This window comes from Mustela lutreola, chromosome 12 (assembly GCF_030435805.1).
Source record: "Mustela lutreola isolate mMusLut2 chromosome 12, mMusLut2.pri, whole genome shotgun sequence".
Lineage (NCBI taxonomy): Eukaryota > Metazoa > Chordata > Mammalia > Carnivora > Mustelidae > Mustela > Mustela lutreola.
Window position 1 is genome coordinate 22,209,783 of NC_081301.1, and position 271,394 is coordinate 22,481,176.

Sequence of the window (271,394 nt, forward strand, 5' to 3'; positions counted from 1 at the left end):
CCCATATTCCATAAATTAGGATAGGTTGCATTTTCATTTCCTTTCAGTTAAAAATATTTTCTAATTTTTCTTGAGATTTTTCTCTTGGCTCATTGGTTGTTTAATTTCTAAATGTCTTGGAATTTTCCAGATGTCTTTCTGTTATTGATTTCTTTTTTAATTCCATTTATAATGAGCACATACTTTGTATGACTTCAATGCTTATAAATTGATTAAGACTTTTTAATGGCCTAGAATATGATCTATTGTGGTGACTATTCTATGAATATTTTAAAATAATGCATATTCTGCTATTGTTGGATGAAGTGTTCTATAAATGGCAATTAGTGTTAAGTCTCCTATGTCTTTGCTGATTTTTCCATTTGGTTCTTCTACTGATTACTGACTGTAGCTATCTCCAACTGTATTTGTTAATTTGTCCACTTCCTCTTTTAGATCTCTCAGCTTTTGCTTCATGAAATTTGATGCCTATTGTTAGCAGCACACATACTTAGGATTATTATGTCTTGGAGAATTGATCCTTTTATTAGTATTTAATAATTAACTTAATGTCCTTTGTTATACTGATAATATATCCTTGTTCTAAAGTCTGCTCTGTCTGATGTTAATATGGCTACTATAGTATTCTTTTGATTGGTATTTTCATAATATATCTTTTACGTTCCTTTTACTTTTATCAATCTGTGTTTATATATAAAGTAGATTTCCTGTCGTCAACATATAGCTGAGTCTGCTTTAAAATCTAATCTGCCAGTCTCTGTTTTTAATTGGAACACATAGAAATGTAGAAGCCTTATATCCACATAGGTCCCTTTATGTTATAGTTGTTTTTTTTTTTAAAGATTTTATTTATTTATCAGAGAGAGAGAGGGAGAGAGAGTGAGGACAGGCAGACAGAATGGCAGGCAGAGGCAGAGGGAGAAGCAGGCTCCCTGCTGAGCAAGGAGCCCAATGTGGGACTCGATCCCAGGATGCTGGGATCATGACCTGAGCCTAAGGCAGCTGCTTAACCAACTGAGCCATCCAGGCGTCCTATATGTTATAGTTTTAATATACATTCACATACTCACACTGAAAGCCTCTCCAGACAATTAATTTTATACTTTTTGCATTTGACGATTATATTTAAAGGACTCAAAAGGAAGAAAATAATCTATTATATTTACTTTTATATTTATCATTTCTGTCACTCTTTACTTCTATAGTTCCAAGTTTCCCTCTGGTATTTTTCTTCAACTTTAAGAGCTTCCTTTAATATTTCTTTTAGAGCTGGTCTGCTAGTTCCTAGTTCTTCTAGTTTCTTGTCTATATATATATATATATTTAAGTCAATTTCTTCTTTTTTTTCTGAGACTCCAGTGACATGAATATTAGAACTTTGATATTGTCCCACAGGTAATTGTACCTGTGTTCTTTTTTTTTTCCCCCAAATCTTTTTGACTGTCCTTCAAACTGGATCATATTTACCTATTTTCAAGTTCACTAAGTATTTCCTCTGTCATCCCCTTTAGCCACTAATCTTTTAAAATTTTAGATAATGTATTTTTTTTAGTTTTTAAATCTCTACCTGGTTCATTTTTACAGTTTCTTTGCTCAAGAATTCTACTTGTCATGCATTTTAAGAATATTCACCTTTCTATGGAAGAAATGCCTCTATGTAGGTAGAATGTTATCTCTGCATGCAACAGTAAAACAGAAAAAAAAAGATAAAAGGGAAAAACAATTTGGACACAAAGTGTCTGTGAGAGAAATACCTCTATGTCGGTGAAGTGTTATCTCTACATGCAACAGGAAAAGAAAGAGAGAAAAGGAAAAAAAGAAAAAAAAACCAGTTTGAACAGAAATGTTGTTTAGAAGAAATGCCTCTATGTAGGTGAAATGTTATCTCTGCATGCAATAGTAAAAATAAAGAAAAAAGAAAAGAAAAATAGGAAAAAAAAAGTTTGAAGAATATTCACTTTTACCTTAGGGAGCGTGTGTATAATAATACCTCTTTTAACATCTTTGTCTGATACCAAACATCTAGGCCATCTTGGGGTTTGAATTTGTTAACTGTCTTTCCTTCAAAAGTGATCAGATCTTTCTTTTTCTCTGAAGTAATTTTGGGGTATATCCTGGATATTTGGGGTATTATATTGTGAAATTCTGGAGATGCCAATCATTGTTATGTTATGTTATGCTATGCTGTGTTATGTTATGTTATGTTAGCACACAATCAATCCAGTTAGGTTTAGACCACACGTTCTCTCTCTCTTTCTGTGGGTGGTGATTCTGATGTAAGCTTAGTTTTCAAACACTTTCCTGTGTTGCGTGAGTCTGCTCCATACATGCCCTGTGGAGAGGTTAGTTAGGGCTATGGATAGTGGTTTATATTGTTGCTCAGTTCTCAAAGCTGTTCTTCTTTGTGTCTGTTCATGCACTTGGAGCTCATGAATGACAACTTATATGTGTTCATACATAGAATTAGGGAATCTTCCTCTAGCTCTCTACTCCCTGGAATTTCCCCTATACTCTCTATCTCTTACAATAAAAAGCCAGAATTTCTTTGAGAGTTTTATCCCCCCACTCTGTATAGAGACTGTGCTACCAGGGCTGCCCTCAAAATGAAGTAGCAAGAGAAAGGGGAGAAAAAAAAATGTTGATTCCCTCCATACACTTTGGACCACAGGAGCTCTTTTCTTTGTTCTTAGAGCCAAAGACATGAGCTTTCTCTATAAATTTTAGGTACCCAAATTGCTGCTGCTATGTCTAATTACCCTAAGATTTGGTGGCTTTCCCTGACAAGTGTTTAGTATCTGACATTTCCATAGTTCAGAATTTCAGGTGTTGCTAAGTTGGGTTTTCTGGCTCAGAGCATCTCACAAGGTAGCAGTCATGATGCTGCCCAGGGCTGCAGTTATCTCAAGTCTTGACAGTGGAAGAGTCAGCTTCGGAACATACAGCTGTTGACAGGCTTCAGAAATTCCACTTTGAAGCTTACTACGTGACAGTAGACAGGCTGCTGGTTCTTGTTGGCTGTTGGCCAGAGACATGAGTTCCTTGCCATGTGGACTTCTCTATAGGGCATCTCATGACACAGCAGCTGGCTTTTTTCAGAACAAGAGAAGGAGAGGTGAAAGAGAGTGAAAAAATGGAAAATAGAGTCTTCTGAAACCTAATCTTGACAGTGACATCCCAACACTTTGTCATATTTTATTTGTTGGAAGTAAGTTCATTATGTCCAACCCACATTCAAAGGGAAATAATTACAAAATGCCATGGGATATCAGGAGGCAGAGGTCATTAGGGGCCATGGGGGGCCATTTCAGAAGTTGACTCCACACTTTCTTCAACTAAATGCCTAGTGTGCATGATTTTAAAGAGCATATTGTATCTTCAGACCTTTTCCATATACCATGGAAGAATATAAAATACTGGCGCATGTTTGGTTTTCTTTCTTTCCTGGCAAACTTAGATTCCATCTGGGTTCAATAGACATTAAGGATGTTGAAAAATGCAAGACAGATCTAGAAAGAGCCAAGGATATGGAAAATAAATGTGGGTATGCTTGGTGCATCATTTTAATGCTAGAATCGTTTCCTAGTCTGAATATTGTTAGGCAAATGAAGTATAAGAAACATCTGGCTAGAAGAAAACAAGGCACAGATTAACAGGATGAACAGAAGTTAGTGGAGTATGTTATTTCATTTTAAACTCTTCAAGTTTGCAAACACTGTAAGTCTGAGATCAAATCACATTCCATAAGGGATAAATTAAGCTACTGAAATTGGTCCTTTATCAAGTAGTGAAATAAGAGAGAAGTTCCCATTTTTTTTCAGACTTTACATCAGCTTAAGACCCACTGAGTACATTAAAGCTCTTTGAAGGCTTAGAATCCTTAGTTATGAGGCTGGCAAGTTGAAGAATAGGTATGAGATCCTTCAAAGCGATAGATTTGCTTCTAATACTGAGTGACCGAGTATATTTTCTGAAGAGGTCCACGATAATAATTTTCATTCCACGTAATTTTCTGCAGTGTTGAACTCACTGCTTCCCAGTCAAGAGGTAGAGTCTCTTTCTCCACTCCCTTAAGATTAGATAGACTTTCTGTCTGCTTGACCATTAGAGTATGGCTGAAGTGATGGCATGCCATCTCCAGTCATCACTCTTAACAGGCTCAGTGGTTCTGCTTCTTGCCTGCTGAAGCTGCGAGCCACCATGTCAAAAGTCGGGGCTTTTCTTTTGGAAAGAGAACTACATGGAAATGCACTGAGTTTCACACTTGTGAGTGGGGAAGCCATCTTGGATGTCCTGGTCGGTTGACGCTCTAGGTAACTCCAGCCACAGCCTCTGTGTAATTGGAATCCCATGAGAGCTGAATGAGACCCAGTCAACTGATCCCAATTAACCAACAGAATCTTAAAAGTTAATAGTAATTGTTTTAAGCCATTAAGTTTTAGAGTGGTTATACTCCATAGATCATCAGAAACCGCTATGTATACAAAGCCAGAATTTGAAAAAAAAACATTTTTATATTAGATATAGAGACCTCGGGAGGTTTACAGTATTGAATTTACTTAACCATAGGTTACCACTGATACATATTTTATAATATCTATATTCTTGGTTCTCAAATTTGAAAGTTTCCCAGGTGTAATCTGAAAATTGCCCCTCTGCCTGGAGGGCAGCGAGAGATAAAAGAAAGAGGCAGACCACTCCAGATTGATAGGTGGCAGGTTTAATAAAGTGAGGGAATTTATATAGGAGACTTGTCAGCTAAAATATCAGTAGACCTCCATACCCACCTACAGAACCTTAAGTTTATTTAGAGGATTTAACTAGGTTTAGTCATACATACCATCCAGATGGTCTCAACAACACATTGTTCTCTCAAGGCTGCCTCCTTGAATATGCTTCCTGCTGTGGGAATGGTGGCCAGAAGATACATTCCAAGGGCAGGGGATGTGGTAGGCAGCCTCCAGTTGTCTGGGTCTGGCTCAAGGTCAACCAACAGTCACATCCTCTGTACGATCTCCTCAGCACTATCTGGATGTGAATACCAAGGTATATTCTGTAGCTTAAAATATAATGAATGAAATAACCACCCGTAGCAATTGTTCTACCTTAAAATAAGCATTATTACATTTTTATGTTTCCTTGCATCATTTTCTACGTGTATTTTCTTCATTCACATTACACAAGTGTGTGTGTTTGCCTCCCCACCTCCCAATTTAGCAGGATGTATTGAGCATTTTTAGAGCCCTGAACTTTTTTGAGAACATATAAGCATACTAATCGTAAATTTTCTTTGTATGCATCAAATATGCTTTATCTAATCATTCTCAAATTATTTTATGTTAAGATTATTGCCAATATTCCCAATATGTCACTTTTGTAATTAGTACTAGAAATTCCAGCCTCGTACATAAATGTGTACTCATTTCTGATTATCTGCTTTGAGAGGATGCTTTGTTAAAGAATATGATCATTATAATTTTTTTAAAAATCGTATTATTGAATCAGGCCTCCAAGGATAACCATGTATAACAGCCCCACTTTCATCAAACTTTAGGGATGGCAGATAGATTCCATCTGGAGTACCAGCATCAATTAATTAGTGGTGGTGACCTGGCACTCCTTTATGAGGAGGACTGGAAGACCACATGTGGTCCCAGCAGCAAAGAACGCTAAGATAAATTAGTGATGTTTAACTTCGATGAGGGATGGAAGAATAGAAACACATGTGCTTTGTGTCTGCTACTCAGCCTTCGCCAGTCTGGGGCTGAATATATATTCAGTAATTCTTGCCAACGTGAAATGCAAAGAAAAAAGTTTCTTGTTTTAATTATGATGCCTAGTTCCACAATTAAAAATGTGGCTGAATGGTTTTTCATATGCTTGGTATCCATCTGAACATATTCCTTGGTGAATTGCTTTTCCATTATCCTTTGTCCATATTTTCAGTTGTCTTGCTAATGTAGACTAACAAGGGTGCTTTATATGTAAGGATAATAAGATTTTTTTCTGCCATTTTCTATCTGTCTTTTTCCTTCTAATTTGTTTAATAATATTTTATGATGAATAAAAGTGTTAATTGCTATGTGATCAAATAAATCAATGCTCTCTACATGAACATTAGAAATGTTCATCTGTATATTCTTCTGTCTTATTTATGATTTAACTTATATTTATTTCTTAAGTCTGTCAGAAATCTAATATCCTTTTAAGGCATATTGAAGAGAGACAGTCTAAAAGAGGGGATTAAAAAAGACTAAGGAAATATCAAGTAAATTGAAAGTAGTGATATTGATAATAATAATAATTATTATTATTATAATAAACCTGAGGTGCCATCCAAACATAATGAAGTTCAAAGTAAATGTGGTAAATGAACAAAGGCTAATTTTATATTGTTAAAGTTACCTTGCTAATGAGTATATCTTTATTCACAGAGAATATATAACCATTCTGAACATTCATGCATAAAACTTAATATATCACAAAAATATGAAGCAAAGCTAAAAATGTAAGTATAAATTGTCAAAAAAATGACTGTACCAGAATTTAACACACTTTCAGTCTTGAACAGATGGGATAGAGTAAAGTGAATAAGGATATAGAGCATTTAGATAATGTGTACAGTAAAACTGTTTTATAAGAGAAGAATTTATATCTTACAACTAAAAATGTCTCAAAACCTAATGACATATATTAGGTCATAGAAGATTTCAATAGGAAAAGACTTGTTGTATGCCCTCTATGAAATAAACCTGGAAATTAATTTTAAAATACATTAACAAAATGTACAAACAAATACTTGGAATTAAAATTATAAAAATAAAATATTAAAATAAAATAAATCACCCACTTCAATAATTTCTGGACCAAAGAGGAAAAAAAGTCCAATTATAGGGTGTTTAGAGAATAATCATGCACTACACATAAGATTTAGCTGAAACTAGACTGCGTGGGAAATGATACCCCTAAGAGCTCTATTTAAAAAGCAGAATAAATAAAAATAAACAAAGGATTCAAGTCAAGGAACTACAGAAGAAATTGTTCAGGGTAAAAGCATAAGTTAATGTATCAGAAAACAAAAAGTCCAAGTTTGGGGTCTCTAAAAAGCACAATCAGTAAAAATGTTCATGCAAGTAATCAAGAGAAAAGTAAAATGAGCCATATATAATATTGCAAAGAAACTAAATGACACCATATATGTAGAAGAGAATACAATAATTGGAAACGTATGCTACTTAAATCTCTGTTAATAAATTTTTAAATTTACATTTGAATTAAGGACAATTTCCTAAGAAAATGTTAATGACTAAAACTTTCTTAAGAAAAGATATAAAACTTTAAATGAACACATAACCTTGGGAGAGTAATGGAGGAAAATAAAGTTGTTATTCAAGCTAAAAAGTAATGTTTCCAGTTCTGTGCAAGATGGAATAAGTTTACTCCACCCAGTTTCTTCCCCTGAATACAGCTATACAGTCAATCTGTACAGGAGCATGGGGCCACTGTTTGAGGACTCAGAAAAGTTAGTAGTAGCAGGGGACTTGGGGAAGAAGGTCAGAATTCAAAGTGCCAGCAATGAGTTTACCATTTTTTTCCCCTCCAGGATTCCCCAGGTGGAATGCAACAGTCTGAAACCCCGAAGTAGACAGGCATTGGTGCAGAGACAGAGTGTTTTCCCCTCTGCTTTCATGCTTCCCAAACCTCAGGCAATCTCGTGGTGGCTGCAGTGACTTCAGCGGCTGCAGTGCAAACAGAAATTGCAGGGGCCAAACACTGGAGGAGATTCTCTCTCTCAACAGAGCTGAAAATCCAGGAGGATGTGGGGAAACCTTTCTCTGTCCTCCTGCCATTTGGCCCAAATTCAGATGTAGTCCCAGAAGGGTGCAGGAGAGTAGGATAACTAAATTATCAGTTTTTTGGGCAGAGTACTGAAGAGGGGAGCCCCAGAAATTGGGAATATAAATGGGCAATCATGGGAAGCAAAGGGCTTGGGTCTTCTAGGCTGCTTATGCATGGACTTGATCTTCATGAGTAACTGAATGCTACACAGGTTCCAGACTGACCCCTGGGGAGCTCACACTAGCAGAAGGTCTAATAGCATTGCAAAAACTTTGAAATCTGAACTAACATTGGAACTAGCACACATAAAAGTCTGGTTGGATCTTGTGGCCTGAAACTTCTAAGGTTAACTGCCAACTAAAATGAAAACATCAACACTTTCTAAGGGATTTAAACAAGATCCAGAATCACATAACATATTTAAAATATTCAGGATATAATTAAAAATTACTCACCATATAGAGCTGTGAAGTGTGTAAACCTGGCAATTCACAGACCTGTATCCCTGGGGCTAATAATACATTATATTTTTATTAAAAAATTTAAAAAAATTTACTCACCATATAAAAAAAGAAATCACAACTTGCGTGGAGGATAATGGTAGATATTAGGACTATGTAATTGGAATTACATCACAAGGACTTTAAAGAAGGTATACAGATATCTCAAAACTATAAACACTCTTGAGACAAATGGAAAAATAGATTATTCCAGCAAATAGAAGATATTAAGAAGAATCAAATGAAAATATGAGAACTGAAATATACAAGAACTGAAATTTAAAATTTCCTAAATGGGCCCAATAGTAGACTCAAGGCAATAGAGAAAGGGGGAGGACTATCAATCTATAATTATACATAATTTTATAATTACATATGTGAGTAAATCTATATCTATTGATCTACTATATATCTATATTTATAGAACTTTATACAACCTGTATCTATAAATATAGTATACATCTTCAACAAAATAGCCTTCAGGAATTAGGATGAAATAAACACATTTTCAGATCAAAGATAACGAAGATTTGTGCCAGCAGATCTGCTCTACAAAAATTCAGAGCAGAAGTTCTTCAGGCAGCAGGAAACCCACAATTTCAGTAACGAAGAAGGAGTAAGATGTTCAACATCACTGACCATTTGGCAATGCAAATCAAAGCCATGATGAGATAGCATCACATACGTACTTGAATGGTAATATATATACAATAGAGGTCCTCCGCCCTGCCTCCTCGCCCCGTAATACACACAGTAATAAATGCTGGAAGGGATGCATCGCCACTAGAACTCTCACACATTTCTGTTTCTATCACAAATGAGAAATGGTATGTGTACCACTCTGAAAACATTTGGGCAGTTTCTTATGACATTAAATATGATCTAGTAATCCCATCCTTGAGTATTTAGCCTAAATAAATGAAATCTTAAGTTTACACAAAAACCTGTATACAAACTCAGAAGAATCTCAAAGTTATTATGCTAGGTGAAAAAAAAAAAAACAGTCTCCAAAAAATACATGCTGTATGATTCATTTATATGATCCTCAAAAAGATAAAACTATAGTATTATAAAACAGAGAAGTGGGTTGCCTGGGGGTTAAGAGTAAGGAGAGGGCATAACTACAGAGAGAGTTTTTTGGAGTGAGTGGACCTGTTCTATATACTGATTTTGGTTGTAGTTATGTGAATCTGTTACAGGTGTCTGAATCCATGAAACTGTACACAGAAGAAGTCAGTTTTACTGTATGATAATCTTAAAAATAAAATTTATAAAGTAACCATAGTTAAAGCTGCCTCCAAATGACAGTGATAGCGGTATACTTTGTCAGTAGGAAATTAGTTATCCTTACTGATTCTTTTGTATTTCACACACTGGTAGAAAAAAGAAAAGAGATAAGAAAGAACATGCCTTTTTTTTTTAAGACTTTTGCCATCATTATTATTTGTTATTAGCACAGCAAACTCTAGAATTATGTTGGAAATCACAGAGTTTGGTTCAAGCCTTGACCTTGAGTGTAGTATTTAGAAACAAAGATGATAGTATTTTATTTTTTACAGATTGAAGATAATGAAAGATGAACACATTAAGCCACTACTTCTGAGGGGACACACGGCTGGTGGATCTACAGAGTCCTTCAATGCATGTCCTTCTGGAAGAAATAACATCTCCCATGCACCTTTGAAAAGCTGGTTCACAAATTCAAGGATATAGGCAATGTGTGGGGCACACTCCTTTGTGGATGACTGTTTCTGAAGAAGTAAAGGAGATGGTCACTGTGAGCCTAAGGCCAGCCTGAAGAAAGTCAGCCTACAGACCATTCTAGAAGCTTGGGGTGCTTAGCAGTACCACATGTAAGATTGTCAATGCATGTGCCTTTTGCCAGTTCAAGATGCAAATCCTGCAAAGTTTAGCCAAGGACAACCCCAATTGTTGTTTGGAAACGTGCTCCTGATGCTCGGATCTCCTGCATAAGAACACCTGCTTTTCCCAAGATTGTTTTGAGACCAAGGTACTTTTCATATGAACAGGAAGGCCAACGAACAGTAGATGCCTCATTGGGTCAGGAGACAATCAAGACAACTTCCACTGGACTTCAGCCACCCAAACACAAGGCAAAGGTGATGGTGTGATGTGACCTGTGCAAAACATGAGTCTTGGGACCATTTTCTTTGAAGCTACATGTCTGAAGAGATGAATTTCATCATGTCAAATGACCAGTCAGTGCCTGCACATGACAGACTTGGGGCAGGGTGACTGGAGCGGTTCCAGCAGGCCGGCACACTACCACATGGGACTCGTTGGAGAGTCTCCAGAACTATGTTGGCTGATGGCGTTGTGTGGAGTAGACTACCAGATCAGAACTCCTTTTGAGGCCTTCCTCTGGGGTTTGTCAAGGCTTAGGTTTATCCTTCAGAAATCAGATACTAAATTATCTGAGGGCAAACAAATGAGAGATTGACACAAATGATAACTTCATGGGCCGCCTCACTGCAAGACTGCATTGCTATCAAAGCACAGCACACTGAACCTGCTATGCATCAAAAGGTAATAGCAGTAAACCATTTATATTTTTTGATTCTGTGGATACCTTTATAAGTCCTATTACTTTACCTATAAAAATGGTGTGACTGTGATATTTATTTCAGAATTTATGGCAGGCTCAAATGAGATGAAACACATAAAATAACGTGTGCTTACATTTTTTTTTTTTTTCCAATCTGTATCTCGTGTTGTAACCAGATTTGCAACATTTATTTACAGATATGGTGTTTCAATTGTTTGCAATGTCTACTGCTAGGACTTTTCTATCCTAAACTCCATCTTCAGGTAATTCTACTCAAACAAACGTACAAGGTAGTTTATTTTTCCAGCCTCTGTATGTGGGAGACTATCTTTGTTAAACACCCAATAAAAAGATACTCTTCTAGAATACAGTCACAAGGGGGCATCTTCCTCCAGTCATTACTGCCTGTCCTATGATTAGCTAACACTGTTACAAATTTTTAAAACAAGACACTATTCCCAGGACACATGGAATCTGAAAAAAATTCCTGCTCTACTTCCATTTACTTGACTTAATGCCTGATGTCACAGAAGGATCTTTGCCAGTATAACTCTGCTCTCTTTTTTGGTCCCCCCTCCATGTTTCCCCAAACACACATGTGTCCTATCTTCTTACAGCACCTGCTTCAACGTGCAAAGATGGTTGCACTGAAGGATGGGTGCCCATTAGCACAGGTCTCAGTAGATAGACATGGATGGAAATTCAGTCTTTCGTTGACCAAACAGTGGTACTCTGAGACAGCACACAGGTGGTGAGAAAAATATAATGCCTTCCCCATTCCTGACTGTATCAACACAACCCCCCACCCCCACCATGGGAGTCTTTATTTCATAGAATGACACGAGGGTAATTTTTTTCCCCTCAGTTTAGCTCTAGTTTCCATTTCGATACCTTTTGGTGGCTTCTTTTTCTCAGTTTCTGGGTATCATGAAAGTTAATCATTTTCTGAGTCTGTTATCTATTGTGGGTTAAACCAGGGTTTCTGAACCTTGTTGCAATGGCCATATTGGTCTGGATGATTCTTTGTTGCGGAGGTTCTCTGATGCTTTCTAGGATGTTTAGTTGCATTTCTGGCCTGTACATGAGACACTGGTAATACTGCCCTCTCCCCAAATATTTCCAAGTTTTGCCCATTGTTCCTTGCGAAGTCAACCTCCATTAAGAACCACGGCTTTAGACTAGAGAGTATAAACACTAGAGAGCTCTGCAGAGTACTGCCAAGATTGGAGCTGCAGTCCTTTTTTTTTTTTTTTTTAAGATTTTATTTATTTATTTGACAGGCAGAGATCACAATTAGGCAGAGAGGCAGGCAGAGAGAGAGAGAGAGGCGGAAACAGGCCCCCTGCTGAGCAGAGAGCAGAGAGCCCACTGTGGGCCTTGATCCCAGGCCTGATCCCTTTAACCCACTGAGCCACCCAGGCGCCCTGGAACTGCAGTCTTAATAATGTTCTCTATGTCCCCATCTTACCATGAGGATGATGAACATAATCCTGACTGTTCAGCCTGTTGCAGGTACACAATGACATGTTGGCATAGGTACTCACCCAGAGGGCATGTGTTGGAATTATCCAGGAAGCTTTAAATGTGCCTATACCCATGCCAAATACCTCAAAATATCGCTGCTTTGAAAATAAGGCATTTACTGGAACAGTTGATAGATAATGTTATTTAATGTGGTCATAAAGAAGTACATGTATTACTATATGACATATTTAATTTTTGTTGTTTTTATTTTTCTTTTTGAGAGAGAGAGAGGGCATGTGTGCATGAATAGGGAGGGATGTGGAGGAGGAACAGAGGGAGAGGGAGAGAGAGAGAGAGAATCATAACCAGGATCCACACCCAGCGCAGAGCCCCACACTGGACTGATCTCACGACCCTGAGATCACGACCTGAGCCAGATGCTTAACTGACTGACCTACCCAGGTGCCCCTATGACACATTTATTTTTTAACAATATTTTAATAACTATATTTTGATTTAATCCAGTGTTTTTTAATGCAAAGAAAGACAAAGATTCCAGGATGGGCTGGGATGAAAAAAGTAGAAAAGAGGACTATAACCTAATCCCTATGGGTGATTAATTAGAACTCTTGTTAGAACCAGACACTATTATATAATTTACCAGGGTTATATGTAAATAGAGTAGGCATCAGGTATATTTACTCTCCCAAACCAACGATCAGAAAGCGCTTGCAGAACCTGATTTATAACTCTCTCCTGTAGGAATGTCCTAAATTTTAGGGTAGGCTAAACTTTCTAGGCTTTTATCATTCCTTTGCTTTTCTTCCCCCTTCCCCTGTCCTTTGCATTGTCATGTGACTCAGTTTGGTAATTATTTGCTCTATTCGTCAAATATTTTTAGCTTTCTGCTTCCTGGGAATTTGGTGGGATTGTTTCCTTATTCCCGTTGGATTAGAGATGGCCATAAAACTTTCTTTGGCCAATGAAATGAAGCAAAAGTGATGTGTGTCCCTTTTGGGACAACTTTAGGAGCCCATGAGCAATTCATAATGTTCTCCTTTTTTCTGCCACTACACTGAGGTAAAGCAAAGCATGTGTTGAAAGATAGCCTCTGGCTACAGGTTTGGGTTTATTAGTCGGGATCAAGTTCAGCAGAATGTGATAGAAAAGTCAATATCAAAGTAGGTAGATGAGAAATCTGAGGTGAGTATGGTGGTTCTGCTGTACCAAGTCTGCAGGAAGTCAGGCTCCTTCCAGATTGTTACTCACCCATTGCTAGAATGAGACCATTGTTCTCATGGTCCAAAATGGCTACTAGAGTTCTGCCACTGTAATCATGTTCCAGGTAGAAAGATGGATTAGAGGATGAAAGGAAGAGACAACAAATAAAAAATAGCAGCTATCTTTTAAAGAGATCTTCTAGAAACTGCCATCCAAAGGAATATATATGTCCAGAACCTAGTCACATGGCCACATCCAGTTGCAAGGGTAGCTGGGATATGTAGTCTTTATTTCAATACCATATGCCTAGCTAAAACTCAGGAGCTCTGTTACTTGAAGGAGGTGATACCAGATATGGTGGGTAGGTGACTGGGAGTCTCTGCCACAGTCTCTGAGTATATGAGCTCAGTTAGGACAATTATGATGGCCCATCCCTTCAATCACAGAGTGGGCTTAGGGATGGGCATATAACCTATGCCTGCTCTTGTGGAGTCCTTCTTTAAGGTCATGGTGAGTGTTGCTTTGATAACATTTTAAACTTAAAGGAAAGAGTCTTTCCTTCTCAGATCATAAATCTGAAGACAGAGACCAAATCTAACATGCAAAGAGAAGCATAAGGGAGAGAAAAATGGAAGACCTAGGTAATTCCTGATTTCCTTTCCAAATCCTTTTGAGACAAGCTCCACCCCTGCCCTTTCCCCAGTTTAGTTATGCGAGCCAAGAAATCCCCTTTTGTTTAAATGAGGAGAAGTTGGGTGCCTAATGCTTGCAACCAAAGAGTCCTAGTGGAATTGTCTACCCCCCTGGAGTTTTGCGGAGAACACATGAGCTAGTACACATTGTAGTTGCCATGGTGCCTGGCACATCCGAGTCCTGAAATGTTAGCTCTTGATGATGTGTTTGAAATAACACAGAGTAGATAAAATTTGGAAGAACTCTCTCTCTCTCTTTCCAGCTCAAATGAAGTCTTGCTTATTCCCCAGGAGGATTTAGACCTTTCTCCTTCCTGCTGCCCCTTCTCCATTCCTGCAGTCATCTTACTGCTTTGTAAAGGTTTCCAAATTACATTCTCTTCTGATATCCTTTGAACTTCTGGAGGACTGGAGCTGAGTCTTAGTCAACTATAAAACCTCGGTATCTAACATTCTGACACATGATAGGTGGTCAATAAATACTGTTAGAAAAATGAGATTTTGAAGAATGTTCATGATTAAAGGTGGCGATGATAGAATCAGCATTTATAGAAGACACATTATATTCTAAGCCCTGTCCTAAGAACTTTAGGTTTTTGTGATTAAGTTCTCACAGTCACCCTACCAGACTATTATTATTACTCTGTTTCGCAGATAAGCAAACTGATGTCAAGGGCATACAACTAGTGAATGGTAGAGCTGAGGTTTCACCTCAGACAAACGGATTCCAGAACCTTAGCATTTCAACCAATACACTATGATGCTCTCAATGAAGGAATTCCATTAAATATAGATGGAATTAAATCATCTGATACTAGAGATAGAAGGAACTTGAAGATCATTGAATTTCATCATGAAATAGATGCAGAAACTGATGCCAAGGTTTGGAAGTAACTTGGTTTAGATGGTTTTGAAACTGCAGGGGCCTTTCTTCACAAGCCTCCTGACTCCTCCACAAGCTGGAATATTTTAACCGAGGTCCCTGCCTCTAATGCAAAGTATGCTTTTACTTTTAGGATCTTGTTTTGGAAAAGCCACACCTAGGTGGCAACCTGTGTTTCACAGTAGCTATGTGCCAGGTACCACTCAACGTCAAGGAAATAGACCTCTATGGGTCTTGGCTGTTGAAACAGACCACAGACACATGAGAGTGTACTGGCAGTAAAGGAACACTACTCATTCTTCAGATTCCAACAGGTTCTTAGAGAAGGTTTCCCTGACCTCTTCAAGGTCAAGCCTGTCTACAGAGATCTCCTTCCTAGCACTTACATTGAGGTCCATAATTATATATACCCTTTGTGGAATATCTGGCTAATGGTCACCTCACTTGTTACCCAGTAAGTTCCCTGGAGACAAGATATCCATGGCCGTTTTTGTCTCTCCTTATATTCCTGGTGTCCTAGCACATAATAGGTGCTCAAAGGTATTTGTTGAATGAATGAATGAACAAACAAGTGAATAAGTAAATTCATGGACGAAGCAGCAGGACAGATTATGTCCATGGATGCGTAGGGGTAGATGTAGTCCCTACATGGTGTGGTCTGAGGGGGCGAGTCTACACACCTACACACACTACGGACCAGAAATCCCCACCAGCAAAGTCAAATAAACATCTATTTGGTGAGGGCTGTGGGGCACCGGCGGGGAGGGAAAAGAGACACAAAAGGTGAGCAAGCAGTTTTCAAAGGATGCTTTCAACCCGCTGGCCAGTCCGTGTGTGTTTTCCTCTACAAAGTGTTTCCAATTACTGTGGCACTCTCGGTATCTGGATCCATCTCCAGTGAATTCCTCTGCAGCTCCTGCCAGACATATGGGATCAATCAGGGCTTCGGCGCTGGTGCGCTTGCTGCGGGAATGTTGACAGCCTGACAGACGCGGGGTTCTGGTGTCATGGAATCTCCGAGTCTTTGGCCTGAGCCCGGGAGGAGAATGAGAGGGGGAGGAGAGAGATAGAGGCAGAGATAGAGGAAGGAGAGAGGCGAGGGGAGCGGGAGAGACAGAGAGAGGAGGAAGAGAGCGGGAGAAGGAGGGACGCGGGAGATTTTTCTTGACTGCCCCCTTTCCTTCAAACATTTTATAGGCTTCGGAGAGAGAGGGAGGAGGCGAGAGGGAAGGAAAAAGGCGAGAGCGCGAGGGGTAGAGAGCGCGCGCCGTTCCCCGCGAGCCCCGGAGCCGCGGGCGTCCGCCGGTGTCCCCAGGCTGGGATAAGAGGGCTCCGAGGCTCCCGCCGCCGCCCAGCGCCCGCGCCGCGCACGCCCCTCCGCGAGCCGGGCGGCCGAGCGTCCCTCCGCGCCGGGGCCGACGCCTGCGCTCCGGCCCGGCCGCTCCGTCTCCAGCGCGATGTGGCCGCGCCTGGCCTTTTGTTGCTGGGGTCTGGCTCTCGTTTCGGGCTGGGCGACCTTTCAGCAGATGTCCCCATCGCGCAACTTCAGCTTCCGCCTCTTCCCCGAGACCGCGCCCGGAGCCCCCGGGCGGCTACCCGCGCCGCCCGCGCCCGCCGAGGACGCGGCGGAGAGCAAAGTGGAGCGGCTGGGCCAGGCGTTCCGGCGGCGCGTGCGGCGGCTGCGGGAGCTCAGCGAGCGCCTGGAGCTCGTCTTCCTGGTGGACGAGTCGTCCAGCGTGGGCCAAGCCAACTTCCTCAGCGAGCTCAAGTTCGTCCGCAAGCTGCTCTCCGACTTCCCCGTGGTGTCCACGGCCACGCGCGTGGCCATCGTGACCTTCTCGTCCAAGAGCAACGTGGTGCCGCGCGTCGATTACATCTCCCACAGCCGCGCGCACCAGCACAAGTGCGCGCTGCTCAGCCGCGAGATCCCGGCCATCACCTACCGCGGCGGCGGCACCTACACCAAGGGCGCCTTCCAGCAAGCCGCGGTAAGGCGCCCGCCCCTCCGGGCTCCGGCCCTCGCCCCCACCCGGCCCTGCCCATCCTTCGCTGCCGGCTCACCTCCAACCCGGGGCTCACCCTCCCACAAGCCGCAGCTTCCCCACGTCAAGTCCCAGTGCACAGAATCAGAGTCCTGCCTACCTTCCTGTTGTTGAGAGGGGGTCCCGGCGGGTCGTGGGTTTTAAACGCTTAGTGAGATGGCAGGCTCCTCAGAGGGGTCTTTTTTGAGGGCCCTCTTAGGAAGGGGTCCTTAAAATGCGGTTCACGTTCGCACTTGCAGGGAAAGACCATGTCCAAGCTGGAACAGGTGAGTGTGGGTGTGTTATGAAGTGTATCTAAAGGTAAGAGGTAGAGCGACCTGAAGAGTTCCTCAATTCCTTTTTGTGTTATTTTAGGTTTTTGATACTCATTTCACCGCATGCTAAGCGTCTTACCTTTACTCTGAGACCTTTACAGGATTTTTAGCATCTGGAAGAGGAAGTCAATTACAGAGGATGGACTTTATGTAATTTTAACTTTTTCTGATTAACCAAGTAATGCATATTCAGTTGAAGAAAATTTGGAACGTACAGAAATGTCTGACACATACCAGCAAGCCAGTATTTATGGAATGAATGAAACAGAAAGAGGGAAAAGGGGTGGGATTATAACCCCATAACCCTTAAAAAAGACCCCACTGTTTATATGTTGTTGAACAGTCGCCCAGTCTGCTTGTGCGTGCTTTTCACCACAGTGGTGTCTTGCTTGCATTTTTCATTTGTTAAACCAAAAATGATCTACACTAGTCTATTATAGTCTACAGTAGCTGCATACTATTCCATTGAATACATACACCAACATTTATTTTACTTGTCACCTATTATTGGACATTTAGGGGTTTTGTTAACAAAATTGTGGTTAACACAAATATTTGTATGCCCTTTTGATTACTTACTTAGGAAGGTTCCTGACTTCAGAATATGAACACTTGTAAGCTTCTCGATGCGTACTTATCCAGTTCTCTCCTGGAGGGTTGTGTAAATTTACATTCCCACCAGCAGAGTATCACAGCAGTAAATTTGCCATATGGTCACCAATAACATGTACTATTATTTTAAATATCTTTGCCAATTTCATCGTTGAATAGAGGTATCATCTCAGCAAATTCACATTTTTAGTTTTACTGAGGATGAACATTTTCCAGTACATTTACTGTATTTTTCCTTTGATCATTACCTGGTCATAATTTTTGTCCATTTTGCACTGACAATACATGTTCGTTTTTTTTTCCCTTAATGATTTGTAAAAGCTCTTTATATAGTAACAGTGGTAACTCCTATTTGTATATGCTGCAAATGTTTTTCCAGTTCACTCCCTTTTACTTTTGTTTATTGCAGTGTTGTTAGATGGATGATGTAACTTTTTATATATTCAGATCTATTAAACATTGTCCTTAAGATCCCATATTTTCTTGCATTCCTAGAATGGCCTTTTCATTTCCCAAATTGGAGAAATGGTTTTCCATTTAACAGTATAATCCGTCTGGAACTTATTTTAGTGTATGGTATGGCAGAAATACCCAGTTTTATTTTTTAGTAAGTAGTTAATAAGTTGTCCTAGTATCATTTGCTTGAAAGCTATCCATCCTTTTCCAATTTAATTGAATGCTACTTTTATCATCCACTAAATGCTTATGTGTATTTGATCTTCTGACTTTCTGTTAATTTGTCTTATCTATTTATTATTATTTAGCTTTGCAAAAGTGATTGAATTATTATAACTTTACAATATATTTAAATATCTGGCAGTGCAAATTCTCCTTTTTTCTTATCCCTTTGAAATCAATTCTTATGCACTCCTTACTTACTATGGATTTTTAATTCATTTTCACGTATTTCAAATGAAAGCAACCAGGATTTTGATTTCAATACAGAAAATATTGAATTAAGTTGTAGATTACTTATATTATTATTATTATTATTATTATAAAATAGTTCCCTCCAAGTCAAAAATATGGTATGTCCATATATAACCGGTTCTTCTTATATCATTCAATAAACTTGTAGATTTCTAATAATTAAGTCCTGCATACAGTTCCAAATTTAGACCGAACTATATTCTATTCAGTATTGCTACAGTAATAGCACCTTTTCAAATTCAATTGTAAATGATTATTCTTGTTCTACAGAAACATTGTTGATTTTCTGACTATATCTTCTGTATCTGGATTCTTGCTGAAGTCTCTTTGGTTCATTTTTTTTTTCTTTTTAAATACATTTTATTTTACTGATAATAAATGGTTTATAGAAAATGAAATAATCAGACAAATTTCCTATAAATACACTGTACTATTGTGATACACACCTTTCTTGACTTTTTTCAGTTCTTTAAATAATAGGTATTTTGTTGTTGTTGTTCATGCATAAGCAGTGTTTTCCCAAAACAGATTATATCATACATTCTGTTTTGTAAGTTGACTTTCTATTCCACCATATTTTCAGTCAACTTTCCATAATAAGAAATATACTTTTACTTTATCATTTTTCATAGTCACATAGTATTCTGTCATAGAATATGCCTTTATTTTTACCATGTGAATACCTATTATTATATATTTAGGCCATTATAAACAATATTGTGTGACTAAAGTTTTGTTCATATCTTTAATAATTTCCTTAATGCAAATTTCTGAAGTGGCAGCTATTGATAAATCAAAGAGTATGTCCATTTTTTAGGCATGTGCCAAGTTGTCCTGAAGAAAATTGGTACCAAATTGTACTCCTATGTGAAGTACCTGGATCAGTCCTTAGGAAGCAGCCAACACAGGTTTAGTATCATTTGAACACCACCCCCTTGTCCCACTTTATATGTGAAAGAGTCCCATTTTGAATTGCATTTCCTTATTAGTGAGTCTGAACACTTTTTTCATATATTATTGGACTTATATAGCTCTGCTTTTTTGGATATCCATTAAAATATTTGGGGTTATTATCCATTTTTTATTTGAGGGTGGTTCTTTTTCTTATTGATTTGCAAATGCTCTTTGCATCTTGATGGTATTAACCTTCCCACTGTTAAGTATGAAGAAAGTTGTTTTTCTTGGTATTTTACTTGCATTCTAAATTTCTTCATGGTGATAACCTCTATCATTTTATCAACTGATTGAATTTATTTTTCTTTTCATTTATGCTTTTTTTCATTTCCTGTGAAGTTTGAAAAGCTTTTGCCTCTAGGAGATGAAGTAACTCCTTAAAGATGCTCTCCTTTTACTGAATTGTTTCACAGGCAGGGTTCAGTTTTGCAAATCCAGTTCTCTGTTGGCCCCCACTCCAAGTACTCATGAAGTCCTAGGGCTGGCCTTTTTCCTGATGTCACCACCCACTCCATCTGAGAAGAACCCTGCTGCATCAGGGAAAAACTTGCCATATACCCACTCCTCTGTTTGGATTGGCCAGGTTTGCCTGGGGCCTCTGAGTACGTTGATCCAAAACAGTTAAATGGGTAATGAATCGAGTACACACTGCTCGCTTCAAGACCTACTCTGTCTTCAGCCTTCTCCTTCCAAATACTACATCCTGTCTTGGAAAGGGAAATTGCCAACAAGGTTCCCAGTGCTGTTCTTCAGTCTGGATCCGTTTGTAATCTAACAAGCTGAGACTTCTCAAAAGTTGGTGTTCATTGACCTTCCCTTTGATTTTATTTTTCTTTTCTCATTTGGATTATGTGAAGGTGCAGGAGAGGGCCAGAAACCTGGAAACTTAACGCATCTTTACTGTAACTTTTCTGAACCGCTGATGAGTATTGTTAGGTATAATTAAAATATGATATTGGGAGAAAATCAATAGAAGAAGAGTGATGTTTAAAAATGACATTAGTGAAGGGGCGCCTGGGTGGCTCAGTGGGTTACAGCCTCTGCCTTTGGCTCAGATCATGGTCCCGGGTCCTGGGATCGAGCCCTGCTCGATCGGGCTCTCTGCTCCTTGGGGAGCCTGCTTCCTCCTCTCTCTCTGCCTGCCTCTCTGCCTACTTGTGATCTCTGTCTGTCAAATAAATAAGTAAATAGAATCTTTAAAAAAAAAAATGACATTAGTGGAAGTTCGAATATGGGTTTCTGCATGAGGATGAGACAAGCCTGTTTCACTCCAGAATTAGTTTGAAAATTGTAGTTCGGGTTTGGATATGAAACTCAATACATTTCATCAGGGAAATGAGACACTTCATCAGATTCCTGTGTGTGTGCAGAATGGTATTATTGGAACGGACGGTGTGTGTGACTTGGGAAAGTGAATATCACAGGGATATTTTTGAGGTTGTTAATGACTTTCCCAAGAAAAATTAGTTTTTCAAACCTTTTCCACTTGAAACTGAATGTCCACCCAACTATACACAGACATAAACACAGGCAGACAGATACATAATGCACAATAACATAAACATAGATACATATTTGCAAGTCCATGGCTGTCCCTAACAGTCCATACACCTGACTCCTCTTATGTAAAAATCCCAAGATGTAAAATTTCCTTTACCAGCATGAGATTTGCTGTTAGCTTTCAGTATGTTACACTTTATTTCAATGGATAAACTGCAGTGTAGACCTTTTCTTTTTAGACGTTATCCCCCCAGCACTCATCAAATAGGGCAAGGACTAAAGCAGTGCATCTACAGGTAGCACAGGTCCTTGCAGAAACACAGTCAATAGAAGGGGAGGAAGATTTAGCACCTTGAACTTAATTACATGAAAACCTTTTGTTTTATAAAACAAACAAAAAGCTCATTAGATTCTCCTTTCCAAGGAATGACTTTTTCATAGTCATCTTTCTTCCTCATTTTTCTCTCTGCCATGTATTTATAAATTGCCTTTCCTAACCTGCATCTTTTGGGTTGGCCATGCTATAAATGCAAGGCTCTCCACCTCTTCAGCATTTCCAGTTTGCAATAAAAGCAGAGCCCCTCATTCCTACTTCATGTTCACTAAATATCTATTAAACAAACAGCATAAAGCTTCCTTTGGAAAAAATTTCTGCTTTTCTCCAACGTTCCAGAGTTCCAGAAATATGATCCTCTGGTGGGGAATGTGCTGTCTCACAAAAATTTCGAGCTTTAGATGGCCAGAAGACTAGGAAGAGATGGGCAGCAGCTATCTTCCTAGCTCTGGGGAAAGAGCATCTCTGTGATATGTTCACACTTGTACACATTCACACCTTTACCAGGGGGCAAGTCTGCTCTCTCAGCCTTATGGCAGGAAAGGATCTGTTGTTAAGTTTTCTAATGAAATCTGGAGATGTGTGAGATGGCACTAGATTAAAACCCTGATCAATAAAGTTAGAGCCATTTTGTTTTCATACAGTAGACCAAAAATAGCTTTTGTACATTTTCCAGCAGGCTTTCTGCTGGTCCAAATCCTGAAGGAACAGGGAGGTTTGAGCTTTCCTTCTAGAGGAAAAGGTTGAGGAGGAGTCATACAATCTGCAGTGGATTCAGCTGATGCAAACTCAAAGAGCATGATTTAGATGTCAAGAGTTGCTCACTGATGCAGAGTCTAAGTTGTTTCAATACTGAAAAGATGCGCTTCTAGATGTCCCTCTGGAAAAGGCCTCTTTTTTGTGCTGCTGAAACTTTTAAACAATTCTCCTATCACCTTGGTCTTATATAGGAGCTTGTTTCATTATCCCAGCCAAACCTTAGAAATGCGAATGAATGAAGGAATTGAATGAGCCCTTAGTGCATGAAGTAGAATAATAAGAATGATAATATAATAAGAAGAAGAATAAGCAGATGTACACCTGCTGCTTCTGTCATCGTTGTTGACTGCCAGGAATATGCTGTGTTTGGTTGAACCGTGTCATGAGAACTCTTGGGCAAAGACTTGAATGCCTAGACACAGAGAGAGGATGGGCTGTTCTGTCCTATTTCACCTCTGTGGTCGAAGGATAGGAAAGTTTCTCCCATCCCCTACCTCTTGCCATGTCGTCCTGGTATAAATGTGCTCAGAGAGGATATCTCTTCATAGTGGCCACTAAATTATTCAGTGTGTCCGTTCTTGAGCAGATATGCCTTTAATTTGTAAAGAGATTTATAACTTTACAGTGCTTTCATATTAAGATTTTACAGAATCTGTTCTGAAGATTCGAGCTTTATAGGAACAGCATCAGATTCTGGAAGAAGTTAGGCAACTAAATGCTAGTCACAAAACTAAGTAAATGCCACGGACAGAGTCAGTCCAGTCTTCTGACTTGTCATCTTGTCTTTTTCTCCTCTGCCTGCCACTTCTCAGCCTCACCTACCTTTGACCATGTTACCTCCAGGACTTGAGTTATATCAAAAACTAAGGAGAAGTAGAAGATTCCATTTCTAGAGCTATAGAAGTGTTATATTAAGACATAAAGCCAAGCACTAGCCCAGAAGACATAAACCACAGTTTTCAGGCCTTTTCATTCAATGGATACTTTTCAGTTGGACATATGTATAGATGTGCACATTTGTGTGTGTTTACATATATACAATATATTTTATTTTTTCCCACCCCAAACCCTCCCATGCAATATATTTTATAATACTAGCAGATACTTTAAAATCAGAAGATAGCAGTTTAAAAAAAATTTAACTTTTTTGTCTTCCCCTTGACAAATTGGAATACATTGCAGTTCTGGGTGTGGTTTGTCTCCACTCATGAGAGTTCCCACCTGGCTCATGGAGTCTCCTTTCATGGTCCTAATTGCTATTCTGTAGCGTGATATAGACCAATCATTGGCAGAGCCTGAATGGTATAATCCCTTCCAGTTTATCTTCTGAGCTTCCTTTTTAAACGGTGAATTATCTAGGAGTAGGTTTAGCTGGATGTAATTGAAAAATCTAAAGTACCACTGGCTTAAACACAAAAAGCATTTATTTATGTCTCAAATTGTTTTGGAAATTGTTAGAGGGGCCCCTGGGTGGTTCGGTCAGTTATGGGTCTGCCTTTGGCCCAGGTTACGATCCTGGGGTCCTGGGATCGAGTCCCACATCGGGCTCCCTGCTCAGTGGAGAGCCTGCTTCTCCCTCTACCTGATGCTCCCCCTGCTTGTGCACATTCTTTCTCTCTCTTTCCCTGACAAATAAATTAAAATATTTTTTTTTTTTTAAAGAAAATCGTTAGAAAATTCTAACAGGGCAGGTCTGTGATGTCTTCAGGGGTCTGGAGTCTCTCCTTTCAGGTCTCTGCTCCACCATCTTCAGGTCACCCCAGTGACCCAGCGGTTGAAGATGGCTGTTGGAGCTTCTACCCATCAGGGGCTTATGCCAGACCCCAGGGAGGAAGACAGGGCAAAGACAGTCACATCATTCTTTCAGGAGACTCTGTGGCTATCCACACAATACTTCCATGTAGATCTCATTTGGGACAACTTGGGTTCATGCCCATCCTTGAAGAGGGAGGAGAGGATGGATGCCGAGGAGGTAATGAGCAGGCTTTGCCATTCCAGTGTTCAGAAGAGCCTGTGTCTAACCAGGGACATTTTGGAAATCCTACTTTATTTCTTCCTCAAATGGCACTGGCCTGCCTCAGCTCAAGATGGAAGACTTGGCCCTTCCCTAACTGAAACATCTTCATCCTTGTGCTTGGTTATACTTCTTTTAATAAAAACTGTCAATGTTCCAGAGCAATTCATTTAAATTTTGCCAACAAAAACTACTTACGTTCATTTCCCAGGAGCCAGAAGCTTCTAAATAATATGGCATCTGCTCCCAACGTTCATTTCCCAGGAGCCAGAAGCTTCTAAATAATATGGCATCTGCTCCCAAATAAAATATTATACTAAAAGTGATGGGGGGGAGATGCACACTATAAAATAAAAATCAATATTTTTTACCATTAATTTAGTAAACCCAAGTTAATGTTTCGCAGGAAACATGGTGCTTCTTTGGCTTTTCTAGAATAAGCTGTCCAGTTAAGAGACCTCTACATTACACAGAATTTCCTGTCCGGTATTGTGTCTGCCTTTCCCTGATTTTTGAGACTGTTCTCTAAAGCTCCCAGGCCATGTGAAGAATGGGTTTCTGGCATAGACTCTGCTTATATACAGTAACCTGCTCTGGTTTGGAGGCCAGCTGTGGGTAGGGAGAACTCGGCGAGAGCTGACGGTGTATGTTGGATGTTGTTACAGTGCTCTGCTTGAAGTGAATGACAGTGGTCAGAAGGTAAAATCTGCAACACATTAGTAGATGTATTTACTTATCAATCTTCATAAAAAGATTCTTAAAGTATGCATCTTCTTTGCTATCTGTCCTCCTCATGAGGTCATTCAAGCAGTTGCTGTTTTGTGTAAAGACTTAAGAAGTAAAGATTTTTCAAATTCAGAGCATATATTTCTTTCAGAGCTCTAGGAATCATGAAAGCTCTCCACCTGAGGACAGATTCTCGTTACTATATACATTGCAGTGGTGCTAGCTACCTTGTTTCTAGACGTGAATAGACAGAATCCAAAATTAAGGAAAAACGAACTTCCTACAATATTAGTAGAGAAAAACATTTTAAAGAAAGTTCTTTAAACTTTCTTTTAAAAACTCCATGATTGAATCATTTACTAAGTAAAGCAAGTTTACTTAGTAAATTGACTCAGTCACTGAATAAGTAGAATCCAAGTTGGATATTTTTCCAGTTGTAAGTTGCTGCTAGAGTAAACAAAATATATTTTGAGATACACACATTGGATGCACTATTTCCTTTATTCCTGCTGAACCCCTCCTAATAGACTTCATTGTGTGATGCCCATCCTGCCATACCTGGTTTTAGGTTATATTGGCTGCTAATCCAAAATGTAAGTTTTTTGTTTTGTTTTGTTTTGTTTTTTTACAAAATTTCAAAGATGGTATTTTAAATGTATATTCATGTATGTGGTTAAAATACATACACTTTATTTTCTTCAGATATGAACCTCTTCAAATTTTCATTAGCTCTGCCTCTAAACTCAAGTGCATCCATACTTCCTTACATGTATTAGAGTGAGGTCTCTGCCCTCAGCCAAGGAAAACCTTCCCCCAGGTCTTTCCCCTTCTTTCTTATGTCTTCAAGCTCTTCCTTTCAAGGTAGAACATTCATAATACATCTATATATTTAAAAACTTGGTAGCTTGTTTCCAGAGCAATATGATAAATTGTCAATATGTTAATAGAGTTGTAAAAAACAAATCTGAAAACTAAGTAATTACAAATCAAAGAATTTCTTGTAAAATACTAACTTAAGACATGCTCAAAGATTCTGTAAAAGGATATTCATCCCAGCATTGCTTGAGTAGGAAAAATTTAGAAACAATCTGGCTATGGTTTGGGAGGGCTTAGTAAATTGTACCTTCCTTCACCTCTCCTGAGTTCTAGATCAATTAAATTATAATTCAGCATAAAAGACAGGTGGATAATTGCACATGGCCTTGTCTCCTGCTCATGGAGAATATGACTTTGGTGCACAGCTTCCTAATACTAAATCTTGAAATTAAATGGACTTCCCTCCCCAGGAATAGACAGTTCTGGGCACATGGGAGCTTGCCTTTGTAAAATCGAGAGCGCTCTTTCCCATCAGCCAAAGGCTGAAGAGAAGGGGAGGAGTGACTGGGGAACCCTCTTCCCCAGGAGGGTAACTTGTGGCTGACACTCCACACAGAAAGTAGAGGCAATAACCACCAAGTTCCAACAACTCAAGACGATTTAAAAAAATACTGTATCTACACAGGAATGTATTATAGTCAATTAAATCATATTTTTAAAAAGATTTTATTTATTTATTTGGCAGACAGAGATTACAAGTAGGCAGAGAGGCAGGCAGTGAGAGGAGGAAGCAGGCTCCCTGCCGAGCAGAGAGCCCGATCCAGGGCTCGATCCCAGGACCCTGAGATCATGACCTGAGCTGAAGGCAGAGGCTTTAACCCACTGAGCCACCCAGGTACCCCTTAAATCATATTTTTAAAAACTATTTAATGACAGAATAAGTCAGCATATTACATGAGCTGAAACTTTCTGTGGGTGTTCACCATCAGTTTATAAAACTGTATATATAACATAGGTCCAATTTCATTAGATATACACACTCAGAAAAAACTGTGAAGAAAAATTTTTAAATCTTAACAGAAGTTATCTAGTATATTTACCTATTTAAATATATCCATTTCTACTGTCTTTGAAAAAGTATTTACAGTGAACACGCACTGCGTAGTAGGAAGTAAAACATCCCTGTCCACCTGAGCACAGGCGATTGGAGACCTACCTGAAGGCATAGCCAGAAGTGATGGGGTTCAAGTATGAGCCCCCTTTTATGTTTCAGCTTTTATCTTTTTTTTTTTAAGATTTTATTTATTTATTTGACAGAGAGAGATCACAAGTAGGCAGAGAGGCAGGCAGAGAGAGAGAGAGAGGAGGAAGCAGGCTCCCTGCTGAGCAGAGAGCCCGATGCAGGACTTGATCCCAGGACCCCGAGATCAGGACCCCTGAGCCAAAGACAGCGGCTTAACCCACTGAGCCACCCAGGCACCCTCAGCTTTTATCTTAAATATTCAGGAGAATATTGTGTTCTATTTTCCAATATGGGAATTTAAAAAATAAAATGACATTTTAGGGGCACCTGGGTGGGTCAGTCAGTTAGGTGTCCAACTCTTGATTCTGGCTCAGGTCATGATTTCAGGATCTTGAGCTTGAGCCCAGTGTGGGGCTCTTTGCTCAGTGGGAAGTGGGCTTGAAATGCTCTCTCTCCCTACCCCTCCCTCAAATAAGTAAATCTTTAAAAATAAAATGAAATAATACTTTCACTTATTATCAAGAAATTGAAATGATAGAATTCTAGTCTTGTCTTTATCAGAGAGATGCCAAATGCTGTAGCATTGAGTCTCTTAGGGCTGGAGAATCATACTGGTTTGAAAGTGGCGCTGACCTTTCGATCCTGTCACTCACTCCAGCTGTCCTTCTCTTCTGTCCTGGTGCCACACTGGATCTTGAGAATCCAGACTCACATACAACTCTGCACACAGACAATAGTGGGTTTTTTTGTTTTGTTTTGTTTGGTTTTTTTCCCCACTACTTGGCAAGCTAGTCAATCATTGAGGAGAGGAGCCTGGACAGCTGGCCATGACGTGACACAGAGCAGGGTGTCGAGGCTGCAGATGGTGGACGAAACGGACTCCATCACCTTGCTGAGAGGTCAGGAGAATGTGGCCCTCCTTTGTCTTGTCACACACCAAGAGGGATGCTGACCCACTGCCCTGTCAGTGTCTTTCACTCTTGCTGGTAATCCTCATCAAAGAACATTCTCAAGGAAGAAGGACGCTAACCCTTTAATGTAAATGTAAATGAAAGGGACCCTAACCCTTTCATGTAAATGAAATGATTGCCTCAAAGGACCCATTTTCCTCAATTAATTCTCTAACTCTCTAGCTTCATTTTTTATTGTGGTTCTTTTTTTCTTTGGTCCTGTGCAGTAAAAGAGAATCTGTTTGCCTGCTGTTGTTGATGGAGAAAGTTCAGGCACATTCAGATGTGTTTGATGTGTTTGATGGTGAGTTTTGATCCTGGCATTTCTTTCAACTTGGCTCACACATTTTGACCTACACCAGCTGAGTCATATTTGCAAGCCTTGTCATTTTAATCCTATTTTACGGGCTTTACCTTTCCAAATGAATCTGAAATTCACTTTGAAAGAAATTAAGCAAGTTTTGTTTATGTTTTTCACATTACTCTTTCTCGCCAAGATTGCTCTCTTTTTAGTCACGATTTCCTTCAAAATATGCACACTTGGCTTTTAAATGTTGCTCAGAAGTAATGATTTCAGGCAGTTCTTGTTGGAATCTTCTAGCAATCAAGACACCAAAGTTTAGGCTTTTTGTATCTGGTTGGTAGTAAAAATCTGTATTTTAAATACTGATCTGCAACAGGATGTTATGTGGAACTCACTGTTGTCCCAGATTTGGCAGGATCCGTGGCTTACCCTAAAGAACACTGATCATTCCACATTTTGAAGAGAGCCACCAGTAATTGGGACTGAAACATTCGCTCAGAGTTCACAGCCTGCAGAACAGACCCCACAAAATCAATTCCACCTCACCTCCTGCCCAGGACCCAACTCTAGTCTATACCAGGAGAGAATTTAGGAGCAAGAGGTAAACAGAGACAGAACCACAGCAGGCATTGGGATCCTGGGGGAGAGCAGTGTTCATTCTGAAAGCAGATCTCTCTGTCCCTCACATAGTGTTTTCCTGTCAGCAACTCAGCAAAGAGATGAGCATTTTATATACTGGTTGGAAATTTACTTGGTCAGAAGCTTTCATTTGTCTCTCTGCCTATTTCATGGAGAAGAAGCAAGCCAGAGACATGGCCAGTGTCTCCGTTTTGGATTCACCAGCAGCAGAACCTGAGATGAGGATTCGGGAGCAATTTGCTTCTTTGGGAGATGATCCTAGTCTACTTTGAGGATGCGAGACAGGGAAGGGAACCAACAACAGAAAAGATAACTAGTGCTGAGCCTCACGGGGTGGCCGGTGTAGGTTTCAAGCTTTAGAATGACCACAACTGAGAGGGATCTGTGGCATTTCTGGACCTGTTCTCCTCTGTCACTGTTGGGAGGGGTCCCATGGAGGGCACCGATTCTCTGTCACTGTCACCTCCCCTGCAAGTGGGCAGAGTGGTCTCCAGGCACCAAAGCAAGCCCTCTGATGAAGAGTTACAGATGCTAGTGGTTGGAAGTGTGGGATGTGACAGCAGGGGCATATGGACAGGCTCTGCTGTTGCAGGAAAGAAGGGGCCTCAGGAATGGCCTGCCCTATAGGCACATTATAAAGTCAAGAGGTGAGACTTTTCCATGTATGGAGGAGAACCACGGAAAGGAGCTGAATTAAGTGACTTGGTTGCCCACGAAGCAAGACAACTCCGGTAGTCAGAAGTTATGTAGACTCCTAGAAAGTGGGATCTGAGGAAAGGGGAGGAATTCTCTAAAGAACACACATGGGCCGTCATCTGCTGGTCTACAGACCCATAAAGCACCAGTGGCTTTTTCTTTATTTTGTTTCACTTTCTGCTCTTTCGAAATTTCCGTTATCTCCTATAGTTTCAAGGCATAAGGCCTACTATCAATTTAGTAGGCAGAGGTTGTCGAAGGCCTAGCAACAGAGAACTTTGCAGGGGTTTGCCGAGTAATCGCTAATCACCTATTTAACATGTTTCTAAAATGTGGAGAAATACTGTAGGAGCGTAGCTGATTAAATAAGGAAATGATAGAGAAACAAGGGACGTAATTCCATCAGAGCACCTGTTGTGGAGGTGATGCCTCTCTCCCCTCCATTTGATGACGACAGAGATCATATCTTGTTGGATTTTACATATGCCCCGGGGTAGAAAATGATATTCATTATAACTTTGGAGTTCTGGAAAAGACATATCTCTGGCTATTTAGCATTTTGAATTTTAGTATATCAAGGAGAATATTGTGTGAACGAGGATGGTTATGACATCTTCTCAAAGGACTGTTGAGGGGACGCTTGACTTCTCAAATGATGGATTTTAATAATTCTGTCCAGTTCACTCTTCAGATCACTTTCCCAAGGAAGCAATCCAAAGTGAGTAGACTCTCAGGCAGGTGTGACTCCCTACCTTTTTTCGCCTAAATCTGGTCAAGGGGGCCAACCCCACAACACTTCTGTGGAGAACTCCATGCACTGAGCTCGGAAGGGCATCTACAGGCATCCGAACTGTGAACTCGCATCCCTTCTCCGTATCACTGTCCACACTGCCCTTTTCAGTGTCATCTTTGTAACAGCAAAGGTCAAGCTCTTTTTCTGTTCTTCTGCCCAGGGCATTATCCCCTCCTTCCTGGCTCTGGTGGGATCGTGTGGTCATTGACTAAAGAGTCATAATTTTCCCCAACCCCCTGACCTATCTTCTCAGTCTCCACAAATAGGATTATTTGTTTTCATTCACAGCTTTGAAAAAAATGTTGGCTCCATTGTCTGGTTTATCTGCTTGACAGACATAATTCCAGCAACACGCTAGCAATTTCTTTTACTAATCATGGGAATGGTGATGAGTAATTACTGCTCGTCAGGGACCGCTCTAAGCCCTTTTCCCCATATGAATTCATTAAATCCTCCCAACAGCAAACTCTACCCCAGGTGGTTAGTATTATTATCCCTTAAGTACAGAGGAGGAAACCGGGACACAGAGGACATAAGTGACTTGACCAAAGTTACGCTGCTGGTAAGTTAAGGTACCGAAATCCCCATGTGGGCCGTCTGAGCCAGGGTCTAAATCCTTATCCACTGGGGAGGACTACCCCCTGTTCTGTTGTTGAAGAGCTGCTAGGTGCAGGGTCCTCTGGTACATACCCATCACTGAAGTTCATTGCAAAACGTGAGGCAGAAAGGGCAGCTGCGATGGGGACTCGGTCTGTGGATGACCAAGCAGGCGGCCACCTGGAGCACATGCGGGACCAGGAAGAGTGAACATTTGGAGACTGCCATTTGAATGGACACTCTATAAACTCCTGCTAGTCCCAAGTGGTCGCCCTTTTCTCCCACCCCCTGAACCCCCATGCAGCCCAGCCTCTTATATGCCTCTTTTGTACAATACACTTTCATTGGCTTGGGTCTCCCATCTCATGTGCCTTCACAGCTACGACTACCAGCCATTGGAGAGACCAAGGCCCCTAGGCCATGGTTTGCAGCACCTCTACCTCTGGCCTCTTCCCATTCCTATATTCTTAGGTTTCTCTAATCCATAATAGGTCCTCAACCTCACACTCTTGATTGAAGTACAAACATGACTCAACAGAAGTCATTTTCCTCGTACTAGGTACATCTAGTCCTTCTTTCAAATTATCGTATAGCCTAAACTTTATAAATTTACATGCCAAATCTCCGTACAAAACTTGGTCTTCCAGCTAAATTCAGTTTATCTTAAATCTGGGATACACAATGTTTCCGTGCATCATAATATTCCTTTTTTTTTTTTTTCATGCACCATCCCATTTCACAAAAGAAAAAACAAAATCTCCTTACGACTCTTCTAGTAGTTTCTTCAGGTAAAAAGAATCCTCGCTTTAGCAATTAGCTCCATAATTACCAATGGTTGGAAAAGTCTTCCTTTAAATACCTTTGGTAATGAGCTAGATTTCTTTATGTATCCAGTGCATATTTAGGGAACACTGACACTGTAAGGGTAAGCATGTAATTAAATTTTAAGAATTAGTTAATCCACCAGACTATATTATTCTCAAAGCAATTTTAAAAGCCAACATTTTTGAATGATTACATATATAAATATTGTTAGAGTCACTGAGGGATGATTTAACTTTTTACATATAATAAGTTTTCTAATTTATTTAACGTCAGATCATTTGGGGTTTAACTTCAGGGTTTTTTATTTTAATACATGAAGCACAGAATCTTCTGCTCTAGAATGGTAATTGATGTCATTTATACAAGCCAAAATACAAAACAAAACAAACATAAAAAGAAAAACAAAACAAAGTGTCATTTATTTGGAACGCTAATAAATATCATAATTAAATGTGTTTTTTGATAAATTTAGGATAACTATAAAAAACAAAATACACAGTAGGTTCATGAACTTAAAATCTCCTCTCAACCTCCACCCCCTTTGAACTTCCGTGTGTCCGTATATTTGTGTGGCTTTTTTGAAAGGCTAGGTTGTTCCTGAAGCCCAAATATTTGCAGTATAATGGTTAGATTATCTGTGTCCTTTATATTATCTAAGCTCCTGATAAATTTTTCTTTCATAGATACTATTAATATACCTAATAAGAAGACATCGTTTCTTCCCTGACAATTTTGAATTGTAAGATTTTTCTACTTTCTGAGGAAAAATTTTACGATTGAATTCTCCCCAAAATCTACACTGTTTCCTGGCATTTGATGTTTTTCTGGAAGGACAGTTTGCTCTGATAAATTTTCAAAACTCTTTTTCTACTGGATAAGTCCAAGCGTAGCATTCAATTCTTTCCTTTCTTTGTAGCTCGTTTCTTCTACAGTCTGTGTCAGTCAAAAATCATTTTCACAGAGAACCACATCCATCCTCAGTCCTTTGCCCACCTAGAGAGGCTGCCCCTCTCTGTTTGGATCGAGAGTGGCAATTTAGAGGTTGAAGTGGATCATTTATATTCTTTCTCTTGGAAATTTGGAGTAGGACACAAAAATGACCCGAGGGGGTAGATTTTTTTTTCCTGTCAGTAGGTGGGCAATATAAAGTGAAGACTATGCACAGAGAACCAGAGGCATCCCATCAATGTAAGGAGTGAACAAAGATGGGTTGATAGAAACTGAGACAAGAAACAGCATGGCCCCAGAAGGAAGCAGATGGATGGAAGATCAGAGGGAGTAGCCATTGGTTCCTGCAGCTTGGTTGTTCCTGGTTCCAGTCCCTCTTTAAAAAAAAACAAAACAAAAAACAAAAAAAACTGTATTATTTTAGAGAGAGAGCCCATGAGTGGGAGGGGCAGAGGGAGAGAGGATCTCACACAGACTCCAGGCTGAGCACTGAGCCCCACCAGGGTCTCCATCTTGTACGTTCAAGATCACAACCTGACCTGAGCTGAAACCAAGAGTTGGATGATTAACCAGCTGTGCCACTCAGGCGCCCCCTGGTTCCAGTCCCCTTTGAGGCTCAGTTCTTCTCCTTGCTCTTGGGTTTGGAGAGATATTCCTGTATATTTCCAATAAATTTCCCACTTTGTTTAAGCTAACAAAGTGGATATCCAATTTTTATTGGCAACAAAGTATGTTTAAAACATCTTTCCTAAAAAAATTTTTATCTTGAAACTGTGAAAATACCTTTGAGGGTAATCCTTTACTAACTTCCATTTACAAGTATTTCTCTAAAAACAATTTTTGCTTCTTTTCCTTATTATGAAAGTAATACACCCATTAATTAGTTTTAGATAAAATAGGAAAATATAATAACTATTATAGTTTTGACTCGGACTCTTGTTATGTATATGTGTAAATACATATAGAGTTATATGTAGATCTGTAGTAAAGTTGCAGTCTATAATTTTTAATTTAATTATTTTATTTTAATGAAAAATTTCCCATACTATGAAATTCTCCTAAAATTACCTTTCAAGTATATTTTGTCATGTAGATCTACCACAGTTAAATTTTTAAGTATTACTGGTCAGCTTTTACTACAAAATTCTGCAATTAAAATATTCTGGTGCATCACTCTCAACATCTCCCAGTATTTCCTTTCAATTGGATTGTTTTTTTGAAACATGAATAATTTTTTTGTTACACTTTGATCTCACCCTTGCCTCATTAGATTAGCTAGACTTCTCACATAGAGGTGATGGGTCATTTTTGTCTTCTTCCTGAGTTTAATGAGACTGTTTCAAATATGATTTTTTGCCCATTGGTTTATGATAACTGTGTTATTAAGTAAGTGCTGCTGTTTGTTTTTGCCTCAGTCATTTGTAAAATCATAAACCGATTTCCAAACATCATTTGAGATCATCTTACTTTTTCCTTTACCCTCCTAATGTGAGGCAGATGAAAAAGTTCTATCACATCTTTGACTGTAAGTGCTCTTACTTGGTCATATTGCACAGGCATTTAACATGTCAACTGAAATCACTTTATACATTTATTCATAACAAAACTAACAGTCAAGTTGAATATGATGTTGCTATCTTGTAGCAAATTCACAATTCACTTAAAAATGGTATGTCATTTAGCCCGTTTTCATTTGTATTCAGATTCTGATGTCTTTATGCTCTCCAGATTTTCTTTATTCCTTGTGTGTCTATCGAATGAGTAGTGGAATTCAGCGTTATTAGAAGTTTGTTTATTCTTTTGCCTATTTATTCTGTTGTTTTTTATAGTCTGAAGTTAATCTACTACCCATCAACTCCTGTGCACACCATTTCCCAATTTGATGTACTGTCCCTATGGGTTCATTTGAAAGTGATTTGTGTCCATGTTTAATAACAAAAGCATGTATGTGGGTGGAAAAACTCTGTGACCATAAATCTGAGATTAAGTTCTTTTTTGACCCTCTGGTTCTTCTGTTATTTAGCTAGACTATAACAAATAGCCTAAATGTTATTTGAGCCAAATTTTTTTTTTAGTACTAGAATTTCAGTCTGTGAAGGCTCAGTAAATACTTAAATGAGATATAGTAGATTCCTAAATATGATCTATTTTGTATTACAATATAAACAGGAAAACTTAGTTACTGCAGAATATTCTTCCCAGATAGACTTCTGTCATTATTTTAGCTTTGGCTTATTTGTTTTTAGTTAATGGTTCTATTGTATCATCAAATAGCATAAGTAAAAACCCTAGCATAGTATCTCATATAAAATAGAGGCTCTATTTGGATTTGGTGAAATAAGTAATAATAAATGTAGTATTTATAAGAGTTTTCATTTCACAATTGCAGAAAAGGATTTACTGTAACAACAGTGTTTGGCTTAGAACTTATTCTGCATGTTGAATATTAAGGCATATGTTTATTGATTCTTTCATCCACTGGTTTCATAGTAATTTTTTGATCATCAGTTGGGTGAAAATAAAATAGTTAATTCTTGCCTTAGAGTATCTTACATTTAGCTTGGGGATAAGCCAGATAAGTTAACTATAATTATGGTGGGCTAAGTGTAATGGAATGTTGAGGGAACACTGAGTTGGATTTAATATGCACAGCAGAAGAATTTGGGAGAATTTCAAAGATAAGGTGAACTTTAATCTGGATTTTGAAAGGCAATTAAAAGTAGAGGTAAACATGTTAGGAGATGGGACAGATTTAAGAACTTCCAGGTATAGCAAACATAAGGAAAGAATGGTATGTTCCAAAACCTTCCAATAGATCCCTGCGATGAGAAGACAGTGTGAGAGGTAGTTCGGAGAAGTAGGCAGGAGATGGGGTGTGGTGGAGATGTGGCTGGAAGTATAGGACTGATTAGTCTAAGGACATGTAAAGAAATTTACACTTTACAGATAGAGGGAAAATAATGGAAGTTTTAAAACATGATTGGATTAGTATTTCAGAAAAATAGCCTTAAGGGTAGGTCAGAAAATGAATTCAAAGAAGAGCAACCTCACCTGGAGACCTTAAAGTAACTCTTGCTTTTCAATCATCCAGACAGAAGTACTGAACTGAGGCTAGAACAATAGGATTTCAAGGTATGTAGATAATTCAGAAGTGAAAGGTATAGGTCTGGATGGATGACTGTAGATGATAGATCAGAAAGGAGGCGCCCTAATCGCTCCTAGATGCAGACTTGTACAGTGGGATAGATGATGGTGCTACATTTGATGTATCTTGAATAAAGGAGAAAGGAACCCTTCTTTGTGCATGGAGAGGACATGTTGAGTTTGAGATTCCTGTGGAACATTCAGGCAGAAAGTTCCACTGGATCAATGGGACTTCACCTTGCGAGTTAAAGAGTTTGATTTGATGTAGATTTAGGAGTCATTATCTATAGGTAAGACTCCCAAGTTCCGAGTTCATATGACATTTCTCAGGGGAAGAATAGAGAGGAGAAAGTAAAAATTTAGAAATGATACAAAACTACAAAATAGAAGTTGATATAACTCCCTGAATACAACCAGGAGATAGTCAGCATTTTGATGTGTATACTGTCAGCCATACAAATACATATATGTCCACACATGCAGTCCAGGCACACATACATGTGCACTAATATAAAATCATCATATTGGGTTACCTACTTTAAAAATGTATTATTATGCAATAGTATTATTTTAATGATATTTCATGATTGCCCTGTAATTTCCTTAAACAGTACCTATTGTTTGAATTTTATACTGTTTCCGTTTCTTTATATTGCAGATTATTCTGGGATACACATCTTTTTAATTTTTTCCCCTGTGTATCCATGGTTATTTCCTGAAGATAATTTTAGATGAAGAGTTTTAGTTCAAATTGTGTGAAATTTTTAAGACTTGTCATTTTGTCACTGTACCCCAAATATTACGAGTCCATGTGGCATCCCCAGTAGATACAGCTGTTTCCTCATAAATTTTACAAAATTTTAATTAAAAAGATCTTTGGCTATTTGGGAAGTGAAAAAAATAGTATTACTGTTATTTAACTCACATTATTCTGATTTAGTGAAATTAAATGTTTTTCCCATTTTTCTGACAGATAGAATTTTTTTTTTTTTTTTGGTCTATTTTCTTTGGTCAAAACACTCACTTATATTTCTGTTATTTTTCTCTATTTTTCCTTAGAAATGTGTGAAAGATTTTTATAAAGAGCTTAATACTTTATTTGGTAGCCTTGATGAATGCATTTTCCAGTTCCTTATTTTCTAATATTGATTGTTTGAGAAGGGGCAGAAACTTTAAGAAGTGTAATATTTATTTTGGTTTTGTGTCTTGTTGCCTTGGCTGGAAATATCCAAAGGATTTTTAAATAATAGTGAAAATATTTAGAATTGCGGATTTACTTCCCATCTATATCAGAAATTTGCAAGTTTTTCACAATTAAGCCTGATTTAAATTGTTGCTTTGAGAAAGAAAATCTGTTTTATTAATAAGGCATCTCATTCTTAATTTTTTATTTATTAAAATAAGCAGAAATTAATTTTATTAAATAACTTTTAGCATCTTAGATTATTGTTTTATTTGGTACAATTATTGTGTTGTATTACAACAAAAGGTTTACTGATTCTAACCAATTTTTGCTTTTGAGTAATAAGCCTTATTAAACATAGGACAAAGATTCTTTGAATATTATTTGAATTTAATTTGGAAGCATTTATTTGGAATGTGTTTCTATGGTTATAAGTGAGACAAGTCAGCAGCTTTGTATGCTAAAGTTTGTACTAAACTGTTCGAATTTCTGACATTTCATCTCACTACCACCAATGTGGATTTCTAAGTCTTTCCTTGTATTTTGGCTTTCCTTCATAATTTTTTTTATAAAATCCCTCTGTACCTACCCTTGTCCGTTTTCTTCTTCGCCTGTTCTCTTTCTATAGCTTTCTGTTCTTGTCCTCATAGAGGCTGTGACTTTCTAAGTCCTTGTGATGCAAACACCATTGCACTGTGCTTATTTTCTTCCTATCTTGATATTAAGTTGTGTGTTCTTCTAAATCTTCAAGTTGTTTTTTGCAGATCTTGGGTTGACAAGAGTATTCTGATGGGCCTGTTCTTGGATTTTGGTAATTTTTTCTTCTGGGATGAGGATCTATCTATTCTGCCTTGCACTCTCCTATAGAACCCCTCTATCCAGCGGCTTCTTTGAAAAGCTTCTGCCAAGTAAAATAAAGCTAGGATGTAAGCTACAGAGAGAGTACAGGAATTCACTATGAAAGATAGAACGAAATCCTAGAAAGCGTTTGTCCCATGCCTGTAAGTAAGTAAAACAGTGAAATGAGGATGAGACCCGAGGGGATTAAACAATAGACCGACATGGGAACAAACCATGTGCCAGAGAAAGAAGTCTTGTCACAAGAAAAATAAAATGCAATGCCAGGATTAACTCTTAATTAGAAGCACAGAGGAGGAGACTCAAGAGTATGTAAACTGCAAACAGGGGTGGGGGCGTGGCTGCAAGGGCCAGCGGGAGTGGGGGGGTGGTAGGGGGGGATGGGGGGGGGATAGGGAAGAAAAGCTTCAGACATTTCCACCAAACTCAGAAGGAAGGAAGATGAGATAAACATGAAGAAAAAGGAGAGAATATTCGAAGTCCAGAAAATAATGAACCAATAGGCAAAGAACTTGTTTCCCCCAGAAAGTACAGAACCGTGAACATTGCTTCAACTGAAGAATATTTGAGTACCCAAATTAAAAATATTTACTGAGTAACAGATGCAGCTTGGTGAAATCTTAGAATTTGAAGGATAAGGGAAGTATTACAAGTAGCTTCTGGTGTCTTGTTTGTACTTAACATTTCCTAACAAGGAAAAAAAAAATACGTGTGGAAAACAAGTTGAAATACTGAAAATATTTACTCATTTCTGGCCCCCTGGAGGAGAGGGGCTCTGATAATAGTCACAGTAGATATTAACTTAAAGAAACAACTTCTTTCAAGGATGACTTAGGAGCTTCTCCAGTTAGCATCCTTAGGCACGTGGGGCCGTGGCAGATAACCACAGGGTTGTGCTGCAGATAGACTGTAGTCTTTCTACACGTATTTTAATTAATGGAGCCCCAGGGCAAATATGGTCCCCACGCCAGATTTGTTGTGACTTCTCTTCTCCTTTCAAGACCATTTTTCAAAGCAGTTCCCTTGTGGCCTGACTTGGGGGTAGGGGTGGGGTTGCAGTCTTGTGTAATGGTGATGGATCTCGGGTGTTAGAACAATGTTACACAACCCTGCATTTTTATCATTCTAATGACTTTTTGCTGGACAAGGGGAGCTTACTTCCCTGCCAGATATTTATACCAGCTAATCAGAGGCTTGATACAATACAGATGGTGATAACCTTTTGCCTTACGATGTCCACGTTGCCTGTTTTTCTTAGGCAGCAGAAGGTTTGCCTCATTCAATATTCTGGACCAGAAGGTTCTATTTCTTGCAATGCCTTACAAGGGTAGCAGATGATGTAAACTATTTCAGGAACCCTGAAAGGAGAGTCAAGTGCCAGGCCTCTACCACATTCCACAAACATTACCACAGATCTATTTACTTCTTAGGTCTGTGGGATGAAAATGTTTTTATTGAATTATGTTTTAATTCAAGTATGATGAAGCACAAAGATTGGGGGAAGGGGGTAAAATATTTTCAGTAAATCATCCACTCCTCCTCTGTCTTTTAGAGTGCATTCCAAACCCAGATCTTGTGTAATTCTTCACTTGGACTAGTAGTCCTGCTATTCTTCTGACTATTTTAAGCTTAATATATTGTCTTGCCAACAGATATAATGGTTCCGGTAAACACTTACCAATTCCCTGCAAGAAGAGAAGAAAAATGGAATCCCAGCTTAATGTAATTTGCACGGAATGAGTAGTACAGCAGGAAAGCTCCTCAATCCTAACCTGAATGTTAAGGAATATCATTGACGTGAGCTACAATTAATATTATAAAATAGTATTTGTGCAGTAGGACAGTAAACACACAAGAAGAAAATCTCATCTTTTTTTGTACCAAACTGTACAAAATGAAATACGTTTGTGCACACGAATATTCTGTACAATTCTGCTGCTCCCTCAAGACCAACTCTTTTTCAACTGTCTTCAGAGTATCCTAGAGTTTGTCCACTCACTCCCTCATTAATTCATTTATCAAATAAATATTTACAAATGCATACTCTGTGCCAGACAAGTCCAGAATACCACGCTGAAGAAGTCAGTTTGCTTTTTTCCTTCCTTCTACTTCCATCCAAATTCTCCCTTTCTTAGTGTCTTGCATAGAGTTTCCTTCCACGGTCTTGTGGAAGAGAGAGTAATCAAGAGGAGCAAAATCCTATGGGAGTGTTTGTGGAGGTTAGGTTGTGATTCAGAGTGGAACAGCCCAGAAAGAGAGAGTTTATCACATGGTAAAGAGCAAGGCCAGTGTAAACACAAGCTGCCCCGTCTTGTTGGAGTACGAGAACTAGGAGCTGCCCTTGGAAGCCTGAAGTATATCTCTAAAGACAAACTAATACCTCACTTCATGCCGCCCATCACAAATGATTGGATTCCCTACCAAGAGGTGGTCCTGAATGAAAAAATCATGTGTGTGTGTGTGTGTCTATCTCTGTTCTTTCCAAGTATTATTTATATCGATAGGGCTTTTCCCCCTGCATATGTACTAACTGAAAATATAAATGTTCATACACATTTCAATGTAAATGCATATGATAAAAGGTAAATATGTATGATGCATTGAAATCCCCTTCAATTGTTACTGTTCTTGACACTCGGATTGCCATTTATTTGGCCAGGAGGAGCTCCTTCATACTGGTTTCTGATTCTCTTTGGTCCTTAGCGGTAGTAGGCTTTTGAGAGCGGGAGGTAAAGTGTCTGAATACTTCTCAAATTGCTGACTTTCCAGATGTTTTCCAGAGTCATTTTTAGTTTCCTTTAATTGTCTTTAAGTTCAGATTTAGCGGCTTTATCTAATTAGCTCACAAACAGTAATAAAGTTTGGTAAGAGTTATTAAATTAGAGTCAGTCACTCGAATTCTCTACTAATGAAGACATGGATCATATAATCTGAGACAATCTGGAGCTTTTAACTGCGTCCACCCCTTAAATGAATTTTATTTTATTTTTTTAAATCTCATCATCTCCTTTTAATTTTAACAAAACCTAGGATATATACTTGTCGTTCTTCCTAACTACCTTCTGAATATACTTGAATTACCGCTAAATAGACACTGAATTCTTTCTAAGAACTTGTCAGAAAATATACGCTGGCACTTCTTCACCTTTCCAACCCACTTCTGATGGAAAGCAGCAACAGCAAATTCCATTACGACACCTGATTCACCACTGGACTCCTTGTGCTTTTTGCAGTTTATGTTATAAAGCGTCATGATGTGACAATAAATAGATGTCTTTAATAAGAAGGTTTCATTTTCCCCTTCTGTCTATAGAGAAGGGATAGATTATAAAGCATAACTCACTTGTCCTAAAATAGTAAAGCCCAAGTGTCAGATTGAATAAATCTGTATTTTCTCAGAAAGATAGGACAGCATCAAAAATGGCTGATTTTTTGCTAATACCGGGTGGTCCACAAAAGATGAAGGATTGAGTGAATTCTGGAGGAGTTTTGGAGGAGCAGTGGAAAAACAAACATGGGAAGTAGGTTGGCCATTATTAACTCTGGAAAAGTCATTTTCTGTTAAATTTTCTTCTGATTAGACTTGATATATGATCATGAGGTGGTTCAGCTAAGTAGGTAGATAGGGAGCTAGATGGATATACTTGGAAATAGATACATAGGACTCACATTTTTCTCATTTGTCGAGTGCCTGAAAATTCATAAAAATAACATAACAATAAATGATAATATGAATAAAATTTCATTCCATAAGCATTTGCTGCTCTTCATTAACAAGGTGCGCAAAGGTGATGAGGATGCTGTCACTGATGACAATGATACATTTTAAGTGCTTTTAGGGTTTTTTGTGGGTCATTGAGAAGGTCATCGTAGGCGCTGGTCTGTGTCTGTTTCTGTTTTACTCTCATTGATCAGGGTTTATTCTTCACTCTCGTGACATGCTAATGATCTTCACAAATGCTGTTCTATATAAGAGGGGAAACACATAGTACGCTGACACAATGCAGACTTATACTAACTTCCTTTATTTCATTACAGCAAATTCTTCGTCACTCTAGAGAAAACTCAACAAAAGTTATATTCCTCATTACCGACGGATATTCCAATGGGGGAGATCCCAGGCCAGTTGCAGCATCTCTGCGAGATTTTGGAGTGGAGATCTTCACGTTTGGCATATGGCAAGGGAACATTCGAGAACTGAATGACATGGCTTCCACCCCAAAGGAGGAGCACTGCTACCTGCTCCACAGTTTTGAAGAATTTGAGGCTTTAGCTCGCCGGGCACTGCACGAAGGTGAGGCAAACCCAGTGGCATGACATGATGATTTTAATGGGGGTTCCTTCTCTCCTACTGCTTGAAGCTTGTTGGAGGGTAACAGCAAACCCTGTAAAGTCTTCCCTGAGCATGGTGCCCGTGTGTCCTTGGTGTATTGGGAGATGTGCTGAACTTCATAAATAGACGTGACAGTCTGACTCGCAACAAGAGTGTTTGTTTTGCTTTATTTGTTTTGTAACAGCCAGAATGGTTTTCACTAGACTGTCCATATGCTCCCACCTGGAACTGTTAGAATCAATGGAATGAATTTAGGTGTGTTTTGAGGCCACACACAGAGCAGGAAGCCTTGACTTAGATCTATTTATAGTCTTCTGGAAGAATGAAGTAAACGTGCTGAGACAGACATAGTGAATCTCACCAGAGTGTTTCCAGAAATACACATGAAGATAAAGGGACAATAAATACTTAACACGTACTTCTTGACCTGGTGGTCTGAAGACTCATGTGCTTACGCATATGTTGAAGAGCATTACCCCAACAAGTAATGAAGTCCGTAAACCTATTCATTAGAGTTTGCTCTACACCATTTATAAGGGTGTTTAGTTGTGTGGTGTAGGTTACATGGACTTCCAGGCGTCATATGGGCATGTGTCTTGGTAAGCCCCCCAGGAAAGTAAAATTGGGAAGGATTGACAGGAAATCCAGCCTCAGACCAAAACCATGCATCGAGTTAGGCTTGATCCTTGAAGGTATCCATGTGAAAGATTTAGGTTCATGGGCAAATCATGGCCATATGAGGTTTCAGGCAATTAGTGATATTCGTAAGAAGGAGATCAGCCCTATCATAGTTCCAAGAGAAGTGCTTAAGAGCAGGATCTCAGACTAGCTATGGATACAGCAAAAAATTTAAGTCACCTACTTGTGGAGTGGCTTTTGGCAAATTCTTTAGCTTTTACCCTCTTTAAGTTTCTTGTTAATTGAATAGGATATGAGAGTAGAACCTCCTCTATAGGAGTGTCGCAAGGCTTAAATGGATTAGTACATATAAAGTGATTAGAAAAGTTACTGAGGGCTTATTATCCACAGGCCTCATTAACCATCCTCTACTATTCTTACCATAGGCAATTTATTTAACGTCTACAAGCCTCACTTCATCTGCTTTTAAAATGGAGATATTATAATGCATACCATATGGTTTTGTCAAAAGGATTAAATAAAATATTTAAATATTACTAAGTGTAGTGTTATCACATAGCAGAAATTCAGTAACTGTGGGGCTTCCTTTATTTCTCCTTTTCTCAGGGAAAAGTGGTATGTTGAGTGCGAAGGCCAGGTGGCTGTTACTAGCTGGGATTCTGAAATCATGGGTGTTACCTGCTATGTTCTACAAGACTAATTTCCAGTCCTACCATCCTTCTGCTTGTAGGATTGGAGCCTTATAGAACCCTAATGCCAAGTTGACCCAGAAGCTGAGTTGGGACAGAGTGTTCTTTTGGTTACAGTATTGCAACAGAGTTTTAAAAGGCATCACTTTTATTACAATAAGCAAATATCTAGAATACATAATTCTCTGATCAGGTTTCCAGATTTGGTAAGGGAAGATCCTCTTCCTATTGCAAAGACATGATCAACTCAAAGGAAATGAGCCTCATATTCCCTGCCTTTAAGTCCTCTGAAGCTACTTTCAATTTGGATGGATCCACTTTTGGTCTCAAGACCATCCATGTTTCTGGCCATACTCAGTAGACCTGGGTTACAGAATAATAGCTTTCCCCATGCGTAACACGTATACTTACCTCTCTCAGACCTGGATGCCAGTGTACCAGTGTTGGTAGCTAGATCTTTCTTGGTCCTACATTACTCTACTGCCAGACAATCCTGTGGCCCAGTGCCTCAGAGCTAAGTGTGCATGTTGCAGACCTTTACCTATACCACAGTCTCGTAGATGGAGCTTTAATTGAGTACCTGATTATACCAGCCTCTTTTCCTTGTGGCTGGAATCCTCTCTTTACTTTGCCCCTGGTGTATAGTTCAGACTCTTAAGACATAGACACAGATGTTGCATAAATGAGGCTATCACCAGTCTTCTTTCTGGGTGTTCTGTTGCAGTGCATGTGTCTTGCTCGGACTCACACATTTGAATTCCTGTGAGGGGCCCATCACTCTATCTGGGCCCAGCACCCACCCAGGGATTTGGACTAAGACTTCTGAACTTCTTCAGCAGAGTGAACAAAACTTATTATTTGCCTGATTCCAGGCCATCCATTCTGGATCGATATTCAACCATACCCTGCCCTGTTAAGTCACTTTCTGAACAACCCTGCCTGAGTTAATGATTTCCCAGCATGCCTCACTTCAGAACATGGCTGACGTCATCAATATGATCTCCAGTCACATAAAACATGAGAAGTTACTTAACACTGAGAAAGAAGCCATCTCCTGGTTCTATTATTAAGTTCGTGTGGTGCTGCTAAGTCTTCATCCAATAACTATAGAAGTGATGATAATCTGTTCTTAAGCCATTAACTCATAATCCAAACCCTTATGCAGCGGTCAAGATTATAATTTTATTTATCTTTTTGAAAAAGGGTTTTGGAAATCTAGTTCTGCTGCCTGACCTCATATTGTGGCAGTGGAACACTGCTAGTGTGGAAGCCAGGAGAGTGACCTGGGGAACCGACTATATTACTTCCTGCTGCATCTGGAGATTCCTCGCCGCCGAAGGGCTTAATTCCTGCCTGACCCCGTGTGGCCTTGAGAGCTTACGAGGAGGTCCCAGCCTGAAGTGACTGCACTGGCTGAAACAAAGTCCCAGCCTGTGGTCATGGGCAGGACACACTTGCATATTTGGGTGGGAGGGGTGGGCCGTTGGGAATTGGACGGATATGAAAAGCTATTTTCTCCAATTTGCACCTCAGTTTTCACAACTGGAGAATGTACCATTGAGCTGCTAATTTGTTTTTTATTACCCTGTGTCATCAACAGATCTGCCTTCTGGGAGTTTTATTCAAGAGGATATGTCCCATTGCTCGTATCTGTGTGAAGCTGGCCAGGAGTGCTGTGACCGCATGGCGAGCTGCAAATGTGGGACACACACGGGTCAGTTTGAGTGCATCTGTGAGAAGGGGTATTATGGGAAAGGTCTGCAGTACGAATGCACAGGTGAGTTTACAGTTTGGGTGTAATTGTATCAGTTATCTGCTGTGTAAAAAAAGCTCTCCGATCTCAGTGGCTTAACACATTTATTTATTGGTTGGTTGGTTGGTTGGTTGGTTGATGTATGTGTGCGTGTATTTATTATTGTTCATGAATCTGTGGGTCAGTTGGGCAGCTTCTTTAGTCTCAGCTGTGCCAACTCAAACCGTGTCATTAGCTAGAAGTTGGGTAGGCTGCCTCGCTGATCTTAGCTGGGTTTTTCTACCTATTTGGGGATCAGCTGGCTGGAACCTGGTCTACAACCACTTTGTCTATGACACGAGATTAGTCTTTAGGGGGCCTCTCAGATGCTATCACGCTATCCTGGGCTTGTTTACAAGGTGGTGAGTGAAGTCCCAAAGGAGGAAAGGAAGTTTGCAAGGCCTCATAAAGCCTTGATGTTCCTAGATTTGGGAAAGGAAGATTTGGGGTCTTCTGTTATAACCGATCAATAACCAGATCCGTCCTATAGCCACCTAAGCCAAAATATGCCTTAGTCTCTGTAGGAGACTGAGGCTAGTGGGATTCTGGTTCTCAGGCAAGAATGTGTGGGATTGCCACAAAAAAATGCAACATTTGTGTGATGACCTTTCAGCTCCTCACAAGCCTCCGCAAAGGGACATCAGAAAGCTTACTTCAAGTGACATCACTTCACAGTAGAATTTACCACATCAACATTGTCAAGTTACCTGCTCTAGATTTCCTCACAAGAGGATCTTTATATTTCTAATATTTTATTAGCAAGGCCAAGAAGAGCAATTTAGGACTCCGGTGTTTTACATTATATTTTAGGAAATACTTCTAAGTAATATTCTCCTAATCTTTAGAAGTGGTATAGGGCTTTCTGTGATACCATTTTGTTTGTTCTGTTTTACCTAAAAGGCAGCATTGCTGTTTGGGAAGAATGTAATTCTCATGGAAATGAACAGCCACCAGGAAAAATTGAGGAGCAGTTGGTTTACTTTACACTGTACCATGTGGTCTTTCGCTGCCTGTTTCATATGAACATTATTTTATTCTGACATTTGGAAGGTAGGTAGGCCTGCTCAACAGCACAGAAAGGAGTCTCTTCCCTGTCTACGTGACCTGCTGTCTCTCTTTCCTGTTTTCTCCTTCTAGGACATTTCCTTTTGTGTTCTTCTTTTATTCTCCATTATTCCCGTTGCCCCTCAGTTCCCCTCCTTTAATTTCTCCTTCCTCCCCTGGCCCTGGTCCCAGCGGGCAGACACATACTTCCTAGGTCCAAGCGTCCGTGCTCACCCAGCAAATCACTCCTTTCTTGGCTCTGCTCCTACCCCACCCAGCAGGAATTCTCATTTGAGCAGAAGAAAAGGGGAAAGAAATCAGCCCAACTGCCTCTGAGTTGGCAAAATGCCTCCCCTGGAATCTTCCCACACTTTCATCAACAGCCCGGCTTGGCACCCTCCCCAACACCCCCTCCTTTCCCCTCCTCCCACCCTAGCCCACCAGACACAGGCAGAAGCTCTCATTTTCTTTGCTGCATGCTGTAGTCAGCAAGTCTGCTTTCCGTGTGGTCGTAGACTGATCCCTTCCTTGCCAACAAGCCACTGCCGGGTGGCTGCCCGACAGCCTCAGCCACGCTGGGCTGTAGCTCCCCCTGCTCCCCAGCCCTGTAATCTCACACCCCAAGGGATAAGTGGCAGGGAGATGGGGGCAGTTCACAAACCCACTACCCCTGAAGTAGCTGTGGCGGCTCCTGGTCATACATTCCAGGCTGAGAGGCACAGCGGTCTGTAATATATGTGAGATTGGGTGGGCCTGGCAGCAGAGCCCCAGAGAGGGGACAGAAGTCCTTTTGCAGCTGGCTCTTGCCAAGAACACCAAGCACAAAAGGATTCATTTATCCACCCCTTCTCCTAAATGAGTAAGCCTCAGCTTACCACTTCGTTTCATGCAGATTTAAATGAGATATAGTTGCATCCATACACACATTCACATTGTCACCTTTAGTATTTATTGCTAAGGGTTAGGAAAGGCATGCTGGAACCTCAAGGTGTGTGCTGTGATTTGTATACTTGTAGGAGACTGCACCCATCACTGGCTTCTCCTACATGCTAAGAGCTAAGAAAAGAAATTAATTACATCTTTCCTATGGCATGAAGGACTCATTCATTACCAAATTCTTTAAGAAAGGCAAAAAGAAATATCAGCTCTAAGTCATCCAGTACCAAAAACCTAGAAGCCATGAGCCCCTTTTAAAATCTATTCCATTGACCAATGTTATTGAGCGTGTTTTTCAGGTCAGGCCCTGTGCTAGGCACCAGGCAGGGATTTGACAGTGAGCAGGCAGACATGGTCCTCACCTGCTGGGAACCTACAGTCTGAACACACAAGCCAGTCTGTAACCACAAGCCATGATGTGTGCTATTGAGTAGAAAGGCCCGTGCTCTAAGGAAGGAACTGTAGGGAAGACTCTACTAAGATCATCCGTCTAAGATCTGAAGGTGCCTTGATGAGAGCTGTTTTCTCGCTCCTGGAGAGGATGTTAACCTTTTGCTCTGAAGAACTGGAATTCTGAGTATTTTTCCTCAGTGTAGAAACAGTGCCCTTCAGAACCAAATCATTCCTCTCTAGAGCCAGAAGAACCCTTAGAGCTTATCTACATGAAATCCCTCATTCAACAAGAGGAAATTGAGGTCTTAGGAAAGATGCATACTTTTCTTAAGACAGCATGTCTGTCATCAGCGGGACCCCAAAAGGGACCCAGGACACTTTTCTCCAAGTTCTGTGTTATTTCAAGATATCACACTGCTTATTTTGTATTTTTGAGAATAGCTTATATACATCGCTTTTCAGAGACCATAGACACTGAACTGTGCACAGAGTGTTTAAAAACACAGGAAGATCTGGCTCAAATTCAATCTCTGCCAATGATAAGCTTTGGACTCTGAGTTTTTTCTGAGACTTGGTTTCTTCTGTAAAATGTGCTTAATAATGGTGTATATAGATAGATATACCTAGGTACAGATTTATGTATGTACATACATATATATCTTTGTATATAGAAATCATAGATATGTGTGTATGTGTGTATACATATATATATATATATTGCAAGTGTATATATATTTAGCTTGTGAGAATTACTTAGACTGCTTACGATAGTATCTGGCACATCGATTCTTAATCAGTGGTACTTTTATTATTAACCATTATTGTGAGATTATTTACATACTATTATGAGAAAGTTAAGGAATGAATATTAAAGTCGTTACCTCACGTTTGAGATACTTGAAGATAAATGACCTCATATATTTTATAAAACTTTGCCACAGAGGATAAGGAAGATCTGTCCATGCAGAATGCCATCAAGAAGGCTTACACCTACTAAAGGTGGAATACAGGGTTTTTGGTTTTTTGTTTTTTTTTCTGTTTTGGGGGGTTTTGTTTTGTTTTGTTTTGAGAGAGAGAGAGAACATGCGTGAGTGCAGGGAGGGCAAAGGGAGAGGGGAAGAGAGGATCCCAACCAGGCTCCACACTCTGCACAGAGCCTGGCACAGGGCTCAGTCCCACAACTCTGAAATCATGACCTGAGCTGAAATCAGGAGTTGGACGCTTAAGTGACTGAGCCACCCATGCACCCCTGAGTCCTGATGAGTCTCCAGTGAAAATCAAGAATACCGAGTGAGAGAAGGCAGTGGGATAATACACCACTGGATGTTGAAGAAAGTGGAGCTTGGTTGCTTTGATTAGGGAGAAAATATCCTGAGGTAAATTGTATTTATCAATTTCATAGACAGGAATGCTGGAGCTAGCTGTAAGGGCTTTGCTCACTTGGGAGATGCAGAAACTCTACCCATGATCATATGGGAAGTAAGTGGCCAAGCTGAAGCAGAATCCAGGCCTCCTAGCTCCATAGGGTCTTTCCCTTATTTTAGTCTCCCCTGGTGCTGTGAGACTGCAAAGAAAGCTGATGACTGTGGTATCACTAAGCTCTTCTCTTTTTCCCTACTTGTTCTGGGTGATTGGCAATCAGGGTTGCCTGGGTTCTCAAACAATGACTTTGCTCAGCCCTGTCCAAGACTTGAAATGGCCTGAGCACCACAGCTATGGTAAGCAGCTGCTTCAAGGACAAGACCTTGATGCACAAAAAGATTTTAATCATTGCAGATCCGTTCCATAGCCTGAACATTTTAACTTGAATGCACGCTCGAAGACATTCATTAGCAGTTACTAACAAGTAGTACTTTGTCAAAAGAGTTCAGTTTTATGAGACATTTCTTAATGTGCTTGAACTGGTTTTTAATTTCTGTTGGCTCAAAACTTGAGTTCATTTCAAAATAATCACATGCTTTTAGCTGGTGGTCTTGGAGAGTGTGTGCTGATCGGTTTTACAGAGGTGAGGACCATATAATAAATAGATAATCCAAGGTAGAATGTTGCTTTTTTCCTTTGTATAAGAGGGCTGACCATAAAAACCATATTTGACAGAAGTTCTGGTAACACTAAAAACTCTTCTAGGGAAAGAGAATCCAAAATATAATTGTAATACTTAAGGATCCATTCCCCCAGACAGTCCAGTCTCAGGGGGGAGCATTGCAATAAAAGAAATCCAGTACAGCAATCAAAATAAATTTCAAAATAGTGTAAGTCCTTTTCTTGATTTTTTCTAACTCCAGAACAGGGATATATAGACCACAGCAATTCTTAAAATCCCACTTTCCTCATCATCCTTTCCCTTAGAAACCATAACTCTTCTGCACTTATCTCTTCAAATTCCTCTCTACACACTCTCTCTCTCTTTCTCTCTCTCTCTCTCAAGCACAGTTGTGACTTCCAAGCCCTAACTCAAACTCCTTACCCTTCTCACTCTTTCCTCTTGAGTCTGCATCACCCTCTGGGGAACCACAAAGGGAGAAAGGCCAGGAACACTTGCATATCAATCCTTTTTTGTTGTTGTTTTATAAAAGGCTTATGATATTTTGTTTTTTTAAAAAAAAAACCTCAGTTTTTTTTTTTTGTTTGTTTGTTTTTTTACTGATGAAAATGACTCCGTTTCATTTACTATAAATATTTTGTATGATTCAGAAATTCAGGTATGGAATTTTTATAAAAGATTTTATTGGTTTATTTGAAAGAGTGAGAGAAAGAGAATGAGCACGAGTAAGGGAAGGAGAAGAGGGAGAAACAGACTCCCCGCTGGGCGGGGAGCCTGACTCAGGATTCGGGGCTATCCCAGGACCCTGAGATCATGACGTAAACCGAAGCCAGAGGCCCAACCGACTGAGCCACCAGGCACCCCTCAGGTGTGGAATTTTAACACAGCATGTCCACATTTAAAGGGTTGAGAAAATGTTCCCTTAGGTGAACTTCAGTCAAGGGAACTGTACTACAGAAGTGTGGAGTCTAATGAAAAGAAGGTGTTACTTCCATTTCTAGCTCTAGCATTCCTTTCTTCATCCTGCATCTTTGACATTGGCATTTGGACAGTGATACAGATGAGATGAGGATGACCACAATAATAACTATAATAATTTATTAATATTTAAAGGGCACTTATGATATTCCAGGCCCTTTCCCAAACATTGATATGTATTAACTCAATGTTTGTAGTAACTCTTTGGAGTGTTGCTCCATCTTAAAGTCTGGGAGGTTGAAGAACTAGTCCCGAGTCAGCTAATAGACCTGGGAGGTAAACCCAGGTTGTCTGGCTCTAGAGCCTACCATCTGGCCATAGAGATAGACATTTAACAAATGAATGCACAATTAAAAATACAATTTCAGATTTTGTTAAGTATTAGTTTTGCCTTTATGAGGTCATCAATATTAATTAGCAGCCTCATATGTTTTAACCAAATACTAGGAAGGAAAAGAAGAAGATGAGTTATATAAGATGTAGATCTGCTCAGTGTTTTTTAGTTATGAGTCATTCATAGAATAAACTTCAAGCTTCTCAGCATGGCATAAAGGCTTTGCCTGAGTTGGCCTGTCTTTACCCTTTGAGCTAAAAGCTGGAACTAGTTATAGTTTCCACCAAGTATCATGCTATTTCATTCCTCAGACTTTTTTTGTGCTTCTTCTGGTTCCCTTCCCCACCACACCCAACTATTGTCTTTGTCCTACTTCATCACTAGAGACTCTAATGGGCACGGACAAATTCATGATGTGTGCCCACTGCCTACCTTCAGTACTGTCTACCCTCAGTACTCCAGAGGAAGGATGTAGGTACGAGGGCAAGTTTAATACCAGAATCTTAAATGGATGAGAACTCATAATTGAAATCTCAGGCAAAAGCATGGATTCCTTGTCTGCTTTCGGCACCACAGGATCCCTAGCCCAAAGGCACATGGGAAGAAATTTTTAAGAATGCCTTTTTTTAATGTAAAATATTTACATTGGGCTAAACCTTGTCAACAATAAATCAAATTCAGGGTATGGTCGATATCCTGGAGTAGTCATTTTTAGATGACTAGATCATCGCATCAGTTGTGAACAGCCAGTGAACTCTTGTTGTAAATCCAAGCAATGGCAGATGTTCTAAGCTTTCCCCTGAAGGGATTTGAGAGATGCAGAGTATGAAGACAATAGGCATCTTGAGGACACTGCTTCTTTGCAGACATTGACTCCATTTCAGTGAATTTGGAACAATCTGCAGATTGAAAATTATAGCTGGAGGAGGGCCAAGGCTGAGGGCTGGATAACGAGCGACAGCCCCAGTTGTATTATTTTTCATAAAAGGAGGATACACTATAGAAATAGAAACACTAAAATATTTGTGTGGAAGTATCTCATACATGTAAATATATGCACAGGAATCCCCACCCCTGTGCTGCGCACAGACATTTTCCTGTCTAAATATTATGTCATTTCTTTGGAAAGAGAGAGGACAGAGAGCTCTAGAAATTCTTGAATGGAAACCAAAACATTTGGCAATCTTGTTCTCTGAGCTTAGCTCCCCCTCCCCCCCAAAAATCCCCAGCGGTGCCTGATAATGGATATGTAAGGTGTAAGGAATCTGTACAACATATTCCTATATGCTTTTTATGAGGGAATATTCTTAGCAGGTTGACACTGGTTACCATCAACTTCGGGAGGGGGATGGGTAACTGTTGCCTAGAGTAGGCTAGTTTGTTCGGTTTTCCACTGAGTAAGGTCCTGGTGGTGTCCTGATTTTGTAACAGGAAAATGCATAGAATCAGATGCATTTAACCACAGGTGTGAAACATCACCAAATTCCAAAGTCAGTAAATTTTATTTTCAGTCCAATTATTACATTCTTCAGCTCTGTGATTTTTATTTGGTCCTTTCCTTTTCTAGAAAGAGAGAGAGAGAGAGAGAGAGAACAAGCATGTGGGGCAGGGAGGAGCAGGGGAAAGAGAATCGGAGGCAGGCTCCACTCCCAGCATGGAGCCCAACTCAGGGCTTGATCCCATAACCTGAACCTAAATCAAGAGTCAGCCACTTAAGGTACTGAGCCACCCAGGCACCCTTTTCTTAGGTACGTTCTTCTGTCTCTCTGTTGACGTTCTCGCCGTGCTCTTCCAGTCTCCTCCTGGGCTCGGGGAGCATCTTTAGGACCCATTACTTTGAACTATATCAGGTAAGTTAGTTATCCCCATCTCATCAAGGTCCCCCCCCCCCCCCGAGGTCTTACATTGTTCTTTTGTTTGACACATATTCCTCTGTTTCTCTATTTTTCTTGACTCTGTGTTGGTTTCTGTGCCGTAGATACAACAGCCACCTCTCCCAGTCTTGAAGGAATGACCTCATGTAGGAGATGAACCTTAACTCTGGTTGTCTCTCAAAACTTTGTGATTGTCCAAGCAGCCGCTTTTATTGTTAGTGGCTCCCAGTTGTTGAGGGTGCGCCAAGACCTGAGCGTGTCCCAAAGGGTAGGGCTAAGATAGCATCTGACTGCAGGCTGGTTAGAAGCCAGACCTTCAGGCAGTTTTTAAAGTATGCAAATATGTATAGTCTTGTGGGAATGCTCATAGACACCCTGCCCACCTCCAGAGCCAGGGGATCTGGAAGTGTCCCCTCGGGGGCAGTGGTAAAAATTGAGGCTCCAGTGGAGTATGTAAGCTCTTTCGAGGGAGATATTGGTGGCTGTCAGGAGGCTGAAGGAAAGCTCCAAGGTAGCATCCACTTGCCTCCATTCCTTCAAAGCAGAAGGCCTCTGTGTGCCAAACCTGAGACCTACGCCTGCAGGCCAAGCTCCAGGATAGGCAGCAGTCCTCTTTGAAAGAAAGACAAGAGGGTGTCTTTCAGTCTGCTGTCTGTGTGGTGCCCTGGGGTGGTAGCCTACCCAAGACTCTCTCTCCCATTGGTACCATATGTAGGACCCAGGAGCACCAGCCCCGGGCCACCAAAGCCAGGGGATCAAGGGGTACCCTCTAGGCCGCAGCTGCAAAGCCAGGGCACCAGATGGGAGATGCTGCCACCGTAGAGTATGGCAGAGGGATTGTGTACAGATGGTTCCTGCTGGGAAAAAGGGAAAAAAGCCTAGTGTTTAAAACAAACGAATAAGATGGTGCCCAGCAACTAGAGCAAGTGTGAAGATGGTGCCCGCCAGCCAGCAGGCTTCCAGCTGTGAGCTGCCTGAGATGACTGCCCTCAGGTTGGCCCTGTAAGGATGGCAAACAGGCCTCATCCCATGAAGTCTGGGAGCCCCTGGATGGGCTGCTCCAGCTGAGTGGGGGCGAGGGAGCAGTAAGAGCCTCATGAGAGCTGCTTCTCTGTTGCTTACAGCCTGTGCAGCTGTGGATGTGAGCCTTTGGTCTGGTTGGTTTTCAAAACCAGATGTTTCTGGGGCTCATCAATCAGGTGTAGGTCTTGGGAGTTCAGGTGCCTGATGTGGGGTTCAAACCTTTCCCTCCTTAGGGAGAATCTCGGGGCTTTGCATTTCCTCACAGTGGTGGGTCACTCTAGGTAGGGATGGGGTTTACGGTAGGATTGTGTCTTAGACTCTTCTACTTGCCTTGGTGTGGGTCTGATGCATAGGGCTTGCTCAGTCTTTAGATTGTTTTTAGAGGAAGTTGTTCCATATATAGCCACAGAGGTGATATGACTTTGGGGCAAGGTGAGCTTAAGATCCTCTTCTATTGCCATTTTAAACCTGAGCCTCCCCAAGTCAGTATGTTGTATTTTTTTTTTTTTTAGAAATACTCATAAAAATATATCCAGTATTCTAAAATGTCAAAATAAAGATTATAACTAATTCCTGTTATGATATCTTTATGAAATCTTACCTTTTTCCTTCTATTCCCTGGCCCCGTAACTCCAACAACAATGAAAAGGAAAACATTTAACATCTGCTAATTGATAGTCATTAAATATTTTGCTCATGTAACCCCTAAAAAATTGAAAACCCATATACCCCTTGTCGAAAGTAGCTGTTGGAAAATTTTCAGCAAGATTTTAATAGATGGTATTTCCGTAATACCGTATTGACTTTTTTTTTTTTTTAAAGATAGTATTTATTTATTTGACAGAGAGAGATGTGAGAGCACAAATGGGGAATGGCAGGCAGAGGGAGAGGGAGAAGCAGGATCCCCGCTGAGCAGGGAGCCTGATGTGGGACTCGATCCGAGGGTTTTGGGATCATGACCTGAGCCAAAGGCAGATGCTTAACCGACTGAGCCACCCAGGTGCCCCTGTATTGACTTCTAAAATAAAACTATGATATCACTTTTAAATGTACCCATTGAAATCTAAATATTATAACAAATTTGATTCTTTCTAGTAGTAATCCCTTTATGAAGCAGCTTTTTTCAATGCAGAAACTATGCATGGTTTCTTGTTTTCTTAGAGCTTGTCCATTCTACTTGTACTACCTCATTGAAATGCAGTGTATTTTTATACTTTAAAGCCTTTTATGAATCACAGAATTCTGCTTCTCTGCCACAAAAATTATGGACATATATGGACATATGAAATTTATAAATTTTCTGTGACCCAGAATTGCTGTTCGATTGAGTTATTATAAGTGTTATTTGTATAAAATTTGTCAAAGATAATATTCCTTTTGATACTACCTGTAGAAATAAGCTGCTGTTGGAGACTCATGTCTTTGTGAGATGGATCATGATTAATTCACGTGTCCATGGACTTCTATTATTAGAGTAAGAGAGCATACAACATCATTCCATTTCTATTTTTCACTTTTATAGGTTTTCGTGCTGAAAACCTCCTTCACACAAATATGTAGATTGGGCTTGAAAGAGTTGTGTTATGTTGACATCACTCAGTTCTTTGAGTTCCTCCTGAGTTATGTGCCAAAAATAACATGAGTTATCCATCATCAAAAAAAATATTGCAGTTGATCTATTAGCTGACTGTTCCCTTAAGTCCTTTTCCAATTTTATTGAAATTGAAGAATTGAAATACTTTTGACTTGCAAAAGGACATATTACCCAATCACTACAATCATTATAATCATTCATTTTTTTCACAAGTTTCTCGGAAGTCCCCCAAAGGAACTTTGCTAGGACACGTTAAAAGACTACCCATTACTATTTCACATGGAAGCGCTTTGTTTAATCTAATCATATCTGGGAAAATCAAAGCAATACAAATTTTAATAAACCTTTAACAGTCCAGTAGCTTCCGATAAAATTATTTTATCTTAGAATGTGCATTAATATATCCTTACCAAAATCTTGGAGCTATAGATTCAGCTTATTTATCTATGGACAAATATCTATATATAACTTATTTGCGAAAATATTTCACACAGTTAAATCTATTTTCCAAATCAGACTTATTTTCTGAGATAAAAAGCCTCAATAAGCTAATGCAGATTCCGGTGGCCAACATAGTATTTTAGATTTCCATAGTTGGTAAATAAGGCAGAGAGCCTGCTCTTGAGTTTCTCAGCTGGATAGAATATGTAGCTGCCACCTTCCGTATTTCCCATGGAGATTGTCTCCCTTGCTTTGCCCTCATCAGACTCCTCTGAAGAAGTGACATATTCTTTGACACTAGTCAGGAAGTTGAAAAGAAGAGGTGATAAGTGAACAACACCTTTGTTCCCACTCTCCCAGCCTACAATATTTCTGAATTCAGGACATCCCAGAAATGAACCAAAATACTCCATTTACAATGTCGGGAAATTCAGAATGATATTTAACTTAAGTATGTGTAAAACAGGGAACATTTTTTAGAGGACTTGCTTATTGTACCTTAATTAAAGGAAGGTCTCCAGGTATCAAGATTTTGAGTCATGCTGGAGCTTTGCTGCCTTGGGACAGTGTACCCTAGTAAGACTTAGAAGGGATGAAAAACACACATTTCTTTTGAAAAATGAATGAAGGGCAGTTGCAAAAAGTGCTCTAGATGCTTTCTCTGGTACATCACCTTAGGTAGGAGTCCCTGGCAATGCTGAGGTTCTGAAAATTGTTTCTCAAAATGATTCATGCCGTAACTACATGGCTCTTGCAAAGTTTTTGTCTACTTAGGTTCCTCATTTTGCAGAAGAGGAAACAGTGTTCGAGAATTTAAGGTTTCCCTAATGTCACTCAACTGTAAAGACATTAGCATGCAGACCCAGCTGTCTCGGATCCCAGTACTTGTGCTGCCTCTGAGCCATTATACTGCCCACAGTCCATCCGTTAACACTCATTGCACGGTCATTATCCATCAAAGAAATGATCCAGAAATATTTTGCTGCTCTTTCCAGGTTATATTTAAGGTGAACTGTTGCTTCTGAGTTGTAGTTTAGCATCCCATATGTTTGGTTCTGTGGGCTCTGTACAAGGTTTGGTGCGTACTAAATGTTAGATGACTAGCCAGTGTGAGCGATTTGAGAATGATGGCCCAAGCTGCAGAAAGCCAAACACAGGGAAATTATGATATGCCATGTAGTATGCTAAATGCTGGTGGTCGTAAGATTGATATATCTTATCATATATATATACACACGTGTGTATATCTATGTATGTATAGTCATCGACTGCAGTTATCAGCATGAATTCTATTCATGAATCCTAGTTCTGTCACTTACTGTGTTTTTCTGGGCAAGTTCTTTGACCTCTGTGGACCTCAGTTTTCTAGTCTATGCATTGGGCTTAATAATAGCAGGATGGTCATAAAAATAAAATAAGTTAATGTGTGCAGAAAGCTTGCTAGGATGCTTGGCTTATAATAAGTGCTTGATGAATTTAAATTATTAGACTCTCTACCTGTGTGGTTCTCAATAGGGAGCTATTTTTCTCCCCATGGGATTTTTGGCAATGTCTGGAGACAATATTAGTTGTCACAGCTGGAAGGAGCTCCTGTCATCTAGTGGCTAGGGGCCAGGGACGCTGCTGAATATCCTACAGTACACTAAACAGTCACCAGCAAGTTCCAAATGCCCGTAGTACTGAGCTTGAGAAACCATGTTCTGTAGGGACAAACTGAGTTCATGCTTTAGCATAAGATCAAAAAAGCATTACCATTTCTCTTTGTAAAGTTTTAGAGAGAATATCAAAGCCATGTGATTCTACTAGAGTTAAGTTATCTCTTAATTATGATCACGGAAGCATCTTCTGCTCCGGCTGCCACAAATTGCTGTGGCTCCTCCGCCACTTCACCGCCTTTCATGGTTCCGTGCCTTGTCACCTTTGCCTAGAATATTCCACATATTGTCTGTCCCTTTCTTGACAGTACTTCAGGATTCACAACAAATTCACTTTTCTTATGAAACTTTCCCTTTTATCCCTTCTTCCGTAGATTCATTGCTGTAGCAGTGAGTTAAAGCTAAAGTCTTTGGTTTTCTTCAGTATCTTCTTTCTGTTAAAACACTATACAGTATGATCATTTGGGGTGAGTTTTTCTTCTTCAATACTCCGTGAATCCCTTTAGGGCAGGATTACATCCACGTCTCTTTCTTTTTTAATAGCCTCTGAGACATGGCACAGGGACTTGGAGTAAGCATTAGTAAACTTGGAGTGAAGAATGAATGAGTAAAGAGATAATAAAGCACACTGCATGTTCAGATACTAGAACACAGCATATGGAAACTCTGCTTGGTTCCCAACTTCCTGGGAATTTTCCATTCCTTTTTTGGAGAAGTGAAGGTGAACAAGTCTACTGACCCTGAGAAACACTGGCTTAGAATCAAAGCGGGCCATCTGGAAGGCTGAGTTCAACATAGGAAGTGGCTAATAACACATTTTATCTCTTTCATGTTATCTAATTATTGACATTATTTTCTAAACCTACTCATAAAACTGTGTCACTGGTGTGCTCCCGCGTGTTTGTGTGTGTGTGTGTGTGTGTGTTGTGTGTGTGCATGTGTGTGTATGTAAATCTATTTGTATGTATTGATGACTGATGGTTTGGAAAAGGATTTTAATGCATATAACACTGCAAGATATAGTATGCCAGGATATTGTGCATTTTTACCATTAAAGCAGTCACTTAACCAGGATATTGTGGATTTTTACCATTTAAGCAATCATTTAACAAATACATAAAGCAAACAATTATTACTGCATGTAGCGTAATGTTAGTAGTTAGGAAAATTTCGCTTAAAACTTGAAATTTAGAAATTTTGTTGGGCATCTGGGTGGCTCAGTCATTAAGCTTCTGCCTTGGGCTCAGGTCATGATCCCGGGGTTCTGGGATCAAGCCCCACATTGGGCTCCCTGCTCACAGGAAGCCTGCTTCTCTCTCTCCCACTACCCCTACTTCTGTTCCCTCGATAGCTGTGTCTCTCTCTGTCAAATGAATAAATAAAATCTTAAAAAAAATTTTGGCAAAATATGGAAGCAGATATATGAAAATATGGACCATGAAACAAGTGATAAGAAAAAAATTAATCAAATGCACTTTATATGTGAAATACTGCAAACAACTATAAACATTAATAAAGCAAGTTTATTGTTTTACCATCAATATTTAATATTCTAAACAAAAAGAGTTGTTTTACTGTGGTATACAGTATTATTCTTAACCTAGAAAATACAGAGAAATAAATTCTAGTGATTACTAGAATTAATAGATTTATAATGTGATAAGAGAAATACTTCAAAATCAATAAATTTTTATGCAGGAACATTAAGTTTAAAAAATCTTATGGCATCCCATTCACAGTAATAAAAATATAAATATATATTTCCTAAGAATAATTTGAAAGAGAATTGTGTGACCCTCATGAGGAACTATAAAATTTCATTGAAACTGTTATGTAAATAAGAAGGTCCATTTATGAATTTGTGCAGGAGGAATAGCAATTTCCAATCGTCCCAATACTCATGTACCATCTTCATCATACTGTGTTTCATGGTTCAAGGTACCTGTAAAGCAGTAGTTAGACATGAAGAAACATCCCTGGCCACCAGCCAACCACACCTGCATGGTGACCTTAGGTACTCCACACTCCAAAATCCATTTTCTCCATCTTGGATATTTTCAGATGCACCTTGAAATTTTGCTTCTTTTCCTTTTGCTCTTGAATTTTTATCACATTTTTTTCCTTTTGAGATAATTGTAGTGTCACATGTAGTTTTTTTGTTTTTTATTTATTTATTTATTTTTAAATTTTTTTAAAATTTATTTTCAGCATAACATTATTGTTATTTATTTATTTATTTATTTTTAAATTTTTTAAAAAATTATTTTCAGCATAACATTATTCATTGTTTTTGTACCACACCCAGTGCTCCATGCAATCGGTGCCCTCTATAATACCCACCACCTGGTACCCCGACCTCCCACCCCCCGCCCCTTCAAAACCTTCAGATTGTTAGGTGTAGTTTTAAGAAATAATACAGAATGATCCCATATATAATTTTCCTCGATCCTTCCAGTGATAACATCTTGCAAAATTATCGTGTAGTGGGGCGCCTGGGTGGCTCAGTGGGTTAAGTCGCTGCCTTTGGCTCAGGTCATGATCTCAGGGTCCTGGGATTGAGTCCCACATCGGGCTCTCTGCTCAGCAGGGGGCCTGCTTCCCTTCCTCTCTCTCTGCCTGCCCCTCCACCTACTTGTCCTACTTGTGATTTCTCTCTGTCAAATAAATAAAATCTTTAAAAAAAAATTATCGTGTAGTATCACGCTGCACATATTGACATGGATGCAATCAAGATGGAAACCACAAGGATTCATAATGTGCTCTTTTAGAACCCAGACACTGCCCTTCTGCTCCTAGTTGTCTTCACTTTGACCTCTTGCAAATTCTTATCTGTTCTCCATTTCTATAATTTTGTCATCTCAAGAATGTTATGTAATCATTCCCTCAGCAGAGAAAGAGGGATGAGGAGCATTGCCTTATTCCTGCCAATTGAGCATAGTGAGATGCTATAACCCTCATTTTGCCCCCACTGACACTGATATGTGTATGTGAGGGGGATCCTCATTACTGCTGGATGTGAATGGAATTTTTGGTTCTAGGAAGGTTTCCTTATTGCTCCTTGCATGACCTCCCAGACACTACAAAGAGGAGACCTCTTTGCTGCTTGGTGGTGATGAAAGTTCTGACTCTTCATGGGCCAGCTCTGATACCACTCCACAGGGCGTGAGGGAAGACCCCTTTGCTACTTCCTGGTGAGTGTGGAAGTAAGACACAGCCCTCACCACTGTCACCTCCCTTGGCATGCAAGATCCACCTCTCTACTTGGCCGTCACTGATACCACTCTGGCAGAGGTGTTGGGGTGCCTTGCTAGAGCTTTGCAAGAGAAAAAAATCTAGACTTCCCACTTGGTCTCTGCGTGGTATGGCTACACTGGGCCACAGTTTTTCTGTGGTGTGTGGGCTAGAGGAGTTGACTGGTTCTTGTCCTAAAGTGTCCTAACTGCCATTTCTTCATCCTTTGGCCAGAGAGAGCAGTATTTTATTGTTTTGGAGTTTTTGTCCATTCCCATTGGTGTTTTGAATGGCTAACTACTCTGGCCCTAAGTCTGGAATGTGTGAGGAAAAAGGAATCCCATGGAATTCACTACCCTGTTGGGCTTTGGTTCTTAAGATCCCTAGCTAGTCTGCCTTTTTATTAGTGTCATTTTATGTTTATTTTATATATAACATTCAGGGTTTTTAGTTGTACTTACCAGGAAGACTAAGAAAAAGTACATCTACTCCATCTTCTCAGAAACAGATTCTTCTACTTTTTGTGTCATCATATCTTCTCTGGTGACAGATTTTTCCATGTTGGGTTTATGGATTCAACAGTGGTATTGCTTTCTATCTGTTAACTTAACTAGGCACACCTTTTGTGGAAGCAGTGATGTGTTCTTTTTCTCACATCTTATGCCCAATGATGACTTTTATTTCTATTGAAACCAAAAGTAAAATGGAAAAAAAACCTAATGACCAATAAATAAAGGATAACAGTTTTAGAAAAAGTTATGAAATTTTGATTTTTTGCAAGTAGGCAAAAAAAAAATCATTCATCATAACTTAAAATTCTGAAATGATCCTTACATATAGGAAAAAATAGGAGTGGCAGAATCAACATTTGTTTGAGAATGAAATGTTATTGTCCTTCAAAATAATTCTCCAGAAGTCACCCAGAGTGATCTTGTCACATACCTTAACTTGAGCATTTTTCCCGTTCTCACCGTTGTAAGGATAAACTCCTAGCTTTTGAATGTGGCCTATCCATTCTTCGTGGTTTTGGCACCCACTTACTTTTCTAGCCTCACCCGTCTGTACTCCAGCCAGAGTGAATGCTTGTGTTTTCAAGCATGCTCTCTCCTGCCTCTGGGCCCGCACGTGTTGGTCCCTCTGTTTTAAATGCTGTCCCCCTACGTGTACACTTCTCCCTTTTGTGCATGGTTCTGGTCTCACTCTGAAATCACTTTGACCGACTGCTTCATGTCTAGGTAATGCCTCTCTTATGTGTTCTCACATAACATGGTACTTTGCCCCTTTTAATCATCTGTGTAAGACTACAATGTCTGTCAGGGTGCAGGTGGAACTCTGTCTTATTCTCGATCCCCAGTATCCTGTTACCTGTCATATCCTTCTCATCCCTGCAGAGGGTTGTGAAATTTTAGCGTTACAACTAGTTGGTTACAAACATGATCACCCATGGTATCGTAATGGAAAAACCAGTTCTTTAATTGGTTATATAACGCAGAGAAGGGCAGACAGTGTCAGAGCCAGTAATAATTACCAGAACTCTCTTCCAAGGATTCTCACTTGATCCTTTGCACCACACCCTACATTAATGGGTGAAATGGGAGAAAGGTGGTGACACAGTGAAATTTAATGTGTTGAAAGCGTTGCAGTGGCCAGAGTGAAATACTTACAATTTTATTTACATATGGTTTATTCAGAAAACAATCCAAACATTTTAATGTGGGAAGATGGAAGGAAAACATTGCTAGATGAGTGGACTACTTCGAAGTGCAGTAGACAAGACCACACAGATATCAGAATGAATGCCAGGTGGGACAGCTCATTCTAAATGGGGGTTTATGGAAACTACAAGAGGGAGTCATTTAACTCTATCCATTGACTCTTTTAATTATCGAGTATCTTTCAGCTATTTTGGAAGATATGATTGTTGCCCAGTACTTGCCTTAAAGTAGCTTATTATGAAATGGAGCCATCTAATAACTATTCAGAAGTCAGAATGTGTGTCATGAACAAAGCATTATGGTTAATCCAGTTCTAAGTAACTGAAATTAAATGAAAATTAAAATGATCCAACATATATAATATGATATACAAAATGCTATAGATATTCTAAAAATATTTACTTTTGGTTATGGAGGTGATGGGATTTGCTTTGGGTTTAAATGACAGGATTTGGACAGTTATAAATAGGAGATACCACTGTGCAGAATAGAATGTCCTGTGATGGATATTAGCAGTAGCTTGTATGGATGCGTGAATGGGCTAAATCTATGAACATAGTGGCATTCTGGGCCAGAAAGTTTGGGAGTAGGAACTAGATTATACTAGGACTTGAATTCCAGGCTGCAGAGATGGCCTTTGGTTAACAGCTAACTGCAGGCATTTGGAGATTTCTGAGCAGGAAAGTGGTGTGATTGATTGAAGCTATGTTAGAGGGGTATTAATTTGGAATCTGTGAACAGAAATCACCAAATGTGGAGTAACCTAGAAGAAGAGTTATACATATGGAGGTTACAGAATCAATCAAGTCATAAAATAATAAGGTCCTAGATTAGTGTAACAACAATGGGCGTGGAAAACATCACATATCGACATTTCCAAACTCCCAAAGACCTTAAAGGCTTACTGAAGTGAGGTAGAGACAATGAGGGAGGGAGAATATCCAAGGCAAGTATGACCTAAGCCTTGACTCATAACTTAACACTCCTTGTAAGACCGCAGGGAAATGAATTTGACAACAAACACCAAACCATACTCAGAATTTTTCTGCTTTTCTTACTGCCAAGGTTGTTCTTAGATCCAAAGTGTGCAATTTCTCTCTTTCCTTAGGACAGACTAATTTTCAGCAGTTATGCATTAGTACAGTTGTAAACATGGTTAAGATACTGGATTGGTGAATAGCTACTGCCCTAAGTCTCTTGAATGCTCCCGTACTGATCTGAGCCCTATTCCAGGCTCGCTGGCATCTGTCCCATTGCCCAGCACCTGTAGAGGTAATACCTAGCAGACGAGTGGGCCTGTAGAATTCTGCTTCATCTTACAGCTGATGTCTGTTGTTATTGATCAACAATCATGCCATTCAGAGTTGTAATATTTTGAATAGTACTCTTACCATGGATGGAGTTTTCTCCCAGAAGGTTCTCAAGTTCTTCAAGCAATAGACCTATACATGTCTGAATCTCAGGGACAGATCCACACTAGGTTCAAGCTGAGCTCTGTTGCACTGAAACGCATAGGATTTCACATTTAAGTAATTGATTAATTGGTTATTTTATTTTATTTTATTTTTACTTTTACAAGAGAACACATCTGCATCTTTATTTATTCACTTTTCATTAAGTTTAAATCCTTGAGGAGTACAACATCACATGGATTCTATGGCCAATGCCCTCAGCAAGGAGGTAGCTTTGGAATTTTTCATGAACCATGCCACTGTTTCCATGAGCACAAGTTACTTTTCCCCAGATTACTCTGGGTTTTTTGTTTTGTTTTGTTTTTGTTTTCCACCAGGAGTCACTGTGTTGTTCTTTGTTTTATGCATAGAAGCGCATCTCTTGCCTAGATAGAATTAAGGTTCATCTCAAGCATAAACACCTTCAATTTTAAGGAGAGCCGTACGCTCCCTCTGGTTCCAGAAACCCCACCTGTAGCCCGCAAAAATGGCCTTGGACCATGACCTTCCAGACATTTTTGTCATTTTTAGGAGTCCTATTCACAGCAGGCCTCCACAGGCTCCAAAATGGCCTGATTAACTGGTAATTTTAAAAACTATTAATCACCAGTATTAGTGGAGGCTACAATAAGATACATACTTTTAGTCCAAATAATGGAAATATAAAGTAATTTGGCAATAGGCTAATGAGTTTGAAAAGTTAATGTTATTTTGCTTAAGAAAAAAAATTCAGTGGATGAAAGAAATAAGGGAACAGGGAAAGTTGTTTATAATTATAAAAAATTGGATTCCGCTTCCCAATGTGGTTTATCTTACGGTAAATTTTATTTTCTTCTTTATACGATTCTGAGTTATTGGCTATTAGAGAAAGAATAAACAAGGTTAAAGATAATGTTAAAATCTCCAGTGGCCTCTTCTAAAAGTACTTGCCCACAAAATTTTTGTTGTAAAACTTAGGATGATCTCACATTTCTTATCCAGACAGTAAACACCTTAGAACAATTAAGATCATGGAGTTTTCAACAAAAAAGGCTTTGCTTAAGTATTCTGTACTTAGCCAGGTTGTCTTTCTCCCTCTCTCTTTCTCTCTCTCTCTCTCTCTCTCTGTAACATATATTAGTTCTTAGCAATATAATAATTTCTTTGCTGATGCATTCTCTTTCAGACAGGGTCTCTAGAGGATTTTATCTTTTGGTTTTTGATAGACTTGTCCTGACCCATCAGTAATCTCCTTTCCAGTCTGAGCAGACGCTTCTCTTTGCAACATGGCATCCTGCAGCCAATGGTCCATTTGCTGAGCTGGCACCACTCAGTTGCTCAAATTCACAATTTTGTCCAAATACACTGTCCTTCAGCCAAATAAGCTAACCGATCGCCGGAAGATTGACAGGATGCTAATTCATTTACCACAGATTCAGCTGTGCAGTATCCAAGGCAGTTAAAAGCCTCCTTATCTAATTCATGAATGAACACGGAAAGGATCTTGGCTGTCTCGTAAAAGCAAGTTTCCTCGCATGCATGCCCATGTGCTTGTCTTGTCATTGTGAAAATACTAGCTTGGCGTCGGGGAAACCTGGTTCTCTTCTAGGGCAGTGAACCCCTGTGCTCAAAATCCTAGCATAACTATTTGTAGGGACAGATTCCTTGTTCAGATCAAATCCCTAATGCTGAGAAGGGACCTGATGTTATAAGAATAAAGAACCTTTCTCTGGGGGCCCAGGCACTTGCTTGGTGCCTTTCCTACATGGAACAGAAGCTAGGGCTTTTGAGTCACATGACTCTTGAATGGCCTGGTAATCTACCCAAATGGGCACCCTTAGAATTGTGTAGTAAAGAGCCTGAATGCGGAAACAGCAACTTTACTCCTGTAGTCTTCCGAGGAATTTATTAACCTTTAAAGATGAATTGTGCAAGGAAAAAAGGCTCTTAATACTTACCAATTTTAAAAAATCAATCTTAGGTTATGTATATGAAGGAATTGTATCAAGTGTTTGTTACTCTATATGTTATTTATATTAACTAAAATAGTCACCTAACAAATTAATATTTAGTGGGTAAGACAGATTAGAGAGAATGGAGGCTTCTTTGTATTTTCCTATTTCCAAACTAGGTTTGATGCTTTCATTTATTTCAGTCAAAGAATTGCACTGTCAGCTGAAGCAAAATCTAACATTAGCACATCATGAGAGCTTCAGGAATCACACTTCCAGTAATAGTAGCTGATAACCGCCAAGATGTTTCTGAAAAGAGAAAGTGCTTATTTTACCAACAACTAAAAGAGCAATTAAGAAATAATATTTGGGACATTTCCAGGAAGGAACCATTTCATATTGAAAGAAATGGACATACCCCAGCCCTTTACCATCACTTATGAAACTTGCTCAAACCACAGTTTTGTTTTGTCTTTTCAACTTTTGCTTGGTTTTAGATGAGGAATTCTCCCCCCTGGGGTATCAAAGAAGTTGATTACACCTCTCCCACTAGAATTGTGCAATGCCTTTAAATAGTTCTCCTGAAGTCTGTTTTCCATTATCATTATGAATTTCACAATACATTTCCAAATGTACTTTTGGATATTTTTATCCAAAACACTGTTCTCCAGTGTTGTCAGCTCTCAATTATTCAAACCATTTTGGAGGGTAATATTGTTAAGATGACTTCCTTTTTATGTAATATTATTTTAAAAATAAATCATAAAATCTGTAAACAGAATCTGACTGCTCATATGGAAGTTTTCTTTAACTTACTTTCTAGTATTATTCTATTTATGGAAACATCAAATGTTAGCATTGAAATGGTCGTAGTCCTCATTAGTTGTAACTTGTGCATTTTGTAGGAAGAGAAAAGAAAGTCGCTTGCCAGTGACCGCAAAGCTCGTCAGTAGAAGAGCCAAGGTTGCAACTCAGTTGTCTTGACCCCAAGTGCAGTGTCCTTTCGCTTCACCCAGTGGTTATTCTCTCTGACTTTAGTCCTCCCTCCACATTAAACCCACTGCCACCTTCCAACACAGCTTGTTTTTTCTTGCCCTCCTTTGATTGAGTCACTGTTGGTCGGGAAATGGGATGGCTAATGACTAGGTCACATCATTGGAAGACTCTTGGAACAGGCAAGAGCAGGTTGCCCCCTGAGAGAGAGAGACAGGTGCACATATTCCATTCAGTGGGACATGTGCCAGAGCAGAGGTAAGGGTAATGTACTCCGGGGGCTCAGAAACGTAGCCACCAAAATCTGAAAAAGTGGGAGGAGCTTTGAAGAATGAATTAGCCTTGAAGGATGCTGGAGGTTCACTCAGACAAAGGAAAGCACGTGCAAAGGCGGAAGCTAAGTGGAAGAAAGAGAGGTAATATCTACTAAGCACTACAGCATCAACCAGGCCTCTAGGAAGGAAGTATAATGATCTCTTTTATTGTTGAGAAAGTTAAGATTGGCTGGGGACCTTATTCTGAAATTTACTGAACGCTAACTACATGTCAGATAGTGTTGCTTTACTCTCATTATTTCAATTAATCTGAACAATAAAACTTATAATGGAGGTACTACTCCTATTACACACAAAGGAACCACGTCTCAGAGAAACGAAGTCGTTGTTTAAACTCCCAAGTCCAGTACATTGACGGGGACGGGGTAGGGGGAGCCTAGTGCAAAACTAGACTGTCCTTGATTCTGAAGCAGGTTCTAACCAGAATTCATGGGTCCTTTATAGCAGGCATACAGGAAGGCTGCAGACAGAGCAAAGATGTCCTTATATGTCAGAGTAAAGAGTGGGCCTCATCCTTTTGGTATAGTTTTTAAGTAGAAAGTTATTTGATCGGATTTATATTTTAGGATGATGTTGAGGCAGCAACATTCATGGTGGAATGGAGTAGAGATGGAGACTGAGGAACCAGTAAAGGACTTTGTAAGAACCTGGATGAGAGATCGTAGGTCCAGATCTAAGACAGGGCAATGCTGATGGAGGGAGGAGGGGAAATGCAGAGGATTTTTAAGGAATAAAATCCAAACAACATGGTTTTCATTTGGATTTTTGGAAGAGATAGAGGGAGAAGGAGGAATCAAAATGATCTCTGAGGTCAGAGAACCAGTAACGGTGACATGAAATATAACATCTGCGACAATGACTTTCTTTTGCATGTAATTTTAATTTACTTTTAATTGTTTTTGCACAATACCTTTTCAGCGTAGCAAAACTAGAAAATGGAGATCAACAAAAATGAACCTGAAAGTCTCATAATTCTATCATGCATATATAACCTTAAAGATCATTTCCTTGAAGTCTTATATATGTATTTTTTAGCCAAAAAGGATCACATAATGCATAACGTTGTTTGAGACATCCCCCCCCTTTTTTTTTCACTCAACTACATAATTTGGATGATTTTCTGTGTTAAGAATTGTATTTTTATGGCTAATATTCCACGGGATGGATGTGTCATAAGAGTTTAACAAACTCCCCATCTCTTGGCATTTGTGTTATAGCCAGTGCTGAGTGTGTAATGATAAACAACAATTATACATACATATTTATTAACCTTCACTTGGGACAAATTCTTAGAAGTGAAGTGCTTTGCTAAAAGGAAAGCTCTTTTTGGGGCTTTTGATGTCTACCCTCCAGTTGTCCTAGAGGAAGAGAACCTGTTTGCTTACCTGCTTACTGGCAATCAGCGGTATTAACATGCTTTAAAAATTCTGCCAAATTAGGGGCGCCTGGGTGGCTCAGTGGGTTAAAGCCTCTGTCTTCAGCTCAAGTCATCATCCCAGGGTGCTGGGATCGAGCTCCACATCAGGCTCTCTGCTCTGAGGGGAGCCTGCTTCCCCCTCTTTCTCTCCTGCCTCTCTACTTGTGATCTCTGTCTGTTAAATAAATTAATAAAATCTTTAAAAAAAATTCTGCCAAATTAAAAAGTAGCTATCACTTTGCATTTCCTTATCATGAGTGAGGTTAAACTGTTTATTCTGTGACTACTGGTTATTTTCATTTTTTCTGTAAGAAATTTCTAGTTCTCGTTCTTTGTCATATATTATAATATATAATATATATAATATATATATTAATAGAGTAATATATAATTATATAATGTATAATTTTAATACTTATAATAATATAAGTAATATATTAAATATATATTTAATATATATATTAAAACATATTTAGAGTATCTTTGTACATCCACTTATTTTTACCTGTGAGTCAGCTTATTTTAGGTGTGTATCTTACCAACAGGATTAAATTAACCCATGGTTATTATTTATTATAGATGATATCTTTGGGTTTTCTTATATTAGTTTATGATTTTTAAAAAATATTTTTATTTACTTATTTGAGAGAGATAATGCTTGAGTGAACGAAGTAGGCAGAGGGAGAGGAAGAAGCAGGCTCCCCACTGAGCAAGGACCCTGATTCGGGGCTTGATCCCAGGACCCTGGAATCATGACCTGAGCTAAAGGCAGAAGCTTAACCAACTGAGTCACCCACATGCCCCAGTTTATGCTGTTTTGTTTTTCATTCTTTCTGCTATTTCTTTTATTTTCCCAATGTTTTCCTATCTTCATTCTTTGGGATTTTTCCTCTTCCAATGATTTAGAGGTTACGTATTCTTTTTCTAGTTATAGTTATTTGTGTTTTTTTAATGTACAAATGTGACCCTCGGTTTTTCTTTCATTTTTATCATACTGATGTATATAAAAAGAAATGAGAACTCTCCCTTGTTCTCTTCCCATTCATCTCCCAATTTTTTTATATTGTGCAAAGCTTATTTTCTTCTTTCGATCACATCTTTCTTTTTAAGAAGGAAACTTATTTGATTTTTTTTCGTTTTTGCAATTTTAGCAAGATGTATAGCAATATACTATATGTCCTCCTAGTTTCTTAATCTCAAGCAGTTTATTAAAAACCATTTTTCCCATACTTGAGTTTTTAATTTTGATTTCTTTTCAGTCAGTAAAGTGCGTCTTTATTTCCAGGTGCCATGCATATCCTTCAATGGCTTTCTTTCTATCTTTCTTTATTTCTTTTTTTTTTTTTTAAAGATTTTATTTATTTGACAGAAAGAGACACAGCAAGAAAGAGAACACAAGCAAGGGGAGTGGGTGAAGGAGAAGCAGGCTTCCTACTGAGCAGGGAGCCCTATACAGGCCTCAATCCCAGGACCCTGGGATCATGCCCTGAGCCCGAGGCAGACGCTTAACAATGGAGCCACCTAGGCCCCCCTTCAATGGCTTTCTCTTCCTCATATTTACCAATAGCTTGCCCAGATACAAGATTTGGGGTTCATAATGATTTTTCCACATACCTATATATCTTACTTCCATTCTTTCTCCTGCCATTTATTTTTGCACAGGAGAAATGAAATATTAATTTGGTTTTCCCATTTATAAATATTTTGGTTTTCTTTCCTAGATGATTGATTTTCCTTTATCCTGGATGTCAAATCACTTTTTATTAATTTTGCCTAAACTTGATGAGTTTTGTTTTTTTTGTTTTTTTTGTTTTTTTGCAAAATCTTCAAGTAAGGAATATATTCTTGCATTACTATCACAACTAGTACTTTTCCTAGGTCTACTCAGTTCTGTTGTTCTGGAATTTTATGGCTTCTTTTTACTGTCTCAAAAGACAAGTTTAATTTTGTTGTTACAATTTGTATTTTCTTCTCCATCTGTGTGTTTATCTTAATCATTTTCTCCTACAGCTGCTAACTTCTGTTTAAAGGAGACCACACTGTCTTGCATCTTCTTGAGGATCTGCACAAATATTTACTGAACTTTTGCTAGAAATACTCATCAATATGAATAAGAATAATTCAATGATAATTAAATATTTAATACTGTGATGCTTTAATGCAATCTTCTCTTTCTGCTGAAGTATTTTTCCTGCCTTCCTAGTCTCAAAAATACTGTTAACTATCAATTCATGTATCATTAATTTATATAAAATGGATTTCCCCAGCTTGCCCATCTGGGACATACAAACCAGAAGGTTCTCCAGGAGGAATCGGCACTTGTCTTCCATGTCCTGATGAAAATCATACTTCTCCACCTGGAAGTACATCTCCGGAAGACTGTGTCTGCAAGGAGGGATATCGGGCGTCTGGCCAGACCTGTGAAGGTAAGTCTCCCACATCTGGCAGATAGGAAATATAAAAGCTGATCTCTTTGAGAGGAATGATGCTGATGTTTCCATCTAATTCACTTTAAGTGATCTTTAATATTCATTTCTCTAATCTTAGGAGAAGTTCTCTGTTTTTATTAAGTAGTATTTCTTATCATTGCACACATCTATAATCTTGCTCCAGAGAAACTGGATCCAAGACCCTGGCAGTGATAGAACCATAAAAACAGAAAGATTTAGTACTTGAAAAAGATCTCATATGAACTTAAAAGCCACAAATCTAACAACAGTTTGGTAACAAATGAGCTGGTTTTGGCTCTGGTGATATTTAAATCCATTTAAAGAGAATATTTTTATGATATGGTATCTTGATAGTATTCATATCAAAAGTTAAATTGATTTAATTAACCTGTAGCATGTACAAGAGGCTGTGGAATCTGCAGCAGATGTACTTTATTGGACTTATTCCTTGTTTCATGCCACCTTAATTAAGAAGGAAAATAAATAATGACATACGAATATCAAGAACTAGAAAATCTCATGTCCACATAGATATCAAAATAAAACATTTTAAAGCTTAAAAAAGACTTAGTCTGTTTAAAAAGTTTAATTGGAAGTAAATACATACCTAATAGGAGTGAGATGTAAGGGTTCCTCTTCCAAATATGCACTTAGAAATTGAAATGCAGTAAATAGAAATGATGTGGGTAATTTCACTGTGTGTCTAAAGTGTCCTCTTAAACAAACAAAGAAAAGGATACTGCTTCAAAGGCTTATTTTGCTTTTTTATTTTCTTTCTGTAAATGTTAGTTGTCCACTGCCCTGCCCTGAGGCCTCCTGAAAATGGTTACTTTATCCAGAACACTTGTAACAACCACTTCAATGCAGCCTGTGGGGTCCGATGTCACCCTGGATTTGACCTCGTGGGAAGCAGCATCCTCTTGTGTCTACCCACTGGTTTGTGGTCTGGTTCAGAGAGCTCCTGCAGAGGTATGCAAACTGCCGGTTCACATTGTTTATTGATTGCCTTGCTTGATTTCCTTGACTTAAATTTTAATGGACCAGTGAAGTTCTTTGTTTCTTTTAATTTCATAGACCACAGACCACAGAAAGAAAAGATTATAGGACATCTGAAATCAGAACTACCAAGTTCAATTGACCACATCATCATAAGCTATCCCCTTTATGCTTCTTTTATGAACAAGCAAAGAGCAAAGAAAGGCCCTTCCTGGGAAGGAAATGTACAGGTTATCCAAACCTCAGATTTTAAGCAGCAAAGGCAGGGTGCCAAGGAGAGTTTTGGAATGCTGGGAATGGGGGCTTTGATGACTAATATCATTGTGGTCCCACAACAGGATTGGTGAGCTGAATTGCATGTCTCCAGCCATTGCTCGGATTAGATAGTGTGCTATAGAAAGTGGGAATTTGCTAAAATGAGATCCCAAAGAGCCTAGACAGCCCAACAGAAACAGGGACATATAGTACCTCAAGTAGAACCTAAGGCTCTCACATCAAGAAAAGAGAAAAAACAGATGGAACAGTACGTTAGTTTACCTTCGCTCTTACCACCTCCAAGATCTCTTTTCCTACTTCTCAGAACTATTGCATACTCACAACTTCCTAAGGTTTCTGTCTTTTTTTTTTTTTAATGAGTCCAGTTTTTTTTTTAAATATTTATTTATTTGAGAGAGAATGAGAGAGAGCAAGTGGGGGAAGAGGCAGAGGGAAAGAATTTCAAGCAGACTCCCCGCTGAGTGCAGAGCCCAGTGCTGGGCTCTATCTCATGACTTGAGATCATGACCTGAGCTGAGACCAAGAGTTAGACACCCAACTGACTGAACCACCCAGGTTTCACAAGTAGGGTTGGGAGAGAGAGGTATCTAAGAAAAGAGGGGAGTAAGCCGAAGGACTTGAGAATCTCTTCCCATTAAGCTTCTGAGTACAGTATTTATCCCCTGCCTAGAGTTGCCAAATGAAACACAGAACACCCAGGGAGATGCGGGTTTTAGATACACAACAATTTTTAGTATAACTAAGTCCCATATAAGGTGTGGGACTTAGTTATACTAAAAATGAGGTGCTGATTTTCTAAAACTCAAATTTACCTGGATCTCCTTATTTGTTTGTTTGTCTTGTTAAAATATGGCAGTCTCATCCCACCACATCCCTCAGGCATCTTTTGGTACTACACTTTGGGATTTGACTTCTCTAGGATCCCACATGACATAGCTCCCTGGAATTTGGTGAGGAGTTTCCTCTTGGCTCTTGTACCCATAAGGGAAGGCGACCCACTCAGGCTCAGGTCATTTGTGAGCCCAGGAGCCCACCACGGTGGTGATCAGCTGCCAACATTGAACCCATCCATTCATACGAATCTGCTTAACTTAGGTCCCAATCCATATCCTTCTCTGTATCTACAAAAAAAGAAGAAATCAGCAAAATTATACAAGGGGAGCCTGAAAGAAAAGGGGAACAAATGGAATCATGGCGCTAAATAAGGCTAGGATGCCAAGAAATGGGAGAAATCTGAAAACAAAAGGATTCCTGAAGGAAAAAAAAATAAAAAGGTTACAAACACAATGACGGAACATAAAGCCAAATTAATAAGTCAGAAAACCAACTCAAGAAACTTCTAAAAGTAGAGCAGAATTTCAAAGATTAAAAAAAAAAATGTGAAGGAATAAAGTGTATGAGAATCATCCCAGGCAATGGTCTCTTCTCGGATTAGGAATCCAGAGAGAAAATGGAATAAAGGAGGGTATATCCTCAAGCTGAAATCTTGAAACTACACACAACTAACATCTTTGATATTCAGCTTAACATCCCTTAATGAGTGCTAGAAAAAGAATTATTGCAAACAGATCCATGTCTGGAAGTAATCTTAGTGAAATATCTGAATGCCCTGGAAGAATGGAAAATTGTCTCCGTTTCACAGTTAGAAATAAATAACACTACCTACAAAGGAAAGAGGATCAGACGTGAGCCTCTTTTTAGTCACTGTAGATATGAGAAGATGAGAATTATGTTGCCAGGATTCTGAGAGAAGAGAATCAGACCCTAGATTTCCAAACTCAGACAAGCTACTGTTTATGTGGGAAGGCCAAGGGAAGACATCTTCAGTCCCACGGTCTCCAATGGTAAAAAGTCACATGCCATTACCAAAAAAGTGAATCATAGAAAGCCACTTAGATATACTCCTGTAGCTATGTCTTATCGCTACCCCTTCTTCCACATACTTCATGGCAGAGGATGGAAAGTATGACATTTTAACTTTCCACTTACTGGCCTTCCAAAGAAGAATGAGAGAAGCAAGTAGACGACCCCTTCAGGATAAGGTCAGACCCCTGCCTCTTTGCCTTCCACAGTCCATAGCCTCAGATCCTTCACTAAATCCATAAGAAATGGCCATGTCCTCTCAGGAAGCTGTCCTTTGACAGGTTGTTCCCACAGCTCTGAGTGTCTGATAGGCCTGCCTTTGCTCTGAGTCCCTACATACAAACCCTCTGCTGTCATCAAACTTCTCGGCCTGGGTGGGATGATCTCTGACTTCTGTATGCATGTCCACCAATCTGTTCTCCCCAGATGAGAGGCCTTGTGCTATGTGTGTGTCGGGGTCAGTCAGGGAAGCTTGATCACCCTGAGCTTGGTCACCCTGAGTATCACGGGATAAGGGATTAATTTTAGTAATCAGACCTTACACAATTTTGGAAGAACTGGCAACCCGAAGATCTAGAAGAGAAGTTGGAGCATCAGAGGTATTACTACCAACTCAGCCTGTGAGGCCAAGCCGAATGTGTTAGGAGGTCTAAGAGAATCTTTGCTTGTGTGTAAGCACACCCCGTGGCTCCACAGCCAAGAACCTGGCAGTGATCTTGGAGTCTTCTTAGGTCAACAAGAGTTAGCAGTTGAGGCTTGGAATGGAGGCGAGCAAAGACAACCTGGAACCCATGGGACTTGTCTACATTTGCCCATCACTGAGTCTGGCTGCAGTGACCACTGCTTCCCTTACTGCTTTCTAAAATCCAGGACAGGTTCATCTTTTGACTAACTCTCATCTGGCATACAGTAAGGGGATTCTGACAGCCTATTTCCCAGCTTAACCAATGTTTTATAATACAACCAACACATTTAACTTTTATTAAACAACTGGTCTATCACCATTGCTCGACTGTTAGTTTTTTATGAGCACAGAATGTATCTCTTCCTCTCAATTCTTGGTGATACCTCTAGTGAATGATCAAGAATGTGAATTTGGCAAATACACATATTGACACATGCACTGATAAGGAGGTATGTCAGTGGTCTGCCTCTGTCACTTTCCATTATGCATTTTCATTAAAAAAAAAAAATTCCTGTTCTTATTTATGCAATTTCAGTTGATATTCCAATATAAATATAATAATTTTAATCAAAAGAGAGATGAAATGGGATCCTGGCTCTAACTAAAATCTGTGTTTCATCCCCAAAGCTGCTGCCTAACTTACCAGCGTAGAGAGCTGTCCCAAATGAAGATACTTAATCCCTTCCTCTAGCTCATCTTTAGTAAAGTTAGTTACTTGAGATATTATTCTTTGAAATATATTCTGTATTTCTTTAATTCTAAAACATTCCCCCCCCCACACACATTTTAACATCTCTAAAAGCTAAGATGCACCTTAAAATCAGTGGCATTAAGTCTTTTTACAGATATTATTGTTCCTTTATTAGTGGCACAGAAAATAATGGTGTGCCTCGTAACTGGAGCATCTGGGATTCGGTGAAATACGGCAGCTGCATGGGGATTCGCTTCGGTCTCAGGGCGGGTAACATGGAGAAAACAGTGTTTTAGGATCTAATTTAAATCTAATTGTAGGAACAGTACCATTTTAGTTATGTTATCTTTTTCTTGAAAATTTTTCCAAAACTGAAACAGAAATGAAAGATCAGTGTAAGATATAAAGACTTTTATAAATTTCATGTTGCATTGTTAAAGTCTTATAGTGTTGAAAATAATAGGCTTGAGTCTTATTCCTCCTCCGTATTCATCATAAAGCATTTATACTCTTTTTAAAATTTTATCTGAATTATACACTTACTTCTCAACTTGTAAGGATTTTTTTATGGTTTCCTAATGATGACTCACTAAACCACAACATCATAGAAAATTAAATTTTGTAATAGAATTTTCCCTGAGAAAATGCTCCAAACAACAATGAGAATACCACATTTAACATCAGATTTATTTTATTTTCAGTATAGATACTATTGCAATTTGGAGATTGGCAGGAACTGCTTACCTGGGGGGAAAAAATCCAGTTAGCCTTTAAAATGAGAACCAGAGCAGTTCTCACATTGTTTACTTCTTACTAGACTGTTTTCTTGATGGAGTAAATAGCTATTTTCTAAAAAGACCAAACAAATATTTAAGGATTGCTTTAACATGGATGTACATCAAGAAACATTTGTGCGAATTTTTCAGCTTGTTGAAATAAAAAAAAATTAACTGAAACTAATAAATAAGCATGTTTCTATTAAAAACATTCTTGGTTAAAAAGGAATATAAGATGTTTAAGCACTAAATAGGAATTCTTGCATACGCTTTGTTTCCCAGAGGAGCAATGAAAGTTTATTAAAACTAGCATTTGAGAAACAATATAATTTGTATGTGCATGAAACACCAACTCTAATTTACTGTCAGTACTCTTGAGAGATGTTGCAAATCCATTTCGTCTTGAGTTGGAAAGCCGGAGTGATTTTGGCAGCTTATTACATCTAAAAGTAGTTGTTTAATATGGTTTTCCGGATCCTATATATTTTGATCATAGGAATTTATCTGTTCACCTTTTTAATCCACCTGTCACTTGGGATTCTGCCACATATGGTGGACACACTTAATAAAAGTCAAAATATGGAAGGCAAATCACTTCTGTGAACCTGATACACTCAACAATGATTTTACTTACATAATGGACACATTCAATAAAAATCTAGATGTGGAAGGCAAAATATATCTACTCATCTGTCATCAGTAGTTGACTTTGGTCCAAGTCATCCCAGGGATGGAAAGGCTAAGGCTTATGGTTTAATCTTTAATTTGAGTCTTGAATTTTCTCTAAGAATAATCAATCCTAAATATGTATATTTAATGCACCCAATATTTATGCTCTGCTGATTAATATCATTTGAATGGGTTCCTTCAGAATAGATCCTGCCAGACAGTGACTTCAGCAGAATATGCACGGAATAATTTTCCTAACTTCCTTTCCTCTTATTATAAAGTTAAGCTTTCATCATAAATATATTCTTGATATGAAGAATTCACAAATACAGAAATGTAGAAGAAAAAAAATCATACCCAGAGTCCCCCCAGATTCTTGAGTCCCAAATTATTTTGTTCAAAAATATCTAACAAACCATAAGTGACTCTTAATCTCACAAAACAAACTGAGGGTTGCTGGGGGTAGGGGGGGGGGTTGGGAGAAGGGGGGTGGGGTTATGGACATTGGGGAGGGTGTGTGCTTTGGTGAGTGCTGTGAAGTGTGTAAACTTGGCGATTCACAGACCTGTACCCCTGGGGATAAAAATATATTATATGTTTATAAAAAATTAAAAATTATAAAAATTATATCTAGAAATTGCCATGTTTTCTTCTGGCCTTTAATGTTACATAAGTATTATTGTTGATAATAGAACTTTGTTCTTTTGCAGAGGTTATGTGTGTGTGTGTGTGTGTGTGTGTGTGTGTGTTTGCTATGCCTGATGCTTATAGGATTAAATCTGTGAGCAAATGAGTATATGTGAACATCCTTTCACATATCCAACAGGAATGTACTCTCTTTTCCTCTCCGTATCTCTGTTTATGACAGGGATGTACATACCATCTGACTGGAAGGATAAATCTCCACGGGGCTCTACAGCCTCCCTCCCCCAGCCCTTTCTGCCCTTTCCCCCCGTTCCTCCTTTACCTTCGGTCCCCATCCTCCAGCTTCCCATCCCTTCTCTGCACTGTCCTTCCACTACTCTTTTCCCTTTTCTCCGCTCCCCTCCTCCTCTTCTACCCACCTTCCCTTTGCCTGGTCTTCCCTTTCTCCTCCTCTTTGCTTATTCTCCCACTTCCTTTCTCCTTTACCCTTTCCATACTTCCTCCAATGGGAAATCCCGAACAGAGTGAGTTTCAACTAGAACTGGAGGAAAAGGGGCGTAGAAAGAGTAACTCTTCAGAGATAATTTTGTCCACAGAACATGTGAAAGATTGGAGATCCCAGGAGGGTGTAGAAATTGATGGAGTTGAAGTCCTTCAGGAGTGACCCAAGGAGAGAGGCGGTTGTTGTCAGAGAGTGGGTTGCTTAGGCTGATGATAGCAAGGCCTAGGGGATAAGGCAATGGAAGGGAGGCTGAGGTAGGGCGAAGGATATGTTTATTGGAGGAGAGGAGGTAACGAAGAGAACGCCCGGAATGATCTTCTACATAGAATATATGAAATCACCAAGGTGTGTGTGTGTGTATGTGTGCGTAAGAGAGAAAGAGACAGAGAGAAACAGAGAAAGAAAGAGAGAGAATAAATCTTAAAAGAAGAAGAAGCGGCCCAGAGGTCAGCAGGGAATTGGGGGGAAAGAAAAGATGTTGAGTATTTAATATGACATTTTGTGGGAACTGAAGTGTTTTAGAAGGAAAAGAGGAAGGGAGAGGCAAAAATCTGGGAAGTCCCAAGGAGCAAAGAGGACACTTCTCTCACCTGCAGGCCTTGGTATAGAGACAGTGAGATTTTGATTAGAATAAGAATGTGAAAGAAAAGTTGGCAAGTGAAGGTTAGGATAGGAGAGGATTTATTGAAGACCGATCATGTATTCCAGAGGGCAGGTGCAAGAGTGTGTGAATTAGATTTGGGTTAGAACTGCATGGGGGTGACCCTGGTAGATGAGGGATAACTTTGGAGCCTTGGGCATCCTAAGAGAGTGTCAGAAACAGGAGTATAGGATGTCATAGTGTTAATTGAGAGGGACCTTAAGACACATTATGGGATTTGGATGGGCTGGGCAGTGAGGATGATCTTGCTGGGAGAGCTTAGAGCACAGATGCTGCTTGGGGACCTGCAGAGGCAGACAGTCTGGGTGTCCTCTTGGACCTTCTGTGATGTAGTATTGAGGCTAAGGAGTTAGAATTAGCAGTATTAGGAAAATGCATGTTTCTCTAGACACCCTGTGGCACTTCAACTGATGGGGATAAGGCTGACTGAGGCATGGGGAGCATTTCCAGGATCAAGAGTTTAGTAAATATGCCTGGCTGCTCTCTCATGGTGGTTTTAAAGCTGATAGATAAAGGAATTGTGTCCCCAGTGGTACCCGCTCACTTCTCAGACCAGGGAAATGTGATCCTAGGCCACAAGCTCTACCTCTGAGCAGGGTTGGAGCACATACAAATCACATGAGCCGACAGAGGGGAGAGATCTTTCCCTAGGAAATTAGCAAAGGAAAAATGATTGGCTACTGGGCACAGGAAATTGGGATTTATGTACAGCTACTGGTATCAAAGATCCAAGTAGTACCGTCCTAAACCAATTAAGAGTTTATTTTTCTCTCATCTAAAAGTAGAAGAGAAGCAGGTAATCCTAACCTGGTGTGATAGCTCCATTGTCATCAGAGACCTAGGCTTCTTTATTTTTTTGCTCTACCATCTTTGGGCATGATAGTTATCCTATTGGAGTATTCTCTACTTACACTGTAATATGCTAGGGTACTATCCCTCATGTCCATAGTTTAGGACTAAGAAGGAAGAGGAGGGGAAGGCAAAAAGCACTCTCAAGTGAGAGTCTCCATTCAAAACTTTTCCATATATACCACCCAACTTCAGTTCACAGCTCATTGCCTATCATTTGTTGCAATGGCGGTGGGCAGTTGTTACCTTTTAGCTGTGTTTATTCTATGCTGAATAAAACTGGGAAGAATGTTACTGGGTAAGCAGCTAGCTGTCTTTGCCACAGCAGCAAAAATGCACAAATAAAACAATCTTAATAAATTAAGTCAAAATTTAGCATCATGAGCTAGGATTTGCAGTCAGTGTCTTGGGAGAAAGGGATGAAAAAGCTAAAAGGGCCAGAGTTATGATCAGAGAGTAGGATACTCTCTTTTAAGATTGCAGAGGCTGGGTAGCTTTGTGGAGGCTGGGACCATTAAGAGGCCCAGGGTATACCCATATATGCATGAGACCTGAGAATGGTTTAATCATGAACCTGAATCCCTGTCCTGAAACAGACTCCTTGTAGCCTTTGGATTCATTCATACAATCCTTGTTGGATTATAGCTTGGAAAATCACAGCCAAGGCCTAGCCAAGGTTACAGAGACCTCCCATTGTCAGCCACCTCCAATCTACAGGTGTCAGCATCCATCTATGACCAGATTCCTTAGATAGCTTAAGTGTCCCACCTGTGGGCAGGGGCCAACCACAGTGATTTTGCTTGGGCAGAGCATCTGGTGAAACACGTGCTTTTAATGGTCCCACACTAGCTTAAAACCTAATGGTGCATTATTTACTATTTGCCATCTTAAGAAAAGGCATGTTCTTGCTTTCAATGTGTAGGCATTATTAAACTTACTATTTTTGTGTTTATTTAGTAAAATGTGACCTAGTTGTTTTCATTTTATATAGTACGAACATGCCCTCATCTCCGCCAGCCCAAACATGGCCGCATCAGCTGTTCCACTGGGGAAATGTCCTACAAGACAGTGTGTTTGGTTACCTGTGATGAAGGGTACACACTAGAAGGAAGTGCTAAGCTTACGTGCCAAGCGAACGCCCAGTGGGATGGCCTAGAACCCCGGTGTGTGGGTAAGTCCTTGAAGGCATGGTACCTCTGGTGATTTATTTCTCTGGCTCTAGGATTTTCCTCTTTTCTGTGAAAACCTGGAACTAAAACTGATTCCTAATGAATATAATGGCTACACCTCCATATATACAGGTGCACAGAGACACAGGTACGTAAACAAATACACCGTTTTATTCCTCTCCACTGGTAAAAAGACTTCTACACCAGATTCCCATTTTCCAAGTCACTGAAGTTTACAGCTTCAAATAGTGATTTTTTTTTTTTAAACTGGGGCCAATTTGGGTGGATTTTGTAAATAGCAAATGCTGTGTGATCCCATGCTTTGCTAAATACCAGTTACTTTCACCTTGTTGATGAAAGGACAAGATTATGAACCAGTGAGTCTTGGCATAGACCATAACATTCTGTTTCATCGGAAGGTTTTTTTGGCTTGTCCTTCATGATGAGGTATAACATCTCACTACTGAAATTGGGTCCAGAATGAATAAATTCAGGAGCTTTACCAGTCTGCTGCTCCTTATACACTGTACATACAAATAACAGTGGTAATAATAATGATGATGATGAGAGGGTCACTACCATTTAGTGAATCCTTATTGTATGTCACATACAGGATACCTAGGAGTGTGGCAGGTGTATAATTAAATTGATGTAGAAGTGTTGGAGTTCAGAGCCTACAGCCAAGAAAGAATTCTTATGAAGTCTTCAGTGCTACAAGGTGGTTTTATCAAAGCACGGGGATAAGACCCGTGGGCAGAAAGAGCTGTGCTGGGGTTCTGAGGGGTGACTGATCATGTACTCTGAATTTGGGAGGGGGTTAGGGAAAGCACAAGTCTCCCAGGTATTTTGGAAGCAAGGTTTCTAGGAATCTGATTGGACTAGCAATTGTTAGGAAAGGTGATTTATTACTGTTTAATAAAAACTCAGTCATGGGACCCTTCAGATGTGTATCGGGGGCCATATGCTTGGAGGATGATTGCTAACATATATCTTGGGGAGTAGAGATAAAGGGAGTTTCCAAAGGAACTTTTATATATTAAAGTAGACTCACAGGATCCTGGGGTTCAGGCTAAGAATGTCTTTTGCCCTTAGCAAAGTATCAATGCCAGGGCAGCTGAGTTCCTAAAGGAATGTTAACACTCCTAACACTGCGCCTTTCAAGGACTTGTCAGTAGGATGTAGGCAGTGAGGAAATTTAATTTTTCCTTTTGCCTTTGTTTCCAAAATCAAAGTAACCAACTCCTTAAAAAAGGAAAAAGAAGATCTGTATGTAGGAAATGAGATATGCCAAGACCCAAGATGGGAAACTAGATATTAATTTATAATATCAGTTTCATTTCGTATCAGTATCATTTATAATGTCACTTTCTTCCAAATTAATTTACAGGTTTGTTCTAGTATTATCTGGTATTGGATCCATGGTTGATAATAGAGGAAGGTATTGCCAGGAAGGTATTGAGCTTCCAGGGTCTGGGGGAATTCGTTTAACAGTCCAAGAATTGATCCTCACTGTGCAAGCTCAGAAAAACTTACCATACTGAGAAGAGATTAATCTCTCCTGGATAGGAGAATGAAATTTACTATGAAACAAAAATTCAATTCATTAGCAATGACATACCTACTGGCACCAATACTCTAAGACTTAGGCCCAACAAACACGGTATTTCCCTGTAGGCCAATCTACAAGAACACCCAAATCAGGAACACATTTATTTTGCATAAGACCAAAACAAAGGGAGTTTGCTTCTTCAGATATTCCACAGAATTAAGTAAGGGTGCTGGATCTATCACTATAAAAAAGGTGGCTTTTACAATGGGACAGTAAATCTCAATAAACCTCTTTAGTTGGGATGTTGTCTCCTTAGGCTAGATTTTCTATGTAAATACAAATGTTTACTCCTGAGAATCACCTCTTTCCCTGGTTCCATGACTGTCCACCTTCTCTCTGAGGGACCCAGTCTTTCACTAACAATGTAATGCCTCTAATAAGGTGTTCCTGTTCTCAGTTCTTAAGATTGTTGTGCACATCTCTCTAATGATTTAAAACATATGCACATCTCGGTGGATTTTTGTAACTATCAAAGGAAATTGCATCTCTCTTTACATTTTATTGGGGAACAACTTACTGTAAACCCCAAATTCTGACAACCACCGTAATTACTGTGAAAATTCTGATTTTAAAAAATTGATAGAAGAATAGACAGGTACAAAAGAGAAGAATTTTGAACATGAAGTGAAATGAGAGAGAACTTATTCTCTCTGTCATAAGACAGACTGTGAACCCACAGTACTTAAAAAATAGGACATGATTTGTACAAGGATGCACAGAACAATGGAGCTATACATGACTAAATATGGTGCAGAAATGAACGTTTGTTTATAGAAGAGTATAACACTCAGTACAGGAAATTCCAGAAATCAATGGGGAAAAAACTTATGTAAAAATTAATTTTGACTCCACTACATACATACAAAAAAATCACTAAACGAAGTTGATTAATTAAATCAGGCAAATTAAGGAGTGAAATATAAGAAAAGATGTGGAATTTTATGCAGGAGAACTTTCGAGAATAAAAAGACGATCTGAGTTTTTAATGGAGAAGAATTTTCTAAGAATAAAAGAAAAGAAGAACAGATTTGGATACATAAAGATTTAGATTTCTGTACTTCAGGTGAATTCTTTACATTATCAAAAGGCAACCAGCAAAAAAGAAAGGTTATTTGAAACACAAGTAACAGTGTCAATGTTATTAATGATTGTTCTTAGCATTTTCTAAAGTATGGAACCAGACAAAAACACTGAAGCATAAAGACTTCAATAGAAAAAGAAATAAAGGAAATGAATTCAATGGACAAATGAGAAGTTAAAAATGCAATTTTTAAAAAGATAAAAAACAAAATTGAGAAACTCCTAACACCAGTTATGAGACATGGGCTAAATTATACACTGATGTAGTTTTGTAGTTATAAATCCTTTCATTTTAAACAGGGAGATTGAAACTAAACATTAAATTCAAAAGTTAGGAAAAGAATGACTGCAATGGAATTTAAAAGAAATACATACTAATAATTAAGGAAAATGAACTACAAAGGGAGATGGGATGCTGTAGAATGGGTAAGAGGGAAATCTTTGAATGAAGAGATACTTGTTTTTAATTTTTTTTAATATTTTATTTAGAGAGCCACATGCAGGAGGCAGGAATAGAGGGAGGGGGAGAGAGAATCTCAGGCTTCACGCTGATTGTGGAGCCTTATGTGGGGCTTGATCTCACAACCCTATGATCATGACCTGAGCCAGAACCAGGAGTTGGAACTGACAGGGCCAGCCAGGCACTCCTACCATAATAGATTTTTAAAATATAAATAAGAAAAATGCAAAAACAGAATTATTCTAAGAAGCTATAACAAAGTATATAGAGGCCTTTGATTTTTCAAAGAATAATAAAACACTATACATAAATTTGTTCACATAAATTAAAAATCTGTGATATGTATGATTTTCTATGAAAATAAAGTTTTTTAAACGAGTCAGGAAGAAAGTAGAAATGACAGTGTATAATTACTTATAAAAAGTGGAAAATGTTATCTGAGCATTAATTACTCCAAATATGACTGAGGGATCAATGAAACTCTTTCTAACTTTTCAGAAAACAGTAACTCTATACCATATAACTTGGCCCAAATAATGGAAAGCTAAATCATTTATATTATCAAACTACTACAAGTTGCCAACTTGATAGCTATTACTAAAAAACAGATAATAAAATATGACAGCAAATATACTACCAAAAGAATGGCCTGTCAAAACAGCAGTTTAACTTAGGTCTGCAGAAGGGCTTAAAATTAGATATAATCAATCAATATAATAAGTTGTTTCATTGTAACAAATAGGAAAAATTCACATGGTTACTTAGCAGAAGATAAAAATGCCATTCATCATCATTTAAAACACATTTTCAATAAAATTCTGAGAAGCTCATATTGATAAGTGACATAATAAAAAAGATGTCCTTATTAAACTTGCAACCACTTATGGAAACAATATAAGGCAGACTTACTAAATCTGGGAAAAGAAAAGCGTGCCCAGAATCATCCATATTGTGTAGTATTGTTCTCAAAGCTGGAGCACTTGTAATAAATCATACGATTAGAGCTTTGGGGATTTAAAATCATCATCTTTGATAGATTACATGTCTACCCCAAAATGGAATGAATCTACTAAGAGAGCTGAGAGTTCCCAAATGTCGTAAGAATACCAGATAAAGAACTTTTCCATATACAATGATAAATAGAATATATAGAGAAAAATCACATTCAGAAAACCTATGGAAAATATAAAATATGTAACAGTAACTTCAAACAGCAGTGTCTAGAAATGGTGTTATACAAATTATAGAATGTTAGAGACAGAGAGAACACTAATATTTTTATAAAATTTTATCGAAATGGAAGTACTCTGTAGATATATCTATAGGTAAAGTACAATCTCATTTAATACCTTAAAAGAGATTTTTTTTTTTTGCTCCTCTTTTCAAAGTAGGTAGTGATTCTAGAGCTTATCTGAAAGAATATGTACACAAAAAATCACAAAAACAAGATCAAAAGGGAAGAGTAATATAGGATAGTAAAGAGAAAGTAGCTCTATGGGGTTTTAAAATATATACTAAAACTAAAAAAATGAAGAATTTGCCAGTACTGCTGTATAGATGTAGACAACTGAATGGGTCCCAAAGCTTATGAGTCTCGTGTATTACTGGGGAAGCATTACAGGTCAGTTGAGAAGAAAAGATTTATTCAATTTGTAATATGGAAAAATTGGCTAGCTCCTTGGGAAAAACAAATGAAATAAAATGAAATTCTTGTGTGTCTTTAATTCACACCAGACACTGAAATGAATTCTTTGTAGATTTTAAAATATAAAATTAAAAATTAGAGAGTATAGTTAAAATATGTGAATGTTAACCAATTTCAGAACTTAAGTATAAAAGAGGTAGAAATAAAATCAGTGGATTAGGCTATATAAAAATGAAAGAATATTTATCCAAAATAACATAAACAATAAAAAAGAGCATATTAACAGGGAAAAAAATCTTCAATGACTATCAAAGCTAAAATGATAATTTTCTTAATTTAAAAAGAACCATCCCTAAATAAGGGATATTGAGACCCACAGGGTCATTACATTTGAACCACAAATTTGGCTCTGATTTTCCTCTTTATTGCAGCGCAAGAGAAAGTCTGGGCAGTCGTTTGGCACGTATTGTGCAAAAATAAAGAAACAACCAATTTTTCAGAAAAAATTGCTTTTGCCGGGGCAGGAGTTTGAAAGAAATTTCAGGGGGGTGGCGTGGTGGTGAAATATTTTGGAGCACACAGTCTGCCACATACCTACAGGGTGACCTCAAGGATGTTGACTGTGGGTAACTTTCCCATAGTTGTGCCTCAACACTCTTGTTTATAAGCAAGAATGATAACGGTACCCCTCAGTGTGTAGGATTGAGTGAGTCAATACACGTAAAGCACTTGGAAGAATGCCTGGCATAGTACATACTGAATAAATGTTAGCAGTTATTATATCGGAAATACAGATTAAAGATGCTAGGAGTGCTGCCAGTAGAATCAGTACAAAACAAACAAATGTGCACATGGGTGGACACACACACACACACACACACACACACTTACACACATCCCACAGTAAGTCTTAGTCTGGAGTTTCCATTCTACTTGCATTCTGCCTCCTTCATTTGTTCCAAAGATAACATAAAGGGTCAGGGCCCCAGAATGACATAGTGATTTGGGGGAGGGAATGAAAATTTTTCTTATAATGTGCTCAGTAAAAGATGGAACCAAAAGAACTCATAAAATGGAGACAGGTTGCTGAATATACTGGTTAATCCATGAAAGAGGGACTCTAATTTACTATTTTAGTTTAAAGATTTTATCTATTTATTTGAGAGAGAGAATGAGACACAAAGAGAGAGACAGAGAGTGCATGATTTGGGGAGGGGCAGAGGGAGAGGGAGAAGCAGGCTTCCTGCTGAGCCGGGAGAGGGGATGTTGCACTTGACCTCAGGACCCTGGGATCATGACCTGAGCCAAAGGCAGACACTTAACTGACTGAGCCACCCAGGCGCCCTAATTTACTATTTTGTACTTTAGAGCGATAAATGTTCTACAGACTGAAAGAAGGTGCTCCAAGCCAGTGATAAAAATCACAGTTGGCGTTAATTAAAATACCAGTTAGAAGTTTTTCAATGTATTGCTACACTGACAAAATAACATGAGATAACCAAAGATATATAGTTTAGCATTATTTATAATGTATCATATGTTCAGTGTCATAAACAGATACCATTTAATGACGTATGTCATTTCCTAGGCAGCATAATTTTATTCTTCTTGAAATTGGTGGGAATGCAAATAACGTTCTTTCATTTCCTTACAACAGAGCGCCACTGCCCCACCTTTCAGAAGCCCAGAGGGGTCATCATCTCCCCCCACAGCTGTGGCAAGCAGCCTGCCAGACCTGGGACCGTCTGTCAACTCAGTTGCCGCCGAGGATTCATTTTATCAGGCGTCAGAGAAGAAGTGAGATGCACCACCTCTGGGAAGTGGAACATCAAAGTTCAGACAGCTGTGTGTAAAGGTAGGCCCCCCTGTGTTGGTCAGGTTGAAAACGAGATTCCTATATAAAGGCATGTTCGTACAGGGTGGGCCTGTCCCTCTTTGCAGCTTTTGCTGCAAATCCAAGATAAAGTGGTAGGAGTTATCCTAATACACTCTATGAAGGTTTCTGTTTCAAAATGATGGATTTACAAAATCCAATTCTAATAGGCCAGGCAATGACAGAAGAAGTAGAATATAAGGATAATGTTAAAGCTGGAAATCAGGTAAGTTGTCCATCAGGAGATGAAAATCTCTGAGGAATTTCTGGTCCATATAAAGCCCATAGGACTGAGTCCATTTAAAAAGAAGCACGTTATCAGTGCTTTGTTTTTGTTTTTTTTAAAGATTGGGGGAGAGGGAAAATCCTCAACTTGATCCTACAACCCTGAGATCATGACCCAAGCCGAAACCAAGAGTCAGACATTTAACCAACTGAGGCACCCAGGCACCCCATTCCCCTTGAAAACCTGCATCCCATAACTTTCACAGGAGGCCGTTGCCATCTTACTTGCAGCCAGAACAGACTGCTATGAAAAGGGGGGTGTCGAGAACAAAAACGAGTTTTCAGAAGTAAAAACATCAAAAATATCTCTAAGAGAAGGGTAAACAAAATGGAACAGATGTCGTTGCAAACACTATTAGTGATTTGAAGAACCAAACTGAGAGTTCCCTCAGAATGGAGAAATAATAAACAAAGAACCCAAATATCCCAAGTGATCAAATAAAAAAGATGGAAGCTAAGAAATACCAAGGATAGGAAAAAGCCCCAATGTACATTTAACAAAGAGTTCCAGAAGGAAAGAGGGAAGTGGATGGAGGAGAACTTTCTTATTAGTAAAAGGAAGTTTCTCTGAGCTAAACTCGAAACATGGGATCAGCCATACATAGCCCCTGACCATTAGACAGGCATAGTTTCATGACTGGCAAAATTTCTGAGGTCCAGAGTTTAACAAGAAAATCTTAACTCAGTTTCACAGAGAAAAAAGGGAAACTGCACAAAAGAAACAAGAGGCAGACTTACATGATACTTCTCATTTACAACTCTAAATGCCAGAAGGAAATAGAGCCATGTCCAAAGAATACAGGAAAAAAAATAGAAACTTTATGTTCCAAATCCAGTTAAACTATTATTCAAGTGTGAATAAAAACTCAACTACTTTTTTAGATTTTCAGAGTCAATATGGTAACTCATATTTGTGGGGGAAAAGTGTCTAGGTGTCAACCCCTCCAAGAAAAAGAAAATATAAATTGTATAAAGTTTTCAAAAAACAAGATATGAGACTCAGATTATATCAACTAGGATATATCCAGCTGCAAGTTATCGTAGACCTAATTTAACATAACTTAAAATAAAGAACTTCTATGTTATATATAAGAACTTAGCTCTACAGTGACCGATGTGGATATGTTTAACGTTACCACCTCTGTCTAACTCCGTATCTGTATTACAGAGTTTCTTGCTGCAGAAAATATCATTGGCTTCCATTTGTTGTTTTGACAGTACGTTTTAGCACTGCCAATTAATCCTACTTGACAGTCTTGTTTTCAAGTGTAGTTCCTTCTGGCCACAGTTAACATTTTTTTTTCTGTTTCTTCATTCCATTCAAAAATCTTTACCAAGCTTCCAGTGTACTATTTAACACAATGGGACAAGAGCTATCCTAGCCTTCAACAAATGCGAATTCTGCTGGGGGGCGAAAATTCAATTTCAAAATGGCATGTTGAGTATTATGGTCAGGAAGGACAGAGGGCTGTGGGAGCCTGTGGAGGGAGCACTTCCTGAGGAACTAGTGTCTAAGCTGAGAAAGCACAAGGAGTTATCTAGGTCAAGAAGGGTGAAGGCATTGACTCAGGCACAAAGGCACAGGTGCAAGAAAGACCAGGGAATTGGTATGGGAATGAGAGTATCCAGCCTGGAGAGTGATTTCTGGTCAGGGACCATAAGAGATGAAGCTAGGAGGTCAACAGGTACCAGGTCAGGAAGGGTCTCATAAGCCACGCTGAAGGCCGCCGCATATTCCAAACTAATCTGGAACTGGGCTGGAAACAATGAGTCACAGAGTATTCACACATTTTTACCTCTTTCTTAAATGACTTAGAATTACCCAGCAATCGATTCACTGATTTGTGCATTTTCTGAGTCAGATGTGGAGGCTCCTCAAATCAGCTGTCCTAAGGACATAGAGGTCAAGACTCAGGAACAGCAAGACTCTGCCAATATCACCTGGCAAATCCCAACAAGTAAAGACAACTCTGGGGAAAAGGTAATGTTTGTGTGAACATTTGCATCCTTTTTGAATGGATTTTAAATACACTGCAAATATGTGAGATATCGAAGATTTACTACTACACTAATGACCATTCTCTCTATATATACTGTACTCATAAATATTAATGCCTCGTTGGCTGGAGGAATGATCGGCCTTGAGTTTTTAACTAGAAATCTCAGATAAGAATCTCTAAAATGGAAACTTTGTACTCCATGGATTTGTTGTATTATGTATCCATTAAGATTACCTTACTAAGAATTCTTTGCCCCTTACCTAGGCTCTGCTGAACTTTTAAGAAAAAAAAAAAGATGTGGAAACAATATGAATTTCTCTTTATGAATGTATCTTTTAAAATATGAGCCCTAAATGATTGTATATTGGCCGACGTGAAGGAGAGATCAGTTCTTAATTCAGCTTTCTCTAACACAGAATACAGCATTTCAGTATTGTATATAGCTTGAGATAATTATCCATTAGATGTTAAAAAAGGAATTCATTTAGGACTTAACACTGTTAGTATTCACATCCACAAAGATGCTTTTATGGTATATTGTTTTCACAACTGTGTGTAAACATGTATAATTTGTGCCAGCCAGGCTATATTGGTATGAGGGGAGGTCACAGCACACACACAAACACTGTTGTAATCATTGTGCTGAATATACTTAGAATCAAGGTAACTTTAAAAAAAAATAACTATAGTCACCATGCTGCACATTACATTTCCAAGATTTTTTTATTTTATAAATGGAAGTTTGTAACTTGTGACCCCCCTTACCCCACTTCATACCCCCTCCCCCATCCCTTCCTCTGACAGCCACCACCTGTTCTCTGTATCCAGGGATGTGATTTTTTGTTTTCTTAGATTCTGTGTTAAATGAAATCACATGATATTTTTCTTTAGGTAACTGAAGACAAGGTAACTTTTAAATCTGAATTTTTGAAGTGCACATGTCCAGGTGATGGTTATTAAGGAGGGCACTGGATTGTGATGAGCACTGGGTGTTGTGAGTAACTGATGAATCGTTGACCACTACATCAGAAACTAATGATGTGCTCTCTGCTGGCTAACTGAACATAATTAAAAAAATAAATAACAGCACAAGTGTGACTTCTAGGACTAAATGTACTGTAGGTGATATCTATCATGTGTGGTTTCTACTTTACATTAAGAGGCCTGTGAAAACACGCATTATTATTGCCTTCATCATAATCAACAAGCACTAAGAGGAATACAGCACCATTGAAATGGGTCTAATGAGAGTTCACACTAGATGTTCCCCCGTGTGTTGAAATATTTTTAAAAGTACAATAGAAAAGACAAACACATTTGACTGTAAAAGTATCTTTAAATTTTTATTTTTAAAAATACCCAAATTAAAAGATAAATAGCAAATTTGAGAAAAATGCTTCAGACTTGTCAAAGGTTAGAATATTCATTACCTAACACATTTAATATAAATGTATTTCTATCATATAATTTTCAAACAGCCTAAGAAGGCAAATGTGTAATTCAAAAAGGAAAGAATATATCTATATCTTGCAAACATATGAGAATGTAGTCTTAGTCAGAGGCATTAAGAAATTGTGAACTAAAACAGTGATCTGGTGTCATATTTTTGAGTTAACCAAGAAGTAATGGTATTTAATACAGGGCAGAGAACTTAGAGTGGGAACTTTAGCAGTGACACTGTCAGATACTGACAAATGGGAATGCAAATTTTTACCATGTTTTGGGAAAGAAATTTTGTATTATCTATTAATAAATTGTTAGTGACTTTGAGGCTAGTAATTATGTCCTAGAAATGTGTTATAGAGACATAATTTAAAAATTTTAGAATTACCTGTACAAAACTGTTCATCCCAGTTTTTTATAGGAAAATTTGGGATCAGTTTTAATGTCCTTCAATAGATTTTTTTAAATTAGCATCTACATATTCTATAGAAAATTTTAGAGACATTTAAGAGTCTTCTTAAGTTCTAAAGACTATGTAACAGCGTAAAGAATGTTTTAAGATACTATATTTTAAAAAACGAGGGATAGCATTTCTTACATATGCCAGCTATATAAACTCTATAAATAGAATAATAGTTGGAAAGAAAGACACCAAAGGGCTGTGCCCAATTTTTTTTTCTATTTGCTATATGTATGAAATACTGTATCATTGTTTAAATTTCACTTTTCCTAATAATATTTAAGTTAAAAAATGTATCATTGCTGTTAACTTTAACTTTCAAAATATTTATTTATCTCTAAAAGGTATCAATCCATGTTCATCCAGCTTTCACCCCACCTTACCTTTTCCCAATTGGAGATGTTGCCATCACATATTCAGCAGTTGACCTCTCCGGCAACCAAGCCAGCTGCACTTTCCATGTCAAGGTTATTGGTAAGCGCTGAAATTATTTGGGTGGGTTCGTGAGAATAATCTGAAGGGCTTTGCTGCTCCTTTATCTTTGGCAGTTCCCTCCTACTGATTCTTCCTATGGGCCTTGAAACCTACTCAAGCCACTCCCTCTTTGAAACCTACATACCCTTTACATATCCCTGTCTCTCTCTGATTTCTTCCAATACGGGCCTTTTGAAAAGTTCCCAGGTGTTGTCATTTGTTTTGTTTCAAGGGCCATGTATTATTCTCAAAGTCACTCAATATGTCTGGCTCTTGTCCCCTCCACTCATAAACTGCTGTCATCAGGGTACCCAATGGTCTCTAGAGTTACTCCTACTACACACTTTCTAGTTCTCATTTCACACAATCTTTCCTTAGATTAAACATTTTTTTTAAAGATTTTTCTTTTATTTATTTGAGAGAGAGTGTGTATGAGTGAGAGCATGAGCAGGGAGAGGGTCACAGGGAGAGGGAGAAGCAGGCTTCCCACTGAGCAGGAAGCCCGATGCGGGGCTCCATCCCAGGACCCTGAGATCATGACCTGAGCTGAAGGCAGATGCTTAACCGACTGAGCCACCCAGGCACCCCTAGATTTTACATTTTTAACCACACTCTCCTTACTAAAACCGTCTCCTTCCCTAGCTTATCCGACACCAGTGTTTTCTTGATTTGCCAACCCATTGTTCTCATTTCTCCTTGTTCTCTCTTTCCTACTGGCTTCTCTTCCTCAGGCCAGCTTTCAACGGTGACTCATCTCCAGTGTTCCAGCCTAGTCCTCTTCTCTTTCTCTTTCTGTAGTTTTCCTACTGATTCTGTTAACTGACCGCCATCAGATTTCTATCTCAATCTCTTTTCAGAAGTTCAAACGAATGTATAGAACTGCCTACTGAGCTTTCCCTGTAGACGTCCTAGAGGCATTTCAGACTCACCCAGACCTAGAATGTTTCTCAGCTCAGAAAGGGGCCCAGCCAAACACCTACCTCCAGAAATTTGGAAGTCATCCTTGACTCCTTTCCTTCCGTCACCAACATTCTATGAGTTATCAAGCTCTGCTGTTTTGATCTACTTGTTGTCTCTGAAATCTGTCCCAGCCTCTTCATCCCTACAACCATTGCTGTAGGTCAGTCCTTTTTGGGGGGTGGGGACATGCACTGATTTGCAGTTTCGTCTTTGTGTTTTCAGTCAATCGAGCAGATATACAGTGGACAGCAGACACCCATCACCAAGATGTAATGCATGGAAAGACAGGACACGTAGCAGTCTGTAGTGGTCAAGAGCACAGACTTGGAGCCCATTCTGAGTCTGCTCACCCACTTAAAGGCAGTGTGACCAGTAGTTTCTCTGTGCCTCTGATTCCTTATCCAAAAATAGAATGAATAAATATATTACATCATAGGGTTATTATGAGGTTTTTAATTACTTAAAATTTATAAACCACTTGAGCTGGTGCCTGACACACATTAAGCTCTAGGAAACATATTGACATCTCCTATATTCATCTCATGTTTTTTAATATGCTTGTTTAAAAATTCAACACATTTAATTCATAATATTTCAAGAATTTTGCATAACTTCTTAAAATAACTAATGCAGATCAGACTGTCTCCTTATCTTAGAAATTATAGGTTTGGGTAAAAGTCGATAAAAAGAGATCCAAGTAAAAATCAGCCTCATTCATTTCATAGTGCTTGGTGGTGTTTTTTTTTTTTTTTTTAATTGCTTGTTCAGTGTTGTTTTAAACATGAACTTGACCAGTCATATGAAAAATACGCTGGATTTGTTTTCTGTGATACTGCGATTTTAGACATGGAACTGTGGTTCAAGCATTTGCCAAGTTTTAATTTTTCACAATGAAGAGTCAGCACGATGAAATGTGAAACGTGTACTAGCTAGACACTGGATTTTCAAATTATGAGAGAGAGATGAAATGGGGAAGAAGAGGAAGCAGGGGAAGGTGAGAGAAATGGAGACAAGGAGAGAGGGGGCAGAGAGAGACAGACAGAAAAAGACAGAAAATTTTCCAAAGCCTGTATTTGCTTGTTTCCTCGGATGACAGGGTCTGGGTCTCTTACTGATAAATGAAAGGAAGCAGGAATGCTTTTGCTTAGCATTCCAGGAATGCGGCCTCACTTGCTTTGAAACAGGCTTTCTTTCCCCTTTGGAGACAGTGCCTCCACTAGTACCTCCTGTCCTTTTGACAGTAATTAACTGAGTCTTCCTGCTCTCTTATGCCTGCAATGCAACTTTATAATATTTGTCTAGGGACACCTGGGTGACTCAGTTGGTTCAACATCTGCCTTCAGCTCAGATCAGGATCCCAGGTCCTAGGATGGAGTCCCACATCAGGCCCCTTGCTCAGCGGGGAGCCCACATCTCCTTCTGACTGCTGCTTCCCCTGCTTGTGCTCTCTCCCTCTCTCTCTCCCTGAAAAATAAGTAAATAAAATCCTTGAAAAAATAAAATGTTTACCTAGGATCAGATAAGTTTAAGAAAATCTTGGAAATACCTGTTTGTAATTTCTTTTGGGAAAACTGTAAACACTGCGGGATTTGTCAGTTCAACTCTGAATTGACTCGATTCGGCATCCTTCAAGTGCACAGACCTCCAATGAGCATTTCTTCACATTTTTCTTTATTTAGCAACTTTTTCACTGCCATGCTCTGCAGTGAAAACCTAACTGCAAGAGAGACTTCGTCATGGGTCGGCAGCGTTTACAGTCTAGAAAATCAGTAGGCACTGCACTAATGAAATGACAAGCAGGAAAAGAGAAAAGACTTAGCATAAAACAGAAATCTACATATTCTCACAGATACAGCTCATTTAATTTCCGAGTATATGTTCTTATCTATCACCGGTAGAAATACCCTGGTCTTAATGCCCATGGTTGCAGTTTTTTAGCGTAATGACCTCAGATGAGTCCCTTAAATTAGCCTGTCCTGAGATTTGGTCATCTCACTCCTTCTGCTTTTCTGGGAAGGTTCTCTTCATTTCCTGGTCCATTGGCTTCACTACTCTGGGTGGCATGCCCACTACATCCACAATTGCCTTAAAAAACAAAACAAAAAAAAAAAACTTTTGTTTTAAAGATTTATTTATTTATTGGCGGGGGGAGGGCAGAGATAGTGAGCGATCGGGAGAGAGAATGTCAAGCAGACTCCATGCTGAGTGTGGAGCCCTATTAAGGGCTTGATCTGACAACCCAGTGATCATGACCTGAGCCAAAACCAAGAGCCAGACGCTCAACCAACAGAGTCACCCAGATACCCCCAGAATTGCCTTGTACACGGCCATGCTCAGAGTGATTTTAGGACCCTAGTATTTCTTCTTCAGCAGGCAGAGGACCAAATAAATAACAAGAGTCAGGTCTTTCCTTTGCCTGGAGACCAGGGTTACCACAAATCTCATTGTCAAAGGGGGCTCCAGGGCCAGCGAACAAGGTCAAGGTTCTCTGCTAGCACAAGTAGACATCAGTTCTCTTGTGCCCACTGCGTCACTTTTGAATACCAGTTGTAACTTCTTTCTCTGCTCTCCTGTTTTTTTAGATGTAGAACCACCTAGCATAGACTGGTGCAGATCCCCACCTCCGATGCAGGTCTCAGAGAAGGAGTACCCTGCGGTGTGGGATGAGCCTCAGTTCTCAGACAACTCAGGTGCGGACGCCGAGATTTTGTGGTCAGCGTGGTTAACACTGAATTGTATTTCATTTTTAAAAGCTTTTAAAAAGGTTAAAAGAAATGAAAAGCAAATTACTCCTTGTTTAAGTGGAATGAATAATCATATAAGATAATGTGTTTTAATGCTAGGATAATTATATATAATTTAATATTACTCATCTTACCTGCCCCTGGGATTTCCCTTCATTTCCCTTCATAATGCACATTTATTAAACCTATACTAGTTGTTGTACTTGAGGATTTCTGATAAGTTCTCTATGTTTACATCGTCCTGAAGGCATGAACTGTGCACTTCAGTAATGTTGTTCGTACACTTCTCTGTAGTCCTCTTCATTTCTCCAAGATTTGTCCCCTGAAGTCAGAAAGGTTCGTAGGACAGTAGAAAAAAAGTGAGGAAACACATTTGAAGTTCATGTTAAAGGTCTCACTAAAACCCAGTAAGCGACAATTAAAATGCACATTAAACAAATTTCTTAGTTAAATTCCCAATATTGGTGAGTGGGGGGAGGGATAAACGGGTGACGAGCACTAAGGAGGGCGCTTGTGTCACAAGCACCAGGTGTCATATACAGCTGATGAATCACTAAATTCTACCCCTGAAACTAATAATGTGTTACCTAAATTGAATTTAAAGAAAGAATTTAAAATTTTTCCAGTATCCCAGTAGACTGATCTACTCAGGGAAAACCATTTATTTAGCAAGAATGCCTTACTCCGATGAGGTTTTTGAATCTAATGTTTCTGTGTTACAGTATAAACATTGCATCTTTTATTTTTCTACTAGTAACCAAATCAACATAAATTGAATGCTTAGGTGGTTTGTATAAAGAGAAAGTAAAAATTCAAATACAGGAACTGATGAAGTGACCGCAGACCAGTCACCCCCAGCCTGGGTCCCTTCTTTCCTCTTCTTTCCTCTCTAGGGGCCGTGTTGCTCATCACCAGGAGCCATTCACCCGGAGACCTTTTCCCTCACGGGGAGACTGTAGTGCGATATACAGCCACTGACCCCTCGGGCAATAACAGAAGCTGTGACATCCACATTGTCATAAAAGGTATTCTTTTCATGGGGCGCCTGGGTGGCTCAGTGGGTTGAGCCTCTGCCTTTGGCTCAGGTCATGGTCTCAGGGTCCTGGGATCGAGCCCTGCATTGGGCTCTCTGCTCGACGGGGGGCCTACTTACCCCTCTCTCTCTGCCTGCCTCTCTGCCTACTTGTGATCTCTCTGTGTCAAATAAATAAGATCTTAAAAAAAAAAAAAAACCTCCAGAAAGCTAGTCGCCATTCGCTATATGTAATTGCTGTATTTAGGGAGAGAAAATGGACCGTGTGCTATAGATTCGTAAGGTTAGAATACAGATGGATCTTATTTGCATTTCCTATTGTCATTGCCTCACTTCATGATACATAGAAATATTTTCTTCAAGGGTGGTCTTTAACATTTCATTAACATTTTCACTGAAAGTACAAAACGTTGCTGTCATAATTCTGTTTTGAATAGCTGAGGAGACAGACTCTGCAAATGTACTTACTACATAATGCTATCTAGTTTTCACTTTCACTATGGGAAGGCCACGAATAACAACTCCAAGTCAGAAGTAGCTTAGCATTTATAAAATATGCACAGCCTCTAGTCACACACAGGCACAGCTTTTCAACTGTGCCTGCCTAGGAACCAAGAGGCATATGTGGTCATGTTCTCACACTAAGGGTTTATGGCGAAAGTTCTTCTAGGAATGCTGATGGACAGGAGGAGTCCTTTTCCAAAATTCAGCTTAGACTCATAGAATTTAATTCATATTGTTTAAACCACTGTGTAGAAATAGTACAATTATTTTTAATGCAGCTTCTCCCTGTGAAGTTCCATTTACACCTGTAAATGGGGATTTTATATGTACTCAAGATAGTGCTGGAGTTAACTGCACATTAAGTTGCTCGGAGGGCTATGATTTCACAGAAGGGTCTACTGAGAAGTATTACTGTGCTTACGAAGATGGAATTTGGAAGCCACCATATTCCACTGAGTGGCCAGACTGTGCTAGTAAGTTTTAATTTCTTTTTGGACTCCTTTCATGTGTGTGTGTATGTGTGTTTGGGTGTGTGTATGTTTCGGGGTATTTAAGAGGAAAACCTCCTTACTATGGGGATTGGGTTTGATGAATGAAAAATGGTGCTATGAAGGGCACCTGGCTGACTCAGTTAGTAGAGCAAGCATGCAACTCTTGATCTTGGGGTCATGAATTTGAGCCCCATACTGGGCATAGAGCTTACTTGAAAAAAATAATGGTGTCGTGAACTTGAAATGTTTGTGAATAAGAGAAATGCTCAGCCCTTGATTTAAAAAGTTAGCCCATCAGAGTCTCATTATTGATTGGTACAGGACAAGATTCTGTTTAAGGCAAACCCATCTTGGCCCAATCTTTGTTATTTGCCAGAAATAGAAATGTCAGCATGTTGTGCTTGATCTATAAACTTGAACTTATAGTCTCATAGTCTGTAGAAGAGCTTATATTTAATTAAAGTGATCTATTATATATGATAGAGAAAGATCAGTCACAATCTTTGCAGGTCTGATTTATATTTAGAACTATTCCATAATCTTAAATATATGTATAATTATAAAAATAGCCAGTGTCTTTGTCTAGTGTAAATAAATACTCTTTGGAATGGATCCTTGATTCATTACTATAGTTGGAGTTTAAATGCCAGTGTCCTGAAAAGAGAATAAAGCCCAATTACTTGAGCTACTTTTTCCCACAAATTTGGGTAGTAATTAAAAGTTCTGCAATATCACTCACCTCCATCACAGATTTAGACAGTAGGATTTTCATCCTGATGCTACTAGGAATCATTGTCTCAGAATATTATGGGACAGCTTGCTGTGTCTAACCATGCAAGTCTCTGATCTAAGGGGGAATTCTCTGTGGGAATTACACTTTCAAGGATTATGATTATCCATCATAGTTAGAAAATTTTTAATGTATTTTGGTTAAAAATATAATAGAAATATACATGATACAAAATTATATAGATATAAAAGATATCTTTGACCCAGACAGGATTTTTCAGAAATTCCCAAAAATATAATTTAAAAATTTTTAAATCTCTTTTTCCGTTAAATGTTCATTTTCTTAATGTGGTTGTAAACTAAAGAATAATATATCAAAGCAAACCTCATCACGGGGTAACTGGGTATGGTGCCGCTTGGCTGATTCATGGTTTATTGTGATCAATTAATGCCTAGGAAATTGTCTTAACTGTCATCTCTTGTTTTTATAGCCAGCCCACAAATCATTTTAGAACCAAAGTCCTAAGTTACAGTTATTACAAAGACAATTAAATATTTGTGTTGAAAACACTTAACCAACTGAAGCGGTTTTCTCTAACATTTTCCAGTAAAACGTTTTGCAAATCATGGGTTCAAATCCTTTGAGATGCTATACAAAGCAACTCGCTGTGATGATACAGATCTGCTGAAGAAGTTTTCTGAAGCATTTGAGACTACCCTGGGGAAAATGGTATGTCCGCAGTATTTGTTGGATTTTAAAGGATGCTCTTGAGCTTTTCATAGCTCCTCAGGGTAACCTGTCACTGGAACTTCGTGTCCTAATGATTTCCCGCCTCTCTGTAATCCAAACTTGCTCCTAATAGTTAGGATTGCTTATAGGTTTTAGACTTCTGGAACAAATTATAAATGAATCCTTATTAAAACATTTTTGAGTTTTTAAAAACATTCTGAGTCAGAAAGCCAGAGAAGCATGGGGTCCGTGTGGTTTGAAAATGTCTGCTTTGTTATTTAAAGTATGACAAAAATGCCATTGTAGACTGTATTTATTTTATGAGAGATAATTGAACATTGAAAGGACTTTCTTTTTCATGCATTTTTGTTTAGGACTTTTTCACTGTTTATAGGAAAGCAAAAACAGTGTATTTAATTTGTGCTGAACATCTCGGAGAAAATGTGTTATATACATATTTGTATCCCTAACAGAGTAGGCAGCTTGGATTTTGGATAGATGCTAAGAGTAGATTCAGTGGTAGTAGGGTTGACGTCCGGTGTGAGAGAAAGAGGGGAGCCAAGGAGGCAGTGTACGCAGGGACACAGATACACGAGTGGGTACACCCAGGGGTAGAAGTGTGTCAAAAGATCTTTTCTGACTTCTGTTTTCTCACAGAAAAAAAGATGCAGAGTGATCAGCTGAGAGAGTAAGGATGGGGGGAGGAGTTGTGAGGGTTTGGAAAGGGAGTTGATGGTATAAAATCATTTTCTAGGAAAATGCAAATGAATGTGCTAAAGAAAGGTGGTAGGATTGGCAGGAAGCAGGATTGTGTTTTCTCTCAAGCTGTAATTAACCATGTGGATGCACGTGTAAAGAAAGCAGAGCAATTAGCTTAACTAGGGTGATGGCTTCTACAGATAAGCGGTGGAGATGGGTGCGTGTGAAGGAGGGATTCCTGGTGATGATCCATAGAGTCTAAGAAGGATGAACAAGGCGGTGGAGACATTGGATGAGAGACAGCGAAGAGGTGGTAGGGTCCATGGATTATAAATTTGAAGAAGTCAAAGACTTCCAGGTGTAAGAGAGGGTGCAGTTATGGGTAATGATGGGGTCTGAGGGTTTGACCATGACCGCACTGAAGAAAGTAAGGCTGGAAGACTAGAGTAGAGGGGGAAAAGGAAGTGAGAAGCCAAGGTGATGGGAGATTCGCCAGATGGATATAAAAATCACCAAGAATGATAATAGCGACAGTTACTGGATATTCTTGGAATGAGGGGGTGATGCAGAATAGGGAAAGGCTGTAGGTAGCTGCATACAGAGGGGCCATCTACTATGCAGCAAGCTTCAGGACTGTGAGGCCCTAAGGAGGGGCATGGGAGCGTGATCTGGAAATACCAGGGAAGAGTGAGGAGGACACTTCCTCCACCGCCACATCCATGGTTTGAGAAAACTGAAAGGTGAGGTGTCATTGAGAACAAAGATGAAGGAACCATGAAGAGAGGTGAAAAAAAAATAATAATAGGAGATTTGCTGATGCCCGAGATCCAGAAGGCAGATGAAAGTTCTGAGGACTGAGAGATGGGTGGGAGATAGAATCAGAGAAAAGAGATCTAAAGAGCCGTATGGGGTGAACATTTAGAGATAAGAGATATGCCAGGGGTGCTGGACTTCTGGGGATCAGAGACATGCACAGAGAAAAAAGGCCTGAAACTAATCCTGGTGGTCCACACGTACTAGAGACTGCAGGGGAGGGCCTGGGCGAGGGGCAGGGTCTGTCCAGAAGCAGGAAGAGCTCTGTTCCTCTCCTCCCTCCTGTAGAGGGAAATGGAAGACCAACAGAATAAAGGGCTTATCCAGAGCACACAGACGTGGAATTTACATTTCATACTCTTCTATTTTTTATTTGCAGGTCCCATCATTTTGTAGTGATGCTGAGGACATTGACTGCAGATTAGAGGACCTGACCAAAAAATATTGCCTCGAATACAATTATGACTATGAAAATGGCTTTGCAATTGGTAATTAATTTATGCAGTGTTGAGATTGATCTGCAAAATGATTTTTAAGTCCAGAAGAGTGGGGCAATCTAGAAAAATTAACTTTTTTTAAAACTAAAACTCTTGAGATGATAAAAACTAAGAAAAATAAGTCACATTGTGTTGTGAAATTTTAATATTTATATGATATCTTAGAATAGTACTAAAGCCATTTTATATGGCATTCAATTTAAATTACAATTAAGCCATTATTTTAAAATAGCTACACGTGTAAAATACTCAGATTTCTCACACAGAATATATTAAGACTCAATCTGTTCAAGTCTGATATACCTTCTAATTGAATTTTCATGTTTTCTCCATATTATCTTTCAGCGTTTTTATTAAAGTTATTTCTAACTATGGTATATGATTTGTTTGCTGGTGTAGCTGGCCATTTAGCTTACTGCCTTAATATTTCTGGAAGATTTCATAGTCACCCTTGGGTCTTTCATTAATAACATCATCAACCTTTCTAGTAATTATATTTGTCATTTTTATTGCATTATTATAAAACTGTATAACACTTCCAGAATAATGTTTTAAAAAATAATAGTGATGGAGGCTCTTGGGTGGCTCAGTCAGTTAAGTGTCTGACCCTTGATTTCAGCTTAGGTTATGATCTCAGGCTTGTGAGATTGAGCCTTGTGCTGGGCTCCATGCTGGGCATGGAGCCTACTTAAGGGTCTCTCTCCCTCTCCCCCTCTCCTTTTCCCTTTCCCTCTCAAAAAAATAATGATAATAATAATAATAGTGATACCAAAATAGTATCATAGTTAAGCACATATACTCTAAGACCAACTTCTTACATCCAAATTCTTCCTCTACTACTATTAGCTATGTGGTCTTGAGCAAGTTTGTGTATATATATATGTGTATGTATATGTTGTTGTATATGTATTGAACTCATAGGACCATTCTCAGGATTAAATGAATAAGTACAAGTACACATAAAGTCCTTGGAAGGTTATCTGAGAGATGATATTAGTTGACATTACAGCAGACCGCCTTTTTCTTCCTGACACTAATCATATGTGTAATATTTGTAGTGACTTAGCATTTAGAGTGATGTTGACATTTGCTTTATAACTTTTAAATTTTAAAAATATTTTTGCATATATGTTTATTGCAGAAATTTGAAAAATGTTGAAACCCAGAGAATGAAATCAAGATAACCCACAATCCCATAAATAATTCTGTTAATATACTTATATATGTATTCCTATGTATATTAACATATATACATATAACTATACACATTATGTATATGTGCCCATACTACTTTGTAAACTTGAGTTTTTAGTTAACATTATATTGAGGACATTTTTCTGTCACTAAACATTATATTTCAGTTTCAATGGCCACATATTATTTAATTAATCAATTTGACATAATTTATGTAAACAATTTCCTACTGGTAGCCTTTGGGTTTTTTCCCATTTTTAACTATTATATAAAACTTCTCAGTGAAAATTTTGGACATTAAAGTGTTATATAGGGGGCGCCTGGGTGGCTCAGTGGGTTAAGCCGCTGCCTTCGGCTCAGGTCATGATCTCAGGGTCTTGGGATCGAGTCCCGCATCGGGCTCTCTGCTCAGCAGGGAGCCTGTTCCCTCTCTCTCTCTCTCTCTGCCTGCCTCTCCATCTACTTGTGATTTCTCTCTGTCAAATAAATAAATAAAATCTTTAAAAAAAAAATAAATAAAAAAATAAAGTGTTATATAGGAAAACATGAGGTGGCAGTGGCAACAGAGTTGGCAGGAGTATGTCTAGAATAACAATGGCTCTTCTGTCACACATGACACAGGTTTCCCCTCCCAAACTGTTGAAGTTTGGGTCTAAGAATGCACTTAGAGGGAGTCAGCTGGCATCATAAGGCTTTGAGATGGGTGATATTTGTCATCTAATAAGGATCAAAATGGCGGTTTGCTAGAATCCTATGTGGACACATAGTACATTTGATCCCAAGAGATAAGCTTTCCTCCTTGAATGCCTTTACAGTAGAGAGTCACAAGATTAGTGTAACATTTCAAACAACACCTTGGCAAGCCATAATGTATGAAAAACAAAGGGTCAATAAATATATTAAAATGCTTTGACCTCATAATAGTCATGTAATTCCAGTTAAAACTAAAATGAGATGCCCTTTTCGACATGTCAGATTAACACATTCAAATAAGAATCATAATACCCAAAATTGGCAAGGGTATAAGGAAAGAAAATAATACTCCTATATTGTATACAGGGGAGAAATTGGAGGACAATCGGCAATATGTATCAAAAGATTAAAAATAGTGAAACCCAGAAATCTAATTCTAAGAATATTTCTCAAGATAAAAATCACATCAGTGTGCAAAGATGCCCTATATTTCATAAATTCTAAGGTGTACATTTTTCATTTGGACATCTCTGAAATTGGAATATATCTTCTCATTGATGGTGCCTTACATTTTATGAAATCCTCTCTGCACAAGAGTGTTCTCAAATTTTGAAATAACCCAAAAGTCTGAAAATAGAAACCTGGTTAGTTTGTGGTATAGTCATAGAAGAGAATATTTTGAGAAATGTCATAATATATCATTGAGAAAATTAGGGAAAGATTACTAAGTAATATACACGTAGTATAATTATTTGTTAAAGGTATGGTATGGTTATTTCTGTTCCAGCGATTCATGTATCTGTGTATGCATAAACATATATGTGTGTGTTTATACATTCATAGAAGAAAATCTTGACTAAAATGTTATAGGCATTATTTCTATATGGTGGAATTGTAGGCAATCAAAAAAATTTTTTTGTCTTGGCTCATCTGTTTTTCTATAATGGCTACATAACACTTGTGGGAAGGATGTTTGCGTGAAAAACAAAAATATTTATTCTAGGTAATTTTAATAGCCAAAAAACATAAATTAGACAAAAAAATTTTAAGAGCTTATTTTCTTTAAAGCCCAATTTAAATTTAATTTAAAAATCTTAAACTGCTTACATAGGTCAAGAGGCCTGTATAAATATAATTTGATATTTAAAGCACATAATCATGCAAGAACAATATGCCCAGACCAATATTAGTATCATTTAATGAGGTTTTAGAACGAGTCAAACACTGAGCTAGATAATTGTCTCAATTATCCCCCAAACCTGTGAGGTGAGAAGAATGACCTCAATTTTTAAATGAAGAAACTGAGGTTCAGAAAGAGGAAAGTAACTTGACTGGAATTGTACACCCTCACACCCTACGTCCAGAAGCTACCAACTGAATCTATGTGGGTGGTCACAATGGCACAGGGGCATCTAAAGCAGACTCCGTGCTGAGCATGGAGCCCGATATGGGGATCCATCCCATGACCCTGAGATTACAACCTGAGCTGAAACCCAAGAATCCATTGCTTAACTGACTGCACCATCAGGCACCCCTGCCCCTCTACCTTTAAAATTGGAAGGGGAGGTGAACCATGAGAGACTATGGACTCTGAAAAAAATCTGAGGAGTTTGAAGTGGGGGTGGGTGGGAGGTCGGGGTACCAGGTGGTGGGTATTATAGAGGGCACGGATTGCATGGAGCACTGGGTGTGGTGAAAAAATAATGATACTGTTATGCTGAAAATAAATAAATTAAAAAAAATATGATGCACTATCCTGAATAAACTTCACAAAAGGAAACCTATTCATTTGCATTGTTTATAAAGCTGATATTACAATTTAAAAAAAAAAAAAAAAGAATGGGGCAAACCCTGAAGGGAAATAGGAATTGATTAAAATTCTGAAAATTCCACATCCACATCTTAATTTACCTCTAAAGCTAAGGTAATTAACACTTAACTCTAAGGGAGGAACGGCTTAAATGCCTAGGTAGCTCCAAAGGGACTTGTCTTTCTTCTTGTGCGATTCATTGGTAGTCTAAATCTAAAATGAAGTGCGTAAAAATTACAATATAAGATTGTAGATGAGAAATATGAGATTCTAGATGAATCCCTGTATATAGAACATTATGGGCAATTGAAGAAATAGGGGGCGATTTGACTTGTGGCTTAAGATTCAGACCTAAATGCCGATAATGAGGCAACTGTAGAATCTTGTTTCTCTGCCCCAACTATCCAGGACCTGGTGGTTGGGGCGCAGCTAACAGGCTGGATTACTCTTACGATGACTTCTTGGACTCTGTGCAAGAAACACCCACAGGTGTCGGCAAAGCCAGATCTTCACGAATTAGAAGAAGTGCCCCATTATCGAACCACAAAATTAAGTTAGTTTTTAACATCACAGGTAAGGAGAGACTGTTTGAAAAAAAAAAAATATCATGTGACGTTCTTGGTGGGAGACCTATTTTGCAAATTTATCATTTATCATCATTCTTAGGAAAGAGTCCTGGAACTGAAAATGAGGGAGAACGCAATCACCCAAGTTTTGTCATTTTTTGCAATTTAATATCCCAGATGTATTTTATGATTCTCACAGCAACAGACATCCTGCTTTGTACTCATCTTGGCATGACACACTAAGGCATGTTTTTAAAAAGCAAGAATTTACAGAAAGTTATACATGCTGTAAGGAAGAACTTCACAAAAAGGTGACGTAGATCCAGCACATGACAGAAGGATTAAAACAAATTGCATTGTTCTTAGTATTACCCCTATACTAGTTGCTCAATAAGTAGTGGTTGAGTGTCAGTTTATTTTTCCTGGAAGATTTTTAATATGCCAATTCTTTTTGGTTAAAAAAAATACAAGACACTAACTACGAATGGTTTTCTGAAACACCATGTTGTGTGTGTTATGTTTTATTTCATCTTGTTTTTATCTCAGCTAGTGTGCCATTGCCCGATGAAAGAAATGATACCCTCGAGCTGGAAAATCAGCAACGACTCATTAAGACTTTGGAAACCATTACAAATCAACTGGAAAGGACCCTCAGTCAGGAACCCATGTATTCCTTCCAGCTTTCATCTGAAATTCTGGTAGCCGACAGCAATTCATTAGAGACAGAAAAGGCTTTCCTTTTCTGCAGACCAGGCTCGGTGCTGAGAGGGCGTATGTGTGGTAAGACTTTTCCCTGAAAAAAAAAAAATTATCTGGCTCATAAGTGGGTCAAATGAGATGAGTAGAGCCACCTTACAACTATACTAGGGTATTGAAATGAAACATTGTGCGAATGTCGTGTGGTTGTTCTTATTATTTTGTCTCAGGAATCTAAGTAACCACCATTGTTCAGGACAAGAAAACTATTTCAGGTAAGGGACTCAGATCTTGGTTTTATTTCTAGCACTTTAGAGCTCACAACTTTCAGCAGCATCTCCAGTGATAAAGACTGATCCTTTTTGACCACTTCCATAGGCAGGCTGAGCCCCTCTCTTGTTTAATTCTGTTTAGCAACTCTGTGAAGTGCTATTACTACTAAGCCCATTTTACAGATGGCAGAACTGAAGCCAGAGAGGCGAGGAGCTTACTCAGGAAGTCTTACCCATTAAGACAGTAGGTGGGGTAGCTGAGATTTCCAGCTTAGTAGCCAGTGCCCAGTTCACATGGTATAACATCACCCACTTTAAGGTGTAGCATTCAGTGGCATTTAGCACATTCATGATGCTGTTCAACCACCACCAAACCATCACCACTGCCAAAACCTTCTCACCACCTCCAGAGGAGATCCCCGTTAGCCAGTAAGCAGCCACTCCTCATTCTCCTCACCCACAGCCCTTTACTGTTTAACCCAGACTGCCACAATCTGGATCAATTCCAGCCTGTTTCCCAAATAAGTCATGGTTTATAGATACGGGAGACTCCTCTAACCAAACTACGCTCAACTGAACCAAATGGTGTGAGTCTGGTGTCCCTCTGGAGGTGTGGGATCTCCCCCCTTGCTTGGAAAACCTTCTTCAACAGTACTTCTTGCTATTCCTAGAGCTCATTTGGGTGACTTGTTTCCTCCCTATGTTGTAAGTAAAAATTAGGAATCATCTTGGTCAGTGTTCCCTGTTTCTCTGTCTGACCTTCAGACCACCTGTGTCAGCATCCCCTGAAGGGCTTACCAAAATGCATCCTGATTCAGGCCCCAGCCCAGGACTAATACATCCGATACTTTGGGGGGCAGGGCCTTGGCATCTGAATTTTTAGTAAGTTTCCACGTAAGTTTTACATACTTTATCATCAGAATCATACGTGCTGATTTCAAGTACCCTCTCTGTACCAACACTAACTTTGCTCACATCCTTTCTGTAGGTTTAACATTCCACTTTGGTCTCAGAAATCCTGAGTCACTTCAAGCCTGCCAAGTAGTAGACCAAATCTCCAAGGAAGGAAGGCCCTACCTGTTTCCTCAGAAGCCCTGGGTCTCAGGATGTCTCAGACTTGCCTTCAGTGGACAGTAATTCCTATAAGCAGAGACAAGGCTCTACTTAACTCTCCTGGTTCAGACCCAGAACGTTCGGCTGGTTTTGTTTCTAGAAATGAGGCTGTAATAGACAAGCAATCAGTTTCATACGGGAACTATTCAGAGGAATCACTAAGAAACTGTTTTTCCTATCTTGAAGCCTCAAATTAATCTATGTTCATTGTTTTATTCCTTCCCTACAGCAGCCTTTTTTCTTTGTTAGCTGTGTATTTCCCAGGACGATCTGGTTTCATCCATGCTTTAAAGCTCCTATCACACAAGCCCTAATCTCGGTCAATAAGGATTTGCATTTTCTTAAAAAGAATCTTATTGTTTGTTTCTAGGAATACATTTCTGGAAGGTTTATCTTATGAGGAAACCTCTGACAGTAAGACTTAACACAGAAACAATAGTACTTGGAAGCAGGCTTTATTATTTTCATGTCTTTAGGAAGAAGGAAATTAAATGTGTTCTGTTTCTATAGTTTACTGGTTTCAGTGTTTTCTGTTTTCTTTTCAGTCAATTGCCCTTTGGGAACTTATTATTCTCTGGAGCATTCTGTCTGTGAAAGCTGCTTGCTTGGATTCTATCAGGATGAAGAAGGGCAGCTTGAGTGCAAACTCTGTCCAGCTGGGACTTACACCGAGTATCTCCATTCAAGAAGCATCTTGGAATGCAAAGGTAATGATCTAGTGCACATTTTGACAAGAAACCTGAATTTTGTCTTCACTTATGAAGTCTAAATGGCAAACAGGATGAAGTAAGAGTATCACTATAAGCAAGTTCATTGATTGATTTTTTCGTTTTAGTTTTAAATTATTATCTCAGTGTTTTCCTCACATTAAAGAAGTCTATCTCCCCCCCCCCCCCCCCGCCAACCTTGGCACATTCTGTTGCACTAAGTCAAACTCCACTGCCTATAATTCTAACCCACATTTTTTTTTATTTTTTATAAACATATATTTTTATCCCCAGGGGTACAGGTCTGTGAGTCACCAGGTTTACACACTTCACAGCACTCACCAAAGCACATACCCTCCCCAATGTCCATAATCCCACATTTTAAAAAAATATTTATTTAATGATTTATTTGAGAGAGAGAGAAAGAAATCACACAGAAGTGGGAGGGCCAAAGGGAGATGCTGATCATGGAGTCTGACCTGAGGTTTGACCCCACAACCCTGATTTCATGACCTGAGCAGAAATCAAGAGTCAAATGCTTAACTGACTGCACCACTCAGGCACCTCAATTCTAATCTGCATTTATCAAGTAATGTAGTTTTTTTTTAATCAACTCTCAAATTAATTGGTGGAAAGTACTTTCATAACACTTAGCAACCATGAGTTTGCTTTAATAATTTTTTTTGTGAGAATAGTATTTGAGAACAATGAGATCAACTCTCCATTTATTTGGAAATTAATAACTATAGGTACACATGCATGTATTTTTGCTACTAAAATACTCAATACTTTCAAAACATTTGATTATCATTCTCAATAAACATTTCTGATAGAAACGTTTTCTTTCATGATTAAACTTACAATAAGATATACCTGAGGGGCACCTGGCTGTCTCCATCACGAGAGCATGGACTTTTCATCTTGGGGTCATGAGTTTGAGCCCCATGTTGGGTATAAAGATGACTTTAATAAATAAACTAACAAACTTTAAAAAAAGAGATACACCTAAAAGAGGGAATTTCAGAACTATGCCCCTTGCTGTTGTTACAAATGTAGATGTGATTGCTTAATGACAGTTACAAACTTGAGAGCCTTGCTAGCTGATTAGTAGAAGTAACCAAAAATGCTAACATTGAGCATCATTTGGAGAACAAGGGCAAAAGGAAAGTAGTGCCCTGGGGGTTGAGGATTCTGGCCCTCGTCCTGCTCTCCCACAGAACCATTGCTATGAATCTTAGAAAGTTGCTTATCTCCCTGGGCCTCATGCTAAGACCACTTTTACTTTTTACTCCGCCAGCCCTCCGATGGGGTCTGTAGGAGGAGGACAGAAGAAGTCCAATTTGTAGAGCGACGAAGGTGCCTTATAGTTAATTAATGCGGCTCTCACCCAACTTAAGGTGTTGTTTCCATTACTCCAGAGAACTGAGTGCAAGCTGAGAACTCATACAAGTTCCCCTGCATACAACTTGTTCTTGTGACAATACCTTTCTGAGGTGAAATTTCTAACTTCACTCAGAAACCATTTATCGACACTTTCGTAGTAGCGAAGTTTCGTAATAATGAAAGTGACTGGAAATCAGTCTAAAATTTATGAGGACTGAGAAGCAGGCAGCAGTCTAAAATACAATCTTTATGCTTAGAGTTCTTTGTCTCCTAGATTAATTAAAATGCAGAAAACCCTCTCCCAGCCAGTGTTAGTTTTGTATAGCTTAATGTCATCATTCTTAACCATAGTACATTTTTCTTTTCAGCTCAGTGCAAGCAAGGCACCTACTCATCAAACGGACTTGAGACTTGTGAATCGTGTCCCCTGGGCAGTTACCAGCCAGCATTTGGTTCCCGGAGCTGCCTCTCATGCCCAGAAAACACTTCCACTGTGAAGAGAGGAGCCGTGAACATTTCTGCTTGTGGAGGTTATCAAAGCCTTAGACACTGATATTTCTTCTAACCCCATAGATTCTATGCATGGAGGAGTGGAATATTTTCAGCAAAACCATGTATCTCCTGTATGCAAAGAATGTAAATAACTGTCTTTTCATGGAGAGTTTCCATGTACTCAGCCAGTCAATGCTTAAGTGTAAACACTCCCAATATAAACACTGCGTTAGTGCCTTTAGGAACACAAAAAAGGACAAGACTCGGTGCTAGTATTCAACTTTAATAAACACATGGCTTCATGATATGGTAGAAATGCATCTCACCTAGGAACTTAGTCTCTTCCTTTCTAAAGTGAGGTGTGGTCTCAGGTTCCTTGAAACTCTAAAAAGACATTTTATGAATTAACGATTTTCATTTCCTACAGTTTGCAGGGTTTGTGAGTGGCTGTCCCCTCTTGGCTTCCCTTTGGAATGATCTGTACATTTACCTCAGCATTTTTAAAATGCTAAAGCCCAGTCTGCACTCCCAGATGTTCTGACTTAACTTGTCTGGTTTTCTTTTTAAGTTCCCCTCCAGAGATTCTAAAGTAACAGGGTAAGTTGAGTATGACTAATTTCAGATCTAAAATGATAGCACGAAGGGCTTAAAAACACAGATTGCTGGGTCCCACCCCTGGAGTGTTTAAATGGGCAGGTCTGGTGTGGGGCCCAAGAATGTACATTTCTAACCAGTTCGCAAGGGATGCTGCTTCTGCTTGGTCCAGGGACCGTATGTTGAGAACCACAATAGACAAAAAAAGATTAGAATTTCAATTTTCAAATATTTCTAACATCCCTGCTAAGTACAGTTTTCCAGGGCAGTGAAGGTTAGAAGATGTAAACAAAATGAAAAGATGAAAGCTTAAAATGGCCTTGAAATTAGGGTTGAGAGTCAAGGTCATCCTGCTGCCAGGAGCACCAAATTCCACGTACTTTGCCAAGTCAATGGAACTCGATTAAAAATAAAAAGTTGTTGGCCTACCTCTGCTATATCACTGGGAGCAGAACAAACATGCAGGCTGAAACATGACTTTTTAAAAATTATGTATCCTCCACTTCCTCTGCACACTTATTTAAAAACCTAAGGTCTATGGCTATCTGAAAATTAGAAAACTGTTCCCTTATTGAAAAGCAATGTTTTTAAGAAACCAATCTGTTGGCTCCCCATTTCTTTCAAGCTGTACACACACACACACACATACACATACACACACAGCCTCATTGTACCCCCCAGTCATTTATACCTGTGCATCCAGTTAAAAACAAATTCCCAGAAAACAACTGTGTAGGACATTTTTGTATGGTCCTGCGAGGGGAGTGTCCAGCATTGCATCTTGGGAGATATAGTCCTTGTAAATGAGTGCTGTAGGGAGAAAATGGGGAAGCCTCAAAATTATCTCAATGTAGTAGGATCACAGTAGGTAAAAGTCTGTTAGACCTGAGGAATCAGGCAAGTAGTAGTCATTAACCTGATGTTTCACTGAAGAGAAAAGATTTAACTAAGACCTGATTGAAACTCATAAACCATGTCTGTTGTGTAATACCAAGTTTGAGGGTTTTTTTTTTAAATTAAAAAGCAAATAAGGCTCCACATTATGGTTGAAATAAATCTACCAGAGACTCTTATTATGTCAATATACAGACAAAATTTTGAATTCTGGAAGAAAATCTGTAGTGAAAATTCTTTCTCTTTCTCTTCTTCCAACCACAAAAGTAACTAGGATTTTACAGTAAAACAAATTCATAATTGATGATTTTTCCCTTTAGCTTCCCAAATAAGCCTTGAGGTTTGTTTAATACCAAATTACTCCAATTAAGTAATTCTGATTCCCAGAAAGTCTCTAAACTTCTGGTAACTGCTGTATTTCTCCTAATATATTCCTAGCACAAGTTTAACCACATTTTCTTGTCATGAGTGAGTTGGAAACAGCAACACTCAGCACTCTCTCCTGTGGTATTGAATAAATACCATTTTACTTTAAATGTATATGTATATGTGTATACACACATATATACACACTGTCTAAAACAGTCCCTTATATATTTTCTTAGTATTTTATTTATTTTTTGAAATTTTTCCTAGCTTTAAACTTCCTTACTTTTGTTTTTCTTTGTAGTGATTTATTTTTATGTGTATGTTTATGGTTTACCTCACTTTTTACTAAGGTATCACTTTTTGCATTGTTTAGCATGTGGAACTTTAATCAACACAGCTGCTATATTTAAGTTTGTTTCTATATTAAAGTAATATATATTTCATGCCTTTCATCTTTTATCACCACTTAGGATATTAAATATCTGTGGGTCTGTGGTAATAAACTCAAGAGTCTGAAATCTTTTGTTTTATTTTAATTAATTAATTAATTAGAGAGCGAGAGAGCAGGGGCAGAGGGAGAGAGAGAGAATCTCAAGCAGACTCCCTGCTGAGTGAGGAGGTAGTACGGGGCTCGATCTCACAACCCTGGATTATGATCTGAGCGGAAATTGAGTCAGATGCTTAATCAACTGAGCCATACCGGCATCCTAGAAATCTTTCATTTTTTAAAATGACTTTTATCCAAAAGATAAGTCCCACAAATTATTTTTTGGTGATGGTATTGTTTACACCTGGTCCTGTAGGAAAAGGAAAGATGATTGCTGAGCCAAGATGGCATTTCTTACCCTAACCCTATAGGATGAAGTTAAAAAGAGGCTTAGGACGAGAGTCTCTGACCTATGAATTTGTCTTAGGAAACCTGTTGGAAAAGGCAAAATTCACTATATGTTATCTTTAACACTGTCAGGGAACAGACATGTGAGATTACATTTTTCCCAGTCATTTCAAGGTACTGTATTTAATCCTATTTTAATATCCTTTTTGGAATACTTAGATTTCTCCCTCTCTCTCATGAGTGGAAGAAATTAAAAGGATTTTGTCCCATTTTTATTGACTCAGAAATCGTAGTTTCTTTGGTCAAAATTCAAAATGAAACTTTCTCCCCTCTCTTCTTAGGAAAATAAACCATCAGGAACTGCCCCTGTATACGTGCATCTATGTATACTTAATACATATTATAACTACAGATAATGCTTTTATTATTTGTGGTATGTTATGTTTACACATACATATGCTCTATGTGTCTGTGTATATTTACTGCATATGTAAATTTTCTGTATGTGTAAGTCATGCATTAAGTGTTGATTGTCCAGTCCTAGAAAGTATATTTCTGATGACAGCTGTCTGCCCTTGGAATATAATTTAAGCTAATTTTCACATAAAAATTTATATCTTTCTATGTCAAAACACAAAGTATAGACATTACAACATAGTGTTCACTAACCACCTTGACGATTTTTAATCTTAAGATTTTATTATTACTTATTAGCATAATTTTTGGCATTCTGACACTTTTCTACAGGTATAGTCTTTCTCTTTTTGAGAATAAGTTTGTGCTGAACAAATTTTATGTGCAAAACAATTTAATTCATCATAGCATCTTGGTTTCATTGACAGAATTTGTATTTTTACCTTATCATACACACTCATAGATACTCTCTCAAACCAAAGTTTTATGTCTTTACCAATAGAAAATCTATGCTTCCAGTTAACTACTTTAATTAGCTGTTGGGAGTTACCTTTTCCTACTAGGTAATCATTTTTTTTGAAACTTGAGATTCAGAAAACCCATTTTAAACTCAGCAACTTAGAGTATGTTTGTGCAAAACCTTGTCTGGAACTCTGAAATCTAACAACGAAGAATGGGTTAATTTATTGTTAGTGAAACAAATATACTTACAAAGTTTTAGGGGTACCTGGGTGACTCAGTTGGTTAAGTATCGGCCTTCTGCTCAGATGATGATCTTGGGATGATCTTGGGTCCTGGGATCAAGCCCCAGGTAGGGCTTCCTGCTCAGTGGGGAATCTGCGCTTCACTCTCTCCCTCTGCCTCTCCCCCTGCTTGTGCACTCTCTCTCTTTCTTAAATAAATAAAATCTTTTAAAAAATGTTTTTAAGAAAATTTTAATATAAAAAATATTTTTGCTACAGCAAGTATCTTGTTTATAACAAGTATGACAAGTATCTTGTTTGACCAAGATACTTACAGTTTAAAGTTTTAATATAACAAACGTAACCAGAAGAAATAACGTTTTTCTATATAAGCATTAATATCTATGATATCTATGATATCTGCCATCTCTTGATTTGACTCCTGACTTTTTGTCAGTGATATAAAAGAGCACTTTTGCAAAAGATGTGGCTGCCTGTTTTTCCTTAAAAACTTTGATCTAAACATCTTGAGATTACCACAAATGCCTTATTGTTTATTTAATGTTTACGGTCATACCTCCCCCCCCAAAAAAGATGCCATTATTTGGACTATCCTGCTCTGTTGAGCCTTGAGTGCATTTCTAAATTTTTCAGCCATATTGCTAATCATTTCTGCCAAACTAATTTTTATTAAAAATCCAAAGCCTACATGATAAATATGCTGAGATTCCCAAATAGCTACTTCTTTGTGTTCTATCTTCTATGTTTAAATTTATGCAGACAAGTCTTAACAGTTTTAGTGATTTTCTCCATTCATAGTGGTTTAAGGGCTCATGTAGATGACACCAGTTCTCACAAGGAAAAGAACATGCTGAATTCATCTTTGGGTCACAATCTAAAATCCCAGCCCAGAGATGTAGTCATGACTGGTCTGCCTCACTGTAGCTGTGACAGATGCAACCAAAATTTATCAAAGAAAATGCAGGTTCATGTTCTGTTTGAAGCTATTTCTTGTTTAGTTAATATTCTACCAATTATTAGCAAGAGAATTTCAGATTTGGTTAAGTCACAGTATTCAACAGGTTGTTGTTAATAACAAGCATGTCTAATACAAAATAACATTAAAAGGTTTAAAAGTTAAAAAAAAAAAAAAGGCCCTCTTCCCCGTGCAGAAGAGACAACAACACAGAAGAAATAAAATTTTGACAAACATGAAAAAAAAAAAACTTAATTTATCATGGAAATGTAAGTTAAAATAACAGTGCAATTCTATTTTTCACTTTCAAATTGAAAAAAAACATATTTAAATGATCATTATCAGTAATCAGTATGCAGTAAGAGTAATTCCATACATTACTAATGGGCCCATAAGTCAGAACCATTTTTATTTATTTATTTTTTGATGATTTGACATATATTATTGGCTTTAAGTTTTCCATCATCTTTAGATCTATAGGTTCAACTACTCATATTCATCGTTCAAATTCAACTGTTATCCCTAAGAAATAATCAGAGCTTTTTATAGGGTTTATGCAGAAAATTTTCTGGTCAGCATTATTTATAATAGCTAAAAAATACAAACACCTAAATGTCCAGTAGTAGAGGAAATGTTAGCTCAATCATGTCCTGTCACTGGCATGCAGTATTTTCCTTTTATGAAACACCATGTTATTTAACAGTTTGTGGAATGCCGAGGATATAATAAAGTGGAAAAATCAGAATACAATATTACTGAATTCAAATTTTTATTGAGTTAATATGTGTTGTTAAGAGAAGGAGGAAACAACAGAATGTTTATCTGATGCAATAAAATAGTATAGTTATTAAATATGTGCCAGAGAATATATCAGCAGTTCAGTAGCTTTCTTATAACCGAGGGTTAATGCACCTCTTTTGAAAGTAAAATATGTTGTTTGGACTTACAAATGATTTTTTACTTTTGCAGTACCTTGTCCAGTAGGAGAATTCTCTCGTTCTGGATTAACGCCCTGTTACCCATGTCCACGAGACTACTACCAACCCAATCCAGGGAAGTCCTTCTGCTTATCTTGTCCCTTTCACGGAACTACAGCCACCAGTGGTACCAGGTCCATCGCAGATTGCTCCAGTAAGAAGGAGATGCTTCATTTCTTATGTAATCCCACGTGTTGGAGACCTGTGTTTGTCTCATGGTAGCTTCAACTATGAGTATTGCTATTTTCTGTGGATTTGGATGTCTGGTCATTTGAGGCCTTTTTGATGACAGTAACTCAATGATTCTTACTTTGGGTACATTGAACTTGATAACTTCCCAGTTTCTTTCTGAGAGTCTAGGATTTAATGATGTATCCCATCCATCTCTATGCTCTTTTTTCACTATTCCTAATCAAAATATATGTGACTTTACCTACTCTGAGAACTAGAATATTGACCGTAGTATTTAGGTAGAATTTACTTATAGGCAATAAATACCGCACACTAATATGGTTTTTCTAATGTTTTCTTATTAATCTTACTAGCTTTTGGCTCAACATTCTCAGCAGCAGAGGAAAGTATAGTGCCCCGTGCTTCTCCTGGACATATCAAAAAGAAGTATGAAGTCAGCAGTCAGGCAAGTCCCTTTTATAGTTATAGAATCTTCTCCAGTGAAATGTTTGGAAAACACTTTGTCATTACACATGCTAAACAGAGGAAAACTACCAGAGTTGAAACTTCAAGTAATCAAGTCTCAGAAACATTATCAATGAATAATAGTATTCACCTCTAATAAGAATTTTCTAAAAATGCACCATTGGAAGAGTTCTAACTACCAAAAATTGGGAATTCTCCCCAACAATGTCTGGCATAGAGAATGTGTAGATGTGGGAGCCTTTAAATTCACTAATAATTAGCACTTACCTCAAGCATAATCCATTATTTGAGTAAGAGGCATTTGGTTTAGCCAAAGGCCTTTTCTGATTGGCAGGAAGAGTTCCTCAATGTTTATGAAAATTATTTAAATTTTTTGTTAGAAAAAAAGATCATTTATCGGAATAATGTATGGATTTCGAAAAAACTAAGGAACATAACTCATGAACATAACTAAACTATTGTTTTTCCTAAAAAAAAAAAAGACTACTAAGACCAATTATTTTGGTAGATTCAGCCATTACTCTGCATAGACCTAACCCAATGTCAAGATGAATTCTTTGGCCCTAAGAATTTTTAAGGAGGATAATAAGGTTGTATTTCTTATTTCAGCTTCCAACCATCTTGTCCAAACATATCGACTTGTAAGGGCCTTGTAAATCATATTTGAAACTGAGCCTAGAAGACAAAAATTTGTAAGAACCCATAGAGCAGTAACTCCCGACCCTGGAGACATAATAGAATCCACTGGGCAACTTTAAAATACAATGATGCTCAGATCCCAACCTCAGAGATTCTGATTGAGCTGGTCTGGGGTGGGGCCCTAGCATTTCTACTTTTAAAGCACCTCAAAGCACCTCAGATGGTTTCTAACATGCAGCCAGCATTTAGAAACACTTCAGAATGTCACTCAAGAATAAGATATATTCTTTGTGTCCATATATGGCGGGCACCAATATTATGCAGGCAGTGGTCCAGCTAGCTTGAGTGAACTCACCTGGAAACAGGAACCACCTGTCTAGTGCTGCAAACCTTCAAACTCCCTACTCAGGATCGCTTTGATATGATTGGAGTGTTTTGTCTCTGATAGATTTCTTTTTGCTACCCGTAGGTTTTCCATGAATGTTTCTTGAACCCCTGCCGCAATAGTGGAACCTGCCAACAGCTTGGGAGTGGTTATGTTTGTCTCTGTCCACCTGGATATACAGGTAACAAAGAAGAATGCAAATTTTAGTATATTTTTCTGATAAAATCATTGTGACTTGCACATCAAACTTTGAAACACTAAAAATGAACCCTGTGAGTTAAATACACTGGACTATGTCAGTGCACAAAAATTTGGTTGAACAAGATAAAACAAGGTGAAAAAACATGTGCATATCTTACAAATAACAGTTTTCCTTGCACATTTTGGAGGAAGAATCAAGAATCATCTTCTGTATGGAAAAAGTCATATCATAACTCAAAATTTAAATAGGAATACAGTTTCAGAGACCATGACCAAGGTTCCATTCTAACACAAATTAAATGTATGATGTGATACCCAACATAGAACGGGTTGTCCAGCATAAATATTTTTAAACAAACTCCAGTTTCTCTCATTGCCTTCACATTAGTGGAAGTTCCTATGAATAGCTATGATTTGTTGCTCCGTTTCTATCTTTCTGGAAACTGTTCCTGGAAAAACAATATGGTTTGAACTTGGTTATGTAGAAATTATGCAAGAATTATATTTTCTTGTAGTGTAATTCACATTCCAGTGAATGTGAATATAATTTTTGAGGGGGAAATGAACTATATCTTAAAATTACAATTTATTTCAAATAATAGTTCACTATTTTCTCTTAGAAATAGTTTTTGCCTCTTTTTTTTTGGCTTTTGTACAGCTAACACAAAATGTCATTTCAATGAGAAAGATAGTATTAAAATAAAAGAATTCACCACAAAATGAGCAAAAGGAGAATTGGAAAAGGAATGTAGCCCAGGGCTATCAAGAATATTCTATTTCAGCTTACTTATATTGCATATGTATTTGTCTCAATTTTTGTAAAATTTTTTGTCCTGACATTCCATAAGAAATAATGGATCTTGTCCTAGAATTTTATAAGCAAGTGGTGGTTGAGAAAAGGTATAATTTAGACAGTATTTCTCAAATTTTTATGGCATCAGAATCATCTAGAGGTCTTTTTAAAACAGAGTGCTAGACCCTCACCCAGAATTTGTGACTCTAGATCTAGGAAAGTTTTGATAATTTGCATTTCTATCACATTCCCAGGTAATTGCTGATGCTCTTGGTCCAGGGGCCACACTTTAAGACCACCTGGTGTAGAGGAAAAACAGGGGCTTCTGGCAGAGCTAGCCCACAGATAGCTTATATGCACTGTATCAGAAGACATGTCCCCCTCGAGGACACTTGGCACATGCACTGCTATCTGGCAGGACTTAGCCCCACCACTACTCCTCAGCCACATGGCCATGATCCAAGTATATATGACCCTATATTTTTCACTTTGGAGTTAAACTAATTTTATGTTCCCAGGTCTTCCCCTGCCCTCCCCACCACCAACTTCTAACTTGGGATTTTCCGCTATCTTTTATGTATCCCTATAAGTATATCTTTTCTTTTTTAAAGATTTTATTCATTGATTTATTTGAGAGAGAGAGAGTAAGCGGGGGAGGGACAAAGGGAAGGGAGAGGGAAAAGCAGACCCACTGCTGAGCATGGAGCCTGATACAGTGTCCAGATCCCAGGACCCTGAGATCACAACCTAAACCAAAACCAAGAGTCAGAAGCCCAACCTACTGAGCCACTCAGGCTCTCTTCCTTATAAGGATACCTTTTAAAAAAATTTTATTTATTTGAGAGAAAGAACAGGGCAGGGTATCAGAGGAGGAGGGAGTGAGAAAACCAAGAAGACTCCACACTGAGCACAGACCCTGACACAGGACTCAGTCTCATGACCTGAGATCATGACCTGAGCCAAAACCAAGAGTCAGATGCTTAACTGACGGTACCAGCTAGGTGCCCCAAGATATCTGGGGTCTCTAGAAAGAGTCAGTACTTTCACTAAAAACTTAGCTAGATGGTAGCACTTAAGGAATTTTGCTCTTTCCTTCACCACTACCATTCCCTATAAATTCAGATTATTCAGATAATTACCTTTAAATGATCACGTTCTGTTCCTGTTGATCCTGCTCTTTGACTTCCTTCAGTATCTTGTTTGCATTTTAGGCTTAAAGTGTGAAACAGACATTGATGAATGCAGCTCACTGCCCTGCCTCAACAGTGGAATTTGTAAAGACCTAATTGGGGAATTCATTTGTGATTGCCCACCTGGTTATGCAGGTAAGAAGAAAGTTTCTCGTTTTTATAATATAAACCTTGGCATCATTAAAATTCCATTGCTAGAAATCAAAACCACAATAAATACCACCTCACACCTGTTCGAATGGCTATCAGGGAAAGACAAGAGTGAACAGTGGTGGTGGGGATGTGAAGAAACGGGAACCCTTGTGCACTGTTGGTGGGAAGGTAAGTTGGTGCAGCCTCTATGGAAAACAATATGGAGGCTCCTCAGGAAATTAAAAACAGAACTACTGCATGATCGAGCAATTTTGCTACTGGGTATCTGTCCAAAGGAAATGAAATCATTATCTAGAAGGTTTGCTGATTGTAGCATTGTTCACAATAGCCAAGATATGGGAGTAAGCTTAAGTGTACCTCAAGGGATGAATGGATAAAGAAAACGTGATTGAGTTACATGTAATGGAATATTATTCAGCCATAAAAAGAAGGAAATCCTGCCATTTGCAATAACATGGATTAAAATTGAAGGCATATGCTAAGTGAGATAAGTCAGACAGAGATAGACATATTGTATGATCTCACTTATATGTGGAATCTAAAAAAGGCAAGCCCATAGAAATGGATAGTAGAGGGGTACCTGGGTGGCTTAGTCTGTTAAGCATCTGACTTTGGCTCTGGTCATGATCTTGGGGTCCTGAGATTGAGCCCTGCATTGGGCTCCCTCGCTCCCTCCCATTGGGCTAAGCAGAGGGTCTGCTTCTCCTTTCCCTATGACCCTCTTCCCCGCTTGGGCTCTCTCTCTGTGTGTCTTTCGCCGTGTCTCAAATAAATAAATAAGAAATAGATAGTAGAATGGTAGTTGCCAGAGGCTGAGTGTGTGGGATTATTGGGGATATGTTTTTTGTTTTTTTTTTCTTTTCTTTTCTTTTAAAAGATTTTATTTATTTATTTGACAGATAGAGATCACAAGTAGGCAGAGAGGCAGGCAGACAGAGAGGAAGGGAAGCAGGCTCCCCGCTGAGCAGAGAGCCCAATGTGGTACTTGATCCCAGGACCCTGGGATCATGACCTGAACTGAAGGCAGAGGCTTAACCCACTGAGCCACCCAGGCACCCTGGGGATATGTTTCTTAAGGGTACAAACCTGTAACTAGTAGATAAGCAAGTCATATTTAAGAACTCAGGGAATAAATTCAACAAAGAGGTGAACATTTAGCAAATAATATAAAATTTTTAAAATAGATCATAGTTGTCACCCTAATTTAAAAAAAAGCTAGATAGTCATAGTTATCATTTTCCATTGTATGCTGAATGTCAGATTTCTTGCTAGAAAATTTTTGCAATAACTAGAATGGAAGAAAACATCTTATTTCAATGTATTTGGCAAAGAGGAAAGTTTTTCACAAACATATTAGCCACGATTTCTGATTGTTCTGCTGTTACACCTGAACAGCTTGCTTGAAAATATTCATCTAAAATTCCTTTCACGTTTCCTCCAGTTAAAATATTCTGCAATTCCTTACAGGGAAGCTATGTGAAGAGAATATAAACGAGTGTAACTCTAGTCCTTGTTTAAATAAAGGAACCTGCATTGATGGCTTGGCTAGCTATCTCTGCACCTGTATGAAAGGATACACAGGTGAGATGTTTCCATTCTTCCTGCATTGTTGCATTGTCCTGAAAAGCACCACAAACCACTACATTTTTAAACATTATATTATGTTTAGGTTCATTTTCTGATTTTATAACTGTGCTGTGATTAGCCAAGAGAAAGTCCTTATTTTTTAGGAAATTCACGCTGAAGTATTTTGGGGTCAAAGGGTATCAAGGTGCAGTTACTCCCACATAGCTTAGAAAAAACTGTGTGTGTAAGAGAGAAAATGAGAGAGGGAGAGAGAGAGGAGACAGAAAGAAAAAGAGACATCGACAAGACAAGAGTTTATATGCTAAGATAAACATTCAAGAAGGAACTGGAAATAAATAGATGCTAAACAATATGATAAGTATATCATATATATATAACCCACATATATAAAAAGTTATATATATGTATATACAATTTATAAAGAGAGAGTTCCCCAAAAAATGACCAGTGAAGGAAAAAGGCAATGTCAAAAAACAGAGGAAAAAGCCAAGGTCAAAGAAACAGGAAAATTTTGAACTAAATTTGCTAGTTTTCTTTTTTTTTTAAACATAGCCTCAATTAGATGTCTATTACGAATGTTAGTTTCAGAAAGACCTGAGATGAAAAGAGCAGATTATCCAAAACACAATCCTAAAATGCCTTACAAAAGCCATTCAAGAGTGGATCTCAAACCAGTGTGAGAGGCCAGTAGTCCAGCCGCTTCCCTTCTGATCCTTCAGGAGCAACTTCCTCCTTCCCTTCTGATCCTTCAGGAGCAACTTCCTTCAGGAAGTGCACACTTCCATCTTTGTTTCCCAGGCGGGTTAACATTTGGGCTCTTTCTCACCCTCCCCCATCCCCAGGCCTGCACTGTGAAACAGAAGTCAATGAATGCCAGTCAAGCCCATGCTTAAATAATGGACTCTGTGAAGATCAGGTTGGGGGATTCTTGTGCAAATGCTCTCCTGGATTCTTGGGTACCCGGTGTGAAAAAAATGTGGATGAATGTCTCAGTCAACCATGCAAAAATGGAGCTACGTGTAAAGATGGTGCCAGTAGCTTCAGGTAAAGCCCTAAGTGTGGTCCTTTGCACTGATTTTATTTTCTCAACCATTCTGTCATTCTGTAGCCTTTATGGAGCGTTCCTTCAAGTCCCAAGTCAGCCACTTCCTAATTCTAGCCCAAGGATAGGCTGCGGTAGACTCTCCCTACCACCTGAGGTTCTGATTCACTAAGTCTGGAGTAGAGTCTGTAATTTTAAAAAATATAGCCTATATGTTTTAAGCTCTCTAATGATTCTGATGCATGGCCAGATATGAAAACCACCGTTCTGTACTTGGGAAGTCATGAAAGATGAAAGAAAACACACTAACACAGAAATAAATACCAAAGCACTAGACAGAGCTCATTGTCAGGTGTCTTATGTTTTAGCCAGAGTTGTTGCACAAGCCAACGTCAAAAGGAATTGTGCCATCATCCTGTCAAAGAGCCAGTGTACATTCTATATCTGTGGTTTTCAAACTTTTTTTTTAAGTTTAGTAACCCTTGGTTCATAAGAAGTCTAACATGAAAACTAACCTTTCATGGTTGAAAACAGTAATATTTGTAGAGGAGACATCCTTTGTCTTTCTGAGGCAGCTCTTGGGGTGCCAGGAGAATACAGTTTGAAAATCAACACTCTCCTTCATCACTGTCAAGTTGGCCCTATATTACATCCTGTTCCCCTCGCAGGGTCTGTAGCTTCTGCAGTACGAACGATGGACTGGTCTTACTTGCAAAATCTTAGGAAACTTTATTGTCCTCAACTTGCCACTGTCTGTGGAAGTTTATAAAAGTTAAAAGAAAGGGGGGAAAAGTACCCAGTTGCAAAATTTCCCAGTCCTCTTGTGGCTCAGTGCCCTTCATTACTGTCCCCCGACAAACAGCCAGGGCACGATCCAGAAGAAATAGGCAACTGATTCTGCCAGCGAGACTTTCACTCTTGATGTGAAATCTTAGCAGTGTAGCTTCATCTTTTTGTAGGTTTTTTACATCTTCTGGCATATAGGTGCCTAACCACAGGCAATGAGAAATTTCCAGATAAACAACAAGAGTTCTAAATTCTCCCCAGAGTCAAAAACAATCGATGAATTATAAATTTGTCTAAGTCCTAACTAGAGGAGACATGAAGGTAAACTCTCTTAATTCAAAGGGAACGTTAGTTGTAACCAAAGTGAACCTATTTCATAGACAAGGATATTGGATTGCTAGAATATCAAACATAGGTGGATACAGATGAGTGAAAGTCTAGCTAAAATAGATTTATCATCGAATACAGAGAACTCAGTAAAGAATCCCCCGCTCCTGATTCCAGTGTAAACGTGCTAATAACAATGTTAATCAACATGTATGGGACAGGTCCTTTTTAATTAAAAAATATTTCAGGCATACAGAAAATTACCAAGAACAATAAAAATCACATACTCATCATGGTAATTATCAAACCTTAGCATCTTTCCCTATTAGATTCACATCTTTTGTTTTAAAGAAATACCTTCTAAAGATCATTTTGGATTTCCCTCAAAACCCACACACAGACACACACACACATGCACGCACACACATTCTTCTTCCTCAGTAGTAACCATTGTTCTGAAGTTGGTGTATATCTTTTTCATTCAGATGTCATAGGTTGCTACATAAACAGTGCATAATATAGTTTTACAGTTACATAATAACTATTATACTACATACTTCCTTTTGCAATTTGGGTTTTGTTTTTACTCAGCATTGTGTGTTGTCAAGATTGATACATTTGGCTCTAGTTTATTTACTTTAACTGCTGATTAGTATTCCAGTAAAGGATTATACCATGGTTCATTTTCCCATTCGTCATAAACACATAGAATAAGGCTGTTATGAATGTTCACTACATGTGTCCTGTGCACCTGTGCAGTAAGTTCCTAGAGCACATAAGTCGAAATGGAATTACAGGTCCTGGGAATGCAAACCCTCAGCTTCCCTTGACATTGCCAAACTGTAGTTCTACTCACTATGTGAGATTTCCTGGTTCATGACACCCTTGTCAGCATTTGACATTATCAGATATATTGTCCATTCCGATGGGTTTAAATGGTGTGTTGCATACCACAGAGACTGTACAGCATCCTGATGAAGAACAAGGCCCTAGACTGGGTCTAAAATCCTAATCCACCACTTAGTAACAAGGAGACTTGGGCAGATTAACCTCTCTGAGCCACAGTTTACTCACCTGTAAAATGGGAATGATAATAATGTTACCTCATTGTTATAAAGGCTGGTTTAATATATATAAAGCCTTTGGAACAGCTTGTGAACTTTTTGTATTTTTTCCTAGCACTTCTTTGGGGAAAGAAAATCCCAGTGTGTAAATAATTTGCCTGGACCAGAACCACTTCCTACTCTATTTTTGCTACACACTTCAGATACATATTGTCTTAAATAGGTTTAATTAAATGAACTTTAAAATAAAAGGTAACCAACAGTTAAAGCACTTTCTTGATGTGTAAAATATGTTTCATCATTTCAGAGTTGTTTTACTCAGTTTTCCTAAATTAAAAACAAAACAAAACCCCAGTTCACCCATTTCTCCATCCCACCCCAACCCAGGCAACCACCTGTTTGTTCTCTGCATCTATGAGCTTTCAGTATTCAAAGTTTTTTGAGACAGTGTTGTCATAAATGGGAGACAACTTTGTCTAATGCATTTCTATATGTTAGTAACATTCTGTTTCTTTCAGGTGCCAGTGTGAAGCAGGCTTCACTGGACCATATTGTGAAATAGACATCAATGAATGTCAGTCCAACCCATGTAGAAATCAGGCCACCTGTGTGGATGAATTAAACTCATACAGTTGTAAATGTCAGCCGGGATTTTCAGGCAACAGGTGTGAAACAGGTATATGTGAGCTCAGTTTTATTAATAACAATACTAAAAATAATGAGATCATAACAATGTCAATTTTTATCTGTTTTGAACACTGACTACCTACCAAAAATGAGGCTAGGCATTTTGTATTTATTTAATCTTTTTTAAAAAGATTTATTTATTTATTTAACAGACATCACAAGTAGGCAGAGAGGCAAGCACAGAGAGAGGAGGAAGCAGGCTCCCTGCTGAGCAGAGAGCCTGATATGGGGCTCAATCCCAGGACCTTGGGATCATGACCTGAGCTGAAGGCAGAGGCTTTAACCCACTGAGCCACCCAGGCTCCTCTGTGTTTATTTAATCTTGACCACCGTCCAGCAGACTAGTTACAATTATCCCCAATAGCAAAAGTGAGGAAAATGAAGCTCAGAGGGAAAATGGAGAAAATGAAATTTAGAGGAACTCTTCACCTTCTACATGTTTAGAAAGGACACTTGATATAGGAGCTCAGAGTCCATAGACATGTCTGAGAATCAGAATTAAGCTGTTTTCTCAGGGTGCTGGAGTCTTTTAGCTGCGGGACTTTTGTTTTCTTGAGTGGGGTATGCAGGATTGGGGCAGAGCTGAATTGCTCATGAAATAGGGATGAACAAGGGCCCTGAGTAGAGGTGGAATGTGTCCCTAGCAGTACTCCCCCTTTTCTCTTGAACCTTCAGTTCCCCTGCTCTGCGGAGTCATTCCATCAGCATACAGACATGCATTAGTGTTTTCTGTCTTTATTAACTTCCCAATTCCACCTCTCCTTCCAGCTAGTCCCTATTTCTCTGATCCCTTACATTATTGAGTGCTTTCCCTATCTTAGTTACCCATTGATTCTTTTACTTAAAAGAATGTATGGTATATTTTGTAAATACTATATATATATTATGTTGAAACTACTTCCCATAAAATCACATTGACTGAAATGGACTTTTTGACAATAGTTCTGCATATCTGCTGCTTACCTTAGACAATTGAAAAATGCCTCCCATGGTCCACACTCTTTTCTTATTTGTTGTAGACCAGTCTTCAGGCTTTAACCTGGATTTTGAAGTTTCGGGTATCTATGGTTATGTCATGCTAGATGGTGTGCTTCCATCTCTCTGGGCTGTAACCTGCACATTCTGGATGAAATCCAATGACACCAATAATTATGGAACACCGATCTCCTATGCACTTGAGAATGGCAGTGACAATACCTTCCTCCTGACCGATTATAATGGGTAAGCAGAAATGTCAGGAAAGCCATACTCTAGATCTTATCCAAGATAAGTTAGAACTGACACCAAGTTAGAACTGACACTGGGGTTGAGGGATAGAGGAGTAAGGGGGTCAGGTGTTCCAGGAGGACAGCAGAGTGACAATGGTCAAACAGAGCATCTGGACACGTTCTGTAAGAAAGCAAAGTTTCAATGATAGCACCTTATGCACGGACTGTGTTTTGCTATTTGCTAAGTGTTACTTCATTGATCTTTGCAGTGACCTGAGGAACTAGTTTTCTAGGTAGCAAAGCAAAGTTTCAGAGAGACTCAATGATTTTCCCCATGATTTTCCCCAAATCTCACACTCTCGGAGTGGTAGAGCTAAGTCGCAGACTCTGACTCTTAGGACCGACACTTTCTTTTATATATCAGAGCCTGCAGGGGTTCAAGGATTTCAGTGACATTACTGACCCATGGGAAACACATATATTAAATATGAACCCATCTGTAGACTCAGGTATAAGAGCTGATGTTTATTTCTCTTTGGATCAATTAATTCACCTGCAGGCCCCCATCTCTCTGGGCTGTCAGAAAGGTCAGTCTCAGTTGTTACCCTCCTTCCTTCTCTACTGAGTGCTTTTCCTATCTTAGGTCCTCACAGCTTGTTGGAAAATCACAGAGACTTGCTAAAGAGCCACAGACTTAGCCAGGACTTCCATCACTGGCCCTCAGTCCACACTGCTTATCACTAGGCTATGAACTGCCTCAGCCTCTGTGGGCCCCTCAGAATCACAGCTCTTGGCCACATGAAATCCTGACCTTCAGTCGAGACAGACTCTGTGGTGCCTTTTCATCTCAGATCTACCCAAATTCCTCTCCTGTTGCTACAGATTAGGGTACAGGCCCCACTGCGCTCTCTTGCCTCTCCTCAGTCCATGGGACTCTCACTGTTCTGATGGAACTCTCCCCATCCTCAAACCTTATCTTAGTGGACCTGAGCTTTCAAAAACAAAATCCAAGAAATTTGCACAAACCTCCCCTAAAGAGAGAGCTTGTTACCTACTTGAATAGGGAAGGAAAATGGGAAAACACAAAGGGTAAGTAATTAGTATTATAAAAAGACCATATTTTCCAAAACATCTGTGGATAAGGACTGAGAAGATATGGAGAGAGGTATTCAATGAATTCTTATCTTCCATATCGATTTTCCCCATTTTTTTTCTTTTTTTCCAGTTGCTTTTGAAGATATTTCATTTCAAACTGCTTAGTATTTTTGACATTCCCCAAAGTAACATGGTTGTTGGAACCCTCTTTTTGTTGGTCATCTTTGTTTAGTTCCAATTATCTTTGCCTTTGGATTGACATACTTCGTCTGCCATGTGACTGCTTTGGCAACCCAGAGACAGAACTCACTTTGTATGAGACCTCTGAAGTTTGTTCCTGGTCTTAGGAAAACATCTTTTCCAAAGGAAAGAAACCAGTCTGATGTTTGTGCAATTCTCTTCCCATTCCATTCTAGACAGTTGGTAAATTATCTCAAGTTGGATCAACTTCTCTCATTATCCTAAGACTTTTTCCTACCCCATCATGTCTAAGAAGCATTAACTAATTTTCAGTGAACCCCAATAAAGTGTAATTTATAAGTCAACTCTACCTCTATGAACTATGTGCAAATGGAGAAAAAGAAGTAATGGTTTTCCTCAAAACGCTTTCTATACAAAAAAAGAAAGAAAAAGAAGGAAGAGAAGAAAAATAGTAATGTGCCCCATAGATGAGAGTAAGACATATGACTGATGACTCTGTTACCTGGAATCTTTTCACAGCTGGGTTCTTTATGTGAATGGCAAGGAAAAGATAACAGACTGTCCCTCCGTGAATGATGACCGTTGGCACCACATTGCCATCACTTGGAGGAGTTCTGATGGAGCCTGGAAGGTCTATATTGATGGGAAACTATCTGACGGTGGTGTGGGCCTCTCTGTTGGTTCACCCATACTTGGTATGTCTTAGCTAAAGGAATATAATTCTGTTAGATGCCAAGCATGGAAGCACTTAGATGAACATCACATTGGCTAGCTTTTTTGTCTTTGCTTCTGCACAAAGGTCAACAGTTATCTCTCCCATTTTCTACTCCCTGATTACCCAGACTGTGAATTATTAGAAGCTTTAGCTAGGTGAGCTGTGTGACTCCGTGTAAGAAACACATTTGGGGACTCATGGTAAGACTAGCAAGACACAGGCTGAGCTAGCCATGGAAGGTTACTAAACTGTCTTCCAAGGAAGAGAGGAATTGCTGGTATGTTTTGGTTGCTTCTTTTGTTTTGTGATAGTGTATATAGGACACAAATATATCCAGTGTAGAGGCTGGGGCAGTGCTGATACTGTCTGTCTTTTATGCCCTTTTCAAATAGAACTCAGACTGTCTTATAAAAAGTATTCAGGGAATTTTTGTTTGAAAGAATGCGGAAGTACTAGGTGATACAGGATTCTCAGTATCACATATGAAAATCCACCTGCTCTGTTTAGATACTTCCATGACATACATGATAGGAAGAAGAAAGGTTGGAGGTTCCTTGTAGTAAATAAGGAAACATTAAAAATGTTTCAACAGGAAGTGACATTAGGTAAAGTGGGGCAGTGTTTCCTTTTCTTTTAAGTATTCTTTCTTTCAGCTATCTCTGGGTAGTGGGATTGCAGGTGGATTTTATTCTTTATTCTTTTCCCATATTTCATAATGACCATGTATTTCCTTTATGGTTAAAAAAAAAAAAAACAACTAGCATTTCTATGTTTAAGAAAAATAAACCCTGATAGAAGAGTGAAAGTAGGTTGAAGGGATCAGAAAATAAACCACGGCGACTGTAATAGTAGCCACCCGAGGAGGTGGTTGTCTGACTACAGCAGGAAAGGATGAGTTGGAGTGCATAAGTATTACAGAGCCCCAACTGACAGATTTTAGTGAGTGGCTCGCTTCAAGGGGCACTGGATCCATCAAAGAGTCTGTTAGCTGAGAGAGGAATTCTAGGAAAAAGGACAATTATCAGAGCAGGCCTAGGGGTGAAGGAAGAATTTCTGTTGGATTTTAGACATACTGAGTTTGAATTCTAATCACAGGAATACATGCAAGTAAAAGCATAGGTTGATACCACTTGATATTAAATTAACAGAGTTGTTTTTAGTGATAGGATGTGATTGGCAAGGATTCAGTATAGAAGACACTTTAGAGTGCTGGAATGAAAATTGATACAACCTTTCTGGGAAGCAATTTAGAAACTTTTGTCAAGAACCTTTAAAGAAACCCTTGGCATACAAACAACAATGCAACTGCCAGGAATCAGGTTAAAGGAAATAATCAGTGGTCTGAATAAATACTCATGTATCAATATACTTATCTCAGTGATACTTTTGTACCAAACTTGGAAAACAACTCCAGTATCCAATAAGAAATGGTTATTTAATTAACTAACTAATTAATTAATTAATTAAGCAAAGTATGGATTATTATGTATTCATCTATAAAATAGCTATTAAAACTCATGAAATGAGTTTTAATGAAATGTCCATGTCCAAGAAGAAAAGCCAGATTCAAACATCATATATAGTATGATCCTGAGTAGTATGTTTTGAAACCTCTCACACACATACACATATGCTGAAAAAAAATAATAAAAATAAAACCTAGGAGGAAATATACAAAACCATTAAGTGATTTTTTTTTTTCCTGGATAAGAAGAATTCCTTATGCTTTATTTTTTCAAATTTTCTTCTGTGCATGTATCCATTTTTAATGATTACTTTAATAAGAAAAGAATGTAGTTTGGGAAATCATGGAAAGGGATTCTACATATATCAAGTGGCAGGACTGAGATCAGATAGGGAGATTGTGGAAGGAAGAAGAGCAGAGGCCATGAGTAGAAGCCTGAGTGCATCAGCGTTTTAAGAGGCAGGCAAAAAAGAAAGAGAGAATGAGCACAAAGATTCGAGGAGAACCAGGAAAGGATGACTTCATGAAAAGAAAGTGAAATCAGCCCAGGCCCTGGCAGGAAACCGGGGGGCACCCCCAAGGAGGAGAACTAAAGACAGTTTAAGGAAGTGTGGATTTTCAAAGGTGTGGGCAGAATTAAGAGAACCAAAGTAATGACAGTAAAACACACCCATGACTAGCAACAGTGGAATGGCCCAAGAGATGGGCCCAAAGTGACAAGGAGTGGGAGTTGTTGCCAGAATTTAGGCAAACCTAAACCTTGCCTGGGAGGAAGGTATCCAGGAAACTAAACTTCTCTTTCCTATGACTTTCTTATCTCGGGTTGGTCCTTCCATTGGGCAGGTATAAGCAGAAGCCAGAGGAACAAGGCAGCCAGATGGTGTGAACCTTTGTGGGCACAAAGCAGAGTTGAGGAGGGTGGCAGGTATCTCTGGAGGGGCAAACACAGACCGTCCAGTACATCCAGGAAGGACAGTTAAATAGAATGAAATGGCCGATAGGAACTGATGATAAAGAGAAATCAGCAGAGGTGACTATGAAGCGTTTCCATTGAATTTGCCACTGGCAAATTTAGAAGTTACCTTAGAACTGGTGATAGAAATTTAAGCATTTCAGGATTAAGAAGAAGAAAATGAAGAGCAGTTCTTGGTAGCTTGTCACGAAAGGTGACTTCCTGCAAGGACATAGGTAAAACAGAACTTACCTGTTTTGTTGACATAAAATATTACATGCACGTCTGTATGTATATGTGCAGTTTTTAGAGTTAAATGTTTATAAATCTAATATAATATCCTAAACCTTCTGTGGATGTTTTTTAAGTTGCTCTAGATAAAATATTGAATTTGTCCTTATAGGTAAAACATGTAGGTAATTTGGTTGTTCAACAATTTTCCCCGATACCTTTCTATTGGCAGTGATTTCAATAAGTTAGCATTTTTGGAATAACAGACAAGAAGTCAGTCTTCCTCCTTATTTCTCTCCTGTCTTTAGGTGGTGGTGCCTTAGTTGTTGGGCAAGAACAAGACCAAAAAGGAGAAGGATTCAACCCAGCTGAGTCTTTTGTGGGCTCCATAAGCCAGCTGAACCTCTGGGACTATGTCCTGTCTCCACAGCAGGTCAATTCCATTTTCAGTGTATGACAGTAATGAGCTGCAAAGGTACAAACCTAGTGAAAATGTGAATAGACTAATGATGCCATATCTTACTGCGGCCTCTGGGTTTTCACATTTGACCACCGATATCATTTGACACTACGGTCATAGACTAAGCTAGGCGGAGGTTATCAGCAGTCACTTTCAGTGAATCCCCTTTTCCGTTTCTTGGTGATGTATTTAAATCTCATTAGACAAGATAATTTTAAGATACCTTGTAATTTCCGAGCTTGAGAGAATCAGAATACCGGTTCACATCCCTCCGACTAAAGATGCAGAAGTCGAGGGCTGGCCATAAAACCATGCTTAGAGAGTAACAGAGGAGCCTGTGGTAAAGCCAGTCTGGAGTCTGACAGCCTGGGTTCAAATCCCAGTTCTACCACAGCCTTGTTGTGCTGGTTTTGAACTGTTAACTCCATCTCTCGAAGCTTTGGTTTTCTTATCTGTGAAAGATGGACAGATGGCGCGGTAGAGCTTCAGCAGATCACACACAACACGACAGGTATAGTCGTGGTCTTGTTTGCCACATAGCGAGGGCTTCCAGATGTCTACCCTTATTATTATAGTGGCAGAACTTGTCTAGGCCTGAGTTAACCCACCTCTGGATCAGAGGCAGAAGACAGGAGAATGCGGTGTGGGGAACCTCTACAGCACCTCAAGAAACTGCAGAGCTGGACACAAGAAATTCTGGGTGGAGAATTTCAGACTATCTGGCAACTGGCGTATTTGGGAGAAGGGAGGATGGGCGTGGAGGAGAGAGAGGGAGGGAAGAGACTTCTCTGTTACCCCCGAAATCATAAAAGCCTCCTTCCCTTCCCCAGCCTCCCCCCTGATCTGTGGATGTTTTCAAGACGACTCAATTAAGATATAATAACTCTGTCATACGGAAACAGATAAGGTTTATCTAAAGACGCATGTTTAAACTTCCAGGTGAAGTCACTGGCCACGTCATGCCCAGAGGAACTCAAAAAAGGAAATGTGTTGGCCTGGCCTGATTTCCTGTCTGGAATTGTGGGAAGAGTGAAGATCAATCACAAGAGCATATTCTGTTCTGGTTAGAATGGTCTCCTTCTGTTAACCGCCATCTCTTGACTATTCCCAAGATTTTCCTGCAAAAGGAGATGATTCCAAAATGCACCGTTGGTCAAGTAACGTGTGCCTGTCAGTCTGTTGTGTAGCTAGTAATTCACCCTTACTCTACCTTTATCCAAAGGATTTTTTTTTTTTTAATACTTAAGCACATGCTATATTGGAGAGTTCAGAGTTCACTGTGGAGAAAACTTGGAGGACGGTAAAATAAGATTAGGAAAATAGAGTTAGAGGAAGGGGATGGTTAATTTTTCAAATGTCACCAAAGCCCTGTCCTGTGCGAGATGGGCACTTGTAACTTCCTAGCAGCCGTCTAGGGACAGATGGCACAGAGAGAAAAGCAGTGGGCGTGACAACCCACACACTGCCTAATGCCTAATCCAGCTCTGAATGGTCATAAAACTCAGTGTATATGAAGAGGTTTCTAAATCTGTCCTAGAATTCAGGGGTTTTGATAACTTACAAGTACACTTCATTAATATTTCTAAAATACCCCTTTTTCCTTAAAAAAATTCAGCTGACTTTTGTGGCAAGAGGAAAAGTGGTGGCCTCAAATAGGGTTTGTTTTTTTAGTCGCTTTGCTTGCCAGTAATCTGGTCACATGTCACCTTGTAGCATGTGTGGCTTAGTAGCAGTAGCATCGGTCTCAGAGGCTGGCACAACACGTGATTTGAGACGCTTGACCTGGTGACACTGCCACGAGGGTGCTGACAATCCATGTGCCTGTGCTCTCTGCCTGCAGATTGTCCACCTTTAGAAGGATCAGTACCTCATCTGCGAACCGCATCAGCCAACTTAAAGCCAGGCTCCAAAGTCAGTGTGTTCTGCGATCCAGGCTTCCAGATGGTTGGGAACCCTGTGCAGTACTGTCTGAATCAAGGACAGTGGACACAACCACTCCCCCACTGTGAACGTGAGCTGCCTTTGTGGACGGCCTTTCGGTAGCTCCTGACCGATGTTGGAGCACAGGGACACTTTTCAGGAATGCTAGATAAAAGCTAAATACATCACAGTCGTAAACACAGTAGCTATTCATGGAATAGTTCACTCTCTGTGAGGGAGATGGGCGATGAAGGGACCAGCCCCGTGGCTGCCCCCCGGCTGGGATAGGGAACGGGATGGGAAGGGAAGACAGAGCTGGGAGCTGGAGCCCCAACAGAGGTGGGTTACGGCTGGGTGGGAGACGGGAAAAGATCTCTCGGATTGGATGCGTCCAGTCATTTATTTACTCAGGGATTTTAAACCACGAACTATGTGCTAGACAACGATCCGTGTCCTAGCGATGCAACAGCTGGGAGAAAGTCTCTTTTACGGAGTTTACACTGAAATGGGAGAGACAGGAAATAACAAGTAAATATGGTTTATTTATAGTGAAGAATAAGGGCCGGAAATAAGGGCTTTGGAGAAAAAATAAAGCAAAGTAGGGAAATACGAAGTGAGGGTTGAGGGGAAGCCACCTGCCTCATCAGGTGGAGCAGTCAGCGAAGTTCCTCCATAGCACCTGTCCCCGCTGACAAGTGTGTTTCCTGTGGCTTGTTTCTCTACTCCCACTAGAGAGGAGGCTCCACAGGCAGGGGCTCTTCTCCGTGGCTCATCACTGTAACTTCAGCACCCGTGACGGTGTCTAGTGGGACCTTCAGAAATGTTTTGTTTTCATTAATGAGGGGCAGGCCCGCTCTGAGCCAGAAGGTCAGCTGGATGCTGAGGGCACAAGTTTGGCTACAGCCTGCCCCTCCCCCCCCCTCCCCCCGCCCCGCCCCTGCCTCCTCCCACCCCCAGGGCTCTGCATCTGCGTTTATGCTCAAGGAGAAAGTCCCCCTTAACTGAACCGCTAGCTTAATACAGACAAAATGTGCGTCCAGCATTTCCGTCCTCATGCAGCTGTGCTCTTCCCGGCCCCCTCACAGGCATCCGCTGCGGGGTGCCACCCCCTCTGGAGAACGGCTTTTATTCAGCGGAGGATTTCCACGCTGGCAGCACAGTGACCTACCAGTGCAACAATGGCTACTATTTGCTGGGCGACTCGAGGATGTTCTGTACAGATAACGGGAGCTGGAATGGCATCGCACCATCGTGCCTTGGTGAGATAAATCTTGGCAATACCATCTGGGTTCATTCTAGCTCCCTGGGAGACAGTCTTCCCGAATTCCGGAGGCTTTCTTGTGACATTCCTTTGTTAATGTCATCTCATCCCAGTAAGCCCTGGGCAAGCCACAGTGACAAAGCAGCTGTCCCCAGACATGCCAGAAATATTTGGAATTGCTACCAGGCTCGATATTGAGACTGTTTCCATCTATCTCTCTTCTCGTACTTACCACCTCTAACATGGGGGAATAATAGCTTTTATTGTGTGTCTGCAATGCCATCGTGACTACTATATTTAGTATATTTTCACTCTAGAAAGGTATCTATAGTGTTATGCATTAAGCAATATGTACTGATTTACAAGTAAAAAAAGGAGTATTTGATATATAAGAAAAAAATCAATCAACTTCACTACCTGTAAGCTGTCTTCATTTTAGACGTTGACGAATGTGCAGTTGGGTCAGACTGTAGTGAGTATGCCTCCTGCCTGAATACGAATGGATCCTATGTTTGCTCATGTATCCCACCCTACACAGGAGATGGTAAAAACTGTGCAGGTAACTAGTACGTGTAGAATTGGGAAGCTTATTAATTTTTTTTATTTAAGTATATATATCAAATGTATGTTACTTAAAAATACAGTAGTATTTTCAAGTCCAAAGGACAGGTAGAGAAGAGAGAAACTATCTTAAAAAAAAAAAAAAAAAGACATACAAATAACCACTAAAGAGGCTTTAAATGAGCCTGTGCTTCTCCCAACTTCCCAATCTCTGGAACATAAAACAGAGAGCCAACCATACCACCAGAATGTTGAAGCAACATCTGCAGAGTACGGGGATAACAGAGGGGATTTAGAAATATCGTCACCGGCCTCTGTGGCCACAGTCAGAGCAAAGAAGATAACTTCACCATCAGTCTGTTTCCCCTGCCTCAGCCACACAGAATTACATTATTGAAAAAAATTGACATGTTCCCTTATCATATCTCTAGATTTTATCATAGCTTTGGTAATATAGGCCCAACTCCCAGAAAATAGAAAGTAAAGAGGAAGTCTCAAAATCAAGTCTTATAATGGCATTTACTCTTTGAGAGGATTTATTTAAAGTTCTCAACTTAGGGGGCACCTAGGTGGCACAGTCCGTTAAGCATCCAACTCTTTATTTCAGTTCAAGTGATGATCTTAGGGTTGCAGTGTCGAGACCCACGTCAGACTCCACACTCAGCACGGAGCGTGCTGGAGATTTTCTCTCTTTCTCTCTCCTTCTGCACCTCCCCCAACTTGTGCATGCTCACTCGCGCGCTCTCTCTCTCTCTCTCTCTCTCTGAAATAAATAAATACTTTTTTTTTTTTAAAGTTAAAGTCTTTGACTTCTGGGGTGCCTGGGTGGCTCAGTACATTACATATTTGGTTCTTGATTTTGGCTCAGGTCATGATCTCAGGGTCCCGAGACTGAGCCCAGCATCAGGCTCCATGCTGGGTGTGGAGCCTGCTTAAGATTCTCCCTCTGCCCCCCCAAAGAAAAAAATTTAAAAATTAATTTAAAAATAAATACAAATAAAGTCCTTGACTTCCATGCCCAGAATGACCTTCAGAAAGATTGAATCCACATATCTTCCCTTTTTGATGATCCAAGTATTATATTTACTCCTATCCAAGTCTAGTCATAAATATCCCTTTAACTTACTTGTCTTCCTAGAAATGGTGACCAACCCCAGTTCATACATAGAAAGGATTTCTGATCCATAGTCTGTTTGGAAAGGGAGGCTGGGGATTTTTCTCACATCTGCCCAGGGGATGGCCTTTAGCTCAATTTGATAAAAAGCCTGTTCCTTTTAAAAAGGTAGGCATGAAGTCAGGAGAGGTAGGAGCTGCTAAAGTTCTTCTAATAAACTCCTAGTACCACACTACTTCCCAATAAACAACTCCCTTTTAGCCAGATAAATTTTGTTTATTTTTCTTAGTCACTGTGTTTCAAAATATTATTGTTTAAGTGCCTATTAAATGTATGTTCTCGTCTAATGTCCAGTGTACCCCAGCCCTTTCCATATCTCCCTTCAAAAGCTTCCTCCCCGCCCCCAAGACTTAACTGGTACTTTAACTGTAGTGAAATTTTTTTGTCGTGAGACCCTGCGTGGTTGTGTGAACACCACTCATTGTCCCACACAAACTTTTTCTCTCTTTCAAGAACCTATAAAATGTAAGGCTCCGGGAAATCCAGAAAATGGCCACTCTTCTGGTGAGGTTTACACACTGGGCGCCCAAGTCACATTCTCGTGTGAGGAAGGATACCAGCTGTTGGGAGTAACCAAAATCACATGTTTGGAGTCTGGAGAATGGAGTCATCTGTTACCATATTGCGAAGGTATGTTTCATAAATTCCCCCAGGTTCATGGTGTTTGGCAATACTAGAAATTTAAGGTAGAGACGTGTCATGTGTTAGGTTGTATCAATATTCTTTGTATTTAAAACCCAACTATTGGGTTTATCTTTAAACGTGACAAGAGAACTTAGAGCTGCCCTTGAGCTTTTAGAGATTTTTATACACGCTGGCAAAAAAAGCAACACTGCCTTTATTTTTGCACTTTCTAGCTGTTTACTGTGGTGTACCTGCTATTCCAGAAAATGGTGGCATTGATGGGTCAGCATTTACTTATGGCAGTAAAATAACATATAGGTAAGTGTGTAAGATTAACACTACATTGTAGAAATTGTTGGTGACATGCTGTCTGTGACCTAAAACTGAAAGAAAGGTAGAAGAATCCCAGAGGATGTTTTTTAATTAATATGGAATTAATTGGATTATGTGTAGTACAAAGGAATCAAGTTCAGTAACCTACTGGTAGCATTCCTATCCAGAATCCTTAAATCCCTTGACAAGTAACTTATCATTGTGACCAGCATCCTTGAGGACTGGTGCCAAGGAGGAAGGCCCTGCAAGCTAAGGAATGTTCTTGATTATAAACTGGAGCTTTGGCTCAGGCACTCATACTAAACCGGACCATTCTCAAACTAGGAATTTACTCTTTGCAGCTACTAATCCATGACATAAACTGGGGACAAGCCAAACTCTTCATTTTTCTACTTGTCACTCAGCAAGGTTCCCTATGGGGGAGATGTACAGTATTCAACCTTGTAAATAATTTTAAAGCATTATTTTAGTAGAAAAGAAAGAACTCTTCCAATAAATTGTAAAGTGTAAATTCTCAATATTTTTAAAGGTTTTGGTACGGATAGAATTATGCAAAATAAAGCAAATTGTATTCTGTAATCCCCATTTATCCTTTTTAGGTGTAATAAAGGATATGTGCTGAAAGGTGATAAAGAATCGCGCTGTCTTGCTAGCGGTTCTTGGAGTCAGTCTCTTCCTGTGTGTGAACTGGTCAAGTGTTCTAGCCCCGAAAGCATAAATAACGGGAAATATATTTTGAGTGGGCTTACCTACCTTTCTACTGCATCATATTCATGTGAGAGCGGATACAGGTAAAGTCTGTAGGCACCACAAGCTTCCTAAAATACCCCGCTACCCATTATTTACTCCATAGGTTTCATTTGTATATAACTAGCCTACTTTAGACACAAGTTTCTAAATGTAAAAGATAGTCTCATATTTGCATGCTTTGTGAGGACTGGCTTATATGCTGGGAATACCTAGGGAAACAGTCTACCTAACTTTGACTCTGGGAGCTCTAGTTGAGTCACTATAAACATTCAGTCATTAAACATGAAAGCAAAAAAGTGTTTCGGAGGCATAGCATAGTATCTGGATTTTTTTTTTTTTTGGGTGGGGGGAACATAACTTACCACACTTATACTGAACATTGCATGTGATGTTACAAAAAGCATGTCGCAACCCAAGTTCTTAATACTGTAACAGGTTGATTCAATCAGTGTTATGCATGGGGATGTATGTGTATGTTCCAACAGAAGGGACAGTAGGGCGCGGCTGCAGTCAGAAATTTGGCCGGCGGGATCTGAAGTGAAACAGATCCAGTGAGTAGAAAGTCAGGTGACACACACAGATTCAGGTAGGCAAACAAAGGTGGATAAGTGACGCCATTGGGATGTGAGGTTTGCAAAATCAAAGGAAGACCGGAGGTCAGAGTCAGGAGCAAGAGTGCACATACCCAGACTCAGGACAAGGACAGTGCCCTTTGACTTCAGTTACCCTGACTTCCTGGGTGTCTGTCTCTATTATGGCTGGATCCCAACCAGCCTATTAACCCCTTCTCATCCACGTAATCCCTTGGCGAGGTCTGAGGGCCCTCCTCCAGCACCACGGAGCCCATTTTATTTTGCAGCAGTTGTGATGTTGTTTTAGCCCATTCTGTGACAGAAGCACTCGGCTTCCCTTCTTTGTATATAATCGTCTCCACGGCAGTGAATAATAGCCCTTCTTTCCCAGCTTACAGGGCCCTTCAGTCCTTGAATGCTCGGCCTCAGGCAGCTGGGACAGAGCGCCACCTACCTGCCATCTCGTTGTCTGTGGAGAGCCACCAGCCATCAAAGATGCTGTCATCACAGGGAGGAACTTCACTTTTGGAAACACTGTCACTTACACCTGCAAAGAAGGGTGAGTGGTCCTGGGAGGGAAGGAAGCGTTGGGAACCTCAAGGGAGGGGATGCTCCACTGAACACTAAATTACGTTTTCTGGACACCAAAGCTGGAGAGAACTTTATGCTCTTGTTTCCTGACAGCGGAGAGCAAGCATATTCCCCTGTGGAAACAGTGTTTTTCTGGAGTTAGAGTAATTTGTCAAATTAGGCCTCCAATAGCAGACACTGGGCAATGCAGTGGAAAATAGCTTTGTACTTAAAGATGCAAAAAGCACATTTACATAGGCACCTGGGTGGTCTGGTCGGTTGAATAGACATTGGTGTGTTTATCTTTGGCAAACCTGAAGGCAACACTTTGAGTCACAACCTAAAGATGACAGGTCTGCAGAGTAAAAAAGATGGTAAAACTCAGGTTATTCTATTTTTAATGATCTCATTTCATTCAGAGGTAAAATTTGAAAAACAAGGAATGAGATACAGAGAAAGGGAAGGCTCCCTCTGGGGTGGTGACGGGTATGTGAATCCCCAAGACATCTGACTTGCATTTCATTGCTTCTCCACGACCCCTTCATGCGTCTTTAATAAATATTTTCACTGTGAGTAGTGCTTTCACACACCAGATTGACCACAGGTGTTTGTCACGCAGTTGGAAGCAGCGCCAGCAGGAGTTTGCCGCTTTCTGGGTTTGTAGCTCAGCTCTGTCCTTCGCTGTGTAGCTTCAGGGAAATTGTATAACCTCTCTGTGCTTCGAGTGTCCTACATAAAAATAGTTTCATTTAAGGTTCATACTTCTAGATACTGTGAGAAATCAAATGCCTAGTATAAAGCCTGGCCTAGCCAGGAAAAAAAAAACTTAATTAATTCAACCAACTTTGCCATTATTATGACTGAAACACAGATGAGATAGCAGTTTTTATTCTAGCATATTTCTAGCATAGAAGTTCATTTCACCTGGATGGAAGACAGTCCCAGTAGAACAGGACTGCCAGCAGGTGGCGACAATACACATACATACACACATACACACACACACACACACATATACACACTGTATATATTGGGCCACATATATATATAAACACACATATATGTGTGTATTATAGGCCACATATATATGTATACATAAATATATAGTGTGTGTGTTTATCCATATAAATATTTATATATTCTTATTTATTTATTTATTTGCAAAAATCTCCTGAGAGTCAGCTACTTGAATAAATAGCTGATTGAAGTCCCAAAACTTAACACCTTCTTAAGTGAAACAGAACTCTTTACTATTAAAACAGGGGATGAGTGATATAGGTAAAGGGAATTAAAAGTATACTTATCTTGAGGAGCCCTTGATGAGTAATGTAGAGAATGGTTAAATCACTGTATTATACACCTGAACCTGATAAAACACTGCCTCTCCTCCAGCTCATGCTCACTCACATTCTCTCAAATAAAATAAATAAAATCTTAAAGAAAGAAAGAAAGACAAGAAAAGAAAAAGAGAAATAAAAATATATTTTAAAAATTATCCAAAAACAAATGGTGGTATTTTGCTATATTTCTTCTCAGAATTTTGTCTTTACATGTTTTTAGTATTAAAAATCCTGCTATAGAAGCAATTTACATTTTATTCTCATTAGAAATCATTCACCTAAAATATATCCAAAGAGTTCTGAGTCTGCCTAATATTAAGTCTATATGTTATAGGAAAGGGTTTTATTAAAAGAAGTACTAAAGGCACTAATTAAAATTACAACATAGCCATACATTTGCAGAGGGTTTTCCATTTCCCCAGGGCTTTCCTACACATTATCTCCTCTCGTGCTCCCTTCCACAACGGTGGGGGTTTGGCAGAATAAATAGTATTCCACCTTGGTAGTTGAAGGGATTGACCCATATCACCTTGCATGTTCCTTCTGGTCTAGGAAAACAGACACTCTGTGGGACCTTTTATCCATCGAAAAGATGGAAACCAAATCTACTCCCCTAAATCACGTATCTATTGAAGGATATGAGAACAGTTTTATGAAAGTGCTTTGTATATCCATTAAGAACAAAGCAGAAAATAGCTTTATTATCTTCTCTGTCATCATTATTGCTATATATGGTGATGACATTTTAAAATAATGTAGGAAAAACTGTCTTAAGTAGTTAATCAAATTAATAGAAAGTATCTACAGTCCCAAATCACTGCCACCTACATTTTGTTCCAAAAGAAAAAAAATCAAGCTCTTAAGGGATAGTTTCATTTTTTTCTGGAAGTGAAACTTTTGGTGAGAGGAAGCACACTGATGGCCCTTGGCATATCCCTAACTCCACCTTGGGATGCTATGAGGATGCCAAAGAAAAGAAAACCTTTGTACTCCTCTTTTTTTCTGGCCAAAGGGCTAATGAAACATTTGAAATATACAGAAAAACACAAATAGTAATTATTAATCTCCACTTAAAGTTACCTGGGTATGCATTTTTTCTTTCTTTCTTTCTTTTTTTTAAGATTTATTTATTTTAGAGAGACACATAGAACACAAGCGGGAGGGGCAGGTAGGGGGAGACTCTCTCAAGCAGGCTCCGTGATGGATCCCATGATCCTGAGATCATGACCTGAGCCAAAACCAAGAGCCAGCCCCATGCTTAACTGACTGCGCCACCCAGGCACCCCTCCTAGGTATCCATTCTTGAGAGAAAAGTACATGTTAAGTTTTTGCCATATTGTAGCTCTCTTTTTATGAAAGAAATAAAGTATTACAAATACAACAAGAAGCCATTCTCATCACTTTGCTGTGCTCCCCAAAGTAACAAAGGTACATTTTTGTAAATCAGTAGAATTCATTTTAACAGCTGTATGGTATTCCCTTGGAAGAACAAGCTGTCTGTAAATTACTGATTTCCTTACAGGTAGAAGGTTAGTTTGTTGCTCCTTTATTTGCTGATGTAACAGTCCTGAAGTAAATTTCCTTGCCCGTGTCTCTTGGTACATATGAGTATGACTATCTCTGGCCCCAACACCGAAGTTTGAAGTTGTTGAGTTATGAAATATGCTTATTTTAAACTTCATGAGATAGTACTTGATAGTTATCAGTCATGTCCTTTATGTTTTGTTTTGTGTGGGTGTATCAAATTCAAGAAATCATCCCTGCCCCGAGGTCATACTATATCTTTGCCTTTCTCCTGAACGACTCAGAGATCTTGGAAAGCACAAATTTCCATCCCCCTCTCATCTTAAATGTTTTATCACTGTCTGTATTTTACGTCCCTCCTATTTTATGACTTCTCAAATTAGTCATTTTTTAATATAGTCAGTGTTTATTTAGTTTGACTCACATGTTTATTAATCTCTTCATCACCATTATGTTTTGTATCCCATTCCGTCCTTTCGGGTTTAATATTTCTACTTCCTGAAGAATCTCCATTGCATATTTTTTTTCAGTAAGTTTCAGCATATTCTGTAATCTTTTTCTGAAAATAATAAGATTTTATCCTTGCTTCTTGAATTACAGTTTAACCGAGTGTACGAGTCTACATTAGTAGTTTTCTTCCATAGACATTTTGAAAAATATTATTCCAATGCTTTCTGTCTTCTGACTTCTTCTTCTTGCTACTGAGGATTCCGTCATCAGTCTGTTAGTGGTTCTTAACCAGGGGCAGTGTTGCCCAGCAGGGACGTTTGGCGATGTCTGGAGATATTTTTGGTTGTCACAGCTGAGGGGAGGGTGCTCCTAGCTCTAGTGGACAGAGTCCAAGGATGCTGCTGAACAGCCTACAATGCACACAGCAGCCCCCACAACACGGAATTGTCTGGTCCCACATGGTGCTGAGATTGAGAAACTCTGCTTGAATCGTGGTTCCCCTATAAGCAGTATCTTTTCCCTTTGGTTTTTATTTTTAATTGGTCTTTGTCATTCTGGTATTTCCTTATGATCTGACTAAACATGTATTCACAGTCATTTGTCTTCTTTAGGAGTCATTGTACTTCTTACATCTGAGAATTCTTTTTACCAATTTGAGCATATTCTCAGCCGTTTTCACTTCACATGTTCCCTCCTCTTCCCTTCTTTTTTCCCTATATCTTTAAGTCTTAGACATATATTGGATCTTTTCTTTCTGTCTCCATATGTAGTAACCTGTCACATTTTCCATCACTTTATAAACTTGGACTTCATTTGGGTATTTTTTCAGATATCTTGTAGTTTATAGGTTTTTCTTTTCTACTATCTATAATCTGCTTTTAAATGTATCCATTAATTTTTTAAATTTTTACTTTTTCTTTTTTTGCTTCTAGAATTTATATGTTTGTTTTTCAAACATTTCTTTTAAAATAGTCTCTTCTTTTTAAATAGGATTTGGAGTCTTTTTTCTTTAATTATGTCAGATACTTATATAAATCTTCAGATTTTAGATCACTTTTCTGCTATCTCAATTTATTGGTACTCTAATCTTGCTGTTTGTTCTGCCTGCTGACTGACTCATGATGGAAAACATGCTTATGTATGTTTTGTAATTTCAAATTGTACCTTTATAGTAAGCAGGACTTATTTTATCTGTGATAGTCCCTTATGGTTTAAGTGTGTGAATTATTTTTTTTCTATCAGGAATCCATGGAATATCATCAAAAAATTTTTTTACATTAATTTATAAGTTCGAAGGCTTTCCATGCCAAAGTAAATGGCATAAATCCCAACCTCAGCTCCACAGGAGAGGAGACCTGGGGATGGCTACCTTAGCAGGGACTTGATTTTTCCTACTCAAAGCCCTGACAAATACAGAGATCTCACTTGTTGTGTCACTGGGCTTCCGGGCGGGATTTTTCTACTTAATATCTTTTCAGTGAATGTCCTTCTAGGACAAAGGTCCATGCCATAGACTCAGCTATTACTCTCTCTCAATCCATAGTTATATTTCCTGTCATCCCTTCTTACGTTCCCTGTCCAATCCAATGGCAATCACAGCATTCAGCCACAGGCTTACTTCTCTGTTCTTAATTTCCTCTTCATTTCTGGCATGTGCATCTAAAATAACTTCTATTCTATTTCATCAAGTATGATATAAGGAAGGTTTTCAGACTATGGTATAGCCAGCACTAGAACTTTACTCCTTTACTCCTTTTCTATTTCTTCTCCCCAAGAAATTGGTTGGCATAGCCAAGATGCACCGTCTCTGTTCTGTTCCAGGATGGTGTCACTGTGTTCAAGTCATAGCTTTTGTGCAGTGGGCCTGTTTGTGCAATGGGCCTGCTGTCTCCTTCAGCTTCCTGAGATGCTGTTGGCTTGAAATGAGGGTTAGAACCTCTTTGCTCTCCAGCCGTCTCCACTCCCACTGCCCTCCACATATGGGAGCCACCCCTGCCTGCTTCTTGGGTGCACCTATGCTTATTCTTACTTTGGGCCTGTGTTGTTTCTTCTCATATCAGTGATGTGCTTTGCATAGACTCTCCCTTGAAATAAGGAGGAGAGAACCTGTCTCAACTGTAGGATGGAAGAGCAAATACTTTAGGAGACAGGAGTAAGAAGATGGACACCAGGAAGGAAAGAAACAAGAAGTACATTTCTGCCTCCTGGCCTAAAATTGACCTTCCACATTCACCTTTTATCAAAACACTAGGCTGGAAGCTTGCAGCTGTTTTCCCAGATAAATAAAATGATAAATTGTTTCCCATTTTCCTTTTCATCTTATGTGTCTCCTCTCTTGGTGAGAAACTCAGAGGAAAGGAAGGCTCATTGAAATCCTAAAATTCTCATAGAATGTTCCACCTTTGATTGTCTTAATTGTAGATTTCTAAATGCAATTACTGCATGTACTAAGATAAAATTTTGTGCCATTTTTAGTTGAAAACAGAATTAACTGCTGATGCAGATTTCTACTTTCCATCGATCTTATTAAGTCGCAGCCCTTTACCTATCTAGTATGCTGCTCTTTTAAGGCTCTTAGAAGGTTCTTTAAAAAGAGATGAGGCAATAATCACCTGGGGAGCTCTCTCATAAAGCTTCCCACATGCTCATCAGTTGGCTTCCACTCAGTGTATGAATCAAATCACTGAAAATTGTGTCTGCAGATTACTCTGCCCATTCTCCAAGAGTTTTTCAAAATTATTCGAGAAATAGGCTAATGAATTGCAGCAAATTCATCCTAAAATATGTCCTCCTGTGGCATCATTGTAATATTGATGGGCCATTTTCCTTTGGGATTATGGAGTAGGATGATTTGTTTTATGATATATATGGCCTGATTTTAAATAATAGACTGCATTAGCATTCCCAGGGTCTCTTGAATGAGAACACAAAATGTCACAGCATAAATAGTCCGGTGTTTTAGGTTTGGGCCAATACCAATTTTCCTGCTTTGGTAGCCAACATTTACAGGATGTATGTCATCATCTGTATAGAACTTTATGATTTTTAAATGATTTTTTTCAGAGGGAGAGTGTGTGTGAGCAGGGAGGGGCAGAGTGAGAGGGAGAGAATCTCAAGCAGGCTCCACACCCATTGTGGAACCCAGCTCAGGGCTTGATTTCACGGCCCTGAGATCATGACCTGAGCCAAAATCAAGAATCAGATGCTTAACCAACTGAGTCACCCAGACACCGCAAATGATTCTCTTAAACAAATAAGCAGGTGAAGTATATTCCACAGAAATTGTAACACAGCTTCAGACTTCTAACATGAGGAAATAATGCAGCATTTGGATCAGAGACCAGTCCTGGTTCAATCTAGGCAATAGCTCACAATTCCTCACTTTCTGTGATTTGGAATATATATACTTCTTTGGCATCTTCAAAGATTAACTGATGTGTTTTGGAAGAGAGTTGTTTTTAGTAAACCTCAACCCGCATCTTACTGAGCATTGTATCTAGTCTTAAGTACTGGCTTTGCTTCCACCTCTTGAAACCCCTCTGTGTATATCTCTCCGCACCAGTGAGATGCCGGCTGTTCAGGTGTTCGTAGCTTGGTCCCAAGGTTCTCCTACAAACGGATCAGTGGAGCTAAGTGGGAGGCTTCACACGTCTCAGAGTGAGAGGTGATCACTCACGCTGGTGCAGGGAGACCGGCATTTCAGCCAGCTCAGCCTCCAGTCTGCACTTCTTTCTCATAAACGAACGTGCTTCTGAGTCTATTCCTCTCAGAATCCTTCTGAGCCTACTCCAGTAGGTCTGTCGTCCATTTTTCAATTGTGGTACCCAAAGCTGAATGTACACTGACACATGCACGTTAGAATACGGCAGAGAGAAAAACGCTGCGTGGCGTGACATACACACACGTACAGAGGTAACTATTTCATTTCTCTTCTTCTCTTTCTAAATAAATGAGTTTCTAGAAACACAGTCACCCTTTCAGAATGCCTCTGTTGACTCCTTCAACTTAATTTCAGTAGAATTCCAAAGTCTTTCCTATTGGCGGTCGCTAGGCCGGGTTTTCCACCTGCGCAGCTTTTCTTTACTGTGTATCTGTGCAGCCTGTTCCATCTTATCTTTATTAACTATTATCCTGTAGGATTAGAAACACTGAACTGGACCGTAAGCTCCCTGTTCCCCGCCCTACAGTTACACATTGCTATGTAGGGACTAAGGACAGTTTTTTGGCATTCCCAAGATGTAAAATTCCCAGTGAGGGCATTTCTGTAAAGCAGTACTCCGTGGGTCATCCGGTTAATAAACCATTTAAATATCTTTCTGTCCTAGCAGCATTTTGTCTGCTAAAATCTTTTGAGAGTCCTTGTAGAAGAAACTGTCAAAAGGCATTTCCAGTTCACCTGTGCCTGCCACGTCTCTACCCATCAACCATCACGAAGTGTCAAAACACACAAAATCCTAGTGATTATCACTTCCTTGTTCCAGTGTTCAGATGCCGTTCCCAACTATTCGTAAGTTCTCAGAATGCCCCAGCCATACCAGACTGCAAGCTCTTGGTTCATGTTACCCCTCATTCTCAAACAATTCCTTTTCTGCTCTTCTCTCATGACTCCTCTCAAAAGCATTTCCCCAGGGAAGCCTTCCCATTCTCCAGGTACAATTGAGCTTTTATCCTTTAAGCAGCTGCTGTAGGTGTGAAAGGGCCTGCAATGCACCAGGCAATGGATGGGGTAGGGAGTGCACTCAGGTGTGTAAACAAACAAATACATGAGCATTGCGTTGTGCACTAAGGAAGTGGCTCTAGCCCATAGCATGGTCCTTGAGAATTATTTAATGAAAGGCTAAATGTTGATTGGGCATCTTAAAGAAAAGTCAAGATCTAAGGTCAGAGAAAGAGTGCGGGGTCTAAGAAATTATGGGTAGTGATGAAAATGCATTCTTTAAATTCATTTATTCATAATATATGTATTTAGTGGTAATCATCCATTATTTTACAGAAGAGCTTTGCTGTGATTTTTCATTAGGGAAGAGTAGTTGGTGGAGATTTTCTTTAAGATCAGGGTCAGAGACCTACCGAAGGGCTGCCAAATTACTATACACAATTTTTGCATCCTTAAGAGGCTTTGAAGAATAAGGAACTGGAAGCAGATGCTTCTATCTCAAAGTAGCCAGGCCCATGAAATAAAGGGAGCATTTTATAGATGGCACAATGGGTCCTAATAAATCAGGGATGTCTCAGGTGGTGTCTGTGAACTTCTATGAATGAAATATGCTAGCAGCATCAAGGGACCCATGAAAATAATGATGCATGTTTCAAAGTGTGCAGAGGATGTAAATTGTGCTATAAAAATACAGAACATCAGATGTCTTTATAAATGGGACTTCTACTCAGAGCACATTCTACACAGGAACAGTAGAATCTGGGCACTCAGACCTGGGATAATGGATACTTTAAATAATAAATTTAGGCCTTTAGCATACTGTCTTTATATACCTGCCTATATCCTCCTAGACAGAAGCTATCTAAAAACTTACTAAATTTGAATTCTAATAGGAAGAGCAGAATTTATCCATAACAACGAATTGTAGCAGACCCTAATTAGAGGTTGCATCGTGTCGTCAGGGACATCTATGAGGGTTTTGAGACCGCTTCTTTCCCTAGCAGGATAAGTGGCCTTAGGTAAGGTGGATGTATACATCTCTGCTGATGTTCTACCATTTTCTCCTCGATCTTTCTGCTTCCTATAGATTTCATGAATCTGGCCAGTGAGGGGGACACATTCCATCCTCACTATGATAGCAGATCCCTTATAAAACTAAAAGGGACCTCAGGAGGAATGTGCTTGCTAACTGATGACTAATGAATCTTTGCTGAGGGTGCCTGGATGGCTCAGTTGGTTGAGCGACTGCCTTCAGCTCAGGTCATGATCCTGGAGTCCCAAGATCGAGTCCTGCACTGGACTCCCTGCTCAGCAGGGGGTTTGCTTCTCCCTCCAAACTTCCCCCTCTCATGCTCCCTCACTCTCATTCTCTCTCTTTCTCTCAAATAAATAAATAAAATCTTTAAAAAAAATCTTTGCTGAAAGATGGATCAGAAAATTTGTACTAGGCGACACTGCAATGCAGTTTCCAAGGACACCTGCAAATTATGATCTACCTCATTCTGAAAAGAGAAAGGGAGCGGGGCAACAAAAACATCACGGAACAGGGTACGTGGTTGGACTCTTGTAAATCGAATGCAGTTTTTCAACTCAGCTGCTTGCAACTGTGTGACTCCAGACTGGGCTTTTAGCCTGTGGAACCCCCATTCACTCATCTGTAAAATGAAGAAATTAATATATCTAAACAGGATTAAATTAGGTGCCTGATTATTTTTGTCCTTTTATCCCTCATTAGTATAAAAATGACAGATGGCTCAGGTGTTAGACATTCCTTTAAAATTCTGTCATCTTCCTCTTCAGTAAGAAAGCGAGAAGCAAGTTAAGAATGACTCACATGTAATTATTCTAATACGACATATCGTAATATTTTGTTCTCCTTCATTGAGAGAGCACTGGAGAATAATCTCGGATTTTTGCAAGTCATCAATCTGTCACCTTCTGTGGGAAAATACCTGTTCAAAGCACAAAGAAAGACTGAGAGTTATTAAGCAAAATTGATTCATAGAGGTTGAATAGCAGAGCTCGAAATGCTAACATTTGGTTGGATAAGGGTTTAGGAAACCCTAGAGACTAAAATTACAATCTTTGCTTTAAATTTCATTGAATATAAGTAAGTACATGAGTTATGTGTGGGCTACATCTGGTTCATTAGTGCTTTTGTTTCAAGGACTAGTGATAAAATCAACCAACTAAAACCGTCTATAGACAGATGGTGTTCTAAATTTAAGCTGAGTCATTCTTATTTTTAAGGAAATGTGCAACAATTTTTAGAGGTCCTTAAATAGCAAAAATTTTAAATTCACTTCCCTTTCTAAATAAGCATTACTCTTAATAACAAGATGGATTTCTATTTCTTTTTTTTTTTTAACGATTTTATTTATTTATTTGACAGAGAGATTACAAGTAGGCAGAGAGAGAGAGGAGGAAGCAGGCTCCCTGCTGAGCAGAGAGCCCAATGCGGGACTCGATCCCAGGACCCTGAGATCATGACCTGAGCCGAAGGCAGCGGCTTAACCCACTGAGCCACACAGGCGCCCTGGATTTCTATTTCTTGAAGGAAGTTCATTTGATCAGTAAGCTCAGTATTCAAGCAGTAAATATTTTCTTTTCTTTCCAAGTATTTATTTAAATTTCAGTTAGTTAACATACAGTGTAAATTTAGTTTCAGGTGTAGAATTTAATGATTTAACATTTACATACAACAGCAACCTGCTGCTCATCACAGATGCACTCCTTAATCCCCATCGTGTAGTCAACCCATCCCCCACCCACCTCCCCTCTAGTAACCATTAGTTTGTTCTCTATAGTTAAGGGTCTGTTTCTTGGTTTTCCTCTCTTTTTTTTTCCCCCTCCCCTGTATTCATTTGTTTTGCTTCTTAAATTCTATATGTGAGTGAAATCAGATGGCATTAGTCTTTCTCTGACTTATTTCACTTAGCATAGTACTCTAGTTCCATCTGTGTCACTGCAAATGGCAAGATTCCGTTCCTTTTAATGGCTGAGTAGTATTCCACTCTGTCTGTATGCACCACATCTTCTTTATCCATTCATCAGTTGGTAGATATTTGGGCTCTTTGAGTAATTTGGCTATTGTTGACAATGGTACTATAAATATCAGGGTGAATGTTCAAATTATTGAATGTTCAAATATTCAAATTAATATTCCATTGGGTAAATACACAGTAGTCTAATTGCTGGATCATAGAGTAGTTCTATTTTTAACTTTTTGAGGAAACTCTACACTATATTCCAGAGTGGCTGCACCAGTTTGCCTTTCCACCAACAGTACAAGAGTGTTCCTTACTCTCCACGTACTCACCAATACTTGTTGTTTCTTTTGTTTTTGTTTTTGTTTTTAGCTCTTCTGACAGGTGTGAAATGATATCTCATTGTAGTTTTGATTTGTATTTCCCTGATGATGAGTGATATTGAACTTTTTTTAATGTATCTGGCCATCTACCTGTCTTCTTGGGAAAAATGTCTATTTATGTCTTCTGCCCATTTTTAATTGAATTATTTTTTGGAAGGTATTGATTCATATAAGTTCTTTACATATTCTGGATACTAACCCTTTAGTGGATATCCACTTGCAAATACCATCTCCCATTTCATAGGTTGCCTTTTAGTTTTGCTGATGTTTCCTTCACTATGCAGAATCTTTTTTTTTTATTTTGATGTAGCCCCAATAGTTTATTTTTGGTTTTGTTTCTCTTGCCCAAGGGGACCTACCTAGAAAAATGTTACTATAGCTGATGTCAAAAAGAACACTGCCTATGTTTTCTTCTAGGAATTTTATGGTTTCAGATCTCACATTTAGGTCTTTAATCCATTGTGAATTTATTTTCGTGTATCGTTTAAGAAGTGGTCCAGTTTCATTCTTTTGCCTGTTGCTCTCCAGTTTTCCCAACACCCTTTGCTGAAGAAACTATTTTCCAATGTGTATTCTTTCCTGCTTCATGAAAGATTAACTGATCACATAATTATGGGTTTAAGTTTTCGGTTTTCTGTTCTGTTCCATTGACCTATGTGTCTGTTTTGGGGCCAGGACCATACTGTGTTCATGACTACAGCTTTGTAATATAACTTGATGTCTAGAATTGTGTTGCCTCCAGCTTCTCATCCTTTATTTTATTAATGTGCTATATCACATTGATTGATTTGTGAATATTGAATCACCCTTGCAGCCCAGGAATAAATTCCCATTGATTGTGGTGAACAATTCTTTTAATGTACTGTTGGACTCAATTTCCTAATATTTTATTGAGAATTTTTACATTCAGATTCATCAGGGATGTTGACCTGTGGTTCTCTTTTTTGTGGAGTCTGTCTGGTTTTGGTATCACGGTAATGCTGGGTTCATAGAATGAATTTGGAAGTTTTCCTTCTTTGCCTATGTTTTGGAATTGTAGAGAAGAACAGATATTAATTCTTCTTTAAATGTCTGGTAGAATTCACCTGTGAAGCCATCTGGTCCTGGACTTTTGTTTGTTGGGAGTTTTTGGATTACTGATTCATCTACTTGGCTGATTATCTGTCTGTTCAAGTTTTCTATTTCCTCCCATTTCAGTGTTGGTAATTTATATGTTTCTAGGAATTTACTGCTTCTTCCAGATTGTCTAATTTGTAGGCATGTAGTTTTTCATAGTATTCTCTTATAATTATTTGTATTTCTGTGGTGTTGGTTGTTATTTCTCTTCTCTCATTTGTGATTTTATTTATCTGAGTCCTTTCTCATTTCTTTTTGCTAAGTCTGGCTAGGGGGTTATCAACTTTATTGATTTTTACAAAGAACCAGCTTATGACTTCATTGATCTGCTCTACTGTTTTTTTAGTTTCTATATCATTTAGTTCTGCTCTAATCTCTATTATCCCCTTCCTTCTGATGTTTTTAGGTTTTGTTTGTTCTTTTTCTAGATCCTTTAGGTGTAAGGTTAGGTTGTTTATGTGAGATTTTTCTTGCTTCTTGAGTAGTCCTGTACTGCTAGAAACTTCCATCTTAGGATCACCACTTCTGCATCCAGCAGTTTTTGAACCAATGTGTCTTCATTTTCTTGTTTCCCTGTATTTTTTCATTTCTTCTTTTATTTTCTAGTTGACCACATTCATTGTTTGGTAGCATATTGTTTAAACTCCGTGGATTTGTGGTTTTCCCAGATTTTTTTCTTGTGATTGGCTTCCATTTTTATAGCGTGGTGGTCAGAAAAGATGCATGGTATGACATCAATCTTTCTGAATTTGTTGAGGCTTGTTTTGTGGCTTAATATGTAATCTATTCTAGAGAATGTTCCATGCGCCCTTAAAAAGAATGTGTCCTGCTGGTTTAGGGTGGAATGTTCTGACTCTATCTGTTATATCCATTTGTTCCAGTGTGTCATCCAAAGCCATCATTTCCTTGTTGATTTTCTATTTAGGTGATCTGTCCATTGGTGTAAGTGGAATGTTAAAGTCCCCTACAATTATTATTATCAATTAGCTCCTTTATGTTTGTCATTAACTGTTTTATATATTTAGATGCTTCCATGTTTACATTTGTTAGATCTTCTTATTGGATAGTCCCCCTTATAATGATATAGTGCCCTTCATCTCTTGTTACAGTCTTTGGTTTAAAATATGATTTGTCTGATATAAGTGTAGCTACTCTGGCTTTCTTTTGGCATCCATTTGCACAATAAATGACAACTGTTTCTCCATCCCTTCACTTTCAATCTATAGTTGTCTTTAGATCTGAAATGACTGTCTTGTAGGCAGCATAAGATGGGTCTTGTTTTCTTATCTATTCTGACATTCTGTCTTTTGATCGGAGCATTTAATCCACCTACATTCAGAGTATTTATTGATAGATCTGTATTTAGTGCCATTTTATTACTTATTTTGTCATTGTTTCTGGAAAATTTCCCTGTTCCTTTCTTGTCTTTGTCACCTTTGGTCTTTCCTTTCCACTCAAAGGGTCCCCCTTTAATATTTCTTGCATAGGTGGTTTAGTGGTCATAAACTCCTTTAGTTTTTGTTTGTCTTGGGAACTCTTCATCTCTCCTTCTATTCTGAATAATAGGCTTTCTATCATTGGATAGAGTATTCTTGTCTGTAGAGTTTTCTCATTTTGCACATTGAATGTCATGCCACTCTTTTAAACTGGATTGTCAACTTTCTGTTGAGAGATCTGCAGTTGGCCTTATAGGTCTTCCTTTGTAAGTTAGGGACTATTTCTGTCTTGCTGCTGTAGGATTTTTTCTTTATTATATATTTTGCAAATTTAATTACAATATGTCTTTATGTCGGCCTGCTTTGTTGATTTTGATGGGAGTTCTTTGTGCCTTCTGGATCTGGATGTCTGTTTCCTTTCCCAGATTAGGGAAGTTTTCAGCTATTATTTCCTCAAATTTTCTACCCTCTTTTCTCTCTCTTCTTCTTCTGGAACTCGTATGACATGAATGTAATTACATTTGATGGCATCACTGAGTTCTCTAAGTCTATTCTTATGATCCATAATTCTTTCTCTCTTTTATTCTGCTTCCTTGTTTTCCATAATTTTATCTTCTATGTCACTAATTTGTACCTCAGCTTCTTCCAGCCTTGTGTTCATTACATCCAGTCTGTTTCCAATCTCAGCTATTACATTTTTCATTTCTGACAGATTGGTTTTTTTACCTCTTTCATCTCTGTGGTAAGGGCCTCCCTGAAGTCATCCATTCTTCTCTCGAGCCCAGTGAGTATCCTTATGATTGTTGCTTTACATTTTCCATCAGGCATATTACTTATATTTGTTTCAATTAGAAATCTGACCCATGACCTTATCTTGTTGCTTCATTTGGGATGAATTCCTCCATCTTGGCATTTTGTCTGAGTCTTATTCTGTGTGTTAGAGAAACCTGTTACGTGTCCTGCTTTTGAGAGTAATAACTTTTTGAAGAAGTGGTCATGTCGTGTCCAGGGCCTGATGCTTCAGGGATTGTGTCTGGTGCATGCTGTGTGCCCTCTGCTACTGTGTTTGGGCTGCTCTCTCTCCTTCAGGCCACTTGTCTGCAGAGGTTCTCCTTGCCTGCAGTGGGCAGGGTTTGATCCTGTGGCAAGTTTTAAGTAGGTGTGCTCTGCTCTGCTTGTTAAATGAGACCTAATACTATTTCTTTTTTTTTTTTTTAAAGATTTTATTTATTTATTTGACAGAGAGAGATCACAAGTAGACAGAGAGGCAGGCAGAGAGGCAGGCCGAGAAAGAGGAGGAAGCAGGCTCCCCGCTGAGCAGAGAGCCCGATGCGGGACTCGATCCCAGGACCCTGAGATCATGACCTGAGCCGAAGGCAGCGGCTTAACCCACTGAGCCACCCAGGCGTCCCGAGACCTAATACTATTTCTACTAGAACTGAAGCCTCATAGAACTCTGGCTGGGAGACAAGGCATGGAGAGGGGTTTCTGCTGGTCTTCTGGGGAAGGGGATCTCCATGCTGGCACTGAGGCACATTGGTCCAAGAAGAGCAGTCCCAGCAGAGCACAGTTTTGGATCAGGACCTGGTGTAAGCAGGTCAGGCAGCCAGTGTTGGTGCTGTGATGTCAACAGCAAGTGTCTCTGCATTTATGCTGGCGGGGGGGGGGGGGGAGAGGAGGGAGGGAGAAAGGCGTCTGACAGCTCTTTTGTCTCTTGAGAGACAACTCTGCAAATGCCACCTCTTGCAGATGCTCTCTAAGAAGAACAAACAGTTTCCCCATGTGACCTAGGCATTCCTCAAATGGCTGTCTGCCCACTCACCCCCCACCCCACCCCAGGCTGCTTGCTTGTCTTCCCTCCAGGAGTAGGGCAGTGCCTCAGTTCTCCCTACAAGCCAAGACTACCAACATTTAAAACTTTGGTCTTCAAGCCCCATTGGTTGCAAAAATTCATGAAAATAAGCCCCTCTCATTTTCCCAGCGAATGGCTGTGGGGAAGTGTTCTCTGTCAATTCCCCTGAGCATTCCTTTTTCTCTCACCATTGAGACCAGGGCTCCCTCTCCTCCACAGCACCTACCATCCATTTCTCCCCCATACCATGTCTTGACACTTCCTTGTTGTGTACAACTCTCCCTCTAGTTGTACAGTTGTGCAGTTTGCTCTGTCTCCTCAGGTCAATTTCTTGGGTATTCAGAGTGATTTGATAATTTTCTAGTTGTGTTTGAGGGATGAGACGAGCCTGTAGAGTTCTTCTACTTATACCTCCATCTTAAGAAATATTATTTTAAAGAATAACGACTAAAAATAGTCATTGTTGCAAAGAGTAAAAAACTAAAAACAGAATTACAAAGGCACAAACACCTTTTCTCAAATATTATGCTTAGTTATTGTTCTTTTTCTCCCATTCTCATAGCTATACCCTAGCTGGTCCTGACACCATTGAATGCCTGGCCAATGGCAAGTGGAATGGAAGTAACCAGCAGTGTCTGGCTGTCTCCTGCGATGAGCCCCCCAATGTGGAACACGCCTCTCCAGAGACTGCCCATCGGTTATTTGGAGACATTGCCTTCTACTATTGCTCAGATGGTTACAGTCTGGCAGACAATTCCCAGCTCCTTTGCAATGCCCAGGGCAAGTGGGTTCCCCCCGAAGGTCAGGCCATGCCCCGTTGTATAGCTCATTTCTGTGAAAAGCCCCCATCTGTTTCTTATAGCATCTTAGAATCTGTGAGCAAAGCAAAATTTGCAGCAGGATCCGTTGTGAGCTTTAAATGCACAGAAGGTTTTGTACTGAATACCTCGGCCAAGATTGAGTGTTTGAGAGGTGGGCAGTGGAACCCTTCCCCCATGTCCATCCAGTGCATCCCTGTGCGGTGTGGAGAGCCTCCAAGCATCATGAATGGCTATGCAAGTGGATCAAACTACAGTTTTGGGGCCATGGTGGCTTATAGCTGCAACAAGGGGTTCTACATTAAAGGGGAGAAGAAGAGCACCTGTGAGGCCACAGGACAGTGGAGTAGCCCCACACCCACATGCCACCCTGTGGCTTGCAATGAACCACCCAAGGTTGAGAATGGCTTTCTAGAGGTAAGAGACTAATGAGTGAGTGGTCCATGGCTTTCATCACTGACTGCTGGCCTCCTGTGGCTAACCTGGGATTAGAGACAGGACACTGGACAGATTAACTGTTGAAAAACAGAAGTGGCTGGACCTATAGGTAGTGAATATTTGAGGGAAGTTGATAGAAATTAGTGATCCTTTTAATATAGAGCTTTGTACCTTCTGCTAACATATAGAAGTGCTATTTGAAGTGCTTTGTAGCAATCCTTAGCCCTAACTATGAAGGTAGAATAAACCAATTTTAATACAATATTATTTTCCTTTATAGAAGAAATTATTCCAAGATGAATGTATATTTTATAGAAATCAAGGTCTCCTGGAACTTAGAGAAATCTGGTATCATTTCTGATTTTTAGAACAAAGATGGGGTGAATCATCTGTTCACTATAATGCAGTTATTACAATTTTCTTTCAGCGGACTTAAAGGTAGTTTCATCAGGACATAAAGAGTTCTCTCAGATGCACTCCTGTTCTCCTTGCACATTAATATGTGCCTAGTCTATTTCCCCAAATCAAGGACTATTTTATTTATTTTTTAAAGATTTTATTTATTTATTTTGACAGATCACAAGTAGGCAGAGAGGCAGGCAGAGAGAGAGAGGGAAGCAGGCTCCCCGCTAAGCAGAGAGCCTGATGTGGGCCTCAATCCCAGGACCCTGAGATCATGACCTGAGCCAAAGGCAGAGGCTTTAACCCACTGAGCCACACAGGTACCCCACAAGGGCTATTTTAAAGAGATAATATTCTAATTAAATATTATGTAAAAACCCACACATATGTCATACCTTTTCTCCTTTATATTCTAAATGATAGTAAATACCTTCTGTTTAACACCTCTGCTCTGAGGTACCAGATCCACTGGAAGAGGGTATATGTAGATGAGGAGGCTTTCTTCATTTGTTCATTTAGCAAATATCTCTGGAGCTCCTACTAGGTGCCAGGTAAGCACTGGAGAGCTGGTATTTAACAACACAGATTAGGTCTATGATGGCATGGTGCTTCCATGTGTGTACCCAAGAAAGAAATTAAAAAAAAAATTATGTCCACTAGAATAAGAAGTTCACTATATAGCATACAAGCTAGACTTCACCGTGATATTCCTTTTAAAATTTTCATGACTAATTCATGTGTGGTACTACCTAAAAATGACCTGTTATTAGTCCCTTATATATTTAAATATTGAGTTCATGAAGATTAACTTTTTGTTTAAAAGATAAGATACTGCTTTTCAATTCCCCATCTTTAGAGCAGCAGTTTTTAAGAGTATGTTAAGAATGAACACAAAACTTTGTACTCTTTGGAATATATCCATGAAAATATTTTATATGCTTTTTTTGACAATATTAACAAGTAAATGTAGGTCGTATGTGTATACTTCTTTCTCTGTAGTTAAAGCAACAGAACTACAGCATTGCTATCGTGAGCAAGATTTTTTTGAATTTACTAAGTAATTTATAATTTTTAGTAGTAGTCTACCAAATCATCAATTTAAAACTATTGATTTTTTACTTATGACAGTTCAGCCCCATGGTAAACATTTCTGCAATAAGGATTACCAAATTTGACCTGTCCTTTTCACTTAGTAACATAGAACAGGCCTAATGAGAAAAGCATTAAGTCCTTATTTGCTTATGTCTTAACTGATTCGTCTTAACATAGGCACTTCAGTATATATTTCTTTATTATTGTTCAATGTCTTTAGTTAATTATTCATTATACATATAAGACTTAATTGTTTTCTCCCTATTATACAGCATACAACTGGCAGGATCTTTGAGAGTGAAGCGAGATATCGGTGTAATCCAGGCTATAAGTCCGTTGGAAGTCCCATATTTGTCTGCCAAGCCAATCGCCACTGGCACAGTGAATCCCCTCTGTCATGCATCCCTCTCAACTGTGGGAAACCTCCCCCGATCCAGAATGGCTACATGAAAGGAGAAAATTTTGAAGTAGGATCCAAGGTTCAGTTTTTCTGTAATGAAGGTTATGAGCTTATCGGTGATAATTCTTGGACATGCCAGAAATCTGGCAAATGGAATAAGAAGCCAAACCAGAAGTGTGTGCCTGCCAAGTGCCCAGAGCCTCCCCTCTTGGAAAACCAGCTCGTCCTGAAGGAGTCAGCTACGGAAGTAGGAGTGGTGATATTTTCTTGTAAAGAAGGACATGCCCTTCAGGGCCCCTCCGTCCTGAAATGCCTGCCATCACAGCGATGGAATGATTCTTTCCCTGTTTGTAAGATGGTTCTTTGCCTCCCACCTCCCCTCATTTCCTTTGGGGTCCCCGCTCCTTCGTCTGCTCTTCATTTTGGAAGTACTGTCAAGTATTCTTGCGTGGATGGGTTTTTCCTGAGAGGGGATCCCACCACCTCCTGCCAAGCTGATGGTACCTGGAGCTCTCCACTGCCAGAATGTATCCCTGTGGAATGTCCTCACCCTGAGGAAATTCTCAATGGCATCATCGATGTACAAGGTCTTGCCTATCTCAGCACAGCTCTCTATACCTGCAAGCCCGGCTTTGAGTTGTTGGGAAATACTACCATCCTTTGTGGAGAAAATGGTCACTGGCTTGGGGGGAAACCCACCTGCAAACCCATTGAGTGCCCAATGCCCAAGGAGATTTCAAATGGCAAATTCTCTTACACAAACCTACACTACGGGCAAACCATTACATACTCCTGTGACCGAGGCTTCAGGCTAGAAGGTCCCAAATCCTTGACTTGTTTAGAGACAGGTGATTGGGATATGGGTGTCCCGTCATGCAGTGCCATCCACTGTAATCCCCCACAACCCATCGAAAATGGATTTGTAGAAGGCGCAGATTACAGCTATGGGGCCATGATCATCTACAGCTGCTTACCTGGGTTCCAGGTAGCTGGCCATGCCATGCAGACCTGTGAAGAGTCAGGATGGTCAAGCTTCATACCAACATGTGTACCCATAGACTGTGGTCTCCCGCCTCATATTGATTTTGGAGAATGTACTAAGGTCAAAGATGGTCAGGAATCTTTTGTAGAAGAAGAAGATATGATGGAAGTTCCGTATGTGACTCCTCAACCTCCTTACCATCTGACAGCAGGGGCTAAAGCTGGAGAAAGCACCAAAGGATCTCCTACTCCACATTCTGCAAGCTTTCTATATGGCACCATTGTTTCATATACCTGTAATCCAGGATATGAACTTCTAGGGAGCCCTATGCTGATATGCCAGGAAGATGGCACTTGGAATGGCAGTGCTCCATCCTGCATTTCCATTGAATGTGACTTGCCCATTGCTCCTGAAAATGGCTTTTTGCATTTTGCAGAGACGACCATGGGCAATGCTGTACAGTATAGCTGCAAGCCAGGACACGTTCTGCTGGGCTCCAACATGAGGTTTTGTCTACAGAATAAAGAATGGAGTGGTGCTTCCCCAAGGTGTGAGGCCATTTCGTGCAAAGCACCAAATCCCATTATGAATGGCTCCATCAGAGGAAGCAACTACACATACCTGAGTGTGTTACACTATGAGTGTGATCCTGGGTATGTGTTGAATGGCTCTGAGAGGAGAACATGCCAACAAAATAAAAATTGGGATGAGAATGAGCCAGCGTGTGTTCCTGTGGACTGTGGGTCACCGCCAGTCTCAGCCAATGGCCAGGTGAAAGGAAATGAACATACATTCCAAAAAGAGGTTGAGTATACTTGCAGTGTAGGGTTCTTACTTGAGGGAGCCAGGAGTCGTGTTTGTCTTGCCAATGGAAGTTGGAGTGGAACCACTCCCATCTGTGTGCCTGTCAGATGTGCCACCCCACCACAGGTGGCAAATGGAGTGATGGATGGCCTGGACTATAGTTTTGGAAAGGAAGTGGCGTTCCACTGCCACGATGGCTACATGTTGCACGGTGCTCCAAAACTCACCTGTCAGTCCAGTGGCAACTGGGACGCAGAGTTCCCTCTCTGTAAACCAGTCAACTGTGGCCCTCCTGAAGATTCTTCCCATGGCTTTTCTAATGGCTTCTCCTTTTATCACGGGGGACATATACAGTATCAGTGCTTTCCTGGTTATAAGCTCCATGGGAGTCCTTCAAGAAGGTGTCTCTCCAATGGCTCCTGGAGTGGCAGCCCGCCTTCCTGCCTGCCTTGCAGTTGTTCCACGCCGGTGATTCAGAACGGAGCTGTCAATGGGACAGATTTTGGCTGCGGAAGGGCAGTCCAGATTCAGTGCTTCAAAGGCTTCAAGCTTCATGGAATTTCTGAAATCAGCTGTGAAGCCAACGGCCAGTGGAGCTCTGGCTTCCCATATTGTGAGCACACTTCCTGTGGTTCTCTCCCAGCCATTCCAAATGCATTCACCAGTGAGAGCGTCTCTTCGGAGGAAAATGTGGTAACTTACAACTGCAGATCTGGGTACGTCATACAAGGCAGTTCGGAGCTGGTTTGCACAGAGAAAGGGACATGGAGCCAGCCTTATCCAGTCTGTGTGCCCTTGTCCTGTGGACCCCCGCCATCTGTCGCCAATGCAGTGGCCACTGGAGAGGCACACACTTTTGAAAGTAAAGTGAAACTCAGGTAAGTCCATGGCTCTAGAGTCTTCAAAGGGTGCAGACAGGAAGATTGTAAAATAAAAAGCGCTAGGTCAAAAATTAAGCTAATTGGGAAAATACCATCTCTGGTCTGCTCTCCAAAAACTGAAGCTTTTCACACTTGGCCTTATTCTATTCATAATTGTTTAGAAATCCATTGGCTACATTTTCAGCTCATAGTCCCTCATATAATTGTCATGAATATCATATTCTGCTGACCTTCATGAAAGAGTGAGATTCTCCAGCGGGCTTTTGTATCTCTTAAGGCACCAGGCTCGTTTTTCTTCTAAACATCGTGCTGATAAGTTTATGATATCACTCTGTGGTTATATTCATACAAGCAAATATTGGGGAAGTAAGGCAAAAGCTGAATGATTCAGGTCAAAAAGCAGATACCTTCATTGAACTGCATATATAGGAAGATTTTTTTAAAGGTTTTATGTACCCCTGGGTATAAAAATATATGTTTATAAAAAATAAAAAATTAATAAAAAAAAGGTTTTATGTATTATTTATTTGACAGACAGAGATCACAAGTAGGAAGAGAGGCAGGCGGGGTCGGAGGGGGGGCGGGCAGGGAAGCAGCTTCCCTGCTAAGCAGAGAGCCCAGGACCCAAGACCCTGAGATCATGATCTAAGCTGAAGGCAGAGGCTTTAACCAAACCACTGAGCCACCCCAGCCCTCCTATATAGGAAGATAAATTAAGTAGACTTCCAACCTATGCTATTTGAACAAACTGAACTATTTAATGCACAAATAGTGATTTGTTTTTTGCTGTAATGTTATCTATAATGTGTTATTAAAAAGAACTAAGAGAATATGGAATTAATTTGCAATTTAATTTTTATTGGAATAAATGCCCATAAGATAGCTCAACCCTCTAAATCAATTTAGATTTTTTTCACGTCTGTGAAGGAGTTATGGATTATCCTTTACATATTGGATTCTAAGATTTTAATAATTCAGTCACTCTTCTTAAACATGTCTATTGTGGACATTTTAGCCCTACCTTTTTTCTCTCCTAATTGCAGTAAGGAGGAGACCCAAGGGAGTATCATCAATGGTAAGAAAGCTGACGAGTAGTTGATCATGCACAGAGGAGAAAAACAACAATTATCGCTCGTTTTTGAAACACATTTTCAATTGTGTCTTCAGATGTTGATGTGTGAGATACCTTGAGAAATCACAGTATCACCTGCTTCTCAAGAACTCCCCCCATTTATTATGCCTTGTCATGTGTTGATTATGTTTCAGATCTTTACGTGTAGTAAACAGATTACAAGTTTGCAAAACCTGTGACTCCTGTTTAACCTGGTGATTTGTGAAATTACAAAAAAAAATCCACCTAATAAATGTTAATTAGCTAAATGGTTTAATTTAAAAGGCAGTGTAGCATAGTAGCGAAAGCATGGATTTGAGAACCAGAGTCCCTAGGCCAGAATCTCAGCTCTGTCACTTCCTGGGGGAGTTTAGTGTCTCTGATGTCAGTTTCACCATCTGCCAAATGGGAGTGAAGATAATCATACCTACTCACAGGGTTGTCATGAGAATTAAATGGATTAATATTTGTAGGGCACTTAGAACAGTGACTAGAATTTAATAAGTGCTATGTAAACATTTGCTGAATAAATAAATCCAAATTTTATAAATCATAAGGTACTGTGGAGCCAGGCTGATTGGAGTTTGAACACCAGTACTGTTGTTACATAATAATATCAACTACTCAGGATTTAAAGAAATACCCTATGTAAAGGACTTAGACCAGTGCTTGGCACAAAGTAGATTCTCAGTAAATATTACTTATGTTATATTCTTAACTAGTATCTGAGTCTGTGTTGCGATATGTCTAGAACGTTTTGAACTGTTAGGTCTTTTCAGAATAAAAGTGAATTCAACGTTGAAATTGTCCACAACAAGGGTAAATAACATGAGCAACATTTAAATCAACTTTAGGCTTGGCTCATCCTTAATGTGGACAGCAAAGGACTGATCAGCTTGTCATTGTTCTGTCGGTCTTTTAGCAAGGCAATCCCATTCCCTTGACATTCAAATCAGTTTCAATGCATCACATAAAATGTCTACTGAGCTTTGTAACAGCATCTTAAACCCAAGAAGTCACCAACAGCATTGTACTCTCTTTAAGGTGCTTATTTTGCTTTTTCCATTGCAGATGTCTGGAAGGGTATGTGATGGATACGGATGTAGACACATTCACCTGTCAGAAAGATGGTCATTGGTTTCCTGAGAAAATCTCCTGCAGCCCTAAAAAATGCCCTCTTCCAGCAAATATAACATATATACGTGTTCATGGGGATGATTTCAGTGTGAATAAGCAAATTTCTGTGTCATGTGCAGAAGGGTATATCTATGAGGGAGTTAACATATCAACGTGTCAGGTAAGATTCTCTGTCCTAGAACCTGTACCTGTACCTCATTTATATATATTAAATGTGTGTGTTTGTCAACAGCAGTATCTTGCTATTCTGAAAAGGAAAAAAAAAAAGTCAAGTTTCCAGCTGTGTCAAGAATTTGAGGAGCTTTGTGGTAGAAATATTTTAAAACATATCTTTCTTTTCAATAGCTCCATTTTTAAACTATGAAAATGCCAGGAGTAGGTGAAAAGTGCCAAAGTGAAATAAAATGTTAAGATATCTATAACAAAATATTCGTGGAAAATTAACCACAAGTCTACACATAAATGTGGTAAAGAGTGTCCTTGTGTGGGAGATGAGGCCTGACTGATACCAACTGTTTGCAGTTTTAGTAGAAAAACCAGAGGTTACAGAAACAGACAGCAACTTAGAGCCAAATCCTATCTCCACTACCTACTACTTGTGTGACTTTAAGAAAGTCACTTAAAATGTCTGAGCTTCAGTTTCCTTACTTGAAAAAAAGGTGTCTAGTAATATGTGTCTTGTATGGTCAGAATGAGAAACTAGGGAGTGAACGGGGGAAATGCCTAGACCAGCACCACAGAGAGCAGCTACCCCTAGCTCATCCCCTTCTCCTAGCTTCTGTAAGATAAACCAGAGAAAGAAAAATAAAATGAGTTATTAGTATGTTCTTCCATTGCTAGAGTTGGGGGAGTGAGGAGGTGAAAGCCAGGACAGGCTGCATGGCAAAGAAAGGACTTTGCCTTCAACATTCCTTTGAACTCCAGCTCAGATATTAACAGGTTCTCTGATGACCTGTTCCCCCCACCCCCTTTATTTGTAAATCTGTAATTGGAAGGATTAAATTATTGAATGTTTGTAAAGCATCTAGTGCATGACTGATATTTAGTAGGGATTCAAGAACTATTTCAAAGTCTTCCCAGTTTTCCATTTATAAATCATGCATACTCAATGATTCATTGCTACCAAACCTAAAAAGAGGAACATCACAAGAAGCAGCTCAGATGACTGTCAGAGTTACCACACTCTCAAAATTGGTATCTTTCCAGATGGCCCCTTTTAGATTTAGCACTGAAGCAGTCTTAGGGGCAACTTTTTCACAGACCCTGAGCTGTCTGAAATAAGCTTACAAGAAGTTTGTCCCACCATGCTTAGGGAATTAATTCAGTGCTTTCCCAGAGTTTTTCCAGGTTGGGTATGTGGATAACTGGGTGCTTCTCCATGTGCCCTGTAGGACCCTGATGTATTGGTGACTATGTTTTGTGGGGGGGGGGGTTGTTGTTTTTGGAGTCAGTAATTTATTTTTGACAACCCTTATTACTTTCTCCACGTAAGGTATGACCTCTCACCCTCACACAACTGAGTCTTGGGTTGATTTTGGTCTGAAAGGTAGACTAGACCCTTTCTAAGTGTTTAAATGTAGAAATTGTCCATAACTATGTTCAGTGCCTAGAAATATTTTATTTTGATACAACAAATTGATTCTGTACTTCATAGAACAAATAAATGGATGAGAAGATCAATGTGAATTTTGAAGAATGAAGGAGATCCAGCCCTTCCCAAGATTAAGACATATTACAGAATTACAAATGTCCTATCAGTGTGATGTGTAGATTCAGCAGAGAGGAAATTGAGTGGAATGGAAGAAATAAACCAAAAGTACATCCTGATAAAGGAATCATCACAGTCCATGGAGAAAGAAATCATTAGTAAACAAATTATTCTAATATAGTGAACTAACCATTATAGGGAAATACTAAAATGTGTCAAAACAGATCCCAGATATATCAAAGAAACCAATACTACATAGTTCTTAAAAGTGAATAGTAATGCCCAGAATAATTTATGCAGAAAGATATGTATATTGAAGCATTATTCACAGAATTGAAAAATTAGATACAACCTCAATTTCTGACATTAGGGAAGTGCTTAGTGATGAGACAGACACATATGTAAAATTAATTCTGCCTCATATGTGGAGTAATTGTTCTGTTTTAGACTGTTATCCAGCTCATGCAGTATTTTCTCAAAGAAAACAAAAATATATAATAACAAGAGAATAATAGTCTCCAAGGGAAACATCTGGGTATGCCTCACTTTCACCCAAATAGAAAGATACTGAAAAATGTTAACTCTGACTGTGGTGGGTTTGGGAGGAGGGGAGTGAAGTGAAATGTAAGGATGCGTTGGTGTCAGTCTTGGAATATTTGTGTCAACTTTCCAGTCCTCCTTCATCGTAATGAAAACATACTTTTTGGTGTTCCTGATTTTTAAAGGATTCTATTAGGAAGAAAATGCTTATTTTATATTTCTGAGAAATGTCTAAGATTGTTCAGCAGTAACTAGGAAGGCCATCTAATATTTAATGTGTGCTTTTAAGGCCACAGATAATACTCAGGAGAAGTAGAACCAAATTCTAGGTTCTTTGGACCATCATATTGGGGATTATTCTTCTATGCCAATATTTACAAGTTTCTTCATTCATATGTATTAACTCCTAAATGTAACTTCTCATCTGTCATTTGTTATTTAGCTTAATGGCACCTGGAAGCCACAGTTTTCTGATGAATCCTGCAGCCCAGTCTCTTGTGGGAAACCTGAAAGTCCAGAACATGGGTTTGTGTTTGGCAGTAAATACAGCTTTGGAAGCACAATTATTTATCAGTGTGAACCTGGCTATGAATTAGAGGTAAGTGAATACATTGGTTAACTAGAATTAATTTGTTTTTCCAATATACTTGGGAACATTTTTAGTATTAACACCAATTTGTTTCACTGATTTTGGTCTTAAAAGACTTTTTATACTTTGTTACCATATTTCCTAACACTTTCCAAGAAATATTTTAAGTGACCTACAATTTTAAAAAACAAAACAAGTCTCTACATCTGTATCTTTGGGGTAAATACCCAGTAGTGCAATTGCAAGGTTATAGGGCAGCTTTATTTTAATTTTTTGAGGACTCTCCCAAGATACAGATCTAGTAAAAAGAAGGGCCATATGTACCCCAATGGTCACAGCAGCAATGGTCACAATCACCAAACTGTGGAACGAGCCAAGATGCCCTTCAACAAACAAGTGGATAAAGAAGACATGGTCCGTACATACAATGGAATATTACACAGCCATCAGAAAGAACGAATACCCAACTTTCATATCAACATGGATGGGACTGGAGATTTTGCTGAGTGAAATAAGTCAAGCAGAGAAAGTCAATTATCCTATGGTTTCACTTCCTTATGGAGTATAAGGAATAACATGGAGGACATTAAGAGAAGGAAAGGAAAAGGGAATTGGGGGAAATCAGAGTGGGAGATGAAGCACGACAGACTGTGGACTCTGAGAAGCAAACTGAAGGTTTTGGAAGGGAGAGGGGTGGGGGGTTGGGTGAGCCTGGTGGTGGGTATTAAGGTAGGCACCAATTGCGTGGAGCACTGGGTGTGGTACATAAACAATGAATCTTGGGACACGGGAAAAATAAAATTTTAAAAAAAAGTTTCAAATTCAAAAAATCAAGGCCATGAGGAAGAAGAGGAAGCTGGAATACCAGCCACAAGGCTGATACTGTTACTTTAGTTGGCCATTTAAACCTATGTTTTGACCTCCTGTTAATCCTACTGTGTAACAGGGCAGTCCATCTGTCACTGTGGGGAGGTGACCATAGGGATTCAGGTATGCAAACTAAGACTTCCTCAAACTGCGTTTAAATACCTTGGAGGGTTCTTGGTTGAAATGCCAGGTTGCTGTATGCCAAGTGTGGCCTGAAAATCCTCAGAGCAGTTCTGACCAAATACCAAGTTATGTCTCAAGGCCACTCCTGGTTTGTAATATTAAAACCCCGTCAACAAAACCTGTGTCTCCCTATTTACTTTGGTGGGAACGCTACAGTTAATTTTTTTTTTTTTTTTTAGTTTTTGTTGTTGTTTTTTATTTTTTATTTTATTTTTTTTAATTTATTTGTTTGACACAGAGAGATCACAAGTAGGCAGAGAGGCAGAGAGGAAGGAGGAGGCTCCCCACTGAGCAGAGAGCCTCATGCGGGGCTCGATCCCAGGACCCTGAGATCATGACCTGAGCTGAAGGCAGAGGTTTTAATCCACTGAGCCACCCAGGTGTCCCTGTTGTTGTTTTTTAATCACCCAATGATCATCATGATGAGTACCCCCCCCTTAACCCCCCTCACCTATTTAACCCATCCCTCCACCCATATCCCCTCTGGTAAACATCAGTTTGTTATCTATAGTTAAGAGTCTCTTTCTTGGTTAGTTTCTCTCTCTCTCTCTCTCGATCTGTTTTCCCCTTTGTTCATTTGTTTCTTAAATTCCACATATGAGTAAAATCATATGGTATGTGTCTTTCTGTGACTGACTTATTTCACTTAGCACCCATGTCATTGCAAATGGCAGGATTTCATTCTTTTTTATGGCTGAATAATACTCCATTGTAATATACAACACATCTTTATCCATTCATCAATTAATAGATACTTGGGCTACCTCCATGTCTTAGCTATTGTAAATAATACTACAATAAATGTAGGGATGCATATACCCCTTTGAATTAGTGTTCTTTGCTCTTAGGGTAAATACCCAGTAGTGTGATTGCTGGATAGTAGGGTGGTTCTACTTTCAACTTTTTGAGGAACCTCCATAACGTTTTCTAGAGTGGCTGCACCAATTTGCCTTTCCACCAACAGTGCAAGAGGGTTCCTTATTCTCCACATACTCACCCATGCTTGTTGTTTCTTGTGTTTTTTATTTTAGCTATTCTGGCAGGTGTGAGATGATATTTCCTTGTGGTTTTGATTTGTAATTTCCTGGTGATGAATGATATTGAACATCTTTTCATGTGTCTGTTGTCCATCTGTATGTCTTTGATGGATAAATACCTGTTCATGTCTTCTGCCCATTTTTAATTGAATTATTTGTTTTTTGGGTGTTGAGTTCTTTATATATTTTGGATACTAACCCTTTATTAGATACGTCATTTGCAAATATCTTCTCCCATTCCATAGGGTGTCTTTTAGTTTTGTTGATTGTTTCGTTCACTGTACAAGAGCTTTTTTAAAAAAGATTTTTATTTTTAACTAATCTCTACATCCCAACATTTTTCATAATATCCTAATTATATTTCTGTGTTGTTTGTAACTTCTCTCATTTATTATTTTATTTATTTCAATCCTTTCTCTTTTCTTTTTTGATAAGTCTGGTTAGGGTTTTTTTTTTCTTATATAAATATTGCTACTCTGGCTTTCTTTTGATATGCAGGTGCATGAGAGATGTTTCTCCATCTCCTTACTTTCAATCTGCAGGTGTCTTTAGGTCTAAAATGAGTCTCTTGTTGGCAGTATATAGATGGGTCTTGGTTTTTTATCCATTCTGTCACCCTATGTCTTTTGATTGGAGCTTTTAGTCCATTTACTTTCAAAATAATCATTATAGATATGTATTTATTGCCATTTTATTACTTGTTTTGTGGTTGTTTCTGAAGTTTTTCTCTGATCCTTTCTTATCTAATACTCTCTTTCATGTTTTGCTGATTTTCTTTAGCAATACATTTGGATTTCTTTCTCTTCATTCTTTGCATATTTATTAGTAGTTTTTGATTTGTGGTTACCATTAGGTTTGTATATAACATCTTCTGCATATTGCAGTCTAAATTAAGTTGATAGATATCTAAGTTTGAACCCATTCTTTCCTCCTCACCTCCTCATATTTTAGGTATATGGTGTCATATTTTACATCCTTTTATTTTGTGAGTTACTTGATTGATTTTTCACAAAAATATTCATTTTTATTGCTTTGTGTTTCCTACATTCATTATGTCATTTTTGGTCTATCCTTTCCACTGAAAGAGTTCCCTTTTATATTTCTTGCAAGGCTGGTTTAATGGCCATGAAATCCTTTAGTTTTTGTTTGCCTGGGAAACTCTTTATCTCTCCTACTATTCTGAATGATAGCCTTACTGGATAGAGGGTTCTCAGCTATAGATTTTTCTCCTCAGCACTTTGAATATATCTTTCAGTTCCCTGCTGGCTTGGAAAGTTTCTTTTGAAAAAAATCCACTGTTAGTCATATAGGGTTTCTTTGTATGGAACTGTCTTCTTTTGTCTTGCTGCTTTTAATATTTTTCTTTCTCACTGTATTTGTCATTTTAGTCACAATGTGTCTTGGTGTATATCTGCTTTTGTTGATTTTGTTGGGGGTTCTCTGTACCTCCTAGATCTGGGTATCTGTTTCTGTCTCCAGATTTAGGAAAGTTCTCAGCTATTATTTCTTCAAATAAATACTCTACCACCTATTCTCTCTCTTCTTCTGGGATTCCAGTAATATAAATGTTATTATGTTTGATGTAGTCACTGAGTTCCCTAAATCTGTTCTCATTTTGCATAATTCTTTTTTCTATTGTTCAGCTTGATTACTTTCCATTACTCTGTCTTCTGTGTCATTATTTCTTTCCTCTGCTTCTTCCAGTGTGCTGTTACTTCTATTAAGCATTTTGTTCATTTTGTTTATTGAGCACTTTATCTCTGCTATGTTATTCCTTATCTCTTTGTTAATGGTCTCACTGATGTCATCCATTCTTTTGTCAAGTCTAGTGAGTATCCTTATGATCATTGCTTTAAATTATCCATCAGGCATGTAACTTATATCTGTTTTGCTTAGATCTTTGGATGTGACCTTGTCCGTACTTTCATTTAGGACAAAATCCTCTATCTTCTCATTTTGTCTAACTCTCTGTGCCCGTTTCCCTGTGTTAAGAATGCTATGTCTCTTGAGGGTAATGGCTTTATGAAGAAGAGGTTCTGTAGTGCACTGCAGTGTAGTGTCCCTTGTTCCCCAGGGCCTGGTACTTCTGAGTGTGTCTCCAGTGTGTCTTGTGTGTGCTCTGCTTTTGTGTCCCAGCTGCTTTTTCCTTCAGGCCAGTGGTCTGCAGAGGTTCTCTCTGCCAGTTGTGGGCAGTGTTTGTCCCTGGCCTAAATGTGGTACATTTTAACTAGGTCTGCTCTGGTCCATTTGTGAAATGAGACCTGTCACCACCACCACCAGAACTGAGCCCTTGCAAAACTCCCAGGTCAGGAGTACAGTGCTGGCAGGTTTTTAGGCTGGTCTTCTGGAGTAGGGGGCCCATTTTCCTGCGACTGAAGCAAGTATGACTGGAAAGGGGGGTTGTTCTGGAGTGTGAGATGGCAGGGTTGGTGTAAGTAAGTTAGGTAGTAAGTGTTGGCACTGTGGTGGTTCCTACAGGTAGCCCTGTGCTTCTGCTTAGGAGTGGGGGAGGGAAATGGTGCCTGCCAATTCCATTGTTCCCAGAAGGGGCTCTCCGTGAATGCTGTATCTCTGAGACATAATCTGGGATGAGCAACTAACCTCCCCACTGTGTGTCCCAGGCATTCTTCAGATCACTGTGTCTATGCTGTCATTCTGGAGATGTTTGCCTGTCTTCTCTCCAAGAACACCTCAATGTCCTCCAAGCTCTTCCAGATCTTTAAAATTCTAGGCTTTAAGCCTGCCAGAACTCATGAAATTCAAGCCCTTTTGCTTTCCAAGCCAATTGCTGTGGGGATTCATCCATGTGCTCCCCTGTGTGCTGCTCTGTCTCTTACCCTTCTCTGCTGTTGCAGCTCCCTCCCCACTGCAGTGGCCTGATCTTATTCTCTCCCCAAACACATCTCTGCACTTCCTGCCTTCTTTGTTGTGGCCTCTTATCTATCTTTAGTTGTGGAATTTGTTCTGCCAGTGTTCCAAGTTGATTTGGGGAGTATTTAGTATGATTTGATATTTACCTAGTTGTATTTGTGGGATGAGGCAAGTCTAGGGCCCCCCTACTCCACAGCCATCCCCCCTCCTATCTGGAATCAGTTTTGCTGAAGCATAAATCATATCATCAAACTTCAAATTTAGGAGGCTTGCTTATATTTCCTAACATTGTCATCTGAGTTTTCAGGAAACTTACTGTTTTTATTGTTGTGGTATTTAAGTGTGGGTTTTGCAGAAGTATTCATTGTATTATTTGTTAAATTTGTATAGTACAGTCCACTATTTTTTGACCATGCATTCAGAGAATTGTCATAAGATAGATCCACGAAAGCTGGAACTAGACTTATGTAGATCTTATTTCATTTCTCCAGAAGATTTAAAAAAAAAATGTATGATCATGTAATGGTTGATTGCAGTTGGAGTTTCTGTTTTTAAATTTTATTTTTTCATGTGAGAGTACTAATCTTACAATTTGTTAAGAAGTAAAGTGGTATAAAATTTAAACTTATGAATTTAAATTTAATATTTAATAAGTAGATGGGTCATTAAATTTGAGGAAGTAGATAACTTACCTTAAAAGTTTGGGGGAATATCCTAGTGTTAACTACAAAATTTAGAGAAGTACTATAGAATAGTTCTCATTCTAAGCTATCTGTTAGAATCATCTTAGAAACTTCTAAAAAATATTAATGTTTAGTTACTTGCAGAAACAACCAGTGCCAGGTGTGGGAGATGAAATGTAAAAGATTAACCTAGAAAAGTTTGTCATGTGAGATATTAGGGAATCTCAAAGGTTATGTATTAAAAAGACTTGAAGGCCAACTGGGTGAGGTTCCCACAGGCCAAAATGAGATCATTTGGGCTTCAGAAAGGCAATAACTTTAATGGACTAAGCCCATCAAATCTGTCATGAACAATAGTAGACTCATAAAGACACAAGAAAATTAGTTGGTAACTATTAGAGGACGCTCATGACCAAATTCATGATTTTGAAAACAGACAATGAAAGGGGAAGAATTGTCTTTTCCATGCTAACTGAATGATAAGAAAACCAATAGTAAATGAACAGAAGTTTCCTTTATAGAAGTATTTCAGTCAATAAGTGATAGAACTTAAATCTCAGAGTTTGCAACTCTTATGGTCTAGTGGATTTAGGCCATCATCATTGTGGCTACTAGTGTTAGAAAAAAAATAGAGGCAACCAGAGATTATGTGCCTCTGGGTGGAAGAACACATTGTATGAAAAAGTCTTGTCAAAAAGAAGAAAAAGTGGTAAGACATACCATCATGAGGCAATCAGCAAAATTCTGTCTGTAGAAATAGTTACAGAACAAGTGACACAGTTTTCCAGCTTCTGAAACAAAGAAGTTGACAGGGTAAGAGGTGAAGAAATAGAAGGAATCTATATTTTAAAAAGGTACATAAACCATGTAGACCTTATTTTGGTCTGGATTCAAGTGAACCATAAAGCAATAAATTATAAAGTTTATGCAACAGTTGGAAATTTGACCACTAATCAGATTGTTATTAATATTAAAGAATTGTTACTTATAAGCTATGATAGTGTTATTGGTTGTTGTGGTTATAGTTTTAAGAGCCTCATCTTTTAGAGATTTGTACTGAAATAATTACTGGTAAATTATTTGATGTCTGGGATTTGCTTCAAAATAATGTGCCTTCTTAGGAAGGCGGTAGGGCTTAGATGAAACAAGTTTGGCCTCAAATTAATCCTATAAGGTGGGGTGTGGCTATTTGGGAGTGTGTTACTTTTATTTCTCTTTTTATATTTTGCTTGAGTTCTTCTCCATGCTTTAAATTCCTTATCTACTATAAAATAATAAATAAAGTAAAATTTTATAATACATGTTTAAAAGGGTTAGTGTCTAATGCATTAAGGGGCTTGATTCTAAGTCAATATATGCACAAAGATTTTGTTACCTATTTCTTCATTACTCAGAGCCCTTTGGATATCAAATTATCCAAATTTGGACATCAAATTATCTTGAATTTGATATCAAATTATCTTGAAGCTGTGTTCTACATTAGTAAGATCTGAGAAAGAGCTATTGCCTCTCTTTTGGTTTTACCTAATTTTGAGGAAGTATATAACAAGCCATTAAAGTCAGCTCCCTGACTATTTAAGAACACTGATGATTATAGTAAGAGATAAGCAACAATGAAGGAAGAAACAAAGACTCATAAAAATTATATCCAGAAGTCAAAGAGAATTAATCTTAGCTCATATATGCCTATAATAACTATAGGGAACCAACAGCCTATAGAGCCATCAAGGGCTATGAGATACTGAAGAATGTACAAAAATATATTCAGAATAATGATTATAAATAATTTTTCAAGTAAGTTCTATTTATTTAACTTTATTTCAGAAGGCATGGAAGTAATGTTTAAGAAGATTTTTATTGCAAGTATTTAAAATTTTAGATGCTTGGGCCCTTAATAGGTTAAGTTTATCTTTAATGGATAATTTACATTGTCAAAAAAATTCAGTCCTCATACCAGTAAGATACCTTGACTTGTTTCACATGCAAGGGTATAAAAAAACCAATTCCCATTCTTTGCTGTACCTCTCAGGTATTGAAAACTAAATTCAATTCAAAATATTTTTAAAATTTACTCAACAAGTAGACCTCCTTGACATTTCAGACACATTTCTCATCAATCTTTGCTATTGGTTATAATCAGTTGTCACTTGAATAGAAAGTGAAACAAATTAATTACACCGGTCAGCCCAGTGTATGAATTTTGAAAGCATTTTTGAAAGTCTAAGCTTCCTGGCGCCTGGGTGACTCTGTGGGTTAAAGCCTTTGCCTTTGGCTTGGGTCATGATCTCAGGGTCCTGGGATTGAGCCCCGCATTGGGCTCTCTGCTCAGCAGGGAGCCTGCTTCCTCCTCTCTCTCTCTCTGCCTGCCTCTCTGCCTACTTGTGATCTCTGTCTGTCAAAAAAAAAAGTCTAAGCCTCATCCTTAAACCATATTTATTTAATGAATTCATTTAGCATTCCAGTGCTGGGAGATTCTGGCTTATAGCTATGATTACTTTGCATTCCCTTATTATCTTTTCATCGTTAAGGTATAATCCTGGAAATAATCTTTTTTTTTTTTTTTCCTCATTGATTCACAGGGGAACAAGGAACGTGTTTGTCAGAAGAACGGAATGTGGAGTGGAGAGGTAGCAAGGTGTAAAAGTAAGTCACGTGACATTTAGCAGTCCCAAGAACAATACTGATGCCTCATAGTAACACTGTGGCCACATTTCCTTTATAAATCAGTGTTTCAATTAAAAAAAAATTTTTTTTAATCATCTCTACAAACTGTGTGACTCTTAGATAGGATTTCACTCAAGGTCACCAAACCAACAAAGAGATTAATGACTGAAGTGGCATAGAGCACAAGATTACTGACTCCGGAGTGGCAAACACTTTGTTAGAAATTAGTTAACTATTGAATTTATTTTCATTCTTTTTGTGGGCTCCCCCCCCAAATAATTATAAATTAGAAGGCTTAGCCCTTCTGCTTTTTGGTGATGGTACTAGCCAGTACTTACAGTCTTTTAAAGTGATGTTGCATCTGCCAAGTAAATGAGTAGTTGTGGAATTTTGTATTAACTCATTTAATGAGAAAACCCAAATTTATTTAGCAAGACATGAGTTAATTCATATGAGTTTATTCTCAGCACATGGTTCATATGATTCCTCTGCCAGAGAAAATGTATAGTCGACCCCGTAAACAACCCAGGTTTGAACTGGGCATGTCCACTTACGTGTGGTTTGTTTCAATAAATACAGTATGATACTAGAAATTTATTTCTCGTTCTTATGATTTATAGACTTATAGATTTTATAGACTTACAGACTTTTTTTTGACAGATAGAGATCACAAGTAGGCAGAGAGGTAGGCAGAGAGAGAGGAGGAGGAAGCAGGCTCCCTGCTGAGCAGAGAGCCTGATACAGGGCTCCATCCCTGGACCCTGGGATCATGACCTGAACCAAAGGCAGCGCCACCCAGGCGCCCCTATTCTTTTTTTTTTTTTTTTTTTTTTTTAAGATTTACTTATTTGAAAGAGAAAGAGAGAGAGAACAGGTGCATGAGGAGGAGGCACAGAGGGAGAAGGAGAGAGAATCTCCAGGTACCTCACTGAGCACAGAGCCCAGCACAGGACACGATCTCAGGACACTTAGATCACAACCTGACCGAAACCAAGGGCTGGATGCTCAACCAACTCACCACCCAAGCCCCCCTATACAAATCCTATTCTTTTATCTGTGGGGTTTTTTTTCATTTTCCTTCTAAATTGTCAAAAATCAAATATAGTAGTATCTATATCAACCTGTTTTCAGGGAAGTCTGTTCACTGATAGATACAGAGGTCAGTGTAGGTAATAATTTAGTAAATCATATAGGAATCTTTCAAATCAGGTTGCTCAGTATGAGCACTTTTTCCCCTCAGAAATATTTGTAATTTTTATAAGGCTCAGGAAAATGTATAATAAAATATATAAAAATATCAAGTTTTATCCCTGAGTGGTGGCATTAAAACTATTATTTTCTTTTTGCTTATTTGTGTTTTCTAATTTTCTACAAAGAACTTGTGCCATGTGTTTAATAATTTAGAAAGAAAAAGAAAAAAATCCCACAGCACAGAATAGGATTTGCATTTTAACAATATCCCTAGATGGTTTGTTTTTTTTTAGATTTTATTTATTTATTTGAGAGAAAGAGCAAGAGAGAGTTGGGTGAAGGTCAGAGGGAGAAGCAGACCCCCCACTGAGCAGGGAGCCCAGTGCGAGACACAATCCTGGGATTCCAGGATCATGACTAGAGCTAAAGATAGATGCCCAACCAGCTGAGCCAACCAGGCGCCCTCCCTCCCTGATTTCCATGCACATCAGTCTAGGAACATTGCCTTGGACTAATGGCTTTTAGCCTTTGGCCCACTGGAGCATCCTACGGAGCTTTGAAAAATTCCTTGCCCAGATAAATCAGTTAAGTCAGAATCTCTGGGGTGGGAAGCCACATCTATATATTTTTAAAGCTCCCAGGTAATTCCAAGAGCCATGGTCCCGGTGTACAGAGTCCTTACCAGGCTGGCTGAAGCTGGGAGGAGTCAGTTAGCATCAAATCCACTGGCTCTCAAACCCTGAGTGAGCACTGGAAATCATATGGGGAGCTTCTAATACCAGAAGTGAGGCTACAACACAGAGATTCCGATTCATTTGGTCAGAGAGAAGCCTTGCTCATTTATACCCCCAGCATTATTAACTACAAAAGGTGACAATATATATAAAGATAAATAGAGTCAACAGGAAAATACCAATCTTTAATTGCCTACATGCCTAAAGCGAAACTTACACATGCTGGGATTTTTCAAGCGTATCCTTGTGTCTCACATAGGAGTAGGCTTCAATATTTTCTGTGATGCACTGAGTAGCGATTGCAGCAGAGGAAGGAAAGACAATTGGAAGAAACATTTAATACGAGGCTTTGGTTTTTCTTTCTAGAGACCAGTTGTGAAGCTCCACTTGAGTTTCTGAATGGGAAAGCTGAAGTTGAAAACACCACGACTGGCCCCCGGGTGCTGTATTCCTGCAACAGAGGGTACAGCCTTGAAGGGGCACCTGAGGCACACTGCACGGAACACGGAGCTTGGAGCCACCCACTTCCTGTTTGCAAACGTGTGTGTTGACTCTAGAGGTTTTGTCAGCTTCCGTTTTGTGATTAGTTTCCCAAATGTCTAAACACAGAGAAAACTCCCCTGAGTGAGACTGGCCCAGAAAAAGCAATCTGTGCATCTCCAAACCAAATCCTGTGGGGTATTTTTTAAAGATTTTATTTATTTATTTGAGAGAGAGTGAAACAGAGAGAGAGCATGAGCAGGTGGAGGAGCAGAGGAAGAGGGAAAAGCAAACTCCCCGCTGAGCAGGAACCGGACCAACCCAGGATCCGGAGATCGCAGTCTGAGCCAAAGGCACATGCTGAATCGACTTAACCTTAACCTCTGGGATATTTTTAAAAATCTATTCATATTATCTGAAATATCCAGTCTGAGAATCAGCTTTCATTAGATTCCTTGGATGATTACAAGCAGTCCAAGGCACTAATGAAAAGAAATGCAGCTTAATGAAAAAATTTTGACCCACATGTATAAGGAATTTGTTTAAGGATGTAAAAAGGGTGAAGCCAGAATATATTAAGGTGCAATTTTAATACAATAAAATATGTATAAGTATAGTGAATGAAGATAATTAGTTATAAACATTAGAATAAAAACAATATTCACAGGCAAGATCTAATTTGACAGAGTGCTGGTTATGTTTAAAGTATTAAAATGCACAAAATGAGTCTTTAGGATTCAGCTGATCCCCGCTTCACTCATACAGACTTCTTTGAAAATTAAAAAAAAAAAGAAAACTGCTGAAATATGTTATGTGTGCCACACACTTGCACTAAGAAATCCCGGTGCTGTAATCATTTTTTTTTTTTGCTTCAGATGTACAGAATGAACCCATTTTTATGAATAAGCCTTGCAAACTCTACAATTTAAGCTATACTATCCTGTTTAAGTAGTGTGAGTCTGAAGTTTAATTCAGCTCACTTAGAAAAGTCTGATGCTTCTCTGGGGCATCCTTCTGAAGGATGTTCAGTAAAAGAAAGTAAAGTGACAAAGAGAAGCATTTAATCTGCGTTCTTAATATTCTTCCAAAACCAAGGCAGTGTTTAATGCGCTCACTGATTCCTCGCACACCTCTTCTTTCCCCAGTGTTGGGCCATAATTTCAAACAACTATTTAATTTGCCATCTTAGAATTTTAGGACAAGGTGTTAGTGGTGGAATAACTTGAGGTTTTCAGATCTGATCTGATCCTATCCTTAAAAATAATTTCATGCAGTTGCAAAACACATTTTTTTTAACATTTGAAGTTCTGTATTTTTAAGCCTCGTATGATTCTCACTGAGAACCCAACTCTAAAGGGCTCATCCTACTCTGCTTTAAAGAATAAATTAAGAGGAGAATATCAGTAAGCATTTTTTGTTGTTGTTCTGTTTAACAGCAAATCCATGCCCTGTTCCTTTTGTGATTCCTGAGAATGCTGTGCTTTCTGAAAAGGAGTTTTATGTTGATCAGAACGTGTCCATCAAGTGTAGGGAAGGCTTCCTGCTCCAAGGCCAAGGCATCATTACCTGTAACCCTGACGAGACGTGGACGCTGACAAGTGCCAAATGTGAAAGTAAGTAAATGGACAGGTGGATTCCAGTTCCTTTGATTAGTGCGGAACGTTTTCTCATCCTTGTGAGATATTTTCTGTCAAGTAACTTAAATGTAGATATTGAGCTCTCTGTCATATGGTTATCAGCTTCTGTGCTGACAATTTTTAAAATTTAAAAAAAGGAATAGATCTTTATGAGGCACCAGGATGGCTCAGTCAGTTAAGCAACTGCCTTCGGCTCAGGTCACGATCCCAGGGATCGAGTCCCGCATCGGGCTCCCTGCTCAGTAGAGAGCCTGCTTCTCCCACTCCCTCTCCCTCTGCCTGCTGCTCTGCCTACTTGTACTCTCTATCTCTCTGTCAAATAAATAAATAAAATATTTTTTAAAACAATAATTAAATAAATAAACTTTTTTAAAAGATCTTTGAATTCCAAACATAAAAAGAAAACTTGGCCAGGATTTACTGAACAGATTTTCAAAATATGTTCTTCTAGGAACGAGCAAAATGTTAAATCTCAAATATATTTTTCTTCCAGGACACCTGGCTGGCTCAGTCAGTAGAGCATGCACCTCTTGATCTCGGAGTCACAATCTCGAGCCCCAGAGTGAATGTAGAGATTACTTTAAAAAAACAAAATACATATTCTTCCCATATTCCAAGAGTACCCAAACTGTCCTTTAACAGGCTATGAATGCTTTACCATACAAAAATGATTCCACAGTGGTTCTCAAACTTGAACTACCTGGAAGACTTGTTTAAAACAGGTTCCTGGGCTCCTCCTTTGAATGTCTGGTTCCGTAGGCTGGGATGAAGCCTGAGAATTTGTATTTGGAAGAAGTTTCCAGGTGTTGCTGCAGATGCCGGTCCTGCAACCACAGTTTGAGAACCCCTGGGCTAGCACCATTTTGATAGAGAACCCAGAATTTGGCAGCATCACTTGCTGCCTTGTGGTAACTTAAAACATCTGCCCTGCCCAACATCCCACCCTCCAGCTCCCTTGTCATCCAAGCCACTCCCTCTGCAGCAGTTAACAAACATTCATCGAGTCTAGCCCGATGCAGGACACAGGGCCGCGTAGTCTGAGAATATATCATGCCTGCGATGACCATCTTCAGAACTCTTGCCCTTCACTTAAGAAGAAAAGTGTGTGTGAAGGCCACGGGGATGGTGGAGTTGGAGAAGACGTGGGTTTGAATTCTGTCCTCGGAGCTTTCTAAGTCGAAACTTATGCCTGTGCCCTAACTTCTCTGAACCTTCGGGCTCTCGTGTGTTAATGGCCCAATAACACCTGTCTCACAGATTTGTTTTGAAGAATCAGTGAGTCGGTGTATTTCTTCCAGCCGTGTCTCCTGATAGGAAGAGATACACCAACAGCCCAAGTGTCTGAATTGCCAGCCAGCAGCCTATCGCAGCCTTAGAATTTCGATTTTTACTCCAGCAAATATATACTATACGTTTAGCCTTATAAAATCGACCCCAAGCGAAATGGGAAGAACTGCGTGTGTATAAACGTTGACCAGCGGCCTGAACTGAGGCAGGCCAAGGGCCCTGATCCTGAGACGTACCACGCAGAGCCAGGGACACCGAGCGAGGAGAGACATGCACTGTGGGCGTGTTTCATTCTTCCTCTGTGTTCTTGAGAGGCTCGGGGGTTGCCATGGAGAGGAGACAGTTTCTACCCTTGTTGGCTGTCCTCAATCCCTCTTTTGCATTTTTTATTACACAGAAAGCCTCTGGCTTAGAAGACAATCTCTTCGCTGAGGGACATGAGCAACAACTTACCTCTTTTCCTCTCATCCTAATATTTATTTTTACAAATCAGTGATTAAAATTTTTCATGTTTGGGAATCACCTGGGGAGGATGGGTAAGATCCAGACTCGCAAACTAGAAACTCCTGAAAGTTTCATTTTCAGCAAAAACCCAAGGTGATTCCCATATGGTCGTCTGAGATCTGGAAATCAGCCATCAGCTTGCCGCAACCTTTCTACCGGCTGCTCCCCCGGCCTGGAAGCTCTTTCCCTCTGATCCATTCCAGCGCTATGGCCCAGTCCAAATGCTGCCTTCACTGTGATTTGTACCCTGATAATCCTGAGTATATTCAGTCACATTCACCTTGACTTTCCTGTAGGAGAGTATCCAGCTCTTTTTAAGTTGTCCATCATTCTGCTCCTTGTCTGAACAAAGGAACAGCATTTTCTTCATTGGTTTCTTTCCAATTTCTGAGCCACAGAAGGCATTGGTACATCTTTTACAGCTGACTCACTGAATTAACATTTGTAACCACCTTGAAGGAAAAGAACATTTAGAAAAATCATACACATCGGTCATACCTTTGACAAGTTCTTCATAGTATTATGACCACCAAGTGACCTTTTCGACTTCACGGAGAGTCATCCAAAAGTTAGACTTACACGAACAGGATGCTGACTGGAATCCCAGCTCCAATCCAGGCCTTGTCTGCTGAGCCACCCCAGATTCACTCTAGTCATCCCAAGGCTTCTCGAGGCAAAATTAGTTATAAAGCTTTTTCTTTTCTTTTTTTATTAATTTATTTATTTTCAGCATAACAGTATTCATTATTTTTGCACCACACCCAGTGCTCCATGCAATCCATGCCCTCTATAATACCTACCACCTGGTTCCCCCAACCTCCCACCCCCCCCGCCTCTTCAAGCCCCTCAGATTGTTTTTCAGAGTCCATAGTCTCTCATGGGTCACCTCCCCTTCCAATTTCCCCCAACTCCCTTCTCCTCTCTATCTCCCCATGTCCTCCATGCTATTTGTTATACTCCACAAATAAGTGAAACCGTATGATAATTGACTCTCTCTGCTTGACTTATTTCACTCAGCATAATCTCTTCCAGTCCTGTCCATGTTGCTACAAAAGTTGGGTATTCATCCTTTCTGATGGAGGCATAATATGCCTCCATCAGAAAGCTTTTTGTTTAAATATACAGTACATGTCACTTCTAAAAGAAGATTGTCATTCAATCTCTCATATTTCGAAAGCAGAGAGTCACTGGGTTACAGTCTTGAAAAGAAGGAAACTGATGTGAAGCCTTGAAACCTTGAATGTCATAAACCTCATCAAAGTGTGTAAACTGAGTCTGGACAGGCTAAAGAAATACTCATTTACTCACTTTTCAAACATGTCTCGAGAGCCCATTGCCTACGGGATGCTATCTTCGGCACCAATACCATGGTCTTTTTTTTCTTTTTTTAAGATTTTATTTATTTATTTGACAGACAGAGACCACAAGTAGGCAGAGAGAGAAAAGGAAGCAGGCTCCCTGCTGAGCAGAGAGCCCGATGCAGGGCTCCATCCCAGGACACTGGGATCATGACCTGAGTTGAAGGCAGAGGCTTAACTGAGCCACCCAGGCGCCCCACCAGTACCATGGTCTTGATGGAATAGGCACTACTGCAGTTCATGAGCTTTACTCTAAAACAATAGACTTCAAATAACCCCCATGCTTCTCCCCTTCTGATTTGATCAGCATCCTGCATGAACCTTCTCTTGGAAGCTACCTCTTTGGAAATCCACAAAAACTCATTCTTGGACTCCTCGAGACTTCTTGCTTGATAAAAACAAAACAAACAACAACAACAAAACAGCTCAGGTTCAGCCTTTGAATCAAAAGACAAAACCTTTGATCCTGCACATCTCATTTTTTCTAGACAGCAGCAGATTATACTTTTAGTTCCTAGTATCTCTTAGTTACTATACAGGTGAAAAGGCAACTTTCTGTATTTCATCTTTGCTCTTTAAATCAATCCAGTCTTTGAGAGGAGACTGTGTTCTCTTCTGACCACTAGCTGGGTCAGTAGCACACACTTCATCGTGGTTCTGTTTTCCCGTAGAAATATCCTGTGGTCTGCCAACTCATGTCGAAAACGCGATCACTCGAGGCGTACATTACCAGTATGGGGACATGATCACCTACTCGTGTTACAGTGGATACATGCTGGAGGGTTCCCTAAGGAGTGTTTGCCTGGAGAACGGAACCTGGACGTCGCCTCCTGTTTGCAGAGGTAAGGGAATCTTTAAATGGCTATTTCTCAGGGAAGCGCTGGGGAAATGCGAATAGTCTGATAAGGCCAACAGCTATATGCATGAACTATTACTTCTCCTTGGCTTTAAATTTTCTCTTGACATCTATGTCATTTTCCTTAACTTTATGGGTTTGAGTTTCAAAAGCTTTCATATAAAACTCCAGCGGAGCACATGGCCCCTTCCTGAGTCGATCGTGGGTCTTAGTCCAAGTGTTCTTCCAGAGTATTCTCCAGCTGCTAGGGGAGCTCTGTCATGCATGAGCCCTGAGGGCACTTCTTGGACAGTCAGGTCGTTTGAGCAGATTCCACTCCCATCCTGGGCAGACCCGTAGCCCTGCCAGAGATAGGGTAGCCTGCCCCATGGCGAGAGTAAGACACAAGATGTACTGGGCAGCCCCAGGGTCTCCTGGGCCATGCTGGGGACTGGTGACAAGCTGGTGACAAGCGCTCCATGCTCACACCAGCACTGCTGTCCCTTCACTTGCTGGATTGAATTTGCCAACCCAAGGATGAATTTTGTGTGTGCAGCCCATAAAATCTTCTTGGGAGAACGAGGGAACAAGGCTCTGTGCTTAAAATTCTGCAAAATCGAAAGAGGTACATAACAAGGCATCCCAATAGGTCCTAAAATGTACATCTTTCTAATAGAACAGGATTCTTTCTTACAAACCATAATGATTGGTCCAGTCTACAAATACTAACTGAAAGTCAAGAGCTATACTCATGAACAAGAGCTGAAAGAAAAATCGAACAGTTGAGTGCATTGTCCACATGGCCACATGGGCCCTGGTGAGATTTGGACTGGGAGTAAAAGGGCCAGAGTATTTAATGACCCATCAGGGCTGGGAGAATTGAGGAAATCAATGAATGAATGGCCTGAGCCCCAAAAGAAGCAAGGGTGATTGCAGGAGAAGGAAGATGAATTGTCTGAAAGCAACAGTGAGAAACGAGATCACGAACACATGGAGTGTAAGAGAATGAGAGGACTGCGGAGGAAGTGCCACCTTCCTAGAGCAGCCCACTTCAAATCAGAAGTCAAATGAGAGCTGTGTCTGCTGGCTGGCTTGCTTGTTCCTCCATGTGCCTATCTTAAGACACTCAATGACAGTAGCAGCACCAAAGAGCTCTTGACCATTAAGGGCACCTTTGGAAGGGCATTCTCAGATCTTCCGGAAGAGGATTTTCCCCTGGTCCAGACCAAAAGAGATGACCTTCTGTCTAAACCACCTTGTCCCTTCTGCTCTGAGTCCTCAAATTACTAAAACTTTGAAAGCCACATTCTCAGAACTATCCAAGCTTATTTATGCCCCTTTCTGAGAGCCCTCACATTTGTCCGTGACTAAATATTGAGGTTCAGTTTTCTTTTCCATAAATCTTGACTCTAGGAAATGTTATGAAATTTAAGTAAGGAATCCTATTTCCCAACAAATACCCTTCCATAATTCCCTGGGTTTATGATCTATCCTGCTTCTTTTCTAGCTGTCTGTCGATTTCCTTGTCAGAATGGAGGGATCTGCCAACGTCCCAATGCTTGCTCCTGCCCAGATGGCTGGATGGGGCGCCTCTGTGAAGAACGTGAGTCTGTCCTCAAACCTTCCATGTTACGTCCTTAAACCTTACTTTGAGTCCTGATAATTTGCCTGGAAGCTGCCAACTCAGGGGAGTTACTAGGAACTGGCTTTACTGTTAGAAGGAACTCATTTGCTTAAATCCTGTAGCAGGCCAGGCAAGAGGGCCTAGGGTTGATCTGAATATGTCTATTATTTGCAAAAGATCTAGACTATAAGTGACCTTGAAAATACAGTGATCCGCAATCCATCCAGAGCCATCTCCACTTGCCTTCTGTCACAAATTCCCAGGAAGCCTCTGGAGAAGGACCTTATAATAGAGGGTTTCTTGGCCTCTATCTTCCCTATCTCAAGTCCATTTATATGCTGTGCCTCTCATTGCTGTAGTTGGGATAAATTGATGGCATTGCATAATAAATCACTTTTATGTAGTATTTGCAGCCCACTATTCACTCTTTTAGGGGTGGTTCTTCCCAACTAAGAAAATAGGGGAAGTTGGCCCTCCAGTATCTAGACAATGCTTAGTAAATTGATGGAATTTTGATCCTTACGAAAATATGTTTGAATTTGAACATTCAGGAGAATGGAAATAAGTGGTTTTAAACTGTTTTTCAATGTCTAATCTATACATTGTTTCGGTATCTTAAAATACATATATAAGGATAAAATGATTTCATATTGCATTGGGAGTGGTGTCTGCAAATCACATTAAGAGTCATTTGGGTGATGGCCATTGGTCTGTATCAGTTTTTTTGAAGACCAGCATGGTATAAGAGATTCTAAAGCTGTTTTAAGTGTAATTCTTGCAACTAATCTGGAAAGGAAAATACACAATGGAAATAAATTTGGCTGCTAACAACTCACCAAAGCAAGTATTCTCACAGTGATTAAGAAAGAAGAGAAATTGTGTTTTTCCTCCCTCTTCTCCCCAACCATTCTAAAGCTGTTTTAAGTGTAATTCTTGCAACTAATCTGGAAAGGAAAATACACAATGAAAATAAATTTCTGCATTCCTTCCCATTTAGGGCTTCCAAACTTGACCTGCTATAATGCTAGGAGTCCAAAGACCAGGGAAACATTTCCCCTAGGGGTCTAGCCGAGCTTGCTGAGCATGTGGCCACCCTCCTTCATTAGACCAGGGCTTCCCGAGCTTTAATGTGTGTACAGACCACCTGTGAGACATTAAATGCAGATTCTGATTCAGTAGTTCTGGTTTGGGACCTGAGATTCCGCATTTCCAGCCAACTCCTAGGTCATGCCAGTGCATGAATTGTTCTTCGAGCAGCAAGCCATGAGACTACCCCACTCCTTTTAAACAGATTGTTCCTCTTTAAAGAGCTCATATTTTCTAGGAAGAATGATTGGAGGGTGTAAAGGAGGCTCTGATCCTAGGAAATAAAGGGTGAGTGGTCCCATCACTGCTGATGTGTTGCCAAAACCGGCCTACAGGATAGCCCCTTGGACCCCAGTCATACCTTTAATCAAGCAGTGAGAGAGCCTCGAGACAGCCAAACCCTCTTGAGCACTTCACGTAATTTGAAAAGGAAATTTGAAATGATAATAAGTGGAGAACATTCTGCTTATTCTGTGAAGAGAAAGCAAAGCACTTAGTAGACATCGATTACGGTATATCCTCTCTGAAAGTATATTTGGCACTAGAGTCATTTCGTGAGGCTAAAGGTCCACCCTTACTTTCCTGATTATGTTTACTGATTACTAAACAGAACACATCCAGGGAGACATATCTGGTGGGTCATTCAAGGTTTTCTTCCTCCTGGAAAATTTTTTTTTTCAACATTTGAACATGTCTGAATGTGTATTTTGATTAAATTTGTTTTGGTCTCCTTTCCAGCAATATGCATTCTACCCTGTTTGAATGGTGGGCGCTGTGTGGCCCCTTATCAGTGTGACTGCCCACCTGGCTGGACGGGGACCCGCTGTCATACAGGTAGGCCTTCTCTCGCGGTTTGTTTTCTTGTTGACTTGACTCCATGAGGCCCTAGAGGACAGTGGTGAGCGTGACTCAGAATCAGAGGTGGCAGGGAAACGAAATGGTGCCAGAGTCACTCTGGCATCCCTCAAGATGGTCTCTTGGATGACGGTCTCAATGCTGAGCTCTGTGACTGCGTAAGAGGCACCTGTCAGGGTCGAGAACCAAAGACGGGAATCTCAGTCCGCTCAGTTGTCATCCTTCTTCATGTCATCTGCTCTACTTTGCAGAATGTCAAGAAAACATGGGGAGGTTCAGAAGAATATTTATTTTAATCTCTATGAAACTAAGTTACTAACTTCATGGTAACTTTTCAGTAAGAACAAGGCTCGGAATCATTACCATTTAAGTTAAATCAAAGAGATGGTTCCTTCCTAGACAGCAGTAACAAATTGTTGGTTAATTGGGGACAGACACATCCCCTTAACCACCCTTTCCTATCTCAAATATGACCTCTACTCCTCTGCACTTGGAGGTCTTAACTGTTGGGTTACCTATCTGTCCTTGCCCCCACTAGATGACATGCTGCTTGGGGACGGGGTGTCCCTTTGTGGTCATTACATGCCAGTACCTAAAACAGCACCTACGTACGATAGGTTTCTCATGTGGAAGAAACAAATCAGTCTAAAATGACAGGTTTGGACCTTCTTGAAGTCTGATATTTTTAGGTAACTATTAAAAGAAGACAACTCGCTGTATTTATTTGGTATTCACTCTAGCACTCCACTGTTTTTCTTGTAAACAATATTCTACCATCTCTCTGATGGGATCAGACATCACGTAGAATAGGCGTGTTGGCACCAGAGCTTGTCATAAGCTCTAGGGCCAGGGACCCATATAATTTAGCTTTCAAACTAGGACATTTCTGAGAGCGAAAGGGACACAATTGACAAGTGAACTAAGGAAATGGAAGTACCACCTACTGTCACAGGCAAGATCAGATGGGTCGTCCCCGTACCCCCGAAACAGCCGTCCGTGAATGTAGAAAAGGAAAAATCTACTGGAGGTTAAATGCAAAGCCCTTTATCGAAACTTTAAAGGCAATTAATAGAGTGTTTGTTTGTAACAGACCCACTTGGAGGTTTTATCTACATTTCCCAATTTGAAGTCACTTGCAAACGCTTCTGGCCGTGGCCCAGCCATCTTACTTTGCAGGCGGTGGCCCTGCTCTTCCAGGGGGAGGCACCCTTGATTATCCCGTTCTGTCCTCTGAGATTCCCAGTATCAACACCTTTCTGTTTCTCTCTGCACAGTACCTCCCCCATCCTACTCTGTCCCCACCGTCACCAGCTAGTAAAAGATCTTTCCTTGGAATCGCCATCAGATCTTCCTGTCTCTCCATTTCCAAGCTAAACATCATGACATACTCCTTTTGGTGTACCTTTTTGCCCTATTTCGGAACCTAAAATGGCTCTCTGTTGTGTCCACCACATCCAGCCCAAATTTTCAAGCACAGATCTTCTGACTTCCAAGGCTCTGCTTAGACTAGCTGCCACACACCTGGTAAAACTCAGCATTCATCCAGCCAAGCACACGCTGTCCCCTGCAGTGATGGCTTTCTCATTCCCCCATGACTCAGCACCATCCCATGGTTTCCCTCTTTCCCATACCTCTTCAAACCTTACCCAACCTCACAAGCCCTGCCCAAGTTTCCTCTTGTCTCCAAACTTGCTTTATACCACAATAATCTATTTTCTAACATCCCATTTCTACAGCTATGACACACTTAGGTACAACCATGCAGTTTAAAGCTCCGTTGATCTATTTTTATTTCTTCTAGCTCCTTGGCTCCCTAACTGGCGTTAGCTCCCCAATAACGCTGAGCCACGTAGTGCTCCTTTCCTGAGCAGCTGCCTCAGCACACATCCCACTCACACGTCCTATATACTAAGCATACCACTGCGTATGATACGGGAGCTCCTGCTCTCCAGAATTTGATCTAGAAAAGCAGAATGGCCTATAAGCAGATAACTAGAGGCTAGCCAAATTCTCTGAAAGGGGTCATGACAACAGTGAGGGGTAGGTACATTAGCCAAGTGGAGACATTCCAAAGTCTTTGTAAGCATAGAATCAGAAGAGCAAGAGTAGCCATCAGAGGAGGATCATTCTACTCAAGGGCATGGAAGCATAACACAGGCGTATTCTGCATAGGAGAACTGAAGCCATAAAGCGAACGTAGAGGTGTGACTGGAAATGAAGCCGTCAGGATGGGCAGAGCCAGAGAAGGACACGCACTGTGTGCCAAGTTCAAGGTGCTAGATTATGCCCTGTGAGCAACAGAAGCCACGGAAGGATTTTAAGCAGGAAAATCAAGTGTTGAGATTTTCTTTTAGAAAAGTGATTGTGGTGGCAGTATGGAAAATGGCAGAAAGCAAGACTTAAAATTGGGAGTCCACTTAGGAAGTTAACAAAACAGAATTGGCAAGATGTAATGAAGTCTGGGAAAATGTTAACTGAGAAGGGGGGTGGGTTGAGAGAAGTTGGGGAGGTGACTCGCTACTTGGCTATAGATTTATTAAGGGAGTCAAAGTGTGAGGTGAATCAAGACCAATACATGTTTTGGGCCCCTGAGGGGAAGGAGCTGCCATTTACTGAGATAGAGAACCCAAGAGGAGTATATTTGAAGGTACAGATAAGGAGTTAAGTTTGTACGTGCTGAGTTCGAGGACCCTGTGAAACATACAAGGGAGAGGTCTGATAGGCAATGGAATGATGGTTTGGGTTCCCAGAAGTTACATCTAGATTGAAGATAGCAATATATAAGTCATCACTGGGAAACATTCATGGAGAAAAACATAAGAGCATACAGAAATCACATTGCATGAAAAGGTAGCCCAAAATGGAACACTGGGGGTTGCCTGTTACAGGGAAGAGGAGGTGTTAAGCTATTAGGCAAGGAAGTGAAATGAATTTGTTAGTACAGTCGGAAACCACTAAATCATCGTGCTTGTGAAAAGGAGTGGGGCACCTGGATGACTCAGTCAGTTGAGCGTCAGACTCTTGATTTCAGCTCAGGTCATGATGTCAGGATTGTACGATCGAGCCCCACATCAGGCTCTGCACTCAATATGGAGTGTGCTTGAGAGTCTCTCTCCCTTGCCCTCTGCCCCTCTCCTGACTCATGCATCCTCTCTCTCTAAAATGAGTAAATAAATCTTTTTTAAAAAGGGAAGGAAGGGACGCCTGGGTGGCTCAGTTGGTTAAGCAGCTGCTTTCGGCTCAGGTCATGATCCCAGCGTCCTGGGATCGAGTCCCACATCAGGCTCCTTGCTCAGCAGGGAGCCTGCTTCTCCCTCTGCCTCTGCCTGCCATTCTGTCTGCCTGTGCTCGCTCTCTCCCCCCCTCTCTCTCTGATAAATAAATAAAATCTTAAAAAAAAATTAAAATTTAAAAAAAAGGGAAGGAAAAGGAGCAATTTTTTTTATTAGTGAGCAGAATCTGTAGAGAGTTGGTTTTTAATGATTGGGTTTTATTTTTGCTATTTTTAATCCTGGGCTCTGTTTCATAATTCCCTCTTTATTGTGTGGCAGATACATGCATTCTGTTGGCCCACTCCCACTCATTACCTCCGCAAGGGTGAGGACAGGGTTGGGTTTTTTTCCCCACCCAGTGTTTGCTTGTCAGGATGGGTGAACTATTAAAGAGATGACATTTACTTCTGTCTCACCGAAGATGAGTTTTTCATCTGGGAAACCTACTTTTCCATGTGATAATGAGGCTGAAACATTTCTGATTTCCAGCCTTCTTTAAACAGAAATTTTATTTTCTTCCTCAAGGAAGTTCTTCTTTTTCTTTGCTATGTTAAACTTGTGGGTGTTAGGTCTTCATCGGCTTTTAGCATCTGCAAGTTTTTTAACAGGTAGGTACATGCAGTTGAAGAGTGTGGTTGTGACACCATGCATTTGTGGGAAAGATGCCTAGATAATAAACCTTTGGGTGTTCACTCGGGGCTTTATCTGTGGCTAACTTTTAATTCTATCCCAGGTTCTGTAATTCCAGTTAAAGATGGTAAAAGCCATGAAATGTGTTTTCTAGCAAATACAAAGAACTTCTGAATCATCTCCTATTTTTATTTGTTTGTTTTGCTTTTTGTTATTTTAGATAATCTGTATGTCTGATTGATTATCTTAAGAGTTGGTGTCTGGGGACACCTGGATGGCTCAATCGGTTAAGCGGCTGCCTTTGGCTCGAGTCATGATCCCAGCATCCTGGGATTGAGTCCCACATTGGGCTCCTTGCTCGGCAGGGAGCCTGCTTCTCCCTCTGCCCCTGCTTGTGCACTCTCTCTCTCTCTGACAAATAAATAAATGAAATCTTTAAAAAATAAATAAATAAAATCTTTTAAAAAAAAGAGTTGCTGTCTTCTATAATGACTCAATCAGTCATAGAATTCACTGCTGGTTCTCAAAAGTGAGATAGTCTAATTGAGCATCTGAAATATTTGCACTTTAAAACCATATGTGTCAAATTGGTCACGTAAAGAATACATGAGAAAAATCAGTGGATTTAATGTTATCAGCAAAGGTTTCAATACATAGGTGTAGGACTTAGCCTGGAGCTTAAATATGAGAATGGACTAGCGTGGAGGGGGAAAAAGGGAAAGGGTGGTGTCCCTTAACGTCATGCGGTCAAACAAAGTGGCAGAAATGTGTAATGCAGATGGCCGGGGGGGAGCGCCAGTGGCTAGAGCAGAAAGCACAGTGAGATCTTATTCTGTGTACATTTGCAGAACATCTTCCAACTTGCTAAGTATTAATTAAATAAATGCATGAACTTTTCATCCCAGCTGTTTGCCAGTCTCCCTGCTTAAATGGTGGAAAATGCGTAAGACCAAACCGGTGTCATTGTCTCTCAGCTTGGACAGGACATGACTGCTCCAGGTAAGATAATTAAAAATGAATATTTATCTCTAACACAAAGAGGTCAAAACTCAAGGGACGTTTGTCCCAAGAGCCAGAAGGTAACTCTGCTTTAAGTATAATCCTTTTACATCCAAAAATGTCCATCTTCAGATACTCTCTAAATGTGAACCAGAGCCAACATAAAGAAGTATTAGTTAAGAAAACAATATCTCAAAAATAAATAATCTTTTGCTCACTTTGGCAGTATGTAAACTAAAATTTGAACAATGCAGAGAAGGTTAGCATGGCTCCTTTAAAAGGATGGCATGCAAATTCATGAAACATTCCATATTTTTCCACAGAGAAAGGTTTAATTAAACAAATAAATTAACTGCCCTCTTGAACAGAAGATTGCAGCATTTATATGTAAGGATGTAAAATAAATAATAAACTCAATACATTGTATTGATATTCACTTGCATTCCTGATTACAATAGAAAATGGTATGGAAATTGATCAGAAATGTTTGTTTTTAAAGTCAAAAATCTTGTTTCAACTAATGTATGTATATGCAGTATTTAATTGACCAAAAAAATTTATGTAAAAATATGTCTGTCAGTTGGTTTCTCATTTCTAATCAGATAAATATCATAATTGAGAAAAGATTATTACAAAAATAACTCTAAGGGAAAATGATTAAATATAATTTAAACTATTTTTTACTGAAGTATATTTGACATCCACTATATTAGTTTCAGGTATACAGCTTAATGATTTGATATATATATATATAATATATATATAGCAAAATGATTATCACAATAGATCTAATTAGCCTCCATCACCACACATTTACAAAATGTTTTTCTCCTGATAGGAACTTATAAGATTTACTCTCTTAGCACCTTTCAAATATGCAATGCAGTGTTGTTAACTGTAGTCACCATGCTATACGTGAAATCCCTGTGACTTCGTTATTTTATGACTGGAAGTCTGCACCTTTTGACTCCTTTTTCACGTTTCGCCCACCCCCCACTCCCTGCCTCTGGCAACCACCAGTCTGTTCTCTGTACCTATGAGGGGTTTTTTTTGGTTGGCTGGTTATTTTGAGTGAGACCATATGGTATTTGTCTTTCTCTGTCCAACTTATTTCACTTAGCATAATACCCTTGGGGGCCATCCATGTTGTAAATGGCAAGATTACATTTTTTAATGGCTGAATAATATTTCTGTGCATGTGTGTGTGTGTGTGTGTGTGTGTGTGTGTGTGACATTTTCCTGATCTGTTCATCCATCAGTGGACCCTTAGGTTGTTTCCACATCTTGGCTATTGTAAATCATGTTGCAATGAACATGGTGGTAGAGATACCTTTTTGAGTTAGTATTCTCATTTTCTTCAGGGAAATGCCGAGTTGTAGAAGAACTCCTGGGTTGTATGGCAGTTCTATTTTTAATTTTTTGTTTTTTGAGGAACCTCTGTACTGTTTTGCATAGTGGCGGTACCGATTTCCATTCCCACCAACAGTGCATAATGTTTTCTTTTCTCCACATTCTTGCCGAAATCTGTTATTTCTTATCTTTTCGGTAATAGCCATCCCAGCAGGTGTGAGGTGATACCTCATTGTGGTTTTGATTTGTATTTCCCTGATGACTGAGGATGTTCAGCATCTTCTCATGTGTCTCTTGGCCACCTGGATGTCATCTTTGGAAGAATGTCTATTCAAATCCTCTGCCTGTTTTTTAATCTAACTGTTTGGGTTGTTTTTTGGTTTTGGTTTTGGGATTTTGGGTTTTGGGTTTCGTTTGTTTTTGTTTGTTTTGCTATTGGGTCATATAAACTCTTTCTGTATTTTGGATAGTAATCCCCTATCAGATCTATGATCCCATTCAGTAGGCTGCCTTTTCATCTTGTTGTTGGTTTCCTTTGCTGTGCAGAAGCTTTTAGTTTGATGTAGACCCACTTATTGATTTTTGCTTTTGTTGCCTTCGCTTTTGCTGTCAAATCCAAAAAATTGATCACCAAGACCAATGTCAAGGAGCTTGCCACTTATGTTTTCTTCTAGGAGTCTTATGGTTTCAACTCTTATATTTAAGTCTTTAATCCATTTGGGGTTAATTTTTATGTATGATTAAGAAAGTGGGGGATACCTGGGCGGCTCAGTCAGTTAAGCGTCTGCTTTCGTCTGCTCAGGTCATGTTCCCAGGGTCCTGGGATCGAGCCCCATATCAGGCTCCCTGCTCAGTGGGGAGCCTGCTTCTCCCTCTCACTCTGCCTGCCGCTCCCCCTGCTTGTGCTCTCTCTGTCTCTCTGTCAAATAAATAAATAAAATCTTACCAAAAAAAAAAAAAAAGTGGTCCAGTTTCATCCTTTTTCATGTGGCTGTCCAGTTTTCCCAGCACCATTTGTTGAAGAGATTATCCTTTCCTCAGTGTATATTCTTGGCTCCTTTGTCATAAATTAATTGACCATCTATGCATGGGTTTTTCCTGAGCTCTTTATTCTGTTTCACTGATCTATGTGTCTGTTTTTATGCCAACACCATACTGTTTTGATTACCATAGCTTTTGATATAATTTGAAATCAGAGAACATGACACCTCTAGCTTTTTTCTTCGCTCTCCAGATTTAAGCTTTTTTGAATTTCAGGAATTGTCAGACACACTGCACCATGCAGTGGATAAAGTATTTTCTTCACAAACATTGAAATGGTGGAATTTTACCAGCTCTATTTTAAGACTTCAGTATATGTTATTGTATTACATCACTTAGAATTGTATTATGTCTATTTACTTCCATCTTATAGTAATCATTAAAAACAAATGGATATTTTCATATTCACCTTAAAAAGCAGGAAATTCAGTTAGCTGAAAACAACTTTAATTTTTCCATTTTCTTTTATTTCATCGTGATTAGAAACTTGCAAAGGCAAAAATTTAAGTACAAATTTCATTTTTAAAAAATCAGTCTTGGTGCCAAGTGCCTTGAAGATGAATTTCTTCACATCATCCCATGTATATGCCATCTTTGCAGAGAGAAAACATAAATTAAACCCCAAAGAGCGAATTTGGATTATATATTTAGAAGCTTCCAAGATAAAAATAATAGTTTTATGGGAGATCAGAGTTGAAAGAATTTAAGAAAATGAAAATAAAACTGGAATGGATTTCTGGGGAAAAAAGAAAAGAAGAGAGAGAGAGAGAGAGAGAAAATGATTAAAGGAATAAGAATGGAAATGACTCAAAAAGGAACAGGAAATATAACATCCTTATAATTTTAGACTTTCTATTTCAACTCCTTCTTCTTAGAGATAAGAAAAGGATACCTGGCGTTGTTCGTGTGATTCCCTAATATCAAAATACTCCCATAAGAGATCTTTCTCAACTGGGGAAGAATAATTATTAGCTTTTGTGAAAATATATTAATAAAGAAAAAAATCTAGATATTCTTATGCAAAAGTTTAATTAAGGAATCTGAATGTATATATTCAGCAATCAGCAAAATAAACTACAAGGCGTATCCCACATTCAAGGAAAGGTCATCTTCAACCCAGATGATTGGGCCAGCTCCTGCCTCCTTGTACTGTGATGGATTATTCTAGGAGAAATTACTAGTTAGGACGCTCTTACCACAACTCTAACTAGCTTAATTAAAGAAAGGAATATGTTGTCACAATAGAAGGACCTTCATAGAACCCAAAGACATTAGGCAGCAAAGCATTAGTAGACCAGACTGAGGACTGGAAAGCCACGTACAGCCTCTCTACCTCTGGTCTCCCCTCCCCTCCCCTCTCCAGTGCCCACTCCATCCTCTCTAGTGTGGTTTTCTCTGTTGTTCAGTTCAAGCGGAAGGACAGAATTGCTTAGAGCTTCCACGTTTTACACGTCATGCCACATAAGCCACAGAAATGTATGCTGACCCAGTTTAAAAATCCAGGAGAAGAACTGACTACTCAGATCCAGTCATGGGCCCACCATGGATCCTAAGTTGAGTTATGTTGTACTAACGGGAAGAGTCATTTTGTCAAAATCTTCACTTTACTCTTGGGTAAAGGGGAGAGGAGGCTGACAATTCCTAGAAGAAAGAAACATTTCTTCTCATAGTAGGATTTCCTCTTCATAGTAGGATTCCCGAAATGGGAAGAGGAGAAAGCTTTTCTGAGAAATCAAAACAGTAAATGTTTCCAAACACTTTTTTTTTTTTTTTTTAATTCCTTCTCTCTGGCAAGATTGAGTGCCTTGAAGATTGTCTCCCTCGGACTTACTCCAGGCACACACACACAAAAATGCTCAGTAAAGCTTGTACACAGATGGAGCCGTTTCCAGGCATCAGTGATAGCAGGCCGAGAAACGCCCTGTGGTATCCATTAAATTCCTCAACCTATAACCTTCTCTGCTGATGACTAAGACGGACCTGCTATTATTCCCAGTTAGTTCTTCCTTAAGAAAGAGAGTGTATTTCCCCTGATCTCTATGGGCATCTTCAGGAAATCGATCCTAAATAAATGGCATAAGTAAAAACCCTAAAGTGTCCATGCTGTAAGGGACCTTCAGGTTCACGAAGACCAAACTCGTCGTTTTACAGATAAGAGGATAACCAGATGGGAGACTGGCAACAGAGCCAGGATCAAAACTCAGCTTCTGCTGATTCCTAGATCTTTTCCTAAGGTTGGCCCGTGTTCTCTCAAGGGATGCCCCCTCTCCATACAAACGATGTCACGGAGGATGCCTGCGGCATCTGAGACTTTCAGTCCCATTTTCATCGGCCCCTAAGCTTTTACCTCTTCGCTTCGGTTCTTCTGTTGAATCTCTTTGTTTTTTGTTCCAGGAAAAGGAGGCCTGGGTTTTAACCACTGCACAACCAACCAGCTCTCCTAAAAGCAGGATCATCTCTTCCTGGTAGTCCTGGGCATCCTGGAACTTATGCAAAGAAATTCCAACACGGTGCTGGGTCTTGTTTTGTTTCGTAAACTTGTTATTTGGGGTTTACCTTTGTATTTTGTCTTCTATTTTGTTATTCTTTGTGACATACTTTCTTACATGTTTCCATTTTTAAATATGCTCGTATTTTCGATAAAAGGTATATTAAATAGATGCTGCTCCATTCACAAAATGTACATATTCTGCTGTCTGCTGGGGAAGTTCCTGCTACACGTCTTTCTTCGGTTACTTAAAATGATTTTTCAATTAAAATCTATTTTGCTATTAAATAATATTTGGTTGGGTAGTGCCATTTTGTGCGATGTCCCAGAAATGATGAAGAGGATAACGATCTTTCATCCATGCTGGCCCAATACAGGATCACGTGCAGTGTATCAAGAAATCACAGTACAGAACACCCCTCGTTCTAGTTCCATCTTCTTCACAGTATGCAAAATCAAAAAGGTTTCCTTTTATTGAATCAACAGGTAGTTGTTGGACCTTACCACCTGCCACACAGAATGCTGAAGCCGGAGCTGAGGAATAGCCTGGCTGATTCCTTCCCCAGCATCTGGAAAGCTATAGGCAATCAGCTAGGTGGATGGAGAGGGAAAGTATGGTCATGGCTCAGAAAGCAAAGTGGTTCCCTTCCTTCTCACAGCTGGAATAAGAAATGCAGGAACTGGAAGATGAACTGAGAGCCCACTCCTAGGCCATAATCCCACAGCTCACTGCTCTGGGAGATAGGAAAAAGCAGGACAGAGAAGGGGAAAGGAAAAGGCAAATGGGTGAAGTTCCCCCAAACTGTGCTTCTGGTCTCACTTGCAATAAAGAATTGATGCTGTCCAAAGCAGGGCTCAGCTCCCCCTCAATCACTCAATCACTGTACTTCTGCCAGGATAAAGACTTCCCTAGACTTCTGGAAAATAAAGCCAAACACTAGATTTTGTTTAAAACAAGAGAATCACAATCAGTTCACCTTCATCCTGGGAGAAATGCTGCCAAATCCGCCATGAGGTACATTGTAACACTACGAAGAAATGCAGGAACAATGAAGAAGATCTCGATTGTCCTAGTGGTTCTCTTCCCTGCCCTGCACTCTTCAGCTATTGACTTCTTTCTCCTGATGTTCACCCTCTTGACCAATTTTACGAGCTTATGGGTATACCTTTTATTTAGCTTATTGATGTCCTGTCAACTTCCAAACTATGTTGATCTTCATCATTTATAATCCTTAAACTATAAAATAAAAGCCAAGTAATAAAAAGAAAGATGGTACCAGAAAATAGAAGCTAAGGAAAGCTGCATTTGAAAACAAAACTCGGTTCTGAAAGTGTACCTGCTAAGTGGTATTTATATTGGGTTACTTTGAGTAGGTGAAAAGATCTTTATTTCATAGTAAGTTAAATTACTTGTGTTATGTAGGCAGTACAGTGAAGTAAAGCATCATGCAAATGAGGTTTGCAAATGATATTTCATATCGAGAAATATGAGTCACAGAGTAGAAACTCAAAAGTAGCTGAAGAACGTAATTTTTTAAATCTTCAGTACTGTATATATTCACAGTGAATTCTTAAATTTCTAAAAAGGAAGTAAGGATGTTTTCCAGCATACTAAAGCATAATCTGTTTCAAACCAACAATAACCAGTTCTATAGTGAAGTATTAAATGTTTCCCTTTAAAATCAGAAAGGAAGCAGAAAAGCTATCCCCATTAATCTTGAACATTATTCTGTGAGTTCCAGCCAAAGCAGTAATATATAAATTTATCAAATAAATGAAAGGTATAAGGATGAGAAAAGTAAGAGTCACACTTTTTATTTTGGCAGAAGGAATGGTGATATAACTTATAAAATGAAAAGCCAAAGGCATGAAAATTCATTAAAAACACCAAGTCCCATAAACTAGTTACAGATAAACATACAAAAAGAGCTTTCCTAAATGTCATTTAAAAATAGAAAATATAGTAAAAAAAGAAAAGATCCTATTCACAATATTAATATATACATACATATATCTTTATGTATGTGTGTGTATATATTATATAAATAAGAAATGTATGTGACCTCAAGGAAAAATATTATAAAATCATACCTATAAACATTTAAAATGCTTGAATAATGCGAAGCATGCCATCTCCTCAGTGAGAGAATAACATGTTTTAAAGATGTCGATTTTTCCCAAATAAAATTATAGGCATAATTTAATTCTAATCATACCTGCCATACTGGAATTTTTTTTTTGAAGCATGACCCAATTATTTATTCTAATGTTTATTGGGGAAAAAAAGTGGAAAATTAAAATATTTTAAAGAAAAATAATGAAAAGGCCTACTTTACTAAAAATCAAAACAATAAAAAGCTGTACTAGAGCTTTTTGGGTGGCTCAGTGGATTAAGCCTCTGCCTTCAGCTCAGGTCATGATCTCAGGATCCTGGGATCGAATCCCACATCTGGCTCTCTGCTCAGCGGGGAGCCTGATTTCCCCTCTCTCCCTGCCTGCCTCTCTGCCTACTTGTGATCTGTCAAATAAATAAAATCTTTAAAAAAAAAAAAAAAACTGCACTAATTAAAATAGTGCAAGATGAAGACTCACGGAAGCATCAGTGTGATAGTCTATACACATAAATTCAAATATTCTACTTAAAAACTTTTAAGTAACCACTGGCATTTTTGTTATAAAGTATTAGTGAGAGAGAGGAGTATTGAGTGACTGGCATTAGACAATTGGTAAAAACATGAAAATCTCTTAATTTCTGTTCTCACCACAAAACAAAAGTAAATTCACGATGGATTTGGGAGTGAAATACCAATATCAAAACCATAAAAATGGCTTTTATAACTAATTTTTCATAGCAATTTAAAGATTTTAAAAAACCTAAACCTACAAGTCACAGAAAACGCATAGTAGGCATGATGGGTAGATTTGATAGCATAAGTAAATGGAAAGTTCTGGTGTTGTTTTAGAAATCGTCACCAAAATGTAAAGACACATTCTTATGGCAGACCAAGGAATAGTGCCTTTATTATAATGTCTTATTATGTAAACTGAAAAAGATACATGGAACTCAAGAGCATAGACAACTCACCAAAGAAATGCAGTAAATTCATTGCATGTGAGAAAATGTTGACCTTACCAATACAGCATGCAGATTCAACAATAGTGAGAAACCATTTGTTTATCAGCTTAGCAGTGATTTTTTTTTTTAAGATTTTATTTATTCATTTGACAGAGATCACAAGTAGGCAGAGAGGCAGGCAGAGAGAGAGGAAGGGAAGCAGGCTCCCTGCTGAGCAGAGAGCCCAATGTAGGGCTCAATCCCAGGACCCTGAGATCATGACCTGAGCTGAAGACAGAGGCTTTAACCCACTGAGCCACCCAGGCACCCTGAGATTAGCAGTGATTTTTTAAAGACTTTATTTGTCAGAGAGAAAGAGAGAGAGCACAGTCAGACAGAGTGGCAGGTAGAGGCAGAGGGAGAAGCAGGCTCCCTGCCGAGCAAGAGCCAGATGTGGGACTCGATCCCAGGGCGCTGGGATCATGACCTGAGTCGAAGGCAGTAGCTTAACCCACTGAGTCAACCAGGCGTCCCAGCAGTGATTTATTTTTAACATTAATAGACAATGTGGGCAAATGTAGGATGACATAGGGAGTTTTATACATTGTCAGTGAGAATGGAAATCTGTAAAATAATTATAGAAAGCACTTAGACAGTACGTATCTTTAAAAGTGTTTTTATACACTGAGCTAATATAAAGCAAATTTTAGGCATGATAAAGTTCATCATAGCATCATTATTAATTGGTAAAAAAAATGGACTTGGGTGAAAAGCCCAATGATAAGGAACTCTAAACTCTGCTACCTTAGCACATTTTTGAATCATGTATTACACAGCCTACGAAGATAACACAGTGACCTGGGGTCGGTGGGGGGGATGCATGGGGTGTAAGGTTAAATTAGGAAAAAGGCAGGATATAAAAATTTCCATACTCATATGGTTAAAAATCTACAAAAATAATGCATAATGAAGAGGAGAAGGAAAAATGCCAAGGCCACAGAATTAGCAGTATCAGAACCTTAAAACTCGGATATATCTGGCCCCAAATATCTGTGCTTTTTTCATTGTATTCAAATACTACTTCTTAACTTCAGAATATTTATATGGCAAACATAATTAGCAGCAATAGATAAAAGCAAATTCAACAACACATGACAGCCAAATGGAATATGTTTTTGCACAAGAATGAAAACATTGTCCAACCATAGCACAGTGATTCCTACCCTCTATCATAGGAAAGTCAAGTACTAACACCCATATGATCATTTCAGCAGATGTAGCAAAAGCTTTCAGCAACGCTTAGTATCCATTCTCAATAAAATCTCTAAAACTCATACCACAAAGATACTTCTCTCCTAGAGTAAGGCTTTTCCTTTTCAAACTAACATTCATCATGCTTAGTAGAAGCTAACTAGCAAATTAACTGAAGTCAGTGGGTCAGGGTGTGCCAGGTCCAAATAAATCTCAAATTCCTGTGGCTTCTCAAAAAAGACAAAGGGTGTAGCAAAACGAAGCATGATCAGGAAGAGACAAAAAACGAAGACTGACATTACTCTTGGGAACCTTGAAACTATTATGCTCAGTAAAAGAAGCCAGATGCAAAAGGCCATATCGTCGTGTTGGATTCCATTTATATGAAATGCCCAGAATAGGCAAATTATACAAACAGAAGATGGACAAGGAGAGAATGGGGAGTAAGTGCTGATGGGAACAGGATTGTTTTGAGGGTGAAGAAATGTTCTGCACTTTGATAGTGGTGATCATTGCCCAACTTTGTGAATATACTAAAAACCACTGACTTATACGCTTTAGAAATAATTTGAAAATAAAATTTTAAGGGACCCAAAAAGAAACAAATATATTTGACTGCAAATGTAAAAACTTCTCTTACAAGTCAAAAATTACCATTAACTGAATTTTGAAACCAAGGGAAAACATACATGACAAAATAATAATATTCTAAAATATTATGATTTAAAAGACAGCCATTAGAAAACATTTTTTGGGGGGGCCGGGATGTGTACAAGCAATTCACTAAAGAAAAAATACAGATAGAAAAGGAGCAGCCCTACTAATTATAAAAGAAATGCAGATTAAAATGATGTACATTTTTGCTTACCAAATTGGCAAATATTTTACTGGGGGTGGGGGTGGGGGTGGTATTTGTTTTAGTGATGATGTGTGGTTGGCTATTAAATAAAATCATTTCAGGGCGCCTGGGTGGCTCAGTGGGTTAAGCCGCTGCCTTCGGCTCAGGTCATGGTCTCAGGGTCCTGGGATCGAGTCCCGCATCAGGCTCTCTGCTCAGCAGGGAGCCTGCTTCCTCCTCTCTCTCTCTCTGCCTGCCTCTCTGCCTACTTGTGATCTCTCTCTGTCAAATAAATAAATAAAATCTTTAAAAAAATAAAAAATAAATAAATAAAAATAAAATCATTTCCTTGAACTTCTCTAGTTCAACCTTTCTCCAAAACATTCGGCAGCATGTATTAACAGCTTTAAAAATATGCATGCATATTTCTTACCTCAGTAAGTCCTAGTCTGAGAAGCAATCCTATTAGAAAAAAAAAAATCTGACTTAGGGGCACAGATTTTTTTATTTGGATTTTTTGACAAAAAATCTGACTTGGGGCTCAGTCGGTTAAGTGTCTGACTTTTGATTTCAGTTCATGTCATGATCTTAGGGTCTTGGGATCAGTCCCCAGGTCAGGCCCGCTCTCAGCAGGGAGTCTGCTTGAAGATTCTCCTCCCTCTCCTTCCGTGCCTCCCCCTGCTCACGTGCACATCTCTCTCTCATATTTACGAAGAGTTTTAATAACATGAAAAATCATTATGGCATAATGTTCTGTGGAAAATAGTATATGAAATGTGCTTATTGGGGCACCTGACTGGTTCAGTCGATGGAGCAGGCCACTTTGATCTCAGGGTTGTGAGTTCAAGCCTGACGTTGGGTATGGAGATTATTTAAAACTAAAAACTCTCCAAAAACAACAAAAGAAGTGCTTATAGTGTGTTCTCCGTTGCCTAGAATATGCATATACAGTATGTGTAGAAAGAGATTTGCCAAACTTTATTAGTAATGATTTTCCCCAAGATGTGGAACATTGGGAAACTTTTACCCCTTATCCAAATTTCCCTTTATTTCTGACTTTTTTTTTTTTTTTTTTGCTGAAACATGCAGAGAATTTTTATTTATTCCATATGTTACTACTTACATTTATTTAAAAAACAGCACACAGATAGAAGCGCAGGCCAGGTGTTAGTTGGGTTCCAGGAGCTACTGCAATGAAATATATTACCCGGCATGATGGCGACAGTTTCTGAGTTATTTTCAAAGAAAATATATTGCTTTTATATTCATAAGCATACTTTCATGTTCACCAAAAGTAATCTTAAATTCATAAAAATTAATGGAAGTAAAAGCCCCACACTGATGCATAGGTCATCTTTCTGTCTACCCTAATTAATCTGGCGTATGCATTTGCATCAGTAAATTGAAAAATCTTGCCTCCATATAGTTTTGTTTAAACACTTCCTCAGGATTCTTTAGAGAAGAATTCAGATCAAGGTGATCATTAGGTTAATATAAAGATGGAAACTGCTACCAAGAGGCAATATCCATAAATTTGGAGCTGCATTTCTACACGGGAGAAGAATATTTGCTGGTGCTCAAATTGAAGGATTTAACAAGTTAATTATTGACACTGGCGATGTATTTTTACAGTCTGTCCTTGTGTTTCCTGCCCCAGGTGAATGCATGAGTCTGGTACAAGATTGCAAATTTACCAGCCACATTACATCAGAATTACTTTCTTTCTTTCTTTTTTTTTTTTTTAATTTCTTTTCAGTGTAACAGTATTCATTGTTTTCGCACCACACCCAGTGCTCCATGCAATCCGTGCCCTCTCCAGTACCCACCACCTGGTTCCCCCAACCTCCCACTCCCATGCTTCCTTAACAACCAACATAGTGACAGCAATCCTTTTTTTTTTAATAAGGGCTTATACATAATTACTCATGATTTCCTCCTAACTCAGACCTTAAGGCAATGACAGCAACTTCAGACTTCCATTTCTTTTTTTCCTAATGATCTTACAAAGCAGGCATTCCAGGTAACCTGGGCCCAAAATGCAGACTTGGATGGCACCTGGATAAAAGGGAACTGTTTTGAAAGGAATGGGAAGCTGCAGATGTGTTGTGAGGGCCACGTGTCTGTGTGTTCCTAGCTGCAGCCACCAGCGGGCAAAGCCACTTAAAGTACCTGCTCTTCCCCGGGAGTGTCACTGGGCTGTTGGGTTTTGTGAAGGAAGCCATGCTACTTTTAGGAGAGCCACACAGAGCTCGGCTGTTTGGGTGTCTGTAGGAGTTCCAGTACAGACTGCTGTCCTGTCCTAGGGAGGGAAAGATGCTGATCACACCCACCCCTCTTAGAATTCTGGTGTATTCTCTCCACCCTCATGAGTCCCGACCTGTCTAATTACACACCTGATCCTCGCCCTTCTGAATCACTGAGATCCCGCCTTTCATTATGTCCACGGGATCTTTTACCTTGCCGGCAAAGTGCTTCAAGTAGTTTTATGCCTCTGCAAGTTCAAGTGCCTCCGATCAGCAAAGGCAATAAAGAGTGTGAACTGACAAACTAGAAAAACCTGAAAGAATGGATTAAGGCAAAGACCACAAAAAAGAAGCAAAAACGAGGTGCATGTGTTTCTCAATTATACCACATTCTTCAGAACTGTTGTTGGGACTCTATGAAGTATATAATCAAGGGGGAAATATTTCCAGATTCCTTTTTGCACACCTTATAGTTGGCATGCTGCTTTGTCATATAAAATGTACTTTCTTCTAGGCTGTCTCAAAATGTTGTGAGAGTTGGAAGTTACGTGAATGCCTTGTATCAACCAATGGCTGAATAAATGTTTGAGTCCCGCCCTCTTCTTAGCCCTTCTCCAACCCTTCTTGACAATTCTGAAAAACCCCTTCTTGATCCTAGCAAAACTGAGGCACAAAAAAGCAATGCCTACAAGATCTAGAAGTGACTAGCCAACACCTGAAGTCCAAGGCTAGGGTCCAGAGTACTCAACCACAGCCCTTTCAGACAACAAACCTTAGCTAGACTATGGCTGGCATTTTCAACCCCAAATAAGCTTTATAACTCTGGTAGTTTATTATGACAACCTGTGTTTCTGGTGTTCACAAAAGAAAATGTTCCTAATCACAAAGCAGCCTTGGTTTTTGTGAGAGTCCCACCAAATAACTCTAGGCTATGTTTAAAGGGCAGCCCAAAATGTTCCATAAGTCATAATTGCCACATTGAGAAGACGTCATGATGAATGGCTTTCAGTTCTCTGAATGCCTGCATTGTCATCTGGAAGCCTTTGCACAAGCCATTCCCTTTACCTGTGTCACTGTTCTCTACTCCCAGTTTTGACCTAACCCCACCAGGGTAATCACTGTCTCCCACACTCGTCTTTCTATCATTCGTTCTTGGGTTCTCAGATCCTGTTGACTCAACCCCATTGCCTCCACTCCAAGGTCAACTTCACAGGACACAGGGAGAGTGAGTTCTGCCCTTTCTCATTTCAATATTCCCTCTAGTCAACAATGCCAATGAGTAGAACAGATAAGCAAATGTGGCAATCCAACACACAGACCGCACAAACCTTTTTACTCCTGTTAAAACCAACCATGATGTTGGTCTTAAGCCACTGCCTGGCTTGCTACATTCAAACTTATGGTAAATCCAGAAATACAGAAATGGAACCTTAGTGTCTCAAGAATATGCTTGTGCTTTAATGAGATTTTTGTAGCAACTTCCTCCTCAGTTCTCACCTTGGCACGTGATCTGTGAAAACTGGTCACTCTATTTTTATTTCCTAATAACCTACATGACTCCTCAGAAAAATGGAGTCTTTGCAAATATGCCAGGATAAAACTGAGAGGGAAAACTGTCTACCTCTGTTCTATGCAAAAAAAAAGTGGAAGTTCTTCTATTAAAAGTGTGTTTATTAATCAGGAAAAATTAGGCACACGCTGAATATCAGATGAATATTTAGAATTATTGTTGATTTCATTGGTTGGGCTCATGGTATTTTCATTCTTTTCTTAAGGCTTGGTATATTAGATAGTCATACTGAAGTATTTACATTATTTATAATGAAATTATATGGATGTTTGGATAGGCTTTTAAATGGTCCAGGAAAAAAAAAAAAGTGGGGGTCAGCCAGAACAGAAGAATGTTGCTAACAGCTGAAGCTGAGCAAAGAATACTCAGGGGTTGTTACACTGTCCTCTCTACCTATGGGTGTGGTTGAAATTTTCCATGACCAAACAATGTGTTTCCATCACATTTATTGACTGTTAGGTGATAAACTTTGTGTTAGATATCCCTGAGACTTGGGGGAAAGGTATCGCTGCTCAATCCACAAACAGGCAAATGCGTGTTGTCTAGGAAACCCAATTGTGTGAGGTTATAGAACAGTAAAAGGAGTCCCTTCTTAAAAAGCAAATCTAGCTGGTTCATTCTCAAGGTCACTTTTCATATTATGTAAGATTAAGTAAGAACTTAATAGCTTTATCCTCTGGGCTCCCCAGCACTTTGTATACACGTATGTATTAAGGCAATTTTCTCATTATATCATGATTAGTTTATGTGTCTGAATCTCCATAATGGCAAGAATTATTTCTTGTTCAGTGATAACAGTCATGAAAAGCGGAGGCCCTGAATTCAACAACTCACATTCAAATCCTGGCCCCTTCCCCTTAGGAGCCATATCATCTGGACAAGGTGCTAGACCAAAACCCTCCCTTTCCTCATCTGCATAATGGAAGCAATAATGGGACCTACTCTAATTGCTCTCCTTCTGAGGATGACAAAGTCTCACAAGTGGGTGTTGACACAATTCACTGAATCAGTCCATTTTTCTCAGTTGAGTATGTTTCCTTGGAAGTCCCGTCACTACACTAACCATCCATGGGATTGTCACCCAGGCTCTTTTATTTCCTGACCCCACATTCTGTCCAGGCAACCAGGCTAGATTGGAGGAAGTAGTACAATACTGAAAACCAAGTTCTTTAGAGGGAAATACAGACAACATTAACCCCATTGCCATGTTGCCTATTTTCTAGACAGGCGAATGAAACATGGATATTATGGATTTGATGCCTTGATGGCCCCAGACCTCTTCCACTGAGGAAGGAATAACACTGAGATAAATGCACGGTCATGCACTAGAACTGGAACTGAAGAGCATTCTAAGCCATGGCCCACTGTTGTGGCTTGCTATCAAGTTGCCAAGATAATCAGTTTTCCTGTATCCTACCCAGTGACCCTGCTACCAACAGAGCAGAAGTGACTCCCCTCTACTTGGTTCCCCTGTCTTGGTATTCAGCGTTCTGACCTAGATATTAGAATATGGCCTTAAGGATTAATAAAGTCTTAGCCAGAGTCGACTGATCACATCCCCAAATATAACAGTGTCCAGTTAGACTTTAACATAAACCACAATATTCAGCAGAGTTAGGATGTTTGACATGTTTCATTCATCTGAAATATACCATCTCTAGGATGGAAATGCATCTTACAATGGTGTGGCATGATATAATTGGCAGTTTAACGGTATATCTTACCATCATGGTATCTTAGATTTTATAAGAAGCAATCAAATGACATCTTTGGTGCCCAACCTTATATTAATATAATATTTGACACATGGAAACTTATAGCCTTAGGTGAATTGCTGGCCCAAGGTGCTGAAGGTGATTTCTGGGTCTGTAGAAAGTCTTTTGAGTCTCTGTATCCTTTAAACTCTGCTATTGCTAATAGAAAATAAACATCAAGATAAAGGAAGAACATATGAGTTCTTTGAATCCCTGAACTTTAATTTGAAAAAGATTCTTTCCTAAACATCATTGTTTTTGATTGTATGTGTCATTATGGAATGGTGCTGCAGATCCTGACCCTCCCTCTCAATTCTACTGGCTCTCCTAGTAAGTGAGTGAAGACAATGGGAAAAAAGGAGTTGGCTAAATCCAGCTTCTTCCCCCTCAAGATGCCTCATAACAGAATCATTTACCTTCACACACGAAAACTACCTTCTCCACCCATCATCAGCCTTGTCATCGAGTTCCCTGGTGAGTCACGTAAACACATGCTGGAGGAACTTTCTTTTTGGAAGTCATCTGGATGACACCCCTATACCCCAATTTTCCCATTGCCTATGTGATCACATTTCTCTTTTCTCCTGGTGTGCTGACCTTCAATTTCATATTCCCATCTTCCAGGACATATGCCTCTTTCCAAATCAGCTTCTGCAGGAGCAGTCACAACTGGTCAGTCCCGTTGATGGCACAGCTTGCTTCAATTTTGTCAAAACACTGTCAAAACCAGAAGGGGAAAGGGCCTTGAAAAAGTTAACGTCCTCGGGGGCCAGGGACTTTCTTGATTTTCTGATTTTAAAAATGAGACTCAGGAGAGAGGGATTTCCCCAGAGTGACACCATTAGGAATACCATGAGGAACACAACCTTGGCCACTAACACTAGCCTCCAGGGAGTGTATACCTCTTCCCTCAGTTTAGATTGTCTCCAACTTCAATCTCCAGAAAAGCAGGTGAATTGCAACACTGGGCAGCTGTCATCTTTTTTGTCGTCTTTCTGGATTATAATAAAAGGCTATGAGAACATCCTGGATATCACTGTTATAACCCAGGGAGTAATGGTTTATAGGTGCAGCAATGTGGTTGGGAAATAGGGCTTGGAGGCACACCTGCAAATGACTTTATTTAAGATCAAGGAAGAATGAATTGTCCACATTAAAGAGTGGAGGACATACAGAAAGGGTCAAAGCATGACCCAAGCTATATCCTTGGCATCCTCACTCAACTGGGTATAGGTTCTTCACCTTTGACCCTTTTAATACGTTCTCCATTTGGTGATCTTCCTGGCTCGATTCATTTTTTGTTTACTATAAAATTATAAGACATTGACATTGACTTGGGGATTTATTCTCTTCCCCATGCTATTGAACATCTTGGCTATGCTCCTTCTTGAGCAAAAGCACACACATGGATCCAGAAATTTAACTCAAATAAAGATGATAAAATCAAAACTTAACAGACTTAGTGGTGAGAGGTAGGGTTCCTCTTAATCTAGCTATCTGGTCATTTGCTCTCTGTAAAAGTGTGAGGCCTCCATGCTCAGATCTTCATGTTGTCCTCTCTTAGACGTTTGCCAACACAGTGCAGAGGTCCAATCTAAACCTTCCCTTCCCTCTTCTTCCCACTCTCCTTTGACATTTTTTTTTTCCTCCAGAAGTCTCACCTCCCTCCAGAAGTCCCAAGATGCTTCAGATGTATTGTGAATTTTCAGTCTCCAGCTTAGCTGTTTTCTCTTCCACCTTTTAAAACTGCTCCAAACAGCAGAAGGGGAGGGTTTTCATTCCCAAGTAGAAAGGGAGGACATGTGGACTACGGGCACAATTTCCTTTGCATTTTCTTTCTCTTTGGATTGCTCCTAACTACCTCAAGTGTTAACTCCCTGCCAGTAGCGCTGACTCAGAAAAAAAGGTGATAAATCAGGTCCAGCCAGCATAAAAGAAGGAATTTAATGTGTGGCATTAAGCACTGATGCCTCCGCTGAAGGTCCACTGGGTCCACCTTCTTTATTTTTGGAAGTGCATGAAATCTGGACTTGACAGTGACCCATGTATATTGTGTTTCCTATTAAGCATCTATTACTGTTGTAGAACCTCGGGATCACCCCTCCTGACTCTGTTCTCAGCTGTTTCTGGAGGGCCCGAGACTGTCTTAAAATTTTCCCAAATATGAACATATGCCATTCTTTTTTCTTAGGCTCTAGTTCCTTAAAAGGAGGCATCTCTGCAATGCACATTATGAAGGTCTTTCTGGAACTTGCCACCATTTCCCTTCCCACCACAAGGTATTCATGTCCCGAAAGTTGACCTGAGTCCATCTCAATGACTTGTGATACTCTATGAAAGAGGAAAAGTCTCTTTTCCCCCCACACCCTTTGTAACAACAATCTAGCATAATGATTGCAAGTAGCACTGCTCACATTCCCAACATCCAAAGAAGACTGTACGTGAACTCCAGTTTTTTTTTGAGACAGAGTGCCCCAGAGTGGGCCAGAGGACCCCCTCTGAGATTCTGCTCCCTAAATCTGCCTCTCTATTTCCAGCTTCCATGGCCTCCTGAATTAGCCAATTAAGTAAAGCCTTGTGTTTTATCTTAAAACCTTCAATTCATGTGGTTTTACATTTTTGAAGGTGGTAATATAATCTCCTAAATGTGTCTTCATTGGTTTTGTTCATGTTTTGTCTTTATCTTTTGGGGAGGGGGTTGGAGGGGCGAAAGGAGGGAAGGCGATTAGGAAAGGGATGGGGGAAAGGAGAGCAAAATGTTTCGATCAAGCACCAAATTGTTTTCCAGTGCCAGTACTGGCTGATTCACTACCAACTCCAGTGCCAAGCGAAGGCTCTTTCAAGGTGTTTTTGTCCCAGAATTGTTCATTTAGGCCAGGTGGTAACTGCAGACTGTGTGCCTTTCTACATCATGCCGCACATACAGAATATTGTAGTAGAGTTCTCAAATTAAATCCTGACATGGGTCCCAATGAACATCATTTTGAAAAGAATGACCATGGGAAAGGTCTAGGGAGTTATAAATGATTGAGCTACTTACCTACCTAATCATCTAACAGCTTCTAGAAAAATCGACACTTCTAGAAAAATCCTAAACATACACACACCATATTGCATGTATAGAAGCATGGTTTGAGATTTTTTTAAAAGATGGGGAGGGGAGGGAGAAAGGAAGTGAGGAGGGAAGAAAAGAGAAAGAGAAGGTGGTCTATTTAAAGAGCTATATACTCTGAATCTTCTACTTAAGTTGTTTTGCTTCTGTAATGAAATTTTGTTATCAAAATCCAAAAGAGGATTTTGCCTGAGCAGGCTAAGAAGATGCTCCATTTCAGTAAATTTAAGACCTAGATTCTATTTAAGGTTAAATAAATTTAATAAATTTAACACTTAAATAGAACCTCTTCCCTAGGTCATTCAGCTGTAGGCCTCAGGAGAGGTGCTCAGTGACTGTTGGCTAGTGTCAGATAGTAATGCCATGGATTTGTGGAGCACTTAAAAGCCTTCAAAGCCAACTTGCATATATAATCTCATTTGAGCCCTGAAACGACTCAGTGAGGCAGGGAGGCCAGGTCATCTTAGGCCCATTTTACAGATTAGCAGTTCTCAGACTATTTAGGTTTAGGGCCATCGGAGGTCATGGTACTTTTTGAGGGACAGTGTGAACTACTGTCATTTTAAATTACATAGCAACTAATTGTAGATTCTGGGGCAGGCAATGTCCAGTGATGGGTCAGGCAGAAACCATGTGGGCTTTGGGAGAGAAGGTGATTAGAGCCAGGACTTGGTTTAGGTGAGGGTAGAAGCACAGTAGAGTGCCCAAGGCAAAAGCAGACTTTTCTATAGAGGAGATTTGAAGGCTTTTTAGAACCCAAATTCAAGGAGCAAGTTAGCAGGCTAAACTAGACAAAGCAAGAGGATTAGAGTAACAGACATAATAATGCAGAGAAAGGGGTCAGAAGCCCAGGTATTTGGATTTGAACAGGTTTGGAGTCCCTGGGTTCCTGCTGATTTCATGATGGCCAAGTAGGACACTGAAATTAGCCAAAAATTTGGAACCAAAATGCTGAAGTCAGGTCAGGTTGGTCATCTTTAACCCTGATGAGATGGGCTGGACCCATCCTTGGAGACTCTTCTCCAAGACCTAGATGTAGCATAAGAGAAGTTTGACCCTTGTCATCCTTCGATAGGAACTGATGATAGATGATGTAGGAAAAGATGTTAGGGTGCAAAGCCGATGGCCAAGAAAAAATTTTGAGATGTCTTTGGTGGAAAAAGGTGGTTTTATAAAAGCATGGGGACAGGACTTATGGGCAGAAAAAACTACACTGGGGTCATGAGGAGTGGTCCATTATATACCATCAAGTTGGGAGGGGGTTAGGGATAGCATAAGTCTCTAAGGAATGGAAGCAAGGTTTCCAGGACCTTGAGTGGGCTAGCTATTGTTGGTGAAAGGTCATTTATTACTGTGTAATAAAACCTGAGTCATGGGACTCTTCAGATGTTTATCGGTGAGTCATATGCTTGGGGGATGGTTGCCAACATGTATCTTGGTGGGTAGAGATAGAGGAAGATTTCAAAGGAATTGTTATATGTTGAAGTATACTTATAGGATCCTGGGGGTAAGCTAAGATTGCCTTCTGCCCTTAGTGAAGTACTAACATCGAGGCAGTTGAGTCCCTAGAGGAATATCATTCTGCCTGTTCCAAGCACTTGTCAGTGGGCTTAGATAGTAAGGAAATTGAATAATTTTTCTTCTACCTTTGTTTCTCACATCAAGAGAGACCTCTGGTGCAAAGTGCTCTCATTAGAGCTTGTCCTGCATGGGATCTGGGGAGAGTGGAGGAAAGTTAAGACCACCAATAAGTCAGAGCACATGAACAGTGATCACAATTGGACTCCTCATCCAAGGATAGATGGACCAAAATCAACTCCCCCAGGAATGTGTGGATTCCCCTCAGAAGTTACCATAGAGGAAAATGACAAAGAGAGTTTCTTGGAGGGTTAGTTATGGGGAGTTGGGTAGGAAAAGGATATGCAACAGTCCATACAACGGGAGAGAATGTTCCCATTTTGACCAGTGGTATTACTACCTCTTCAACATATAAGGCTCTTAACAGTGGCATTCTCTGACTCTTTTCTGTCCTTTATGTACTTAGAGTATATGCAAACTTGACAAGTATTCGTTGAGTGGGTGCCTTGTGTCTATCTGACATGTGAAGAAAACATTGCCTTCTGCTGCATTGCAACTCCTGTAAAATTCCTCCTACTCTCACAAATCAACTTCTGTAAATCCCAGTATGCTTTTCTGAATCCAGTGTCCCTGCCTCTAGCCTGTAGATCATTATCATACTAATGATTTTTCCTAGTCGTTGTCCCCACTCAAGAACCCTTAAGTCTCCTTCTTTTTTTTTTAAAGATTTTATTTATTTATTTGACAGAGAGAAATCACAAGTAGATGGATAGGCAGGCAGAGAGAGAGAGAGAGGGAAGCAGGCTCCCTGACGAGCAGAGAGCCCGATGCAGGACTCGATCCCAGGACCCTGAGATCATGACCTGAGCCGAAGGCAGCAGCTTAACCCACTGAGCCACCCAGGCGCCCTTAAGTCTCCTTCTTGGTTGCTTATTAACCTCAAAGTTCTCCCCTTGAAGTCCCTCCATAGTCTGACCCCAATTTACTTATCATCCAACCTTAGCTTTCTCTTACATCACCTCCAACCTGCCCTGCATAGGGGAATTCAATGTTCAAGTGTTTAACTTTCTTACACCTCGAATCTCCATATGTCACATACTAACACTCTGTTGTCTTTCATGTACAAAACTGTTTTCTATTTATCTTTACCAGCATTGATATTTTCTCAGAACTTTTTTTTCAGAGCTAAGAAACATTTGCAAAGAGCAAGTAATCGTATCAGCTTTTATATTTTCATTAAATATGTAATAAATAAATGTGATTCTGAGGCCAGAGTAAACACACAAGCCACTGAGGGGAAAATGCTTAACATGCTCTATGAGACAGGACTTCAGTAGGTTATACAGAAAACATCACAAGGCAATGGAGAAGGATTGATTGACATTCAGTAACTTGACTGTAGAGAAATGTATGTGTGTTCTCCTCTCTTCCCATAACAATAAATAGTGAGAGAAAGATTAAAATGTACATAGACACAACAGGGAAGCAGTGTATATAATATTGTATTTGTTGAGAGGTGAGTACATCTTTTATCCTTCATGTTGTTAAAAAGAAGACCATACAAAATGGTATCCTTTGGGTTAAGACCCCAAGTTGGTAAACCAAGATTTAATACCTAACCCAACTGTAGTTTCAACCACACACACCCCCACCCCCTGCAAAATGTAACCTTTAACCAGGCAGTCAGGAATTTTATAGTCAGTACCAACAAGGCACCTTATCACCAGGGCCCTCTTCATACCCTCAAAGGAGGATAAGGTAATCCACCTACTAAAACCCTTTTGTCCCCAAATGCAGGTTGCTTCACCTATAATAAACCTTCTGTTTATGACTTTCTGGGCCTACCTTTAAAAACCTTTCACTTTTTTTTTTTCATTTATTTATTTTCAGCATAACAGTATCATTATATTTTCATCAGACCTAGTGCTCCATGCAATCCGTGCCCTCTATAATACCCACCACCTGGTACCCCGACCTCCCATCCGCCCCCCACCATTTCAAACCCCTCAGATTGTTTTTCAGAGTCCATAGTCTCTCATGATTCACCTCCCCTTCCAATTTACCCCAACCCCCTTCTAACTCCCCATATCCTCCATGCTTTTTGTTATGCTCCACAAATAAGTGAAATCATATGATAATTGACTCTCTCCGCTTGACTTTTGCACTCAGCATAATCTCTTCCAGTCCCGTCCATGTTGCTACAAAAGTTGGGTATTCATCCTTTCTGATGGAGGCATAATACTCCATAGTGTATATGAACCACATCTTCCTTATCCATTCGTCCGTTGAAGGGCATCTTGGTTCTTTCTGCAGTTTGGCGACTGTGGCCATTGCTGCTATAAACATTGGGGTACAGATGGCCCTTCTTTTCATGACATCTGTATCTTTGAGGTAAATACTCAGGAGTGCAATGGCAGGACTTCCTGGGCCTGCCTTTAAAAACCTGTCACTTTTTGTAACCCATTGGAATTCCCCTCACCTGGTAGATGGGACGCTGCCAGAGTCATGAATCATTTAATAAAAGCCAATTAGATCTCCGAATTTACTTGGATGAATGTTGTTTTTTAACAATGTATCTTGATTGTCTTAGGTTTTTAGAATGTGTTTTAATTTAAAAGGCTTAATGTAAAAACTAGAATTATTTTTGGTTATTAGGAAAAATATGATAGACATAAATAACCACAAAATAAGAGTATCTTTTCAATCATATAACCATTGCAAAAATGTCAAAAGGCACCATAAATTTGACTGAAAAAAATTTAATTTCTGTACTAAAAAAGAAACATCAATCACTAAAACACTTAAAATATAAAGATCCTCTTACCAATTCAAAATTAAACAGACTTAGTTTAAAAAAAAACTGGCAAATACTAAATAACTTCATATTAAAAAATAGAGATGTGTTCAACCATATTAATAATAGTGGAAGTACAAATTAAAACTAAAAACAAGTCCATGGACTGCTAGTGTTTGCAAATAGGTGTAAGCACTCCAGACAGAAGTTTGACATTACACATTAAAATCACTAACAATAGTTATATTCCTAGGAAATCACTCTAAGAGAAATAAGGGTTTCCACAATGGTTTATTAGATACTCATCTCAGTGTTGTTTTATGACTGTAAGGTTGTAAAAGACTTAATACAAAAAAAGTTAATTAAAACGTGATGCACTAAAATGATAAAGTGATATGTAGGCAACAATTAAAACTCATGTGGTGTGGAGGTACCTGGGTCACTCAAGTTGGTTAAACACCCAACTCTTGATCTCAGTCCAGGTCTTGATCTCAGGGTCATGGGTTCAAGTCCTGCGTTGGGCTCCACTTAAAAATACAAAACAAAACAAAACATATGGTCCAACTACATTAGATAATGGGAAAGTGACCCTGGCATAACACTAAACCTTAAGGAGTAGAACAAATACAAAATCGTGTAATAATGTAATGGCAATTCAGTAAAACTGAATTATATATATTGTGATACTGTGATGTATAATAACAAATATTTGCTCTTCTGCCAGTTCCCAAAACCCTATAGTGACTGTAATAAGGTAGGTAAACGTGCTTTTGTTGTGCTAATAGAGTGAATTTTGGAAAGCCCCGAGGTAACTTAACCTGGGGGCTGGCTGACAAGGAAACCAACCTTGTGGTGGGTGGGTTGGAATTTTCAGCACCACTTCCCTCCCCAAACTCAGGGAAGGGAGAGGGGCTGGAGGTCTACTGGACCACCAGTGGCCAATGATTTAATCAACCGTAACTACATAATGAGCCTCCATAAATACCCCGAAAGGACCAGATTCAGAGAGCTTCCGGGTTGGTGACCAAGCAGACAAAAAAAGGTAGAATGGCAGCCTGGAGATGGCCTGGGAGCTCCAAGCCCTTTTTCTCCATTCCTCGCCCTGTGCGTCTCTTCTGTCTGGCTGTTCCTGAGTTATTTCCTTCTACAAAAAAACCTGGTAATCTAGTAAGTAAAATGTTTCTCTGCTCTGTGAGCCACTCAAGCAAATTAATCAAACCCAAGGAGAGGGTCATGGGAACTTTTCAATCATAGCCAGTCGGAGCACAGGTAAACCACCTGGGCTTGTGACTAGGGTCTGAAGGGGCAGGGTCTTTTGGGGACTGTACCCTCCACCTGTGGGATCTGACGCTATCTCTGAGGAGACAGTGTCAGAATTGAGTTGAATTATAGGACACTCTGTTGGTGTCCCAGAATTGCCGTTTGGTGTGGGCCCCCCCCCCAAACGCACACATATTACATATACGTATGTGTGTGTGACATCAAAATACTGTGGTGATAATATAATCTTAGAGATCATGTACCCCAGTTGCTTTTCTACTTTCTAGTTTTCAGCATTTTCAAATGGTTTTCTAATAAAAATAATCAGAAAAACGTAATTAACTACAGATTTTTACAAGAAACAGCGAGTCTGTTAGAGAGATTGTAAGCCTCCTGTGGAAATGGGGGTGACACAGAGTAAATAAAGATTTCCAGAATGTCATGGGGGTTTCCACTTCTCCCAGCGGAGCATCACAGACCGCCCACAGAAGCCGGAGGCATGGGTTTGCCCCATGCTGGCAGGATTCGCTCGGTGCCAACAGCTGCCATAATATTAAGAAGCTCACTTTCGTGAACACTTTGCCCTGGCACAGTTTTCCACACTTATACTTTCGTTCACTTCCCTGAAGGCACATTTCAGGGGTTGAATGAAGAGTGCGAATGGTCCTTTTCCACGAGTCTTTTTCTCCACATGATCCAAGATGTGTACTCTTCACACGACCCACCGTTGTGACTCCTGCCCCATTACCGTGAGCAAGTGCCAAGTGCCTTTTGAATCTTAGAGCTCCTTCCTGCTCAGTTTCTGAACTAGCGATCCGCTCAGGGACCTCTCACGGTTTTGCTTCCTCGTAGTCAAGGGATCACTGAAGGTTATAAATTCCTACTTTAGTGCTGAAACTCTAAGCAAATATGGCTGTTTGTTTTGACTAATGGTTTGGTTTTTTGTTTTTTCCTTTTTTTCTTTTTTTGGTCTGGTAAAGAACTTAAATCGGCAGTGGCAGTCACCCACCTGATCTCTGGGAAGAATTGTTACATTTCCCGTCAATATCACAAGGCTGATCTTGGGAAGGGCCAGTTTAACCAGTTGTTAAATTATGGGAATATATAATGGCTGGTAAGTACCCTCTGCCCCCCAGCCCCACCCTCACGTCCCAACCCCGCGAGGCTGACTCCTCCCCACCGCTAGGACATTCTGGATCTCCCCCAAATCCAGCAACCGAAAATGTTAATACCTGGAAGACTAGCCCTCTTTCCACTCCTCCCCCTGCCACGAGCAGATGCCTAGCTGTTGTCCAGTCTGAATGATCAGCCTCCAAGTCACTCAGGGTGTTAGATATTTTGAACGACACTCCTGCCTCCTCGTTACGGTGTGGAAGACATGCCACCCAGACTAACATAAATCCATCCCATTGTTTAAAAAAACTTCTAGCGCAGTGGTTCTTGAACTTGAGCTTGCAGCAGAATCACCTGGACTGCGTGTTAAAATCGCCCCACCTGGGCCCTACCCTCAGATTCTAATTCAGTAGGTCCTGGGTGGGGTCTGAGAATCTGCCTTTCTCACGATCTCGGGCAATGCTAATGCTAGTGCTCCTGGTCCTGGGGTCACCGACAGCTCCCTGATCGAACCATAGCTCTGGAGCACTGCTTCTCAAAACCAGTGTGCACAAGAATCCCCTGGGGAACCTTATAATCCAGATTCTTATGCAGTGATTGCAGGATGGAGCCTGACGTTCTCCCCGTCTGTCAAGCTCTCAGGTGCTAGTGTTTATAAATGACCTTGATTAACAAGGTCTTACAGCATGAAGAGAATTCACCCTCCTCCTGCACATAAAGTCCTAGCTGTAAATCCTTTATCCTTTCTGTATGCAATTCCCTTTTCACCCTCCTTCTTGCATGTATTATTCTTTTTGTTGTTGTTCCTGTAGCTCCTTTTCTCCCCCTCCCCCCAAATTCCCAGGTGATGCTGATACTGTTGGTCTGAACAGCGTACTGAGCGGCAAGACTCTAGGAGTGGGTCCAGTTCTCTGCCGCTCCCTGCAGAGCACTTTAGGGAAGCCCCTCCTTTCCTTTCCTGGCCTAGATCCTTGAGCTACTCCCTCTCAGCACTCACCGGATAGCTAAACCTCCACAGAGAGCAAGATTTCACCAGGGCTTTTGTTCAGAGAGCACTAAAGTGACTTTTTTCCCCTTAGGATAAGACTAATAATGGTCTGAGATTTCTATTGGTTATTTACCTACTTTTATGGTATTTAACATTCTTGCGGGGGTGGCGGGGTGTGGGGGAGCGGAGGGAGAGAAAGAATCTCAAGCAGGCTCTATCCCCAACACAGAGCCTAGTGGGGGACTCGATCCCATAACCCTAAGATCATGACCTGAGCTGAAATCAAGAGTCAGACGCTTAAACGACTGAGCCACCAGGCACCTCTACTTACCGTTCTGATAGGCCTCTGTAAATTCTGAGGTAGAGTCCAAGCAATATGTAGGAATGATTTAGCTATTTATTTTTTATTTTGTAAAAAAAAATTTTTCCCTTTCTTCTCTTGTGCCCTTCCTTTCTACCTTTTGCTCTCATCAGCCTTTTTTCCTCTTTTCTTCTCTTCTTCCCACTCTGTTTTTGTCAATTTTTTTCAAGATTTAGAATTTCCAACCCCCTACCAGGATTCCGCCCCGGATAAACTAAAACACAGAGGCACACACAGCACACACGCACACCCCGGACTTCTCAAAGGGAGACTCCACCCAGATTACATTCAAGGTTCCTGCTCCCAACAATGAGGTCAGAAATGAGTCTAGGAAAATACATGTGAGTGCATGGCAGGGAAACAAAGAAGGCAGTCAAGTGCAAATTCCAGTTAAGAATAAACAGATTTTGGGGCGCCTGGGTGGCTCAGTGGGTTAAAGCCTCTGCCTTTGGCTCGGGTCATCATCCCAGGGTCCTGGGATCGAGCGCAGCATCGAGCTATCTGCTCAGCAGGGAGCCTGCTTCCCTTTCTCTCTCTCTGCCTGCCTCTCTGCCTACTTGTGATCTCTCTCTCTCTGTCAAATAAATAAATAAAATCTTTAAAAAAAAAAAAAAAACAGATTTCTGTGGGCTGTCAACTTGTACTCTGACAGTGTGAGCAAATTCTGAAGAAAAGTCTACAAATGCTGAAAGGCAGAATTACTGACCCAGCCTTGCTCAACTTCCAGGAACCCCAGAATGTGGCAGGAGTTTTTTGGCACTGCAGCCCGGGGGTTAATTCTGTACTAATTTCTTTACAAATGCAGTGGAGGAAAGTTCTGGAAAAGCTAATCCTACGAGAAAAAGGAAGATAGAAATGATAGATGTGGTCTTAAAGCAGAGAAGAAAGAAATTCACTCCCCAAGTTCAGTTCATCCATTCTAAATGGCTTTCTAAGAGACCTGCATATTTTAACGGATCCCACGTTCCTCCCTGTGTGACAGTGATAGGTGACCCAGACTTGAATTCTAAATTCTGCCTAGGATAACTTGTCTAAACTTGCAGTACCTTGGCCATCTCACTTGTAGAGAAGACGCGGTCCCCTTAATTAACTGTGTACTTTCAAGGTAACCTAAATAAAGTGATGCTTAGAACCGAGCCCACACATTAAAGCAGTGGTTCCTAATTGGGAGCTTGAAGGATGTACAATATGTATCAACATCTGTCTTTCCTTCTTGGATGAAAAAGAGAGAAAAGGAGAAGGAAATGATAAGATCTTCAATATATGGCCAGGAAAAAAAAATTCCTGCCTGTGATGGTAGAAACATCAGCATCAGGGGTCTCAAACTCAAATGCCAACAGAAACCAGCCAAGCAGTATAAATAAGTAGGGACACCCTAGAGGCAAAGGGAAAGGAATGACATTAGAAAAACTTCTAATGCCTACTCTAGTAGAAGTCAAATAGCTGCATGCCCACAACAGAAAGGCCCCTTGCCACTCCACCTTGAGTTCTTCTGAAGTGGTAAAAGATGGCGGGGATAGTGGTTGACTGGAAAGAGTATGGCCCCTCCAGAGGGGCGGTCCCTGCTCTGCGCCCGGCAGTTAGCATGCAATGCAAGACTGCAGGCAGTGCTGCCAGAGCTTCCGGTCTTTGTCAAGATGAATAAGAGGCTTTGTTTATTCCTAAAATATTTAGTTCGTCAGTGTTGGCCAACACTATGGTATGGCCAACCTAGCATGCCCCCAAAGGTTTGTGGTCAGCTAGGTTTTGTTTCTCTTTTTAGAATTCTGCCATCTCAAAAGGGAACACATTGAATTTCTGTTTGCTTTCTATTCTCTAAGGCGTTAAGAAAGCCCTCTCTGAAGTATAAACTTGGGAATCCAGAAGGGAATGCATGTCTTTGCTAGCTTGGGCTAGAAATTATACACACTTGACCAGGTTTTTTTTCATATCTCTTCATTCTCACCACACCCTCGTGAGGTGGATGTTCTCCCCATGTCACAGATGAGGACATAAGCAGTAATTCGCTCAAGATCTCAGAAAGGCAGCACTCAGATTTGAAACCAAGTTATTTTATCCAACTGTAGCACCTGTCATACACCATGAAGTGGAAAATAACATTTGTCGGAATCCAAAAGCTCATGTTCCTTCCATGTTCTCCCTGGGCATTGCAGAGCATCAATGAATCTTTTGAGCCTCGGTATATCAGAAGTAAGAAATTAAATTCCTTGATCATAACGTTAGATTTTGCTCTATTACAACATACCTTATGTGAGAAATTTTAAAACACCCATGATGGGGGCGCCTGGGTGGCTCAGTGGGTTAAAGCCTTTGCCTTTGGCTCCGGTCATGATCCCAGGGTCCTGGAATTGAGCCCCACATCGGGCTCTCTGCTAGGCAGGGGGCCTGCTTCCCTTCCTCTCTCTCTGCCTACTTGTGATCTCTCTCTCTGTCAAATAAATACATAAAATCTTTAAAAAACAAACAAATAAACAAACAAACAAACAACAAAAAAAAAAACCCACCCATGATGAAGTTAGTCATAGTGCTTGCAATTTGACTCAGGGGGAGAAATTTCTATAATATTGTATCTGAATACTTTCCAGATAACTATCAGAAATCCCATCTTAATCCAGTTTAAACCATAAAGGAATTTACTGTGGAAATGAATGTTTCAGACTTAGCTTGAACTTCTGGCCACACTTAATCCCGTAGATCAAGGTATCACCCAAACCCCAACTCTCTTCAATGTCTCCTCACATCTTTGTGGAATATTGGCCTTCAGCAAAGGCTAGGTTCCTGTGTGTTGTTTTGTAAGAGCTGCCAGCCAGAGTCTTATTAATATCCGGATGAGGAAAGAGAAAGTTTTGCTGACTCTGTCACACATGCTAGAAATGGCATTCTCTTGCTTTCTTCCTCTTGCTTCATTAACTCTTGACCTAAAGATAAGACTTTTGGTTGGATTAAGACAACAAGGGTCTAACCCTGGATTTGGGGTTAGAATAATCCCACACAAACTGCATAGCTACTATAAAATGGAGGAGGGATAAATTCATCCACAGAAAAGTCAGTGTATTTTGGTAGAAAGTAGAGGAAGCAGGCACTGGGAGGGGACTGCTGATATCTGCTACAAAAGCCAAGTGGGCCTGTGGCCATACAGGAAAATACGCACACTTCATACTTCATCTAATACATACAAAAAAGGAGGGGCGCCTGGGTGGCTCAGTGGGTTAAAGCCTCTGCCTTTGGCTCAGGTCATGATCTCAGGGTCCTGGGATCGAGTCCCGCATCGGGCTCTCTGCTCAGCGGAGAGCCTGCTTCCCCTCCTTCTCTCTGTGCCTGCCTCTCTGTCTACTTGTGATCTGTCTGTCAAATAAATAAATAAAAATCTTTAAAAAAAAAAAAAAGGAAAGGCTGGCAACTCCCATACCTGAGAGACCTGACTGGATATATAGAAAGGCCAGAAAGGAAGATTTTGAATGTTTTTATGTTATTCTAGAATTCTGCAACTTCTTTCATTTTTCTTGTAATTGCTCTGAAAAAGATAAGGGGAACATTGGTCATGGCCACGTTTGGGTTATTTCCTAACGTTAAATTCTGCAAAATGACAAATCACCATGTGTAGGATTTGGCAAAATGCTGTTTTTTGTATGAGCCGCCAGCTAAGAATGGGTTTTGCATTCTTAACAAAGATTATGGAAACAAAGACTAGGCAACAGAGTCCAGGTCCAAGTGGTCCAGAAAGCCCGAGTTATCTGGTTCTTTACAGAAAAAGTTTGCCTACCCATGGTCCAGTCCATAAAAGTGAAATTTCATTACCTCCTAAATGATTAGAACAAAATAACAAAGTTCAGAGAATTTATGACTCATAAAACCTAATTGGTAGGAAGCGTACAATTATAGGATTAAGGCTCTCCTATTTTTCTCAATTGCAAAACAATCCCCTCAAACTCCCAGCTGAAAATAGTCTTCATCTATTTAATATTAGCTTGCTTATTTCTCATTTGGTGGTTGCAGGGGGTGGAGAAGGAAGAGGGGTTATGGAAATAGACGGCAGAAGATCAAAAGTAGAAAGACTGATTATTGAGTCTCCGCACAAGGCCCGCAGTTGGCTGGCTCTTGGCTGACCACACGTTGACTACCTAGTCATAACATAAAAGTGAAATTCACTTCAAGTCTGCCGAAGTTCTGGGTTCTGAGATGTCATGTTTAATGACATCATAGAGAAGTTACCCTTCTATTCCAGCTAGGATCTTTTCATGACAGACTGCTACTGTGAGCCAACTGAACCAACAGGCAGGTTTCATCAACAATTCCCAGGAAATGATGGTTCAGATTATTAAAGACATGGCAAGTATTTATATAGCTTCACTGATATTTCAAAAGAGACAACCTTGAGAACAGATTTGATAAACCTTAAGAATTTCCTCTATTAGGATTCCTTCACTGCTCTGCTCTGTAGCAAGGGGAGTTGTTGGTTGTTTTTTTTAAGTCTTGCTCTCTTTTCTCTTGCTCGAGAGATGGCACTATCTAGAGAGTAGCCAAGCAACAAATCGATCGGAAGGGTTTTGTTTTCTGATTCTCATTTCTTCCTCTGACTCTAGCTGAATCCAGGCCAACTCCTAACACATCCTGTCCTGTACCTGATCCCACTGATTCCACCTTAGCTGCACCTGGAACAATCTGTGAAAATAAAAGTCTGTATATTTCTCTTATTCTAGAAAATAGAAACCTCAGATGTGCCTATGGAATAGGGTAAGAAAAATGACAGCCAACAGTGTCAACAATTCCTTAGGTGGTATTTTATAAAGCCACTTTCTATCCATTGTCCAGTTTTACTGACAAAAATCAAAATCTATGGATAGGCCAGGGAGAGTTCTTTATTTATAAAGAAGAAATGTAAGAGTGGTTAAGGTTCTACACCATTTATGAGGGAAGGCCTTAGAACCCAGACATTCTGGTGCCAGGCCCTGTTACAGGAGGCATGGGCCTGGGGGGAAGGGGGGAGGCATAGGGCTTGGGCCTGCTATCCATCAGTACCCTCTGACTTAGACTTTTGCCATTTTCCCCAAATGCAGCTATATATAAGGTCACAAAAGTGAGGCTAACCAGATTGAAAGAAGGCATTGCCATGTAGATTTGCTATAAGAAAATGTTTTAAAATACCACATATTTGTATGTGATGCTGCTTTTTTTTTTTTAATTTTCTGGGAATCTTACAGAATAACCCAGGGTCTCACTAACCCTGTGAGATGCCCTGTCTCCTCCTCAGAGACCTCTCCTGAGGGCCTGTTGTCCCCTGCATATCTGTATTCTAATGTCCCCTTCTATTCGAGGTGAACCTTGGCCACCTAGACTTACAGCTCATTCCCTTCCTTTTGGCATTATCTTTCTCCTTTTTTTATTAACAATGATTACTAGCACAGAGCGTATTTTACTTACTGATCTTACCATCAGCTTCTGCCTCTAAACATAAGCTCTGGGTGGCTCAGATTGTTAAGCACCTGCCTTCAGCTCACGTCATAATCAGGGTCCTGGGATCAAGCCCCCCATCGAGCCCCCAGTCGGGCTCCTGCTCAGTGAGGAGCCTGCTTCTTCCTCTCCCTCTTGCTTGTGCTCTCTGGCTCTATCTCTCTGTCAAATAAATAAATAAGATCTTAAACAAAAAAATAAAACTCCTAAAATAAATAAATTATCTCCATGGAGGCAGAGAAGTGTTTTCTGTTTTGGTTTTTTTTTGTTGTTGTTTTTATTTTTGCACAAGCTGTATCCTAGCAGTGTGTTCATTACTTGGCATAGCATCAGTCTTAATAGGTACTTGTCGAGTCAGTGTGTATCCTATGGGGATATTCTCTTCAGAGGACTTTAGCCAAGTCAAATTCATGGATCCAGCTAGGCCAGTTTACACCTTAGCATCTGCTGAAAAGTGAGGGTGTTGAGGGCTTGTGAGGATGACACCTACTGAATAATTTCAGAAGCAAGTAAGAAATGGAAGCTTGGCCTAGCTCTTTAAAGAGTTAAGTAACACCCCCCCCCCCATCCTAGACGAATACGGGTAAAGAAAGAGAGCATATCTTCCTTCAGTCATCTGTTTCATCTGCTTGAAACTAAATCAAATCGCAACATAATTGTCAAGATTCCCCTATTACAGAGCAGTATGCCATTTGTATGGAATTAACCCCATTCCTAATTCCAGTGATAGGCCCTGCTTGACTTGATCCATTCCCCATCTTAATGATCGGTCCAGGGATGAGTATGTGATAGAATTCAGGCCAGTGAGAGGGAGAGAGAACCCCATGACTAGAAAGAACTCAGGAGATGATTTTGTGTACTGCTTAGGGAAAGGAATTGTGGATTAGGCTGCTTAGGTTAACAGTCCCAAGCAGCTGGTTGACTGGAAGAAAGTTAATAACCTTTTGTTTTATTCTATCTGCAAAATGGAGATAAAACTAATACCCATTCCAGAGGGTGATAGTAAACATTAAGGAAGAGAACACCAGGTGCTGAGTAAATTAGCTACTATTGTCCGTGCTATTCCAGTGAGAAAAGGAAAAGGAAAAGAAAAAAATAATATACGGAACACTGCATATTAGCAAATCATTCATCAACTAAACAAATCATTCATCCACTCTATGAGTACTTGCCAGGTGTCTGGTCAGAGGCCAAGGAAGTTATGATAAAAATGGCCTGAGGTTCTAGAAAGGGAAACTTTTACTTAAATGATCTGGACAGCTGATGGAAAAATCACTGCAGATTCTCAGTGAGAAGAATTTCAAATCTTTAAATGTATGGTTTGACTACAGCTTTGGTAATGATTACCTCCCAAAGCAAAACAAAACAAAAACAAGAAATGGATTCAAGGTGTTAGACTTTTTTTTCTTCTTTTAAATTTCACTATTAATGCCTGTTTGGGTCCTTGTTAAAAAAGTCAAATATAGATGTCCACCTTGAACAACTATCCACCACTACCTTCCACCCCTTATCTTTCATTGATCAATCTTATTTCTCCCCAGAGGTAACCTACCATTAAGAACCACCACTTGGTAAATACAGTCCTAATCACTTTTTGCAGATTTATGAGTCACTTATGTATACTTAGAAAGTTAAATATATGTGACCACAGGGACTTCTAGGAAAAGTATGTCTCCTGGAGAATGATAGGGTGGAGTATCTCATTAAAGTTTTCAGGAACTGAAGTGTCATTATCTGCAAGTTGTATGAAATGCAGTGATTATGCGTATTTCATTTATGCTCTGGTCTCAGGATGAATTAAAAACATTTTTGAAAGCTGCCGGAAGCAAACTTGTGGTGGTTGAATTCTCAGCAAAATGGTGTGGTCCTTGCCAAAAGATTTGTCCTCTTGTTCATGTAAGTATCACCTGTATATATTTCCCAGTTTTTGAAGGAATCTTAAATCCCCTAATAATTTTCTCAATCTTAAAAATTTGCACTTAAAAACCATATGGAATCATAGTTTTTTGAAGTTTCCTGATTATCCAGATGATAACATACCAAGATCTAATAAGATCGTAAGTATACATACTAGAAGATTAATACTATTTATCTATGGCTAATTCTGCAAGCAGCATCCAGATGAGCAAAAGGGTACAGTGGTACAAATGAATGGATTATTCATAATAATGACATTTTGCCTAAGTTCCAGAGTTCAGAAGTTCTAAATATTGGAATAGTTTATGAAAAAAAAATGATACTTGTTTTTTTAACTAGAATATAATAGATTTCTCCCATCCTTCAACCCTATTATCAGAACTTATGTCTTACACATTCTTTCATGTCTTTTCTACTTTATAAACTATTTTAGTAAAATATTCTAGTTAGTTATAATCATATAATTTTATTTGGGTCTTTTTTCCATGTACACATTCTTTTGCCTTTATGTAGGGTCTCCAGATTATAACTTTAATGTCTATACAGTGTTTCATCTGGTTAATTTCCTTACTGCTCCATTTAAAAGTTTTTAACATTTTATTTTTGGTGTCACATGCCACAGAAAGAACTTCAGAGCATTTTCATTTCTCCTTATCTTGGAGAAGTTTCACACTTATGGTCAATTTTGTGAAATATTTCTTCAAATTTAAAGAAGTTTTGATTTCTCTACACGACTGAATATACTATGGTCTCTTTTCAGCAAAGTTTCTAACATTTCACTTTGAACTGGATTTTTTTTTGAAATTTAAATTTCTTTTTGTTTCCCTGTTCTTTTTTTTTTAATGTTCATTTTGCCAGCATATAGTACATCATACGTTTTGTTGTAGTGTCTTGAATTCATTCTAACCACAGTCACAACCTTTGACAGTACAGAAATTGGCTACATGACATCCCAACATCCATTCTGTACTTAAAAATTATTGGACTATCCAGAGGAAATATTTTATTATCTCATGGGCCCCTTTATTCTGACACTCAAAACTTGAAGAAAGAAAATGTTCAGTGTTCAGCTTCCAGAGTATAAATATACTCAAATGCCACACAGTCAAAGCTGATCAAATTCCAACAGCCAACATGTGACATTTCCAGACAGTGCAATGAATGTGAAGGCTTAGTAACTCCTCTCTTCATACCTTTGCCCTAAGGGCAATAACAGTTCTGCCACAGTTTTGTCCGGGCCCCTGTAGCTCTTCCAATACCCATTCCTACTTTTTATAGACCTAGTTAGCCCTTTGGAGATAAACTGCCCAAGTGGTCCTAATTTGAATGTGCCATCTGTTTCCTGGTGGAATCCAGATTAATGCAAATATAGTTTTAAAATAAATTTTGGCCATCAAAATCCTTGAGGAGAACACGGGCAGCAACCTCTTCGACCTCTGCCGCAGCAACATCTTCCTAGGAACAACGCAAAAGGCAAGGGAAGCAAGGGAAAAAATGAACTACTGGGATTTCATCAAGATCAAAAGCTTTTGCACAGCAAAGGAAACAGTTAACAAAATCAAAAGACAACTGACAGAATGGGAGAAGATATTTGCAAACGACATATCAGATAAAGGACTAGTGTCCAGAATCTATAAAGAACTTAGCAAACTCAACACCCAAAGAACAAATAATCCAATCAAGAAATGGGCAGAAGACATGAACAGACATTTCTGCAAAGAAGACATCCAGATGGCCAACAGACACATGAAAAAGTGCTCCATATCACTTGGCATCAGGGAAATACAAATCAAAACCACAATGAGATATCACCTCACACCAGTCAGAATGGCTAAAATCAACAAGTCAGGAAATGACAGATGCTGGCGAGGATGCGGAGAAAGGGGAACCCTCCTACACTGTTGGTGGGAATGCAAGCTGGTGCAGCCACTCTGGAAAACAGCATGGAGGCTCCTCAAAATGTTGAAAATAGAACTGCCCTATGACCCAGCAATTGCACTATTGGGTATTTACCCTAAAGATACAAATGTAGTGATCCAAAGGGACACATGCACCCGAATGTTTATAGCAGCAATGTCCACAATAGCCAAACTATGGAAAGAACCTAGATGTCCATCAACAGATGAATGGATCAAGAAGATGTGGTATATATACACAATGGAATACTATGCAGCCATCAAAAGAAATGAAATCTTGCCATTTGCAACAACATGGATGGAACTAGAGCGTATCATGCTTAGCGAAATAAGTCAAGCAGAGAAAGACAACTATCATATGATCTCCCTGATATGAGGAAGTGGTGATGCAACATGGAGGCTTAAGTGGGTAGAAGAATAAATGAAACAAGATGGGATTGGGAGGGAGACAAACCATAAGTGACTCTTAATCTCACAAAACAAACTGAGGGTTGCCGGGGGGAGGGGGTTGGGGAGAAGGGGGTGGGATTATGGACATTGGGGAGGGTATGTGATTTGGTGAGTGCTGTGAAGTGTGTAAACCTGGTGATTCACAGACCTGGGGATAAAAATATATGTATATAAAAAATATATGTTTATAAAAAATTAAAAAAAAAAAATAAAATAAATTTTGGCAAAATCATACTGAAAGACTGTCCAGATGTTAAAAAGAATCAAGTAGACCCATACAGAATAGTGACATTGTCCCCAAGACAATGTAGTATTAAGTGATAAGAGTACAGTATAGAAAAATGTATCTGGGATGGTCCCATTTATGTAAAACAGACACATACATGTACGTGTATATATATAAACACACACATATATAGAGAGAAAAGGGAAACAGAAAGATGCATATCAAAGAAGTTTTTTTTCTCCAGCAAAAGTGTATTAATTTTGGATTCCTTTATCTTTCTTGTAAGGTTTGAAATTTTGCATGATAATTATTCAAATACCATGTGCTTAATTTTTTTAAACTTCTAGTACATAAGGGGAGGGAGAAAGGGCTTTACTTACTCTAGGTTACTTTACTAGTCAGAGGTCAAAGCAGGGAACAGAAACCAAATTAAACAGAAAAGAATTTTAATACAAGGAATTAATTGCTTTTAAAATTATTGAAATATTAGATTAATAGGTTCCTTGAATGATTCTCTCAAAACACAACATACCCCACTTTGAGGATCCTAACTTGGCCATAATCAGAAGTAAGAGGGGGATGGAAGGCCACTCCCCTTCCCTGGAAGAAGAAAACAAAATGACAATAGAGTATCAATTGGAAATTAGAACCAGAATCATGAGGCTCCTACTGTCACAAGTGCCTCTGGACTTCCAGGAAGCTGATGTCTGGGCACCAGTGCCTGAGTCTGGTTTCTGCTGCTGCCTCCAGCAAAAACCACTTCCATGACCCACAGTTTTGCTTTCCAGCAGGAACATCCAAAGACAAGAAGAAAGTAGTTACTGTCTCACTTCCACCTTCCATGTCTCTCCTGCATGTATCTCATGGGAAAAATCAATCTGCATCCAGAACTCTAGCTGCGAGGGAGCCCAGGGAATCTCTGCCTCTTTTCCTTTCCAGGCTCTGCAGGAAGGTGGAATGGAAGTTTGCCAGCTAAACTTCTGTAAAGGACAAGACAGTCAATATTTTCAAGTTTGCAGACCCTGTGGTCTCTGTAGTAACTACTCAGTTTCACTGTTGTAGTGCAGAAGCATCCAGTGGCAATGCACAAAAGAACAGGCAAATCGTGTTCTGATATGATTTAATTTACAAGACCATGTGGAGACCTGGCTTTGTTCTATGGGGTGCAGTTTGCTGACCCTGGGTGAAGAGGATCATCCTGAAAAGAGCATTTTCAGGAGAAAGGAGAAGTTATATATTTGTTGAGAAATTTCTTGGTATGATTATGGAAAAACAAATAAATATTCTGTGAGGTATACTTACAGTTTACACGGAGGCATGGTGACAAATGAACTTCAAACAGAAAGTTGAGACCAAATCAAGAAGGACCTTGTGTTATAATTTAATGAGCTGCTGTAGACAGTCAAAACAGAAGAATTTTAAAAAGAATTCTACTGTGGTCAAATAGAGAGTGTAGAGAATATTTTTAGCTGTGCTATACACAAATGGATGAGAAAGACTGACGGCAGATAACCCAAGGTGACAACAGTCTCAATGATAGGTTTTCCAAAACTAGGGCAGTGGTTTTGGAGAAAGAAGGGAAGATCAAATTCAGGAGATATTTTAGAGCTAAGATCAACAGAATAGGTAAACGAATAGTAGCAGACTACATACGAGGAAGAACAGAGTAGAAGGAAGAGTGGGTGGGGATGGGGTCATAAGTGGATGGAATGGGATAATGAAGGAAGGCAGTGTCCATAGGGGAACCCAGCCGAGCAAAGAACTTATATCTATCCCATGTATACATACTACTTGATGCAAACATGGCAACTTCCACAACCCTATCCATTTCCTGACAGGCTCTGAAAACTTCATAAATACAGTTAGATGTCCACATAGGTCAAACTCATTCCCATGACTCCTACTGGGGAACATCCATATATCTTCAAACTTTGAAGTACAAGTCAATTGCCCAAGAGTTCATGAGTGATCCCATTTTCCTATAAGGCACAGAGATGCTGCTGACCAAAATCAGCTTCTCTTCTGTCTGAAAAATACTGTTATCTGAGAGTTTTTCCCCATTTTCACAACCTTGATGGGCCACCAGAGAAAGAACTCCCACTTCGGTCACAAACTCCAGACAACAGCTGAAGAGAATCCCTACAACAGAAGAGTTTCCATTGTCTCTGGATGCCTCATACCATCAGAGAGAGGTCCCATTTGAAATAGGTCACTGGAAATGCCTGAGATACAATGTTAAAGCAGACAAATCCAGATGCTGTTAAGTGTCCTTAAAGTATGAACACAGCTGTCTGAAAAGAAAAAACACAAGGGGTGACATTTACAGGCTGCCGCTGCATCCATTATTCCCAGACCCATTATCAACACCTTTGTCACCACTGCTGCCAAAGATGCTTTCAGAACAAACCAGAAGCAGAAGAGAGCTGTGGCTTTCCTCTGTCCCCTCACCCTGCAGAGTAAATCTGGACCCACATGTCATGATTTCTTCGCTTCCTTTCCCAGCTTTGAAACTCTGATCTCCAGTATGGTTCTTTAGCCTCTGAATCTGCCAGTGATCTTGACTTGACCTTGGTATCATCTCATATTTGACTCTCGTGCTTTAAGTTCCAGGCAGTAGTGAAATGCCAGAGTGATGCTCAGTTCTCTTGAACAATCTTTTTGTTTGTGGTTTGTTTTTGCCAAGAGAAAAGTGTGTAATTCTCATGTTGATTTAGTATTAATGCTAAGCTAATAGGGAATTTTTTTTTTCCTTTATTTTGAAGGCAATGTCTCTGCAGTACCGAAATGTAATGTTTGCCAATGTGGATGTGGATGATTCTCGGGTAAGAATCTTAGATCCTTCCATGGGGATACATAAAATCCAAATGCAGTGTCTTTGAAAGTCCTGTCTCAGTGATCTCATTGATTATATAGTCAATTTTAAGTCGAGTAGAATTTTGTAATTTTTTTCTTTTAATTGGTAGTAAATTTCCTCATAATGTTCTTAGATGTTTTGTATTAATTTTTAAGTATGTGAGAAAGTATGTGACTCTCTTCCTGCCCCCTCCTCTCCCATACTATGGCAGACTTCCCAACGTTTTCCTCCACTTGCTCTCAGCTCTGCCCCAGAATCCCGCTGAGCAGAATTGCTCTACACAGACAATACTAGTTGGGTGATATTGCATTCAAGGTGAAAAGTGGTTGTTACCCTTATAGTAAATTATTAGTCAATTACTAAAACTTTACTCGATGCATTACAGACATTTTAATTAATATGCCTTGCTTTCCTCTTGCTATATCTTGTGCTTTTTTGTGGGTTTTTTAAACATCACAGGAATTCCAAGAAATCCTTCCTTCATTTCCCTCCTTAGATTCTTCTTTCCACACCCTCTACCCGAAAATAATCAGCCTCATATCCTCAGTCAAAATGTGCCTTATTGGGGGGCACCTGGATGGCTCAGTGGGTTAAAGCCTCTGCCTTTGGCTCAGGTCATGATCTCAGGGTCCTGGGATTGAACCCCATGTCGGGCTCTCTGCTCAGCAGGGAGCTGCTTCCCCCTCTCTTTCTTGGCCTGCCTCTCTGCCTACTTGTATCTCCATCTGTCAAATAAAAAAATAAAATCTTTAAAATAAAAAAAATGTGCCTTATCGGTATACACAAAGTATCTGAAAAGTTATTCTTCCTAATATTTGTCCATTTATAACTCGGAAAAAAACAGTAACAAGTGATCGTTGGATATACTGGATTAAATCTGAGCTTTAGAATAACAAAAAATCTGTTATGCACCCATCCTTTTCTTTATAGTTTTGTGACTTCTTATCACTTATAAACTTCATTTTCTTCATCTGTAAAACAGGACAAATAAAATTTAACAATATAAAATGAGATGAAATACATAAGATATAGGACATAGTTCCCAGAACACAATAGAAGTTCCATTTCTCCGTTTCCTTCAAACGTCATCAAAGTGTTACAGTGTTTAATTGCCCTTGAAGGTGAATCATATATTGTGCGTTCAGAATACACCCAGGATCATTATCTCTTTGTCCTTTCTTATATTCACAGAGTTGTGCAACCATCACTGTCATCAATTCTAAAACATTTCACCACCCCAAAAAACAAAACAAAACAAAAAACACTTTGGAGGCTCTAGTGGTCACCCCCAGTTCCTTCTCTCCCAACTCTGGGCAACCATAAGTCTATATTCTGTTAGATTTGCTTATTCTGAACATTTCATATAAATGGAATCGTCGAACAGGTGGTCATTTATGACAAGCTTCTTTCACTTAGCATGAGTTTTCAAGGTTCCTCTATATTCTAGCATGTTATCAACATTCTATTCCTTTTCATTGGTGGCTACACCACCTTTTATTTAGCCATTATTTAGCTGTTGATGGACTTTTGGGTTGTTTGCACCTTTTGACTCTTATGAGTAATGATAGTATAACATGTATATCTATATTTGCATTTCTCTTGAGTACCTATCTGGGGTGGAATTTTTGCCATATATTGTAACTCTATGTTTGACTTTTTGAGAAACTGGCAAAACATTTTCTAAAGCAGCTACGCCATTTTATATTTCCACCAGCAGTGCGTGAGGGCTCTCCATATTTCTCTACATCCTCCCTAACACATGTTCTTGTCTGCCTTTTTGATTATAGCTCTTTCCCTTTTCAGGTGAAACAAAATGCACAGTTTTCTTTAACAGTAATTTATTTATTAGTTGTCTTTGCTGTGGTCATGAAATTTATAATTTAATGTGTGTGGATCCATGTGTGTGTGTGTGTGATAGGCGGCAGGGGAGGGATTCACCCCCATAAAATGATATGTATATTAGAGAGAGAAGTGCAGTTCTGTTGATCCTTTCTTTTGACTTTTGAACCAGATAAACGAAAACTGCCATTTGAAAGAAGATTGTAATGGATTATAATAATGGCAATTCTGACATATTTTCTTGACTTTGGATTCATCTTTCACAAACACAGGCAGTGAAGCGGGGAGTAAGGCCTAAAAGAAAGAGACAAATAAACCCTAACTGACACTGCGAGACCAGTATTAACACCCCATGTCTCACGTGTGCTTTGTAAAGGTACCTCTACTCTTCCTTATCTTTGCAATGTGCTGTCTCCATATTGGGTTCAACTGGGGTCCCTCTGCAATCTTTCACAAGTTCTTCTAAATAGAGTTCATTTAGTCCTTTGGCATCTGTTCTATTTTGGCCTCCATTGCTCAACCCTCTCCCAGGGCCCTGAGAGGAGAAAGCTCAGGAATTCAGAGAGCAACCATTTTCTATGGTAGCGTTCCTAGAAGCTTTGACATTCCTTGGCAAGAGAATCTACCAAGTCTTAGCTGTCCCTGGTCTTTCAGACATGCCTCCTGAGAAGTCACAAAGTTCTGGGCTCGGTGTAGAGTGTGGATACCAAAATTGTGACTTCATGCCATTTCATTCCTTTCCCAGGACTTGGCCCAAATTTATCATGTCAAAGTCATACCCACATTTCAGATGTTCAAGAAGGCCCAGAAGGTATGTTTCCATGGTAACTGGCAGAGTTGAATTATAGAATCATCAGAATCTAAAAAAAGGCCTGGGGCATCCAGGATGGATGAAACAACGGCATTTATTTTTAATATTTACCAATGGAATTCTTAGTTTCTGAACTTTCCATATTGGCAAGGAGTACAAAAAATGCATGAATTGTAATAAATATTCTCATTCAGACAGTCTGAGATATCCAAATCCATAAGAAATATCTCACGATTGTCCCTATCTTATCCTTTTGATGGGGCAGAACCACCAAAAAAGAAACTTACAGAAAACGACATGATGAAATTCTCACACAAATGTATACAAATTGTTGGCAATACTTGGGTAAATATTAATCAAAGACAATCACAAGGCAGAAGAGCCTAGTAGTTAAGCATGTGGGCTCTGGATATAGGTTTCCGTGGTTCAAATACCTGATCTACCACTTTGTAGCACTTCACTTAAAAGCCTCTTTGATCTTAATTTCCTTATCTGTAGAAACAAAGATCATTAAGTTTCTACCCTCAAAGGGTGTTGAGAGAATTAAATGAATTAATATGACTCAAGTTTGTAGACCCATCCTGACATGCATAAGTGCTGAGCATGTTACGGTAGTTGTTATCACAAAGATATTAATGAAATAAAATGTCTGAAATATTTCACGTGTGTTGAAAGTAGTAATTCCACATATGGCTGGGAGCATTGACAATTGTACATACCTTATGAAAAGTAGCTTTGCAACATGCTTAAGAGGAACAAACTGTTGATTCCCTTTCACACAATTATCTATCCTTGGAAACCTTTGCTATGAAAATACCTCAAGGAAAAATAAGTCCCTAAGTGTATAGTAATTGTAGCATTACTTCTAACAAAATACAAAAGCAAGCTCAATGTCTTTTCTAGTAGACCTGCTAAAAGGATTTGTGTTACATCTACTGTATGAAAGTGTGTGCGATTAAAAGTGTTAGGAAGAACATATGTAAAGCAAAAATATTCAGGCTTAAACTTTGGGGAAGATTGTGTCTACAACATAAAAAGTGAAAGCAGTTCGTAGGCTAGCAATGGAATTTCATTTTTAGCTTCTATTTGTTGGGTATTTGCTATAACATAATTGGTGCAATAGATACAAATAATTCTTCAAAAAGAATTAACACTACCTATTCCCTCTCTTGAGTGTTTACTTGAAAATTGAAACTATTAGCCTATGTATCCCCAACTCCCTGTCCCCCATAGATCAGATTGTTTCTGTGCCATTTTTTATCTTCTTCTCTTCCATCTCAGAAATGAAAATGCTTCCTTCTTTTGAAAGGATTTCATCCATCGTACCTTGATTGCATTCTCTCCCTTGTGCTCCAGGCCTCAATCAATCAGCTACCTTCTTTTAGACCTGGTGTTTGGACACTCGTTTTTGCTACCGACTTCCATTCTTCATTCTCTATCAAGAGTTCTTTGATTTTCCTCCAGGTTACCATGCCCCTTCCCATTCTTGATCCATGTGCTTCCTTAAGGCTCCATCTCCAGGCCTAGATCTGTGAGTGAACTCCATCCCCATCAAGAATAGCCCCTTGAGGGCACCTGGGTGGCTTAGTGGGTTAAGCCGCTGCCTTCGGCTCAGGTCATGATCTCAGGGTCCTGGGATCGAGTCCCGCATCAGGTTTTCTGCTCGGCAGGGAGCCTGCTTCCCTCTCTCTCTCTGCCTGCCTCTCCGTCTACTTGTGATTTCTCTCTGTCAAATAAATAAATAAAATTAAAAAAAAAAAAAAAGAATAGCCCCTTGACTCCAGTCAAGCCAATCCAAGCCCTACCAGAGCTAATTGTAAGACTTGGCTTAAGTAGCTAAGTAAAAGCCTTCTTTTTCAATTTCACTGGATTTGAACTTGGGGAGATGTGACGCTGATGGTATACAACTAGCTTGCCACCATAGGGATCTTGAAAAAGAAGCCACCATACATCAAAAGAGCAAATTCAGACCAGAAACACCAGTGGCATTGTTTGAACCCTGAAGCTATCCATGCCTGAAGCCTGTACTACCCCTGCAGATTCTTTAGTTATGTAAATCTGGGGTTGCTTTTGCTGTCGCTTGCAACCAAAAAATTTCTAATGACAAAAAAATCAATGATCAAACTATTCATGATCTAACTCTTGAAAAAGTAGAATATATTTACTGCCTTCAATTCTCATTTATAATTTATTCCTTCCTCTGCTCTTTTAAAAGTCACCAAGGATCTTCCAGCACCTAATTCAAATAGCCATTTCTCAACCCTTGTATTCCTTGATTACACAAAAGCACCATTAACTAATTAGGTTCTATATTTTAGAAATTTCCTCCTCTTTTGGCACCTATGCCTGATCCTTTCCCCCAGCTCTCCTCTGGCTTATCTCCTACTGTCTGAAAATATAAGTGTTTACGAAGGTTCTCTTTCCCATTCTACTTCTTCTCCTTTAGTAATTTCATCCCTACTTATAATTCCAGCTATAACTACCTTTAACGTAAACAAGTGTGATAGCCCTCCTCCACCCCAAGTTCACACCGTAGCTCTGTCTTCTTTCCTAAATAGATCCTGGCACAGCTCCATGTCTGTCATTTTCTTATTTAAAATTGGATGCCCTTCCCCTCCGCTGTCTGCAAAATCAAGACTAAACACTCATATTCAAGTCTGACATTCAAATTTGTTCACAATTTTGACCCAATCTACTTTTCTAAGTCCATTTCTGTTTGACTCAGACCTTAACTTCATGTATTTTTGTCATACTATTCCAAGCACCTGGAGGAGTTGATGTCAGTATGTAGAAGAATCCCCCTGGGTAGAAAATACTCATTCCATGTTTGATTCATGAGCCAATGAACAAATGAAAGAGTAAATGAAAGCCGCTGTCTTTGGCCTGCAACCCACTGCCAGCTCTGCCTCCCCTCCTCGTTCTGTCCTCATACCAGTCTGACTCAGGAAGGGTTTCTCTTCAGCCCAGAACAGCTTTCTGGTTTCATCTCTTCTGCAGATGATACTGCTTAAGGTTTGTCACAACTCAACAGTTTGCTCTCCATTTTATGAAACAAAACTTTGGGTGCTCAGCTGATTATGTGTCTTAAGCTCTTGAGCAAATCCATAGCTATGCTTTTGAGGAAAGGCTTGACCCTGTTTGGTCTCAGTTCTATATGGAAGTAGAAGAACTTTCAGTTGGGGGTGGGGTGACCTCTTATATTAATTTTTTCTAAACTGGTTTCTATAGGGACAGATCCCTTTTGAAGGGTTAGAACAAAATGCCTGTATTCTAGGCATCATGAAGGATCTCAAATTTGAGTTTTATGCCAGTTAGCTGATGGAAAAGAAAATTAACTGAATTGATGACACCATGCATTAAGCTGACCTGCCTCTCCCTCTATTTTAATTCCAGAGTTAGCCAGCCTCTGATTATAACATGGATACCCATGTCCTAAGAAATGTTCTTGAGAATTGAGGGTCTCATTAAATATTACTAACTTAGCATCTTGGTTATGGAGTTATTTAAAAAACAACAACTTGAGATCATTCACGTCATAATATACAAATAAGTCTACTTCTAAACTTTGTATGTATGATCGTATTTCCACAAAGAGTCATACTTGGGTCAATTTAGATATCATTTGAAAACCTGCAGAGAAGATTGGCAATGCTGGCTTCCATTTGACAAGGAATAACCATCTGTGCAAAAGACAACAGCAGAAAAAATACGGAGACAGAAATCCTAAAGATATGGTATTACAAATTCCTTTACCTCTTTGACTCAATCCCCAGCATTTCATATCTGAGATCCGTATAGGGCTTCTGGAGGGTTCCCCCACCTCTTCCATTGCATCCAGAGCTGCAGTCAAAGCCTGAGACCTCTGAAATGCCCCCAGGTTCTATCCTGTAATGGTCTGTACAGGAAAATCACTGGAACCAGAGAAAATTGAGCGTAACTGTGCAAAAGGACCAGTCTCTGTGAATTTCCCTCCTCTCTCAATAGAACTGACTAGGAAAGCTACCAATGACATTTATTGTTTTCCTTGGAGTGGAAAAAGATTAAGTTCATTTCTTTGAGACCACTTCCATCTCTCTTTCACCTGGGACAGTGCAACTAAAAATTGACTTAGGAAAGCAGTTAAATAGCATTTATCTAGTATTTAAAAAAAAAAAAAAAAAAGCCTAGAATCCAGTTTCTATTAAGGGATGTTATAAGAAAGGTACTCACATTTCTGGTAAAACGTCTGGCAAAGAGCCACGATCCATTATGCCTTTTTAAATGTACATTGTATAAAAAGCCCTGCGATAATTCCTCATAGAACAGACTTAGGAAAATGTTTGCTGCCCTCAAAAATATGATCCACTCCCTTGCATTAGATCAGATGGTTTAGGGAATCCCCCGGGTTTCTCTTTTATGATTGCTGCCAATAATCTCAAGATTACTTCCTTTACTCAAATACAATAGCCTCCCCCTTATCTGCAGTTTCCTGGCATTCCCTTAATTGCCATCTCCATACCGAATCGTACTTGAATGGTGGTGTCACTTTATCTTGCCCTTGATTCTAGCTCATTTCAACTATTTTCAAAGATACATAAAATATAAACAAATAAAACTTTAAAAAACTGAAGCAGATAAAACTACATAACCATGACTCAGGGTCTCAGTAGATAAGAGGCATTATGTGTTGCTGGAAGTTTCCAGGCAGATTTGGATGGCCCCCTAGCAGGGATGCACTATAAACAACAGTTGTAATTACTTCACACTGTTGGGGTGAAAGACAATGAAAGCAAATTCTAGGCAATAAATAAGGTAGGGTTGTTTCTTCCTGCTGTATTCCTTCGTGTTTCCACCTGGGACACCCACATCCTGTTCCAGTAAGATTAACTATTGTTTAAAAAAAAAAAAATCCACAGTGTCTTTCAGAGGGGCCATCCAAAACCAGAATATTATAGTGTATTCTATTATACGAACTATTATACTATCCCTAACCAGAATATTATAGTGTATTCTATTATAAGTAGAAAAATACATAAACTGCAATGTGCATATGATACTAGTTATTCATTGAGCCTCTGAAGCCCATCAGGAGATCCCCTGGGCTAATAACATTGATTCCAGACCAACGTTGACATATCAGTGGAATAGCATAAAGGAAGACTTAGCAACTCTTGGCCAACTGCTTAAACATGGGCCAACATCAGAAATCTGTTCCCTCTTTCATTTTTTGATGTGAGAATAAATGGCTCCTCAAAGCACTTTAATCTACTCATAAGAGCCATAGGATATAGGGACATAGATGCTAATAAGTGAGCTGTTTACAAATGAATAATTCTGAAGAACTAAGAGCTCCTATGCTCACATCGAGTCAGGGGAAGTTCCTGTCCCTGTGCCTGTGAACAGCAGGGCTCCTGCTCAGATGACATAGAAGTCATTTCAGTGTGCTCCCTCCTTCAAGTTGGTATAAAAATCCCCAAGGGGCAGCACCATGGGGTGCTCGGGAGAGGACAGGATTGGTTTCTTCGAGAGCCAGGCAGGGACAATAAGTGAGATAATAGAAAGTGAGGAGGATGGTGGTCCTTGGAGAATCACCCTCCCAAATACTCACTGTTCAAGTTCATAAAAGATAGTACTTGATTGCCCAAAAGAATGTCTGTGGCTAGTTTTTGCTGTCTCTGGAGTCAGGCACCTGTGGGTTGAACCCCAGGTCTGCCTTTTATTATTGTGTGACCTTGGGAATGTGCCTTCACCACCTTGAATCCAGTTTCCCTCCCTTTGAAATGAGGACTGTATCATGTATCTTTGAACTGTTGTCACGAAAAGTTGTGATAATGTATATAAATGCTTTAGCACTAGACTTGGTACATATTATAAAATAAGGTTATTGCTAGAGCCCCAGAATCTGTCTGTGCCCCTATCTCCTTGAAAATCTACGAATAAATAGAAACTTGGAAGCAGTGGTTAGGAGAGACCTCTAAAACTCTTCGAAATAACTATGATATCCATTTAAGCTAAGTCATCTTAGCATTTAAGAGTTTTTTGCCCAGGGATATTCAAACTGTTAAGGATGTTGTTACGACACAGAGGGTTTCTACCTGAGGGAAAATAAAAGCACTCTCTCCCATAGTGTCTAGGGGTTATATGTCAGGCCCATAAGCAGCTGATACATCAGCAGAGATTAATTGACTGGGAGGGGCAAGAACTAAGTGAGATAGAGGGAAAGAAAGAGAGAGGAGCAGCAAGCATTTATCACCATTTGGCACCATTGCTAAAGATACTGCTCTAGATATTTGCAATTCATAGACAGTAATTACTTGTACACCTCTTGTCTCCAGGGCAGGGATTAGAGTGAGGCTGGTGATTGCAGGTATAGGGTGGAAACCTGTCTTTATTTGAATCTTTGATATTTTATTCATGATGGATTTTTTGCATTAATGTTTGACTTTTAAAATATATATTAAAATATTATTTATCTTAGTTACCGAGTTCTGGGAACCCCTTAAATTTTACATCCTCCTCCAAGCTCTGTAATCTAAAGTTTAAATCATTGAAATGTAGGAGTACTTCATTCAGTGATCGGCCAGAAGGACTTACAAGACTCAATAGCAGGTTATACTTATAGCTAAGATTTATTATAACAGAAAATATAGAGCAAAAATTCAGGAAAAAGATATGCATTGGTAGAGTCCAGAAAGGTCCAGCACAAACTTCTGATGTTCTTCCTTGGCTGGGGACACATAGGAGTGCTCGCTCTCTCTTTAATAGTGCACTTCAAGGACATCTGTGGACTGTTTCTGCCTAGGGATGCTCTTTTGACATTCAGGGTCTGAGGCCTTTATGTGGGGACTGGCCATGTAGACACATCTTGCTAAGCAACCATTGCTACACAACCACCTATAACAATGGAGACTAGGACCCCAACAATAAAACCAGGTGCAAGTCATCAATATTGATGTTTATGCCAAGCTAGCCAGTGTGGCATGGTCCATCACTCCAGATATATATAACAAAATCATCAATTATTGATACAAAGAATACTTTGGTGGGGGGAGGGTACATAATAGTCTCTGGGGCACTGATGAAGGATCAATCATGGTTCCCTTGGAGACAAGCAAGAAATAAGGAACCAGACCTGCTGTGTTAATTCTTCTCACACAGAGTCATGTGGAAAATCAAAATATCACCTTTATTGTAAGTTGTAATAACACTAAATTGTGCTAATTACAGAACATGGCTTAGGCTCAGGTCAACAGACTTTCTCCTGTTCCCCTGAAGCCTAGACTTTGAGATGGCCCATCTAAGAGAGAATCTTGGACCGCGGAGGAGAAACTTACCCACCTAAGTGGAGGAGATAGTGCTGCTTTTCTCAACTGTCATGCTCCAAAAGTGAGGACACAGGGTGATGATAGCCTTCTAGACCTCTGTGAGGCCTGCTTCAGAGGTGCTTTCTAGAAAAGGAAGGACAGTGGGCGGAGAGCAGACCTGTCCCTTGGGCAGAACACCCCCAGAAAGGGAGAGGATAATCATGAACTCATACCTTTATCTAGGCTCAACTGATATATTCACCTCAAGCTGGGGATAAGTCGGTGAAGGGATTTCCCAGTATTGGAAAGTTGAGCAGATCTTCCAGTGGGAACATGAGAACAGGAGTATAGGTCATTGAAGAGAATGGCTCCAAAACCATTATTATCCCCATGAACAAATTTTCATCCTATTCTTCTGGTAATGGGCAGAATGGCATCTCTTACGGCCAGAGACCAAAATCACTTTTCATGATTCTCAGTGTGGCGTAGGATAAATCCCCACAACATTAGACTCATGCCCCTTTCTCCCTTCAACAGAAAACAACATTGTACTGAGAGAGGAGTTCTCAGGCAGCTTCACGCGTGTGCTCAACACCTTCAACTGATGGCAGTAGGCTAAGGCTTGGCAAACTGTGGCCCCAGGGTCAAATCTGACCCTCTACCAGCTTTTGGAAATAAAGTTTTACTGAAACGCAGTCATGACCATTTGTTTAAATATTGCCTTTGACCACTATCACACTATATGTAGTAGAGCTGAGGAGTTTCAACACATAGGATATGACCTGCAAAGCCTGAAACAGGTATCAGGCCCGTTCCAAAAAAAGTTTGTCAACCTCCAACATAGAAGGAGAAAAATAGTATTTATGCCACTCATGCTTGAGAAATAGGTATGCAGCTGGAGTTTCTAAGCCAGCTATAAGAAAATGAAACCAAATTAGTGTTTTCTTGAAATCTCACTGCTGGAACAAATTGAGAAGAAGGCCAGTGTAGCTTCGAAAAAAAGAGATAATAGATTGCTTTCATATTTTCATCTTGAATCCAAATGCATATAAATTCAAGCTGTTGGAAACAGACTGTTTCTAAGAGGCCCCGCCTTCTTGGTTTGACTTTGCTAAACTCCGAAAACCACAACTGAGCTGCTCGCCTTTGCAAAGTCTGCCTTACAACAGCCTTGTGAAAGTCCAGGGGGAAGTGTGCAAACACCTGCACCATGATGAGGTCGATTCAGGGCAAGGCATGGGTCTGGTTGAATCAGAGAAAGAAGCAAAGATGGGATCAAAAAGTAATTAACACCGTCCAGCTCTCAGCAGGTGGAGGTGCTTTTCACCATTCTCTTGCTAGACATATTCCTCCCATCTCATTAGTAAGATTTAATGCCTTAGCAAGCCCTTTGTAAGGAAGAAAAGGAACATCCTACTATTACAGCTAATGAAATTATATTGTATGTATGAACATTGCTACAGCCTTCTCCCCAAAAAGTGTCTTGTGTTGGTTGGTGGTTTGGGCTCTTTTGTTTGTGTTGTTATTGTTGCTTTGAGGATTCTGTTGTTGCTTTTAACTCAGTAAAGAAGTCTGGAAAATTGGCAAGCTTTCAGTCAGCTGGTCCAAACCTAACTTCAGTATTCACTGGACCACATTGCCTATCAAATGTCCAAAGTGTTTTATTATAATGATTCTATGAATACATCATTAAACTCCTTAATTGGTACTCTCAGAAGTCCGTTTGTTAGGAAGGGACCCTTGTCTTTGAATCTTTTGCATTTTCTCAGTAATAGTAATATACTTTTTATAGGTGATTGACTGGGGAAAAAGATGCCTCTGGTTGGACCTGAGTGATGGGTCAATGGCGGGTCGGGAGTCACTTTATTACTGTGTGTGTGTGTGTGTGTGTGTGTGTGTGTGTGTGTTTGAAAATGTTCATAATAAGGGGTGCCTGGCTGGCTCAGTTGGTGGAGTGTGTGACTCTTGATCTCAGGGTTGTGAGTTAGAGCCCCACATTGGGCACTGAGATTACTTAAAAATAAAATCTTTTTAAAAAGAAGTTCATAATGAAAGATGCTCATTTTTCATAATGGGCATCGTTGGTTCTGAAATGCATGGAGAGCCCCACCCCCTGCCCTGCACCATATCCCACTGGGCTCCGTAAACTGGAGCTTGTCATTTTCATTAGCAGTCATGGGTGTGGGGCTGGGGGGGAGGTGACAGCAGTGCTTATAAAGTGAAGGCATTGAGGAGAGAGAAGTGGAACATGCCTTTGAGAGACACGGCCCAACATGCAGATTAAAATGAGAAAACATTGTAAGCAGAAATTATATGCTAGTTCCCTTATATGTGTATCTCTTCACAAGAAAGCTACTTATTCCATAAACTCTTACCACTGAGCTGCTCCTCAGTCACTAACTACACACATGAAGCTCCTGTATATAAAGCCCCATGCTAGACAGGAAAACACCTCACATTTGCTTTTGACAAACTGGACAAAGAAGAAAATAGGTAACACCTGGTCTCTGAAATGTAACACTACCCAGAGTCTTGGACTTGTACTTCAGTGACAGAAATCAGCTTAGCTTAGCTCACATCAGACCTAAAACCATTAACAGAGCACCCACTCCGTATAAGGTTCCTAGCTAGATGCTAGAAGTATGGAGGGAAAACATGAGGCGGAGTCCCCATCTTTGGTCAACTGCAGGAGACGACGTAACAGAATCGACTCTTGAATAGTGGAATGCCCCAGTTCTAGGAGATCACGGAGACTTCATGAGTTAAATCTTGAAGGATGGTTAAAACTAGCAGGCGAGGAAGAAGGGAAGAAGGGGGAGTAACAAAATAGGGTGGGTATGTATCAGGAATTTTTCGATGACAATACATTAGTACAAAGTTATCACTGGAATATGAACTCCAGAGGGGACTTTTGTCTGGCATGTTTATAAGGTCTGGCTCAGAGTGGACGCTTATTAAAGATTTGTTAAATTAGATAAGTAAGTGAATCCAATGTAGAGGTCAGAGTTTCAGTGAGGTAGATAGGACAAAATCAAGGAATCCCTGTAGGACTTTGGATTTTATGGTGGTGAAGAAACCTTGAAGAATTTTACAAAGACTAGATTTGTGGTTTTGATCTTCAAGGGGGAAGGGAACTAAGGGACATAGGACTAGAGACAGACAGATCGTATGCTGTTGCTAAAGTCAGTTCGAGGGAAAGTTCATGAGATAAAATCCATGGAATCTGGTGATAAATTTAATGTCCCCTAAAGCTACCAGAATGACTAACATAAAAAAGAATGGACAATACCAGGTGTTGTCAAGCATATGGAACACCCAGAACGTTCATCCTCTTTTGGGGGAATAGAAATCGATCAAATCACTTCGGAAAACTGTTGGCCAAATCCCACATTCAGGTGGCCAAAACCTGCCCATGTTCCTGCCAGGGGTTCTTGTCTTGTGACCTGCCCTGGGCTCAGAAGATTTCAGAAACTCCCTTCATGCTTCTAGATACCATCCACCTGCCACCCGACTCTTAGAAATGAAACATTTTGTAGATCCTTTCTGACCTCTTCCTCCCCGCCAGCCAGTGCCACGAGAACTATTTATAGAGGGAATGGGTACAAACCAGGCAACTCAGATAAATCATGAAATTCTGCACCCACACTTAGGTAACCCTATTCTCGAGACTCAAAAGAGCCTTTTGCTGTAATGGAAGTGGAATCGTGAGCAAGCCGGTAAGTGAAAATGGGATCAAGATGGAGTCTCAAGTCTGGGGCACACTGGGGTCTACTTTCAAGAAATGGAATGTACCATCATGCTCACAGGCGGCCCCCAGAGAGAATGCTGCTGCCTGGGGAAGCAGAATCATTAGAAGCAGGGATGGTTTCTTCTCTGCTAGACATGGAGCATTGAAGTTGTTCTACAACTTTCCAACCCCTGTCCCAAAGTCCTAACACCATTTCTGGCAGCTGAAACCTCCCTCACTGGAAACTCAAGTCTTCAGCTAACCCTGTCCTCAGTTAACCCACATTCTGCCTTCTCTACAAGCACATCATACTATTGGTACTAACGTGATAATGCATGGTAAGGGTCTTAAACTTCCATATTTCAATCAAATCTAAGTCACACATTGACAGACGCACCTATTATATTACATACCACTGGAAAGTGTTCCAAATAAAATATACCATCCACTATGAGATGTATCCTGAGACAGAGATGTGACAATTTGGAAAGAATATGCGCTGCTTAGAATCAGTTGTTTATAATACTATGATCTGTGCAAAGGTCAGGGCATGGGAAATTACATCTCACTTGATTTCAAGAAATCGTGTATGAATTAACAAGTCCTTAAGACCAATGTATAAAGTCTCTGAGAGGTTTCAGTGATTGAGTTTTCTCATTTCTAACACACTATATGTTTTAGAGCTCGGTTTAGAAGACTATTGTGAAGAATTCTATAAATCTGACAAAACATTAGCATAAACGATTTTTGGAAATGTGCCAAGTAATTGAAACACCATGAGTTTAATGTGTTAAATGTGTACTTATATTCTAAGTATCTTTCAGACAACGGAAATGAGTAGAGGATAATTTAACAGGAACAAAACTCAAAGCTTTAACATCTTTGCAAATATTTAAACCAATACGTATTTCCCCTTGTGTGTTTGTAAACAGATTTTTGAATTTTGTGGAGCTGATGCTCAAAAATTGGAAGCGAAGATTCGAGAACTAATGTAAGCCGATCTCCAAGATAAAATACATTTGCAACATTTTAAAAGGCGGCAGCTAATGTGTTTGTGTTTTTATTTGCAGCAAATATTGTTCATGCTCCATTCATTGGTCTTTCTCCTGACACTCTCCCGGTTGAATTCCACCTTTTTGCAATCTCACTGCAAAATTGCTTAAAGCTCTTGTGGTATCACTCCCATTCTCTAACTTAGCCTTTCTTCTTTCAGTGCACATTTCTTAGGCAATGTTTTTATGACCTCCACAACAAGCCCTGCATAGCTAAGTGATACCATGTCATTAAGAAGGCTTTCCAGAGATTGCCAAAGATGAAATTCTTCACAGTGATCAAGAAACAAGTGCCCTCTTTCCCTAGTGTACTGCAAATACATAGAAGCCAGTGCTAATTGACCCATCTCTTGTGGTACAGAATTCTTCTCTGATGCATTCTTTTGTATTAGAATGGTGTCGTTTTTCTCTCCCCCAGTGCCTTTCTAAGATTCTTTTATAATTAAAAAAAAAAAAATCCACATGTACACACAAAAGCTGGAAAGTCCTTTTACTATCTATAATGTTTTTGTTATTGTTGTTAACTGAGACAGCTCAGACATTTAAGTCCCCAGAGAAGACAGCTGCTTCTCACACCAACCATTCCCACACGGGGTTTCCATCAGAGGAACTCTGGAGTTCTGAAGTCATAGAATGGAGCCAGCTTTCCCTAGCTACTGATGACTAAGATTTTGACAGAATCTTACTATTCTTTGGAACATAGAGTAGCAGAAGCCAACAGATGCCAGCTTAAGAGAAAAGGACAGTTTTAATCATTCAGTAAATATTTATTGAGCACCTACTCTGTGCCAAGCACTGTTAGAGGCATGCAGAGTATCACTTGGTTCATAGAATCCAAAGACAGAAAGATAACCAGCTTTTGCATGCAGTCAGAAACAGGAAGAGGAGAGAGATGGGGAGCCCAGGGTTCTTCTGTGTATTTCTGTGCTCTTCTTCTCTCTTTTCATCTGAATCATCTCTCTGTCGCTGTAGCTCATTCTTTTTTTTTTTTTTTAAGATTTTATTTATTTATTTGACAGAGATCACAAGCAGGCAGAGAGGCAGGCAGAGAGAGAGGAAGGGAAGCAGGCTCCCCGCTGAGCAGAGAGCCCGATGCGAGGCTCGATCCCAGGACCCTGGGATCATGACCTGAGCTGAAGGCAGAGTCTTTAACCCACTGAGCCACCCAGGCGCCCCACGGTAGCTCATTCTTGTTCATTGCCTGCTCCCCGTTCTGGAATGTAACCTCCCGGTGAAATGGTGACTGGAGAAGTGTTATGGAAATTATAGGTCTCAAAATCAAAGAGACTGAGACATGATGAGTATAAGAGCATTTTGGTTCCAAAAAAGCTTTGTCCCTTTTTCATAGAGATCTTAAGTATGATTAGTGATGCTTTGCTTTTTTCTAGCCCAAAGCCCCACCACCAGGGTTGGGGGCCAGGGGGAACTTTCATGAAACTTTCATGGGGGAGAGGAGGGTGTGTACTGTGTCCATAGGGTCCAACTGCTTATCTGCCTAGAACCCAAATGAAGCCTGCCCTCACCACAGGGTCAAGGATGGAATGTTCTAGGGCCCCTAATCTTTAAATCTTTGGGTCTAGATGTTCTAAGTACATGAGGCAGAAAAGAAGCAGAGGTGCTCCTCTCTGCACCAAAAAAACAAGATCCCCGGGGGGGGGGGGGCGCTGGTCCTGTCACTGCTTCCCCATTCCCAGACATGCCATTCTGCCAAGCCCAGGGGATCTCTGAGTGAGGCTGAGACAGAGATGTGAGGATAGGCGCTTGGAGCTAGATGGCTCTGGAGGGCCAGGCTGCTGGTAGAACAAAGGTGGTGGTGAGAAAGCTGTTGGCCAGGCCCTGGGACCAGACCAGCACTGACACGAGTATGAGTGAGTGAATATGCCTACTGCCTTGACTAAGGCCTTCACCTATCCCCAGAGCACAGGCCACTGTGGGGAAGATGGCTGGGAAATCATTACGTAGCTGGGGACCGTGGCAGGATCAAGTTCTCTGCATGAAGGGGTGATATGTGCAAGTTCGATAAATGAAAGTCAAGGACCAACCTGACACCAAAGCCCACTCACACTAGTCACTGGCCTCTGGAAAGAGCGGCCTGGAAAATGTCTGCAGAGAGGAGGGCAGGGTGGGAAGGAGCTCCACGCCCAGATGTGGATGCAGCATCCCGGCAGCCTTCGGCGTTTTATCTTGCGTAGCGTCTGTGTACGTGCTGGAGCTGGTGTTTTGTTTCCTTCATTGTTACTCCAGGCCTGCCATCCGTTTTTTTTTTTTTTTTTTTTAAAGATTTTATTTATTTGACAGACAGAGATCACAAGTAGGCAGAGAGGCAGGCAGAGAGAGAGGAGAAAGCAGGCTCCTTGCTGAGCAGAGAGCCCGATGCGGGGCTTGATCCCAGGACCCTGAGATCATGACCTGAGCCGAAAGCAGAGGCTCAACCCACTGAGCCACCCAGGTGCCCCCTGCCATCCGTTTTAACAGTAAAACAGGACGCACCACTGTCCCTGATGTCCCTGGACACCAGTCTCCCTCCGACTTTCAGCAGCCAAGTTCCCAGGGCGATTTCTCTTGCCTAGGATTAGAAGAGTTCAAACTTATATAATGTCCTTTCTATTTCGATAGGAAAAGAGAATGAGAAGTCACTTAATTTTTGCCTTATGGTTTAATGCTGAGTTGCTCATTTTTACCAGTGCAGCACTTGCTTCTCAAGCACTCTCGGTATTTTCTGAGACATGATCCAATCATGGTTCCTAAAATGCAATTTATGGGTCAGCATTCTCTTAAAACAAGAAATAGCAGAGAGCACGTACTGTCACAATGATAGCCACCATTTCCTGAACCTTGTTCAGTGTGATGTACGTTTATCCAAGGGTCACAATGTAAAATGTGTTTCTCAAAGTAGGACCTGGTGAGTCACAACTGAAAACCATTGCCTGAGGGTTTCCCCTGTGTTGGGGATGACGTGGGACTGGAGTTTGCAAAGGGAGGTCCTGGGATCAGGAACATCCCCGGGACATTTGTTAAAAGTGCACATTCTGACACATACACAGAGCCCACAGCCTGGGTTGGAAGCTGGGTGGAGGATCCTGAGAGGAATCCAGAATGTTCTGGTCTACACTCACATTGAGCACCTCTGTTCAAGGACTTTGAGCACACCAAAGGACTGACTGCAATCATCAGTGAGGCGTCGGAACCAAGGGGGACAGGGCAGAAATAAGTTGCAATTCTTGAACAGTGCAGCTCAAGAAGCCCACACGCAATTTCATTTCATTCCCACAGTATTACTGTTCTCCATTTCTAGATGGGAAGTTCAGGGAGATGAAGTTCTTTGCCCAGGATCACACTGCTAGTAATGGCGTGAGCCCAGATGGGAACCCAGGGTTGCTAGACAAAATTAAAAGGAAGATGAACTAATAAAAGATACTCTCAAAGCAGATAAAATCTGCTGCTCTGGTCAGTCCTTTTTTTTTTTTTTTTTTTTAAAATCATACAGGCCCCTGTACCCTGATCCAGAAAATGGGTTTCAGAGAAATCTCCATAAATTTATAGAGTCCTCTCTCTCAGAATGTTCCTGAAAGTCACCAGTCAGCTGTAGATATGTCACAGGTACTCACTATTTTAAAAATCTTGAGCCGTTCTTTTTTTGAGTTTTTAAGGGCAAGTATTTGGGATTTTCATGTTGGTTTCCTCTTAAAAAGAAGCATTCCATTGAACTGTTCCTCATAGTCAGGGCTTTTAAGAAAGGAACATGTGACCAGATGGGAATGACGGTTCAGAGCAGGGGAGCCAGAGAAAGAGTTTTAGCAATTTACTGGAATCCTGTAGAGCCACTGACCCCCCCCAGGCATTCCTCCTTCATTCTCCCCAAAAGATCGAGCTTTTCCCAAGAAAATTCCTTAACGCTGAAAAGGTCCAGTGGGAGCTTGCCACCAGGTAAGAGGGCAACCTCAACCTTAGCCCTAAAATTTCCAAGCTTTGGTCAGTCACATGTCACTTTTATTATCTACTTTATCTATTTACTTCTTGTATAGGAATGAACTTATTTTGCAATGAAGTTTTTATCATCAGATCTGAAATGGGAGATGAATTACTGTTCTCCGAAGTGGAAGAGAACTTTCATAAACAATATCCTGAAAACAACTGATTTTTGTGGCTTGTCAATGATTCAAAGCCTGAATGCTCTGCCTCCCCCTTCCCTTTCTCTCCCTTTCCTACTTCTCTATTCTACCCTCTCTTCCAACAGAAAGAACAACTACTAGAAACGTGTTAAAGATAGAACAGCACCACGCACCTGGTTGCCTCAGGCAGTAGAGCAAGTGACTCTCTATGTCATGAGTTTAAGCCCCACGTTGGGGTAAAGGTTACTTAAAAATAAATAAATAAAATAGCACCAAGGGAAGACTTTCATCTTGAATAATAAAAAATGATTGAAAGACAACAAAAAAGGAACCGAGAGGAGATATATGGGAACTCTGTATTTTCTGCTCAATGTCTCTGAACCTCCAAACTGTTCCCAAAAAGTCTGTTAATTTTAATATATATTTTTGTTAAAAATTTTATTTATTTGACAGAGAGAGACAGCAAGAGAGGGAACACAAGCAGGGGCAGTGGGAGAAGCAGCCTCCCCACTGAGAAGGAAGCCCAGTGTGGGGCTCGATCCCAGGACCCTGGGATTATGACCCGAGCTGAAGGCAGATGCTTAATGACTGAGCCACCCAGGCACTCTAGTCTATTGTAAAATAGAATTAAATAAATGTAAAAATAAAATTAAGTTTTAAACTGAAAAAAAGGCAGATTAGCATTTACCCCATGTGAGTCAAGATTATTTAATGCTGCGTTCCCCATACTATGCCAAGTCATCAGAAATTATTACCTAAAATCGCCTCTCACAGTAACATTGGCCCATGGCCCACATTTTGTAACAAAATGCTTCTTAATCAAAGCCTGATTGTATGAAAAAATAAAAAGTATTTGGTTGGGTGGTTTCCTGCTGATGGCAGAGTGAGGTCTGAATCCTTCACTTTTCTGCCGAAGCCCTTCATGACCGGCCCCCATGTTCATCTCTGCCCTTCTCCTGTTGACCACACACTCCAGGCATTGTATCAAACTCTGTGCTCCTCCTTCCTCTGGAATTTCCTTGCCTTCATCTTTGCCTGTCAAATCTTATTCCAGATCACCCTACAAAGGCACCGTTCCTTTGGCCCACACAGTCATATGAAGCCTCCATTGGCTGTCCTTCTCTTGTGTGCCTACAGAGCTGCGTGTGCACAACCATTAGAACCACCGTCTTTTTGTTGGGTGTGGTGGATTTTTATGTCTGCCTAGGGTTACCAGCTAAAATACATGGCACCCAGTTCAAGTGTATTACCCAGATAAACAGGACAATTTTTTAGTGTAATCATGTTCCATGCAATATTTAACAGGGTGTCCTGTATTTCTTATTTGCTCAGTCTGGGAACTCTCTGTCTATCTTCAATGAGACTCCGCTCCCTAAGGACAAAGGCTATAGTTTTCCATCCTTGCATGTGCAGTCCTGAGGACATACACAGGAAACCCTAAGATTTCAGCTAAGATCAGGAATACATTTCTATTTCCGCCTAGAAATGCAGGTTTGGAAGGAGGAAAGACAATGGGCTCACACTGAATTCATAATCTATAAACTAGACACGTCAGAAGGAGCAAAAGGTGTCTGCATTATTCTCTATCTTGTCTTTAACACATATAATAACAAGTCACACACTGCATGGTTTCTATATACTTTACAAGTCTATAATCAGCTCCCACACAAATCGCATTAGGAGGGTGAGAAGTTAGAGGACTGAATCCAAAACCAGGCAAAATAAAGAGAAGCTGCAGCCAAGAACAAATCCACTCTATAGTGGGGCCAGTTCTGTCTCTATTAATCAGGCTGGCAATTAATCACCATGCTTTGCTCTAAAGCTTTCCTGTGGGGGCCAGTGTGCAGGGATGGAAGAATCACAGGCTCCGAAAGTCAGACGGACTTGGGTTTACAGTTATGACTCTGGCGCTGCCAAGCTACAGGCCTCTCTGGAGCTCAGTTTTCTCATCAGTAAATTGGGTTCTAACGGAACTTCCTAAAGGTCAGTGTGAGTATTAAGAGGAACAATGGCCATGACGTGTTTTGTATGGTACCTATTCACAGCAAGTATTCAAGAGTGTTACTGACTGTGGTAAGGATGGTTATGCTTTTCCTTCTACTGTTGCAGCCAGATTACCCTCTCTTTGAACCTGTGAACATGTGTTTTATTTATTTTTAATTTTTGACTTCTTTTTTATTCCCCAAAGGGGCTCTAGTAAAATGTGCAATAAAGCATAGTCGTCTTCTAGACTTCCAAAGAGACAGAAGCCTTAGAAATGTTCGGTGATTCGGTACCTTTCATCAAGCTGATGACCTTCAACCACAGTTGGTTGGATAAGACCAGAAATTAACCTTTGTGGGTGACTGGTGGACTGCACACGATCTTTCATAAATTACCGATAGACTAAATCTGGGCAGATAAGAAACACGAGCCACTTCCTTCTTAAAATAGGAAAGTACCGTTTTGGCATAGAAACTGTTCTTCCCACATTTTTCACCAAGATGTTCTATTTCACCTAATCACAGGCGCCCACCTTGGGGAATATCTCCATGAGGCACATCTCCATGAAGGGGGTGCTTGCCCTTCTCATCACCTGCTCAGGGAATGAGCTCAGAATGATTGCTAAGGTACTTGCAGCAAATGGATACTCATCAGATTGGAACACTCCCTAGTCTTCATCCTCATTCGTTCCTAGCTGAATCTAACTGCAGTCATTATTAAACTTCTATTTCTTTTTTTTTAAGATTTTATTTATGTATTTGACAGACAGAGATCACAAGTAGGCAGAGAGAGAGGAGGAAGCCGGCTCCCTGCTGAGTAGACAGCCTGACACGGGGCTCGATTCCAGGACCCCGGGATCATGACCTGAGCTGAAAGCAGAGGCTTTAACCCACTGAGCCACCCAGGCGCCCCTAAGCTTCTAGTTCTGTATTAAAATATCTTCATTTAAATCTAGCAAAGTCCTTGTTGGCTCCTGCTTTTATGACCATGTCACCTCCCTGATCCCACTCCCACCACCAAGTCTTCTTGGAGCGCTGTGGCTTTAGACAACTTACCTGGTATGTAATTTTTTCATCTGTACAATGAGAAAGTTGGAACTCTAAGCACCCTTACAGCTCTGTATCCTTAGGACCCCATCCCTCTCTGCCTTATTACATCTTTTTTAATTGAGCCAGTAATGTCCTCCATGCTAAGCGTCAGTCTAGGAAAGACTACATTCGTCCAAGTATTTTTTTTTTTCCTCATGATTTTCACATTCATTTCTAGGTCAGCTTAAATGTGTACAAACATATTCAGGTATAAAGGATCCAAAGATGGAGGTTTTAGCTCTAATTAACCAGAAAGTCCACTGAGCACTCCTTTATAAGGCTTGGGGGTCAGAAGTCCCTGACACCTAGAAAACATTCAGTGACTGTTGGTTGTGTCATTGCTGCTAGTGTTGTTACCCCTGCAATGGGGAAAATTAATATATTAGAATTAGCCCATCCTTGCGTATGCCCTTGATTGAGCCTGTGGATGCCATCCATCTGGCCACTCTTTTGTGGAAAAAAAAGCCAAGATACAGGGAGAGAGAATTAGCTAAGGCTAGCAGCATGGATTGGTCTATGTGCCAAAAAACGAGAGAGCAGAGCTAGATCTTCCCAACTTTTCTGTTTCTTTATTCACTCACCCCAGGTTGGGAGTTTGTATGTGGAGCTTGTCCCTATTGAATAATTTAAAGGACCCCAGATGCCTTGAATTACACCAATAGTTATTCATTTCCTCATGGTAAACAGTATCTTCTGCCAGTGGTCTTTAAAATGCAAATATACCCAGGTGGTAACACATAAAATTGCTAAGTAACACTTTTTTTTTTTTTTAAATTTAAGTTCTTTGGGGGGAAAGGAAAGAAAGAAACATTCTGAGAACAGTTAGAGATCAGGCAGAGGGAGAGTGGAGGTGATCCGGGTAGAGAAAAGGATGCTAGCAGGGGAGAAGATTCTAGAAAGGTGGGGCAGGGGACAGAATGCACACTCCCACCTGCTTTATGCTTTCATCTCTGGGCTAACCACCACCCACCCACCTCCTGACCCTCCTGGGATGTTAAGAGTCTGGGAATTCCTTTTGGGAGCCAGACTGGCCACAAGCAGATCCCAGTGGCTCGGTGCCTGTGGTAGTTGTTACTTGTGACAGCATCCCCTTGCCTTGTCCTTAGGAGACCTGGGAGATATAGCCCTAGGCTACTTGGTGGTGAGTCTACTCTAAGGATATTATTGAGGACGTTGAAGATCACACCATGACAAGATAATGAGTATTCTTCTCGAGATGGGCTGGTTGCTACTTTGTGGGCATTGTGAACCTTGAAGCTGAGCAGGATTCTTCTAGTGGGTGCTGTAATGTCCCTCAGGTCACCTACCCCAAGTGGAGGTCCCCAACGCTCAGTTGTTGTGACTATTGGCTGATAATGGCTCCCAGCTCCCTGGCTTCTTCTGAGGATTACCCTTGGCTGATAGGAGCCTCTTGCCCAAGAAGTTAGAACCTCTCTAAAAGCAGTCCCTAGTCAATGACTAGCTAATTGGGTGGCACAAAAGACCTCTTGCCTCAAGAGAGTAAAACCGTGATGGGCTTATGTTTCAGAACCCACTTCCTATGAGGGATCAGCCAGAGGCTAGTCTTGACTTGAGACCCTGCTTATCTCTGTTCCTTCCCTCTCTTAATTCACTTCCTTCCTTACAGGCTTTTTTGAAAGAGCAACTTCTCAATAAGTTATGTAAACCCCACTACCTGTCTTTGGCTCTGTCTCTATAAACTCGACTCTTGGACATTCTACTTGATTGTATTGCAACTACAAGACTATTATTTTATATATCACCAAGAACAGATGCTGACAGTTCATATGTGACACATAAGATGTGTATTTTGTTGTAAGACAGGTCATAATTTCAGTGGAAAAATATGTGCATCTTTGAATGAATTAAATACAGTATGTTTCATATGTATGACCTCGCAGTACATTGCATGCATCTCTCTACACCACATGTTTACATACTGGCAAATAAACTTTGTTTCAACAGTCTTTCTATACGTACTAATTTACAGGTCTGGAGAGCCACTGCTATGGTCTGAGTGTTGGTGTCCCCTTCCAAATTCTTATGCTAAAATACCATTACCAAAGGTGGGGCTTTTGCAAGGTGAGTAGGTCCTGAGGGTAGAGCACTCATAAAAGGGACCCCACAGAGCTCCTAGCTCCTTCCATCATGTGACAAGTCTGCATCCCAGAAAAGGGACCTCACCCAGCTATGTCTGCCCTCTAATCTCCAATTTGTAACCTCCAGAACTGTGAGCCACCGCATCTGGGGAATTTTGTGATAGCAGCCCAAACAGACCGAGACAACCGTAGTACCATATCTAAGTTCCGTTTTAAATCTCTCTCTTATTTATGGCTAAGTTTCATCACTTAAGTTGCTTGCCAGAGCAAGCAATGAGAACTGTTTTAAATAGTAGGGGAAATAATTGTACATTATACAAGATAGCTGCTTATCAGGGCTTCCAGAAAAATTACTCTCACCCACAGAGAATGAATCAGAATTTGGGACAGTTTCAGATTTACTGAAATAGAGCTAGGGAACAATAATGGGAGAGTGAGACTCTGGGAGAGCGTCATTGTTTTCAGGATGAAGACTTAAATCTTCATCATGTCTGCCAGGTCCCGCATGATCTTACCCCAACCTACTTCTCTACGTCCATCTCAGAACACTCCGGCCTCCATCTGTGTGTGCATACGCGTGCACACACATGCACACACACTCCCTATGGCCACTCTGGCTTCTTTCTAGTTTGAGAAGGTGCTAACGTCTTTCCTACCACAAGACCTTTTTCACATGTTATGTCCTCTTCCTGAGATGCTCTTACCTCCTACCTCTTTGCCTATTTACCTTTACTTGAAAGGAAAGCCTTCTTCCAGGAAGCCTTCTCTGACTTCTCTGGCTCAGTCAGTTGAGCATCCAACTCTTGATATTGGTTCGGGTTGTGATCTCAGGGTCATGGGATCAAGCCCGAGTCCCTGCACTCAGCAGGGAGTCTGATGCTCCCTCTGGCCCTACCCCTACTCATGCTCACTTGCACACACTCGCTCTCTAATAAATAAATAAAATATTTAAAAAGGAAAGCACTGAATAGCACTGTATTTTTCTCCTTTCTGTTACTGCATGTTACAACTTTACATTTATTCCTGTTACATGATTAAGACCTATCCCGTTATTCGGTTATGCACTCCGTGAGGGTAGCTCCAGGTCTTTGCTCACTACTGGACCTGTCCCCAGTATATGGGGCACCCATGATGCAGTTGGTTGGCTAATTGAGTAAATCAGGTCACCAGAGCCTTCCTTGATCAACATAAATACCAAGGAATAGTACAGTACAATAGTTACCTAAGTGTTTAGACCTTAGATTGACTGCACAGTTCAGGATAAAATCCTGGCTCTCTCACTTACTATCTTTGGGGTGTGCAGCAGCTTAACTCACATGATTGTGTCTCAGCTTTCTTATCTATAAAGTGAGCTTAATAATTCTGCATTTTATCAACTCTAAGCTGCCCTTTTTTGTAAGACACCTTGTATACTATTAAAGAAAAACCTACCAATTAAGTTAGAACCCAGTGTTTTCTTGTTTGCTATCCCAAGCAAAATCAGCCCTTATTCCATCAATAAGATGAGCCAAGCAGCAATTCCCAAAGAAGTTCCCCCCATGCATGCCTCACCTGCTCCCTGCCCTATCTGGGAGAATTTCTTCCCTGTCAATGGTACCCATTCTGCAAGATGATCTTAGTAGCAGGTGTCAACAGAAGGTTTCAAGCAAGAACCAGAAAGCTGTTATAAATAACAAATAATTCAACACATGCAGTAGCAATGCTCGTAATTCAACGGAAATGCTGAACACAGAAACAGTCATGTCCAAGCATGATATTGTAGGCGATGTTTCCATCACTACCATACCTTGCGAACCTAGGAGAGGCCTTGGCTTCTAAGTCAGCTTTCAATTCCAGAGAAGTTAAGGTGTAAAAACAGGTACATCGGCAAATTGTTGATTGATTGATTGATAGATTACATTCTGTGTTGCTTGTATTTTATGAAAAACCTCATTTCAAATCTACATGAAACTAAGCAGAACACAAAGTCTTAGTGAAGGAGGTCTAGTGGTCTCATTTACAGAAACATATGGCTTCTGTCCTTTGGTCTTCAAATTCCAGGAAAGGGGCCTCCGACAGCTTTGCATCTGCATGGTTTGGCACCAGAGTGCAGGAATAGCAGCTGGTGTCCATTGTTGGGTGTCCTTCAGCCACCAGAGTATCAGGTCTCTTCTCCAGCTCATTCCTCGGTAAAGAAATCACTTCCACAAATGCTCCATCCCCTGGTTTTGGCTTGGGACTTTCATTTGCAGCCTCATCTCCATGAGTAGTTCCTGTCACCAGGTGTGGCTGGTGCAGTGTGGCAGACCTGGATGCATCCATTCAGCAAGGTCACCTTCACGGCCAATGTCTTCCTCAAGCTCCTGAAGAGCAGCTGCAGATTCTAGGCTGCAACACCTGCAGGGAGTTTTAGGCATCCGCCTCCTCACTGGTGGCTGGAACAGCTTCACCAGATACGTTCATCACGAAGAGTTAGTTCTTCCCAGCCGCCAAGCCACCCCGTGCCACCAGCTGACTGTCCTCTCCTGGCGCGTGTTTCATGGTGTCCAGCCTCTTGCTGTACCTGTAGGATCCAGGAGAGTTGTTTGTCCCAAGCTTGACCCATTTTCCTTCTGAAATTAACTCCCCTGAAATAAACAACTGGTGGGTTATTTTGAGACCAAGCCTTCGGTTCTTGGTTTATCATTTTCACACTAGTTAGTCTTTGTGGTCTTCAGGCAAGAAGTTCATGCCCAAGGTGTGGGGGGTGGGGAAGGACTCTGCCTTTGGAAATGGGGACAAGAGGAGAAAGGACAAGCCTTAGGCAGCAGTCTGCGGAGATGCAGTGCTATTGCCTTTAGATTTTAGGTTGTTCGAAAAGTGTGTTAGAATATATGAAGCACATGGCGTACTCATATGCAATCCTGAGCAGGCAATAACAAATCATGATATTATGGCTTCTGCCAAGTAGTCAGTCTGCAGCCACAGTGTCCTTCCCTTGCGCACCTTTATAAGTACCAGGCCAGCTAACCTTGCACGGACTCCCACACTCAGCACAACCCTCAGGTGAACCCACCCTTGCATTCATTGTAGCAGTGGAAGCAATCAAGAGATGGGAGAAATTCAGGATTTTTCAATTTTGTGGCTGTGGCATTACAGCTCCCTCTAAGTAAGAGCCAGAAGGGCCAGGATTTTCATCTGCCCGTTCCCTGCCATAGTCCCAGTACCCAGGACGGAGCTCATCACTTAGCAGGTACTTAGCAGGTTTCGTTGAATGAATGGGCGCGTACTTCTGTAGATATTGACTAGAGTTAACTACGGTGATACGAGAGAATTCACGAATTCAGAGAATTCACGAATTCACGCTGTGCAGGATATGACTCCTAGCTGAGTCAATTGTAAAAAAGGGTTTAGTCCTCTGTGCTCCCCTCTTCTATGGCAGCCTTTAAAATATCCCGGTTTTATGGGGCAATTTTAATGGAAATAAACCTAGTAAGTTAAGGTTACATAATTAATGCTATTCAGTCTCCATTATAATTACTTACTGATCCGAGGCGGCTCACGGAACCCCTGGCAACAGTGAAAGAAAAAACAGCAGCAGGTGTTCGGACTTCACTCCTGCTTGCTCGCTAATTAGAGGAGGATTTTTCCCCTGGAAATCTGAAGCAGTTTTCGTTTGGTTCAAAAATTGAAAGTTGGAACCCAGAGGCTTCAGCCGACTGTTTATCTTTCTTGCTTCTGGACGAAGAAGACATTGTATAATCAAGATGCTTTTTCACAGGACTAATCTCCCGCATTAGAAGTCCGTTTTATAGTTTGTCTCAGCCTTTGGATGATGCCGGATCTTCGTGCGTCAGAGCACGGCCCGGGGTCAAGTTGTCTTGGGTCAGGTTGCAGCTTTGTCAGTTACTAGCGGTGTGACCTTGAGCATGTCCGTTGACCTTTCTGTGCTCCAGGTTCAAAATCTGTAAAATTGGGATAACAATAGTATTTACAGCACCAGATTATCGTGAAGATTAAACGCATAATCAATGCCTTGGGCAGGATAAGTGCTATGTAAGTGTTTTTCAAAGGAATCCTTAAAATTGACTGTCATTTCCAATATGTTAGCTCCCAATCAAATTTTTATCAATAATTGTATGATAATTCAGGTAAACGATGGGAGTTATTATAAAAAGATTTATATATGTGCTTCGTAAAAATTAAGGAGGTGGCTCCTATAGAAAGGCATGGTGTGTTCAAGGATTGCTTTGGTGGAGCATGTCAGCTAAAGCTTTTGGCAGCATGCAAGAGAAATTCACCCTGGTTACCTGATACAAAGCCGCTGGGGAGGGTTCCAGAATGAAGTCTCAGAAAGGACGGGACTCAGGCATTTGCAGGGGTGTCAACGGCAGGGACCCAAGAAGGGTCCCTTTAAGAATGATTCTAGTGAGTTTCGCTCTTGCATCACTCCCTAGAGAGCTACGTTCTTCCAGACAGTTTGGTCTGAAGTCACCTGCCCACCCTTGGGCCTCATGGTAGGAGCAAGTGTGGCACCTGGATGGCTGGTCCCAATGGGACAACAAGAAATGGAGGAGAGAGAGTATCCCCAGGAAAATCCAGGTGTTAGCACCCAAAGAAGGGGGGAGAGGTTACTAGGCAGGCCAAAGAAGCAACTATCCACCTCAAGAAGAAAGAAAGAGGGTGAGAAATGTTTTCCAAAATCTTGCTTCTGTTTGTACTGCCAGCCCTTCCAGGAATTTAAATGATTCTCTCTTCAGAGGGTACTCCCTGAGAGGCTGGTTCATCCTCGGGGCGTTCATGCAAAAAGAGCAAGAATCTGGCACTAATCATAAGCCACTTCTCTCCCTGACTTAATGGAGCTGCTCTCCAGTTGTTTGTGTTGCATTAATTTAAATACTAATCTTTGCCTCACAATTTCATAATAGCAATAATTTCTAGTTCAATCAAAACACATTATGCTAAACTTCCAGAATTCAACAAATGACAAAGCTTGCAAAACTGGCTCTCATCTTCATGAATCCCTTTTCAGTTGGGTTGTTTTTGGCTATAAGTACGAGAACACCCAACTTGATGTTACTTAAGCCAAACAAAAATGTATTGCTGTCCAGAACTGAAGTCCAGATGTAGGACAGGCGTCAGGGGACTTAATCTAGTGGTTCCAGCTCGATTTCTCTGCAAGTACCAGGATGCTTTCTGCCTTTGTTTTCTCTCTCTCTTGTTTATCTCAGGCTGGAAGCAAGATGGTGTAGGATTTTCAGGCTTCTTGAGCACCCAAAACAGTATCTGGAGGAAGACTAGCTCATTTTTTCATGTAAGTCTCAGGAATAAGGTAAATTTCCCCCAGAATCTTCTAGTGCTTTCCTCTCATCTCCTTGGTCCAGACTGGATCACATGGCCGAGCCTGCAACAGTCCTTGCAGCCAAGAAGACGCCATATGCTAACTGGCTTAGATCTGGGCTCTTGAAGCAGTTGCTGGCAAAAAGAATTATATTATTCTGCCTGGCTGGCCCCCAACTCACCAGCCATTAGACAATGAGAAAGAGGGGGAATTTATGTTAAAGGAAAACGGGGTAGACATTGATCTTTTTTCTCCCCCAGTATCTGAACCTCACTATTACCCCTGCCCCCCGTGTCTGAGGAATTTAAGATTTAGTGGAAGACAGAAGCCAATTTCCATGAACAGTAGAGACACCATCAGCTCTCTGATCTCCCCCACAGTCAGGGCAGGGGCATGGAATGGAGGCTCTACCAATCACACATAACCACTTCGATGAGACTCTTTCTGGAACCCATGATGCCAAGATCCAGAAATGGCCTGAAAAATCTGTGTGAGTGGTTATGGGAGCTGGTTTTCAAGGACCGTAGTGGCAACAGCAGATACGTCCAGTAGAGGGTTGCCATTTCAGCAAATGAAAGTACAATTAAATTTGAATTTCAGATTAAAAAACAAATAATTTTTAGTATAATTTTTCAGTTTAAGTCTATCTCCAGTACATGTATCAGTACAGTATCATGGCACATACTTATACTTTTAAAAACTCATGCATTGTTTCCTAAAAACTCAGTCTTAATTAGGCAATCTGTTTTTATCCAACTATAATCCAGTGGGATCGGCATATTCAGTGGCCAGGTGGCAAGAGGGCCCTCAACCAGACTGGGTTTCTGGCTGATTTGGGTTTGTGGTCCATGCTGCTACTCCCCTCCCCCTCACCGCCCCCTGCCCCTTGCTCCTGCTCAATTTCCAAGCCTCCTTCTGTCATTACCAGACATTCCATGAGAATCAATCATACAGCATAAGCTTCAGTTGCTTGCAGCTGTGAACTAGTATCATACAAACCGCAACATCCATTACAAAAATGTGAAAGTGCCCTTTAATGTTGATATCAGGATGAGAAATTAAGAAGACAAGGAACATTTTTAAAGCAGAAGCAGCATAGTACTGCCTTCCGAAGTCTGGGCCCTAGGGGACTAGGTGGTTTTTTGTTTGTTTGTTTGTTTGTTTGTTTGTTTTAAGCTTCTGCTTTATCAGTGGCTTGAGGAATTTCACAAAAATGCCTCCTGCTTCAACTGACCTAAGCATAAACTGGAAACAATCCTGGAATGTTCGATGAATTAAAAATTAAGGATCACAAAATTCAAGCATAATCACGTCTTTCCCTTATTAGGACTCTTCCTTTCCTTTAGCCTATCATGACTGATAAAATTAACTTCTTCTCATATAAATAATTACCCTATGATTAAGTTTAATAATATGAATTCATTGAAAACCTCTAACATGAAAAACGTTATCATTACTTCTTGGCTGCTACATTCTATTGTATTCCTTTTAACTTTCTTACTTTTCCAAAATAATATATTTCCTCTTGAGGATCAGGGGTTGATGCTAATTTGCTACTTGTCCTTGGGTCCTATAATGAAGCAATTTAATTATGCTAATGCTTATGAAACACTGGAAACACTGGCTGGAAACACTGCCCTTCTTTCTTCCCTAGATAGGAGAGAAGCACCTTGGTTCCAGATCATGAAATTTGTATCTTGTAGACGTGCTGGGGGATACTGGGTCACTTGGGCTACTGGCTTATGAAGTGATGATAAAGGTGGTTGAACTTGGTGCTTAGATGCTGGACACAGTCTTCCCAGTCTTTTCCTGCTTATTCCCTCACAGCTAGAGCTGCTTACGTGGCTCTAGAAACCAAATTTGAAGTAAAGATTGTCCTAACAATTGATAATTTTAGACATACAGAGACTATAAAGACGTGGTGGTTTTGGGGTTTTTTTTTGTTTGTTTTTTTGTTTTCTTTGTACCCAGCATCCCTCTCTCTTTTCTGCATAGAGAAGTACAGCCCCCACATGATAGGAAATCTAAGAGGGCCAATAAAATCACAGCCTGCCATCCTAAAGAAGCTGAGTGGTCCCTGAAGATTCCTTCTACAGAATCCTATTTCTCATTGTCCCAGTTCAGCCAAGGCAGTGGCACATATAACCTTGGCCTCATCCCTTATGTGACCAAGAAGACTGATCCTCTCAACCACAACCAACAGGACACAATAAAACCTGGACAGAGGCTCCTGAGAAAGGGAAAAAAAAATTGCCCTTTCCCCCTGGATTTGAAGTGATAGGAATTTAGGTGTGAAACTGCAGCAACCAAATTGCTACCACAGTAAAGAAGTTTGTCCGAAAATAGGGTCAAGCAGAGGTGGTAGAACTAGGTCCTGGTGGTCCGAAAATAGAGTCAAGCAGAGGTGGTAGAACCAAAGATAGAAGAGAAACTAGGTCCTGGTGACATTACTTGATCTTGATGTGTCCCGAAACCAGAGAGCTCACATGACAGATTACCTTTTCACTCAGCCACTTTGCAGGTCGTGTTTTGTTTCATTATGTCTTTGGTGGTCAACCCACATTTTCCACTAAGAGCTCATAGCTTGTCTTTAGGTGTTAGAAGTTAAATGTGATTATATCTGTTTGGGGTCTATGAACAGTTTTGATAATCATGTTCATGAAGGAACCTGTTATTTCCCAAGACCCTGCCCCCAACTCAGGATTAAATAGAATTGACTCACTGGTCTGTTCGGTCTGTTTGGGCAGAGGTGGGATGCTGCTAGGTGACACATTTCAGTTATCAGATTTCTGATAGTTTTCCAAATGTGTTCCTGAGAAAAGGACTAGGTGGGAGCAACACTACAATTAATGCCCTGCAAATTAGAAAACGGATAAATCAAAGAGGAAAGCTCAGTGTGTCTACAGTTGTTTTAAGAATTGTGTTAACATGGTAATGATGCCATAAACACACCAGTTTAGTATGAGACAAATAATTGGCTGGTTTCTATAATCATCAAGAAATAAGATGGAAAGGGCCCTGAAGGAAGTGGAGATGAAACCACTATACCTCAGCCCTCGTATTTCTACAAGGAAATTTTGGCTCCCAAGAAGGTCGGATTATAGCTGCACATCTGCTTTCCAAACAGATGTGTTTTTAGGAAAAAGACTGATGTTTTGGTCTTCGTGGGTCTGACTCCTATGTCTTCTTTCATGAGTTTGGAGTTGATCCCAAAGTGGGAACATTCTGGAGAGAGGACTTGAGGGAAGCACGATCCCATGGCCGTGGTCAGCGTTCATGTTTTATTCAGGGACCAACGAAGAGATCACTGAAGGGTTTCAAGTAGAGCGACGTGTTCAGATTTACACATTGTGTGTAAGGGAACAAGAATGGTGGAAGGGAGATCGGTTACAAGGGTATGGCTGTGGTCCAGGTAAGGGATGGAGTGGTCGCAACCAGGAGGGTAGCAGTAAGAGAAATGAAGGAACGCCAAGTGCTTTATTGGAGTAAAGATATCCTTTATGGGAAAAATGAAGATCACTTCACATCGGGTGTACATTGACTTACAACGATACATTTTGAAGTTTTAGTGTCTCTTCAATTCCCCTTTACTTCTGATAAAGACTCTAATTTCAGGACTTAACCCTGCTTCCCTGGGAGGAGAGTCATAATAGAACGTGTTTCACAAACATGGGCCAAGTTACAATGATAATCAAAAGGTAAAGGCCAATATCACGTAACAGTCTGACCGATAATATGTTTATGTCTTGGCGTGTGACACTTTGACCATACCCTCAAAACTGCCATAGCAGAATAATCTTGAATGTGCTAATTGGGCCATTTAATTACTTCTTTGTGGGGCGACTGGGTGACTCAGTGGGTTAAAGCCTCTGCCTTTGGCTCACGTCATGATCCCAAGGTCCTGGGATGGAGCCCCACGTCAGGCTCTCTGCTCAGCGGGGTGCCTGCTTCTCCCTCTCTCTCAGCCTGCCTCTCTGCCTACTTGTGATCTCTGTCTGTCAAATAAATAAATAAAATCTTTAAAAAAAATAATTACTTCCTTGTCACCAAGTGAAGTCTAAATGGTTCTAGGATTTGACATCTGTTACAACCATGTATTTTGATTGAACGCTTCTGTTATGGGTTATGGATCCTAATATGTAAAACTCCTTTATGGGATCAGCTTCCTTCCCTTAAAGTTTACCCATTTGTAAGAATAACTGTGCATAGCTGGATTGTTAATAGAGCTCCACTGAATGATCTGGCTTACCATACCTGGGTAAGGAGAAGATCATAAAATATATGTACTTCCTGGTTGACTTGTGGTTACAGATTAACAAGATGTTAAGGCACAACTTGTTAAGGCACAAGAGTCAGGTTCACCCTTGGCTCTAGACTAGTGGTTAATGGCATTGGACAAAGATATTCTACTCCCACTAATGCACATGTTTTGGAGAAAGAAGTTTTCCAAAGTAAAATTACAAGAACTGGATTCACCTGGCTTCTGTGAAAAGGGTTTTATTTCTTTTTCTTTTTCTGTCTTTCTTTCTTATTTTTTTTTTTTTTAGAATTTTTAGAACATATCTACTTATAGAAGATGATTTTGTGAAGGCAGAATAGATATCCTTATCCCGGTTTTGTTTTATACTTCAATGGCTTCTAGTATATTCACAAAGTTGTATGATCAACCCCATTATCTAATTCCAGAACATATTTGAGACCTAAAAAAGAAACAACCCCCTTGCCCAAACAGCCTCCATATCCCTTGTTAGTTCCCATTCCCCAGATCCCCCAGCTCCTGGAAACCAGTCACTTCCTAACTCTATGGATTTGCCTATTCTGGCCATTTTAGACAAATGGAATCATTCAGTATGTAGCCTTCTCTGGCTGACTTCTTTTCTGAGCATGTTTTCCAGGTTCATCTATGTTGTGGCATGTATTGTAACTTTACTCCATTTTGTGGCCAAGTAATATTCCATGGGGTAGGAACACTACATCTTCTTATCCATTCATCAGTTGGTGGGCATTTGGGTGGCTTCTACATTTTAGCTATCAAAAGTAATGTCACCATGAACATTCATGTGCAAGTTTTTGTGTGCACGTGTATTATCAACTTTGTTGAGTATACACCTAGCAGTGGAGTTGCTAGATCGTATGGTAACTCTATGTTTAATGTATGAGGAATTGCCAGACATTTTCATAGCAGCTGTGCCATTTGCTTTCCCACCAGCAGTGTGGGAGCCTTCCAATCTCCCCACATCTCCACCGATATTTGTTCTTGTCTTTCATATAGCAGTCTTAGTGTGCGTAAAGTAGTATCTCCTCGTAGTTTTGATTTGTATGTCCCTAACGATTAATGTTATTGAACATATTTTCTTGTGCTTATTGTCCATTCGTATATCTCCTTTGGAGAAATGTCTGATGCTTTGCCAATTTTTTTTTTCACTGTTGAGTTGTAAGAGTTCTTTATATATTCTAAAATTGGGTCCCTTCTCAATTACATGATTTACAAATATTTTTCTCCACTCTGTAGGTTATCTTTTAACTTTCTTGGGTGTCCTTTGAAGCACAATTTTTTTTTAAATTTTGAAGAAATTCAATGTGCTCATTTTTGGGGGTGCTTGTTCTTTTGGTTTCATATCTACAAAATCATGGCCTAATCCAAGGTCATAGAAATTTATCTTATGTTTCCTTCTAATAGCTTTATAGTTTTAGTTCTTACATGTAGATCTTTGGTCCATTTTGAGTGAATATTTGTGAATGGTGCAAGGTATGGGTCCAACCTCATTCTTTTTGCATGTGGATATTCAATTATCCCAGGACCATTTGTTGACGAAACTATACTTTCTCCTTTGGATAGTCTTGTTCTCCTGCTGAAAATCAACTCATCATAAATAAATAAACCCAGGTTTATTTGTGGACTCTCAATTCTATCCTGTTGACCTATATGCCTATCCTTCTGCAAGTACCACTCTATTTTGAATATTGTAGCTTTGTAGTAAGTTTTAAAATTAGAGAGTATAAATCCTCCAACTTTGTTCTTTTTAAGATTGTTTTGGCTATTTCGTGTCCCTTGGATTTCCGTATAAACTTCAGGAACAGCTTGTCCACCTCAGTAAAAAAAGGCACCTAGGATTTGGACAGGGATTTTATTCAATCTACAGATCAATTAGGGAAGTATTAGCTTAATAATTTTAATAATTACCTTAATAATATTGTCTTCAGTCCATAAACATGGGCTGTATTTTCATTTGTTTAGCACTTTAATTCCTTTTAATGAAGTTTTGCAATTTTCATTGTACAAGTCTTACACTACTTTTATCAAATTTGTATACAAGTAACTCATTCTTTTTGAATTTTGTATATTGTGTCAAATCCTACATCCTTGATAAACTTGCTTATTCTAGTAGTCTTTAGGACCTTTAGGAGTTTCTATATATAAGACCATATCATCTGCCAAGAGAGTTTTATTTCTTCCTTTCCAATTCTGCTGACTTTTATCTGTTTTTCGTATCCAATTGCTCTGGCTAAGAACCCATAGTACAATATTGAATAGAATCAGTGTGCATTTGGTGTGATGAGATGACCTCTTCGAACCTTAATTTTCTTCTCTGTACAATGGAAGAGTAGTACCTATTTCTTAGGGGATGTTGAAAAAAGTAATGCAAGACCCCTTGCTCCAGACTTGGCACTTAATGCCTATCACACACGTGTAGAGTTATTCCTTTTCCCTCAAGTATCTCCTCTACCATAGTATTTTGAGCTCCCAATTTTATATCACATACCATGTTCCTATCTCAACTCTCTTGCTAGACAGTGTTCAAGCCCCACTCCCCACACCCAGGACTGGTATTATTTATTTATTTAAGTTCAGTATATATGACATGCAATGTCACATCAGTGTCAGGTATGTAGCAGTGATTCCACAACTCCATACATCATGCTCTGCCTACCACAAGTATAGCCACCATCTGTTCCCATGCAACGCTATTACAGTGTTATTGGCTATCTTCCATATGCTGTGCCTTTTATTCCTTGTGACTCATTCATTCCATAACTGGAAGCCTGGATCTGCTACTCCCCTTCACCCATTTTGCCCATCTGTCCACCCTCCACCCCTCTGGCAACCATCGGTTTGTTTTCTACATGTATAGGTCTGATTCTTTTTGTTTATTCATTTGTTGTGTTTTTTAGATTCCACATGTAAGTGAAATCCTATGGAATGTCAGACAGTCTCTGACTTATTTCACTTAGCATCAGATGGACCCTCTGGGTCCAGCTGTGTTGTTGGCAAATAGCAAGGTCTTATCCTTTATTATGGCTACTATTACATTGTATGCACGTGTGGTGTATGTGTGTGTGTACATTTTTTAAATTAATTCATCTTGGGGCACCTGGGTGGCTCAGTGGGTTAAGCCTCTGCTTTCAGCTCAGGTCATGGTCTCAGGGTCCTGGGATCGAGCCCCGCATCAGGCTCTCTGCTCAGAGAGGGAGCTCAGGGCTCTCCTCCTCAGGGCCCCGCATCAGAGCTCTCTGGTCAGGGAGCCTGCTTCCCCCTCTGTCTCTGCCTACTTGTGACCTCTCTCTCTTTCTCTCTGTCAAATAAATAAATAAAGTCTTTTTAAAATTAATTAATTAATTAAATCATCTTCTCATGCATACTTAGGCTGTTTCCATATCTTTGCTATTAGAAATAATGGGACAATAAACAGAGAAGTACATATATCTTTTCAAATTAGTGTTTTCATTTTCTCTGGGTAAATACCTAGCAGTGGAATTACTGGAACATATGACATATCTATTTATTTTTAACGATTTTATTTATTTATTTGACAGAGAACACAAGTAGGGGAAGCATCAGGCAGAGCGAGAAGCAGGCTCCCACTGAACAGCAAGTCCGATGTGGGACTCGATCACAGAACCCTGGGATCATGACCTGAGCCAAAGGCAGACACTTTATAACTGAACTACCCAGGTGCCCTTATGGTATACCTATTTTAAAAAATTTAAGGAACTTCCATACTATTTTCCATAGTGGCTGTACCAGTCGCAGACTTCAAGCTAAACTAATGCTGCCTTCCTCTGCAGATGCCAGGGCAGTCTATCAAATCTTAGTGTATCCAGTCCTGTAGGCGACTTCTTTAAGATGCTGATTTCCAGAGATCTACCTCATCTATGTGTCTGGGTGTGGCCCAGGAATCTACAGTGTCAGCAAGTACCCCCAGCTATGCTGAACGAGATTGTCAAGGGCCACACTTAGGGAAATCTATGATCTGACAAAAGCTTACTTTAGAAAACTTAGAGCTGCATTTTCTTCAAATTTGGACCCGTGCAATGACAACAAACCTAGTTTTCCAGGCCCCAGGGAACCTCAGACGGAGCTGACCCAGAAACCTGACGCAAGTTCGTCACCCATGCCCCTTGTTTCTATTCTTCTGGATGATGGGGATGGATCATTTTTGCCTGTCCGGTCTGGCATCCATTTCCCCTTTCTCTGCTAATCCTCTGGATTATCCACATTCCTAGTCCAAATGGCTCAAGCCAGGCTGATGCCCTTGCTCCCACCCCTACTCAAGTCAATGAAGGTCAGCCTCCAGGACACTGACCAGAACAAAGGAGAGGAAAGTTTTTCCTCTGGGATAGGAGGATGGTAGGGAACCTAAGGCTGGAGCTCCTTGGGTTAGTCTCACAGAAGACGGTGAGCCTACTGAGAATGAAACAGGAGAGACAGTGGCAATGTGACATTTTTAGGCCTCTAGAGTTCTTGGTAATATGAGTTACTAATTCTTTTTGGTGTGAGTTAGTTGGGGTTGGAATTTCTACTTAGAGCTGGGAGTTCTAATATACAGAACCAGCCCTTCAGATGGAAAGGCCTTGACGTCACCCTGTCTTTCCTCTTCTCCCACTACCTGTCTGCCCAAACAAATCTTCCCTCACTGGGCTGTCCCAAACAATTCCCCTGCACCTCGCTTTCCTCACAGAATGTCACCTCCTTGCCACAATGGGACACAAGTTTCCCACAAGTTTCCTATAGGTAGGGGGCTTGCTCTTTAAGGCCAGATCTACCCCACCTCATCTTCCTCCCTTTGGGGCAAAAATCCTTTTCTTGGGAGAGTCATGTTATAGAGTTCACTGTTCATTACTGCTTCCCTGATTACTTAATTCATGTATGACTCTGACACCTGTTTTACAGCCTCCCCTTCCACCTCTGCCGTCATTCCAGAGGGATTTCACCATTCCATTTAACAGCCTGTAATCATAGCTCATGTAGCGTTTACCGTGTCCAAGGCATAGTTCTAAGTAGCTTACATATATTTTAGCTCACTCAACCCTTATAACAGCGTAAAGTATTATTAGTCCCATTTTATAGACGAGGAAACTGAGGCATAGAAAGGCTATTTAGACTTTTCTAGAGTTCCCCAGCTACTAAGTGGTAGAGTGGGGATGAGAACAAGGTGTCTAATGGCAGAGTCTGGGCTCTTAGCATAAATGCGAGCCTTCCAGTTCCCTTTTCTCGGAAACTGTGGCATTCCCCCATAGCTGCTCTATATTGGTGCTGTGAAGGTGGGAGCAGTCAGAACCTCCTCCAACTGAGTCATTGTGTATCTGGAAGATCTTTAGAGAGATGTCAGCTGAGGGTGGTTTGGATGGTCACTGAAGACCTGTACTTCCCCTTTCGACAGCACAGGATTTATTGTCATCTCCCATGTAAACGTACCCACTATTACATAAGCCCAGAAGCGGGTGTTTAGGTTTGACCGGTGACACAGCAGCAGCAAAGAAGGTTATTTATTCTATCCTGGTACCCCATAAAACCTCTTTTCTGCTCCAATCGTCCTTATACTCTGTGGGAAAGCATTGAGACCATTCCTCAGACCACGACCCTTGTCCCTTGCCTTACTCATGGCCCTGTGCTCCTCAACCTTGTAGAAGCTTGGCAGGATGAGTTCAAACCCTCTGGTTTTCTTCTTCCCTTTGTTTACAATAGGGAGAAGGCAGGCAGGGGGGAGTTTCACCATCCCAGCCAATCACACCCAGAGGTAGCTCCATCCAGAGCTGCTCCCCCTGAAAATTCCTACTGAGAACCCCACACCAACATCATCCCACCTCCAAGCCTTCCTTCCTCTCTCCAGCTCAACAGTTTCACCACCTTCACTTCCTGCTGTGACGCACCCCGCTCCCCTGCTTCACAAGGCCTCTTAACCTGCCAGACCCAACCTGCAATGCACATGCCGGGATCAACACCTTTGCTCCAGGTTCTATCACTGGTAGAAAAAACTCACCCAAATGTTTGTCCTGGCGCCCTTATAAATATAAGGTCGCCAAGATCAGCCTGTCTCCCCTACCCCCACCGTGACACCAAGCAAGCCTAATTAGTACTCACAACAGCTTTAATTATAACTATTGAGTACTTAACTACGTGCCAAGCACTGTCCTAATCACTTTACAAGTACTTCATTTAGTCCTCAAAACACCACCAGCATGAGTTAGGGACCAGCATGATTCCCACTGTACAGAAAGGAACACTGAGGCGCCCGGAGGTCAGGACCTGCTCAGGCCACAACGGCAGCAGCCCCGCAGCAGCCCCGCCGCAGGTACACCTGCCGCACAGCCCCTGCCGGCGGCCAAGCCGGTTCCCGGCCGTCACTCCCGCGCGGAACTGCATTGTCACGCTGGAGCAGCGGTTTCATGGGTCAAAGTAAAAGGACAGGAAGGAGCGAAGAGAAAACAACCATCGCGATAAGCTCCAGAAGGGAGGCTGGGACGCAAAGATACTTCCTGGTCATCGTTACTCAGCACTTTGTGGGGTTTGCAGGGTTGGGGGAGCGGGAGTGTGGCGGGCCTTTTCGA

General features: G+C 39.9%; 2 protein-coding genes, 1 long non-coding RNA gene, 1 other non-coding gene and 1 pseudogene across 9 annotated transcripts; 3 read left to right on the plus strand and 2 right to left on the minus strand.

The window, feature by feature from the left end:
- Nucleotides 1–3,115: 3,115 nt before the first annotated feature.
- Nucleotides 3,116–12,152, minus strand: LOC131813189 (uncharacterized). The gene is made up of 3 exons (XR_009346663.1): nt 7,583–12,152; nt 4,838–5,025; nt 3,116–4,329 (listed from the first exon to the last, which is right to left on the minus strand). It is a non-coding gene; the product is annotated as an uncharacterized LOC131813189 (long non-coding RNA).
- A 4,467-nt stretch (nt 12,153–16,619) lies between these two features.
- SVEP1 (sushi, von Willebrand factor type A, EGF and pentraxin domain containing 1) lies at nt 16,620–196,833 on the plus strand. 4 transcript variants are annotated; one of them, XM_059143460.1, is made up of 48 exons: nt 16,620–17,150; nt 42,382–42,637; nt 45,605–45,781; nt 71,453–71,611; nt 72,425–72,604; nt 81,240–81,419; nt 87,869–88,066; nt 90,232–90,350; nt 92,617–92,746; nt 96,289–96,396; nt 97,344–97,475; nt 98,266–98,460; nt 99,816–99,937; nt 101,829–101,937; nt 106,052–106,216; nt 106,756–106,989; nt 108,836–108,997; nt 110,749–110,910; nt 116,607–116,768; nt 117,160–117,251; nt 118,380–118,476; nt 120,501–120,614; nt 122,100–122,213; nt 123,062–123,263; nt 125,957–126,114; nt 127,145–127,346; nt 129,149–129,324; nt 132,301–132,425; nt 133,392–133,515; nt 134,293–134,463; nt 135,458–135,631; nt 136,073–136,192; nt 137,822–137,998; nt 138,226–138,310; nt 138,925–139,116; nt 140,039–140,206; nt 156,525–157,197; nt 158,985–161,776; nt 163,962–164,187; nt 166,718–166,873; nt 175,085–175,148; nt 177,461–177,634; nt 179,011–179,187; nt 183,032–183,202; nt 184,703–184,798; nt 186,644–186,739; nt 191,568–191,661; nt 196,447–196,833. In XM_059143460.1, the coding sequence occupies exons 1-48, from the start codon at nt 16,620–16,622 to the stop codon at nt 196,466–196,468; spliced, it is 10,713 nt and encodes a 3,570-aa protein (XP_058999443.1). In that variant the 3' UTR covers nt 196,469–196,833. The 4 variants fall into 4 exon arrangements, with proteins under 4 accessions (XP_058999443.1, XP_058999445.1, XP_058999444.1 ...); XM_059143464.1 differs by lacking the exon at nt 16,620–17,150 and adding an exon at nt 17,281–17,470; XM_059143462.1 differs by lacking the exon at nt 179,011–179,187.
- On the minus strand, nt 64,653–65,025 carry LOC131813188 (large ribosomal subunit protein eL33-like; annotated as a pseudogene).
- On the plus strand, nt 191,872–191,978 carry LOC131813303 (U6 spliceosomal RNA). Its single transcript, XR_009346727.1, has one exon. It is a non-coding gene; the product is annotated as a U6 spliceosomal RNA (small nuclear RNA).
- Nucleotides 196,834–222,678: 25,845 nt separating the features above from the next.
- Nucleotides 222,679–245,990, plus strand: TXNDC8 (thioredoxin domain containing 8). 3 transcript variants are annotated; one of them, XM_059143165.1, is made up of 6 exons: nt 222,679–222,786; nt 225,700–225,804; nt 231,180–231,239; nt 233,856–233,921; nt 244,855–244,920; nt 245,864–245,990. In XM_059143165.1, exons 1-6 carry the CDS (start codon nt 222,760–222,762, stop codon nt 245,924–245,926), a joined length of 387 nt encoding a protein of 128 aa, XP_058999148.1. In that variant the 5' UTR covers nt 222,679–222,759; the 3' UTR covers nt 245,927–245,990. The 3 variants fall into 3 exon arrangements, with proteins under 3 accessions (XP_058999148.1, XP_058999149.1, XP_058999150.1); XM_059143166.1 differs by lacking the exon at nt 244,855–244,920 and having other exon boundaries at nt 245,864–245,989; XM_059143167.1 differs by lacking the exons at nt 244,855–244,920; nt 245,864–245,990 and adding an exon at nt 241,742–241,893.
- Nucleotides 245,991–271,394: the final 25,404 nt, after the last annotated feature.

Bases quoted from the DNA above. Each gene is read 5' to 3' on its own strand.
- TXNDC8 (XM_059143165.1), top strand. From the start codon at position 222,760: ATGATGGTTCAGATTATTAAAGACATG. The intron at 225,805-231,179 runs GTAAGTATCACC...TTTATTTTGAAG, and splicing joins AGATTTGTCCTCTTGTTCAT to GCAATGTCTCTGCAGTACCG. The intron at 244,921-245,863 runs GTAAGTGAAAAT...GTTTGTAAACAG, and splicing joins GTGGAATCGTGAGCAAGCCG to ATTTTTGAATTTTGTGGAGC.
- SVEP1 (XM_059143460.1), top strand. From the start codon at position 16,620: ATGTGGCCGCGCCTGGCCTTTTGTTGCTGGGGTCTGGCTCTCGTTTCG. The intron at 118,477-120,500 runs GTAACAAAGAAG...TTTGCATTTTAG, and splicing joins CTGTCCACCTGGATATACAG to GCTTAAAGTGTGAAACAGAC. The intron at 120,615-122,099 runs GTAAGAAGAAAG...AATTCCTTACAG, and splicing joins TTGCCCACCTGGTTATGCAG to GGAAGCTATGTGAAGAGAAT.